This window comes from Plectropomus leopardus, chromosome 16, assembly GCF_026936395.1.
Source record: "Plectropomus leopardus strain MGB_pleo_1.0 chromosome 16, ASM2693639v1, whole genome shotgun sequence".
Lineage (NCBI taxonomy): Eukaryota > Metazoa > Chordata > Actinopteri > Perciformes > Serranidae > Plectropomus > Plectropomus leopardus.
In genome coordinates, this window is record NC_142191.1 from 29,069,519 (window position 1) to 29,357,876 (window position 288,358).

Below are 288,358 nucleotides of genomic sequence, written 5' to 3' on the forward strand. Positions count from 1 at the left end.
AACTGCTGGAGATGTTCACAGACCAATTACCTGATGTCTCCATATGCATTTTAATTTAAATTCTCTACTCAGAGCTCCAGACTGAGCCTGCTTAGTGCATCCCAAAGCACCTCTTGAGTTTGAGTACTGCACACAAATCCACATTCAAATGAGGGTATCGCTAAGCTTTTACTGTAGCTTCATGTGTATTTTGCAAACTGCTTAAATCGTCATATAAAGGACGTTTGAATTTAACCCTTTGAAACCTGGAGTGACATCAGTAGATTTAGAATTAAAAGAAAAAAAGCAAAAACAAAAGCTAGGGAAAACTACATTTATAAGTACCATGATTGCATTTTTAAAATTATGTTTATTATTTATATTTATATTATAATTTTTAGGGATTTTCTCTGGGGCATTTCCTTGGGGGTTTTTGTGTTTTTTTTAAGTTTCATTTAACTTTATTTTTTAAATCTTTTTTTACACGATTTTCAGTTAATTTTCTTGTAGTTTTAATTAATGTCTTGCTAATTCTGAGTCATTTTTTTCTTTCATTGCTCATTGGCTTCTTCCAATGTTGTTGAAAGAAAACCCCATTTGTTCAGGTTTCTAAGGGTTAAGAAAGAATGCACAGATCATAAGAGGAAGGGATCCAGTTACTTACCAGATATTTGCATAAAAATTAGGGTTAGTTGACAGGCATCGAGATTTGAAAGCCAGGACCCAAATTTATCAGGTGTCTCAGGATAGGTGATCAGTCCTAACGGGACAAAGAGACAGAAAAATTCTCAGTGATGCATATTAGTGACTCCTAGCTTGGCCTATATTTTGAAGAGCTCCAGAGATTACCTATCCTCTAGCGGGAGACTTTCTAGGGATTTCTGGAAGTGGCTCACAAATTCATCCAGAGATTGATTGATGGGATGAATAGGAAACATGCAGAAATCCAGCACGTTTATATCCCTAGTCATTACATATTGCCGCTTTGCAGTGGACCTTACATCTACATATACGCTCTAGGTATCCTTCTGCTTCTGCTATTTATGTTCTGGGATGGCGCTACCAAACTGTCAACACAAGCACATAGTGGAATGAACCAGAATGTGGTTATGTTCAGGTAACAAAAGCACATGGCAACCAATGCCGGGATATCAATAAGCGCTCATGCTCGCAGCGATGATGAGGATAAGGCAACAAGGGCACTGATGATCAGGTTTAGGATAATAAGGTTAAGGTAAGGTTAAAAAACAACAACTACATTCAGATCGGAAGGAAACACCAGACTCCAGCATGAGAGTCAAGGTTTGTTGAACCCATCCAACAACCTTTTTTGTCATATTTCACTATTTCAAAATTGAACAATTGATGAGTTTTATCAATATTGTAACTCTTGCTGCCCTTTATGGGCCTGTGGTTTCAAACCTTTATCGCTGATTTTATATTTAATTTTTTTTTTTCATGTGATTACATTTTGGCTTAACTTGTAAGGGATTTTAACCTATTAATGTTTTTTTAAGGAGGGATTTTTATAGTTTTTACACCCATGGTCTCCTTGTGCCCGTGCCCCTGGTAGCTCTCTTTAGAGTACTGCGCCTAAACCCAAACCTAACTCTCTCACCTGCCCTTGCGCTCCTTACATTACATCGTTACCAGCAGCATTTCAACCTGACGCTGTTCTGTGGCGTATCACACAACAGGTTCTGTCCTGCCATGGCCTCAACTTCTTTGCCTTGTTCCCTCGTAGCTCTGTGTACATACAAATCAACCTGAAGTATATTAATTCGTGAGAACCTACATGATCTCAGATGTCTTTTACCAAACTTCTCTTTCCATTTTTTTTCTCCAAGTCCAGAGTTTGCCTTGATTAAGCTACATTGTAAATTTTAAACTTTTGCTGCAGATTTTGGACAGACCATCTGCACAAAGTGTATCTGAAAGATAAAGTGACTAGTAAAAGAAGAGTCCATGTAAATGGCCTGCATTAAAATGATAAAAACTACAGTCATGTTTTGTATATAGAATATAAATGTGCAACATATCTAGGAACTTGAGCTGTGATAAATTGTGAGTATGCAGTTTCCAAGGGCATAACTGAAGTATAAAGCAGCATTAAATGGAAATACTCAGAGTACAAGGAACTCAGGACCTCATAGTTACATTTCAGCCCAGAGTGGCCGAAACAGAATCATCGTACCTAATGGCAGGAACTCTTAGACGTTTTATAAATACAGGCTCTTAACTGAATATTTAAAACATGGTTTAGTTAACCATAGTATGTATAAAGAGAAGCAGTCTTTGGATAAAGATGACTTAATTGTGGCAACTCTCCTCCACTTGCATGTCATATTTTCATCTGCCTGTATCATTTGTTTTTTTTATTCTGAAACACTTCCCAGATAAATTCTACTTGCTTTCAATAGTCGTCTCATCAGATAGCGCAGAATAAATGTGATAAAAGGATTGACGAAGTAGCTTTCTTGGCACTGAAACAGATAGCGTTCGCAGCCATCCATACAGCGTGAATATACGTATATGCATAGTGATTCATGGTCTCCTGTTTTCAATTTGCATTTACAATGCGGCCGTCAAGTAGATGGTCACCCAGGAAAGTGAAATATCTGCCCCTCGTTCGTGCAATTGACATTGCGAGCGCCGCGCCAAGGCAGGTGGAAACAAACACTGCAAATGAGTCAGTCACATGGTGAGAACGACCTTGCTTTATGACTTAAGTGCTTCCCGCCTTCTCCTGTCTGATCTGCCACTTCCATCTATCAATCTAATGATGTGGCAAAGGGCCAGGTTAATCAAGCTCAATTACTTTTGCTCTCATTTGAGACCCGACAGTGATGCAGCACTGCCCCAAGCTGCAGTTGGTTTAGGACTGAACGGGCTTAAGGGTCAGCATGTTGGACAATTCTTTACCACAGAAAGATACACTACTGTCAGGATTTTTAGGATTTATCAAATCTAGAAGGAACTTTCTGTCCCTCAAAAAAACCCAAATGATTAATGTACCTACAGATGTTTGAAAGGATTATTTAGCTTCCTGGAGTAATTATCTATATCTAATGATATCCTGAAGTCAATTAACAGTGACACAGAATACAGAAATTCCCACAAATCCTCACATTTAACAAACTGGAACAGGAATATTTGGCAGCTTTCCCTGGCAAATGACTGTAAGGCCGCCCCAGAGATTTGACCCATCGGTCAAAATCCAAGCAGAAGAGACTGCAATATCCTGAATTTTCAGCCTTGTGCAAGCCCAAAGCTGTATGTTGTCAGACCTAGTTTGTGTCTAAATTGATTTTAGAAAGTCTATGATACTTGGACCAGCAGCATCAGCTGATAGTGTGAAAGAACAGAATCTGTAGCGGCAGAATGAGACCTTTAACAAAATATCATATTTAAGTTTCACTTTTTTTGCTGATTTTTGTTTTGCTGATTTTTGGGCCATTTCTTCTTAAGTTGCTTGCAATTTTTTATGTCTTAATTTTTTGCCTGTACACAATTTGCAACTGTGGTTTCGGCTGGACTTTGAATGTGTAAGGCGTAAATTGGTTGATTGGTTACCTTGGTTATCAGTTCCTATAACTGTATCACATAAAATCCAACGCTCTCTCTGATATCTTTAATCATCTATTTTCACTTCTTCATGCTTATTCACTCTTTTGTTCTCCTTTCTGTCGTCCCTGGACAATATGGCCTCATTAGTTAACTGGTGACCCTCCTAATTTGCGTTTTGCTGCTACAACCTGCAAGCAGAGAGCACCCTGAGGCCTCTATCAGCTGGCCAGATCATTAGTGAGAAGCTCATGCTTTTCTGCCCGTACACATCAAAACATCTCCGCCTCTGTCCTTGAGGAAGACAAGACAAGAGGAGCATAAGGTTCAATAAATATTGCATTGCACTGCAGGCCTACCTTGAAACAGAAACACAGTGAGTTGTAAACACCAGTGGCAGTCAACAGATGTTAGTACATCTTAAAAGCTACACTTCAGACAGTGTTAACAGGAATGATTCTTGTTAGATTGGTGTGATGAATTATTAGGTTTATGCAGAAGTCAGTTTAAGGAGTAATCATGTTTTCTGAGGGTGATGTCTTTGGTGAAAGGATTTTTTGCTGTAGTAGTTTTGCACTTCTAGCAATAGTGACGTGTAAAACATTGCAGTCAGAGCTGTTATGTGTTACTCCATATTTTTTTAGGCTATTGCTGAAGTTTGAGCTTTTGTAGGTGTTACACTGTCTTCTGCCTCCAGCTACAGCAACTTAATTCTATATAAACTACTGTTTTGTGGCCAAAAACATACAATGCATCACTACTGTTTTTTATTTTGTTGAAGAGGGAGCGCAGAGCAGATGAGCTTTATGATTTAGACTCCAAGAACTTACTAGACTTGGACCGGCCAAGAAATAGTCTGGCACATAACTCCCCTGTTAAATGGCAAAGTTTTATTTTAACACCTTAATTTTTCCACAGATTAAACAGTTAGCTGTGTTTGTTACATAGATGTGTTAAGAAAACCTGGATACTGTGTGGAGGCAGGGTCATTCATATGAGAGCTGCTCAGGAACGCACAAGCAAAAAAAAAAAACGCTCTATATGCGCAGTATGAAAGTACTTGGGTCTTCTGCATTTTGGGGCCCATAGAGCATGCGTTAATTGTGATTAAATAATTTAATCTTGAAGCTCTTTTTCGACATTCCAATTGTTGTCAAACTGACAGTGAAACAAGTTATTTCGTGGAGGTTTCAATGCTCAAAAAAAGGTATCCACTGATTTACAGGCATTTCTTTCTCAGTGTAAGTCAATGGGGAAAAGTCTAAGCTCTAGGTATCCTTCTGTGTCTGCTGTTGACTTTCCAGGATGCCACAACTGTAGCCTGGATGTCAATAAAAGCACACAATTATGTTTGGCAACAAAAGCATATGGCAGCCAACCCCAGGATGTCAACAAAAGCACATGCTTAGGATTATGCAACAAATGCAGGAATGGTTTGGTTTAGGAAAAAAGGGCACATGGTAAGGTGTAGGAAAAAAAACATGACATTCAGACGGGAAGCAAACACCGACCTCCTGGATGAAAGTTTTTCGGTCTCATCCACCCACAGAGTGCCCTTCCTGCCTGCCCTATGGGGACCATCATGCTCCTTATATCATGTTGTTACCAACAGTGTCTCAACCTTACGCCATCCAGTCGTGTACCACGCAGACGCAAGAGGCAACATGTGCCTCTTTTGCCTAAATCTAACTGTCCGCGACTTTGTTGCCTAAATCCCAGTCATGTGACAGTCCATGCTGGTTGCCATGTGCTGTTGTGTAAATATAAGGACCTTGCAACATCATCCCACCATTGTGCATCATGGTCATTTGTTGACATCACAGCAACAGCATCCTGGAGCATAAAGAGCTGACTCAAAAGGAAACCTAAACATCATAAGTAGACAGAAGGTCACTGACAGAGCGGCAAGATGTCGTTAAAAAATGTGTATTTTTCTGTTTAATGAGGAAAACAGATGTAAGAATATATTCTATCTTGACATTTTGTGAGTTCATTTTGCTCTTCTATTACCACTTCTCCCAGCTGAGACTATGAGTCTTCTATTCAGGTGATTATACACAAATAAAATCACAGTTATTAATATAATATACACCATTTCTGCCAATAGATACCCCTAAATAAACTTACATTTAACTACAGGCAATTAGTCATTCAAAGTGTGTCAGAAAGGTCTCAAAGTGCAGAAGTGCCAAATTAATCAAGATGCAGAGGTTAGAAAATTGTTACTTCTAAAGCCATTAGCTTCACCTTAGGTAATCAGTGTTCCTCCCACTCTACTGGCTGCATATTTCTAATACTTAGCATTAATGAAGTGACCCACAGACCCACCACCTGCAACACTTAACATGTACCATCATTTGATATAGATGGATTTCAGAGTTTTCTCCCTGAAATATGTGGGTGGTATGTCTTATTCTATGCTTCTTGCTCTTGTCTCATCCTATTAAGATATAGCTCGGCTCATTAAACTCAAAACCTGTCAGTTATAATGGCCAGCAGGGTCACATGACATTGAAAAGTCAGTTTGGCTACAGAGACACTGACATTGTCATGTATAAAGTATTTAGCTGGACGATGTCTTCATTACAATTTTGTCTGCCTCATTTCTGGACGGGGTCAGAAATGATTTCATGCTTATTTTAGTTAAGCCCCCGTTCCATCAATTATTTGAAATACATCAAGTTAAGCCTCTTTCAATAGCCAACAATTAAAAAAAAATGTTTAAGCAGTTGTAACAAAAATAAATGAAGTTCATTAAAAATGGAAATCTTGCAGAGGATTATGAGGGAGAGCTGCTTGGCGCTGCTGGGACTTCTCGATGAAAAACCCTGCTGCTCAGGATCAACGCACAAAATGGTGTCAATGCTGTTAATTGCCCCCAAGTCCCTGTCCCACAGTGTGGCTCTCGGCTGCCTCTCAGCTCCGTCTGACTAATCTGCACATGGTGTTAATCAATGCCACTGCGATTTCCATAACAAACTCTGGAACTGTGTTTGCAAAGAGGATTTTTGCATTCGCTCCGTTCCTTCATTCTCTGGCTGAGGCTGAAAATGGGCCGTGGCTTTAGAGGAGCAGTTGTTCAATCTTGTCAGTTAGGAGCCTAAATGAAGTAAATCCAGTGTTTTGGGACCATAGTTAGAGGAAATATACTCCTGACTGCAGAGTAAGAAACAGGTCTGTAATCCACTTTAAGATCTCAATAACAAATTTTATAGGAGCAGTTCTGTAATTTGGGAAATATACTTGTCTTTAGGTCTTAATCAGCAACAGATGGGAAAATCGATATCAATTTCATCTCTGTGCATCCAGAATACAATTTGTTTCGCCAAAATAAGAACAGACGAAAAGTACCAGCTTAGCTCCATCAAAAGTGGAAAGAAAATATGCCTTCTGACAACTCCAGAACACATCTTAGCCTGTTTCATGAAGTGCATTAAAACCACATATGCTGTTATTGACTATTAGAAGAATTATCATCTGTGAGAGTTTCTCAAAGAATTAGATTCTGCACAAAATTCTTGCTGCCGTTACTGCCAAAAGTTAGACTCAACACTAGACTTACAGGTACATGGTTTCAATGGAAGCTCAGCCAGATTCATGTGAAGTAAATTTAAAAAATGATAGTCAATGGTCATCAGTGGCTGTAATCATAAATCCAATCAGATGGTCTAAACCAAAATAGAAGCACTGTTCTTCTATGAAATAGAGCATTCTGTTTCTATATAAATGTACGAACTGTTAAGTTTCACTTTCACTGGGCTTGATACTGCATCTCATTGCTGCTTTAAGAGTGTGGTGCGCTGAATAACCAAATTGTATATATATTCCAACAGTTCTCCAAGTTCTCCAACAATTCTCCAAATTATCCAACAATTGAATCTGTGTTAGAGTGCACTCTGGTATTTTAAATGACTATTTACGAATACACCCAAAACGTCTTTGTACAGTTGCAATTTTGCAGTTGCACACCCCTAGTGGCCAGGCTAACTGTTTCTAAAAGTGTTTTGTTGTTTCCAAAGTATGCGTTCAATGCACTGGGCAGAGGCATTTATGTTGTATCTTGATGCAGGGAATCAGTGGTTTAGGCAACAAAACAAGTGAGAACAATTAGGGCAACAAAATTACTTGGTTAGGAAAATATCATAGATGTTTCTTCACATTATGGGACAAAATATGTGAAACCTTCATTTTCACATGGGACACAAACACTGGTGTCCTAGGTCAAAGTCCTGTGCATACAATGCAGATGGGTTTATATTAGAGCTGGTTGAAAGTCTGGTGCATCTTATACTCATATTACACCCAAATAAAGGAGGCAATGATGTCCAGGGCTCCTGACCAAGCAGCATTTTTTGACGTGACCAAGTTGGAGGAGACCAAGCTGGCATTTTCTAACCGCCTCCAGTCCTTGTGCCATGATCACATGGAAATATATTTGTAATGGACACAAAGTATTGACACTGATTGTCTTATCTGATTGTGAGCTGGTGGTTTTCCATAAACCCTCAAACTGCGTAAACTGAAATCACGAATATTAAATACCCCTAATGAAAACACACTGATTTTTTTTTAAAAAAAAACAAACCCATTTATCACCAAAAAGTTTTTACTCTTACATAAGGTGTTATTTCCGGCAATTTGATAAAGCCATATTTTGCAAAACTGCAATGGTAACACTTCTTTTTGGAGGAGCTGGCTGCCTTGGGCATGATGCAGCAGGCAATACAAAAGGTGTTTTTGATTGTGTTTGCATTCACAATCCCTCTGTGAAATTGTGGACTATCACCTCTTAGAAATCCATCATATATGGCCGCTCCCACATATAAGGGGCTTGCCTTTCCGTTATCACTCGCATAACACACCAACGTTGCCTTCGATTGGAAATAGTGACAACTAGTGCTGTGGCTGCAATGGAAATAAACCTGCTAATGTTTTGAACATCCATCGCCATGCTTCTTGGAATGTTATTACCAGAGGAGAAGTCACTCAATGGAAACACAGTCATCTTACAATTGTGTTTTGCTGGCATTTATTCCAAAATATTGCTGTAACCTGCTTAGTGAAAAAAAATCCCAAGAAACGTTAAAATGTTTAAATCTAATACAGTTAATCTATGATTTTCTACACTAGATAATGGCTTACTTTGGCACTACTCCTGATCATTTTTAAAACCAGCCATGTGGGTTTCCTCATCATGTGCTCCAGCTAAGTGATATGGGCCAGAGGAAAACAGATGTGCTTGTCACCATATTATCAAGCGGGAGAAAAGGCATGACGAGGCCACTCGTCTGAAAGGAAGCTTCTGCTATATTCCGAAAGTCAAATAATTCATCCGATCCAGCCCAAGCCATTTGTCTGTGTCAGAGTTTATACGATGCTCCCAAACACTTTGCCTAGCCCCCCAACTTTCCTGTCTCCCATCCTTGAAAGCCAAATCAATCAAGCTTCCCCATGCAGGAAAGTGCCGAAATAAAGAGACAATGAAGTGGAATGAGTGAAAGCAGGATTGATAGCATTAAGAGGATTTGGGACAGCTTGTGAGGAATTTTCTGGGCCGCCGTTTTTTTGGGGTGGGGTAGCACACTCCAGTCCACACTGCTGAATAGGAGGTATGCAGATAAATGGAGTCAAAGCAATGTAATCATATATTCAGGCCCTGGGAAGCAGTTGCTGGCGCTGGTCTGATGGATGATTGCCTATCTTCATTTCTAGGAGCTAGAAAGACAAAGGTCCGCTGCATAACGTAATCGATCATTTCTCTGTCTGCTTTCAGGGTGAGGCGGAGGCCCAGACAAACTCCGAATACAGATTGTTGAATGTTTCTTCTTTTAATCATGCTCGGGGGGGAGATTACCAGAACTGACTTGTTCAATCTTTTCATATGCAGACAGAGACATATAAAAAGAGATGTCATAAACAAGCTTTTCATCTCAGCAATGCTGGGTTGCATCTCACTCCGAATCCAAAGAAAGCTACAATATTTGATCGGATTGTATCTTTGATCAGGTCAGCTTGTGTCCCTGCAGCAGATGCATGATGCAAAAGTCTTTATGACAGGCTGCCACTGGTTTATTAATTTTACATCAAAGCACAAACACATGATTTGAAGCAGTCACGGCTCAGTTAAAAGCAGCTACCCCTGACAATGTCATGTCCTGCTCATTCAAGCAGGAGAAAAAAAAGAAGAGGACGACCAAGTTGAAGGGCAAGCTCTTTTTTTTAAATTCAAAGTCACAAGGACTCATGGCAGATTAGAAAATCCGAGTGCTTTCTTGGCGAGCTTCGCCAATGGTCATGGCAGTCCTTGAACACCATTTGATAGACTTGGACATCTGGACCAATGTCAAAGAGTACTTGGCAAGGCAGATAGTTTATTGTCCAAAGGTGAAAAGGGACATTTCTGGCTGTTGTTCAGGCATTTAATTTCTAGGAGAAACACAAGCATCTGTTGTCGAGTTCATTTTTCAGATTGGTAGAAGCTGATTAGCACTTTATAGAGAGCGAGTGCAGTTGGAGCTCCTGGGGGGATGTGGGGATGCTCTGTCAGGCTGTGAGATTTCGGCCAAGATTTGTTTCAGTAATGTTAATAATTACTTTGATGGAAATCAGAAAAAAAAATACTCTGACTTTGAAGTGGAAGGTGGGCGAGAAATAGAATTACTTTACAGCATTTTCTCCACTTTATGCCCAATCTGGGTATCTGACAAAACAAAGCTCGGCTCTGCTCTGTCTCTTTCTCTGCACTAATCGACTTTTATCTGCGGGACTTTTGCCTTTGATCTCAGACAGTTAGCAGCAGACTGCTCCTCAACGTGAGCCTCCGACAAAATGGGTGAAGCATATGGTAACACAGTGGGATTCTGGGTAATTTTGCCCCCTTCACAACGATCGCTCTGCATGAGAATGAAGCCTTTGACAGAAGAGGTGAGGTGAACTCAGACTTGTGTAACTCGAACATGGTCGTCATTGAACACTGTGGCCCCTGACAAAGCAGCCAAGTCCTACAAGACTGCAGACATCTGTAAACACACAGAGCATGCCTCATTGACCTACAAGATGATCAATATTTCCCAGGCACCATGTCCTAATAAAGCACTCTTTATAAAGGATTTATAAATTGTAACTAACTATAAAAATATTATTTAAAACATACAAACCATTAGGAGTACTAGTAAATTTAATTGCTACACCTTAGATGTCATCCCCTCTCTCTCCCTTTCATGCTTACACTTTCCTATCAAATAATAAAGACAAAAAGCCCAAAAAATAATTTTTGAAAAAAAGAAAAGAAAAATGGATACTCACAGCCTATCTATGATTCAGAGTCTAGGGCAGGATCGTCTGCACACAGCTCTCAACATGGAGACAGCAGAGCCGGTGACTAGCAGTGCACAGCAATAACGCAATTACAGTACTAACAATAGCAACAGTGCTGACAGAGTTAAAATTGTTAACTTGAACTGGAGGGCGCTACGCTTCCATGACAAAGCTGCAAGCTGCTAGCAAGTGGGATACACACACAGGACTCACATGCACAGTAGGACTCCTTAACCCTTTGAGACCTGGAGCGACATCACTTTTTGGGCTGCTTTCAGACGCCTGTCACAAGTAATTAAACCACCCTAACCCTAACCCTGAGCAAATTTCTGTGATTTTTTTTTTCAAATACATGGATAAAAAAAGCAATGAGCAACTTGGTAAGAACATTTCCACAAACTGGAAACATTTGTAAATATAGGACATTATTTTTAAAAAAGCTAGCGGAAAATGTCTTGGTAAAAAAAAAATCTATTCATAGTTATTATATTACATATTTAAAATTTTGTAAGAGAATTTTTTAGCACTTTCTCCAAGTCTTATTTATTTATTTATTATTTTTTTGCTAATTTTATTAGGAAGTATTAAGTATTTTTATATTGAAGTGTTTTTATTGTACTTTTTTAGGTATTTCTTGCTAATATTTGGGTAATTTCTTCTTTTATCGCTCATTGCCTTTTCTTCATGCTTTGGAAAGAAATCATGTCTATTTGCTAAGGTTTCAAAGGGTTAAATGGAGTACAAAGCATGGCCTTTTTGCATTTTGGATTCACACAGATCATTACAAATCAAACATTTGTTCCTGTGTTTAAATGTTGCTTTGAATTTTCAATAAAAGGTGACAGTTTGTTTTATAAAGTGGTATGCCCGTCATGGTGGATAATGACTTAACAACAACACTAAAGTGAAGAGCAGAATCACGACCTCCCAGGAGATCGCGATTCACCAGGCGCCTGGCCTGCTAAAGTTCAGTGGGCTGTGAATGGAGCAGGTGGCCACTGTCACACACTGAGCTAACAGCTTGAATCAGTTCTCAGGACCGAGTGTCACCAGGTTTGGACAAATTACACTTCACTGCTCAGCCCCAATGTCACCGGCCCTATTTCAACCCGAGAGTCATCCCCTTTTTTCAAATCATGGATAAAACTTTAATGACACAAGGCATTAAATGGGCTAATATAATTCCAATTAAAATGCAAAGATTTTGATCTTTAATTGAGGACGTGAGTGAAAGGAAGGGATGCTGTAAATGTTTAAGTAGAGAGGCATTGTGTGAGGGGGAGGACATGTTGAAAAAAGAAAAATCAAATGAGACTATAGGCTTATTACATCTGTATCTGCATTCATCAGTACGAGCATGAATCTTTAAAGCTGTGCTTAAATTACAAAGCACGGCTGTGCAAGAAAAGTGCAGAGGAAGTTCAGAAGAGGAAAATGAGTACATTTCCTTAAGTTGTCTGTGGAGGTACACATTTTGAAGTGCTTGTACTTCTTAATTTTTTTAATACTTTGTCTCACTACATTTTAGAGGTACTTCTTATTCCATTGCATTTAACCGAAAAACCTAAAATCAAAGCCTTGTCCCTTTTTCTGGCCCACTGTGGTGACACATTTTGACAAATACAGGCCTGTCTCAATTAAAAGCATGGTTTGGTTACCATGCAGCTAATTTCTATAGAAGTTCTTTGGATGTATAAAACCAGGTTTTTAGCTACCTGCTGGAGTTAACGCTGGCTAGCTGCTTAGATCACGCATAAAATATGTGTATATGTTATTATTAATATGGACATACTCCTCACAGTGTTAGCCCTCTGCATGTCAATTCTCTACAATTTAGTCATTAAGTTAATTTTACTGAAACGATGAGCGCCAAAGAAGACTGTATTTTCGGCATATTAAACAAGAGATGTGCAACAAAAAAAGAAGAAAAAAGAGAGAGATCAGTAGATGTAGAAGACATTTTTTTAAAAGCTAAGGGAAAATATCCAGGAAACTATATTCAGAATTATCATAATTATGTTTTAAATTATTTTACAGAATTATTATACTTTTTTTTCTGGTCATTTCTCAAATGTTTTACTTTGTCCTTGTTTTTTTTCGGTATCTATCTATGGTTACTGGCTACTTTGCAGATGAAAAATTTAAGTGCATTTGATCAGCTCATGAAAAAATGATGCATTTTAAAAACTAAAATACCCAACAGTGTTGGACTCAAAAACAGGGCAGGAAGGGATACAAATGAGGCTTACTTGGACTTGATTTCAAGCAGAGGTCAGCAACAGGCAAGCAGACACCAGACACAAATAAATCCAAAGAAAGGAGCAGGCAGGGAAACAAGAAGCTGCTGGACTGCGAGCTGTGAAGGTGAGACACTGATTAGTGGCAACAGGAGGCAGGAGTGCCGGCAGGTGACTATCAGCTGACTAGACTGAACTGAAGTAACTGAACTAACTTAGGATTTAAGAGTTTAACTTAACAGTGGCTGGTATTGTTTTCACCTTTCGCCTATTTGTTTGTGGACAGAATATGTCACCACGGTAGCGTTTCAACCATGCAAGATGCATTCACTTTGCAAGTATGTTGTTAAGTTAAAACTAAAATCAGACCTCAAAGACGTGTGTATCCCAGCAAGGGCACCAGAAGCAGGAAGGTTAGAAAGGAGGGAAGGGACCTATTGACCCCTACTTTATACCCCTGGTTCACTCCAGTTTTTAGCTGCAGACGGGATCACACCACTAGTTTTATTTTATGCCTAATTAAAATTAGGATTTCAAACAACATGTAAAGCATCCAAGCTACAATATGAAATGCTGCTATTGGTGCTAAAATACATAAAAATGATTACTGTAATATATACATATATATATATATATATATATATATATATATATATATATAATGCTAAAACTAAAGGTAATACTGTACTTTTTAAAGCATTGTTAATTACTTAAAGCTGTAGTTCATAGTACCTTTATGAAAATAACTCTTTAGAGTTATATTTTATCTGATATGGACATCACAGTAGCATTAGAAATGTAAATTTCATTTACTTCTATTTATTCTACTTTACCTTTTAATATATGTTTTATTTCCCTTCTTTCCTTCCTCTGATCTGTTTCTTTGTATTATTTTTACATTGACATTTTTCGTCTTGGATCTTGGCTTTTTGTTGTTGTATTGCCGTCTATGTAACCCATTTCTGCTTAGCTTTGTTTGTCAGAGCACTTTCTTTATATTGGTGCTATGTAAATAAAAAGCATGCACACACAGCTCCCCTCCTGCCCTCTATAAAGGCACCCTCACACTCCTTATATTCCGCACACGTGACAGGCTCCGTCGGGTCATATTCTTAACTGACATCGCCCTTGTGCGTGTCAGACAGACGTGGCAAGTGCCGTCTGCCTGTTGGCCTGTCCGGCTGCTTTCTCATCTGACGCCTTCCAGCGGTGTTCCATGTGCTTGCTCTCTTATGCCAAAAGCACTGACAAAGTGGCACAATTTTAAGAGTTCAGAATGAGAAGGGGCTGTCCTTCCAGCAACAACAGGCCGAAAACTTCAAACAATTCGTTAATAGAAAACTATTGCATGTTCAGCCTTAAGTTAAATTTGAAATGTAGGACTTTAACTTAGGTACCACTTTGACTTTAGTTGAGTTCTTCTGCCATCACTGACTCAGCAATGACATCACATATGTCCTCTGTGGGGTTCCAGACAAACCCAAGAGCAGAACATCAAAACACAGATGCCTAATAGTCCCTTTTTTGTCCCTTTTGATCCTCCCAGGCTCCGCCCTGTCTTGTGCTCCTGGTTTTACCTTAACAAAATGCAGCACATGCTCTAGCCAATCTGCCCCCCCTGCAGAGTGCAGATAATTAAATATAGAGGTATGAATGTCAGGTCAGGGCTGCTGTGGCTTCGTTAATGAATCCCAGCTTTCTGCTAGAACGGCGCCCGCACAGTTTCTCTACGCTCATCTAACAGCAACTGCAGCGAGGCATTTATCGCCGCTGCCAATCGATGCGTGATGAAGATGTGACGGTCTAGGCCTGGAAAGAAGGGGATCAGGACTCCGGGTATACGGGTCATTCATCTCTGAGAAGATGCTCCCACACTGGCCCCGCTCCCTGGGCCATTAGAGTTAGAGGGATCAATGTGAGTGGCCGGGGAAGGAGTCCATCCATCATGTCACCCACACAGCAGCGCGCTCCAACCCCAACGGAGCTGGCTTCCTGAACCTCACCTAACCCCACACCACAAATATAATTACAGTCTGCTTCAGCCTCCTTAGCTAAACCCACCCTAAGGACATCCTCATCTCCGGGCCAGCGGGGCTCTGAGGATGCTCACAGGTTGCCTCCACAAGGACGAATGAAAGAGAGCTGAAGAATATTCTGCTGTAGCGTGCGCTCATCTCCAACAATTAAAAAGCTCCTCCAGATCAGTGCCTGTTTGTCTCGTGTACCCCCAAAAGTCCTTTCAAATGAACTTAAATACCCCTCCATCCACCAAATGTGCTTTTTGACTGAATGCCAGCGATACTCACAAGTCCTTTATTGCAAGTCCAAATCAAGTCTTTGACCTAAAGAATCAAAGTAAATTCTTAAGACTTTGGTCACAAGTCCAAGTAAAGTCTCTCAACCATATTGAACCTGGAACGACATCAGTGTTATTGTGCTCTATTCAGACGCCTTTCACGTGCAATAAAAGCTTTGAAACCTGAACAAATGTGGTTTGATTTCTTTTGGATAGAACAACAAGGAGCCGTTTGGCAAGCGATGTCCCACAAATTGCAAGAAATTTGGAAAAGGTGACAAGACGATGACCTGTAGCTGTAAAAGAAAGAGAGAAATTATGAGAAGTTAATAGCAACTAAAAAGAAAAGGTAAAAATGCTCAGGGAATTAAATTCTAAAATTATATTCCTAATAAGTATCATTATAATAATTATCAACTATTCTATCAATATATTTATATATATATATATATATATATATATATATATATATATATATATATATATATATATATATACATATATTTAAGAAAGATTTATTTGACAATTTTAACCTTTTTTTCTTTTCTTTTGTTGCTAAATTATAGGTAATGTTCTTGTAATTCATAACATGTAACTTCTTGCCATGTTTTTGAAAGAAATTAAGCCAATTTGCTCTGGTTTCAAAGGGTTAAAATTCTACTGAACGTTCTTTCATCTGCTACATGCCATCTGGTATTCTTACAGACTGATGTTACTCAGACTAACATGAAAATATTACTAACATTATCAGGCATGCAATAAAAACTGTAACCTATTTTTCAATGATAGAGTGCAACCATGGTGTATAATTACACTGGGTCTACTAAATGGCATTGTGCAATCCACTGTAAATTAACACATTCCTCTAGCCTCTCAAACCCAATGTAACAGTAACTTAATAAGCCTCCGAAGCACCTGTAAAGCCCCCATCCCCAACCTTAATCCCATCCAACCTTTTTCTTTTCTGTTTTTTTGTTAGTGTCCTTTTTTGTTTTCAATTTGTTGGATTGTTTTATCTCTTGTTTTTTTTTTTTTTTTATCATTTCTGATCATTTTTCACTCTATTACCTTTTCTGTCCTTTAACGTAATGTTTCGTGTTGTCACTCGTATTGCATTTTATTGCATGTATTGCACAATTTTTTCTTTTTTAAATTAAAAGACTAAATAAGCTATTTGATTTATTGTTATGGGTCAACAATATCAATATAGTGCTGCAAGGATGACTTTTATTTGTAGGCTGACGTGGAAGTTTGCGTCGCCCTGATTCCAAGCCAATGAGATTTTTCCATGGGTTTTGGATTATAGCAGAAAATAAGCTCTGTGGCAAACAACAGTTTGTGACTCTTACACATTCTGTTCAGCAAGATAACATTCACAAATTAACACCACTGTTATGCAGTATTTTTTGAAGCCTAAATGCAATTGTCAGTGGTGAAAATCTAACATCAGGCTATGAACAAAGTACACAGTCGCACGACTTTTAGCCACTTTTTTAGAAACCTTAAAGATATCTCTAACTTTTAACATTCAAAGTGGGCTATTTACTGATGTATTCTGTGCCACAAATCATAATTTCTACCTTGTTAAATTAGATGAGCAACCATACAATATTTCAAAGTACTCCCTGGCAACTGCAAAAGTACCTCCCGGAGTATAAAGTGGTTGGGAATTGACATAAACAAAACAGTTGTAATGATCCGGCAGCTTTGTCGCCTTTGATTGATTGTTCCCGAGACAGTTATGAGGGAGTCGGGCTGTTCCAAGCTATCTCCAACTCAATCAAATACTGGATGTGCACAGCCAGAGCAGATTAGGTATTGACCTGCACATTTGTTGAGTACACTCTCAGTAGGATGGCTGAGGACTCTGATGCATGATGATGATAGATCTCCACTGTATGTCAACACCACCTGTGATTTCTACCAGAATGCAATGTATGCTGGACTGATAAGAGATGGCTTTCCTTTCTGTCAGTAGGCTTTCACATTACTCAGAGTGTATTAGAGCTATAGATCACAATGTTTACCTTTTAAGATGCTACACTTGCTTTCAAATGTGCACCTTTGACATGGGGCATGAACAAATAGCCTGTCTCTGCATTTTTGCTTGCTGATAAGGAGAGGTTGAGATTTGAGTGTTTCTCTTTCTTAGATGCTTTCCTCAACTTTCAGCCTGTACAGCAATGATTTTTATTTTTATGTGCAAAATCTGCTTTAGAATTTGAGTGAGAGATCTGTTCCTCATCCTCGGGAGTGGGATGAATTCAGTGTGTTTTGCTGCAGAAAGCTTCAGGCTGGTTTTGGGCTTGGCAAATTTAATCTATTCAGAAATTTCTCTCCTTCAGTCTCTGGCTGTACCAATAGTCTGTTTCGATTGAACCTGTTCATTAGAAGTTGAGAAACTATGTTGGGAAATATCTGGTTCTTTGATAAAAAGTCAAAAGCAGAAGCCTGTGTCTATAAAAATACTCCCAGAGACAGCAGAATGGTGTTAGTAGCTATGGTAAGCTAATCGTTGGCTAAGTGGCTAAAGCTCACACTCAGATTAGGGACGTCAGACACAGACAGAAAACTTAACCACATACAGAACTCAAGATACTGGTCTCTGGTTTCTGTGGTCCTACTGTTTCAACCAGAGCACATAGTTAGGATTAGGCAACTAACTGAGGAAAACATATCATGGTTTGCCTTTACGTTTATACGTAAAGCAAACAGCGGGCTCCCGGGTGAAAGTCTGGGGTTTGTTGGACCCATCCACAGAATTCATGAGGGGTTGCAATCTGACAGTACCAGTCCGCTTTAATGGACGCAGCGTCAGGCCTGTGCAGAGCTCTAAGCAGGGCTAAACGGGTTACTACATGAATAATGTGAGTTCAAACAGTGAATGGCAAATGGCAAAAGAAAACACAAGCACTTTGTAATGTTGATAACCCCAAAACCCCAATGGAAAGGATCTGAACCTCAAGACAGCTTTATTGTCTCTTACACATAGATTTTATGATATAGAGGCATCATTATGCTGACACACAACATGTAAATCACAGTGTGAATTTAACAGTGTATCCCGCAGTGTTTGTACACTCTCCATATACAAAGACTGGGATTTAGTCACAGTCAATCATACATAGATGCCTGCAGACAAGAGGAAGAGAAGCACATCCAGAGTCTTGACATGTCTCTGTAAATAAGGGAATTAACTCTGTGCTCATAAATATGTTGGCTGCAGAAGGAATTACCCATCCCATCCGAGGCAGCCCATCTTTTCAAAATCCCCTTTTCTCTATGCAAACAAGAGCAATTCATTTGAATAATTCTCACTAAACCTGTCTCATCCACTTGTTTTCCCTTTGAGAGGCAATCACCCGTTGTCTGCTTGTAATTTATGACCACGGGGCAAATCTGCTGCGGTTTTACAGGGTTGCATTAGAACACACTCTTGTTATTGCGAAGCATTACGGTAAATGGGGAAAAATACACTTTTTAATGGAAAAAGACAGGTGCTTTCCAAGGCGGATCCTCAGCCGAGTGTGTTTTTTGAGACACTAAAAGGAAGATGGATTCTTTTTTTCACTGCTACTTATTCATTATCCAAATTATGCAAATAGTTTATCACTGTGAAATGTTTTTAAAAAAGCTTTTGAACATTCCAGCACAGCCTCTCCACTGAATTAAGATGCATCAGGACTCGTGTTTGTTGTAGACTGCAGCTCTCTGAACAACTTGATTACCAAGTTAGTGAGCTCACAGTGCTGCATGAGCTTAGCCTTGTGACATAATAAGGCTTGTAGCAGCAATCACTATCAACATGTTGGAGTTAGCACCACTCCTGAATTAATATTGAGTTCTTGGAAGTGTCTGCAAATAATTCAAGTGTAGTCACTTTTTTGATGGAGGGACATTTTCATATAAATTTGCTGTCTTGGCAACAAGTGGATCCTGCAAAGCTTTCAGAATGAATGTGTCAGTCAGAGAGACACATATTCACCAGCAGCAAGAGCTCTTCCCACATCAGCAAAGACGTGCATGAACATTAAATCGTTAAAATCAAAAAGGAGCAGCAGCAAACAAGTTAGCAGTAACAGAACGTTTGGTTACATTGTAACCTTGGTTCTCTGAGTGAAGAGACTATCTCTCCACTCTATTAATTATACCATGTGTACGGGGAATCGTTCCTCTGTGGCCTGCATATGGAAAATATGTCACACAGTGGAGAGATAGTCTTGGTACGATTGAGGGCAGTACAGATATCATCACTAACACGTGGAAAGCATCAGCATACGTGTGTTTTCATAGTTAAGGCCTTGTGATCTAAGTTCCTCATACCAACTTTTGACTAAGGAAAACAGGTTTCCAGTTCTATGCAACATACTACTATACTCAACTGCAAAACAAAGTGATGACAGAGACACACATTTAAAGTTCTACAGAAGATATCCTTTTGACATGAGAATGTTGCACTTTTATCCTCATTTGTACACTTTATCAGGCCTCGTTCCTCCCTATAACAGCTCGCTTTTTGCCCCTACTGTAGCCATAAACAAACAACTTTTAAAATATTTGAAAGTATTAAGTGAGAACACAGCATCCAATAGCGCCAAACAGGCTGTAATGTAACCACTTGGATTACGTTTAAACTGTTAATTTATATCCACCAAAAGTGCTTGTTTTTGCCACAGACAGGCTCATGTTGTTATCAGAAGTGTCTGATATCATTGAGTAAAGGATCCTGACAAAGAAAGAAAATCATCTTTCTTATTTTTCACTGTAGTCAGTTCTTTTTCTTGCTCAAGGAGAAGTCTTATCTGAAATCTTGCAGACTTTTTCATATTGTTGAAATCAGCAATATATTCAGCCACTGAAATTGAATTTTTTTTAGGTAAGAGTTAAATGCGCTTTCTATACAACACAATAAACTATTAATAATACTCTTCTTTCCAATACTCACTCAAGTTGCTGCTGTTTTCTTCCTGACAGAAGTCACAGTGACACCTGGACATAAGAAAAAACAGAAAAGAGAAAGGTAAGGTAAAGCAAAAAGTAAGAAAAAAACAATTTCTGGCCTTGCAATGCTTTAAGACATTCATAATAATCTGAGCCTGTCAGTGGCAAAAACAAGCACTTTTAGCTTTTTTAATGGTGTGCCCCCAATGGGGTTTTGCTGCAGCCGGCTGCAGCAATCTTGCTCAATACTGGACCATTTAAAAAAAAACTGATGTTCTCTTTAGTACACCTAGACACAAAAAAATGGACAAGGCAAAAAAAAAAATCTCCTTTAACGTCCTAAAAAAATTAATAAATGCTTTTGCTTCTCTAGTGGTAAAGTTGTCCCTCAGTTTTTTTTATGTATTTAACAACAGCCATGTTTCCATAAATATATTATTTTGCACATTTTGATATTGCATATCAGAAAAGCTGTATGAAACGGCAGCATTTGAAAAAAAATTCCTCAATTGTGCGTATAAAGTTTTAACACCTACCTCAGGTTGTTTTTGTCTTTGCTGAGAAAGTTAATGCCATACATTAACTTATGACTGATGAGCTGTTGCTCTCTTCTCAGATATTCACATGCCCTTGCTGCATGCATTAGAATCATTGCTTTAATTTGTCTTTGTCTTGTCTTTAACGGCATGAAACACTAGCTGACATGGAACAACAATTCAAACTTGCGCTTTTGAAGCTAACTCCTGGAGACCTCTCAGTTTTCCTCTTGTTGGGAAGGCAACTTGTTTTCTTTCCAGTTTGCAACCTGTGAGCTACTTCTACTTCTTCTCTGATTACTGGAGGATTGCTGCCATACATCAAGCATGGCCAACACCGCCAACCTCTGGTGAAACTAAGCATTGCAGAGCCCACATTTTACACTCCAAACCAGTTGAAATGTGTCTCATTCACTTTTCATTTTTGCAGAATTTCAAGACTTTTTTGAAATTTGCTTGGCAATTTAATGTACACACAGATAAGAGAGGTTTTTGGTGCATAACAATAATGTTTTTATTTTATATTTTGTATTATGGGGACAAAGAAAAGCCCAAACAATACTGGTGAAATATCTTGGATTTTATATTTTTTATTTTCAAAACTCTGTTCAGTTCGGTGACTATAAGTGTGTGTGTGTGTGTGTGTGTGTGTGTGTGTGTGTGTGTGTGTGTGTGTGTGGTGTGTGTGTGTGTGTGTGTGTGTGTGTGTGTGTGTGTGTGTGTGTGTACATTTCTGCAGGTGCAGGTCTAGAAATAGCATACTTGATCCCTGTTGGACAAACACTGAAGAAGCTGTTGAAAATATTTGTGGTAGAGAAACACACAGTTTGTCTTTGACATGCACCTTGTTTTAGAGAACATCTGCTTGTATGGACAGTTCCTTATGTAATCATGTTGCTGGAGGGAAGTGCAGTAATCAAGATGGTTTCTTAATTTAGCCAGCCAATCTGTAAGGCATGTCCACTAAATATTGTTCTGGCAATTTCTTGCTAATTTAGACTCATCTCAGGAAAGTCTGAATATAAGCGGACATATGCATCATCACTTCAGTCTTTTCTCTGTTTTAATCTGTGTGATTTTTCAAGGTTATAAATGTTATTTACAGCAATGAATAGTATTTATCCCTTTGAAACCTTTTTGGCTTGATTCCTTTAAAAACATGTAAAGAAGGCAATGAGTAAGATGAATGAACCAGAAATAAGCTAGAAATGAGTAAAGAGGTCAAGAAAATTAGTAGAAAAAAGCCCCCAAAACAATTACGTGGAAGACAAATTAAAAAATGACAAACAAGAAGATGACCTGAAAGAAATCCTTAAAAATTAGGATAACTGTCTCCTAAAAATTTAAATATGTTATTAGGAGAATTTTTTTTTAAAAAAAGTTCACTGGAATTGAAAAAAACATTCTAAATCTACTCATTTCGTACAATTTGCAGTTCCTTTTTTCCCCATATTTTTTAAATAAATTAAACAAATTTTCTCTGGATTTAAAGGTTTAAATACTTGTGAAAGGTATCATAAGAGAGCACAGGAAAAGTGATGCCACTCCAGGTTTCAAGGCGTTAAATGACAAAAATATGTCTCAACTTTCTCTACTATCTGAAATAACCTGCACATTTAAGACTGGCTGTTTTTCATCTAAAAAAAATCCAAGGTACAATACATGCCGATCTGTTTACAGCTGAAAGTTATCAACAAAGATATTCATGGGAAATATCGCTGAGGTCACCGGGATCACCGCTTCCTGCCACCGACTGTGATTCATGCTGCTCACACACTCCTCACTGACAGAGAAGGGGAACAGGGATACGTGTCAGAGGGACACTAAAAATTTAAGGTTGGCACAAAAGGTTGCAGGTTAAACTGTCACAGCTGACAGGTTTTATTTTTGGAGAATGCTGACTGACTCTGCTGGCTGCACTCAGATATGAGGAGGAGGCGCAGGAGTGTTAAGAGGAGAGCATCAGCACCGCTGTGTGGCCTATTTTAGAAATTACATGTAGGCTTATTTTTCGAGACAGCCAATGTATTTTCAGAAACACGCAAGGCAGTTTGCATGCACTTTCAAGCTGTGATGTCAAATTTGCACCTTATGGCAGTTTTTATATATCCCTAATTAATTAAATTGTCTTAGAGGGCTTTTACAAAATAAGACTAAGAGCACCTTTAATGAGAAAAAAAGGAAGAAATCTCAGAAAGAGCAGCAGATTAGGGAAAGACGGGCGTGTGGTAGATGTACAGCAGAATAGAAAACAGGAAATACTAGAAAAAAATTATAATCACAGTTTTGGCGAGGAGGAGTGATAATATTAGACATGTGCAAAGACTGTGAATCACTGAGCAACCTTCAGGACTGGTGGGACAGGATCTTTAAAACTTCCCCAGTACCACAAAGACATGGACAGAGGACATGCCATACAAGGATGAGGACAAAGACAAAAGTCATTGAGAAGGGAGAGAAAGACAGAAAGAGGTAGGCACACTAATTGGCCCTTCATGCTCAAACGGATAGATTCAATGTTGTTCAGAAAGCAGCTGACACTCTCCTTGGCATGACTGACCTAGACTTTGATTCTTAAGTTGACAGTGCTAAATTTGCAATTACTCAACTTGCCGAATAGGTCTGGGACGTATTTTACCACTTATGTTTTGTAAACGCCAATGCGTCCTGCTGCATCCCTAACAAATACAATCAATACAGAACATGGTGGGTGTTTTGCTGACAACTTGGCATTTTACGACACTTTGGACAAAGTGTTGCGTGATCATCCATTGTTTCACCTACAGAAGGATGGACAACATGAAAGTCCCCCCAAAGTGAAGCTTTTCAATCTGGATCGCCCCCTGGTGTCTGTCTGCAGTATAGGTCATAAAGCCCGCCCCTCCATCTTAGCAAATGAGACATTAAGCCAAACTAAAAACTAAACTTAAAAAAGTACACGCCAAGTTCAGTGTTAAGTGTAAAAATAAGTGCAATAGGCAATAACGAAATCTGAACGTGTGTGGTGTAATAAGCTGGAGACGCATGATTGACACAGGAGTAAACAGTAATGTCTTGAGTAACAGTCAATAACAAAAACAAGATCATAGTAAATATACGTCATTTAATTAAGTCATATATAAAGAATAATTATGTTAAAATACAATTGGATTATATAAACACTGTCATGGTTATAATGTACAATTAACAAGATTTTGCTCATGACACTAAAAACTTAATACAAAATCATGAGAATCATGAGATTCATGGGTCATCAGGTTCAGATTACTTGAGTATGTGTCAAGCATCTGAATGGGTCGTTTCTTTTATGTTTTTGTTGCTGATAAGAAAGAATATGGCCACAGATCTGAGATCAGTTCCACAGCATTTAAAAAAAAAATTAAATATTGAGGAATTTAGTCCATTGTCACATTGTTCAGTCATTAAGCCATTGTATGTAAGTCCCAAAAGAGTAAGACTAACACAAAAAATGCATTCAGCTAGTGTAAATGTAGCACACTGTTAAGACGTGAGCGCACTGCAGATTTATATGTGATTCACTGCAGCCACCAAGGACAGACCAGATGATTTTGGGACCCTTGGGGGAAAAAAAGGATTGGGCCAGCAGGGATAGGCTAATGGAAAAATACCTAAAATCACTTGTGCTGTCAAACAACTTCATTTGTATGCTCAAATTAACACTCACATTTAAGGGATATCATTGATAATACAATTACTAACATATTTTTATGGGCGTTAAAAAAAAATAAAACTCTCCATTCAAAATCAAAACAGCGTTACAGGTTAACTCATCAGTTTTACCAGTGCCACTTTCAGATGCAACAGGCAGTTGCCCAAAAAACCTACTTATTTGGCTGTTATCAGCCATTATATGGCTATTATCAGTAGTCACAGATATGGTTTAAAACGCTATCAAACACAAACGGAACGTTCCCCCTGGAAAGCAGAGTTTGTGTACCATTCAAAACCAAAAACAAACACTGACTTATTTCAACCACACATGCTTGTTTTTAACTGATGCACCGTTTGGTTGAATTGTTGTTTTCTCTCTTATCTGAGGTTTTTTATTCTCTCTTTTTAAATCTTATTTTATTACTTTGTTAATTATTTGAAATACACGCATTTTTGGGTGTGAAATAAATGTAAAATGCAATAAAATATCATTTGAAAAATACACATTTGTTGAAAATGTTATTATAATTTAATGTTTTGTTCCAGCCATTTATGTGCATTCATTTTCAAGCACAAATTGGGTAATTTGAGAACATGATTTTTCAAATTTGTTTCCTGGACACCTGGGAGCCTCCACACATACCAGACCATGAGTGTTTGTTTTTAGATCTTTTGTAGCAAACATTACAGTGGCACAATGGGAAAAGGGTGTGGACTTAAGAGTGAAACAATTTTGATGCAAGCATTTTGTTCAAGGGAATATACTGTTCTTTCTTTTAGTGGGTTCGTCTGGCTGCTCGAGCCAAACACAGTCACCTACCTTTGAACAACGTTAAAACTTTGAAAAACTGGGTACATACTCAATCAGGAATGGGCGGAGGTGATGGCACCTGCCACTCGCTCTGTCTTCCGAATGACAAAGCCAAACAGACTGAGCTTGTGAGTGACTCATAAATCCTCTCAGGTACCTTCTGCTAATGGAAAGAATGTGTGCTATGCTGAGAGACAGAAGAACCGGTTTGTCAAGATGGACAGATAGCAGCTTTCTGTCTCTGCTGAGAGAGGCCTCTTCCAGTCAAGTACGTTGAAGGAGTTGAGCAAGACACGTATAAAGCTTGTCTGAAAGTGCATTCAGTTGTCGAACAAAGCGAGACCGGGGGTCTCGCAACTGTTGCTGCAGAAAAAGCTTCCTCACTGCATGTCAGATACAGTCATGCAGATCAAACATTTCAGATCCTTCATTTGACTGCAATGAGTGGAATTATAAATCACATTTCAATGCATTACTTTATAAAACCTTGTTATATGTTAACGTTTGGATGCAGGTGATTGTGATTTAGCTTCAATGCAGACAGCTTTTTTTTGTCTCTTTCTTTCACAGCCTGGTCAGCGTGCTAATAACGGCCAGCGTCGTCGTAAGACGTCACGTCCAGATCGAAGAAGTCCTCCAGCTTCCACTGCAGGGTCTCGAATGTGGGCCGGTCCTGTTCGTTCGCCTTCCAGCAGTCCATCATAATGTCGTACATGACTTTGGGGCAGTTGGGAGGGCTCGTCATCCTGTAGCCCTGGGGAACCCTCTGAACCACCTGGTAGTTTGTCATGCCTGGAAGAATCACGGAAGGACATTATAACTTGTCTTAATCGAATTTTTACCTGGAAGATTTCGAGACTTTAAATAATTTAATGTTCAGTGTATATATACTATACTACACTATACCACACTACACAATAATGTAATATACTACGATATAATACACTATTATTTAATACACTATACTATACTAGTTGACATTTGAGTGAAACTTTTTAAAAATTACATATGAATTCTTGAGTTATGGACAAAAACCTATTTTGTGAGGTCACAGTGACCTTGGCTTTTGACCACCAAATCCTAATCCGTTAAACTTCGAGTCCAAGTGGACATTAGTGCCACATTTGAGGACACTTCCTCCAAGTGTTACTGAGATATTGTATTCACAAGAATGACACAAATGCAAGGTCACCGTGACCCTGACCTTTGACCACAAAAATCTGATCAGTTTATTATTGTATGCAAGTGGACGTTCATGCCACATTTAAAAAAAAAAACGTTTCCTGACAGAGTTCTTGAGATTTCATGTTTATGAGAATGGGGATGGATAACCTGAAAATGCAAGCACACTTTAACAGGTGCTGGGCTCGCAGCTGGTCTCCGAGACGCCAAACTGCATCAGAGAAACACTTATAACGTGAATCTGCTTGATTCATTGTTTTGACCGTTTTAAATCTCCTGGACTGTTTCTTTTTGGAGCAGAAGAGACCTCTGCAGATAATTCGGCTCTTGGTAAAAACTTCCTGAACCCTGAAGGAATTCTAACAGGGAGAAGTTTCAACTGGTTGCAATCTGCAATCTTCACCACTAGATGCAACTAAATCCCCCCAAAATCTTACACGCTGCTCTTTTAAAACCATATAACAATCTTAACTCCTTTGACTTTTCGGACAATTCTGAATACATTACTCGCACTTCCTGTTAGAAATGATTTATGACGAGGTTGATGAAAGTCTCACCTGGGTAAGGCATCTGTCCAAACGTCATGATCTCATACAGCAGAATTCCAAAGGACCAAACATCTGATTTGATGCTGAACTTGTTGTCGTGAATGGCCTCCGGAGCGGTCCACTTCACAGGGAATTTAGTTCCTTCTTTGGCTTCGTACACATTTTCATTCTCTTTCTAGAAACAAAAACAGGGGACACAAGACCGTCTTTATTTTAACAACATGAACAGACAAAACTGGATTTTGGACGGGTGTTTAATAAATCACTGTCAACTCAAAAGCTTGACGTGACAATACCTAATGTGAAACAAACTGTGTGGTTCAGATTGTGCAGTATTTATGAGGCTGTATACTGAATGGCAGTCAGTGAGGGCAGTGTGTGTAATCAGTGAAGAATGCAACTTGCTTGAGTTTCACTTCCAGGACGCAGTTTAAAACACACCATGACTACAGATCCAACACCTGCCAAACGTCACTGCACAGAAGGTTGATCTAAAATGTTACATAACTAAAGTATCTCTGTAGGAGATAGGCTGGCAGAATCAATGACTTCATTTGAATTATTTTTTAGAACCCATTTTTATAGATTTGCTTTTATGTGATGTCATCTATTTTGATTAATCTATTTTAGTTTGTCTTTTAAACTTTTTGTACTGTCTTCCTTGTGTGAAATTCTATTATTAGTACTATTATTACTGTGTTCACTTCTAATATTCTTTGAATTTTATTTACTAGTAGTAGTTATATTGCCTCTGCAAAAAAAAAGTCAAAGCGCTTTGTAAAGTGCTATATAAATAAAGTTATTTATATCATTATAATGATTATTATTTAGTGTAGCGTACATTTTTATTTTGATGAATAGAGCAACGACACTTGCAACAAACAGTATACAACACCACTTTAAACCCACCATGAAGACCCTGGCAAGGCCAAAGTCGGCCACCTTGCAGATGTTGTTCTCGCCCACCAGGACGTTCCTGGCTGCGAGGTCTCTGTGGATGTAGTTCTGTAACTCCAGGAACGCCATTCCGGATGCGACTTGAGCAGCCATCTCGATCTGGTCAGAGATCCCCAGCGTGATACCCTTATCCTCTGTAACCAAGATGACAATCAGTTGTATTTCTACCGTATTTAAGGTATCATGGTTAGCAAGGAAATCAATGTAATCAAGTTTTTCTGCTTTTTAAATTTTAATCTGGCTACATTTTTTAACTGTAAAATCCCTAATTTGCATTACATGGTGGTTAACAACATTTGTGCACAAAAAATGTATTTTAACCTTGCTCGCTATTTTAACCTGCATGTGATTTCGACTCTTTGTCCCAAACATGGAACTTTAACAAATTAAGTTACATATATAAACAGGTTCTATTCTTTTAAACTGCATGATAGGCAATAACTCATATTCATCACTTTAAAAAATACTGTTGTAACACCCAGTGTTACAATGAATTTGTTAAGAACACTTGATTTTTCTCTCCACGGTGAATGAGGATCCAAAAATGGAGAAAACGCTTGATGAACTGGAGTAAATTGGGTCCGCTTTTAACTGTCTGTAAGGCTGTTTATAAATTGGTGTTTTAATTAGGAAGGTTTTTAGCAAATATGCATGTGTTTGGGAAGTACTGAGCATACAACTAGATAAATGAGACTCATATTATACTGCATGAGCTGTGTGAGAGTTTGTAAACTGATGTTTTTAGAATTTTCACAGTTGTTAATGTGGACCCTATTTACAACAATTCATCCAATATTTTCTCCATGGGTGGATTATTCATTCACTGTGGAGGCATGTGTGAAAAATAAAGTTTTACACAAGAATTCAACATAACACAGGGTAAGTAAATGATATACAAATTATCATATGGGGGGTCGAAGTATTCCTTTAACAAGCAAAAGGTGAAATAATTATTCAGCAACAATCAGCTTTTTCAAATAAAATGACAACATTAACAGCAAATATACTCAACTGTAGCAAATCAACCAGGATTCTGACTTCTGGTAACAATATTAAATGCAACTCTTGGTTGTTGCATGCAGGTGTCTGCACTATGAAAATGTAACATCACTTTATATTATTTCCATTTTTTAACTGAAGAGGTTTTAGAGAGGTGTTAATTAAACCATGTTCATTGTGTTGCGTTACACTGACTAGTGTTTTATTATTTTGCCCACTCAATGAGGGTAGACTAAATAACAGAAACAACTTAATGTATCAAGTCGAACACCACTTTTAATAAAAACTCAGCCTTAATGAGGGGATAATTCCATGCTGGTTTTATTTTTATTAAACTAATATTGAGTACTTTGGCACACCATAACTCGAATTCTTATTGTTGCAATTCAAATTGAGAGACCAATATAAATCAGGAAAATTGCAAATATTTGTCTTTCTTAAATTGCTCAGCCTCAAGTCTGACTCAAAATAAACATCTAAAAATGCTTTTTTTCCCAACCCATTCTTTATATAAGTTCCAGTTTCAAGCGTCTTATTAAAATCTTTTTTTGTTTGTTTTTTTGTTTATTACTAATCCTGGCAAAATGTTTTTTTTTTTTATTTTGTCTGTTCATGAGCATGGCTTTACCTTTTATACTTAAAGTGCCCAAACACATTGTCCACCTGTCCACCTTTCAAACTTGACTTTTAACATGTCCTAGCTGTGACAAATTGCAGTAGTAGGGTGTGTGGTGAGTTATGGTTGATGTGGGTCACCACACAGACTGTCTCAGGGCTGCGGACATCAATTCCACATGAGCGCTCCTCAGAGTGACACTCACCCTAAATAAAAGTGACACTACATCTTTCACAGGACAGCACAGCATGTCTGTCTGAGACAGGAGCACTAAACATGTCCAACCAAGCACAAGGTCCAATCAGAAGCAAATCAGAGGTCTTTTGTCAAAGTAATCAGCATTCGGGTCACTCTCTGTCTGCTACAGGTGTTTATGCTGCAAAGAGAACGAGGTCCAGTGGGCCAGTATTTGAAAATTCTACCACCTCCCTCAGTTTGTCCATCCATAAATGTCTATACTCTCCTGATGGCACAGTGCCGCAACTCGTGATTTTCATTGATAAATTGATCGATTAATCAATTTAAATCAAAGCATGGTTGCTTGATCTACTATTTGATTAACTGGCCAATTATTTCAGCTCAACATATAATATCAAAAAGAACACTTAAAGCAAAGAGATATTTTGGCATCATGTTGCAAACCAGTTCACCACTGCTTTGGCACAAGTAAAGATGAAAAAGATGAACAGTATGGGATGCAACATCGTATTAATGCACTTTAAAGTATAAAGACAGACATTAGCTAGGAAATTTCTTTTTTAGCAAGAGAATCAGAAAAATTGCATTTTTTTAGGGACTTAAGTTCTATATTGGTTGAATTTTGTGTGAGCCTGCAGCCAGGGACAGTTTGAAGAGTCCTCCTGGCTACACACACATTGTTCACTAACTGTTTGCATCGACCGGCTTTAAGTTATCTAATGGTTATTAGTTGATCTGACTACAAAGTCGAGCTGTTTCTGTCTTAATGTCAGTTTGTTAGGACTGTGAAATGGGTCGGTCTTGGACGTTAGCTGCTGCTACTGTGTTAGCTCATTGTAACCAGGCAGATGTTAAATTGACAATTTGCCGGGAGAGTAACTCAGAGATGGCAGCAACAGTATGTATGCTGCTCTGGCAGGGATTGAGATGGTTAAGGATCAGACTTCTAGTGAACAGAGGATTGAATGCAAGTAAAAGTAAGTAAAGACACAAGACACTGGGTTCTATCTTTCAATACCTTAAAGGTATTGAGTACCACTACCCAGCCTTAGTTTTGATTTACAAACTGTATTATCTAAAATGGTTCTCCTGCTCTAAGATAAATCTCAACTGTCCCCTGACCCTTGCACACTTGCAGCGGACTCTGACCATAAAGTGTCATAAAATAGCAGTAGCTCATCACATGGGTAACAAAAGTGAGGTTGTCTTACTCGTGAGGTATTCCAGCAGGCTGCCGTTCTTCATCAGCTCTGTGATGATGTAAATGGGCTCCTCCATGGTGCACACAGCGTACAGCTGGATCAGTTTGGCATGCCGTAGCCGCTTCATAATCTGAGCTTCTCTCAGGAAATCTTCAGCATCCATAGTACCTGCCAGAATTTATTCAATGATGGTATATCAGGAGTGGTAACTATGACATACAAGCATAGGCTAATGGTTTTGTAATTATTAGTGACTATGGTTGTATGTTGGCTGGGTTTAATTGGTAGCCCACAACAGTAGGTGGGTATCCTGGGACATGTGCTTAGTTAGTTTAGGTCCTATCTTAATAACTCATCACTATTAAAGGCAATAGGAAATTGTAACTGAGGTCCCTCAGGGCTCTAATGTAGGTCCAATTGTCTTCTCCTTTAAAAAGCTCTGGAAGGTATCGTACAGACCAATTCCCACAACATTTACAACTAATAATCAAATTCAGAATTACTATCTCTGTTTCTTTTTGTGTCACTCAGGAATGACCTGTATAGTTTGGCTTCTGAAACTAAACCTCTGACCAGTGTGCAGAAAGCTTGAGTCAAACAGGTCAAGAGAATAGTACAATCTTGTGTTATTATGCTTAGAAATTATTATTTTTTTAAATCACCTTTTTATTGCTGAGTAAGTGCAATTCAACATGTTTCTTTCAAATTAAAACTGTTTAGAATGCTGCAGCTACAGTCTAACTATGGCATAGAGACTATACCATGCTACTCAGATATCGAATTTGTTTTCGGATATCTCTGATACCAAGATCTGCTTTTGACATGATCAAATCAACTTGCACTTCACTAGTTTTAACTCATTTCTACATAGTATGCTTCTGATTCAGCACCTGTAGTGAGAGAGAGGGATGCATTAGTTGAGCCTACCAGGTTTGAGGGTCTTCACTGCCACTGCTGTGGTTTCGTTCCACAGGCCCTCATACACTTCTCCAAACTGACCGGCTCCAAGCTTCCTCAGCAACCTGATGGAGCTTCGGTCAATCTCCCATTGGTCCACAGTGTTGTAGGAGAGTCCGTGAGTCTGGGGAGCCTCCATCTACATGGACAGAAAGAGTCACTGTTTACTGAAATGACAATGTGACTTTATACTCTGTAAAAAAAAAAAGTTAACCTAAGGAATAGAAACAAGGCAATAATGGAATCCATGACACAGGATACGTTTAGTTACCTTTTTGCATGGTTCACCCAGACGGACACAGAGGCCATCGGCCTGTTTGGAGTAATGTTCCACCAACTCCATCAATGTTTGAAAAGTTCTGGTCCTGGACACGTAGTAGTCGCCATTCTCCAGTTTTTTCAGCTTGTAATGCTTCACCCTCCCACCGTCCAGCACTGAAAGACAAGTCAACATCACTGATAAACCCAAGTCAAGAACTGTAAAAGTAAGGTTTCCCTGTGGCACATAGGCATAAGGACTCTACTCAAAGCAACCCAACGCATGTTTATCATATTTTTCATTTTCCTTGGACTTGCTATTGTTGATGTAGCATGTCATTATGACAGAAGTGTGTTTGCAATAACTGCATTAACTGTAGGTAAAGCAGTGTTTATGTTTTTTTGGCCACATGGAAAAAAGTGGACATAGCCACTGAGACGTTTCATGTCAGCCTTTGCAATCTTGTTTTTTGGAACCACAGGCTTAAGTGACTTTCAAGTTTTGTTCTACAACATAAAATACGTTAGTAAATCCCCCCGTGAAATCTGAAGCTTTTATGCGTCTTAAAAAAGGCAGTTGAAAATGCCTTTACAGTCTGGCTTTGGTAGGGATGTTAAACTGGCACGTGCAGAGGGGGGGGCGGAGGGTGCTGGAGCACCTGCCCCTTTTCCTCTCGATGCCCAAAGTGCCCTTTTGTCGAGTATGTGTGTGTGTATGTGGTTGCCCTCGGTCGGTCACATGATCCACGTAAACGTGCCCACACTTCGTCACTCACCGCCCAGACGTGCCCGGACGTGTCCAGTGGAGCCCTGTTCCTTCACGCTGCTAATTATTTAACAGCTGATAGCCCAATGACTCCGGTGAGTAGGATGTGCAGCGATATTTGTTTGTGCACATCTGGTGTATTCTTTCATTGAAAGATGACTGACGAAGTAAAGTGAGCATGAGCAAGTGAGTGTGTGCAACTGAGTCTGCACACACTCACCTCTCATGAATGATAGCCGAGTTAATGACACATGCTGAGTCAGGCTTCTTTTTGTTTCTATATGTTTCTTTTGTCTTTGACCGAGTGCATTAGAGAGATGTATAATTTTACTGTCAGTTGCAGTGGTTTTCCTGTGTTTGTAGAGGCAATGAGGCATAGGCTATACTGTATGTTATTTCAGTAAAACTATGCAATGTAGCCTACATATACAACAATAACAATAGTAATAATTAGAAGAATTTGAATTTTGATTTCCTCAACCTCTTGTTTAAACATATCAGTACACTATAATATGAGATGTGGACAGTGATGTATGTTGAGTCCATGTTACATTCTTTACGAATATAGGTTGCTACCATTTAACCAGCTATACTGTAAGGTATGTTTCTCTTTGGTGCTTCAAATACGTGCTCCATGTGCCCCGTTTAAACTTTGAGCACCTGCCCCTTCAAAGGTCTCTGCACGGCCCTGATGTTAAATCATGCAGTGGTGTAGTTTTTTTATAGCCTAATGTTAGCTTTTTACTTCTGGTGATTACATTTCGGCTTCAAAATCATAAAAGTTTTTTGTCAAATAAAGTGTGTAAGTATCACAAATGTTTGTTTGCCATAGAACTTATTTTCTGCAGTAATCCAATGGAAAAATCCCATAGGCCTTTTGGATGAGGGAACCAGGAGGATGTTAGCTTTCGTGCCAGCCTATAGAAAAATGTCACAGGGCACTCTATGGGACTTCCTCTGAGTCTAAAAAGCTTTGAAGAGTTGAAGGAAACAGCAGAGTTGAGTGATAATTCTTTGTAGTACCTTGACCATGAATGTTAATCACAAATAAAAAGTTTATTTAGTTCCCATGCATAAATCCATAAAGATATATGACAGGGAAAGTTGGCACCTTCCTATATTTTCACATATGACGGAGGTCATGAAGTATATTGTTGCTATGAAATATTCTAAAATATTTGGAGGCATTAAAATATATTACAGGGAAACGGTTTCTGTAAATGTGCTTCAGTATGAATAAAGATGATACCACATATTTTATGGAGACAAAATTGTCCATAACCTTTAATTACAATCTAAAACTCTTTTCACACCTGTTTAAACCTTTGTTCCTATCAGGGGTTATCATGTGTTAATCAGAGACAGATTCAAAGGCAGCTGTTGAATAGAAGCCAACATTAGAAAACTAATAATTGCTCTGTTAGCGCACACACTAAAAAAAAGCAAAGATTGCTCTCATCTGTTCCTTCGATTTCAACTAATTAGACGAGTAAAACTTTTCATGGGCTGATTATATATTCACCTGATTCACACACACTCCTCCTGGGGTTAGTGGCAGTGAATTAGGTCATCAACCGGCTTCAATGAATGAACATGGAAAGAATGTGATCATAATGGAAAGAGCAAGGCCAGAGTGAAAAGACAGATTAGAGCAAAGAGAGATAAAGTTATCATGCTGCTTTATGGGAGCACAGACTATTTATTTAACTTGAGGACCTTGAAACCATTAATCATCTCAGTCAATTGAGGATCAGAGCCAGTCGCTGAACAATGCTACAGGTGTTCGGGAATGTGTGTTTAGTGGCAGAGAAGTACACAGGCAGCTGAATGCTAACTAGCATGACTTCATTTGACAAATAACAGTTATCCAGTGGAATAACACTGGTGCGATTTAGACTTGTTGGCAGTCTGATTGTTATAATAATGATATTCAGACATTGAGGCACAAACGGGTTCTCAAGTCATTACAGGTTAATAAATATTCTGATCTATAAAACCACAAAGTTGTGTTTTATTTGCATGCCTGTAGCAGTAAAAGCCCTGAGTGTATTTAACAAGGGTGTATTTTATTACTTATGAATTAAATTTACCATGTTCATCATAAGTTAAATGCTAAAAGCGTGGATTTCTGGGAGTCTGGACCTCTCCTTCAGTACATAGTCCAAACTAGAAACACATTTTGAGATATTGCTACTGATACACATTCATCTAGCAATATGCAGCAAATATTGTGGCAGGCTAAGTTAGTTTTCAATTACTATCTACATAAAACTTGCTAATGTTGGGCCCCCTAAGCCATTAAACCCCTTACATGTTGCTGCTGAACTGAACTGAACTGTTAAATTGTGAATTGTTTTCTTTCCAGACCAATCGCCAGAAGAAAATGTTGCCATAATTATACCAACAACTCTAAGGTGATGGCATAAGATTACAGCATATGAGCTGACTTTGTCATGGGAGGAGTCAAGGAGTTTAGGGGGTGGGCTGCAAACTACTGTTCGAACATAGCTGGTGGTCAGTTAGCGAGTCATGGTTGTGTTCCCAGCGGCTTTTTAGGCACCAAACATGGGTGTTTTGCATCAACCTGCTGCTGTGTTTCCACTTGCTTTTATGCACTAAACATGGGTGTTTTGTGGTAACCCATCACTGTTTTTTTTACTGTTTTAAGCACTAAAGGTGAGTATTTTGCGGCGGCCCATTGCTATTTTTTACCATCAGCTTTTAAGCACCAAACATGAGGTTTTTGTGGCGACCTATCACTTTTTTTACAGTGGCTTTTTTACACTAAACATTGCGACTCTGCTGTTTATCTGGTGTCTGCTTAAAAACCAAATATGATTGTTTTGTAGCTACCAGTCGCTGTGTTTCCAGTGGCTTTGTTGACCCAAACATGGGTGTTTTAAAGCGAGCTGTTGTGGTTTTCCCCGCAGCTTTTTAGGCATCAAACGCAGGTGTTTTGTACCTACTCATCACTAAGTTTTCAGCAGCATTTGCCACAAAAAGCAGTTGTTCTTTACCAAGACATCTCAAAAACAGTTGTTTTTTCCAGCTGGGATTATGCCCCCAAAACCAAAGCAAAACATGATTATTTTCCGAACCATAACCAAGTGGCTTTTGTGCCTATACCCAACAACATGTTAACCAAAGTGTAGCTGAAATGCTAAGTGTTAACGTACCTGCTAGGTAAAACAATAATGTCCAAATGTACAAAAATACAATGCCAAAAATTTTTCTGGCAACTGGGTTGTTGTTTCTTACTTTTGAATCTGAATGTTTTATTTTCTTTTAAAGATGATTGTGTAATTTCATTTTCCAAAAATTCTTAAATACCTCTTTCATATTTATATCAATGTGCACTGGTTCTTCAAGCAAATAGGCAAAAGGTAAATAATTCACTTGACTCGTTTGGTATCACAGAGGAAGCCCTTTAAAAGCTTGAGTGAGTTGCTACTGTAACATTTTATGTCAGCTTACCTGAGAGGGAGAGCTCCCCTTCCTGACTTTCACAGTTTCTGATGAGGAAGGCGCCGTGCTGGTTCCCTCCTGCCAACAGCATCTTCTCTGCATCCAGCCTCTTGGTCTTGGGGAAATACCATCTGTAAATAAGAATTTAGGCAAAGACACAGAGCTGGTAAAACATTATGGCCATTTTTGAATGTAACAAATCCCATGAATATCCCAAACGAACAATATATCAATCTCACTATTAAGTCTTTTATCTGTATCAAAGCCTGATATATCTTTGTTATCCATGCCAAAACTCAACTTTGGTTTAAAAACTATTAAAAACACATCAATGAGCCACAATGAACGCCCACTTTGTGGTTTACTTGACTCAATCCTAAATATGCTGTCTTGCTGCCCAAAATACTCAATGGAGCACAAAATGTAGATTAATCCACTACTGAAAATAGTCCCAAACAAATCCAACCGTCCCTCCTGTTTAAGCGAGAATCTTTAAAAACTACAGCGCCCAGCTGTATTAAGAAATGCTTTACTTTTGTCAAATAACTGTCTATATTCATGATACATTTTTGAAGACCCATACTTTTGGTGAGAACTTATGGTTTTGGGACTAAGAGTCACAGACAGGGTGGAAAATTCGGAGAGTGGAGAAACTAATGATTGTTGGTTTGTTCTTTTCATGAGATGTGTTGACAACACAAAAGATACAGAATAAGACCAGCCTTTATCTGAATGAACAAGATTATTATTTTATTAATTTAGAAAAACAAGAGCAATTTCTTTTCATAAAAACGTAATGATTTTGAGATGATAGAAAATAATTTTAATATTTCAGATATCAGAACAATTTTTTTTTCTGTGAAAACTTCTCTTGGAATTCTGAAAATAAAATAATACTGTAAAAAATAAATAAATAAATATAATTTAAAAAATGGAGAAGTATTTTTTTCTTTTGTGAAGGCATTAAGCTTCCGTATCAGGTTAATCTGGCACCGATTAAAACAAAGAAAAGACGCCAATGACATTTAACCAGAATCTATTACTCACACTACACTCACTCTGACCGGGGCTTGTTACTGTCCTAAAATATGTATGTGCTATGAACACATTCTTCTAGTTTCAAGTTATTTAGTGAAACTAAGACCTGACTAATGCCTAGACTGATAAGGGAGGGAAACAAAACTATTTTTATCTATGTATAAAACAGGACAAACCAGAATACAGCTGAGAGGAAACTGGTTTCAGTGAGACGGTGAATAGGCCGCGAACACATTACAAACACAGGTTTCTGTGACATGAGTGCAACAATTCAGCTACAGCAACAAGGAAAACACACTCCTTTGTTTTACTTGAGAAAACAATAGATACCTAATAACTGTTCATAGCCTTTTGTGCCATATTAAAGACACAGCCAAAAATAAGTTTATTGCAGGCCAGTTTCTATAACTATCCAGGATGCTGTGGCTGTTCAACAGGACATACAGCTGTCCATGAAATGTCTGGAAAGGAATTTTAATGCACCCTTGATGCTCTTGTGTTTTTGACACTGACCTTCAATTATTAACCAGTAAACTCACATTTCCTGGTCACAGCCAATCATTAACTAGTTAACCACAAGACTTTAGTCTGGAGACATTATTCAGCACTAAAGAAGGACAAAAAAAGTTTTACCTCAGTGGAATGACATAAAAATTACATAGTTATAGTGTCAATTCAAATAAGGCATTTCAAATAAAATATGGGATATAAGCGACTGTCCCCCACACACACACACACAACAAAATGAAAATTGAGGTTCCAAGAAAAACAAAGTTAAGAAAGAAAGAAAGATGACTCTATTAAAACAAGAAAAAAAGAAAGATCTTAAATGGTCTGTGATGGGGTGGGGGGTGGGGGGCACAGAGACTGCTTCAGCATAGGGTCTAGAATTTGGTTCTACGGCCCTGGTCCTTCGCCAGATTGTAAAAAAAATAATAACAAATGAAGACATTACAGATTAGAATTCTGTTATGAAAACGAAAAAAAGGTGTCTCTATGACAGCAAGGTTGATGACAAAATGATACTCACGGTTCTGCATCGATACTCTCCAGAGGTGCCACATAATTAGCCGGGATGTACCCCTGCTGATTAGCAGAGACCCCGGTGAGGGCTTTAGCAAACCACCACTCCCCCGCACTTTTATCCAGAGCCTCTAAAGTGTCCCCGGTGTGAAAGCTCAGGTCCTCCTCAGTCCGAGCGGAGTAGTCATACTTGGCGATGTAATAAACTCCTGTTTTCCCCGCTGGAGACCGCGGTAAGGGTTTCTTGGAAGGAACGTGCGGCTGTGTGTTTAAAACAGCACCGGGATTTGAAATAACCGTAGCAGGTTTCTCCACACGCCTGGTATTATCTCCAGACTGGTTCGGTTTTTTAAAGCACGCCAAAAAACTCTGCCAGCACGAGGAAAGCCTCTTTTGGATCTCCATGGTCCGTCAATCACAGCGAGTCATTCTGTGGCAGCAAGGAGCGGAAATAGTTTGGGGAATCCTTTCTCCATAAAATACATGTTAATAATCCCAATCGCAGCAGCAGCAGCAGCAGTCTTTGACCTCAGCACGCACCCAGCTGACACAACACCGAGAGGGAGGTTACTGCCACTTAAATATGAAGTTTCCTGGTAGAGAGTTCATGGTTCAGGATCTGCACCTGCTGAGGAATGGGGAGCGGCTCACCTGGAGTGACGTCATGCGCCCCCCTGGTGGCCACGAGGACTAGTACCCGGAAGAAATGCGTCATCATTTTCCATTATTATATCTTTTTATGATGATGTATGAATATGAGGTCACCTCCCAGGAAAAATATATATTGATTATAGGAACTGACACAAATTTCAGTTATCATGGTAATTGTATGTGATCATGGGTAAAAGTTATGTGATAGTTAATAAAATTATGCCACAGCAAGTACATTTTTTTTATTAAAGGGGCGCTTCATCCCCCAAATGATCATTTTTGTATTATTCACTCGCCCTGTGTTTCTTTGATTTCATGAGGCAAACTTTGTTTTTCTCACATGCCCCCCCCCCCCGAAAGAAGACTTCAAAGGGGTCCATGTTTAACAACAGCAAAACTATATCAAAAGAGGTCTTTACAAACGTCAAATTGACAAATGTCAAACAACTCATGTTGCGTAATCCAAGTCTCATTTATCCTCATTTTCATTTGTTGCTTAGTACTTCCAAAATATGTGCATTTTTGCTTAAACCTTAAAACTCAGCAAAAAATTAAACTTATCAATGCCAGACTTCAATGACAAAAATACTAATTTTACCTCGCTGGAGATGGAAGTTTCTGGTCTACCATTGCCTGTACCACAGCATAAATCTGTGGTTTGTTTGTGTTAGTGTGTGACTTTAATTAGCAATTAATCATATTATCAAAGACAAAGGTATGCTCAGTCAACCTGAGGGACTTTTGGGAACAGTGAGTGTCTTGGGCTCTATATCAGTTACCCACTTTGGCCATTTAGTAAGGTAGCCATGGCTGCAATTCTGTAAGTTAGTATTTTATAAACAACATAATTTTGGCTCCTTCAGTTTTATTTTTTAAATTTTAGAATTTGTACCATTTTTTTTCAATTTCTGCTGACACAAATGGGCTTTCATATCATTATTATCATTGTTTATGATTATCATTATGATATTATCAGATTTATTAGACACCAAGGTCATAATTACAAAAAGCACACACACACACACACACACACACACACACACACACACACACACACACACACACACACACACACACAAAATGTGGGTGCTCTCGAGAAATAAACTGGGTGCTCTACCTCAAAAATAAAACATTTCCATCAAAGTAACCTAGTTAATGATTGTGCATCAAGGGTGCATTAAAATTCCTGCATGTTGTGATGCATTTTGTGTGGAGGTCTTTGGACGGGGGTCGAAAGGGGCCCAGCAGCTAATGCTGACCCAGGGTCTCTGAGTAGATTTATCCAGCCCTGCATAAATGAATGCGCTTTCCAAATTCATGTTGCGCATACACACCGTGTATTACGGTTACGTCCCACACCCGGAAGCAGTGCACTCTCCCGCCGTCTCCCGCACTCGCCTCTCTGCCGCCTTCTTCTGGCTCACAGGAGTTTAACTCCTGCCTTCATACGGCTAACTTACTGACGTTAACCGTTTACTGGTAATCCAGTCGGCTCCAGGAAAACAGTTTCGGTGAATTATTTTTCGCGGTACCGTACACGAAGAGTGAGCAGCGCGAGCCCGGACCGCAGTGTGTGTGTGTCCGCCGTCAGTCAGTGACATTGACTCATCAGCAGTGTTGTGCTGCTGTGCACAAGTTAATGTGTGTTCGCTGAGGTTCGGCTCCGGAGCGCTTTCCCCCGCAGTTTGTCCCCCCGCAAGCTTCTGCCACCATGAGCGAATACTTCAGCCTGGCGGACAGCGACGTTATCGGCTTCGACCTGGACCACACGCTGTGTCGCTACCATCTGAAGGAGACCTCCAGGGTGAGTGTGTGTGCATGTGTGTGTGTGTGTATGTGTGTGTGTGTGCAGCGCGTGCAGCTAGCTCCAGCGCATAACCATACGGTGGCCGTGACGCTTCGATCCGCAACACACATCTGGATTAAAAATAGCACGGGGTCGTCAATACACTCTGTGACCGCCACCTATCAATTCTGTCTTTCCCGTGCGGATACATAGTGTTGGAAATGCCCGTTGGTGCTGTTCGTGGTTGGATGGAGAGATGTGTGGAAGGTGATGCGATGCTCCTGATGCTGCAGTCACTCTGCGTGACTCACAGGTTGAACGTCGGCGGTGATCATCCTCATACATGTCTTTAAATCCCCTGTGAGGCCTATTGGCAGTTGCATATTCTCACATCATGGTGCATTTGTTGTTATGAGAAGCCACGATCACTGCAGCCTCTCAGTGCAGCTGGATTCTGTGACACAGAGAGGCAAAACCTAAAATGACTGTTGAATGCCAGCCAATCATTATGGCCTGGTTTATCAGGCCATAATGCTTTCTCATGTCCCCATTTATGTCACACGTGTGTCTTCTGATCCTTTCAGTGCTGTTAGCTCATGGAAAGGAAATTGTAACCCTTTAAAATTTTAGAAAATCAACCTGATTACTCTCAAGAATGTGAGAAGAGGGAAAAAAGAAATGACCTAAAATACTGCCAACAAATTACCTAAAGTTACCTTGGAATTTGTAAAATAACAAAGACTTGACCTCTAAAGAAGCACAAAAAAACAGTTTTCAGAGATTTTTTCCCTCTTTTCTTAAATTAATTTATATTTTCAAACAATTTTCTCTCTCTGTATCTTACTTTTTTCCAGCTCATTTTTCTTTTCACCTTTGAATTATGTTTTTGCTTTCTGTGGGACATTACTTACCAAGTTTTTCATTGCCTTTTTGCCAGGTTTTTAAAAATAAATCAAACCAATCTGCTCGGGTTCCAAAGGTTTAAAAGCTTGTGAAAGGTGTCCGAGGGCAACACAAGAAAAGTTATGACGATCCAGGCTTTAAAGGGTTGCCACCCCCCAAAAAAATGTAATTGATGTCTCTTTAAGTCCAGCGTTTATTGAAGACAGATTCATGTTGCATAATATATACATTATTTCCATGACACTAAATGTTTAGCAATGAGATGCATGAAGTTCCATTCATCATTTTGATACTAACAGTGGATTAAATAACTATGCATAATATCGAAGATGTCACTTATGACAAACCCACAGTGAATTACACAGTGACTTGGATTATACTGCACAAGTTGTATAAGAATTTTTAAACTGATGTTTCGATATAGTTTTGCTGTTGCTTAACGTGGACCCCATTTCCTTCAACTCATGAAGAATGTTTTGCCTTTTTTGTTTCTCTGTTCACTGTGGACGCGTGCAAGAAAAACAAAGGGTTTTTTTTGATCATTCAGTGTAATATGGGATGAGTAATTTTTATACAAATCAAAATTTTGCAGGTGAAGTATTCCTTTAACACACAACTCTGTAGTTACTCTCAGACGTGTGGAGCTTCTTAGCCCATTGTTTTTGGTTTTCCAGGCCCTACAGTCTCATATAAGCTATGTTCAGCAGCCCGAGGCAGCATTTTTTTAGTGTAAATTTTCTAATAAACCCACTATGTGCTACCTGTTCAGCATCTAATGGACAGCAAACAGAAAAACAGAACATTTTCCTGGGAGTTCGAAAGGGTGAAACAGAGCTACATAGAAGAGTGAATGTTGGACTTAAATTTATTATATGTACAAAAACTTGATTCAAAATGAATAATTCTTTGTGTCATAACAAGTTTATAAAATCATATTAGGCCAGTGTTGTCTTGTATAGAGAACAAAACAAAAAAATGAAAGTTTTTCCATATTTCCTCACAGCATATTTAGTTTATGTCTTGAAATTGTGAACTGTCAAGTGTCAAAACACAAGTTAGTTGGAAGGAAAGTTTTCATTGATCATCACATCTTTAACCAGAGACATGCAGTCTGTAGTTAAAATAATAACCTATTCATTTATTATTTTTGGCACATTGCATTTCATTGCTGCTGTCATTTGCATGATGACTGTGCTTCTAGTTTTTGTGAGTGACGAAAGTATTTAGTGATTTCTCTTTGTTTTTGCAGCTGATCTATGAGAGCTTCGCCAGGTATCTGGTGGAGCATAAAGGCTATGACAAGGACCTGCTGAACCTGACCCCTGCTACCTGGGATTTCTGGTGAGTCGGCAACAGCAGCAGTTGTCTCAGTTTCTACGGAAACTGTAGATAATCAAGTAAAACAACCACCTGTTTATCATTGACATTTATCAAATAACTATGGCTGAAACAAGATTCAGTCGGTGATATTGCACTCCATTGCTCCTCTCTCCTAGTTTCTACCAAACCGAAGTCAAAGCAAAGTCAATATGCACATTTTATTTGTCACTCTGCCAGATCCAAACTGTTGACAGCATTCATGAAATTTCTCCCTCTATTTGCTTAAAAGCTTTTAGTGGCCAGACACACTTTACTGAGCTGATCAGATAGCGACTTTGGATGCACACATAAAACACACCACACTGTATCTACAAGACTCTGATCAGAAAAACTGGCAGAACTCTAATGGAGGGATGAAGACCACAAAATATCTCTACAAGATCCCTCATGAATACGGTACAACTCATAACAAAAGTTCATTCAAAGATCATTATATAAACACATTATTTTTTCCTGTTATACAGAATAGAATCCAATTTCACCATTCAATTTGAAATTCTAATCCTTGTGCACATTTTAAGGTGTTTTCAGACATTTTTAGAGATATTGTGAGTAAATAAACTCAGTACCGTAACACGTTTTCAATTTAAAATATGAAGCAACAAAAAAGTCTCAAAGCACATTAATATGCTAAAGGGTAGTAGGTATCACCCAAAATGTGCATTTTCAAACATATACATACATTTTAATGCAAACAATTATTTCATCACCATAGCATGTGAATCATTTTTCAAATCCATGTTTATTGTGATTTTGTTTTAAAGCATTATTTAAAAAAAAACTGACACTGTTTCAACACAGTATAAAGGGTCTGACACGTTTTATTAAGAGATTAAACATTTATGGAAATTCATGTAGGGTCAATAAATCATCAAATACTCTACATTACTGTAATGAAAAATAGCATATTGGTAATGAATAAACATATTTCGGTAGTGAACCCTTTCGTAACTATTCAATAAATCACCACAAATTATCATTTAATACATAACAATTCAGAATGACATTCACATGCAAAAGTTTGGAACCCATGGTCAATTTCATTTAATAATAAAGTTCATATTTATATTCAGCTGAATTATTTTCTCCTAAATGACCTTTATTTAAGCAGGTATTCTCTTGATTTAAATATATGAAAGTTTATATTGTACGATGTGGTTTTACAGAGGTGGTAGTGGAGAGCATTGTCTTAAACATTAGTCCAGAATCTTCTGTAGGTGTGAAACGTGGTTGAGATGTAGTGACTGTAAAGGCATAAGCATTTTATTCACATCATTTTCATACTCACCCAACCATTCGGCGATCCCTGGTTCACAGAGGCATTTGCATTTGATGTTTCTTCACACTCTTATATTCAGTTTTTTTAACTTAAATTGTTCTTCGCCTGTACCTTATGGTCCAGTGGTTCCCAACCTTTTTGGCTTGTGACCACGTAAAATCAAGCAATATCAATTCTGACCATTCCCTTGCTCCAGTTTAATGTCTGCGTGAGGACATGAGTTGTGAGAAGTTCAAATAAAGACTATTTTTTTGCCTCTCAGATTGTTTGATGTGTAAGATATAGGCAAATAGCTCTCTAGAATTTCCAACAAAAAGAAACAAATTTGATAATTTTGTAAAAAACAAAGGAACTGTAGTCTAAAAGATCCAAGTCGAGGCACTCAGGATGATTTGAAAAGCATAAAAGGCCTTCAATTCATAGGTCTAGAAACATTAATTTATTAACATTAATTGATGTTTCTAGCCCTATGATTTGAAGGCTCTTTATGCTTTTTTTAAACCATCCTGAGCGCCTGGATCTCTACCTTTTACAACACTTTTTTTTTTTTTTTAAGTATTTCCTCCCATGAGCACCGGTGGTTTGAGGGACACCAGAGGTGTTCCTGCTGCCTCTATTTTTTGATAATTTAGTGTCAGTAGAGTTCCACCAGGACCTTTGTTACATGCACTCTGTGTTAAAACTGTGACTGTTATTCATACTGAGTTCAGGACAGCAGTGATGATCTGGATTCCTGTCTTTATATGTAATTGCTAATATGCTGAATTCTGCATCCAGTTTTAAAGGACTTGTGGTGGATCTGGAGGATGGAAACCTTGTGAAGTTGGCTGAAGATGGAACTGTCTTACGGTATGCTCTTGTTGCTCTTGGTAGATCGGATAGATTTATCCGATCTACCTCCCAAAACACCTCTTTGAGTTCGTTTGTCAAAGCTGCTTTCACTGACCTTTGGCTTGTTATTATAGACATGTTTTATTTCTTATCTGATTAGAGCGACACATGGAACCAATGACCTCAGCACAGAAGAGATCATCAGACATTATGGTCCGAAAAGGGAGTGGAAGCACTTTAACAGCCTCAATACATCCTTCACAAGATCTGGTATGATGCTTATTTTTATTCTTATTACCTCAAAGCTGTATGCCATCGGCTCTTGTGCATTATCTGGGATTCTTTGACCTCAACTGTCACTAGATTTCATTGACTTTAGTTTTGGTCTTTGCAGCAAAATACTATTTCTATGACAACTACTTTGATCTACCTGGGGCTCTCCTCTGCGGAAGAGTTGTGGACATGTTGCGCAAGGTAATATTTAATTGGTTTCAAATTAATTTTTGAGATTATTGTTTAGAAAAACACTAAATTGTAACTTTGTGTTTTTGTGAAGCGAGGAAATGAGGTGAATTCCGACTTTTGGAAAGACATGGTTGCTGCCATCGACCACAATTACAACACATCTGCATTTAAAGGTAGGCCTTTTTTTCCATAGCAGCACACAATTTAGTTTATTGCTTATTTTTAATGTCTTCTTCTTGTTAATGACCCATGGTTTGGGTATTGACAGTATGATACTGTATATACAGCAAGAACACATACACACACAGTACACAGCATTCTTTTCTTTTTCAAACTAGAACTTTTATTCTGTGTTTTGGTCAGAAAGTGGTAGATAACTTACACATCCAATGGGACATAGTTATTTTGAAAAAAATAATGCACTTTGAATTTCTCATTCTGTGTGGTTTTCCTAATCACAGTGCTTGTGAGAATGATCTCTAATAACATATAGTACAACAGTTTTACGTGTCTTTTGTATCTATATTACAGGAAAATTCTTAAACAACAGACATTAATAAAAACAAACACAAATAAAAGACGTGCTGTAAATGTTACAGGTAGTTGTAAAGCACCACTTAAGATATCTTCCAATGTTTCATGTTTTTTAAAATTGCAAAGGCACACACATGGTAAACTGGGGAAGGGGACTAATTTGAACCACCCACTTAATATTTTTCTCAGCATTAATACCTTTGTCAGTTGAGTCATTTGTCAGCAAAGTAAAGACTTTTTATTTTTTGTAAAGATTTGAATATTTTTAAAATTTCAACCTTATATTTTCTAATCCACAATCACAATTTGGAATTTTAACTGAGTACTTCTCTGAGTAGTTCAATGATTGCAAGATTTTGAGGTTTATTTGGATTTGTGAAATCACGTTGCGACAATCAAAAACCCAGAGAAAGCACAGTGAACATTATCTGCTGCAAATATGCCATTGCTCTCCTCATCAGGGACCTGGACATAGACTCTGTCACCGGAATGCAGCATAAGTACAGTACTGCCTGACATCTGATCCAGGAAGCCCTTGTTGTACTCATCATAGCTGAAGAGAACTGGCTCCTCGTTTTTGTAGAGGGCCACCAATGCATTGGCGCCATTGACGTGCATGTGATAGCTGAAATAGTAGAGGCCTGGGATCTGGCAGGTAAACACACCATGGTGTTCATCATAGTGGCCCTCTCCATTGTATAGAACCTGGTTGAACTGAATAGGGGTTGCAGCTGGGGGGTAGGCTCTGGTCAGCACAGCACTGAAGGCGGACATGGGGGCCTTAACCATCTCTTGAGACATCACAAGCTCATGGGTCTTGATTGGCATGCTCTTCTCATGGTGGTAGACTACCTCTCCTGGTGGGCCAGGTGGACCAGGAGGACCCATAGGTCCTTGTGGACCATCGTTACCTCTGGCACCTGGAATTCCAGGTGCACCCATTGGACCAGAAACTCCCTTGGCTGTCAAGCCAGCTGGGCCAGGTGGACCTGGAAGACCTGGATGGCCCTTAAATCCAGCAGGACCTGGTGGGCCAGGGGGGCCAGCTGGTCCCATGGGTCCTGGTCTTCCATTCTCACCACTTTTCCCTGGTCCTCCTGCGGGGCCTGTGTGCCCTTTTAGTCCCGGGGCACCATTTGCACCTGGGATTCCAGGGGCACCGGTATGGCCTTGTGCACCCTTCTGACCCTGAGGACCATTATGGCCTGGGAGTCCTGCAGGACCTACTGCCCCTGGGACACCTGGTTTTCCAGTGAGACCATGAGCTCCTGGTTCACCCTTGGTTCCCCTTGGGCCTGGTGCACCTACCATACCAATATCGCCTTTGGGTCCTGATGGGCCTCCCTCACCTTGGAATCCTCTTGCACCCTGTGGACCAGCTGGGCCAATAGGACCAGGAGCACCTGGCTGACCAGTATAACCAGTTGGGCCTGGCTCTCCTTTCTGACCAGTGGTTCCTGGAGTACCGGGGGCTCCTCTGCTACCTGGGATTCCAGGTTCGCCTGTTTTGCCAACACCTGGCATGCCAGGGGAGCCTGGCTGACCTGCTGGACCCTGTGGACCTTTAGCACCCATAGGTCCAGGCAGACCCGGGGTACCATTCTGGCCTGGTTTCCCTGCCGCTCCTGTGCCTGGAGCCCCAGTGTGACCCTTTGGTCCTGGCATACCCATTGGCCCAGGAGCACCATCTCTTCCTGGGGCACCAGACTTGCCAGGTTCTCCAGGATAGCCAGTAGCACCAGGTATACCAGTTCCAGGTTTTCCAGGCATTCCAGCTGGGCCCATTGGTCCAACTGCTCCTGGAGGTCCTTGAACCCCAGGAACTCCAACACCTCTCTCTCCTTTAGTGCCAGGAAGGCCAGGAATACCAGGGTGTCCCTTCAAACCAGGCTCTCCTCTTGGTCCCATTGCTCCATGGATGCCAGCTGGTCCAGGTTTTCCAACAGAATGAATTCCAGGAGGTCCAGGTGTACCAGGTGAACCAGGTGCACCTCTGGGACCCATTGGTCCTGTTGCGCCAGTTGCACCTCTCTCACCAGGGATGCCAGGGGTACCTGGTTTTCCAGGGCCACCTGGGGTACCGGGTTTACCTTGCGCAGAGTAGCCAGGGAGTCCGGGAGGTCCAGCTGGGCCTTGTGGTCCAGTATGTCCTACACCACTCTTTCCAGGAGGTCCCATTGGTCCCATTGCTCCAGGCTCACCTGGAGGACCTGGAGGACCTGGCTGGCCTGCAACGGCTGGGGAATACACAAATACAGATACATGTGATATAATCGTTCAGGTGATTTGATCCACACATCATGAAGTCTCAGGCATCTTTCTTAGATCAGTTTGGTTCAGTTTGATGTATATAACTGGATTTAATGTACTGTTGGTCTGTTGCTCTATGTCATGGTCTTAAATACAGTATAAAAAGGGCTACTGAGCAGTATTGTACATAATGGTGCAGCTGAAGATATAAAATACACATACAAGCACATAATCGTTGATACAGACATAAAAAGCACCCTTAGTTTTGCCCAAGAAACTGAAACACTGAAAGAGAGTGAATACGATCAAGAAATGGCTTTATTTTGAAGCATTGTTTGCCTTTGCTGTGCATTACGTAAGATGCCGTCTTAGTCATTGAGTAAGCCCAGGTTTGGCATTCTACCCCAAAAGACCACAACCTGACTTAAAACACTACTCCCTATGATTTAAGGGCGGGTTGTGGGAAACGCAATCCTTCTTTTTCCCCCAGGATAGTCTTTATAGCACCACTGGTCTGAGGTGATGTTCTCATCATGTGTCTGCTGGCATGGGACCCAACACACCCATTTCTGTGCATTTAAGTTTAATTTGCCAGCACTATACTGCAACCCCTTAATTTCCTGCACTGCCCATGGCTGTGAATGTATAGTTAGTGGTATGCAACTTGTCGACATCACCTTGATGCACTTCCTGCCGCATAGCATAGAGGTTATGGGCAAGGTCAGTTGAGTGCATGTATATACACTATATTGGTCTAGGTCAGTTTGTTATTTTACTGGAGGTTACTGCTCACTGGTTTATATGTCCTGACGGAATAAGAATACGCCTATATCGTGGCAGTGATGGCATTGTTTTTCTCTCGAGTTTTTTTATTTTAATTTAATCTGACAGTAATCAGAGATGACATAAAATGATGGGAAAGACAGATTGGGATGCCACAAAGTTCCCTGGCTGGACTCCAGGGAACTCCTTGTGCCTTAGCTCCTGTCAACAGGGCTCCCAGCTGTTCTCCTTTTTAAATTGTTTCAGGATTTTATATGATCTTATATTGAATGTGAGGAATGGCTAACCAAAAAAAAGCAATTGATGGATTGAACTAGTAAATTTAAAGCTAATCGACAAAGCATATAGCTTAAAGCTAATTTGCGTAGCCCAGTTAAACATGTCTTAAATTTTGATTTCTTATTGAAATCACAATGGAGACACTGAAGAGTTAAAAATATATCTAAATATATACATAATCTCCACAAGGTTTACACGGACACTGTAAAAATAAACTATTTGTTTTAAAGAAAAGAAAGAAAAGTTAGTGTCCCGGCTGAGTTAACTGAACTTAAATTGACAAGTTGAGGTTATTTTACAATGGTTCAAAACAATTACAATTTTAAAGTCATATAAGTGAATTTTATTTCAGTTATGCTTAAATCTTTCAGGTTTGTAAAGGTAATTTTTCCAATCATTATAAAATTGCTTATCCAGGGCCTTAAATATAAAAGGCATGAGCATCTCTTATACAGCTGCATTCCTTTAGACGCCATAATTCAGGATGCATCATTGCCTGTCAAAGAGCCAAATCCAATAGTGTTGGCTTCTCTTTTGAAATGGTTGACAGGGCTGTCATTTTCAAGCCACATGAGTCCGTGCCTGAAACCCCACAGATGATATTTGTGCCAGAAGTGGACTTTTTGGCGGCCAGAGCCACCACAAACTGGAGGTGATGACACTGGCCACAGTAGCTGAACCATGTATGACCTGTTAACACTGCAAAGTATAAATATTCAGTGGAATACCTGTATACATTCTCAATTTGGTTGCCTTCAAAAAACATCTTAGTCAGAGTTGGAATTCTGTAAGTTTTTGGTCCATTATACTGGAAAAACTTGATGTATAATCTCAGCTGCAGAGTAAAATTGCCTTGGTGGTTTGTTAGATTTACTGTTTGAACTTGTGAGAGCATTTGTCCACAGTCTGTGTTTCTTTTTTTCTCCAATTATGTGGCGTGAATTTCATGCCACAAAGCACTTTTTTAGGGTGTGCCTGCAACGTGGTAACAACATCTGTTTTGGAGATTTGTCAGAATTTACGCTCTTATTGTCAACTTTCTGTTCTATTTTTACGTGGAGGCGCACTTTAGAACCACATCAGAACCTCGTCAAAAAACAAAAACTGGAGAAATAAATTCTAAACTGCGGAACGCTGAATTTGATTCATTGTTTAGTCAGGATATAAAACATAGTGGTATACATCATCCTGGCAGTGACATCATGACCACTGCTTTGATTTTTGTTATGCAAAAGGCAACTTTCTCCTTCTTTAACCTTTTATTTATCCAGAGCACAAGCGCTCTTTTTACAGCTACACCCCACCTCACAGTTAGATACAGTTATACACATTCACAGCAGTTCAGTCAGTTCAACCACGGCCTTCTGCTCTCAGCCAATGAGACGTCGCCCTGGAGCGGCAGGGTGTGCACCTTGATAGTTAATGATGGAGGGCTACAGCTTCATTTACTCATGTGTTTGCCAGGTTGCACAAGGGAAGATCTTACTGAAAGGTCAGTAGTGCTGATGAGAATGATGATTGGCATAATGACTTGATTCTGTGGTTAAGCTGATCAGGTTATCATGATCAGTGCTTTCAGTTGAGCCTTGATTGGATTTGACAGCGGAGCTAGTTTTAAGGTTAGGATTAAGAGTAGGGTTTAGGCTCAAAAGTGCAGTTACATGCAATCATATTCTCTAACTCTACATTTCATGTGTGGATTGCTGTAAAATGTCTTTCTTGATGCCTGCCTCTTTTGTTTTTTAGCATCTCAAATTTTAATTAAAAGCCTGTAAGCATATGTCCTATAAATTCCACCACAAGTGTAACTTGAAGTGTCATCTGTTTTGCAGATTCGTCTACATTCGTTTTAATTGTTGGATAAAAACGGTTGGCTAATGGAGCTGATTCAGTCAGAAGGCAGTTTTACTGCGCAGCCTGCAGTGATTTGAAATGAACAATAGGCTCGACTGGAGTTTAATTAACATGCTAAACACAAATAGATGCTGTTCCTGCTTATTTCTATATTTATTAACAGTTACAGTTCTAACAGTCGAACAGTAAATTTCAGCACATCCCCTTAACACTATATTGACTTGATTGTTATTATAGTAAAAATTTTGAGCAACCGAGGTAAAAAAAAAAAAAAAATAGAAATGAGTTCCTCACCATGACTTTTGACGGGGTAAGGAGTCTTGCTCACTTTTGGCACACTGTAGTACCTCTCAGGAGTGGCCTCAACCAAAGCGAGGAGGACGAGGAGAACGCTTGTTACCCTCAGGTCCATCTTGGGAAGCTAAACCTGCGAAAGACAGAATGCATTGATGAGAAAAAGCGAAATCAAATTGTATGTGTTGAATGAAAACTAGCTAGCAAAAGACAATGGACCATAACCCTAACCCTAACTATAGCTTAGAGCAGCACCTGTGTTGCTGCACTTGTTGTCTCAGCATCAACTTTACCAGTTGCAATGAGGAGATGGATGCAAATAAATGTCAAAATGTTCCTTTCTAAATCAACCATATGATACTTTTCTATCAGTTTTGTTTTCCCAAAGTCAGCAGCAACTGAAAAGTGGCTGATTTTAACCTTTTTTTTTTTACTATGTCATCAAAACTTGTTGCATCACATGCACAAAATCTGTCTCCTGGCCACAGCACATGGCTCATTACACTTGCCATCAGCGCTCCAGCAGCCATCCTCTCCTCAGTGAGAGCCCAGCTGCAGTTAGAAATCACAACCGTGCACAAAGCTGAAATCAGAAAAAAATAAAAGCCACCTTACCGGGAAGGTTTACGCTCCAGTGAAACAGTAGGGGGGGGGGGCGTCGGGAGGCTGCTGTCCCGGCACTTCTCTGTTTATATCCTTAGTTGTGGAGTCTGTCAGTCTTGAGTGGCGGCTGCTGCTTTCCACAGCACTGGGCTCAAGGTATTTATACCGAGCCGGTCTCCAGCATCGTGGAAGATCTACCTCGCGTGGAAGTTCCCTCCCTGCTCTGATGTCATCTTTAATGACGGGTGCCATGTCCTGGGAGGGAGGACCGTCACTTCAAAGTGACAGGCCTCCCTCTCTCTCTCTCCTCCATCTCCTCTCTCCATCCCTCTGACCGTGCGGAGCAGCAGCAGCAGCGTTCTTTCAGATTCCCTTTGGGTGACATTTTCATAAGTTCTTGATTTATCTCGCTCGGGTGATCTGCAGTTAAATTTGTGGTGGTGTGGAACTTATCCTCGTTCAGTCAAACATTAATCACTGTGTTTGCCCTTTTTGACAGATGAGTCAGGAGTGGTAAACTCCCTGTCTTGATGTCTTTTTTTGAGCCAAGATTTGCAGTTTTAACTGCACAAACACAGGTGCTAAAAATACAGTATTATTGACTAAGTGGCTTGTGACAAGGTGTTTTTCTGGAAAAGTAAAGACTGTGCAAGTTTGACAATATTTTCCTCCCGTCTGAACACTATATTGGTGAGGCTGTGGTAGACTACATGTACCAGACAGCTTTTTTTCTGTCTTTTTAAGTCTAAAATTGCACCCAACTTTTAATGGATGTTTGAAAGTCTTAGGTTTCTTTTTAATAGAAATTTCTGGGTTTGACAGACAGCAGTCTGTGTTCGTGTGTTAATTTAGATGCATTTAACTAACCACTGCAAAAGCAAGAAGCATGATCCTGGCTGGTGTATGTCTGTGTATCGTCTTTGGGCCTCGTACAAACAGGAATGTGGTTTGCTGCAGAGATCCACAGTGCAGCTATAAGACACATGGGGGCAGAAGTGAGGTTTTGCTGTGAGTTGCTACCTGCTTCATCCTCCGAGGAGCCTGTGTTTTGTAGTTCAGATTCATTGAGCTGCAGCAGTTGAGGAACTTAGAATATAGCTGTAGTTGTACTGGTTGGGTTTTAAAAGTCTCCAGCAAATATTTCTTGTTACACTGAAGTAGTAAATAAAGCTGTGATTTAAAAATGAAATATAGTACTGTATTTATATGGGACACAGACATTGCTCTGTGACATTCAGATATCAATACCAGAATTTACTGTCTTTCAGTAAAATCACATCATAATACATACTGTTTTCAACTTTCAGTGTCATACCTAATAGGGCTAAAGCTGACAACTATTTTGACAATCAGTTAATCTGTATTTTATTAAAAAATAACACTGTTTTGTCTTCTTGTACCACACTCTCAACTTGCCAATTTAAAAAGGAAACAAAGCTACATTAAGAGTAAGTAGATAAACCACTAAAATAAAAGAAATTAAATTAGATAAATGGACAGTTAGGATGCAGCTATGAATAAATATATCTAATATTTGTAACTAATACTTGATCAGTTTGTGTTGTGAAAAAATAAAGGATATTTTCTAACTGTCTCTGACTAAAGGCATTTGATATTCTAATAATTATGTTACAATATACTGTCTGGCTCTCTGACCTAATTTTAGCTAATAAGCATTAGCTATATTTGCTGTATCCAGCTATGTGTGTCTGTTTTCATGGATGAATGCACAATCACAGGTTAAATGAAAATTAGTTACAGTCTGAAGTGAATCCTTTATGTCTTTACAACAGAAACTTCCTCGAAATACAAAAGACATGGCATCATTTTCTGTAATTTATCATGAGCTGCACAAGGCATGGCAGTGGCTGGCTTGCTGTCCCCTCCTTAACAGACGTGGGCGTGTGCTGCACATCGTAACATAGACCCAACTAATCAATGACATTCATGCCAACTGTTTTTGTAATTGATTTTAAGTGATTTTATGGACTAATTGTTGCACCCCTTTTAATGCCTAATTACCAGATTTTGGCAACAAGCTATGACACTATTAATTTATTGCTAATCCAGTGGAGCTTCTCAGCAAAATACATTGTGTATCCTTGTGGGTATCCGAAATGTTTTTTTCCTCCATATAGAAAGTTTTGTGAGAAGACAGGCGGATTGGTGCAGCGTCTGCAGTAATGCGGACTCTGCACTGATCTGTCGTGGTGAAGAGGGAGCAGAGCTGAAAGGCAAAGCTTTCGATTTACCGGTCGATCTTCATTCCTACCCTCACCTATGGTCACGAGCTTTGGGTAGTGACCGAAAAAACAAGATCGTGGGTACAAGCGGTCGAAATAAGCTACCGCCGTAGGGTGGCTGGGCTCTCACTTAGAGATAGGGTGAGAAGCTCAGTCATCCGGGAGGAGCTCAGAGTAGAGCCGCTGCTCCTCCACATTGAGAAGAGCCAGATGAGGTGGCTTGGGCATCTAATTAGGATTCCTCCCTGACGCCTCCCTGGTGAGGTGTTCAGGGCACGTCCCACTGGTAGGAGGCTGGGCTTCCCTGCTTAGGCTGCTGGCCCCGCAACCCAACCCCAGATAAGCGGAAGAAAATGGATAAATGGATGGACTTTTGGAGCATTTTGGATCCTGCATGACTTCCATGGTTCCTTGCTTGCAGTCCTCTTCTTCTTTGCCTTGTTGGCATATTGCTGAATTTCTTGGCATGCTATAACAACCAACTGACAATCAGAGGAGTAACATAAAACCACCAACAACCATTCGAACATATGCTTCACCCACATGCAGTGAAGTGTACATGGCCATAGCCAGCAGCTGGTTAGCTTAGCACAAAAACTGGAAAGCGAGGGAAACCACCACTATTTCTTGGCTGGGAGTAGTGACTTTCTAGGATCTCTGCTAGTCGCATGGCAGCAGAGCCAGATATTTGTCAAGCTTTGTTAGAAAGGTCTATGCTGAATTCACAATTACATTGTTTTTATCTTTTTGTCCATTCACGGTTGTGTATTATTTCAGTGTGACACAAGTACAATTGCCTAAATTATGGGCTAATATTTCAAGAAAGCCTTGAGGGAATTTCCTCAAATTTGGCATAAATGTCTACTTGGACTCAACAAGAACTAGTTAGGTAAAGGTCAATGTGAATTTGTGTTTATCTCATTCTCATAAACAATATTTCATGAAGGCCCCGAGGGGATTTTACTCAAATTTGGCACAAACCTTTACTTGGACTCAACAATGAACGATTAGATTTTGATAGTTAAAGGTCAAAGTTGATGTGAACTCACGTCACTCTCATTCTCATGAGCAATGTCTCAAAAAGGTCATAAGGGAATTTCCCAAAAATTGGCACAAACGTCTACATGGACTCAAGGATGAACTCCTAAGTTTTTTATTTGTCAAAGGTAAGATCCATGTGAAATCCCATCCGTCTCATTATCGTAAACAATATCTCAAGACAGCCTTGAGGGAATTTCCTCAAATTTGGCACAAACGTCTACTGGACTCAGCAAAGGACTGATTAGGTTTTGATGGTCCGAAGTCAAAGGTCAAGGTGAGTGTAAGCTCATGTAGCTCTCATTCTTTTAAACAATATCTCAAGAAAGCCACAAGGGAATTTCCAAAAATTTGGCACAGACGTCCACTCGTACTCAATGATGAACTGTTTAGAAGTTAGTGGTCAAAAGTCAGATGTCAACAATGACTGATTACATTTTGATAGTAAAAGGCACAAACATGGCCATAACCCAATAATTCAAATGCTTATTATGACAGGATTTTACACAAATTCCCAATAAAGAAAATGCTGCTTATGTTCAAAAAGTCAAAGGTAAGCTTCACTGTCACATAATAACTTTATGCAAAAACATTTTTCTGACCATAAATCAAGACAGTAACTCAGACACTGAGTTGGTGACACTAATTTTGGGTGTCAGCCTTGAAACTCTGCTGATTATGTAGATCGTCTGTGCTGTTGAAGGTTGAAGGTTGGAAATGTGCGTCAAGCATCTGTGTTATAGAATATGCAGCTTCTTAGCAGCAACATCCATATTTGAAGCTTTGTCTACTGTCATGGCTAGATATAAATCTGAACAGGTATGGATGTGAACTGTAACTGCAACTTGACTGGTTGGCGGAGGCATACAAGCACTATGCAATAATTCTAACTTTTTCTATAAGTAAAAACAAATCTATTAATAGAATGAGAATATCCTACATTTCTAAAATGAATTAACAGCAGTAGAAGACAGAGACAAAGCAACAGTTAATAATTAAAGAAATAAGAAAAATGTTTGAAGCTATGAATGTTGAAAGTAGTCTGAAATGTCTTAAAGAGTGATTGTGAGATCATATGTTAGCTGCACTGAAAAAAAAATTTAACATGGTGATCGCCATCAACCCCAAAACAGTCCTCATTGGTCAAGCCACAGCGTAATATATCTCTGGGTTTGGAAAAGCCTTTCTTCCCTCTGCCCCGTATCATTTAAACTGCCAGTGTCTCAGCGGCCGCAGATGAGCACTCAGTGAGCCGTGGGCATCTTTGGTAAACTCTTAGAATTAAATGACAGAGTAGTGTGGGCGGGGTGGAGTTGACATTTAACAACTTTCTGAGCTGCAGATATGCCACTGCATCTCATCATGAAAGTGGCTGCTTTTTTATTTCATTTGGATCTCTTTTATTTTCTTTTTGGTGTGTCAGAATTAATGCCTCTCTATCTAAATTTAGCCACCGTGAGGTTTAATGTAAATGGCTACTTAGATTTCTGGTTAAGCTCGTGCTATGCATAGCAAAAAAGCAGTCACAGTACATAAACATGTAATTATACTCGGAGATGTACTGTATAGAAAGCAGTACACACTGAGCATTACTCTGGTTTTCAGACACCTCCTGACAGCAGGGTGGGTGGTACTTTATTTCTGGGAAGGGTCTGCAGTAACCATTGTTTTGCCCCACCAAACATCCTAACACGGTGCCTCTGCACTCCAGACGTGACTTAATGCTCCTTCAGTGGCTTTAATTAACTCTGCTGATGACAGGGGTTGTCCCCCAACATGCACAGCCTCTGTTTTCCACATTATCCTGAAACAATGCGTATACCTAAGTCATATTTTGTCATATTTCTGTGTATAAATGATCCTGAAGAAATGTGTTTTGCACCCCGGTCATCCATGCACAAATCAAGCATGACCTTTTATTTTCTGATTTTCACACAGTTTTTTTTAACTCAACTGCATTTTATTATTTTATTTTTCAAATTTTCGTTAACGGTTAATATTGAGGTCTGTACTGGATATGGTTTTCAAGTTTTCAAATGAACAACACATTTTTACTCCCAACTTGTCAAATAACGACACTTGAACAGTTGCCATACACGTCAAACTATAGGACACTCCAGGTACCCTTTTAGCTTTGGTTTTGGACATTCAAGGATGGCATGTCAGCTATGCTCATAACATACAGTGCCTTTCAAAAAAAACCAAAAAAAACTTGTTTTTAGGTTTACTTTCTAAGGTTTTGGGAAAGTACATGATAAGGTTCAGAACACACTGACTCACTTTTGGTTTCAGTCTGGAAACGAATAAAGGTGTCCCGGCTGAAAGTCCAGAGTTTGTTTGACTCATCCACCTATCCTCCCACCCACTCTATCCAAACTCTCTTGCCCTATGACAGCTCATTACATTAAAAAATAATGCAGTATGCTTCTCATACTGCCGCTAAAGGGTGCCTCTGTGTGTTTGTATCTAACTCCAAGGGCCACTAACCAAGTGTCATTATTTGACAAGATGAGAGTGAGACTGGGTCAGAATGAACCTTTGATGTCTATTGTCATATTTTATTATGTCATCACCGTAAAAAAAAATTAAAATCCTTGAACTAAAAAAATTGAATAAAGTGGTTCATCACAATAAATGAATAAAACGTTTGCTGTTAAATCAAATTTCTCTAATGAATTAATATTAGTTATGGTGCTGTTAGACTGCAGTTACAACTGCTCTGTTAATACAGGTGCGTTCCCCGTATTCAAGCCAAAAGCTTTGTGACAGCAATGAAAATGTTTTTGAAAGGTTATATGCCAACAAATATCCACTGAAGCAGAATATTTTCAAAAAAATAGTCCCATTGTAGATCAAGGACATGGTCAAACCATACATCCCAGCCTGCACCCAGTGCTCTGCTATATAGTATCAATCAGCTTTCTACTGCTTCCTCACTACAAAGGGGGCCCGGCTAAGGCTCTAAGTCTCTACTGTTTGTTGCCCATGCTTCACATGGTGGAACAAACTCCTAATTAAATACAACTAGGAATCCATACTTGAATTGTACCTATATTACAACATAATTAAAGAAGCCCCTAAAAGATTAGGTGTCCAAGAATCATCAATCATAGGTTTGTTTGTAGCAGGAATGTATGATATAGATTTTCTTAACTGTGTTTTTTACACCTTTCAGTATTCTTGGCTGTTCCTATTTGGTCCCAGAGATTTGAGGATGCTGTTGTGCCTGAGTGAAAGGAGAAAGTAATTACAGGTTGATATGCCTATGCCAGCAGGGAAGAGTGGAAACTTGAAGTTAAAGATAGAGCTGGGAAGTGACAGTGGTTCAGATTTAACGTTTTAATAAACCAAATGCCACTAAGAGGCACTTAGAGCTTTATGAATGGAAGGACTGAAGCTGGACCTCCTGGCTTAGTGTTGGCTACAATTACAGAAACCCAGAGACAAAAATCATGGTTGGAAGTTTGACCAACCTGAGGCTAACTGTAATTCAGAATAGCAACTGAAAGCCCTCACTGCATCCTTTTGGATTTTCCTCCTTTTTTGTTTTTGTTTTATCTTGACAAAGTCTTTCCTGAGTCATTATGAAATTATGGCAATGTTGGTCTCATGAGAAAAAGGAATTAAAGCCAGAGACGCTAAATTTCTTGGTTACCAAATCAGATTTCACTCCCATTTTAGGATTTATTTTAGTAGCAGGTAATGGTTTCCTTTAAAGCCAGTTATCTTAATCAAAGCTGAGTAAGTGCTATAATGACCAGCACTTTTCATTTTGACTGTACCTCCCAAACCAGCTCATAATTAGCAGCTTTTACAGGGCTGCTGTTGCAATCTGTCTATCCAGCAGCTAAAGATCTCTAATGCTCTGACACACCTTACTCTTTGATACATTGTGATGTGTTGCACATATGTTTGTTCTTGTCCTAGGGGTGATGGTGTGGAGGGCAAATCTACAAAAAATGCAGTGACAAAATATTAGATGAGTTGAAAATAGAACTGTTTACATACATAAAAAACTTCAATCTTCAAAATCATCAATTAAAATTACTTACACACACAAAACTGTATACTTTTCATGAAACCTCCAATAAGTTGGATGAAAAAAGCGGAAAAAAAAACCAAAACGTCTTTTAGCCAGCAAGCTTATGTGAACAAATTTAGCTAGCTAATGCAACTTACGAGTTTTGAGTTCAGTGTCTTTAACATAATGAGAAAGGGCACTTTAACCCTTAGGAACTGTTTGGCTTATTTTTAAAAAAAAGCATGGCGATGGGTGATCAACACATTATTAGGTTTATTTCTTTTGCGGCCACCGCACTAGCCGTCATTATTTCTAATTAAAGGCGACATAGCTGTGGTATGAGAGCGATAATGGAAAGGCAAGCCCGTAATATGCAGGGAGCAGCCACTTATGAGAGATTTCTAGAAGGTGATAGTCAACGATTTCATAGAGAATTTGTGGATTCAAAACTTCTGCTGCTTGATTTAGTCATTGCCCTGGACATAAACTGACATGCTCATCTTGTTATTAGTGTTTGGAAAATTAGTAATGTGGTGAGGAAAAGCAACTGTTACATGGGGTAAAAGGGCAGAAAACAAAAAGACTGTGTGCAAACACCCCAAAAATAGAACATTTAAGGATAAGTTAAAACATAAAATGACAGAAGCAGTACTTTTACTACGTGTGGCTGTTTTAGGGTTCCACAACAGAAAACACCTGCTTGTGTATTCTGAGATGACTGGCACATTTCCTCTATGATATTCTTGCAGTTTTACAATGAGAAGTGACACGTTCACAAACTGAAGGGTTGCTAATCGCTGCATCCCGTTGGCCTGCTCCGGGATTGGAAACAAGTTTGTGTTACAATGTGTATTCTACATGCTTTATGTGAAAGAGCCCACACCATCCGTTAACGGACACTGTAATGCCTTCACCATCTGCTTCTTTGCTTTCTATACTCGGAACTCACCCAATGTACGGAATTCCATCCTCTACTTGCTGCTGCAGGGATTCAGATATTGCTCTTAGACTCCGTTGTGTCCGTTGCATCAGACATTTGAAGTTGTCGCAGTATGTCCTTCTTCACATTTCTTCCCCTGGTCCTTCAGTCAGGCCTGCTGACTGGCTGTGGAGGTGGTGTTAGTGGTGAGGAAAGGTGTTGGAGGCCAAACCCAGCGTCTTAAACAGCTCCAGTGCTATTATGTTTATGTTTTTCTGGAAGGAGCGGCGGTGCTTACCAAATTACGCAGAGCTCAAAATAATTATGGTGCACAAAGACAAAAATGGAAAGAAGGATGCTGGCAGCTCCTGCAGACTTCATAGGCAAACATATTTCGGAGTAATCTGTACAACTGTTTTTATTGATTTTTTTATGACACTATGGAAACTTGAAGTGAGACATGGAAGAGGAATATCTGATGGTAGCCAGTTTCTGGTGGAGCAGTACTGACCCATCACCGAAGGGATCGTCATATGACATTGCTGTTGTTGTTTTTGAATTCCTTTTACATTCCTTTCACACTCCTCCTTGATTCTTTTGACTGAATCTGAGTTGTCAACTACAAAACATGTTGTCAGCTTCAGACATGACAATGGATCATCAGCTATGTACCACAAATATGCCCACCTCATGGAAATCAATGCAAAATGTATGTAAACAGACACATATACTCTACTGCAGGCATGTCATGGTACCAGAATTTAGTCAACAATACCTATAATAGTGAAATTCCATCATTTTCAAAATCCAATTCAAAACCACGGTAACCCCCCAAAGGAAACAACAAATCCGAAGTACAGAAACATACAGTCTTTTATTAAAAACATTAAAATTGAATTTAAATTATAATAATTCATGATGATACACCTCAAATGTTAAGTACTAGCCTGTGTGGGTTCATAAGATTTGGGGGGCAAAGAACCATATAATTATACAGGCTACATTAACATATTTCTTCTCCACTGCATCTGCAGTACGTACAGCACTGGAGAAAAACAAGTACTGCCACGTTTTTGGAATTTTCCCAAGCACTTGGTTCCTAAGTGTTGTACTTATGACATCCATATTGCATATAAGAATGTCAACCACAGTGTACTGTATGTGTATATGGCTTGCAACTGAAATCACAGATGTCGCAGCAGCTGTATTAGTTACAGCAATTGTTAACTCTGAAGGACAAAATCAGTTCAAAATTGATTTAATTTGACTTTCATTATTGGAAACATCCCTTTTGTTGAATTTGTGAAGGAGGAATATGCTGAACTTCAAAACATAGAAAATGGAAGAGCCCATTTGATCTACTCTTCTTCCAAGAAAAACCTAAACCGTACCCTTTTTTGAGGGAATCTGTACTTTTCAAACTTTGAAGCAAGTAGAGTAGTTGACAAGACATTTGTTTTATGAGATGCGACTGATCTGTGCATCCATGCACAGATTGGTACATGAACCAGGCTTATGTGGTCCACAATGTCCTATAATATGTTTTGCTGCAGTTGTCACTGATTCTAAAAGGCCAAACAACAAACCACAAACCACTGCTGTATCCAACCTCAAATAATGCTATCATGAACCTTTTTGAAACTTAAAGGTCAATAGATCATTAGCCTGTCACTGAAATACACAAATCTATTTCAAAATAATTCTCTGTAAGTGCTTCTTGGTTTTCTAATGGGAGCATGCATCTTTTCAGAAAGAATCAAAACCATTTATATCAAAGCCGAATGAACAGATATGGATATCTTGTTCAGCATCCAACTGTTTCTAACAAAATCACCAACCATACTCAGAGATAAGATATCATGAACTTCACAAACTGTCTCAAACCTAGTGATTACCTGTTGGCCAGATATGCCGATTGGGTTTTTTCTGCTCAAAGAAGTTCTGAGTGGTTGTTCTGCTTTCTTCTCCATGCAGACTGAGATACAAATGCCATCTCATCATTTAGGAGCAAGTTGACACAGTTGTGATTAAAATTGTGTAAAACCACTGAGAGCATTCAGAAATAGAATGCTTTGAAGAGACTGTGGGACCAGAAGTCAGAGAGACACGTTTAGTCATGCCATGTTCGTCTGGTGAAAGCTTTAATGTACATATGAACTTAATTTCATCAACATTAGTGGTCTTCTAATGTCTTTTGAGGCAAAGCCAAAGGTTTTGTAGGTACACAAAGCTCTTCCATGCCCTGTCGACAGCATGTTTTTCACTCTTTGGTCATATTTCTGTCTGATCACTGAACAGATCATTTTAATTATATTCGATTTACAATGGCAGTACAATGGCTTGCACTTCACTTGCATTTTAGGCCCATAACTGTGACCCAAAGTTTTTTGGTTTTTTTTGGTCTCAAGTCAGTTTCTTTTAACACTTGAATTATACGTCTTTGTAAACTTATGCAGAGATGAGTGTTAATAGTATCTGATTCTAGATTGTGGGGGAACTGTATACATTATACTATACATTATACCTCCAATCTGCACAAGTAGCAATGCACAAGGTGACGTATTGAAAGCCTGAAAAATATTAATTTTACACTGTCCACACAAATTTAGGGTAAGGGGGTACAGAGTGTCGTAGATTAAGGTGTACAGGGTGTCAAAGGTTGTAGGGGTACTTAGTGTTGTAGATTGAGGGGGCAAAGGGTGTCATGGGTTTGTAGGGGGACTGAGTGTTGAAGGGTTGAAGGGGTACGGGTTGTAATAGGTTGTAGGGGTACAGGGTGTTGGAGGTTGTAGGGGTACAGAGTGTCATAGGTCGTAGGGAGTGAGAACAGTGTTATGCGTTGGAGGGGTAGAAGGTGTCATTGGTTGTAGGGGTACAGGATGTTGTAGGCTGAAGTGGTACAGGATGTTGTGGGTTTAAGGGGTTCAGGATGATGAAGAGTGAAGGGGAACAGGGTGTCGTAGGTTGAAGGGGTATGGGGGTCGTACGTTGTAGGGGTTCAGGGTGTAAATGAGTTGAAGAAGGGCACGGGGTCGTACGTTGTAGGGGTTCAGGGTGTCGTAGGTTGAAGGGGTACGGGGGTCGTAGGTTGTAGGGGTTCAGGGTGTCGTAGGTTGAAGGGGTACGGGGGTTGTAGGTTGTAGGGGTTCAGGGTGTCGTAGGTTGAAGGGGTACGGGGGTCGTAGGTTGTAGGGGTTCAGGGTGTCGTAGGTTGAAGGGGTACGGGGGTCGTAGGTTGTAGGAGTTAAGGGTGTTGTAGGTTCAAGGCATACAGGGTGTTGTAGGTTAAATGGGTTCAGCTTGTAGGTTGATGGGGTACATTGTGTCATAGGTTGTAGGGGTACAGAGTGCCGTAGGTTGTAGGGATACAGGGTGTCATAGGTTTTAAGGCCTTCTGAGAATAATCATGGATTTTGTTCACTAAAATTGACTTATTACACTTATCGTTGCAGCAAGGACTGACCCTTTTCACAGCCAAAAATAGTCTCACTCGGACTCTTCACCTGTTGGATGTTTGTTTTGAATTAATGTGCTTCCAATGAACTCAGGTCCTGGCATTCGAGTATTTACTTTTTGAGGTCTTTATGGCATTGTGAACCCAGTGCTTATCAGCCCCGGTGGCCTGCATCCTAAATATACTGGAATCTGTGTGGACTTTCCTCGCCGGGTTGCTCTCTTAGCTCAGGTCTGTTGTTGTTTTTGTCGGTTTGATTTTATTTTAGGTGTTGGGCTGGGAAGGATCCCTGAGAACCATTCTTAGTATGGTGGGAAGAATGCGTAAGGAAGTTCAGAAGCCCTTGGCTCTTTTTTCTCCCCTTCAATCCAAAGAAACCCTGCATCCCTCAGTGGAAATGAATAAGGAGCAAGTCACGAATAGCATTTATCTCACAAGCAGTATAAATATCTCTGGTCTGATTTTTACCACAGCTGATGAATAGATAGTATAAATGGGCAGGAATGTGGATCTAGTAAAAGCTATTATACCCATTAGAGTAGCTTAAATAAGACTTAATGTGCAGTCCTGGAGTAAATATGCATAGTGCAAAATTTGCTGAATAGTATTTTTTGTTATGTTTAAGTTTGTGCGTCACAAAGAAGGCAACATTTGGATTTAGATAAACATCTAGATTGATATATTTTATCAGCACTGTTGTGCAATATTTTAAATAGTCCCACACGCCCTCTGTAGCTTTTGGCTGCAGTCAGTTAATCTGTTCAGAAACGAAAAAACATCAAAGCGTGTGTTGTTTATAGTGGTACTTGAGAAAGAACACAGTGAGGCTGTGGAAGTATGACACAAAGCTCAGGCACCGCAGTCTTTTAGCTGTGCTGAGACATGTAAACAACAGTGTTCCTGCTCTTCCCAAAATGGGGGCTTCATATTTCCAAAAGTTACTTCTGGGTAGTTTTATGGCCTTAAATCTTCTGCTGTCGACACCAGCACTGAGTGGTGTAATTTACAGGGTATTGTGTCTGAATCCACCAATATTCTATGTGCTGCTTCTGTGGAAAACATTAAAAAAAGAACCAAGATGAAAAGGGCAAGAACGGATTGATTGAGAAAAAAAGGCGAAACAGTGGACACTTTTCAAGCCGCATAATTGAGACAGGCGCTGTAGACTAAGGCTTCAGTATGTCTGAGACATACTAGGGTGTATGACGTGTCATCTGACCACGTCTAGAGGCGGGGGGTGTTTATCTCTTCAGAATGGCCACATATCAAGGTGAGACAAAAAGCTAGCCATCACATCTTCCTCCTGGCTCCATCACACTGCCTCTCCAATCTCTCTTCAAGAACTCGCCGCAGCAGGTTGGCCTTTTACTGGTCCTGCAGTCCTGAAGTTATCCCCTCTATTCACAGTCACCATCTTCCCCAGCTCGGCCTGCTCCACTATTATCAGGGTTTCCCACACATTCATTTATTTGTGGCTGGCCGCTACAAATAAATCATCTGCTACAACAAATACATTTTGGGAGCTGGACTGTTAATTAGAGACGCTATTGGAATATTTAACCATTTGGTTATTTATAGCACACTTAGGGCAGAGATGGCACAGTAGAACATCAAGTGCATTGAAAGGAAATTTTGAAATACCCTTATTTACCATAATACCATGATACTGCCCAAACACAACACAGTAAGGTAGCACATTTTCAGTTACTCTTCAGAGGCACTCGTGATCTTAAACTGGTTAACTGAAAAGTGATGGAAGAAGTTATATGAAGAATGACAAAAGAGAGCTTTTGAGTGCATTAAATCAACGTACAACTTACTAGCTTGCTAGTACAACTTACATACAAGCTTGCTTATTGGCAGCTAGCAAGCCAGCTAGCTTGACAGGGTATTATGACTGGCTGGTGCTAGCCTTTTACCAGCTAGCTAGCCTGTTACCAGCTAGCTAGCAATAGATACATAGATACTGATATGTGAAAAAACCCCCAACAACACTCAAGTAGTATTTTAAGCATTGTATTAGTTTGATTTTTTTTTTTTTTTACTATTTGAACAATATCTGTTTCCCAAAATCCAGCAGCCCTGCACTGTAGCTCACCACAGTAGTCATTATGTCAAGAAGCTTCCAGCTAAACGTATTTTGCGGGGATATGCAGGTGAGTTTTGCTTGTGTGACCAGGCCAAGTTGTCATTCTTAAAAACTTTCTTTAGTAGATATAGAGGTCATTCAACTACCACTTATGAAAAAAAAATTCCTGCATCATTTGGAGAATAGCTGGTCAGTCCCAAATGGAGGCTTTGAGTCCCATGTATCACACAGGGGGCTGCCTGCAGAACAGTAATGACCTCTGGTTAGGTGTCCTAAACCAACCCTCCATTTACACTGTAATTACTGGGAGGACATTAAAGCCACATTCTCTTTTGAGAAAGAAAATCTGAACGAATTTTTGGGGCTGTCGGTTTTCTTGAATGTGGACAACAACACATTTAACGTGACGCACGCCTGAAGAAAAAACATGAAGTAGCCGCCGCTGCTGGGAGTGATATGGAATAGGAACTGATTTTTATTCTGAACATTTAGCTGGATTTGGTTTTGGTTTTGCAAAAAAATTAAAAGTATAAACACATTTTATTTGCTAATAAAATGTTTTTTTATAATTTTCTCTCTCTTTTTTTGGAACGTGCACATGTGTGATTCAGCGGTTACTTTGAAGGTGGAGCAAGTGAGGAAAAGTAATGCCTCATTTTCTCAGTAAACTAGGGGACAACCTTGGTGAAGGGACATGTGCACTGGTTTTTATGGTAATCCAGCGAATCCAAAATAAGACGGCTTTAAAGTCAGCAGTTTTGTTTCAAACATGGCATTAAGCTGCAAAAAATACCAAAATGCTCTCATCAAATCCACCACGTCTCCGACCACTCTTTCACCTCAGCGTCCACTGCTAAATTGACTGCAGAATTTGTTTAGCTCTGCGCAGTAATTGTCCTGCCCTTCCTGTCTGATAGCCCGGCTGCTTTGTGGATGCAGTGAAGACTCCTTTTAACTACACAGCTGTGGTTTGTTGTTTGATTCTGTACAGTAAAATCCCATTTGTAATTTTGCAACGTTTTCCTCAAATCTCTGTCTAATTGGCAACTTTTCTTTCGAGAGACAAGTTACCAACCAGCAGTCTGCACTATTATATACCCTTATGGTCCTTTATTGAAACCAGTCACAGTTATTTCAGCTTAATTACTTTGAAACATCTCTACAGTGATTCTACTTTTGTCACAGCCAGTGTTTTTCTCTACATTAAACACACAGTGGTCTTAAATGACCTTGTCAAAAAGGGAGCATGTACATGCATCACTCGTATGTTGACTTAGCAACTGTATCCATGTTTTTACAGCTTCATAAAGGTTTAAGTTAGACGGTGAAGTCATCCATGCCACAAGTCGTTGGTCCTTATGTGGTCTGGAAAGTGGCAAGTTGAGCTAATTTGATGTCATTTTGAAATGCTCACACCAATGACTTTGAAATCAGATAAGTTTTCTCTTAATGAGGAACAAAAATCAATGAAACGGCAGTCTACACAGATGGATGGAAATAAAAGGAATTCAGCAAGATTATTACACCTGCTCTTCAAGTCAAAAACACGGGAGAGAAAAGTATTTATAACAGACTTGTAGAAAAAATCCTTTATAGGAAAGAACTGTTATTTTCTTTTGTGAGCATATTTTATTAACATTTAAAGAATTGTTATTAATTGTTATTCCAACAATGAACCCGCACCAACCTACCCCCACCCGCCGCCCTTCTCATCTGAGGTTGAGGAATAACAACCAATGACAGCCGCATAATAACACATATCAGTTAGTGCTAAGAAAAGTGACTGACGAAAGTTAAATTAAAATAAAGGGAAAAGAAAAGGGGAAAAAAAAGGGGGATAGGGACATTTAAAATAAAATAAGTAACCATAAATTAGGATGAAATAAAAATAAATAAAATAAATAAAAAAAAACAATAACAAAAGATATATCAAGAAATAAGCTACATTTTCAAAGTTCTGCCAGAGTGGAGGTTTCAACTGCTATACATAGCACTGTTACTTTCTTTGTTAGACTTATTGAATTGTTTTTTAGGAAATGAAAAGATTAGTCTTGCAAAACCTTTTTTTAAGTCATAAACAGCCTTCTTAGCTTCCGTACCTCAAATGAGACGTGTAAAACAAAAGCAGTGCAGCTCAGGCCTCGGTTTGTACACCATCCATCTGTTTTACAAACGCCGGGACATGACAGAGTTAAGATGTTTGTCTGTTTACTGTATGAGTGTTCAGGAAAGGCAACATTTACTTTCACCCCTCCTGTCTCGGCCTCGTGTCTCAGAGGACAGGGCGACATGTAAACACCACAGATCCACAAAGTGACATTTAAATGCCAGTTCTCTGCTGTTTTTGACCTGTTTTCATGTATCAAATGATCTGTTTGGCATTGGAGTGTCTTTGTCATCCCCTTACAGCTTACTGACCAATGTGTACATCTGTTCCATGGGAAGACGTCACACATCAGGGTGGGGATGTATACTGTTATGTCTTACTTGCTAAATTATGTCGTGGCAATGCTTGTGCTTTGATCTGACCCATGTTTGCCCTCAGATAAGCTAAATTCCTGTTTTGCATGCAACAATAACAGCACATTGTGTATAGTATCTAGTAAACAAACACACTAATGAACTGGTAGGTTAAATTACATCAGGTTTGCATGTGGAGTAAAAACTAGGGCTACAGAGGGAGATGCAAAAACTGACTGAAACTTTACTTTTGACATTATGTCATCTGATAACAACAACAGGGAATCTCCCTGCCATAGAGTTGTGTGCAGTAACACTTGGAGTCTGATGAAAGCTGGAAACACAAAGACCGAATTTAATGTGCTTGTATTCTGAGACGACAACGGTCGCAGTCCGTTTAATTCGCCATTTAATGGCCCGCCTCACTGTTTTGTGGCTGTGAACAAGGCAATGAATTTTTTTTAATGCCGTTGTCATGTTAAACTCTATCGTGACAACATTGTGCTGTAAGGATGCGCATGGATTCAGGCCAAGGACATAAACTCAAATAACCCAAAGAACAAGGTCATATTCTCCCCGTCTTTTTTTCCATTCTCCACTTGTGACTTGGCCCCCTAAAGGTGCTCACACCAGCATTTATAGAAATAAACTTTTAGGCTGAAATCAGCTCATTTCAGTAAAACTGCTTTGATCATTAAAACTGTGTCATGACTAGGATTCTGTATTGTTTTAAAAATTTCAATACCAGTACCCTTAGCGTGATACCAATAGAGTACCTTAGTTGAGTGGTGGAACGGTGTTCGGTATAGCCATACTTATACATTTTTTGGTGGCATCTCTGCATGCTCAACTGCCAAATCCATCAAATACACTGAATCTGACCCATCATAGAGGGTTATGGTTCATTGCTGTTGCAGAAGTGGGCCAATCACATTTCTTATAAAACCAAAGAATGCTTGCAACCGTACAAATAGTCTTTTTTCTAGACTGGTGTTAAAAAGTATTCAATGTAGGAAGGTCTGTCATAATAACTACTTTTGTTTAATGATGTATTGTCCCACAAAAAAAGTAAAAAAAATAAATAAATAAATAAAATAAGTAAGATATAGGTGGAAAAAAACCCCAAAACAAACAAAAAAAAACTGAAAGAAAAAATAAGAAAATTACCCATTAAATGCAATAAAATTTAAAAAAATATACGTGTACATATTTGTTCCATACCAAAATTTTAGTAACGATAAATATAGTTTTTTGGTGCTGCATCCAGATTTCGTTCAGGTTTGCTCTCTTTCAGAAACATGCAAAAAAAGCAATGAGATACTCAGCATGAAGTGTCCTGAATATTGCAAGGAATTAGTAGATTTAGAAGGTGGGGGAAGGTAGGGTTTTTTAAAAGGTGGGGAAAAACGTCCAGAGAACTAGACTTTCGATTAACGAAATTACATACAATTATTTTTACACAATTATTATAATTTTTAAAACATTTTTTCAGGTAAATCCATTTTTTCTATCCCATTTTTCTCTTTTTCTTTTTTCTTTTTTCTTTTTTCTTTTTTAAATTTTCATATATTTCTTTTTAATAGTTTGACTAATTTCTGTTTAATTTTCATGTCATTTCTCTTTAAGTTGCTCATTGTGTTCGTCCCATGATTTTTAGAGAAATCGAGTCATTTTGCCCACGTTTTAACAGACTTAGCTTGGGATGAAAGCCAAAAATCTTGATACGGACATCCCTACTCAATAATAATAATGATATCTATTTGGTTTTGGCTTTATAAAAACATGGATATGCAGCATGAAAGCTGTGTCACTTTACTAAACAGCTGCTGAAATACAACAAAAGCTTTAAATAAACAGTTTACCTTAGCTGTCACGGAGTGGCAGCTTCAAACCAATGCAATACCATAAATAAGGCTTTCCAAATTTCTATAAGTGACTCCATGTCAACATATGAGAGCACACCCTCCATTCATCACGTCTGACAGCTACGTCACAAAGAGACGCAAGAGCTAAAAACTGTACATCTGGATGTTTTTGTGTGCTATTTTGCAAAGCCATTTTTCCAAAATATATATTTGACTCACACACTAAAAAATGGGACAGAGAAATGATGAAAAAAGCAAGATAAAGAAAGAAAATGTGGGATTATGAATTAACCAACATAGCCTGGCTAAAAAGAACAAAACAGGACTGTCAGGATGTAGAAATATAATCCTTGTTTCAAGAGCCAAGTGCCGAGAGTCCTGTATAAAGATAACTCCCAGCATGCTCCTGGTGGCCCGAAGCTATTGTTTATGGAGATTGCACTGTGTGATGAGAGGATCATTCATCACTGAGGTGCCATAAACCCCCCCTATGATTAAAAGGAACCTGGCTGGACTTGCTCTGGGTTTTCCACATTTCGCTTTCTGTGCTTTTTTTTTTTTTTATTGTTCTTCTGTGAGTCAGCACGAGTCAGCCGAGAAGGATACACTTAAATATATAGATGCTGTAGGAGAATTGAACTTCTGGATCTACGTTTTGTTTCAGATATACATGGATAGTTTTTAAAAAAAAATCTTTCTATATGTTTTGGATGCTTTTGCACCCATAAGACACTCATTTATTTATTTATTTATTAATATATATATAGTTTATTTGACTGGGACAATGCAAATTAACATAGTGCAACAATTATAGTTATCGCTGGTGTTGCCGTCTCTCCAATATGATGGAACTAGATGGCACTTTGCTACTTCGCCAAAACAATCTAGACAGATAAACAGCACTACAAATAAGGGGAAAAATATATTGTTTTGTTTTTTGAGTGAATTGTCCCTTTTAGGTGCAGACGTAAATGCAGAGTGCTATGTGAGGATTTATAATTTAAGATAATCCTCCTGAGATCAAACCTTGATGTGTGAATCCTCACGGTTTTCTTAAGATAGCTCTGTCTAAATATAGCTCTGGTTTGGTATAATGACAGATCGCAGTGTCCCTCACGTTCGCTCTGAGGGGAGAGTGACTGTGCGGCTGGCGTCACTGTCCCCCACAGTGATGTGCACACGGATGTCCAAAAACCGCCGTCCCTTTTTTTCTCAGCTGCCTTTGTCCTATGTGTCGCCTTTTCGTTCTGCCTCAGTAGCATTTCTTCTCATGGAAGGAAACCTTTGGAATTAGAAATCATTTAGACAAAACTGGCCATTAGTGAACTAATCAAAGTTTTTAGAGTCACTTACTGAGGTGGTCCTAAGAGACATTTAATTGTCTCTTAAATGTCTCTTGTATAGCTTTTTTTTCTTCAATAGATTTTCATTGTTTGTTGTTTTTTTTTTTTTTACTTAACAGCACGGTGCTCTCCACATTCTCAAAGATATATCAGATTAAAAACAAACAAAAAATAAAATGATAATTAAAATAAAGGGAAAATAAACAGGAAAAAACACCATTTATACCAAAAAAGGCAGATACATAAAGAAAGGTGACCAAGTTTAAATGGACCCATCATCCCAAGTTTTGTGATACTACTGTGTGACTGAGGGAGGTTTGTCACTTAACTGTTTAAAAATCTTTGTTATCAGTTTGTTTGGGTTCATTTAAGTATTTTGAAACATGCTAACCGTGAAACATGCTAACTTTAGGAATTTTTGGGGAACAATAATTGTTTTTGCCATTATTGCCATACAGTTTCTACACAGCAGGTTTGTGTGCGGCCTGTTGTATGATCTTATGCACCAATATTTACCTTAATCAAGTTTGAATCACACATAACATAACACGTGCATAGACTATAACATATATACAAAGAATATGAACAGTTCTATGAGTTTGTCCATTCACTGTGGTAACATGGCGGTGCAAATTGGTGTGCTTCTTGGATGAGGACCTGCTTCTTCAGTTGATATATTTCGTTGTCATGTATTTTGCAGCAAACGAAGCCATCATTCTGAGATATTTTGCTTTTGATAAGCTGAATTGTGCAAGATATTATGCACACTTTGTAGATGGTTTTTTTCTGTCCAGCTGGGCAGAAATAATCCCTTTGGAAACATTTTGGCAGGGATATGACAGGCAATGAGACTACAGTTTCAGTCATCAAGATCTACAGAAGCACTTTTTCCTATAGTTTATTGCTAATTTTGGCATATGTCTTCTCAAGTTGCTATTGCCTTCTTCCTATGTTTTTAAAAGACATCAAGCCAATTTGCTCAGGTTTTAAAGGGTTAAAATAACTTTCCCAACACAGCTCAGTACTGGTGGTTAATGTCAACTTAAACAGAAATACACTAGACCATAATGTGAATTTAGCCTTAAACACTTGATGTCGCACTTTAATGTTACATTCTACCTATGCAGTGTTGAAGGAATAAGCAAATCTTACATATATTTAACACGCATTAATATACTATACTATATATACAGGATATATACAAAGGATGAGGAGTTTATAGACTTCGAATGTCCCCTTTGGTCACAGTTATATTTGGTTTTATTGCATTTTTTGTTATCTCAAGATTCTCGTCCTCTGTCACGGAGCAAAGACCTTAAAAAAAGCTGTGTGAACCACGAGGGACATGATGCAGCAATTTGTGGTCACTCTGCTAAAAATGGAAAGTCCACAGACAAAATGGCCCGGCAGTGTTTTCCATGTGGTTCCAACAGGTGCTGGAAAACACAGTTTGTCTGGATGCCTTTTTTGAGAGAAAACGCTTGAGATTATAGCTTCCCTTTAGATATCACCTCCATGTGTTTTATATATACAGAGCATGATTACCCCCAAATATAATGAGAAAATTGGTAAGTTTATCTCCTTCATATATGTTATGTGTATCTTCCTCGCTCATTAAGAAAACGAACGTGCCTCTAGATTCTGCCCCCTCATCACATTTAGTGTGGCTGTTTGTGTAACGCTCCCGTGCTCGGCCCCTAATTTGCACTGCAACTGTTGATTTGTGTATCCTGTCAGGCTCCTTTGATGTGTGTGAGAGATTGAGCTGCTGCCGGTTGCGGTTCTTTCTCTCTCTTGACGTTGGGCAACTCTCCAGCCGAGCAGGCCCGGTGCCCAGCCACATGCCTGCGGGCCCTCGGGGCACTTCAGCCCTACATTCACAGCCAGAGTCTACACAGGCATATTTTATTCTGCTGCACACACATGCTGTAGTAAGCAGGCGCTGGTGATGGTCCAAGCAGAGCTTTAAATAGACTCTTCCTCTGTAGGACTTGCAGATTGATCACATGTAGCGCCATCACACAGTATAAGCCTGACCTTAATGCACTCAGCCATAGAGAGGTGAAATCCCTCCTCATCCCATAGACCACCATGGACCTTATTTTCAGAAAAACAAAAATTTGCAGGGTACAACGGGATCAGTTTGTCACACTGGTATTTGTATGTTAAATTCGAGCTGGTAGGATTATATACATTGAAGATGGTAAACAAATTTTCATCAACTTTTCCCTTTATCAATATGAATCTGCCTTCTTTATCCTTAACAGTAGATGTATGCTGACTTGTTCAAATTCAGATTCAGATTCAGACAACTTTATCGGTCCCAAAGAGGGCAATTAATTTGCAGCATACCCCGTCCACAATCACACAACACAATATGTTACATGTCAAAAACTCAAATCAACAAACAAATAAACAGACAAGCGGAGGTCGATGAGGGACAACAAGATGAAAATAACTAAAATAAATAGCATTAAAAATGTCATTTAGAATGACTACTGTCAGAATTTACTAACCTGATAGTAGAAGGAATGAAAGAATTGGAGTATCTATTAGTTCTCCTTGAAGATACATGATAGCGGCGGCCAGAAGGCATCACTGTGAACCTACAAGACAAAACAAGATCAAGTTGGCTGATAATATTCTTAACACGTCTCTTCGCCTGACTCTTCCGGAAGTCAGTATACCCACCCCTCTTGTATATTTTGATCCATTCGAAGAGTTAAATTCATGTTTAAATCCTTGTCTTTTCTTCTCGTTTTTCATGTTTTGCCCCGTAACATGGGTTATCTTAGCCCTGTTCTCATTCTGAAGTCATCAAATATAGCCGCCTTTAAAGTGATTAAGATCCTGCAGTCAAAAGCCACCTTTCACGGCTGTATGATTCGCCACTGGGCAGTGTCAGCTCAGAACATGGCTGGGCAGAACTGCTCAGGGTGTAATGATATGCCATTAAACAGCATCTGCCATGGCAGCATGATACGCCAACAGGTGGCATTAGCTGATAATGCAGCTAGATGAAACCTGTCGTGTCTGCATGATACGCCCCTGGATGGTGTCAGGTTAAAACACTGCCAGTAAAGACATAATATGAGGGGTGTGAGGGTGCCTATAGGGCGGATGGGAGTGGTGGTAGTAGATCCAACAAACCCCGGACTTAAATGTGTGAGTCTGGTGTTTACTTCTCGTATGAATGTGATTTGTTTGTTTAATCTACAGCTACTTATGTACCCTTTTTTTGCCTAAACCTAACCATTTTTGTCCTTGTTTCCAAATCCTAAACTTGTGCTTTTGTTGACATCCTGGCATCAGTAGTGGCATCCTGAAACATCGACAGCAGATGCTGGAGGATACTTTGTCTGCCTTTTTCTTTCAACACACATTAGTCACAGTGCTGCTTGCTTCCATGTCGATTGCCTGGCAAGGTTGGGGTGTCGCTCCAACCTCAGATAGCTGTTCCTTCGAGTCTTTCTTTATATCCTCTTTAAAGCAAAGAAACATCTTCCCTGCTAACATTAGCTTGCAAAACGCCATTTTCCTTGTCGGTGGGCTCCATTTAGTATTTAACCGACGCTAGTTGTTCAGTTACCTGCCATTTGAGCTCTTCTGACTTCTCAGTAGTTTTCTCCAACTCACGTTCTCCCATGAAGACACACAGTGCAAAAAACCTAAAAAGACTAGGTGGGATTTTTAGTAGACTGAACACTATGGTTCCCTTTAAGGTGCAACCTATATCCTTCTTGTCTTCCTTGGCTGGGTATTTTGGCAATTTTACTAGAAATCTACTTTCAGCGTTGATGCTGTTCAACATGTGTGGACCCTTTCCTAGGAACTTGTTTCGTCTGTGTACTTGGGTGGTACATTTCCCATTGGAAATTCTGCTCTGTATCTCTGCAGTGTACTTGTTGATCATAACTCTAAAGATTGCGGTGAGGTCAGTTGTTTATCCTCTCATACATGTAACTGAGACATGGTATTCTGCTGGCAGGGGAGCTCTCCTAACCTCCCTCAGCTGACCTTCCTGGCCGTGGGTAATGAGGCAGGACAGGCTTTGAACCGAAGGGTCCCAGAGGAACAGCCCCACTTTGTGAGGGTCAGACATTTGGTTTTTCTGTTTAACTAAAGCTGAAATGGTCTGTGGATACAATCAAAATGTCTCCTCTCTCCTCTTCTGAGACACTTTGGTGAAAATCAGAACCGAATGTTTACATCTGAGACATGTTCAAAGGTGTGAATGTTGGGCTCCCGGTTTGGGATCTCAGCTTTAGCTTGTCTGTGTTTGTCGCCATCTTCTGGTTAGAACCCTGTACTGCATTCTTAGAACCTAAATTAACCTTTTTTCTCCCTCAAATTAGTCCTGTGTTCTGCCACAGGAGGGCAGCATGTCCAAACTTTTATAACCCTCACTACTTCATGTGCTGCTTTATTTTTCCACATTTTTGGCACATCCACAGGAACTGAGTGCTTGTTATTTTGCAATTCCAAAGAAGTCAGTGCTGATAAAGTCAAAGGATGTGAGGGCATTGTGCTCACATCCAGTAAGTAAAAAAAAAGACACAATCACCATTCAGTTTCTCTGTGATTGGTTAACATCGCAGGGCTTTTAAAGTAAAGTTCATTAATGGACAATCAATACAAACTTCAAAAACATCCAAAAACATCTAGAATTCTAATCTAAAAGGGCCGACCTAACAGAAAGGCTTTAAAAGGCCCAATTATGAATCTCTAGATGACATCAGATGCTATGTGCATTTTTCAGGATGTTACCCTCATCCTTTGCCCATATAAACTGTCAAAGAGACTGATAAAAACTTGTGTTTTAACTGGCAAATAAATCAATAATTCCTGTTAATGTAAACATAACGGGAAGAAAAGAAAAACCTCCCATGACTTAAGAATGTTGGTTAGACAGCGTTTCTCTGACTCTGAGAATTTTCTCCCAGTGCTTTGAATTATGGTATGTACTATAACACAAACATCTTATTAGTTTATGTACTGCAGACTCATAGATTCCATTCTTCTACTTCTATAATAATAATAATAACAACAACAACAACAATATTAATCAAGATTATTATCTTATTATCTTATTATTATCAGTTCAAGTCAACCTTTGGTGTTTTGATGATGGTCGAGAAGAGTGTCTAAAATCTCCCATAATTCAAGTGGTTTGAAATCTGGTAACTCTGTGGATCATATGATATGATTTATTGATATACATGTTATTAACCATGATAGTCCCATCTGTATTGTGTTTTTAAAATCAAAGCCGGATGGCTGACAGTGTCTGTGTCTCTGTACAGATGATGCAGGGACATACTTCCCCAGTGTGAAGAGGGACCCGGGCCGGTACCTGCAGCCCTGCTCCGACTCTGTCAAGACCTGGCTGCGCAGCATGAAGAATGCCGGGAAAATCCTCCTCCTCATCACCAGCTCCCATAGCGACTACTGCAGGCTCATCTGTGAACACATCCTGGGGTAAGACTTCCTGCACAGGGACCACAGACTGGCCCCCTCATTAACAAGACCAGGACCTGGTCTGCAGTGCTTACCTTAACAGCCCCCACAGGATTAATAACCTGAAAGCCCCTGTTCAGTCCGAACTGGCAGTTTTTGGTTTCCACTCCACATTCCTTACAGCTCTCACATGCCATCAGTCATTCCTTTAGTCTGTGCCGGCTCACGTGCCTGAACTCTCCATCATCATCATCACACACATGTGCTACCCTCACACATCTCCCAGCAGCCAGCCCTCAGCATTAAGCTTTTCTTGTTTTTTTTCTTTTGTTTTTTTATACTTTCTCAAAAAGTACAAAAAATTCTCATCAACAAGACTGTTTATCACTCAAATGTAGATTCTTAGGAGGAAGAAGCAGGAAAGACACCATGTTAACCAGAGTTTTATATTTTCTCTGTCAATACTGAACTCAAAATCCAAAAATATAGTGCTCAATTTGTGGTATGGTCACCTCAAAGTCAACAAAACCTTCATAATTATTTGCAAAATAATTAATGAAACAACTTAAATAATTAAATATATATATATATATATATATATATATATATACTATGAGTTCATAATATATAATGGATCAGATTCATATATGTAATGTAAAAATTGCCATCTATGCCAAACCAGATATAATTGCCATATTAATGCTCTGAATAAAGAATTCACCATAGTTGATTTTTTTTTTTTTTTGCCGATATCCAATATGCCGATATATAATAACTCATTTGGCCAATAACCAATACCGATATCGATATTACCACATTTTTTCCCCACCTGATTCCAGTGCTCATCAGCCATCTCCTGTAGTGGAATTGGCATCATATTATGCACACTCTTATCATAATGGCCCACCAGCAGATAAAGATGAAAAATACAACACTTCTCAGTGTATGCAATAAATATTCATTGTGCAAAATAAAAAAATGAAAAACCTTTAACTTGTGCCTCCCCACTCCGACTGTCAAATGTTCTTATTTGGGAAGGCTTATGATCACTGGAGTCTGTATGCTTGCACAGTTAGCTATTACTTACCAGTCTACAATTAACATCCAGGACTTCATTTCATAATTGAATGCGTGCAGGAAAAAGAGATCATTGTTGTGGCAGACTCTTTGAAGTTCAACACTGGCTCTGTGCATTTCTGGCCTCCCTCTGTTTTCAGTGCACAACTGTGCGGTTTCTGCTTATTTGTGTAGCCTAAGCCCTGTTATACACTCGATCTAGCAGCATGAGAGCCTTGAGAAAACACAATATCCACGCCACTGCTGGGCTTTAACAAACATAAGCCCTCCTTGTTCTTTGTGAGGTGTTGTTATCTTACGCCGCACTCGCCTGCTCAGGTGGTCTGCTTTTTCACTTCTGCTCAGAGCCGATTGTTCTGTGTAGTCCGGCGGAGGCAAAAAAAGCAGGTCGAGGTAAAGCAGTGTGTCTCACAGGGGCCTCTGTGGCCAAAGTGCCCCTCCCCCCTCTCACCATTTCCTGTAAGGCAGCGAGCAGCCCGGTCATTCCTGTTGTTCCTCACCTCTCTCCCTTTCTCCTTTGCTGCTTCCCTGTCCCCCCCTTCCCCTCCTCCCCTTCTCTCCTGTGCCTGTGACCTCCAGCACGCAGCATGTGCCGCCCTCCCGAGGAGAGCAGTCAGAGCTCCAGCTGTGAACAAGTGTGTGTGTGTGTGTGTATGTGTGTGTGTGTGTGTGTGTGTGTGTGTGTGTGTGTGTGTGTGTGTTCAAAATCATGCTCAAATCTTTGCTTTACAAGGTCTGGGGGTGCAGATTTATGTTGTGATTAGGAAAAAAAGAGGAAGTTGAGCCAGCTTCAGGTTTGTTGGTGGATGATTGTGCTTAGTTTGTACATGTGAATGTACAAAGTAAGCACAATCATCCAGCTAAAATTCACACATCAAAAACTCTTTTCGTTTATGTCTTATTGCTTGTAAGTGTAAACACTTCACTGTGGAGTAAGCACTTTATTGTGAAAGGCAGCACCTCTTTCTGTAGAGAAAACCGCCGCAGGCCTCTAGCCGCTGCAGCGTGGTGAGCCGGCTGGAGGCCAGTGACACTCAGCTGTCAGATGTAGCACAACAAGACCAGAGCTGTCTGACAGGAGGCTGCTGGCCAGCACCCAACAAGCGGTCCAGAGAGGCTGCTGCCACTGTTTGGCACGACCAGATCCAGGCATTTATGGCTGAAGCGCTGCATGCTTAATTGATTTCTTGGTTGTTGTGAAGTCCTCTGATGTGTTTTAAGCTGCTTTTTTCGGGCTGAAATAAAGTGAAAACTCTGCAGACAGAGCCGAGGATCGTCAACTGTGTGAAATTAGCCACAACATGACAGCATTTGCAATCTGAAGTGTAAAATTAGTTTCAACCCTTTAAAACCAGGGCGAAGTGGCTTAATTTCTTTTAAAAACATGGAAAGTTTTAAGTGACGAGTAACAAGAAAATTACCTGAAATAAAAAAAAAAGATATTAAACATAAAGAACACAAAAATAAATAAAAAAAGGTAAGGAAAAATGAAAAATGGAATAATAATAAAATGAATGATAATGATAATAATTATTATTATATTTCTGGACATTTATCCCTAGTTATTTATTATTATCTTACAATATTTTTTCTCTCACTTTCTCTCTCTCCTTTCTTTTAAAACTAATTTTCAGGTCTTTTTATTTCCCAATTTCTGACAATTGGTGGGACATCTCTTGCCAAGTTGCTCAATGCCTATGTTGTTTTCAAAAGGCAAAAGAAACCAATTTGCTCACGTTCCGAAGTTTAAGATATTTTCAAACCCAGGTCATGTGCTTGCTTTGTGATTAAAAAAGACACTGAAATCTGTGTGTTTACAATATAGGACCTTTTATGTCTAGTTTCTAAAAGCATATCTATACAAATATGACTGTACCCTGTATTTCACATATGCTAGTCTCCAGTGTGCTGGTACTTGTAAATATGTGATGCCTGGCTATTTAAATATTTTTTACACAAGTTGCTGTTCAATATGCATCATTTAATGATGTAATAATTGTAATAGTGGCCTATATAAGGTGTACTCAGTTAGGGGTCGATAGATTATCGTGGCTGGCTGATTATTGTGGCCGATATGTGGCATTTTCCCAATTTATCGTTATCTGCATTTTTTTTTTAAATGATTGAAGAATGAGTGAAAAACATGTCAGCATGGGAGGAGCTTTTAGCTTTGTAAAACCTCAGGGAGCTATATCTATTTACTGATTTTTTTAATTTAAATTTTCACTTGATTTTATATTTTAAAAAAAGTTGCAAGGAAGTTGCATTATATGTTTTTTAAAGTTTCTGTTTTGATTAAACATTTGTTAAAGGCATTTTAACAAAGTGTTGTGTTGAATTTTAATATTTTCCAAATTCTAAATATTGACAGAATGATTTACATTTTTATTTTAAATTCATATCAGTTCCAAAAATCGGTTATCGGTCTCATTAACGACTAAAAATCGGTATTGGTATTGGCCATAAAAAAACAGTATCGGTCAGCTTCTGATACTGAGTATGCACGGCAAACTGTTTAATCATATGATAAATATATATAATAAAACAGCTCACTGCATATACATACTTCCATCTATCAAACTGACTGGTTTACATGTTTTTAGATTCCCAGTGAGAGGTCCTTCCTGTTCCTAAGACTTTCCTCCATAAATGGAAGATTTTATAGATATCCTTGTTATATAAACTGCACATTTACATACAGCTCTGTGCTGTAGGGTCTCCTTGGAGACACCGTCCAGCTCTCAACATGCTCACTATCACTTCATGACTGGCTCTGTGGGAGTGTTTATTAATCTCAGTATTCCCTCCTCAGCCCCCGTATGTGAACGCTGTTTACCGCTCCATGTCTTCCATCATCTGTACAGCCTGTTTAGCTTCTCTGAGCTGTTTGTGCTTGTGTAACTCAGTGTATTTGGATGCTGTCCAGGCATTGTCCCTCACACGGCGTTCAGGCGCCCTATCACAGGGGTTAATGTTGTTTCTCCGGCTGTTACAGGAAGGATTTCGAAGAGCTGTTTGACGTCATCATCACAAACGCCCTGAAGCCCGGTTTCTTCTCCCTGGTGCCCCAGCAAAGGCCCTTTAGGACCCTTGGTGAGTACTGGAATTGCTGCTTTCATTATCTGCATTTGATAAATCATGTAGACTCCAACATTCAAACAAAACCTCCCATCACAAGTTCCCACAGCTCAAGAAAAAAAAACAACTTCAAATCACTTGTTTTGTCCAACTAACAGTCCAAAACCTCCAAAATATCCAGTTGAGACAGATAAACACACCAGATCATATTTGAGAAAGAAGTTTGGTATTTTGTTTAATAAATGGCTCAAACCATTAATCCATCTTCAAAATTATCTTTCCAGTCAAATAGTTTGTATAAACTGCAGACCTTTTTTTTTTTTACCCATTTTCTGGTCATTTTCTTGTTTTTTAGTAATTTCTTGGTAATATTTGCGTCATTATTCTTGATGTATCTTATTGCCTTCTATGTATTTATTTTTTTAAATGAGAAGGTTAAAACCTGCAGACACTAAATCAAAACTTTCTTCAAAGCTAGATACCACTTTAGGTAGATAATACAATATTTTATTATAAATTGGGTAAAATGTCCCTTTAATATAGCAGTGCTTCTTGGACAGCTGCAATATCATACAGCCTTTGTATTATTTTATAAGCAGATCACAGAGAATCGGAGGTCGGTCCAGCTGTAACCTCCTCAAACTCTAAATCAGAGCGAAGATCTCAAACAGATGTAAGTTGTGTTAGTGAGATTAAAATCACTCGCCAACATTTCGCTGGCTCAGATCCTCATCATCAGCCATCCACGTGACTCCGGTCGCCTTCCTCGGCCGTCTCCCCCTTTTTGTCATTAGCCCGGGCATGTGATGCTGGATGCTCATGTTAAAAGGTGTGCACTGACAGGGGCAGCCTGTTGGAATGCTCCCCCTCATCTGGATTGTCTCTCTGCCAGCAATAACACTGGGGATGCATTATGTGTGAAGACAGGATGATCCACTCAGTGAAATATTCTCTCTCTCTCTCTTTTCTCTCTCTCTCTCTCCCTCGCTCTTCCTGCGTTTTGCCACGTTGGCAGAAAAAAACATCAGCATCTGCTCTTCCTCTGGCCTCTGCACACACTGGCCTCTCCTTCTTTAGTCAGGAACATCACTTGTTATTCTGCGCTCTGAAATTTTTTTTATTTTTATTTTTATTTGTTAGCGAAAAAAAAGTTTATTTAGAGGGATCTGACACAGAGAGTTTATTGTTTTAAGACTCATGATTAACCCTTTGAAACCTGAAAATTTGCAAAACAAAAGAAATATTAATAAAAAAACAAAGAAATGACCCTAAAGAAGCACCAAATAAAGATTTTTCCCCCTCCATAACATAATTTTTTTTAAAAATATACTGTTTTCATTAATTTTTTTTTTTTTTTACATTTTTTTTCTAAATCTAAATTTTCTAATATTTTCTTATTTTTTTTCCAGGTCACTTTCCTTTTATTGATTTCTTGCATTTTGTGGGACATTTCCTGCACTTATTCAGTTACAGTTATTCATTGCCGTTTTTGCCATGCTTTCAAAAATAGATCAAACCAATCTGCTCGGGTTCCAGAGGTTTAAATCCTAGTGGAAGGTGTCCGAGCGCAACACAAGAAAAGTGATAACAATCCAGGTTTCAAAGGATTAAACACTTCCCAAGTATTTGTTGCGATGACAGGCTACAGCTCATAACATTTACTCACTCTTCTTAGATTCACTTAATGATTATCTGGAGCCTTTGCATGATCTCTCTCTGCTTCCACGTGCCAAGGACGTGTAGGTTAGGTGGCTAAAAATTTCCCGCATGTGTTTTGAGTTTAACATCTTTCACACTGAGGATGCTTATCATTTCAAGCGCACAACAAAAATCAAAAAAGCATTTTGAAATAATGGGCACAGATTATTATATTGACTAACTGTTCAAGCTTCTGAACTTTACAAACTATTAAGTGTCAACATAAGTTCTTGACATACCTTTCGTGCGTGTAACGTGTAAACCTGCTAAAAATAGGCTGTAGACTGCTCTCCCATTTCCAGTAGACAGAGGTGTGTACATGGCTCTGCAGCAAATGAGTATGCCTTTCTGTGTGTGGGGCCTTTTTTTGTGTGTGTGTGTGTCATAGAAAGGCCAGAGGTGAAAACGGAGGTTACTTCTAACCATTAAAAATTTAACATTAAAACATCCATGTACGTGAAAAAGCCAGATTAGCAGGTGTTTTTTAGCGTGTTTTTTTGTGCATTTGAAAAATGGTTATGAAAACCACTCATGTCACATTAACACCTATGGACGTTGAGAGTCAGCAATCAAGCCAATGTGCATGTTTTAGGACTGTGGGAGGAAGTCACAGAATTAAGAGTATTATTACAGCATTATTTTGGACACACAATATACAAAACTCTTATGTCTCAGGACGGTGTCTGTTTATGGCTTGTGGACAAAAAATGGGAAGCATGTTATGCGAGTCCAGCCTTAAAAAAAACAAAGATTTAGATTAAGTAGCAAATCGAGGTAAAAGATGAAGTAACAGAATGTACTGTGTGCAATTACATCTTTACAAATAGTACATTGTGAAAAATTAACCCCTACGTTTGATGCACGTTAGACAATGCGTAAATGCAAAAGTAAATCAAGCTTAAACTTGTCACTGACTCTCTTTATCCTGGTGTTTAGATTAGCTCAGAGCTCAGAAATATAGCTGTGGAAAAACCTTGAAGACTGTTATTTGTAATGTGCTGCAATCAGCCAATAACATGTCAAAGAGAGGTGTGACATAAATCACCTGACAACCTCAGGCTCCAACGAGCTGCTTTACATCATCGTCCTTTATTTAAGTCAAATGCCACAACTCGTCTTTTAAGCCGCTGCACACTTTGCGCCAGACCACATACCACTCATTCCTTTTTCTCCCAAAGTCCAGTGTCCTCACAGCTGTTACCACGAGTATGTGTGTGTGTGTGTGTGTGTGTGTGTATAGTTCCACATGTGCAGGTGCTCATCCCTGTTCTTTCACTCTCTCCTGTCACAATATTTATAGCATATTTAACCTCAGTTTGAACCTGTGGTGGCTGATACTCTGTGGAACACCCTGTTTTCTTGACAGTGAGAGTGAGGATCTGCTTTGAACCTGCTGCTGCTCTTAAATACCAGTCTGACCCACAGGAGCAATTATCTGCTTCAAAGAGACTGGTCTATTGATCCCCAGATAACAACCAAGGAAAGCTTGCTACATTTAAAATACTGTTCATTAGTTTAATTAACCCTGAGGGCCCACTTTAATATTACACACATTTGTATAGCTCCGCGCACAAAATGCACTTTTCAAAATCAAGTTTTAAAAAAATGATTCTTTATTATTGTTTTCTGCTTTCATCAAGTTATTTTTTAACCTGCATCAGTCCTAATCATAAATATCAAATATTCATTTATTTTGTGAATCTGAACTCTTAAAATGCCAGGTTTTTGTCATGATGCCACAATGTTTTTAGATGATAAATAATCTTGTGAAATGCAGGCAACGTTGACTATATTTATATTTCCTGTTTAGCCCAATTAAAAATAGGGTTTGTCATTATTCGTCAGACAGTTCAATCTACAAACATCATCTTTCAAAAAGAAAAAAATTCTTGTTGTTGAGACCACTGGGTGAAATAGAGGCACAGTACCAAATTAAAGGGGAATTAAAGGGACATTCCAGCAGTTTAGTTTTACAATGCCGTAAACTTGGGGAACTCTCATGACATAGATTAAAACACAGAGGAAGCTGCAGAGGAGGTTATAGCATTGCTCTAATATGTTAAAAGTGTACCCAGTTAGACCCTCCATGCTCAGTATAGGCCCACATGTTTGAAACTCAGCATGGTAGCATGGTAGCATCGGCTTTGTGTTTATTATTTGTTGCCCCTGATCTTAAAGGGACGGTTCACGGTTCCCAAAAAGCATCAAAACTAAAAATCAAAACTATCCTTTTAATTTGAGTCTTTTATCTCTTTAAATACTCAATATAAAGCCATATTCACACAGTGACAAAGATAGAGGCACTATGTTTTTCGAAGCGATGCTCCAGCTAAGTCATAACCAAATTCTGTCAACAGTTTCCACTGTAATTACAGTAATTACACGTGTAAATGCATCACAGGCTGTCAGTGTTTGTCTTATCTCAATGTTCTTTGACATGCCCTTTACAATAAGCTGTAGTTAAAGCTGAAAGCAAACAAGACTGTCGTAATACAGACAATAAGGAGCGCCTGCAGACATGTCTGTGCCAGCCTCGCAGGAAACTCATTCATGTGCGTGGTTTTAATCACTTGACTCACCTGAAGTTTGGAAAAATAACCACAAAATGTTTGTTTCAACATTTAAAGAGTGGAATTAAAGAGTGGAGGTGCAGCCACGAGTGACTAATAGCGTAATTGTAATTACGAATGACAAAACCTTATCGTCCACAAATGTGAAAATTTGCCTTCAGTTCTATCATACAATACATAAAAGACATGCCCTAAAAACATAAAATTAAAAACATAATAAACAAATTTTAAACAAAAATAAAAATGACAGAAAGACTTTCCAGTTATTTTAAATTCCAATTATTTTATTGGAATTAATTTTGTTTTTTGAAGGCGGTGATAAGCTTGCTTTTTGCATTTTTTTTTAGTCGTTATCTCATGTACAAAATAATGATAATAATAATAACAACTTTATTTAGCACCTTTAAAAGCAGCGTTTACAAGGTGCTTTGACAAACAAGGCTAAGCAGAAGCAAGAGGGTTTTTTTGTTGCAAAGGGTACATAACAATAAGAGCCAAACTATTATGCAGAATTATGGCCAGAAAATAATAGCACTATTGATAGAATTAAATACAATCAAGACAGAATAAACCAATAAATAAAAGATAAATGAGAAGACAAACTAAAACAGCTGAATTAAAACAGATAAATATTGGAGTGTCCCATTTGATCATATTGAAATAAACACACCCACTGTTTGAACAGCCTAATATAATCCTGGCGAAGGATGTTAATAAATTAGCTTTTTTTCCTATCAAGATCCTGACAGAACGCAGCTCGGCTCTCTCTCTCTGTTTAGATATTTGAGGCCATATAAAGTCATGGTTGTGCGAATACAATGCCGACTGTATAACTCTGGATTTGAGCTGCAATAATTCATATTGAGTGTCCCATGTGGTCAGGGGGAGGGAAAACTGACTGCATCCTGTTCAGCATTGACTACTTTTTTTTCCCTGTAAGGGTGAGTCATCCTACTCACAGCTTCTCTGTTTGCTCTTGATGTATGACAGAATCAGCACACCACAGATGACAGATGTCTGCAGACTTCACACGAAATCTTTCACCCACTCCTCATGTACACACATGTACTTTCCTGAAGTCATGCAATGGCAATATGAATGTATTTTTGTTAATGCATTGTGAATCATACACAGAAATTAAAATTTAGCTATTAAAGTTTTGTTTTCCAAATAGCATAAATGGCATGAATCTTTTGTTTTCTACATAAAAAGTGCAAAAATGCATTTATTAAAAGAAAAAAAAACTCACATAATAAGTTGTCACAGATTAAGAATATCATTATTTTATTTTACAAAAATATCACATAGAACCTTATAATTGTAAGGTGGCTAATGCTTCAAGCGATGGTGTGTTATGTAAAAATGCTCACTTCTCATTACAGATAATCAGCACCAAGTTTGCATGACAGTCAGTCGCCTCTAACTTCCTGTGTGATTCTTTATTTTAAAGGAAGACTCCACCCACAGACAGTAATTTGTGTATTTATTATTTACTCCGAGTTATGTTGAGTTAATGAAAAAAACTTTGTGTTTCTAGCATGTGTCCACAGTGAACGAAGAATCCAAAAATGCATACAATCTTTAATGACTTGGAGTGAATGGGGTCCAAGTGTTAGGACAGCAACACAGCAACAAGTCAAAACATCTATTTACAAATTCTCGCACAACTCTTGCAGTATAATCATAATACTCTTGCAGTATAATAATAACATGTCTTTTTCATCCAGTTGCATGCTCAGAACTTCCCAGAACACATGCTAGAATTTTATTTGAAACACCTTTATGTAAACAGTCTCAAGCTACTAAAACATCCAAGAAATATTAATGTGGATTCAGGTCATTTTCGAAAGTATAGCCTTAATTAACTGCCCAGTATAGGCAGACATATAAAGTCAGAGACTAGCTGGTGAACATAGTGGAACAATTCAGGAGTTTCTAGAGACCAAAATTACAGCTAAAAAGAGAGAGAATATTGAGATTAAATAGAAAAATATATAGAAATTATTTGCCAAGAAGACATCTTTAAACTCTGTAATTTGGGGTCTTTTGTTTAACTGTGAATTTAAATAAGTCCATTTTAAATCAAGCTGCAAAATGATAAAACGGGAGTTTTATCATACTATATGGCGGTTTTACCACTGTACATTAATTGCAGTTGGACTTATAGAAACTGCACTTTTACTCTCAGTTGGACTTTTTAAGGACTCATTCCACTGAATCACTTTTTCTTCTAAGCAAACATACAACCTGAAGCCAACTAGTGGAAAATCCTCAGTCATTATTCATGAGCTCTGTGAGCTCAGAATGACTGGGTGTTTTGCATGGCTGAACGCATGGCTCCGACATTTTCTGTGGGTAATTTTGAGGTTTTGGAAGTGTTCCTGTGTGACACGTGGTGTGTTGTGGGCTTGGAATGAGACGCGCTAGTCACTGCTCTGCTTCCACTTAAACTATGGCTCCCCTCTCCACTGCTGAGCTGAGCTGATGCTGCTGGAATACAGTACGCATCCACAACATATCAGATATCTGCACGGAAAATGACTACTGAAAATTACGCAAGAGATGAATCAGTGTCACTTCAGTTTCACCTGATATTTTTTCTGTTTAATTCAGTTTCACCTGATATTTTTTCTGTTTAATTTTAATATTTTCTCATATATGAATGTAGTTTGTAATTTTTTATTTAAACTTTATTCCACAGAGTCTTTTGAACTTAAACATTGTTAACATTTAATGTGGTAATATTTTTTAAGTAAACATGTCAATAAAGAATTAGATGTTTGAAAGCTTATAGTAATCATGTAATCAAAGAGGGTGGTCAACAAACACCCCTCTCTTTTTAATTTACGTGTGTACCTTCTTTATTATTGTGTCCCCTGTCTTAATTCAGACATTTTGCAACTTTGTGAAAATGAGAGCAACTTGGTGAGAACTCCTGAAAATGCAGGAAAAAAAGGAATTAGTAGATAAGAAAAGTTTTAAAAAGCAAGGGAATAATGTCTGGGGAAAAAAGAAAAAAAGCAACATAACTATAACATAACTGAAATTATGTTGCAATGTTTTTTTAAAATTTATTTTTAATCAATTTTAATTTTTTTTTTTTTTACTTTTTTTCCCGGTTCTTCCTTGCTAATTTTTGGGTCATATCTTTTTTGTTGCTGATTGCTTTCTTCCCATGTTTTGAAAGAAAAAGTATAAATCAGAAAACATATAGTACATGTAATAAAATAAAAATAGACAACAACAAAATACATGGTAAAAAAAGTACTACAATTTAAATTAAATATTACACAAAGTCCATATGAAGTACCCCCTTAACCTGAATATATAATGCACTGTCTTGTTAATCTTCACAACCACTGAGCTTTACCTACAGTGGGGCCCTGACCTGTACTGGGAACCGCTGCTTTACTGGGACTATTGGGTGCAGTCTCACAGTATAATTCACACTCCACCAGTGCTACTCTGTCTCCCTGTGGGCCTGCTGCTGAGCGCTGTGGTGAGGTTTAGCTGACGAGGTTTGGTGCGGTCATGTTACAGCTGGCTGTCTGGTCAAACTGTGGCATCTCATCTTCTTCCCTCTCCTGCAGTGAATGACGTGGAGGAGAGCGAGGGGCTGCCGTCGCTGGACAAACCCGGCTGGTACTCGCAGGGCAACTGGCCGCACCTCCACGAGCTCGTCAAGACCATGACGGGCAAAGCGGAGCCCAAGGTATGCCAGCCACCTCATACCGTACATCACAGGAGAGAGCAGTCAGACCTCTGGCTGAACAACATCTCAGGCTCGCTTTGAGATTGACTCCAACTTTGGTTTTGGCAGAAGCTGAAAGAGATGAGGGCTGCATGATAAATCAGCTCAGGGAGATTCACACTGGTGTGATGGAGGGCAGGAACGTGGCCCTTGGCATGACTGTCGACAGGGCCGCTGTGTGCCAGCATGCTGGGAGTTCACTGATGAAACAGGACAAACAGTGCAGCCCTTCATTCTTCTCATACTATACAATGCTGCCCATTCTTAGTGACAGTTTCTATACAGATCAGAGAGGTTTTTTTACCTCTCAGGTATGGCACAAAACTCAGCTTCATAAAAGCAGGATTCACTTTTTCTAGAGTCCCGATGCAGCAGTTATGTTTGCATACGGCGGTGTTCTGATCCAGTACTTCTCGCTCTTGTTTTTACCCGGTTCAAATATAATATGAACAGCTAAGTTTTAAATTAACATGTTTTTATTTTGAGACACACCAGTACAAAAGATAAAATTTATTAACCCTCTAACACCTGGATCAGCATCAGTTTTCTTCACTTTAACATTTAAACCTCTGTAACTTCAAAAAAATTGGTTTGATTTCTTTCAAAAACGCACAAAATAAGGAGCAACCATCCCTCAAATTGCAAAAAAGATTAATAAAAGGTGACAAAGTAATTATCTGAAAATTAGCTGGGGAGATGGATTAGTAGATATTATCCAAAAAGAGGGAAAATGTCCAGAAAAATTATATTTACAATTCTCTTAATTATATATTTGAAATTATGTGACAGAATAAAAAAAATTGCAATTTTTTTAGATCATTTTAATTCTTGTTTTTATTTTATTTTATTTTATTTTGTTTTATTTTATTTTATTTTACTTTTTCAGCAATTTCTTGCAAATTTTGGGCCTCATTTGTGAAGTTGCTCATCTTTCTCTTTCCATGTTTTTAAAAAGAAATCAAGGCAATTTGCTTAGGTTTCATCATCGTTCATGTTCATGGCAGTCCAATATAGCAACAACAATAATAAAAAATGTAATATTCAGTACTTAAAAGTCACAAAAACCTTGGCAGTTCCTGAGAACTTCTGCTTATAGACAAATAAAATGAACTATTCAGGCAGCAACAGGGCACAACAGTAGAGTAGAAATAGAAGGACAAACAATGTCATAGTGAAAAAATGCTGAGTCATCTGATCCCTCTGCGCACTGAATTTGAGCCAGCCAAAAAACTCACATTAGACAGTCTAGTGAAAGCTTTTTGGCTTATGGTTTATTTCTGGGAGAGGAGACTTACTGTCCCTCACTGGAATGCCTCATCTCTTGGGAAAATCTATCAAATGGTGCAGAGGTCCAGAGTAATAGTACTCTACTGTATGTTCATGTGTGTTAAAAATTCACATGGTTGGGACCAGGGTAGCAATTATTGTTCCTGGAGTCCACACAAAAACACAACACCAACATATTTGTACAATGCACATGAACACTCAACTCCGAAAACCACTTAGATTTCTCTTACACCCACTCAGCACCCGAAGCACCCCCCATAACTCTGCAGAACAAGAAAATCACACCCACAATGTAAATGTTAAAAACTCATACAATAAACGGAGAAAACTACAAAGAGAAAAAATAGAATAGAATGAATTGGTTTCTATTTCCAGCAAAAAGGAAGTGCATAATAAAACAAACAGAACAGAATAGACTTAAAAAAGACACAAAAAAGCAACCAAAAAATGCAAAAGGCTCACAGTAAGTTAACAAAAGGACCTAGCGACATATACCAGATAACAGTTTCTTTACCTGTCATAAAAGAATCAATCAATTTTAGTTGTTTTTTAAAACAAGCTTTTCATTTCATTTTCATTTTAAGGTAAAGTGGTAGCTTATTCCATTGATCTGTGGCTCTATAAAACAGATTTCTGCATTGCACAAGTTCTAGGTACATGAATTACTAGGCAGGGTGAGGCAAATTTATGTGTTTTGCAAATTTCATTACTAAAGAAAACCCCAAAAAACAGGCAAAAACACAAGAAACAACTGATAAAATTAATAAAACAAAGCAATCAAATGCACATATAATAAAAACAATAAAATAAAATTGCATTATATTGAATTAAAGAAATAGTAATAAGGGCTTTAATTTGAATTTAAAAGTGCTCACTTGTCTAAAGTCTGAGCTCTTTTTGTAAATTGTTCCGCATTTGAGCAGCACAGAAGCTAAAAGCAGTTTGGCCATGTGTAGTTTTGACTCTGGGAATAATCAGTATTCCAAAATTAGCCAATCTAAGAGTTCTGCAAGGTTCATTCTGGGTCAGGAGATCTGACAAGTGTCTTGGACCTAAACCATTCAATGATATATGGGCAAGCAATAGAACTTTGAAGTTGATTCTGTGAGAAACTGGTAGCCAAAGTAGTAATCTAAGAGCTGGAATTACATGCTGAGCCTTTCTGGTCCTTGTTACAAATCTGGCAGCTGCATTTTGGATCAGCTGCTGCCATTGACAGACCTGTGAAAAGTCCATAGTAGTAGTCCAACATGCTAGAGGTAACAGCATGTACAAATTTCTAAAGATTCTGTTTTGACATCAAATCTCTGATTCTTGCAATATTTTTAAGGTGGTAGAAAGCAGATTTTGTTATTGATTAATGTGAAATCAATCAAATAACTGAAGTCTCTACCTTGAGTTTTACCCTTCAAAGACAGACTGCTGAGGTGACTCTGTCTTCATTGGCCCCAAAAACAATGAGTTCAGTTTTGTCCTCATTTAACTGGAGACATTTTTGGAAGCTACTTACTTGTGTAATGCATTGACCTAGGTATTCTAATTTAACTGTTGTCTTTTGGTGACACAGCTATATATTTTTGTGTGTCATCTGCATGTGTCTGAGATAAAACATTAAACTTTTTCATAATTTCAGTTGAGTATATAAAGATAAAAATTCAGAGGTCCGAGAATTGATCCTTGCAGAACTCCGCCGATGTATCGCTAATAATAGATAAAGACAGTCTCTGTTTTGAAGGTAGGACTTCAAATGCACTACATTTCTATGTGTTGCCTGTCAAGTACTGAAACCATGGCTTTTATAATTTCATAAGTTTTGGAAATCTTTTATCAATGCCCCTTATTATGAAATGAGAACGAAATTAGGCCTTTCACTTAGCCCCCCTTAGTCACTGTTGTTACGCCTGTCAGGCTTTCACAACATGCATGTTAATGTGGCCTTTTCAACATAAGTGAAAGATATTCCACAGAAATGATAACAATTTTTTGGAATAAGTAGACATAATTCTCTCCCTCCCCTCCATTTTTCTTCACTAAACCTTTTTTCTGACTAGTGTTATTTTTAATAATTTAAATGATATATACTTTCTCTATATATTGTATATGATCTAGCAATGAGGCTACAGACAGCTACAGTACAGACGAGGCTCAGGCAGAGCTGCGTCAGAGTTCCCCCCACAGCACTCGTCATCGTCCACGTCCCACCTTCTCTCCCCCTCCTCCCAGCCCCTCTGCTCAATGCCCCCTCTGTTCCCCCGCCACGTGGAGAAAGCTCTCGTGGAATTCAGTGTCAACCTGCACTTATAGTTGCTTTAAACACTCCTCGGGGTGACCTGAGGCACTCTGTGTTTTCACTTCTCTCCACTTTCACCTGACAGGACTTAATGCAGGTGGGCTGAATGGAAGCATTCAGGAAAGATTACAAGTCCCTCTCAGCGCAGTGCTGACACAGATGGGGTCATGGTGGAGCCGATGGGACACTGTCATGGAGATTCAGGCCTGACTATGGATCAGTCTGAGGTGTCATTTGTAACAGAGGAGTCTGGATTTAATTGATGACCTACTTGTTCCTGTTTTCATTGCAAACAACTTCAATAATAATGAAAAAAAAATGAGATTATATTCTTAAAACTAAATGTTACACTTTTGTTGCGGTTTGGCCTTTCGTTCACACAACAACTGTGTTTATTTTTTTGAAAACACCGCCCCTTCTGCCGCTGTGTAAACTGGCAATGCCTGGATGCTGTGACAGTGACATCACAGCCGCACTTCGTGAACTACATTTAAGACAAATAGCCGGGTGTCAGTAGAAGGACAACAATAACAACAACAGCGCTCTACAAAGCTGTGTTTGTGCTGCTGACTATTGAGTTTATTAACACTCCTCCAGTAAAGTGTAGATTTTGTGCACCACTTCTGTGATCAGCTAAGATGCATGAATTACATGGTGTTCTTCTGTGTTCTGTCGTTATAAAGTGACACCACTGGCCTGGCATGCATACAACAGCGGTCCGTGTTGTTTTTGCAGATCAGTGTATACGAGGATTGTTTTCACAATGTTATTATATGAATGTGTTTTTTTTTAAGGCAAAGGAAAGACTTTTCCGTTTTTAGTTTGGCCGTTCTCGTATAAACGTGGCCTAAATAACAAAATGTGGTTTTGCCGTGCTGTCTTGTTGGCCCCCTCCTCTCCCTGTGCTCCGGGCCCCACACAGTGTGCAGCACAATGGGCTTCAGTAAGGCCCCTCTGCATGCCTGCAGCTCTGTTTACCTGGGCCTGGCTTCAGCTTTAACTGCTCCTCTGAGTGATGATCTGATAAGAGACGAGGCCACGGGCCCTGACCGCAGGTCATCTTAAAGCTGCAGACTGCTGCTTCTGACAGCGAGAGGACGGAAAAGAGACTCAAACACACTCAGAGCAGTGAGCTTAGATATCACCACATAGAAATGCATCACACACTGAGGCATGGGGGCGTACCTCTGTAGTCCTCTTCACTGTTAAACTAATAATCCCTGATTTGGCTTTCCAGATGTTGGACTGTCCTCACCATCCATTCATCATTATATCACTGAGGAATCAGTGACACCCTTTGTGACTCACCCATACTGACTAATGCTCTGTACATGAGAATCACGCCAATATTGGGCCTCATCCCCCAACTCCCAACAATCGTCAACAAAGTCCCCATTTTTATGATGGTTCTACAGATCATCTCGATTTTCTCATGGTGTGAGGTATGTTATGAATAGTCTTACATCCATGTATTCAGAAGTCCACCCTGTCCCCAAATTTGCAAATTCCAGAATAGCCCTCCTCTCCCTCTGACTGGCTAGTACTTGTTGGCTTTGTTGGTGGGATTGGTTTGTTTTAGGCAAGAGGAGTGAGACTGGTTAGGGTAAGAATGTCGGGGTAAGCCAAGCCGAGAGTTAGATGACCCATTCCTTTGCTTTTTTGTATCCTGGCCACACCGATTTCCGTTTGTGAGAGTTTGGACTCTGGTTGTTCGTGAATGGAATCTGTTTGCTGTTTTGACCAAATTGTGTCCCTCCACACACAATAGGAACAATACTGTTGAATCTATCACATCGTGTTGATGTCAGGTCTCTCTCATTTCCAGCATCTGTTAAGATTTGAAAAATCTTTAGTTTGGACCTTAAGGCTGCGTTCACACCGACATTAGCACCGTGTAACAAACGCCACCATTTATTTAATGAGACCGCTGCATTGTTACAACAGGGGAGCTGATGCAGCAGTCCTCCAGCAACTGGACCACAAGGCAGCAATGGAGGTGGTAGCAAAAAACGTACCAGGTATTATCCACAACTTTTGCAAATGGAAAACCAAAAAAAGAGCAAGTCGGGTTGAGTAGAGGTGCACCTTACCATGCAGTGGATAGACACCATTTTGGGGACTTATAAAATCAACAGCTCTGGCATTAACTTAAAGAAAACTATCACACCTTTTTGGATCATTTGAATTAACCCTGAAATACATCAAATGTAGAAATCTTGGAAAAAAGGTTGAGTGACTCTAATCCAAGATACTCTCCTTAGTTCCAAAAATGATCCATAAAGCCAGAAATCAGTGCTGGGAAGATGTCGAACTCACCAACTCTGTCAGTAGAAATTCAAGACAGCAGAAGCAGCTTAAATAGACCAACTACCACTACATGCATTATTTATTAGTGTGCATCAAAGCCCTAAACTGGCTGTTCTCGTGGAACTGATTGGAATCCATGGATAACACTTTGCAATGGAGCTGCTCAGGAAAGTTTTGATATTATGCATCTTGGTCTAAGCCAGTAGAAGCTACACCGTGGCACAGCAGATGATGCTTGGATGCTCAGTTAAAGGCTGAGTTTACAACCAGTGATCAGTGTCATATTGTGTTGACGTGTTTGGAAGAGAATCGTCTGCGCGGCCGATGAACCGCAGCCTGCAGTCATGCTTCTCTCGCTCATGCAGAGCTCAGTCTGCTCAGGCTAATGTAACTGTATCATTACACAGTGAGTCTCTTTTATCATACGTAGCCTCTGTGCTGGAATCCTCAGCCTCTGTAAATATTTATCATAGTGACCCCATGACTCTGGCAGCAGCACTGCTGAGCAATGAGGAGCGCAGGGCGTTTCGGGGGTACGAAGACCAGCTGTGGGCAGTTCTGGGAAAGTTTGCTGGAAATGTGATTCCTGCAGCTTCCCCCTGCTCCTCCGTGCAGCCTCGTCCTGCAGCAGCCCCGATTAGCCCGTCTGTTTGTTTACATGTGGAAAGGCCAGCCTCAGACGCAGCTCTGCTCTGTGAGGGGGAGGGACGAGACGCAACTACTGGAATGCCTCACATCCTCTTTACGGCCTTCTGACACCCGTCAAGAGGTCTGATTAAGGGAGATCTCACACACACATACACACACAAACAGGTATATGTGTGTTTGTGATGGTTAGAGAGAGTTGCATGATGAATCATAGATAAGTGCAGCTTTAACCCTCTGAAACTTTGGCTTGATTTCTTTCAAATGATCGAGAAGAGGTTAATGAGCAGCTGACCAAGAAATTAGCGAGAATTTTCTTAAAAAATGTTTTAAAAAGTTTTTAAAATAGGTTCAATTTTAAAAACACATCAAAATTACCAGATAATTAGCACATAAATAAACAACAAACTAAAAGGGATAGTTAAAAAAAAGAAAACAAGAAAAGGAAATGATCTGAAAAAGCTGCTTGAAATTTATAATAATTCTATAAAAATACATTAAAATATATATTTGATGATAACTGTAAATATATTATTTTCTCCCTAGCTTTAACAAAAAAAAAGTTTCTAAATCACTCATTTTTTGCCATTTGCAGGACATTTCTTGCCAAGTGGCTCATTGCCTTTTTTTCGCATGTTTTTGAAAGAAATCAAGGTTTAAGTACGTGTGAAAGGTGAATGAAAAGTGATGTCTGTCCAGGTTTCAAAGGGTTTTGAATGGAAAGTTTGCAAAAACTTGTTCCTTTAATCGCATTCATACGGTAGAAAAAGCAATTGTGTATGTCAATAGTCAACTCATTCACTAATCCGTTGCACTTACACAAAGAATCATCTCTTAGCATTCTCTATAAAATCTAAACCGAGGCTTCATTGTTCAGTACTCCTGTGAACTGTCCTCTGTTCTTTCACTTTGCACTTTCTTCTCTCTACGTATAAATCCTTTTTCCTGTGTTCAGAGTGTCAGCAGACCTCTGTGTCTTGTCATTTTAATCTCCAGCGTTCCCCACTCCTCACTCCATTTCCTCTCCCGTTTAAAAGGGAATAGAAATAAATGGCTGTTGAAATGGGATTTAAAGCGTCGAGCGGTGTGCGCCTGCACTTCACTGCTGGAATGCGTCTCTGTAAAGCCTGCCTCGGCCTGCTTCTCTTTCCAGACGTGAAGGACAAAAGACATGTGATGGTCAGAGAAGGCTGTGATGAGTTTTGCAGACTCGTCGTGTCTGGTCTAGTGCGCCCTGGGGGGCCGTAAGACATATGCCATCCGACTTTGACTCCTGCTAAAGAGAGGAATTTATCTAAAGTGCAGCTTTGCCACAACACTTAAACTACTGAAAGTAAATAAACTGTCCTCTCTGTCACCCTCTTTTTTACCCTGCAGGTAGTGTATTTTGGAGACAGCATGAGGTCGGACATGTTCCCTGCCAGCAGCTTTGGGAAGTGGGAGACAGTGATGATCGTGGAGGAAATGGAGGGGGAGGGTGTCCCGAAAAGTGATGCAGCGATGTCCAATGAGGCCCAAGTGGAGCCGCTGGAGAAAAAGGGAAAGTTTGAGGTGAGTTCACTGAAGCAGCTGTTTCTGTTTAGCTGTGAGCTTTGCAGATCTCTGACGCCTGCTCATCATTTCTGCTAACAAAACCGAGTCTCCAGCCCAACTGTCCGCGCTCAAGTTGCATTGTGGGTTATTTAGCTGCCAGGTTTTGACGAAGAAGAAGAAAGTATGAAATAAAAAAAGGTGATATCGCTGGTTTTGCTGCATCAATTTTGAGCCTCTTTATGCCTCTGAATCTTTGATAGCTGTGACCGGAGGCATTATGTTTTTTTGGCTTGTCCAGCCCTTGTCTTTTTATTAAGCCAATATCTCAGGAACGCCTTGAGGGGATTTCTTCAAATGTGGCACAAACATCCACTTGGACCCAAGAATGAACTGATTAGATTTTAGTAGTCAAAGATCAAGGTCACTGTGACTTCGTCTTTCTTATTTTTCTTATTTTTATATCTCAAGAACACCTCGAGGGAACTTCTTCAAATTTGGCACAAACATCCAGTTGAACTCCAGAATAAGCTAATTAAATTTTGGTGGTCAAAGGCCAGAGGTCATGTCTGTAGTATTCTTGTGTAACTTAAGAACACCTTGAGGGATTTTTTTTCTTCAAATCTCACAAACATCCACATGGACACAAGAATGAACTGATCATGTTTTGGCGATCTACTTGTACACAACCATGAACAGATTAGATTTTGGTGGTCAAAGGTCAAGGTTCCTGTGACTTCTTTTTTCTCGTTCTTGTGAACGCAATATCTCAACAACAGCTCGACAACAGCTTGAGAAAATTTGTCAAAAGATTTTGGCCAAACTCAAGGACTCATATGATAATCGTTTTTTTCTGTAACATAATTTTAAATATGTAATTATAATAATCCTAAATATGGTTTTCTGGACATTATTATTTTCCCTTTTCTTAAAGTAACTTTCAGGTAATTTTCTTGTCACCTTTTACTAATTTCTTACAGTTCTGGGGGCGTGTCTTGTCAAGTTGCTCACTGCCTTTCTTCCTGTGTTTTCAGAAGATTTTAACTCAGATTTGTCAGGTTTTAAATCGTTAAAAAGACGAGGAATACAAATATTGTTGACGCTGAATATAGCTGATGTTAATCAAAAGAAGAAAGCTCTCGATAGCCATGTTGCAAATAAGTCCCCCTGCATTATAAAAATAATTTATTTGTTTTGGCTTAAGAATTTGTGTCTGGACTGCTGACAGCTTCTTCAGTTGACAAAATATAAGAAGACAAGTTAAAAAATTACAAAATGATCTCAACTTTTCTTCTCAAATTCAGTCAACTTAAAACATTTTAATGCTGCCCAGACACTTTTTTTAAGTTAGAATAAATAGTCTCTTTTTACAGTGTAAGTTTGGACGTTATTTTAGTCGATAGAGCCAGATGAGAACAACATTATTGACACAGATGAAATCTTGCTGATGAAAGATGAAAGTATTTACAGACTTCCTTTTCCTGTGGCCACAGTTCCATTTATCAGAATTATCTCAAAAACCAATCTGACAGTGCATGGCAATAACACTGCAGCGCTCGAATCCCCGTGCACGCTCTCACTGTGATACTGAAAAGAAAGCGGTGCAGGTAGAGCGACACATCAGCAGTATATTTTCTGATGAGCTTGATCCCTCTCATCTGTGTTAAATTAGGTCAGAGGATTTTGCTCCAGAATTCCCCCATCCTCAGAAATACCCCAGGCAATCTGACTTTGTTCTGTTTTTTGGTTCCTCCTCAAGTATTATATTTAGAAATGTTTGCTACAGATCTCCATGACAATGTGAACTCTTCTTTTTAAACTCTCTGAATATTATATAACAACTTCCTTTGCTAATATTGCGCAAAGCACTAATTCATTACTCTGGTTTGTCGGTTTTAAATACTCCTTTTAAACACCACATCCTGTTGTCATGGCGATTGCTGTTCATCAGTTAAAATGGATTGATGTTTGAGTGATTAAGATGAACAGAGCGGGGGATTTCTCAGAAATGTGATTCACATAGTAGTTAAAATAACCCTCAAAGCTGCTTGGGTTAAAGCCAGTGTAACCCTTTGAAACCTGGATTGACATGACTTTTTTTTTCTTTAAGTTTAGCTGCGTTCTTCATTCCTTTGAGCCCTGAGCAAATTAGCTTTCTTTCTTTTGAAAGCAGAACAAAAAAGAGGAAATGAGCAGCTTGGGAAAAAGTTTTTTTTCTGCAAATTGCAAAGAAAGTGTCAAATTAGAAATCTGTTTTTTCAAAAGCCAGGAAAAAATGTCCAAAAAAAACCCCCCTAGATTTATAATAGTCTCAGTTATATATTTAAAAACATTTTGCAGTTATTTTTTTAGCACATATTTCCAGGTCATTTCCCTGTTTCTTATTTAGTTTTTACTTTTTGATTTTATTTTTTGATTTTTAGGTATATCTCTTTTTTTTGCAAATGTTTAGATAATTTCTTCCTCAGTCGCTCATCACCTTCCTTTGTTTTTGGGAGAAATCAAGCCACTTCGCTCAGGTTTCAAAGGGTTAAAGGCTCCCTATATTCCCTGTGCTGAGGGTGGAATTCCCACCTCTTTTAATCAGGTCTGCACACGTCTGAAACCGAATACACACAGTTACATAGTTTGCTTTGTGTCTCAACAGGAGCAGGGCATGAAGTCACCCTCTGATGTGTCCAAGCAGTGGGGCTCCTATTTTGTCGACGTACATAAAAGCGGAGGAGGCGACGAGGAGTGCCAGAAACTGACCTGGTGCTGCCACTGCATTCACAAATACAGCACCATGGCCATCCCTAGTGTTGAGCACATAGCAGGTATGTGGCAGGAGACAAAGCGCTGGTGGAAATTATGGCAAATGTTACACTTCTGCAGTGATTTGATGGAGACAGGAAAGCAAAAAAACAAGGTTCAAATATTAACAGCAAAGAGCACTCGTCTAAACAAATGATACAAGGTGCTTCACAATTTACAAGACAAAAAAGAGACAACATAAAATGTATGTAAGAGTACAGAAAAAAATGGGCAAATTAAATCAAGGCGAATGACATTTTAAACTACAATTTAACAAATCATAAAATAAGAGAAAATAAAATCAATTTAAAGGAATACTTCGCCCCCAGAATGACTGTTGGCATATCAATTTCTCACCACATGCTATGTTGAATTCCTGGAGAAAACTTTGTTTTTCTCACGAGCCTCCACGATAAACAAGGAATCCAAAAACTGAAAAAAAAATCTTGATGAGCTGAAGTAAATGGGGTCCACGTTTAACAAAAGCAAAACATCCATTTACAAAACACAACCTGTGCAGTACAACCCATCTTATTTATTCAGTCATATTCTCAGCTCGCTACTCATCCGTACATGATTCTGTATATGCTGAAGTATTTTAAATAGTGACGTGTTAGCGAACATGCACGTGGGAATTACTGAGCTTAAGACTTGATAAATTAAACTTGGATTATACTGCACTGGTTGTGTGAGAGTTTGTAAACACATGTTTTGATGTAGTTTTGCTGTTGTTTAATGTGGCCCCCCATTTACTTCAGTTCATCAAGATTTTTCTCAGTTTTTGGAATCTTCGTTCACAGTAAAGGCATGCAAGAAAAACAAGATTTTTTTCCCAAATTTGACATAACACAGGGTGAGCAATTGATATACAAATAATCATTTTGGGGGTGAAGTAATCCTTACAAAACTGGGTGAGCTATATCATAAAAGTGAACACTGACTAAGCTGAGCATATCTTCTCAGGGAGATTGTTCCAGAGTTTAAGGGCCCTGAGAGAAAAGGTTTGGTCCTCCGGTCCTTAGCGTGACTCTCGGGTGTCTGAGAGGCAATTGCCGCGGATTTCAGATCATGTAATGGCTAAAATGGACTTAATAGTTCTGCAGAAACAGGCCGAGGGTCAGGACTAATAATATCTTTCTTGTCAATTTAAATGAAAATAAAATCCCAGACCCTGCTCTTGCTCAGAATCATAATTTAGTCTTTTAATTCAACTTTTGTCATTTGTATGCAATTTTTTTTAAATAACTGATTTTTATTATTTAGTCCTCCGCCCATTTTTGTGTGCACAAGTGTGGGACAATTAATCTCCTGTGGGAGTGTCCCTCCTTAATTATTTGACAGTGACGTATTGAGAGACGCTCCCACAGCAAATTAAGTTTTCATCTGAAGAAATGTACTTACAAAAGAGGGCCAATCAGGAATAAAGATCTCGCTCTTTCATAGGGTCAAGTTTCCAATACAGTTCAGTAAATAAAGGACACTTTCCCATATACTGATATTTCTCAGCTAGTCAACACGCCAAAAAACAGAACTCATGACTTATTTCCCTTTCCCAGTCAAAGTGAACATGTTTGCCAGTGCTTTCCTGTAAATGCCCCCATATGGTGCACAGACGGAACACGACTGAGAATCAAATCTTGGTTTTAAAAACAGGAAAACAACAATCTGGTGTGAAAGTGGTTAAAAAATCTCTATAGCCACATCAAACATCCTCCCCATCATTTTAAGAAAGAAACATTTACAAGAATCGAAAAAGGACTGAAAAGACGCAGATGTAAACCCGAAGCAAGTATGAACTACCTCAACCACAGAGCATTTTTTGGAAAATGGTACCAGCTTGTGAACAGTCGTTGCAATCTGTTTGCCCTGTGCTCCCCTGTTTGCAGGTGTTTACGTCGCGGTCGCCATGACCTCAACCTCAATTTTGATGTGATGGATTTCTTGGTAACTGTGACTATTTATGTTTTCATGACAGGCGCGCATGATCTTCTTGCAGGGTACAGAGTGCATTAACTGCACACAAACCACACCGCAGTTTAACAGGAACTCTTGTCAGACAGCTTTGTGGGTTGACTATGCGTCAAACAAACTAGTTTTAAGGTAGAAGTGTTTACACTATGCAAAAGTCAGCCAAAAGCCCTGCCAATATAAAAAAGATTGTAGTATTTTATCATAAAAATAGTCAGCAGGAATGCAAAAAAATCACACAACTCAGTGTTAAACAACTGCAACACAACAAGTCATTAAACATTTGCCTACATACTTACATTGACTTCTTCTGTCACTTAACAGATAGGGTTAAAGGGAAAGTTCTCTCCAAATTCAAAAATACATATTTTTCCTCTTACCAGTGGTGCTACTTGTCCGTCCAGATCATTTTGGCGTGAGTTGGAGAGTGTTGCAGTTATTGGCCTTAGAGATGTCTGCTCTCTTTCCAATATATTGGAACTAGATGGCACTTGGCTTGTGGTGCTCAAAGCACCAAAAAAAATACTTTTGGAAAACTCATAAGCAATGTCTCTTTCCAGAAATCATGTTGTGGCTACTCAAGATAATCCACAGACCTTGTTGGGAACAGTTTCTTTTAGAAACTATCTTTGTACTACCAAACTACACCCACTATTCACTATGCACATGCATAAGGAGGCGTGCATCTACTGCTAGCAAATCAAGGCAATAGAATAAAAATGAAACTCATAAAAACGTTCTTGGTTCATCTTTCCACTCTTCCAGAAATCACTGGTTTGGTTGAAATAAACTCTTAATTCACCCAGTTAGATGGCACTGTTCACGTTAAAATTACTGTTTATATCAATGGAGTCTAGTGTTTGGTGATTGTAATTTCAGGGATGTTTTTAGATGAAACTATAAGGATCTTAATCCAATAACAAAAAGGTCTGTCTTTGTAGAAATCTTTTCCATAATGTTATCACTCACTTAAAATAATCTAAACCTTTCAGTGGCAAAAAAAAACACTTTCAGTGGACATAGATCAAAAGTGCAAACATGTCCTGGGTGGCTGCATTTCAGCCTGTCACTTTTTCATCCGACTGGAGTTTTCAGGCCTGTAATTTATGATTGTTTTCAGCCAGAGTTGTCTCTTGGGAGGCAAACGATCAAACACGAATGACTCCAGCTTTTTCTGGCCTGAGTGATTACTACCTGCTGTTTAGAACAAAGTGTGCTTTTCCACTGAATAATGAATCCTTGCTTTTCAACATTTGTTGTTGCTTTTCAGCAGCAGTGTTGTATTAAACGTACAGGCGGCCTGCACATGTACTGGATAACCTGCAAGATGACTTTCCTGTTTGGTTTTCTTTTTGTAGATCTCCCTCTGGATTACAAGTTCCCAAGGTTTTCTCCGGACAAGCCCTGCACCACGGGCTACTACCCCAGGCCCCCGGATTCCTTGTTGAAGAGGTGCGAAAATCTCTCGTAAAAAAAATAAAAGGGAAAAAGTTTAAAAAAAAAGAAAAAGTCCTCCCTTACCCCTCTGCCTCAGGAGAGGAATGTGCCTCCATTTTTGCCTGTAGTTTCCCACCTGACCCCGCCGCCATCTGTGGAGCACAGGAAGCATACACTCCTCACCCATTCAGAGAAACCATGTGAATGTAAGCCACAGTATCTCTCTGTAATAACGCCAACATTTGAACGTCGTTTCGTGGTTTAGTGTACCGTACACGTGGAAATACGACAAAATAAGTGTGCGTGTGTGTGTCTGCATACAGTAATAATAGGAAATGTAGTGTTTTTATTGTTGCCCCTTATTATTTTCAGTGGTATAGATTGTTTAAAAATCTGACTTCTTTGAACTTTTCCAAAATAAAGTGAACATTTTAGTGTATCTTTATCCCCTCAGTGATTACCTCAAGAACGTTACCTACTGTAAGCAGAACCCAGATGGACACAGTGTGTTTGTCCCTAAAAATCCTTTGTGTCAGTATTTCTGTACAACACTGTTATTGTGATGTCCTCTTTTTTAAAAAATATAGTTTTACTGTATGCATTTAAGTAACCTTAACATTAGATTTAAGGTCTACTGTTTCCCCTGTGTCAGTTTTGTAGACGGTGTTAATCTTCAGGTCATTGTTGCTACAGATCTGGCACAATGCTGTCCTTTATGTTGGCTGTGTCAAAAAAACACAACTTTGAGAAACACTAAATAATAATAATAATAATAATAATAATGGATGATGAAGACTATGCTAGATGTTCTCTGTATTATTTTGGTGCAACAGTGACATGTGCTCTTTGAGTGATTGTGTAAAAACGTGGACTACTTGTGCTTCATTCATATGCAGTACCACATTGAGATATGCTTTACCGACTTCTGAATGGTGATTTTGTCGGTGTGCATAGACAAGTTGTGCCATAATATTTAAGAAACACTAATTTTGGGAAAAATCCTCTTAAGTTTGCTTGTTTCTCTCACGTCATCGGAGACTGATTTCAGATTTATCTCGGTATCTGGGAGGTAGTTAGCCTCACATAGCACTCAAGGCTGAAAAAAAAAACAGCACTGGGATTTAAGCCAATTTAATAGGCTGCAGTGGCCATACTGTGGAATTACAAATTCGGGTCCATCATGTGATGCTATTGGGCCCAATCTGACTTTTTCCCATTGTCACTACCCTCGCGAATTTACTTGTTTTGGTATTGGGATTTGATCCATTCGGTCTGACAACATTGCAAAAGTCTAGAGGAGCCAGAAACCCAGCTGTGCAGGGTCTACATTTTATTCTGGGTTCAAATTGGGTGCAGTCACATCCCACTTACTTGTCTTGGGTCTGCATGTCTTTATTTTTAATATCTAATTGGACCCAAGAAGACTCAGGCCTATTTACCCTGATGGGCTTCTCAGCCTGCTGGCTGATAACCACCAATAAAACCCATATAATTAATTGATAACATTCAAAATGGGTTATTCTGATCAAGTCTGAACTCATTTGGGCAATGTCTTTTCTCTTATTGTGAAAGTTCATTCATACACATCAAGTTTGGGTAGGTTTTCTGCTTCGTATTGGATCCAAAATTGTTGTCAAGATTCTGGTGTAAACCTGGTAACAAGATAGGCAGAGAACATTTGAGATGCTACATGCTGGGGCTGTCATTTTTTCAAAAAGTCAAGTCTGAACGAATAATATGTAATTATTTTGAATAATTTGAACAAAGTCAGCTTTGAATTTGTACGTGAATTCTTGTTTACGCGTGTCTTAAAGTCTCAGATGGCTTGATAACTTAGCTAAGTCGCTAAATTTTGCATTAGTGAAGAACAATAACCTAGTTTGCTAAGCGGCAGGTGACCGTGCAATTCAGAAACACTCCCCACCAGATTACAAGATAGGCCTGTTGTGCTTATAAACTGTGAATTTTAGTTTCAGAGAGATCATCACATTTCAAATTCCTACATTTACTCCATGTCTTAAATATAGATAAGATTTCAGCTAGCTGTTGTTAGTAATAAATTCGCTATTTCTAAATTCATAAAACCACAATGGACTTTCTTTTCAACATTGTTTTACGTAAACAAGAAACAAAATGTAACTAAAAGTAGTTTGAAGTTTTTTAGAAGTACTTTTGACAGAGGCAGACTAGATTCTTGGCTAGCTGCTAGCTTGTTTTTCAGCTAGCTTATTTTAGCCTTTGTGCTAAGCAGGGCTAAACATCCTGCACCAATCTCTAAATTAATCACACCGAGATAAGACTGTTTTCAATCTATCCATCTGGCTTTGAGTGGCTCATCAAACAAGAGGATTTCCCAAATGTCCTTTTAGATGACCATCATCTCACAAATGTAGAGAGATTATTTTGACAATAAGCAGCACATAGCTGTCAGCATGTGTGTGAGATTGGTCATCCAAAGTGAAGTATTACTTTTGCTGTGTGTGCAGGTGTTTTATGCATACAGCTGTGGTGATTGTATTTTTCTTTTCTCATCCAACCTGGAAAATTTGACATGCACATTTGCCTTATGTTGGATTCATTTGTGGTCTTAAGTTCTTGAAAACACAGGGAAAGTTCATTTCTGTGTTCAAGTGTTGAAGTACTGTCAAATAAATAAAATGTTCTACAATTTTCTTACATAAAGATCTCTCTTTTTGACTTTTCTTTGCAAACCTCAGCAATATTGCTTCTTAAAGTGACCTGGTTCCGGGGCATCTTCCTCTAAAGATTAATTATAAGCTACACTTTTTATTGCCTCTATATCTGTATTATACAGTCAGTTGGCTGTAGCAGCAAATCCCGTTAGAGGGTCAGTTTTATTGAATGAAAATAATTGTTTCTCTGCTGACTTCAAGTCTTAATCTTAAAACCCCCAATTGACCAAAATTAGGGTGTGCACGCAGGTTTTTTTAATCATGGGCAAACCTGCTAAATTCGGCTATAGATTGCCTTTCCATTGCTGGTAAAGCAGAGCTGTGTATACTGCTCTGGAAGAGACAAGCATGTGTGTGGGGGGATTGTTTTAGTGTGTCTGACCTCACGGACTGGCTGGAGAACAGGTAAAATGTAGACAGAAGCATGGACAGAGGTCTGTGAAAACTTAACGGTGTTTACTTCTATTTAGAAATCTCTTACGCTACTTATTATACTGCGCTACATTTATAGTAACAATAACGTGACAGGTGGTTAACTGCTAACATTTTCATGGACAAAAGTTAAAAACTTTTCCATGACTTTTCAAGGACCTACAATAACATTTTTTTTCCTTGCCCCTTTTTCAAATCAGACTCCAACTTTTTCCCAACATAATTTCAGCTGAAGATGTTTCAGAGAGAAAATAAAGAAATGTGACGTTAACAAAACATCACACATTGACACATTAGAGCTACTATCCGTCAGTAGTGACAGATATCAGTACACCTTTATGCCTTTTCTCAAACTTTCAATGATTTTTACAAATCCCATGCATTTTTCAAGCATTTTTGGAAACATGTGATATATCATAACTTTTCCATGTTCTTCATGACTGTGGGAGCCCTGCAAGATGTAAAAACCTTATTTGTCCCATTTTACCTGATGACCCACTTTACCTGATTTCACCTCAAACTGCAGCCAGCAAACTTTTATTCATACAGCCACATGTCCAATATTAATGCCAGGGAATTTATGACGCTGTCTTAAAATCTAACCAATAAAAGCAGTTGTGTAATAAAAAAAACAGACTGTAGTATCATATTGTCAACATTTAGTATCGCACTTTTCATCCGGTACCTGTCAACATAAGCTGGAGGGAGGAGGGCAGCAGCCAGTTGGTTCATTAGGTCTCCTTTAAGCCTCTCTCCCCTGCTGCCCCTCCTCACTCGCTAGCATGACGCTCCCTCCGCACTCACACTCTCTTTCCCTCCCCTCTCTGACTCTGTTTCGTCCCTAAAAACAAACTTTTCACCCATATTGATAACCTTTACAAAATCACGTCAGCTGTAGCGAGAAGAAATGAGTGTTGTGACGACGGGAACACGGCTTTGTGAGCACCGCTTCTGACAGGTAACGTAAACGGCTTTTTTCCTCCAGCGCTGCTCCGTCTTTCCACCGCGGCCGACCAGAACAAGGCTACTTTTGTGCGTAGATTTGGGTTATCGATACCATCGATAACTGATAAAACTGGGAAAAGTCACTTAATTATTTGACAGAGAGACATTTCTATCAATAGAAAAGACTACTTGCAGTCGTGCGATGGTGGATTTTTTAAAAACAAAACTGAAAGACTGAAACGAAGTTAGCTTAAAAGGTTGAAAAAGTGGAAAGTAGGACCCTATGAAGAGGCATCAGTATCAGGGGAGGGAGGACTACTTTTTATGGGAAACACTTTCTGGTGGTTGACAGTTCATTTTCCTCTGCTATTCTACCTTTTTACAACTGTAAAATAATGTTGGGTGACAGATTTCAAGCTAACGTAACCATTTACTATATTGAATATCTCTTCATTTTTAAAATAAGTGACTTTGAACGTGGAAATAGCTAATGTTAGTAGCCTATGGCCTGTTGCAAGGTACACATTTTGACTGAAGTTACCTTTAGCATATTTGGACTATTTTTACAGTGATAGCACAGCTTCTTTTTTTTTTTATGTTTTTCATACTTACCTATTGATAACCCAATTCATTAAAGAAGAGTACCGTCTATAGGCACATATTACAGCAAAATTAGAAACTAGCAAATGCTGCCAAAATGACTCAAAGTACCACAACTTAAAAAATAATGCCTCCAGACACTTTCAGCAGGGCCGTAGCTAATGCCCTGTATATTTTCTTAGATTCGGGGGGTGTTAGCAACAGTTGAGGAATTTATATTTAATGATTAAAAAAATTACATCAGGTATTTTCGTGGCTGATTCCACCACGGATCCCGCAGACATGGAAAAGTCATGGAATTTTAATAAGTCAGGGAATTTTAATAAGTCAGGGAATTTTGTCGGGTGTAATAAAATTAATTGTTTTTGTAAACTTGTGTGGAAAACTTTACACATTATGTAACATAACAGCAAATTTATGTTCTCTTGCTGTTGATGGAAAGTGATTTCAATTTTTGCCAAGGTGTGATGTTTTGTTTACCATCATGTATGCTTTCTTATTTTCTCCCACGTTCCACCTCCCCCTCCTTCATTGGCAGCTAACTGAACTTATGTTAGAATAAAGTTTGAATCTAAAATGATTTAATAAGAGAAGGATAATGTGACAGTGTTATTTAACCCCATGAATCCCAAAGTTTCCATACCTACAATATGCCCCACTACTGCATTTTTGAGATTGAACAATGTTTGTATCATACATTGTGAATGGTAAGGGGCATATTATATGGCACTTTGGAAAGTCATGGAAAAGTTTTGAAATTTTGGTCATAAGCGTGTTGAAACCCTGTTAGTTTAGATATACTCAACATACTTTAATGGGGGGTGGGGGACAGGGGTGGACACCATCACGACTTTCCACAGCCCAAGGGTATTTCTTAAATTGTCTCTTTGTTGAATCGACAGTCTGAAACCCAGAGATTTTTAATTTGCAATGTTATGAAACACAACAAATAGCAACAAATTTCACATTTGAAAAGCTTGAAACTGCATATTAAAATATTTTTGTTTCAGTGCCAATAGGTCCTTAAAAAGTCTTAAAATGTCTAAAAATCAATTTGATTTGAAAGTCAAAGTATTCTAAATTTGAATTGCCGGATGCTAATCGCACAATTATCCTCTTTCATTAATCCATCTTTTATGTCTTTTTTATCAACATGAGTCAAGCTCTTCTGCTTGAAAAGTTCACGTTAATGCCATTTATATACTACATAGCTTACTACTGAGCTGCACTGCTCGACAAAGAAAGAAAAAAGTCATTTATTTCTTTAATTTGGTTGAAAATCGTCTTGGAAAGGTTTTCAAAAAAGCATTCAATTTAAATGTCTTATACCTGTATAAAAATATGGGTTTAGACCCTCAGTAAGTCTAGCTACAACCTTAAATGTAAGTACCTATTTAATACATTACAGTGGTGCTATGGCAGATAAGAATGTCTTATAGTGGCATGAGGTGTCTTCAGAATCATTATTAAGTAGACTGGACCTGCTATCAGCTCCCACCAAAATACTATCCATTTAATTTAGTGAAACAGCCCAAAGAAAGTAAGTTTGAGATCAGTCTAATTTAGTTTTACAGGCGTTCCTTATAAAATAGGTCCCTGGCTCCTGACTCAGTTACAGTTTTAGTGTGATAAATTAGTCCAAAGATGTCTTGATGGTTTTGTCTTGGCTGCAACTCGACCATCTTCATGCGCACCACAGAGGAATGTGATGCCTCACAAGGTCAAATGTCAAAATTAACTGCAAGAGAGGCCGCATTTCTTATTTGCCAACGTGTTTATCAAACACAAAATACATGCACACCGCGGACAGCTCGCTGCATTCAAACAGTCTAGACGATGTTGAAATCACTAGCAAAGGGTTTTCCAGCAGGCCTTTGCCAAGAGCTCCACTAAGGTCATGGAATTTACTCTCATGTTCGGAGCAGAGACGCCGGGCCAACTCTGGTCTTTCTGTAAAGCACAGCAGTTGGGGTTTAGAGGTTGTTTCGGTAGACCAGAGCACTGCAGTAATGGGGCTTTTATGACCTCCAGGCCTGTTAGTCTGGCCATCTGGGTGTGCAGGGCTAGACTTGTCTGACCATACCAACTCAGGAATAAATCTTGGGAAGTGAATATTAGGTAACAGCGTGCAGAGGTGAAATACGACTCCCAGATTTGACTTTAACTTGGATATTGGAAGTAAAGGGGTGTCACTGTATTACTGAGCACTATAAAGAAATGGAATTTGGAGGATTTGTAAAAGTTTTAACAACAATGACTCCTACATTGTCCGACAGTAGTGTGATACGCTCTAAGCTGTGCCTCAATAATGGTCTACATTACTATGGAAAGCCTGCATCATCAGGACTACAGCTGTATCTAATTATTCAAGGAATGCAGGGCTTTTGTGAAGAATATGGGCTGGCTTTCTCAAATCCTTCTCTTCCCCCTACTTTTTCCCTCTCAGCTGAGCTCCTTCGGCAATGCCCAAGTCCCCTCTTGGATGAGACGATGAGAACCCACACCCGCGGGGCCCCCACAGTCTTTTTCATAAGTCTGCTGTGGCCCCTGCTCGCCCTGGTGTTAGTGGCGGCGGAGGTGGATCCCAGCGGAGGAATCCCCTTCATGGGAGGCAACTACAATGGTCATCCCATGCTGTACTTCAACCGCGGGGATGTGGAGGAGCTGCAGTATGCGGCGGCGGGGACTCATCAGGATATGGCGAGGAGGATCCGCGAGGCTGGAGAAACCATGCTGGAGCATCCGGAGATGTACCTGCCCCCCTGGAGCCCTGCAGAGTTCAGCGCCCGCTGGAACGAGGTGTACGGAAACAACCTGGGTGTGCTGTCCATGTTCTGTGTGCTGTACCCGCACAGGGCCGGCGCCCTCGACCTCGCCAAGGACTACATGGAGAGGATGGCGGCTCAGCCTAGTTGGTAGATTTTCTGTCTTTTTTTTATATTATATCATCTCTATAATTTGGCACAGTGAGGCCGACAGTGTGTTTATTTGTGACATATTCTGCGAAATTTCAGCCACCCTCCTACAGATGCTACCTGATATCGCTTTCCGCCCCCATGTGTGCATCAAGCGGGTATTAATGCTAAGTCCTCCCCCTTTAGAGGCTTTTTATTCAGCGCCGTCTCCAGAGTGTTCTCATTTTCCTCTGTGGGCAGAGATCTGGTAAAGATGCATTGTGGTCCGATAAAGTCTGTGGTCCAGGAAATATGTTTAGCAGCTGTTTGCCGAACATGAAAGGAAATGAAATGTTCAGATGTGAGCTGAATGGGCCACTGCAGGGGCCGGGGCTGAAGCTCAGGGTGCAGGTGAGCAGATAGGGAGTGACTCTACGCTGCTGTGTTGTCTGGGTGTTTTGGGTTTTTTTTTTTTTTTGCAAGGGAGGCATTAGATTTAGCTAGGATCAAATAAGCTGAAATTCATTCAGAATTAAAAAACTTAACAGTGACCTTTGTTCACCTTTGGACCAACGGTTTACAGTATGAATATGATGCAAAATTGAATGGCCCTAGAATTGCTGGTATGTGGTAATCTAATTAAACACACATTAATTTAGAAAGAGTGCACAATGTAAGCAGAAAATGTGCTAAAATAAGGAAAATCTTAAAGCGAGATAATGATACATTAGACAGGGCATCAAGGTTGGAAAAAAAAAACAGATCCCAGCATACAGAGTCAGTTTGGTATCTTTATATTCGGACCCTATTCAAAAAATGGTCCACTATTGGGTGAGAGGGCTGCAGACAGCAGCGGCAAAACATGCTGATGTATAACTACTTGTGGCAATCGTGCACCTTTTGTCCATGAAAAGTTCTTGTTTTTGCCACTGACAGGCTCAGATTATCATTCTAAGTGTCAGACAACATTATGGAAAGGATCCCTACAGAGATAGACCTTTTTGTCAGAGTAATTCCTCTTCTGTTAAACCAAGAACAGCTCTGAAATCACTGATACCAAACCTACCAGACTAAGGATCATTCTGTTACATAAGTAAACAGATTTTGTTTTAACAGACTGCAAAGTCAACAGCAAAGAATATAGTATGTTTAGACACAACAGTTCCATGGATGTGATCACTGATATATATACAAAATATACGATTTTGCGGGAGCCTGAAGCAAAGAAACCTCCATCCATACTTCATACCGTGAGAGGTGCAATCGATAAGTCAGCTGAATCCATCCATTCAGCCGTTTTTGGACAATCCTCGGGCTTTTCAGAGTCAGCAATGGCTGAATGTCACGCAGCCATCAGCCATCCACAGTGCTTCCTTATTTCCCTAACAATTTGATTAAGTTCAATGAACATTAGTTCTGCCAGCAAAGTGCAAAGTGGCTGAGAAGTGGATTACAGCCATTCACGACTTCCCAGCTCTCCACAGCTTTTATTCCAAAGACTAAAGGAATGAAGGTCTGAAAATGACGCTTGGAGAAGGTGGTTGCAGCCACTGTTTGGTTCCATGGTAACCTACTGTTCATTCATTCACATAATCTCACGCAATTAGTGCTCGGTAGGTAGCCATGGTGATTTATTGACATTCACCATTTTTTTTATAAGTTCAAAACCAAAATTATCCAATCACAAAAAAGCTTATACATGCTGTAAATTACATGTAACTTTCCACTAATGTAAAATTACAATACATCACACTGCCTCCGTTCATTCTCATTTATATAAGTTGGTTATTTTTACTGCAGTTTGCTAAGATATGGAGCCAAAGGTTCACAAAGACAGTTTCAAATTAGCTTTCCAATAAAAACATGAGCCTTGACTTTACCTTCGAACAAACTGTTGTGGCAGGAATAGATATTAGATTTCAGATCTGCAGTTTTTATCCAAAAGGAGTTATATCTCAGTGTACATTCAAGACCAACAAATATTTACCAAGGGCTATCCAAGATGAGACTGTTCTCCCTGATCTTGGACTAAAGTTTCAAATGTGAAATATTTGGATTAATAGACCTCATATTCCAAGTATAAAGAGTCATATACACACATTTATATTGACTCAGTAATCATTGTTGGACAGAAATTATAACAGTTATGAGCTTGGCTTAGTTTCTCTGCCACTGTTGGAAATTTCATTCGGGGATACTTGGCTACCCTGAGGCCACAGATGTCATCTGTCAAAGTATCTTGGATAAACAGGTGGAGCAGCAACACTTCTGAATTGGACTGTAATTTGCTCGATGTGGACTTTGAATTGGAACAGTAGTTGGGTTATGACTAATGACATTTCACAATTTCACAAAAACACCAGTGCAGACAAGAACAAGTTGACAAAAACCCCAGAACAGACAAAACTGCATCTCCAGAAAGCCCTATAGACTTCAATTCATACATTAAATGGTTCCCATCTCACACATAAAAAGTTGAATTTGTAGGCACAGTAACACACCATGTTAAGTTCAGTAGACTCAAGTTTTGCCCCCTCAGTCTCACTTAGTCTAGTGTGACTAATAGCTCATGGTGACTGTTAAAAGCTAAGATTAGCATTAGACTTTACATAGCTATGGCTCTTGCCTTTACATGTCTTTACTTGTGCTACTGTTATGACACATTTTGGTCAGAACACACATTATTTTTTTCTAATGTTAAACTTGGGTAGATGACCATGTTAATCTTGAAGACAGAAAAGGAACACTGCATGTACAAAATGATCATTTGTCAGTCACTCACTCTGTGTAACACTGAATTTGCTAAAAAAAAACTTTTCTGTCATGCCTCCGCATTGAATGAAGAATCCAAAAAAGGGAGGAAATCCTAAATTGTAGTAAAAGGGTACCTGGTTTACCAACAGCAAAAGTGTAACAAATCAACTCTCACACAAGTTGTGCAGTATAATGCAAGAGGTGGAATTTCACTGGAATACTAAGGTGCTTTACTTGTGTATTAGTTAAGACTGTTTATGCAAAATCTTTATAAATAGTAAGGTTTTAGTGAAAATTCATGCATTTTGGAAGCACTGGACATAGAACTATGGCTCTTGAATTGTACTGCATGGGTCGTGTGAGCGTTTTTGAATGGATGTTTTGATAAAGTTTTGCTGTTGTTAAACGTGGACCCCATTTACTGCAATTCATCAAGAATTTTCTTCGTTTTTGGATTCTTCATTCTCCTTAGAGGCATGTTAGAAAAATAGAGTTTTCGTCACCATTTCAGTTTAACACAAGGTTGATAACTGGTTTCTAAATGATAATTTCGGGGGTGAGGATTGCTTTAAACTTGACTTTTTTGGCAGAACTCCTTCAGGTGCACCCCCTCCTCCCGCATGTGTGCAGGGGGGGCTGCAGCAGCTTAATCCCTCTCATTTTGCTGCATGGCTGCTGTGTTGCCTCCAGCCATTGAGCAGGTGGAAGGGGATTTTCCCTCAGTTCGTTTCTGGGAGGAGGGGGTGTTAGACGGTGTGGTAATAATGCAATTTGCAGGACATTTTTCACGATATCAGTACGTGTGCCACAGTGCAGAAACGAGAAGCCACTGAGCATGTGTTTTCACATCTTAAGAACACACTGCGAGTTTTCTCCTTGGCCGCACTTTTATTATGGTCACTGAACCTCTGAAGAGCCTGTGCAGAGTGGCTCCAGGAATCAGTCAGCTGTGGTATTCATGACCTTCAATTATGTCTCCAACTCCTCCAGGAACCATGTTCCGTCAGGGAACTTCTACTTTGTGGCATACTGGTGCCTGCTCCTTTTTTCCCCCTTTTCACACAGTCTGTGCAAACATACAGAAGTGAGATTGTGTGTGCTTTGGCATAATTTAGTATACAGTCCAACTGTGACTTAGCATCCACGGTTTTGATAGTCCTCCTTTTTTGCCATATGGGCAAATTTCAACATAAAGAAACAATCCAGTTGGTGTTCATTTGTGAGACCAGGCAGGAAGTAATTTTCAAATAAATCTCAGCTGCCACTTAACATGTGGAAACCACGTATTGCACATCAAAGTGGTGCTCTTTAAGTAAAGGAACATGACATTAAATGTCATTGTTAACATGTTAACATGTGTTTATGGGATGTCAAAGGCAAACTCCTCGAACAGGTCAAATTCAAAAAACTGTATATCCATGAATCTCAGCCTAAAATAATTTCAAAAAACCCTGGAGGTTTCAACTGCCAACAAGTGCTGATGCATATTCAAAAATAATTTTCAATCTGGTTTTTGTGTCACTGTTTCATGAACTTCTTTGGAAGAAAGCCTCAATGACCAGAGGTGACATCATGACCTTGGTGTTCTGTTATATGTCAGCAGAATCCATGTGAGTATCTCAGCATGATTCATTGAGTTTACTCATGACAGCTTAAAGAGGAACTGTTATGCTCATTCTTGGGTTCATTCTTGTATTTTGGTTTTCTACTGGTAGATGCTTGGATGCTTTGATTTTAAAAAAACACTTAATTTTCCTCATACTGTCTGTGCTGGGACACCTGTATTCACCCAAGATGCTCCTTTTTTCTTAAGTCCCCTTTCCAAAAAAGCCCAGTCTGCTCTGATTGATCAGTAAAAGCTTCTAAACTAAACTCCTCAAAACTTCACATATTCCAGCAGGAATATGATCCAAAATCAAGGAGAAAGTAAAGACATTTGCAACCAAGAATACATGTTTCCCTCATGTTAGCATGTAGCTACATGTAGCCGTGTACCTGCAGCAGGGAATGACTCTTACAGAGTACAATGGCACTTTACATTGGGAAAAATCATCAATAAAAACCTAAGTGAAAAGCTCTAGAACCAGACATTTCAGGAGTATGATCTAAACTCAGGGGAAAATTTACAACATTGTCAAACAAGATTTCATTTTTCCCTGATGGTAGCATGTAGCTACTTGTAGCAGCGTATTTGCAGCAGCAAGTGATTGTAAGGGACTTATAGCGGCACCTTCTACGGTAAAAAAAAAATTGCCAATAAAAGCCACTAAACCAAAATCTTCACAATCGGACAAATCAAGGAGAAATGAACATCGACAGTAAAAACTACTTGATGTTTGCATGTAGCAGTGTCAACATTTGCAGTAGCGTGCTTGGAGCTGATGGTCATATCAAGAAATCCATCACAAGTTGTTGCTGGCTTGTTGGGGAAAGTATACCGAATGGTCTGAAGCCTGAGGTTTTTGCTCACAGTGATTACTTTTACATACGTTTGCATCATGATTGGAAACTTTGTTCATGTTTAAATATGACAGAAAATAAGGAAAAGCATAAAAGGTTCCCTTCTCTTTAAAGTGGGCAAGATGATTACAGAACACCTTTTACTCTTTTACAGCACTTTGCACCTCTAAAACTCACAGAAGTCAGCATTCTTAGATCCTAGCGGCTGTTAACTAGCAGAAAATTTGCACACACTACACTTTTAACGTCTCTTTATAAGTCTTTTTATTGCCAGGCAATGGTGCTGCAGTTGCGGTGCAAAATGCTACCTAGCATCTTTATTTTTGCTTTCAAAGTGAATTGACGTTTTACAGCTGTGGTGAGTATAATTAAAAGGATTTGCAGAGAAAAAAGTCAAACATTTGCCAAGGCTTCAGTTAAAGAGTGAAAATTTCACACCTGATTATCAGTGAATGTTTATTTTCCACACGTGCCTCGCCTTTAGCCTCGTGTTTGGTGTTTGTGTTGCAGGTTGGTTAAAGATGCCCCCTGGGATGAAGTTCCTTTGGCGCACTCTTTGGTTGGTTTTGCCACCGCTTACGACTTCCTGTATGAGTACTTGAACAAGGGCCAGCAGGAGCGTTTCCTCCAGGTGATCGGCAACGCGTCACGCCTGATGTACGAGAAGTCATACGTCCGAGGCTGGGGGTTCCAGTACCTGCACAACCACCAGCCCACCAACTGTGTGGCTCTGCTCACTGGAAGCCTGGTTTACATGACCCAAGGTTAGTGGATCAGGCTTCATGTGTTTGTCATGTGTGTTTTTGTGGCGGCAGGACCTAAAGATGATCGCATTGGTCAGTATGTACAGTATGTCCAATATGCCCAAAACCTTCACAACCAGTGTCTAAGATTGTCATGAAGTTTGGTACAAATATCCATTAGATCCCGACCGATATGTCGGTCAGCGGATGTTATCGCCCGATATTTTGGCGCATTGCAGTTATATCGCTATTGGCTTAAATGTTGTGTGATATGCGTGATTTGGAAAGTTTATTTTTAACAGAACATGATGCAGAAAAAGATGCTTACAGTAATTTAGGATGATCAAATTTCCAGTGAAGTTTTCTGTTTCAGTGTGCTGATTTAATTTTGGACAATAAAAGTTTAGGCAGTGGTAGTATAAAATATCCTGACTTCATCACATTATCTTTGCCATGAGTAGCTGATGACAGTATTTGAAAGATAACTGTACTGCATAATTGCATATTTACATACCTTTGGCAGGCTGTAATATTCATAGGAGAGTTCCCAGTGTTTTCTGATATTTTTCTGCCCTTTCCTTAAACTGTAGCTGCTTTCAGCTGTCTCTGATATGATATGACTTAAGATTTTTGACCTCGTTCACTCAGCCAGCGAGCTCATTCCTGCTCTGTGTGGGAGCTTAAGGGTTAGAAACCTGCCTCGCTCAGCACTAAGAAGCTTCAACTCGATTTAAGGAATTTCATTAGTCGGGTTTTCACTGTAGAGGTTCAGTCACATGGTCTAAAGGCTGATTCAGAGTATAAGCCCTGCGAAGGATGCAGCTATAGAAGGATTACAGTAAAAAAAAAAAAAAAAGATATAGCAGATAACACCAGATTTTGAGATATTTAATGTAGGAATATTAGTTTACAAGAATCATTTTGAGCTTTATTTTTAGAAATACACACATGTACTGTACCTCCAAGTTACAGTGAGATCAGATTTCTTTTAGCAGATTTTACAATTCCTTTAGCAGATTTATTTTTAACAATTTAAAGTGGTTTCGTGGCAGATGTAGCAGCCTTTTTTGGCCACATTAATTAGTATCCCTTCAAGAGGGTTGCTAATACTGCTCAGTAAATGTGGAGTCATACTTGCTCGCTGTAGCTTTTTTAACAGTCTTATTTATGTTTAATTGCTATTTTTACCAATTTTGTGATGGCTGGTATTATTTTCACCTCATTAATCTATATATGTGTGTGTGATCGTGGCAAAATGTGGTCCTGGTAACAGCAATAGTAGTGGGGACTACAACAGAAGTCACTTTGAGTATTTTGCCAGGTGTTTATTTCACTGTCTGTCTGTCTGTCTGTTGACATATTTTGTCAATGTTATAGTGTCATAACCGTGCAAGATGCAGTCACAAAACTTAACAGGTGTGTAATTGAGATCACCATGAAGGCCGAGTTTGAAGTTGGGTGCGGTTAGAGTAAGGGGCCTGAACTTTGGGGGCAGGAAGTAGGGAAGGGGCCATTGAAAAGTGAGGAGTCAGCAGATATAAAACAGTCAATAAAACACGGTTTTCAATAGTTGTGAGTCACCACAGCCACAAGAGGTTGTTGAGCACGCGGTCACGAAAGTGAATGGAAAATGTTTGCCTGATTGGTTCAGTAGTTTGTGAGATTTGCTGTGGACAGACAAATACAAACACACACAGAGTTAGAGTCAGTTACGCTTAGTATGCTGCAACTAACGATAATTTGTCAATATTTTTCTTAATAGAGCCATCAGTGTTTTTGTCAGATGAGTAAATCTCTAATTTGAGAAGCTGGAACTTGGAAAATTACTAAAATTATTCATTGTTTATCGAAATAGTTGATTAACTTTCTGTCAACTAATCAGTGGATAAACTGATTATTACAGCTTTGCAGATGTGTAAATAGACGGACAAAAGAAAACCCCTTAATTTAAGTAATCCCTTAAAGCCCAATTGCAATACTAGCTTTGTTTTCAAGCTTCGTTTCTTATATAATGGCTTTAATACTCAATGACAGCACAGCAGCTGGTTTTCAGACTTAAAGTACATATACATACGTACGTTATATGGTATGGCTCATTTCCTTTAATTTGCATGGTGAGACTTGCCAACCTCAGTTTGCTTGTGAGAGAAACTTTGACTGGAATTTCAGTCAAGTCAGCCCGAGGTTATCTGCCATGGCTGCACTTAATCCTCTGTAATTGTTCTCCAGATGAGGCTCTCCGCATAACTCTGCCACATTGTGCAATATGGCTCGGTCCTTATTCTCTTTGTGAGAGCTGGCATGATTAAAATGTATCTTTTTGCCTTAATATCCTGCACCGAATACTTAGCTTAGCAGCAGAGAAAGGCCATCGGAAGGTAAACGCCTGCAGTGCAGCTTGCTTTGCTTACAGGGATTTGATTTCTGGTACAAAAGATGCAGTCCTGATGTGAACTAAATGACAGCTGGCTTACAGAGAGCCGCTGTGGTCACAGTGGTTTTATTTGAGGCTTTCTTTTTTGTAGAGAGCAACAACAGGCGCAAAGCTCTGTGAACACTCAGGAGAGTTACAGCGCGACCTGTTTTTGCTTCACTTTATTTTGCGTCGAGGAAAAAGTGAGTTTGCTCCAGCAGCTCTGCCTGCCTGTTACCTGGGGAAGAGATTGTGCAGCTCTGCTGCTGCTTGGATGCTCTGTTTATGAGAAAAAGTATTTGTTAAGTGTGCTTTAAAGCAGACTCCATGTGGAGATGAGAGTTGTATACCTAGCAGGGGTGAGAAAACAGCTTCTTAAAAGACTGCAAACACATGATATGATCTAGAAAAAAACTCTTTTAGCTGAAGTGTTTCTAACATTGTACAGAAGCTTGACTGCATTCCACTATCGTACATGTATCATTCATTTCCTGTGCAGAGGGATGACATTACATCCAAATATTATTCCGCCAAGATGGTTGTGAATCGATGGAAAGTTTCCAATAAGCTCGACCAGAAAAGAAGATCAAACTCTTCTTCTTCATTGGTTATCTGACAGCTGTAAGCCCATTGCTGACATATAGGTCTACGTTATTATTTTTTCATTATTTTGTTCCCTGAAACGACATGCTCTTACAATGAACAGTTCATGTGCCACTCAGTGAAACTGGAGATATGCACGCCGTCCGTGAGTTTAGTTCTTGGGACGCGACAGACTTTGGTTTGGATAACCACATAAGAAGGCAGCAGCACATTCCAGATACAGGTGTTTGCTTGCTGCTGCCTTGAAGCCAAATGTTTAGTTTGTTAGAAATGTGCACAGTTTGGCCACAGTTCATGTTTAGTGAACCCGGACTCCCCTGTGTGTCACATCCTTGACCGCTCACACTTTAATGTCTGCCAGACTAATGTATTAACTGACTATGAATGTAGCAGTCCCTGCTGTGGGCTTAGGTGTGTATCATAAAACAGCTTGGAATCCTGTATTAACATATAATTTGTTATGTAAAGAAATAGTGGAATAATGGCATCCTGAACATAGCATCACTCACTCGCTCACTCACTATTCTGGAATTTTATGAGCGTCATTGCATCAATAGATGCACCTGATATGCGTGTGACGCAGGGCCAGTTTCATGTAAACAAACTGAGCACTTCTCAGGAATTTGTGAGGGTTTTTTTTTTTCTCACAAATTTGCAACTGTATAAACTCAGAGAATATTTGTTGTTTTTCCTCAGGATTTTGTGATTTTTTATTTTTTTGCACAAATTTGTGACTTTGTAAATTCAGAGAATCTTCAACTTTTTTTCTCAGAAATGTGTTGGCTTTTTCTCACAAATTAGCACCTTTATAAACTCAGAGAACATCCAACTTTTTTTCTCAGAAATTCACAACATGAATCACAGATATTCTGATTTTTTTCCCTCAGAACCCCCCCCCCCCCCTTTTTTTGTAATCTACAGTGGCCCTAATACGCAATATGTACAAAAAAACCATGCCGCTGTTAAAAAAACAATGTTTTTCTAAACTCTTAATCAGAATGGGTTGGAGATTGACTTCCTCTGAAAAACAGTTAAGAAGTTAAAGAAGAAACGTTTAAAGAGGTGGTAGCAATAAGATCAAGAGCACAGGCAGAGAACAGAAGTGTAGTGTGACTCCTTCCAGTGAAGAGTAGCATTTAGCTTCAACAGCTACACTTTGCCACCAACATTGCCTCCCCAAAAACGCTTGGCTCCTTTCCTTTCCTCTATTAGTGCTTTTAATTTAAAGGGAGACTACCCACCTATACCACCTCACATGAATGCACCTCCCCCACAACCGACTGTGGGAAAGATTATATTTCATTACTGGCTCTGTCCTGCCTCTAATATAAAATAACTTCCAAAAACAAATTACCAGCTCCTGATCTTTTGCTGTTGCTCTCCATTAATTGTGTGTGATGTTCTGACAAACTGAAGGAGCAGAGAGTAAGTCAGTAAGCGTTGTTGGAAATAACAAATCCTTTGACCTTTCACATTCCTGTGGACATAATGTGCGCTGAGGGAGGGATCTGGGTGTCCAGACCGAGCACCCTGGCTAACAGCATGGGAGACGGTCAGGCCTAAGCCCTCAGCCTGACAGCAGCATTATCCCCTCTGCTAGTCATTAGGCAAGCCACATTATTAGACTGTGGGAAAACAGGGGAAATTAGAGCTGAACCCAGAGAATCACTGTACACGATGTGCATGTGATGTAGTTTGTCTGGTATGTGTTTTCTGTTTAATGTGGGTTCACGGGATGATTCACTTTTTTTAATTCCTCCTTTTTTGTTGACGTCTTTGGTATTTCAGTAATTGCTGTGGTGTAATTGTATGATAAGCACTGTGTCATCAGTTTGCTTGGATTTTGGGTTTATGACGTTGGGTTTTCATTACGTGGCACTTCTTTTTCTTTGTTCAGTCATGGTGACTATTAATACTTCTGCTTACCAGCCAGTTTCTCTTCTGTTTTTCATTTACAGTGACATTTCACTTAAAAGCGGAGGTTATTATTTGCTGAAATCACTGAACTTAGCAGGTTTATATTTGGGAAAGGCGTCTATATGGGACGGGCTATTAATTCCTTTCACACAAAACGTGCTCAGCCAAGATGGAAATGCAGTAAAATTATTCACTTTTTGAGACCTGGGCAGATTTTTTACAAAGCATGGGAAAGAAGGTAATGAGCTACAAAAGAAGAAATGACCCAGAGGTTAGCAAGAAATCTGTGAAAAGAACAAGAAAATTACCTAAAATATTTGACAACAAAATAAAAAAAAAAAAAAAACCCAAACCAAAAAACAAACAAAGAAAAAAAACCCAACATGACAAAGTGAACCAAAAAAAAAAAAATGCAAGCACCAGTAATCATATCAGAGGGGCCACGACCTCCCCTAGACCCCTTTGGGGCACCACTGAATATCAAACTTAACCTTGTAATGTGGCTAATGTTAAAAGTTAATGTTAAAGTAACTCTCCCAACACTGCTGTTTTCTATTGTCATCCAAATTAAGAAGCCAAAACTTCTTGGGGCAAATATAATTTTTTTATTCAATTTCTGTCTTTCATTTTAAGTTATCAAAAAAACTATAAGTGGAGCTTTATATATATGGATGATTTAATTAATTTGCATTAGACTGTTTGCATTTCTCAGGATATGGAAGTCCTTTATATGTTTTTTTTTCCCCAGGAAGGTGTCATGGGAGTTGAATTTATTGTGATGTTTTCACTTTTGAGGAAACTACTGAAGAGGCTCAGAGCCTGAGCTGCTCTGAAGTGCGACGCTGGTGAAGCTCTGTTTGTGTAAATACGGCCTTTGTGCGTGCCAAGAGTTCCTGTTTGATGGTAAATACCTGCTCTGTGTAGGCCAGCGGTCCCCAAGCCCAAACCAAACACTGCTGGGGACGGCTCCAGTGGGCGGACCTGCCTACGGGGCGGATGCTGGCTGGTTACACCGCCGATGGCCTCGGGATTCCTCAATGACCTGTGGCCGCGGCGTTTATGCGGTCGCTTGTTCTCATAGTAAAGTCTATGTGTGTGATCCTGTGAGTGTTTGTTTGTGTGTGTGTGTGTGTGTGTGTGTGTGTGTGTGTGTGAGAGAGTATACATGGTGTAGAGTGTGGCATAGTGGTGTCATGCTTTCCACAGCCACAGCAAAAATCTGTGTGTGGAAGGTTTCTTTAGGTAACAGACTGAGGAGACGTTGTTGGCTGGAATGTTGTTTTTCATAAATTCCACTGGCGACACAACACACACACTCGTGTACTTTAAAACACAGGGCCTTAGTCACTTTGTAATGCAGGATTTCACATTTTAAGTCTTAGTGTTCACCAACTCTCAATAAGAAAAGCACTTTCACAGAGTTTTTGACAGAGGGTTACTGCTCTCACATTCTGTAAAAAAATGAAAAAAAAACCCCCACTAAAGATCTATTATAATTGGTCAGGTATGCAGCTTTTCTGATTAATGGCCAGGTCACTTTGGATGAACAAATCATCCAAAACATTTCAAATTTACATTTAATTTACATTTGTAAATGAATTTGTGAATTTAATTGTATCCATATAGAATGAGTTTGGTTCCCCTTTGTGACAAAACTTGAATTCTCCTCACCAGCATGGACATGTCTCTGTGTTGAACAAAATCAATGATAAATCAGAACTGATGATCGAGGCAGTGGTAGACCAGCAGCTCCTGTGTTCAACAGTGTCAAATAATTGTTCTTCTCTGTGAATTCTGTCACATTAAGAAAGCGATTTAACAGCTTCAGTTCCCCGTCGTAAATCGCCGTCTTACGGCAAAGTTAAGTGGTGAAAATATTCTAAAAAAAAAGGCAACCAAACAATCATCCTCAAAATGTATTTCACAAGGTTACTGAGGTCTGTCTGGAAAAAATATTGTGCAGACATGGATGTTAAAAAAATGTGTCAAATTTGATAGAAATCTGCCACCAGAGAGCTCTGAAGATGTTTCTCTTCAAAAAAAAAAGATGTTTAGCTAAGATTTACCCGTTTAGATAATTGATTTGAAAATATAAATCTGTTCATTCTAGGAGTCGACCAATATTGTTTTTTCAGGGCCAATAGCGATTATCACTAGTTAATGACAGCGATGACTGTTATTTGGAACCGATATGCACTTTCAATAAAAAGAAAATCTTTTTGAAAATATATTTAGAATATGGAATATAACAAACTCCAAAACTTTGTTAAAATATCTTCAGCAAATGTTTCATCAAAATTTAAACGTTCTACATCATATACAGAAAGTTCCCAGCAACTTTCTTTTTTATAAAGTCAAGTGAAAAATTTTAAAAAATAAAAAGTAAAAATAGCTCCCTGAGATTTTACAAAGTCAAAGTTCCTCCCGTCCTGACATTGTCTTTGAACTTTTTAATATTTAATTTTATCAGCGATCATTAAAATAACATGCTGATACAGATAATCGTCAAAATGCCAAATATCCACCCCAATAATCAGCCCGGCGGATAGTTCATACTCAATGTCATGCCAACACCTGTGCTGCTCTCTGGAACTTCATTTTTACACCACAACCAAACCATGTTAGTATGTGTTTGAAAATGCTGGTCAGCAATGATTGCAGTATATGGGCAAAAACTGACCAAAAACATGCAAAAATGCTTGAGTAACCCTCTGAACAACAGAGCAGTGGATCTCAAGACTGTATTTAACCTGCAACATCATCTTAACTTCCTGTGTTGCAGGTTACCTCCAGGAGGCCTACCTGTGGACCAAGCAGGTCCTGTCCATCATGGAGAAGTCCATGGTCCTTCTGCAGGATGTGACGGACGGCTCTCTGTATGAAGGCGTGGCCTACGGGACTTACACCACCCGCTCTCTGTTTCAGTACATGTTCCTGGTGCAGCGCCACTTCTCCATCAGCCACTTCGATCACCCCTGGCTCCTTAAACACTTCGCCTTCCTGTACAGGACCATCTTGCCCGGTAACTGTCTCTCAACCTGTTCTGACCAGTTTGACTTTTTTTTCAAAAGCTGAAATTGATTGACACACTTTTCACTGCACTGGATACATGAAGGCAACCAAACACAAAGCACGTCAACTACCCGTAAGTAAGGGTTTACTTAGCTATGAATGGCTGACACATCCAGTTTACCAGAATGCTCCATCCCAAAAGTTGGATATATTAGATTAGACATGAAAATAACCTCAGGCTGCCACATCAGAGAGTAGTCCCTCCTCTGAGCTGATATGGGGTATGCATGCGTGTAGTTATTACCTTCCTGGATGCTTTTCAAAGCTGAGACCTGCAGGGAAATGTGGTGTCCTGGAAGTTTCGTCTGAAGGTCAGGGGGAGGGCAGCGGCGGAGGAGGGGCCCCCCAGGTCAGGCTCGGACATTTCACAGCCCCCTGCTAACAGTTTCTGTATTGTGTCTTAGCAGCACTGCTGCACTCAAAAAAAACACCTCTAATTACATCAGTTGGCAGAGCCTTGGATTCGAGTCACAATAGCAGCATGAATGTGCTGAGAGAGGCTAAAGTCTCAAGTGAAAGCTTTACTGAAAGAAGTTAACATCAGTTAAACAGAGCGCCTTGGTAGCCAAATGGTTACAGCGCATGCCCCCCATAATCAGACATTTTTTTTGCATTTTTAAGAATTTAAGTATATGACACTGCTACACAAATGTTGAGATCAGGGTTTCCACACAGTCTTAAGAAGTCTTTGAGGCATTAAATTCATTAAATCAATGTTAAATATTTTTAATTCCTTTTCTTAAACTCGTCATGATGGGAATTCAAATAGTGAAGTCTCACATGCAGATTGGGACTCTCCAAAAATGGCAGGGAGTGGACAAGGTGCTGCATCTGTACCTAGAACTTCTGACACGAGTTTGAAAGAGTTTTAAATCAGATCAAGTTAACCCTTTAAAACCTGAGCAAACTGGCTTTTTGGCAATGAGCAACTTAAGAAGAAACAGCCCAAAAACTTGCAAGAAATTGATAAAAAGGTAGTTTAAAAAATGCCCTCATAACTACCAAAAAAAAAGTAAAATATCAGCGTAGTGTAATACAGGGTCAGTTAAAGTCTAAGTTCTGAAAGAAGCTGAAACGTCAGTTGCTGTAAGTAATAAAAGGAGTTGGAAGTTTCTGTAGAAGTTCTTAAAGTAGTAACTGTCAGCTCAAGTGAAAGCAGTGGAAGTGTCGCTTGAAGTCTAAGAGCTGAAAGATGTCACAATGCCCGTTGAATAAATTCAAACAACAAAAATGTCAGTTGACTTTCAAGCATTTCAAGAAGTGAAGGAGTCTTGCTTGTGAAGGTGACTATCAATTAGATGATTGCTCTCATTCCATTACCTGAGTGTGGATGTGCATGTGTTTTTGCAATACTGATAAAACTAATAAGGGTGTTCACCAACCACCTGTCAGTTGATGTGTCAGAGATAAAAGAAACTGAAAATGGCCATGGAAGTCCCAAAAGGAGTTTGGAATGACTGTTTAAGCCTCCGCCCTAAAATCAGTTAAAATGTGAGTGGATAAGTAAGCACTTAAACGAGCTGAAGTGTCAGTTGGAGGGTTTCCTCTCACTGCCCGTGCGTGTGTTGCTGTGTGTTTTTATACATATGGCAGCAATACAAGTTTTCCATTCAAATTAGCGCACGAATGCAAGTTTTTTTAAATGTGGGAAATTCCTCTAAAAATAGTTGATTAACTTCTTTCCCATTCTCAGTAGACCAGAGCTGTGCTTATGACTGCGGTTGGTTAGTATGCCTTTTTGTTATTGTGTTTTTTTCCTGCTGTGGCATGTTAGGCATCACATATGCGCCAAAAAACAGGTTAGTTATCGGTAGAAAGGAGTATGTGCCAAGTGAAAATTCCACAGGGGTTGCTTGTTTTTTTATCCCCCCCAAAACACCTTTTGGGAATTTCTGTTTTTTCGCTGTTTTTTGAAAGAAATTAAACCAATATTCTCAGATTTCAGAGGTTTAAATGCTCGAGAAAGGTGTTTAGCTCAATAAAACTGATGTCGATCCAGGTGTTAAATACATAAGCCAGATGATTGTGCATGCTTTTTGTCCAGTGGAAGGAGGCTTAATTGTAACAGGGTGTGGTAGGACCCAACTGCAGCACAACAGAGCAGGCAAGTAGTTGGTAATGACCTTGAATCTTTTGGCAGGTTGAATGGCGCAAAGGTGAGTATAATCAGGTTACAGGTAAGTAGGGACAGTTATCAGTTCTGGGGTGGAGCGGAGTTCATGGGTTGAGCAGAGTTCATAGAGGGACTGGGGTGAGCTCATGTTTAGTTCAGAGATAGTTCAGAGTTCGAGAGGGGAAATTGTGAATGTGGAGCGGACTGGCAGGTGAATGTATCAGGTAAATTGAAGGAAAACTTACAGCAGGGAGCTTGTGGGAAAAGCAGGGACTCCAGAGAGGGGCAGGCAGGGCTTGTGGTTCAGGTGGAAGCAGAGTTAGCGTCAGGCAGGCAGCAGAGCAGACAAATCCAGTAGGAGCAGGCAGCGGGATCAACAAGGACAGGCAGGGAATTGATGTACCATCAAAACAATAAACACCAGAGGCACTCACACAGAAGTGTTTTACTGGCGGGAGGATCTGAAGACAGCAGGAAGAATGGCGATCTCTCTCGACGAAGCCGAAGCAGTAGAGAGGTAGTCAGAGGCGAGCTGAGTCGAAACCAGTAAAACAGTCTTGAGAGCAAGTGTTGGAAGGTCAGGCATGGAAGCGAAAGAGTGAGGGGAGTGAGGCTGCTTAAATACTGGCTTGTTTGGAGATGAGGAGCACCTGGGAAGACCAGGTGGAGGTGATGAGGCTGATGAGGGGGAGTGGCTGGGTGGAGAGAGAGGTGGGGTGGGAGTAAATAGAAAAAATCCCACAGCAGCAGGAGAGAGGCAGAGCAGACTGTGACACTTATGAGTGCTTTCACACCTGTAGTTCAGATCATTTGGTCCAGGCCAAGGGAGAAAAAATTATACATTGTTGCATTTTTTTCATGTCTTTTCTCACTGACTGTGTTGCGGACTTATTAACAAACCAAGATGCGGAAACATGAAGATATACAGATTGACAGGTATCTCTTGACTTGAAAGGTGATTCTCTCCTGAATCATAAGAACTTAAATTCCACTGACTGACAGAAGTTTATGCAGCACTTTAACACTTCTGATGTGTTTTTGTTTATTCTTTGCTGTCACAAAGATCTCATAAAGAAATAACTCATTATAAGCATCATCAGAAAGCAAATTGATCTCATGTTGTGAAAGTGTCAGTTATATGTTTGCTGTCCTCTCACTGCATGTGTCTTTGTGTGTTTAGATACAGTTTAAAAATGCTGAAATACGTACATCTAACAAAGCTCTAAGCCAGTATTGAAAATCAGGAGCACTGTTCATTTTGACTTGCTAATAATCCATGCTAACCTTCAATAGCATTATCTCAGTTCCTGTAATAGATATCTTAAAGAATTTGTTCCATACTCACAACGATAGTGCAGAGAGATTTCACTGTTGCAGTTTTTGTTTTATGATTGTTTTTGGTCGACAAATGATTGACTGTGATTACATGCTGTAGTTACTATAGCTGGTTTCTAAGAACGCTTCTCACCGCCTGAATGCGTGGTTTTCCTTTCATAATTACAGACGACAAACAGTGTGAACACTTTGCACTTGGTTTGGAACTCAGCTGGGTCACAGCAGAGGGGACTGAGATTCATGCTTGGAGGGTTTCAACAAAAAAAACCAACCTTTTCTGACTTTTTACTTGTAAATTCGTGACTTTTATTTCAGAGAATTTTTGAGTCACATCTCGCAATTTTTTTACTTTATAACCTCATAGAGCTTTTATCTTGTAAATTTACAACTTTAACCAACTTAATGCTGCTCCTGCTCCATAGTCATTTTTTTTTTTTTTTTTAACCTACAGTGGCCCTAGCACACTATTTTAGTACGGTGTTAGAATTTACTAAGAATCCACACAACAAACTTCAACATAAGTCAATACATCAGCATTTTGTCAACAGCCACCACTGAAGTTGTCCTCTCTCTGTGTTTTTTACTGTCACTAGGATTTCAGCGGACTGTAGCCATTGCAGATTCCAACTACAACTGGTTCTACGGTCCGGAGAGCCAGCTGGTCTTCTTGGACCGCTATGTGTTACGTAATGGCAGTGGAAACTGGCTGGCAGATCTGATTCATCAAAACAGGGTGATGGAGGGGCCGGGGCAGGCTGGAAAAGGACAGCGATGGTGTACCCTCCACACCGAGTTCATCTGGTGAGCTGCTGAATTTGTTGGATGATGGGAAATATACTGTATGGCTACAGTTTTTTTCTGTTTTGCATTTTATGCTACATATAATATATTGGGTAATTTATCATGATCATGATCTTTGAAACTAGGGCTGCACCTAATAAATAATTTATGATTAATTGATTTGAGGATCATTTATCTTGATTAATCTAGAAAATGTCAGAAATAAATGAAATCACAATTTCCCAGAGACTAAAGAAATTTCTTCTGTTCAACAGTCAAAAACCCAAAGGTCTTCATTTTATGCAAAAAAAGAGGATAAAAAGCAGCAAACCAAGCAATGTTTGGCATTTTTCTTGAAATTACAAACTGATGGCTTGAAAGCAAAAGAATACAGCTAGCATGGCTCCGTTCAAAGTTGAAAGAATCCTCCTACCAACAAATTTAGAGCTCATTAATAAACACGTCTTGTTTGTAAATGAGGCCAGTTGATAATAAGTGAATACACCAAAAAATGTTAATTGCAACATGTCATTAGAAAGTAACTCCTTGAAAACCTTTAAACTGATAAGAATTTCCATCAGTTGTTGTTTTGCAGTGATGTCCCTCTGATATCCGTCCTCTCTTGGTGTCCTGCAGGTATGACCCGGGACTAATTTCCAAGCCTCCATCAGATTTTGGAACATCCCAACTCCACTACTTTGAGGACTGGGGCGTGGTGACGTATGGCAGCGCTTTACCTGCAGACACCAACCGTACCTTTCTCTCCTTCAAGTCAGGGAAGCTGGGGGGACGTGCCATCTTCGACATTGTCCACAAGAACAAGTACAAAGAGTGGATCAAAGGGTGGAGGAACTTTAACGCCGGCCACGAGCACCCTGATCAGAACACTTTCACTTTTGCGCCCAACGGCGTCCCATTCATCACAGAGGCACTGTACGGACCCAAGTACACTTTGTTGAACAACGCCGTGTTGTTTGGCTCTGTACTCTCAGGGAGTTGCTTTAAGCCGTGGGCTGGACAGGTTACAGAAGCCTGCGATTCCAAATGGTTAAAGTACAAGGTGGGACTGGCGGCCGATGCCCAGGGTAGAGTTGAAGCTGCTATGGAGAGACAAGGAATGGTCTTCATCCGTGGCGAGGGACATTCAGCTTACAATCCAGAACTGAAGATTAGGAACTTCCAAAGAAACCTGCTTCTTCTTCACCCACAGCTCTTGCTCCTCGTGGACCACATCCATCTGGAGGAGGACAGCCCAACCAGGTCCATGAGCGCCTTCTTTCACAACACGGAACTTCCATTCCAGGGTACAAAGGTAGACGGCGTTCATGGAGCATTTGTATCACACGGTGAGGATAAATATAAGATGTTCTGGATGGATGACACAGGCTACAGTAACAGAGGAGTGGTAGGGTACTGGAATTACCCTCGGGGGTACCCCTATAATGGCTCGAACTATGTGAACGTCACAATGCCATTGAGGTACCCTCACACCAGGGTGGCTTACATTTTCTTTGGCCCAGGCGTGGACGTGCAGAGCTTCAGCCTGCGTGGCGATGACCAGAGAGTGGATATCTACCTGGCCACCAAGGATCACACCTATACCATCTACCTGCTGACCGGAGAGGTCACCAGCAAGCCTCTGTTCGCCATGGTGTTGCTGGACCACAAGAAGATCGTATTCGAGAAGGCAGCCGCCGCCACGGAGGACAGCTCACCAGAGGAAGTAGAGGAATACGTCAACGTGATGGAGGACAACCTCCAGCACGTCAAGCCCGTCTTCCAGCAGATGGAGCGACACATCCTGGGACGGGTTCTCAACACTGCCAGTTTCCGCAAGACTGCAGAGCGTCTCCTCCAGTTCTCTGACAAGAAGAAGACGGAGGAGGCCATCGAGAAGATGTTCGCGATGTCGAAGAAACAGGGCAAGGGTAAAGGGGGGAAGAAACTGAGCCTTGGGGAGAAGCTTTCGGAGAGTCTACCCGACATTTTTGCACAGATTGAGGTGAATGAGAAAAAGGTGAGGCAGAGGACTTCAAAGAGGACATATGAGGACAGTCCGGAGGAGGGAGAGGGAGACACGCGAGCCTTCATGGATTATACAGACGGCCGTAAAAGTAAAAAGGGGGCCTTTGTTAAGGGCCGCAAATTCAAGGAGGTTCACATGGTGGCCACAGCAGGGAGCGAGGGTCTCTCCAGCACTGCCTCCTACATCAGAGTCTTCCTCCTCCTGAACACTGCCACCTTCTTTTTGCTGCTGGCCGTGTTACTGACACGCTTCCAGAGAGGGCGGAGTTTGCACACGCAGAGGTGTTTCTACACCATCCTCCTGATAGACTGCTTCATCTTACTGTACCTCTACTCCTCCTGCTCTCACACACAGTGTTAACGTCATGAGTGTGCAAGGAGTCGTCCAACTGCAGATCCAACGACCTGTCGTTCATGGTGACCTAAATGCACCCCACACCTCAGTCTGAGCCAGATCTTATCACACAGTGCCAGGGGCCACTTCTGAAAAATAAAAAATCTGAGATTTCAAGATTTTCTTTCTTTTTCTTTTGGAAAAACATTCCAGTGTAAGAATGAAGTTGTAGTTTTACTGGAAAAAGTCACAATATTGTAACAATAAAGTTGGAATGTTATAAGATACTTATTTAAATGCTTAAGTCTGCTTAATATTGGAGTCATAAGCAGTCTGTCAGCTTTTACTTGTCAAATGAGGGATTCCAGTGAGCTGAAGTTTTAGGTTTCACCTGTGAGGAATAGTAAATGAAGTAAAAACAATTGAATCTTATAACGGGATGTTACATTTTTGTATTTTAAAATGACAATCTTATCTCATAATATTATGATTTGTCTTTATTGTCATAATATTATGCATTTTATTAACTCAGTATTATGGCTTTTCCAGCTGGCACCAGATGTCAGAAAGATGTTGGGCTTTCATACTGTCCCAATGTCAAATTATTAGCGTAATCTATGTGTGGCAGTAGCTGACAGTATTTATGTGTCCCTTTTTTTTTATCATTTTGTGTCCTCTGTCTGAATTCTGGCATTTTTGCGGGCCCGCGAACGTGGAGTCGAACTTTTCACAAGCTCTCTTTTTTCCTCAGCGGCAGTTTGTACCTGGTCACCTGATAGCACAACCTAAATTCGACCAAATAGCATAATCTAATGACACTTGTGGCCAGCTGGGTTTTATTCTAATAATATTCTGACTTTTTTCTCAAAATTCTGACTTGATACAAATATTATGATTTTCTGAATATGATTTTTTAAATAATTTATTTTAACTTTTATTATTGCTATTAATTATTATTATTATTAATTATTAGTTTATTAGACTATTATTTCCATAGTTTTTTCACTTTTTTATTTTCATAATATGATCTTTTTTTTTCGAGAAATAGATTTTTTTCTAGATATACACTTTTAATAGGACTTTTTGTATTTTATTTTCATACCCCCAAATTACAAATTTGCCTCAGAGCGCATAATAATAGTAATCTATAAATTACAACTTTCTTCTCGTAATATTGTAACTTTTTCGAGAATTATTGTAACAGACTGAATTTCGCCCCAGAGTGTGTTCTTGAAATCTCAGATTTTTTTAATTTTTATATTTTAAACTCTGGCCTAAATACTTGTAAGACCTGCCTAATGGGTGTTCAGGAAAAACAACTGATTCCAAATAGGAATTGATGAATTGCCAAGATGAAACCAGACCACCTCTGATGTAATAAGCTTCTGTGGAGCTTTAGTCTGTGTGAAGTTTTTTTTCCTTTGTCGTATTCAGAGGTCCTGCCTTGTATCAAAGATCTCAAGGTTCGCCACTATGATACAGTCGCCACATCTGTACTTGACATTTGGCTTGTCCACATAGTTCGTAGTAATGCATTTAAATGTATATATGTGAAAGCAAGATATATTTTTATGGCGTGTTTTTTTTTACCATTTGTAAATAAAATTACTACGTGCATTGGTATGCTTTCACTGTGTGTTGTTTCAATTAATGTTTCAAGTGTGTGAACTCAAAAATGTGGGTAAAATACTAAGCTCCCCTTACTGCAGAAGGATCTATTTTCTTCTACCAAATTACACCTGCCAACTGTACCGCCACAAACAAGGAAGTGTGCATCGACTGATAGCTTACCTAGCACCACTGAGCTTGCAAAGAAGAGAAATATGTATTTTTTTGATTATGTGGTGAGATGTCCCTTTAACCCCCTCATATATATATATATATATATATATATATATATATATATATATATATATATATATACATATAAAAATATTTACATATTTAAAATTGTTGTACAGAATTATTTCAAATTTTAAGCTTTTTTTTCCAGGTCACTTCCTTGTTTTTGTTTTGACTTTCCGACTTTTTGTTTGTGCTCATCTTCATTTTTTTTAAAAAACAAACAAACAAACAAACAAATTTCTCGCTATTTTTTTAGGTCATTTATTTAAATTTGGAAGAAATCAAGCCAATTTACCTAGGTTTAAAAAGGTTAAACCTGGACTAATGGCTAGAGGAAGGAAAGAGCTACTTTTTTGTTAATTTTTATGTAATTTTCTCGTAGTTTTTTCTAATTTTTTGCTATTTTTTGGATCATTTTTCTCCTGTTGCTCTTCACCTTCTCCCCATGTTTTAGAAAGATATCCAACCATTTGATCAGGATTTAAAGGGCAAAAAAAATTTGATATCCAAATGTATAAAATCTATTTTCTGACAGACTAATTCACTGAGCCTGTATGAGCAGCGATGGATTTCTGAAGAGTGCATGGTTTTCTTTATTTAATGACGATGCTGATGCACATTTGTTGTAACACTATAAGTCAACACAGTCTAGACACTTGACTCCTCCTCACCCTGGAAGCCTCACGTGCATCAACGTGCCTCGGAGCTGTCTTATTCAAGTGTTGCTGAATCCATAGTAAATCCAAGCAGTAAATAAGACCAGATAAAGTTGACAAACAGTAATCAAAAACACCCCTGTGCAAAGAACCAATTGAGAATCTTGACTGTGTGTCGTCAGCAGTGATAAAACTTCACTCTCACAGCACTTTTCCTTTGTTCTTTTGTATAAAAAGAATATAAAGCTGCTGCAGAGCTCCGGTGTAACTGAGAAGCATCATTGGCTGAGAGGCTCTGGCCTTTTGTTGACTTTCATCAGCTCCTAGCTCCGGAGTCAGAAGTACACCATAGTGAGTGAAATGAAAAGAATTTCTTTCCATTCCTCTGCTCACAAAAATGCTGTGGGTTGTTTTGTTATGATTGAGCAGATAATCACTTCCAGATGTGCTCCATATGGCTTCCCTTATAGAAAAAGTGACCTCTGCCGTCCAGCTGGTTTAAACACATGGGGGGGGGGTGCAAATGATAGCTGATTAATTTACTTTGTCCCACAAACACATCAAACCTCATTGTGACAAACAGGCAGAGATTTGGTTTGTGTTTGAGACCGGTACTGATAAAACATGAACCTCACAAAGAGGCCAAATTTTTTTTTTTTCTTGTTGTTTTTTTTTTTTTTATGATGGGGTCATCATGAGTATGTTAGGATATGAAATGCTGACATCTGCTGGCTGTGCAAAGTCCAATCCTTTTTTGAAACTGTCATAACACTCAAAGGAATAGTCATGTATTACTTTAAAGGTTTCCATTTGTACCTCTTAAGTAATTATCCTTTTAAAATTCTGAATTAAATACATGTTCATACCATTTATTTAATATCACAGTTTCTCTACAATCAAGTAAATCCAAAGAAATTCAGACAAAAAAAAAACAACAAAAAACAAAATAGTATTGCATTAGGAAGGCAAATAAGAGACATAATTATTAGAATTATAGCAGCCACTGAATTCTTAATGTTGAAATTTAAACAATACTAATTTTATAGCATACAAATATTTAAATTTGAAAACCGTGTGATGGAATTTAATAATAATTTCTCAAATCATATTGATAATATGTGTGTGTGTGTGTGTGTGTAATTTAACAAATTAAGATCCAAAAATTACAGGAAAAAAACCCACAAAAAATGCCTATATATATATATATATATATATATATATATATATATATATATATATATATATATATATATATAATTTCTAACATTTCTAACAAGACACATAAAACCTTTATCCATTTATGTATTTAATTTTTTAAATCTTCCAACAACATGGTGTCGCTGTTGATTTCTGTGTTCGCCTTTCCTTTGTGAAATGACCTTTCTCGCTCACCGTCGACAGTTTGAATAACCTTTATTGTAAGCAGTGTTTGGTAACTTGTCAAACATGGGTGCGCGGGTCGCGCGTATGTTCCGAAACATCAACCTAGAAAACCGGGTACACCGAGAACTGACCAAGGAAAAGCCGCGAGCTGCACCCCGGCACGAGACCAAGCTCGCGCCCTCGGCCGACGTCTCTGACGGTGAGTGCGTGACCCGTCCGCGGTGCTAACATGTGTCTCTGTCTCCTCCGGGGACGTGCCCGGTTTATCGGCCAGCCTCAGACGTTGCGTCGCTCGTTAAGCTTCAGGCTGACGGCGGAGGACAGACTCTGTGTTGTTGACGCGCATGTTGTGTGTTTCAGCGGCGGACTCGGTGAACAAGAAGAACGACCCTCTGCTCAACCTGCTCAAGTCCGTGTATGTGGAGTCAAAGGACCCGGCAGCAGCAGCAGAGGTCAGGCTGGGACACTCACTGTGCACACAATGATAGCAACTCGGATGATGATGGACGGTGTTTTCTAGATTTCATCCAAGGCTGATCACAATATAAGTGTGATTATTAGGCTACAGTGACATCAAGCACATCGCCATGTGTAGTGTCGTCGCTCACCTCTTTCACTTGTGTCGAAGTGAGTACCCCCATCGACTACCTGAGCTTCCAAAAAGATTATAAAAAAGAAGAAAAAAAAGGAAAGAAAAAACATTGGAAGAGGGGGATGAGCAGTTTAACAAGACAGTAGTAAGAAGTTAGTAAACAGATCAATAAATTGTATTATTATATAGGCCACACCATTGTATGGAAGCCCATTCATGCCAATGTGATAAAGAAAAAAAGATTGACATATTCATGATGAATATCTCTCTCCAAATAATGAGTTAGTGTCTCAAAATAATGACTTTTATTTTGAGTGAATAACTTGTGATTTTGAGAGTTATTATTAAAGGAAAGCGTCTAATTTTTTTTAACATATCAAGCAGTTATGTCGAGATAGGTCAATATTTGTTTTGAGTGAGTTTCGCATTATGATGTAATAACTTAAAGTTTTTAGATACTTTGAAATTATTTTGAGATATTTTGTCATTGTTTTGAGAATTCATTCTTTTGACAATGCTCTTCATTAGTTTTGAAATACTTTGTCAAAAATAATGACTAATTGTATCTCAAAATAATGACAAAGTCTCTTACTATTTTTGAGATACTTTGTCTTTATTTTGAGATATGTAAATTGTGAAGTGAAGTCATTATTATATATATATATAGTTTCTTATTACAATACACAGAAATTGACTTCAGCACTATTCAGAGGATGCTAATTTATATAATTATTATTTATATGCTGAACATTTAGTGGTTACTGACAAACATTTTGAATGATAAAAAGAAAAAGTGACTATATGCTAGAACTAAAGGCATTGATATTAACTGTGTGTGTGTGTGTGTGTGTGTGTGAGTGTGAGAGAGAGAGACGAGGCAAACACATCAGTACCCTCACATTTGGCAATAAGTAACGAACAATGTTATTAAAAGCTGTGATAATAACTTTGGGGCAGAACTCCACATTAAGCTTCAAATCAGTCATTTGACGGAATATAACCTTATAAAACTGATACAGCTGGTCTGGTAGAAACAAGGATTGTGAGAGCGTTGAGAATGAAACAAAACAGTTCAGTTGTCGGCCAGAAAACCAAAACAAGGAGCTGAAATGAGCTAAAAGGTGCAAAGTTGGCTGATAATTTTCTGTGGATTTGTCACTATGAGCACATTACAAATTGTTTTTTCACCCTCTGTGCATCTAAAAATACTGGCTAAGTGCAGCTTTAAAGCTTTTACTTAAAGCTTGGCACACTCAGTATTTAACCCTTTGAAACCTGGAATCGACATTGGTTCTCTTGTGCTGCATTTAGAAACCTTCCACAAGTTTGTAAACCTTTGAATCTCAAACAAATCATTTTGATTATTTTCAGAAACATAGGGGGTAAAAAGGCAAGGCAACTTGGCGTGAAATGTTCCGCATATTAAAAAATAAAAAAGTAGTATATTTAGAAAGATTTTTTTTAAATGCTTTAGAAAAATGTCCATGCAACTTTATTTTTTCTTTTCTTTTTTTTAAACATTTTTTAAACATTTATTGCTTTTTCAATTATCAAACAAGACTAATTGAAAATAGATTATACAGAATGCTATAAACTGTTTTTCCAATTAACATATTTACGCATTAAAAATTATTTTACAGACTTATTTGAATTTTTAAGCACTTTTTTTTTCAGGTCAGTTCCTCGATTGTGTTTTGACTTTACTGTTTTTTTCTTTTTTTTTGTTGCTAATTTTCAGGTTATTTTTTCCCCCCCTAATTTCTTGCTAATTTTTTGTGTAATTTCTTTTTAAGTTGCTCCTTGCTTCCTTCACATGATTTTGAAAGAAATCAAGGCAATTTTCCCAGGTTTTAAAGGCTTAAACCTGACCTAATGGTTAGAAGGAACCACAAATATCCGACTTTTATGGATAATAAAGTTTTTGAGATGACTTGTTTTGGTCATAGAGAAATGTCGTGCTTTAACACACTGCGGGTTTGCAACATTTTAGACTCATTTCTGCTTCCCACAGGCACCACAGGAAGTGCCCGCGGGTGAAGAAGCAGCGCGGCGGCCGCTAAAGTTCAGTTTACCGGGTGACGCTTACGGCCTGGTGGAGCTCACAGACGTCCCTAAAGGCAAACTGACCATCGCTGAGGCCCTGAAGGCCCTGAGCAGCCACCAGCGGCAGCCTCAGACATGGACGCCAGAAAAGATCGCTCAGGAATATTCTCTAGACTTGAAAGACACAAAAGCTCTCATGGAATTCTTCGTCCCCTTCCAGGTTCACATCATACCACCCAAGACTGAAAAGGCCAAGCAGATTAAGGCTTCTTAGGACTGGACTGTAGTTAAATGGTAGGCATTAGACAAAATATGACCTGATTTATTTATGTACGTCAGGACATTGAATTGGGAGTGGAACCGATGAGTTTCTCAAGCTTGGGGTTTGGACCCAGTGTGGGCTGGAATTATGGGATATGTCTGAGGTCGATATATTGATACATACATAGCAAAAAAAGAAAAAGGAAAAAAATAAAATAAATAAATGCAAAATGTTTAATTGTAAGAATTGTGTCTTTATAATCCACTGGAAGATTCCTCTTTATTTAAAAGAATACAACATTATTCATACTCAAATTCTCATGAGGTTTTAAGGATCTTTAATGTGTCAAGAGGTCCAAAAAAAGGTTGAGAAACCCTGGTTTAAAGAAACAGTTCAATTTGGGGAAATTCACCTATGAGTTTCCTTCTGAGAGTGCGACAAGAAAAAAAATCTAATGTTGATTTTTTAAGTACGGAGCTGAAGCCAGGATGCGGTTAGCCTAGCTTAGCATAAAGACTGTAAGGAAAAAATCATTCCAGCACGGAACTTCCCTCCAAAAATAATTCTTTTATGCCTTGGCTGGAGGCGCTATGTTTTTAGGTCGCCAGTCTGTTAGTCCCTTTGTCGTGAACGCAATATCTCAAGAACGCCTTAAGGGATTTTTTTCAGATTTGGCACAAACGTTCATTTGGATTCAACAATGACCTGATTAGACTGGTTGTCAAAGGTCAAGGTCATTGTGACTTTGCGTCTGCCTCATTATCATGAACGTGATGTCTTAACAACGCCTCGAGGGAGTTTCTTTAGTTTTGGCACAAGTGTACGCTTGGATTTTCAAGGTCGAAGGACAAGGTTGCATCCATCTTATTTTTATGAATGTGAGGGAACTGGAATTGTTTGTTTTTAGAAAACTGATGTCAATCCAGATTTCAGAGGGTTAAGTCTTTATGCTAAGCTAAGCTAACTGTATCCAAACTCCAGCTCTACTGTTGCAAAACAAAATAAGCTTACTTCCCAAAATGTTCTGTATTAACAGTATAGTAACAGTATTTTGCATAATGCATAGCCATTCATTTCAGTTGTCTGAAGCAGTTAACATTAGCATGCTGTTTATCCGTTAGGTTTGTCAAATGTTTGATCCAGTCCATTTTAATATTTTGGTGTTTGCCATGTGTGTGAGTGTATGTCCGAAACTAAAAAAAAAACTGTCGCTTGCGAGGCATTTATGAGAATCCAGCGGAGGGAAGGTGTTTATGTCCATCCATCCTGTCCATCCCACACAACATTCCAGCAGAGACGTCTTTTTAAGGCGGACACAGACGTTATTGTTGCTCCACTGTGGCTTCCAATGGCAGATTTCAGCTTAGTTGCCAAAATAAATATTGGCTCTGCACGTTTCTGAGAACAACACATACATTCAAACCGCTGCCAGAAAGAAATGCATCCCATAGTACTGTTTTCATGCCATTTACGAGGATGTTTGGTAATGATTTTATTATTGGTTTCAAATAGCAGCCAGTGCTGGAATAGCAGGAACTTTAAGTTAACCCTTTAAAACCTGAGCTAAATGACTTGATTTTGTTTTCTTGTTTTCTTGTTTTGTTTTGTTTTTTTCAAAAACATGGGAGGGCAAGTAACTAAACACGAAAAGGCCCCAAAATTAGCCTTTTTTTTTGCAGTTTGCAGGACATGTTGCCAAGTTGCACTTTATTTTGTTCCCGTTTTTTTCTTTTTTCCCCTTTCCGATTTTTTTAAAGAACTCAAACCACTTTTCTCATATTTCAGAAGTTTAAATACAAGGGGAAAGCATCTGAATGCAGCACACACATACACACGCACACACAAAAGATTGATCCAGGTGTCAACATACACACATACTTAGGAGGTAATGTGTATCAACAGCATGTAGTATACCTTAGGACGTCAGAAACTGCACTAATTCGCTGCAAATGCGCACACTTTTGACAATAAAAGATTTGTTTATTTCAAGTGTTTCACCCTAATTTAAGTGGTTATGAATTAGCAATACATCTCAGCTTCACTGCAGTTAAGTCCCACGTATTTCTGCGCTGTAACCGCTAACCGTCAGTGCAGTTTTGAAGTCATATTACAATAATTGTCGGAGCTCAGCCGCACTGTCAACACAGTAACTGAAATGTTGATAACACTCAGCTTACTTCTGCTATAACAGCCTCCGTTTGTCATCCTACCACCCACCACACACACCCGCACGTGCCCAAAAACATCACTTCCACCACTCAGGCCGCGCCCATTTTCAATAGTTTGATATTTCTATTGGACGACGCCAAAAATGGGGCGTTACTATAAAAAAAAGTCCACTTCTGCCCATGCAACTGGCTTCTGTGAGTGTCAATTATCACTGCATGCAATAGTGCGTTAATGTAACTATTGAGAGCACGAACGCTACCGGAAGCTGTGCTGCTGTGTCTTCAAAATAAGACAATGCTTTGAATGCTGAATTACATGCTGAGTGAAATCATGGCAGTTCATATAATACAAAATTAAGCTGCAACTACAGCGCATAGATAATTAAAAACAAAGACACAAATAATTTAAAAAATGTGTTGTGTGTGTGTTGAGAACTTCTAAAAATAAAAGCTAGAAGTATTTAAGTGTGATTGAACTCCTTTCTGCTGTACATTTTTAGTTTTATTTTTTTCAGTGTATTTAACCTAAATTAAGTTCACTCTCACTCTAAGAGATAATAATAATAATAATGATGATGATGATGAAGATGATGATGATGATAATAATCCAGTCTAGTCTTTAATGGCACTTTTCGTCAGAAGTATTAAATCCTTGCTACACTGTCCCTTTCGTTTTGAACATATGCAACTGTTACTCTGAGAAGACGTTTTTGTACTCTAATACTTAACTCTACTTAATGCTTTAATTTAAGTAACCATTACGTTGCCAACGATTCATGCTAGAACTGTAGCAAGAATTTTACAAACATATATATATATATATACACACACACAATGCTAATGCATACCTATGATACCTATGATATATACTACATTTTCAATAATTAGAAACAAATCTTTCTACATTATGTTGCTAAACCCTTTTCAACACTGATATGTAGCCTGATTCCTATGGAGAGTATTGAACATTTAATGAAATATTTATCTATTACATTTAACATATATGCCCGGCATACGGCGGGAAATGTCAGTTCCGCATCCTCACCACTAGATGCCACTAAATTCAACACACAAGACCTTTAAATCCCAACTTTTCAGTAGGCTGCTTTCCTGTTTCTTGCCCTTGTAAAAGTATATCTAGTACCTTTTTAAATGACATTATAGCCTTAAAAAATTGCAGAAATTGCAAATTTACGTTTTTTGAGAGCAATTTTACACATAAATGTTGTACCATATCGCTTTCTTATTTTGGAAGTTCAGACAGGAAGTGGTGTTTGTTTACTCCCGGTGTCTTTCCGCATGTAGCAGACAGTGTAGTTTGTTAACAGTGTGGTGATAATTCGGGCTACATACAGTACATAGCCTGATACTCTCGGTGCCGGAGGAGGGGCCGCGAACATCTCACATCTGTATGAAAGAAAAAGGATGAAAAAAGAAGCGTCGCACGTCCTCGCGCGATAAAAACGTGGATAGTCAATGCGGTGTCGCTCGTGCGCCTCTGCAAACAAAGCGAGACTGACCAAATGCGGATTTTACTCTGAACTCCAGTTGTGTAGGTAAACGTTCATCACAGGCTGTCGCACTGTTTGCTAAAAAACAAGAACACGGCCAAAGGGCCTATATTTTTTCCCCCCCAAAAAAGCACCTCTTGCTTACTCGTTTGGCAGAAAGCTGTTAAAAGTGTTGTCTTCTGCGCGGAGGAGAAAGCGTTTTGGGCGGCGAGATGCACCATTTGGAGGTCTGAGCTGATCACTTCACCGCTGCTGAGCTTCAACATGGGAGAATGAAGCAGGTAATACCAGACAGTGTCTGTCAACAACATAATGATATATTATTCATCACATGTGTTGGCTAAATCCCGAAATTAAGGCGTAAATGTTGTCTCTCTGCTACAAACACCCACTGCTCTCGTCCTCCATAGAGATGCAACTCTCCATGGACTCTCTCCATGAATCACTGTTTGTCGTCTCAACCATTTTGGTGGCATAACAACGGAACAGCGGAGGCTGTATAAATTCCTGAATCGCTTCAAAATAAGCGATTGCGCTCATTGTAAACGGCGAGCAGCGGGCTGCTGGGGTTAGCCTGAATTGCTCTGATTGGAGGTCGATGAAGTGAAAGCCCTGGTGTGGATGAGGTGCATTGATTTTCCCAACATCTGAGTCAATTTTGCAGACAGCTTTGAGTTTTTCTCACAGATCAGTTGTTGGAAATGTTTCGGTGCGATTTGCCTTGTGAATATAATACAATCTGAAACTCTCCCCTTGTGACACCACCATCATGAGTCTAACAAATGGCCGCTTGCTGGACAATCTCTTACACGCAGAAAAAAATGCACTGATTTATATGTTTTATGAATAACAATACAAACCAAACTTAGTACAAAAAGCAAACAAATGCCAAGCTTGGCGCAAACGCAAATTACAACAAAATAAATGTAATGATAACAATTTATAACAAATTTCCCTACATGGAGTTTTACGTTACTTGTTTTATCCAAAATATCATTTAATTGCCACATCTTATAATCAGAATCTTATAGCATCTATATACCAAATTCAAAGTTTAATTTACTTTAAAAATCTTCTCCCTAAATTTACCTGGTTTGAAATTTCCAGAATGTTTTGCAGTTTTGCAGTCGGAAAAACGCGGCTTTAAGTAAATCTTAACAGAAATTCAGTACTTTGAGTGTTTAGTATTCGCGGGAAAAAAGTAGCTCAAATTCATTTGATGATTTTTGGTCCAAGTTGCCAGAAGAAAATGTTGGTATTGTACATTTCTGCACACCATGAATATGTTGCATTTGCACGTTTCCCACTTATCGTGTCAATGTTTCTAAAGTGATGTAAAATATGAGCCGCCTTTTTTAATGAGGAGGTGGAGGGGATGCTGCAGGCCACTTTTCCGGACAAGCAAACAACAAAACAGCTTGTTGTAGCAACAGCTTTTTTAGCTCCCAAATGTGGGTACATTTAAGCATCTTGTGGCTGTATTTTTTGTGGCCTTTAGCCCCCAGATGTGTGTTTTTAGAGACCCATCACCATTTTGTTCCAACTTTTTAGTCCCCAAATTTGGATTTTATAAAGATAGTTTGTTAATGTGTTTCCAGTGTTTGTTTATTTTTCCCAGCTGTGAGTGTTTTTTTAAGTGACCAGTGGCTGCATTGCCAGCAACTTTTAGGCCACGTTGGTGTTGATGTTTTGGGGTTGTTTTTTTGCGGTTGTTTTAGTTGCCACGAAAAGCAGTTGATTAAACAGAGACATCACTGCTCTTATAGGGGGGCTGCGCCCCCAAAACTGGGCATTTTTAGCCAAAACATGATGTTTTCCTAACCAGAAGGAAGTGGGCTTTGTGCCCAAGCCTAGCCACATGTTAACCACAGCATTTTTGAAATGTAAAGTTCAACATGTTCCATTACATAATAAAATATTTGTGGTTTGCAGAAAATGTACATTATTCTGATGATTAGGATGCTATCTAAAAAGCCACGTGAAGCAGAGAATTCAAATGTTCAAGTGATATTTGATTCATTAAAAATCTGAAAGCAAAAATCAAGAGCGCAATTTCAAATATTAAGTTGAATGAAAACGTATTATTTTAAATGAGTAAAACTTTAAATATTCAGTCAAGGGCTGTCACTCTTTGAGAGAAAAAGATCTGTGAAGGAATCTGATCTAACATGCAATTCTAATGCAATTCGTTGAAATAAATTCCAACACAATGGATAAAGCCTGTCTTAAACCAGACTGTAGGGATGACGTTATTCTGTTCATTCGCAGGGCCTCACCTGCCTCGCTGGAGTGAATAGCTAACCTTTCTTTAACCCTTTGAAACCTCGATTGTAATTATTTTTCTTGTCCTGCTTTCCCACATGTTCCCAACTACTAAAACCTTTAAAAAAAAAAAAAAAAACACGGGAAAAAAGGCAACGGGTGACTTTCCAAGAACTGCTCCTCAAATCGCAAGATATTAGTTGATTTGGAAAATCTTTTTCTGAGAAGCTAGGGGTCCAAAAAAATGTCCAAAAACTATATTTATAATAATATATTTAACATTATTTACTGAATTATTATTATTTGTTATTATCTGTTATCTTATTTGTTTTTTTTTCTTCTTCATTTTACTTTCTTTTTCTTCAAGTCATTTTCTTATAATCTTTTTTCACAAATTCTATGCAATTTTATTTGCTAATTTTTGGGTCATTCTACATTGCCTTTTATTTATATTTTTGAGATACATCAAGCCAGTTGGCACGGGTATCAAAGGTTAAGGCATTAAATTTGATATTTTGCTCAGTCTCTTAGTTTTGCCTGTTTTGCATTAGTCAACAGAACATCAGTAATCTAGTTCATTGTTAAGGCAGAGACAAACAAGACTTTCTTTTCTTTTCAGGAAATACATTAAATTGTGAAAAAAAGGGGTCTTCCTAGATTCACAATTAGGTATGTAGTTGTTTATAAATTCCATTCATCTCGACCTTTATTTGCTTCCATAATAATAATGTATAATAATGTATAATCTGAGAGGTTGTTATTGACATAAACTAGTAAATCTTACCACTTTAGACTTACAAGGCAGGTTTCCAGCACACCTTTTGTCTGCTGATTGTACTTCTTTGCAATTCAAGGTAACAAGATGTGGCTGAAAAGCTCTCAGCGCACACTCGCTGCAATGCTCCGTTACATAATTGCCACATACAATATTTGAACAACTTCTATATCTTTTAGATGAACGTCAAGCACCTGATCATCCGTTTTTTTACTGCAGGTTTACTTGATTGCTTTGAGGCTGAAGTGGCTATTTTAACATTTTAGGTCAGTACACTCCTAAAGGAAGGGAAAGAGATGATATATTACCTTCCTTTGTAGAGGTAGACTGCTGCAGCAGATGTTGAGCATTGTGATCCACAAGATCCTTTTAGAAAATATGCTGTGTATTGTTGGGAGGTGAATTGTAGCAGGAAGATGGCCAAAATTGAATCATTTTCTTGTTCACCCTCATTCACCAGGTCTTCATTGTGATGGAGCGGTGGGTAATTGCAGCAGATAATGCCCTTGTCATCATCATATGAATAAAGCAAAGTATTCCCGGCTTCACTGCCGCAAGCCTGTTTAACTACTACTTTAAGGTACTACAGCCTTTTCTCTTGTGACTGTCTTGCTGTCATGAGATAACGCTTTCTGCTGAATGGCCACATATTCAGTATCAATGCAGCAACTTAATGTGGATACATAAAAGGCAGGCTTGCACTGTTCTCATTGTAATTGCCTGTAATTGCTTGATGTTTACACCCGCACGGGACTACAAATGAATGAAAAAAACCTTAGTTTATGTGCAAACGAATAATTTACTTTTTACAAACTGACTCTTTTCGTTAGCACACTTGCGGCTTAGCCATTGTAAATGATACCAGGCAGTCTGACATAACAGCGTCCAATGTTTATACAAGTGATAAGGGCCTTTTATTGCAGTATTTGATTTGTCCCCAGTTGAACACTGGCTGGTGGTTACTGGCAACCGTTTAAAAAAAAGCACTTTAACAGGGTTTGTTTGCATTTTGGGAAAAAAAAACACTATTCTCTTTCTTTCTGAGATGGAGATTTATAGCACTGTCATATCTGGGTGTTCAGCACAGAGCTGTTGCCAGGGCAAGGTTAGCCTGGCTTTGTATAAAGACTGGAACGGAGGAGGGAGAAAGAGCAATGAGAAATGAGAAAATGATCAGCAGGTGCTGTTTGACCATAGAAGTTTAATACTACTCTTACTAGATTACTTTGGTAGACATCTTACGTATCAAGTACTAATACCCAGCCCTAGTTTAGTTGGGTATTGTTTAAATTATGATCCCAGCACCAGGACAAATGCCCTTAAATTATACTGTTACCAATAGAATTCTTCATTTGTTACCTTTTTGGTGGCATCTCGGCACCCATAATTCCCATTGGAATTTCCAATTCCATGAAATACACCCCTCTCGACGTCACCACACCACAGATTGTATGGGTTGTAGCTCCTGCGTTAGTGGGCCACATGCAGCATTAAATCAAAGAACTCTCGCAGAGACTGGCTGCAAAACTTTTTTTTCAGATCTAGGTTTGAACAGGATCAAATATTTATACTAATTATTTATAATATTTATATTTGATACTACTTGGCACTGAGGTATTTCCATTGTGATCCTCATTAAAGGTATTGAGGGCTAGTACCAAGCCCTAGTTGTATCTAAAATCACAAAATGCTGACAGAACTATAAAATGCTATTTTTTTTGTTTTAGATCTTGGTACAAAATGTATTGAATAGTTTGACTGGAGAAGTTTCAGTACTAGTTGGTACTGGGCGTCGATACCTTGAGGCATTGAGTAATGATACTCAGCTGTAAAAAAATATGTTACCAACACCTCGAAAGATCACATTGTACCTCAGTAATTTACACAAACAGGAATGTTATTATTTCTTGATGAACTGCAGTGTCTTCATCCGACCAGCATTTCTGTTCTGGGTCAATATAGCTAGGGAACACAGGTTCTCATTAGGTCTCTGTTCAGGCGCCATGGTAGCAAAACTGGCAACCTCACAGTGATGACAAGAAGCGGTGCACAGACGTTGGACCTGGCTGTTGTTTGCCAAGAAATAGTTCCACTGCACAAATTCCCTCTAAAATGATTTATTGTGGTTCATCTTTGTGTTCACAGACATAAGATTGGACTAATTGTTATCACTCTCACTCAATTACAAAGTATCCAACAATGTTGAACTATTTCTTAGCATTACTGTAGCATTTAAATTAATTTCCAAATCTTAGATTAACTTTATTTAAAGACATACTTTGCAGGAATTGCTAGCTGCTGTTTATAAACGGTATTGCAGTAAAAGTGAAAGCCAACTCCAGCTTTGTTCGCTCAGCATTTGGCCTTGCTTTGTCCTAGATTTTCATTATCTCCTCTTGGATGCATGCTATTGACAGTCTAGCACCTAATCGACACCTTTTTATAAAGTCCCGGCCTCGGGTGAGGACTGTGTGTAGGAACATCCAGAACACAGCAAAATAAGAAAATACAGGCTGAGTGCAGGGAGACAGCTGAGAGAGAATACTTTTCTATGAGTCTATACATTGTTTTGTGTAGGAAAATCCTGCATGGTATAACTTTTAAGGTCATAAAATATCAGCCGACACACATTTTCTGATGTAGGGTTCGTGGAGAATTCGGCAGAAAGGAAGGAAGACTTTGGTGTGCAAGTTCCACGGTTCATTTTATTTTTAATCACAACATTGTAATTGAATCCGTCATGCAGTGAGTCGTACAAAATTGGAAGTTGAACAAATTTTGATTGGCCTCTGTTATAGGAAGGAAAGTAGTTTGCATATAAATCAGCTGGAAATTGCTGTAATGCAAATCCAAACACCTTGAAACTATGTTCGCATCCAAATACTGCTTTTAGTTTCAGTATGAATAATTTGTCTGCTTCTGGTAGACTCTGCAGGTTAAAGAGTGATCACGGTGGTGTGAATTAATTGGGAAGATGCAGGCATAGAACCCTGAATGGATTACAGGCTTACTGTCATTACTACTCCATGGGAAATTCTATGGAAATCACTTTTATGCCTCCACGCCAGCAACAGCTGAGACAGGAGGTATTATGTTTTCAGGTTCTCCATCTGTCCATCTGTCCAAATTTTGTCATTTTTTCATTTTTTTTCAAATTTTGCACAGACTCTCACTTTGAAGACTCTCACTCGCATGTGATCTTAAGGACTGTGTGTGGCCAATATAGGCTGAAGTCTCTACAGCAGCAGGGGTTCGATTCCAACCTGCGCCCCTTTGCTGCATGTCATTCCTTTTTCTTGTCATCCACATTTCCTGTCTGTCTATAGCTGTCCTGTCAATAAAGGTGAAAAAATGCCCAAAAAGTATTGAATATAATAAAATATAAATATGGAGTCAAGGATGAACTGAGTCAGTTTTGGTAGTCAAAAGTCAAAGGTCAAGGTCACTGTGATCTGACCAATCTAATTCTCATGAACACAAGAAAGCATTGCGAGAATTTCCTTATATTTGGCACAAACACCCACGTGGACTCAATGATGAACTGATAAGAATTTTGTGGTCAAAGGTCCAGATCACTGTTACCTTACGTACTGTGTTATTGGCCATAACTTAACCATTTGTACGCTAAATTCCAGAATTTCACACAGATGTCTAATAGGATAAAATGATGATGACATTTCCAAAAAGTCTGAGGTCAACTTTACTGTGACATCAACGATGTTCAGCAAAAAAAAAAAAACAGCTTTCTGGCCATTACTCAAAGCCATATTTCAGGAACAGAAGAGGAGACATTTGGTCAGATACTGAAGTGGTGAGACCTATCTTTGGTGCCCACTGTGGAGGGTAGTCTGAGTTTAAGGTGCCCGTTTTGATTTACTTGGAATTCATTACATTTTTGTGTACATTTTAGGTTCTGGCAACCATGAAGACGCTGCCATGTCGCGTCGAGCTTGGAGCATCTGCACTTGTGGCATCATGTTCAGCGTGAGCTCACCAGCAACGATGCCTGTTCACCCTGGGGAAGAATGGTTCACTCCACTACAGTTCCCCTTCCAGTGGCAGGGGACATTAACGCCAGTCTCTGCTGCCTCGTTACGGGGCTGCTGAACCTTTCCGAGAGGCCGTCGATGGAGAACATCTCCATGGGCTCCCGGTCGCCCTCGGAGCCGGTTACGCCGACAGCTGAGGCCCCAGACAGCCTGCAAGGCGTCGGCCTACCTCTGCAGATCTTCTTCTGCTTCGTCATGGTCGCCATCCTTCTTCTCGCTCTTCTGGGAAATGTAGTGGTGTGCCTGATGGTCTACCAGAGATCAGCCATGCGCTCAGCCATCAACATCCTGTTGGCGAGCCTTGCTTTTGCAGATATGATGCTGGCCATCCTGAACATGCCCTTCGCTCTGGTTACTGTCGTGACCACCCACTGGATTTTCGGAGACGTTTTCTGTCGTGTTTCGGCCATGCTCTTTTGGTTCTTTGTGATGGAGGGTGTGGCTATACTGCTTATAATAAGCATAGACCGCTTTCTTATCATCGTCCAGAAGCAAGATAAGCTGAGCCCACAAAGAGCTAAAGTGCTCATTGTGGTCACGTGGGGACTCTCTTTCATTTTTTCTTTTCCCTTGGCTGTTGGTTCCCCTCCCCTCCAGATCCCTCCTAGGGCCCCTCAGTGCGTATTTGGCTACAGCGTTGAGCCTGGATACCACACCTATGTATTGATACTATTGCTAGTCTTCTTCTTCCTACCTTTCATGGTCATGCTGTACACATTTATGGGGATCCTGAACACCATTCGTCATAATGCCATCCGCATCCATAGCCACCCAGACAGCATCTGTCTGAGCCAGGCCAGCAAACTGGGCCTGCTGAGCCTTCAGAGGCCCTTTCAAATGAACATAGACATGAGCTTCAAGACCCGTGCCTTCACCACCATCCTCATCCTCTTCTCTGTGTTTACAGTGTGCTGGGCACCCTTCACTGCCTACAGTCTGGTAGCTACCTTCAGCGACGGCTTCTACCACAAAGACAGCTTTTTTCAAATCAGCACGTGGGTCCTGTGGTTGTGCTACCTCAAGTCAGCCCTCAACCCTCTCATTTACTACTGGCGGATCAAGAAGTTCCGCGACGCCTGCCTTGATCTGATGCCCAAGTACTTCAAGTTTCTTCCTCAGCTGCCAGGCAACACTAAGAGGCGCATACAGCCAAGTGCGGTGTATGTGTGTGGAGAGCATCGCGCTGTGGTCTGAAGTAAAAGTCTCAAACACTTCAACACTGTTAGAAACACATCTTCACATAATGTACCTTGCAGTTCTGGGTCTGCTTGGTTGTCTGATGGTGCACTTCTCTTGGCAGAATGAAAACAGCACTGCATTAAAAAAAGAAAAGGGGCTGCAGTGGTGGGGGTGTGTTGCTACAGTTACCAGTGAAAAAATGAAATGTAAACCAGGAAGTCCACTTTGTGTTAAACATCTATGAGTTTAAAGGCTCAGCAGTACAAAACACCTGTGCATCACAGTAAATGATATCATGAGATAGGATTTTATAACTTATTGAACAACTGGAATAGGGCTCTGTATTGCTTATAGTTTACTGGAGTTTCTAACTTTTATAAAATTCCTTAAAAAATATCCATTTGATGCCTTTCTTTACACCATAAGGAGAAAAATTCAAATTTAGGGCATCCAAATAAATCTTTCAATAATAAGTTAAGTATACTTAGGGTATGACAACAACAACTTTTCTTGGGTTCTTGGGACTACTACAAATACACAGAATCAATATTGCTAAATTAATATTTTTGACGACACTATTGTTTAAAATTAACAGATACATTACATGTATGTTCTCGACACCTTACCTTAGGAATATAAACATGATTTCTTACCATCCCTTTTTTAAAATATTTTTCATAAAAGAAGCCAAATTTCTCAAATGTTAGTAAAATACAACAGTAAATTGGCAAAATGATGATGTATATTGGTATGTTTTTGATATTCTAAATTACATTTTTTTGGGGTGGCTGACCAGTCATTCAGTGTCAGCTGTTGGTACTTGACAGAAAGGTACGGCAGTCACAGTATAGTCTGTACTAAAAGGCATTTAAGTTAAGTACCTAGCCCTACTCTGGAAATTTTATTTGTCCATAGTTTTTTTCCTCTATGTTGGCAACTGTGAGGTAAATGGTAAATTGCTCTCGTAACAGAATAATCTACCAGAGTGTGTGACATACTTGATTTCGCCTGTGCATTGCTAGACGACATTGGAAGAGTTGAGTTGAGGTATACTTTTTGCAGGATGTGGTGGTATTTCCTGTGCATTGAAGCCCCTGCAGTGTTTTAATGCAGTGCTGATGTCTGGCTGACTTATCAGTTGCTCTGAGGTTTGTCAGCAGTCGGGGTATGGGATATCAAATAAGTCAAGGCAACTGGACTCATCGTGTGTAAGATGTTTTTGCATCTAATCAGTTAGGCTTTATCACTGTTAAAACCTTCAATTTTCATTTCTCTCATTGTGATCAGCTGTAATAAGCATTTGCTTCCCATTTTGAAGGGGAAAAACATAGTGGCTGTACCGAAAGTACCATGCTTTATATAATTTGAGTTCTAGTTGGCTGCAGGTCATTTAGAAAATTAGTTTATATGTTTAAGACTTGAATTCTGATGCAGATGTTGAGCTTGTATCTACACTGAAAGTCCAGTTGACCTCGAGTGTTTGGAGATTTTTCAGGTCATCGTATATAAAGAAGTACCAAGTGAAGGAAGGCTGTGTTGGCTGAGTTGTCTCAGTCTCAAATAGCAGACCGACTTAACAACAGGTACACTTGTCTTTGATTTAGGTATTGTAGATAAATAAGCATACAGAAAAAAAACACTTTTTACAGAAGAGGCAGAGACACTCATCTCCACCAACAACAGCTTTAGAAGTATGTTTTATTTTTAATACCAACATTATTTAATGTTAATTGTTGTCTAAACAGAACCAACCATACAAGTTTTTTGCTCAAATAAAATAAAAAACTGCAACCCAGCTGCCAGTATAAATGTTGGCATTGTACATTTCTGCAAAGCAGGGATATGCTACATTTGTATGTTTGAAATGTTAAATTTATCAGTTTTCTATGTGGCATATACTGTATGTTGAAACATAACCCGTCGTCACGTTTAATTTTTCCGTTCTATGTTTTGACAACACTATGGTTAGCGTGTTTGGTTTAAGCACAAAAACTGCTTGGTTAGATTTAGGGAAATAAACATGATTTGACTAAAAATACCCGGTTTTGTTGCCACAAACATGGCTTAAAATTTGTCATTAAAAATATCTGGTTTTGGGCCATTTTGGTAGCTTACCTGGTAAAGCCTGTGCCCCATGTCGGCTGAGTCCTTAGCAGCAGCACAGCCTGGGTTAAAGTCCAACCTGTAGCCTTCTTCTGCATGTTGCCCCCCTACTATCTTGTCAAAAAAAAGATGCTGCAACAAAAACGGCTGGAAATAACCCAACATATCATTAAAAAATACCCTGTTTTGTTGCAACAAATTTGGATGGAAATGTCCTGAGATATCGTTAAAAAAATGCCAGATTTTGTCACAAGCATGGCTGAAAAAGTCTCAATGTGTCGTTCAGAAATACCCGGTTGCGTCAAAAGCACAGCTGGAAATGTCCTAAAATTTATTTAAAAGATACCCAGTTTTGTCATAACAAGCATAGCTGAAAATGTTCTGACATGTTGTTAAAATATCGCCAGTTTTCTTACAACAAGCTTAACTGGAAATGTCCCACCCTGTAGTTAAAAAATACCCAGTTTTGTTGTAACAAGCAGGGTTAGAAATCACCCAACGTGTTGTTAAAAATACCCGTTTTTTTGTAACAAACAGGGTTGGAAATTTTCCATAGGGTTGTTAAATAATACTCACTTCTGTTGTTTGATTGTCTCAAAAGGTGGTCTTTCTGCTGCAGCCGTTGGCCATCTGTTACGCCGTTAGCTCATATACACGTAACCGATTGTTGTGGTGGACTTGTCACTTAAGAAATGTTGATATGATACATATGGGGTAGTTTGATACATATGAAACATACATATGTAACGTCCTATGCCAACATTTTATTCTGGTGACTGGGCTGAAAAATTGGTAAAATTATTACTGAAGTCAGGAACTATCTGGTCCAAGTCAACAACAATAGAAATCTGTCCAAATATCTGGTGCCAGCTTTTGATACTTGATCCTTTTTAATACCTGGTTCTACAAAGACATTGCTTTTGTTCGAAAAAGGTATTTAAATTTGATAACTGGCTCTACTCAGTCGACCAGAATGCAGTGCAGCAACGAGACATTTCTAGCTGAGAGTACAACCTTGGATAAATGGAGTGTGTTGCTTTTATCCTATCACTATAGCTCTGTCTCTTTGTCCACCTACTCAACCCAGTACAAGTACAAACTTCTTTGAGGGTGATGCAATGCCATTCTGGGTAAAAAAGTAAAAGTAAGTAAAGTGAAGTAGTTGACTGAAGGAATTTACAACACTTTTGTAACTCCTGGAAAGCACTGAATGGCACACACTGTGTGAGAGTATAAACGGGTGAATTTTTCCTTTAATATTGTACTTTAAAGACAGGCGCTGCTGGGTTTGACTTGACCGTACGTCTTTTCTTGCCACTGGAATCACAAGTCACGGGGAAAGGATGGTATGTTTTAGCTACGTAGAATTTGTTTTATGAGGCATGTAAATTAATAGCTTAAATGGAAATTGAATATGGTCAGAAAGTGGCCAGGACACATTTTGGACGTGTGTATTTCTATTTAAATGTTTTGGATGTGCCTATTAATTAGTCCATTTGCCAGTCAGAATGCTGCTATATCTGGTGAAAATGTGCAATTTCAGTGTACTGTACTGTTGAATGTAATAAAGGAATAGACATTTCTTACCTTGGTAAACTGTCTTAAGTGGGTCTTTTCTTGGTTTGTGGATCAATCAGTCATTCTTTGTTGAGGTAATGGGGTGAAGGTTGGGTGCCGTTCCACTAGCTTTACTCACTCAATGCAATTGAGTTGTTGTTTTGTTTTTTTCCCCCCAAAATAATGACCCATTGATCTGTGGTTTACTACCCATTTTCTCAGATTCTTGAATATGTACAGCCCTTGCTATTAGCATTTCTACAAAGTTAAGCAACAATTACATTTTAGCCTACAGAAATCTACAACTCTCAAGTCATTGTAATTGTTGATTTCTCTCTTACACATATCTACCCTCTATGTCTTGTATTGCCTTCTGTAATCTTGCAAACTTTTCTGTTTTTTCTCTGCTGTCTAAAAATATTAGTAATAGTTAATAATATATTTATTTGATTATTCATACCTGTGCTTTTCTTACGTCATATGTCAGTGACTTCTACTTCCAAAGAATCTTGTGATATGACATTTATAGAAAGTAAAACTTAATATATTTTTTACCACCAATTCATTGTGTTAAATAGACATTGTGTACCTTCTTTTACAGCTTGCTTGAATGAAGTGGTGGTTTTTCAGGTGAATAATAGCGCTGAAAAAGCTCCTCAAGGTCAGGACAAAGAATGTCTCCTACCTTCAGCTAGTATAATAACCCATAACCTAAACTATGTAACAGGCAAATGTTTATCTTGCATAAGCGTGTGTCCTCAGTGCATCTTCCATACAGCAGTGGATGTGTTTACCTAAATGTCAATATCACGTTATCCTGGATACGTAAATCTGTGGGCAACTTAGTGCTTATAAGCAGGGATTCTGAAGCTTGTTAACACGTCATCCTGTTTATAATTCATAGTTACAGTAAGACATGAGACCGTTGGATTCACATACCATTAACATACCATTGCTTATGATGATGACTGAGGTATAATAGCGATGCTCTGTGCATGTAAATACATTATTTGATGTGTACAGTGTCACGTGTGGGAGCGCAGTGTGTGTATGTGATGCCTCGGTGCGAGATCTGCGTTAATTATCCTTCTTCCACTGCGTCACCTGTGTCTATTCTTTCCACTCAGGGACTCCACTTCCTGTCATAGTCTCTACTGAGTACATTCGCGGGGGCGACGTAAACCTGTTGTGCATTCATGCATTGCTCCTCTTTCCATACGATTATTTATTTATTTTTTTTCCCAAGCCTGCTTTGATTTTGAACAGGCCTGCCAGTCGTATGCTTCAGTCAACGGTGTGTTGTGCAATGCAGCCGATAACAGAAATGCCAGGGAGCTGTATCAGCTGCTGTGCCTGACAACCAGCCTCAGCTCTGTTTACAGTCTCACTGTTCTGTTTGCTTGGATTTATGTTTGCGATGTCTTGCATCACCGAGTTAGAATTGAATCAAATTAAAGGTGTATTATATTTTTTTCAGCCAGGCAAAGTGAACCCATGGGTGCAAGGCCACCAGGTATGTCTATATATACAGTATATATATATATATATGTGTGTGTGTGTGTGTGTGTATGTTTATATGTATGTATATGTATATAGGGTAAGTTCACTGTAATTGTGAAAAAAAGAACACATCCCTTAATATCATCTACCCATGGCGTGCAGGTTAGTTTTTGTTTAGACTGAGAATGAAACTGTCTGAGATTTGTGCCTCAGTTTGATGATTGTAAATGGAAGTCTATGTGTGGAGCTCAAGGCCTTGAAAACAACATTTGAAACAGCAGTGTGTGCTTCCAGAAACACTGTGCCTGTTACTATGTGAATAATCCACAGACCCACAAGCTACAATCAGAGGCTTTGTGACTGAGCTCTACATTCGGCATTGATGGCTGTTCACTTCATTGAGTTTGACTCTGGTACACATACATTCTAGTTAATCTTGGAGAACTACACAAAAAACACTCTTTGTTCAAATAAAAGTGCAGTCTAATTTTAAAAATGAGAAAAGCATCTTCATTAGCAAACACAATTTTTCTTTTGTTTGTTAGAATGTTTCAGGAGGCAAATGTCACAGCTGGTATCCACTGATATTTGTAGAAAAGGAAAGAAAAAAAAACCTTGGATGTATTTATACGTATATTAAAATAATATAATTAAAGGGATAGTTTGGAATTTTTGAAGTGAGGTTGAATGGGTTATTTATTCATAGTCAGTGTATTACCTACAGTACATATCAATTGGCATGCCCCCTGTTTGGAGAAGCAGGCTGGAATACTGACACAGAAGCTAAGCAATGTACTGCTGTGGATGAGGGCCAGCAACAAAACATACCATAGCCACTTAAAAAAGTCCCACCTTATATATTAAAGTTTTGGTGTGCACTATATTGAGAATATTTTCACCACTTTACAGTTAGACTGTTCCAACAACGAAGCCACTTATAGCTTTAGTTCCCATTTGTGCTCTGGTCAAAACCACCAGACTCCATTGACAAAATCAGTAATTTTACATTGCTGAACATGGGAGCTGCTTGTCTCCCAGTGCTTCAATCAGTTCGTTCATTTGTGTTATTGGGATGGTAAATCACTGTTTTTGTTTGGTTTCGAAAAGAGTGATATGACGACTTCAGTGCACCTTCTAAAATTGCTGTCTAATGTAAAGCTGTCAAAATATTCTTAATATAATGAAAATTTCAAAACTTGATCTTTATAAATTACAAATGTAAATGTGCCATAGTCTAATAGGTTACCTGCAGACACAGCTACCTGCTCATGTTGCATGAGTAATGAATATATTTGTAAGTCAACATTTAATTTGAAGTAAAGCAGCTTTCAAAGCAGCCCACCTTTAATGTCAGACACATCAAAGAGACGCTAATCTGCGTGGACTGTGACACATGAAAGGAGCAAATGAGGTTGCTGGCAGCTTGTAGCATCATGTGGAAAACACCGCCCATCCAGAAAAGGTCAGCAGGTTGTTTTTCAAGTAGGTTTTTGACTGGTGAGACCTTCAGTGACCTCTGTGACACTCAGCAGCTGGTCAGTTACAGATACTCCCAATGACAAGTCTAGTTTGATTCGCTCCAGACTAGTGATTATTAAGGATGGCGTTCTTAATCAGATTCCTCCCTGGGATTCATTATGCAGCCAGCACTGAGTAATGAGCGTACCCAGAGCTTTGAAGCTCACTTTAATCATGGCACTGAAGACTATTACTAAGCAACAGGAACTTGCAGATGTCTCAGAAGGGTGTGTGGTGACAGTGGGTGGAGTGATGTTCACCTAAGGAGGTGAGACAAAGTCAAAGAGGCACTTGTGGTTATTCAACTGTGTGTACCACTCATGAATCGTTAATATTCATGTGAATATCATTCATTTAAAATAAAATAGTCATAGTGTAATATATCAAAAAAGTAAAAAAAAAAAAGTCAAAGTATTTTTTTTAAATGAAAAGTAAAATAAAAATACAGTAATTAGTAAAAAGTAAAAAAAGACGGTGTTGTATGACATAAATAGTGAAAAAAAATGCGACTGTGTACAATGTCATAAAAAAAACTAATCGTATAGTATGCCATAAAAAAGGAAGAAAAAAATACTATAGTATGTTGTTTAAAAAAGTGAGAAAAATGTCAGTAAACTGTATCATAAAAAGTCATAGTATAGCATTTTGGAAAAACTGGGGAAAAAAGTGAAAAAATATGTAATACATAAGTATGTCATAAAAAAGTCATAGTATAGTGTGTCAAATGAAGTGAAAAAATAGTGCAACTGTCGCTATAGAATGTATGCTAAATATGCTATGTATATCATGTTGTTATGTTATGTTGCTTTATGAGTGAAAATATAAAAAAATATAAAATATATAGTATATTTTGTCCTAAAAAAGTCATAATATAGTATGTACAAAAAAAGTACAAAATGCCACAGTCAAGATGTTGTAAAAGTATCATAGTATGGTATGTTTGAATAAAAAAGAATCTGCCATAAAAAGGTCATAGTGCAGTAAGTCTTAAAATGTTAAAAAAAAAAAAAAAAAAAATCCAGGATGATCCAAAATAGTATGTCATTCAAAATAGCATACAAAAATCATACTATAGTTTAACATCCAAAATAGCATAAAAAAGTCATACTATATACTATGACGTTTTGGACGACATACTAAAGTCATACCATAGTATGTCTTCTAAAACTGCTAAAAGAAGTCATACTAAAGTATGTTGTCCAAAACTGCATAAAAAAGTCATATTGTAGTATGTTGTTTAAAACAGCAAAAAAGTCAGACTATGGTATGTCTCCAGAACTGCATAAAAAAAGTCATTTCATAGTATCTCGTCCAAAATAGCATAAAAAATTCACAACATAGAATGTTGTCCAAAAGTCATACTACAGTATGTCATACAAAACCGCATAAAAAAAGTCATATTATAGTATGTCATTGAAAAAAGCATGAAAAAGTCATACTATAGTATGTGGTCTGGAACTGGATAAAAAGTATGTCATCCAAAATTGCATAAAAAAGTCCTTCTATAGTATGTTGTTCAAAATAGATAAAAATTTTCTGTAGGATGTCTCTAAAAATAACATAAAAAAGTCATACTATAGTAGGTCGTTCAAAAGAGCATAAAATGTTGTACTATAGTGTGTCGTTCAAAATAGCATGAAAAAGTCATAGTATAGTATGTGGTCCAGAGCTTAAATGGCATATGACTGTAAAACAACATAGACTTTTATTTTAAGACAGTGTACAATGACCATAAACTACTTCTCCCACAATGGATGTCGATTTTGTCACCCGCAAAATGATCTTGCAGCTAGAATACAGTGTTTCACTATTGGCATTTTACCAAAGTGGCTAAATTACAAGGTTTTTGGCATGTATTGGCCTATTTTTGCATACTGTGACGCATCTCTAGATGCTATAACATTTTGTTTTCAGCCATTTATATGACATGTCAAAATTTGCTATATTTTGACATATATGGTATTTGGTCCAAAACTGCGTGAAAAAGTCACGCTATGGTATGTTGTTCAAAATAGCATAAAAACATTATTTTACAATATGTCATCCAAAACAGCTCATAAAGATTTATACTATAGTATGATGTTCAAAACAGCATAAAAAAATCATACTATAGTATGCTGTCCATTACTGCAGAAAAAAGTCATACTATAGTTTGACATCCAAAGCATAGCATAATGTCATAGTATAGCATGTCATTCAAAACAGCTTAAATTTTTTTTTTTAATTTTTCGTCCAAAATAGCATAAATCAAGTCATACAATAGTACATCATACAAAATCTGTAATATAATGTAATAATATAGTTTTTTAATAGTGCTCATAATATAACATGTTACACAAAAAGTTATAGTATAGTATGTCATAAAAAATCACAGTATAAGAAGTCATAAAAAATTCATAATAAAATTCATTATGTTACTTAAATGTCAAAGCTAAGTATGAAATAGAAAATTCACAGTATAATATTTCAATAAAAAAGTCATAGCCTATAATGCAATAACAAAGTCAAAATACAGTATACTATAAAAAAAAGTCAAAGTATAGTTTAAAATAGGAAAGTCACATTTTGTCACAAAAAAGCCATAGTATAATATATCAAAGAAAGTTAGCACAGTACGATATAAAAACTCCCAGTATAGTATCACACAAAATAGTCATTGTAAAATATATTATAATTTTTTTTAATTTTGTGTGTCATAATAATGTCACAGTATAATTACTTTGTTACCAGAAAATATATGCTTTACCTGCTGAATATTTTCTTTTTTTTTCTACAAGAAACAGTCAGGCATTCAAAGAGAATTCATGTCCTTCTGAGACTCTTGTCCCCCCCCACCCCCCAACACACAGCCAATTTAACCACATGACATGAGACATAACAACAAACCCTTGAGGCTGTGATGTGTCACAAAAAGCAGCTGATTGTCGCTTTCACACCTGCTGTGCTGTGAAACTGATGTCCTCTGAATTCTAATGGAAACTAGTACTGGCATGTGATGGTAACCTTAAGCGTAGCTTTTGGGAATCTTTAAACCTCAGTGTGAGTTCATGTCCTTATGCCATGAAATATAGATGCTTTGGAATATATTATCAGTTTGGAGAGGCATCTTCTTGTTGCCCGTAGTGACAGTCATGCAGTTTCAAAACTGAATTGCAAGGGCAGTAATGAGAGGTCAAGAAAAATGTAAGATTGCACTGCTTGAACAATAGTCTATTAGCTCTTGAATCAATAGAAGGACTGTGCTTGTCAAGACAAACATTTTAAAAATACTTGTATACATAATGTTGTTGCTATGCACCATCCCTAGTACCTGGTGTACAAAGGTGACTTTAAAAGGGGCTTTTACATAAACAACATCAATTATATTGACTGGATAAACATGGATTATATTGCCTGTATGAGCCACTTACCCGGTCCTGTATGAACAATGCTAGCGTTAATGGCTGATTCCCACTGGGGGCCAAATGTGATTAAAATGGACCCATTTGTGGTATTCTAACATGTTCTCACTAAAGCAACCATCTCTATACAGAGGTAACATAATGATTTACTCTTAAATGTATACAATATTTCATTTATATATTTGAGCATTTCTATTTTCAGAGATGTGCTGGTGATATTCTTTTTTTCCCCGTTTTTGTCATTAAAATCTCATGAAAAGACCAAAAGCAATGATGTGTAGGCCTGTCCCTCAGTATCTTCTGACTGCCTGACCCTGTCTGTGTCTCTCAGCCCCAAGCCTAGTGGTTCCTACTGACGCTGATAATCTTTAATATGTATAGTTTAAATGCCTCCACCATGCTTGAAACAGCTGTGGCCTGTGGCATCATCAGCCTGATACACTCCTGGTATTTACCAGCTGTCAGATTTTCATACACAGCAGTATTGGGTCTTCTTGACCCACTTAAACCACCATATGTCACTTATACAAGCAGCTTATTAATATATATGTTTAGTGTAGCAGGTGACCTCTAGTGTGTGTAGTAATTAGGTTATGATAGAAGCAAAGGAGGAAGTAAGCGACATAGAAAGAAGAGAGTCAGAGCAATAAAGCCTGTGTACGGAGGAGGTCAGGTGATGAATGGGTCAAAAACACAGATGTTTTACTTAGGAGACAACTGTTTGTGTCCCGTATAAAATCAAAAGTCAACATTTTTAGTTCCACACATAGGTAACGTCACATACTTAATGCACTAAATATCACTTTATGTCAAGTCCAGTTGCCACGTTACATTAAGTAAATAACATCAGATTAATCAGATTATCTGTGGATGAGAAAACACACAGGTCTTTCACCCAGGAGACAGCTGTCCTTGTCCCTTGCAGACCAGAGGTCAACGCTGTTTTAAGTTTTGTACATAGGTAACTTAATGTCAGGAGTCACATCATACAGACACATTATGCTAAGTATGAAATGTTACGTTAAGCAGGTCATTTTATGTTAAATAAGTCAAATAAGTGACAAAACACACAGGACTTTGACCCATGAAACAGAATGTGTCCCGTGTAAAACCATAAGTCAACACTGAGTTATTTTAACTTGCTCACATAGGTAATGTCATGTTACATAATGTACTAAATGCCACTTACGATCAAATCTAGTTGCCACATTATGGTAAGTATGCAATATTATGTTAAGAAAAGTGTGAGAATGAGAAAACACAGAACTTTTACCCAGGAGACTGCAGTTTGTGTCCTGTGGTCACCGTTATTTAGCTATAAACCTAAGTGACTTTACATTATGTACTAAAGGTAACACAGTGTCACATTATACTGCCAAGTTACGTTAAGTACATAATGTTACATTAAATAAGTATAAAGATCATGACAAAACAGACAGGACTTTCTCCCTGGAGACTGCTGTTTTTATCAGGTGCAGACCAAAGGTCAATGTTGAGTTATTTTATGTATGTTGGTAACGTCACATTAAATGTCACTTAATGTTGAATCCAGTTGCCACGTTATTAGGTACGTGAAGTTACGTTAAGTAATGTGACAATGGTAAAACATGCAGGACTTTCTCACAGGAGACTGCTGTGTGTCCCATGTGAAACCAAAAGTCAACACAGTTATTTTACAGTATGTGAAGTATTTCACATTATGTTAAATACATAATGTGATGATGTCCACCTATGAGTGTTTTCCCTAATGGCACTAATTTGCCCCTGTAAATCGTACAGGGTTGGACAAAGCAACATATGAGACTGTATGTGTTGGAGGACTTGTTGGTATATGTATATGCTATTTTGGAAAAAGAACACGGAGCTATGTATGTTCTCTGTGTGTCTATTTTTCTATAGTCTGAAGGGATCGCGTGGTTTAAATTTTGCATCAGTGTTTTGTGTCAGTATGAATCATATTCTGAGAGTAGGAGGCTCTGTTTTTGAATCTCTCATTTTAGAATTAAATTCCTCATTTGACATCTCTCACTTGCCAAACCCGGAGGCCTCGGTGGAAAACAGCAAGCAAAAAGAAAGAAAAAAGAATGCGGCCTCTGTGAGGAGATGCTTGTTTCCATGGCAATGTGGAGCATGTGCTTGTGTGTATGATGACCTCACACATGCATATTCTCCTCACCAGCTTCTTCTTCTGCCAGGATGCAGACAGTGTGTCTGCCTCCACAAGGCACATGGTGCAGTCACATGTCAGGCTCCACTTTATGGAAGGATATTGAGTTTAAAACGTGAGAAATCCACGGGAGAAAGACACCAGCTCAAGTTCATAATTTAGTGAGGAGAATATTTATAATTCTGACAACCTTTAGCTAAGTCCTCCATCTATAATGTCGCCAAGTGAAGCTGGTCAGGGGATTTCATAGAATTTTAAGAGATTACCTCTCGACAGAAAAAGACAAGCTTGATCACTTAATTCATTTAAACATGAAAGGAGCTGATATTTAGAACATTAATACTGAAACGCACAATTATTTGCAATGTAAATATTTAGTGGGGTAATGTTGGCTTGAGCAGTGAATGAAAACATGCTTCCTCTCAGTTATTTATGGTGGCACCAGAACCATGTGCAGACAATACTGGCTCAGACTCTGAATCATAGATTTGCTCTTTTAAAGTTTCAGAAAAGAAAAGCAAACCTAAAGCTAAAAGATGTCATGTAACTGTCACTTGTTATGACAGTTGTTTTGTTTAACCCCCCATTTTTTAATTCACAGTAAACAAAGCCGAGAAATGTCCTAAAATCCTAGAAACATCCTTAAATCCAAGAAATGTCCCAAGTCCTAGAAATGTCCTAAAATCCTAGAAACATCCTGAAATCCTAGAAACATGCTTAAGTCATGGAAATGTTCTAAAAAATCCTGGAAACAACCGAAAGTCCTTGAAATGTCCTAAAATCCTAGAAACATCCTGAAATCCTAGAAACATGCTTAAGTCATGGAAATGTTCTAAAAAATCCTGGAAACATCCGAAAGTCCTTGAAATGTCCTAAAATCCTAAAAATGTCCTAAAAAAATCCTAGAAATGTCCTATAATTCTAAAAACATGTATGGGGTTGCTGCGACTGGCCCCTGGCCCCTGGCCTCCTATTATTTTACAAAAGTGGCCCCCAAGCAAAGCAAGTTGAGTGTCCCTGGTCTACATAATAGTGTGCTTCCAGCAGTGGTTTTAGAAAACCCCTTTCCTATTATAACATGACTATGCCAACATTAACCAAACTGAGTCCATAAAGAAATGGGTTTTACCAGTTTGGCACAAAGGAACTTGACTGGCCTGCACAGAGTCTACGATTAGCAGCATATTCCTGCAGCCAGCGTCCAGTGTTTTTTCAACACTGTATACTATAACATGCCTCGACAGGCTATGCTAAGGTGTTTTCAGCTGTTTTTTGGACATGTCAGATTTGGACATTTTCGCCATACTATAGCCTTTTGGTCATTTTTTCAATGTGCTATTTTATGGGTCTTTTGGTGGTTTTGGGATGTTTTTTCAACACTGTATACTATAGCATGCCTCTACAGGCTATACTAAGTGGTTTTCAGCTGTTTTTTGGACATGTCAAATTTGGACATTTTCGCCATACTATAGCCTTGCTTTTTTGGTCATTTTTGCAATATGCTGTCTTTTGGGTTTGTAGGCCATTTTGGGATGCTATATCAACACTGTATACTATTACATGCCTCTACAGGCTATACTAAGTGGTTTTCAGCTGTTTTTTGGACATGTCAAATTTGGACATTTTTTGGTCACTTTTTCAACATGCTATTTTTAAGGGATCGGGACAGTTTTGGGATGTTTTTTCAACAATGTATACTATTACATGCCTCTACAGGCTATACTAAGTGGTTCTCAGAGGAAAATGCACAAGATGATAAAGTGGCTAAAGATGAAAGTGAAACCTCAAGTGAGGCAGAACCTGTTGAAGAAACATAAGGGGAAGAGATTCATGGCACAGAATCGTCTGAAAAAATCACAGAGAGCAGTGCTGCTGAAGAATTAGTTCAAGAAGAAGAAAAAGGTAAGGAAGATGACAATGAGGAACAGGAATAAGGTGAACAAACTGGCGGGGAATCAGGAGAGGCTGAAAATGAAGAGGAGGAATCCGCTGAAAATGAAAGTGCTCGGGGGTGTGGAGCAACAGGTGAAGATTGCACAGAGGCAGCAACGACAGGAGATGAGAGTGAAGAACATGAAATGGCAGATGAGGCTTCTGATAAGCCGGAAACAACAGGGAAGGAGAAGATCGAACAGGAAACAAAGAGTCGAACAAAAACACAGAGGATGAATCTGCAGATAACGGAGAGCAACTTACAGAAGGAGAAAAAGAAAGTGGCATGAATGAAGACCATCAAGAAGATACTATCACTGAGACAAACGATGAAACAGAGGGAGCAGTTGATGTGCTGGAGCTGAAGCCAGATAAGGATGACGATGTAGAGCAAAATATCAGAAAACAAACCAGTGGATGATGAAGATAATGACAAACAAGCAACAAATGGAACACAATGTGAGCCCATTATCATCACAAATGGAAGCCACAATAACGATGAAGATGTGGACGCGAAAAAGAGGAGGAGTGGACTGACACAACCAATGATGACTATAGAGAACACGACGGAGACTCAGCTGATGGCGAAGATGGAGCAGAGGAAGATTCAGACAAAGCAGAGGAGGAAACTGATCAAGGTGAGCGAGATTTTGCTGCAAGACACATAATCCAGAGGTGGCTAAAAAAGCTGCTGAGAAAAGGTTGTTAATCACACTTGATACTTTAAATAAAGTGAAGGCAGAATCTGAGGACGGCACTTATGCAGATATTGAAGATTCTGACACTGAAATAAACAGCCAAGAAGAAGTAACAAGCCTCAAGTCAAAGACTTTGAAAACAAGCTCATCATAAGCTGACTGTGACTCTGTAAAGGCTTAGGGGAACTGAGAATGAGATGCAGTAAATCGAGGAGGAGACAGCAGCTTGTATTGATGCTACAAGCATTCTTGTAGATCAATATAGGTCAGGTATTCCAAATGAGACCAAGAAGACCAAAAACTGTCTGGTAAAGCTAACTGATTTATCTTGATTATTAGATCTTGTTAACATTCACGAAAGAAACACAGGCACTTTGTTGCCGACTGATCGTGCACTTGAATAAAAAATGAATAATAAAAAACTTAAATATATAAATATATCCTGTATGTAGGAGGTGTGTCTTACATATCAAATGCTGGAAATGTCAGCCTCAGGCAGACACATGGCATTAGTGATAAACTATGCTAATGGACTATTACACTTATGTTTTTAAAATGTCATACATGCACATACTGTAGTTTTTCTTAAAATTACTGCAATATATTGACACCATTTTTGCTGCCGAACATTTTCTTGCAGGATTAAGCAAGTCTCTGAATGTATTTATTCTAATCTAAAGTATTCTTTGAAGGTATTTGGTTTCAAGGTTATATTTAAATATATATTTTTCTAGTTCATACAGTATTTCTGGAAAGCCAGAAAATGCTAATAATATTCATTTTGAATGTTTAACTTATTATTCTGCAGATACAGTTCTGTTCATTGACAAGTGTATTTAGTGCTGGATTTAAAGAGCAAGCATCTTCACAATTCTTACAAGTAACTGCGTTATAGCTTTAACTGACTTGTATAGCAGCTGAACCGCAACAAGTCATGTCAGGGTTTTATGCATCATGACAGTATGTTGTGTATTTTAGTCCATTCAACAGTGTTAATAAGTAAGAAAATACATGATTCTCTGTGATACAGAGGTCATTACCTTTGCTGAATGTACTTTATTTGTTGTCTATGAAATTAAAAGTAATTTAAGTTCATTGTTGGGGAATCTTTTGTAAGACTGTCACAAAACTGTGACAAAACAATGAAATCTAATCAGTTCATAATTTAGTCCAAGTGGATGTTTGTGCCAAATTTAAAGAAATATCTATATCTATATCTATATATATATATATATATATATATATATATATATATATATATCCTATTCATGAGAATGGGACACTGGACAACCCAGAAACATCATACCGCCAGGCACAGCTACCGGCTGCTTGGAAGCATAAAAAAAAGTTAAAAACTTACAATAGTGATGTAAAAACAAAATCACAATCCAGTTACAAATATTTTTCAAAATCAAACTGTATGCTTACTTTACAGCATTTGCCATGATTCCAACCTAACCTTGACCAACAATACCACACTATCACAAATCTCTCCAAACAAAATTAAATTGCGTGCAAATTCCATAAGATTCCATAAAAACAGTTAATTTGTGAGTAATGATGGGATCTTTTGGAGGGGGTGTAAGATACTTGAAAACATAATATATATCCACACAGTATAATCAACTTCTGTATGACGGTATGGTGAATGAGTGCGAGAGTCTGTCTATTGAGACTTAATTCACTCTCCTCCAACTGTGAGCACCATTACGCAGAGCTGATGGGTGTGCCTCTGTCAGAGTTTCCATTTGCAGTCTCTGGTGTTCATGTGACAAACATAATTGGTGTCATTCTGATTGACTGCGTAACGCTACCATGAGGAGCAGCTCACTCTTCTCAAGCTTCGTCACTGAGATAAGAAGATGTCATGCAGCATTTAAAGTGCGTTTTACTGCATGAAGTGAGATGTGAGACAGTGGTTATTTCCTGTTTCACCAGTGCTTAAATGGGGGAAAAATGTTTGTATTTAGCATAGATTGGCACAACACAACTACTTTCATTTGAAAATGTCAGTTTTCACCATGTTTACAGTAAACATGGTGAAAACTGACACTTTCAAAGATAGATTCAGTAAAAAAATGTATCCAATCACCAGTTTCATTAATTGCAACACCATCCATGTCATGTACAGACTTGATTGTAGTTGTGTTTGTTTCTATGTAGGCCTCACTAAAAGTACACTGAGGGACAGAGTAGCTGAGTATAAGTATGCCAATCAAACTGGAAATTTTAATTATCCAATGGCCAAACACTACAACACTTTTTACAGTTTTCATATCATCACTGATTTTGTTGGCTAAATGTAAATTATTTAAATTGAACTCTTGTCATGCTAAATATACATTGTTGTTGTTTTGTCAGTTTTTTTGTGTTTTTTTTGTGTTTGATTACATTGCTTATATTTTTATTACATCATTTGATTACTTTGAATGTAAAGTTGCTATCTCAGTAATGGTTTTCCAAGTCAATGAGACAGCCTGTTAGATTTTTGTATCTGTTGTTTTTATTGTTACGCCCCCAGAGGCTAAAAAACAAGCTGTTGTGTGCTCTCAACAGTGCACACCTGTGGTGACTGCAGCTTTAAGCACTCTTTTTGTGTCAGTGTGTCACTGCACCCTGAAGAAAGTGCAAGCCAATATGTGTCGTACTAAGTGTCTGGACCTGGATCTATTACACCACAGTTTTTTGGTTACAAGTACATGCCTTTTTTTTTTCAGTATTCCCTTCTATGAGCACCGGTGGTTGGAGGGACAGCAGAAGCACTCCTGTTGTCTTCTTTTTTCACATGTACTAGAATACAGCTTTGAAAATAATGTTGGGTTTGCATTTAAAGGCATACACACAAACACAGGTGTTTTTACTTAACTAAACAGGTTGAGGTGGGTGGAGCCATGTTGGGAAATACAAGACAAGACAAGACAAGACAAGACAAGACAAGATAAACTTTATTGTCTGTCCCAATCAGTGACAGAAATTCTCCTTTGACAAAGCTCCAACAATAAATACAACACATTATTAATCACATGTGCTATAGCCCTTGTGTTTTTGAAGTGTTTTTGGCCATTTTTGCAATGTTCTATGCTATGGCATGTCTTAGCATGCTATTCTAAGCTGTTTTGAGGTGTTTTCAGCTGTTTTTGGGACATGCCATATTGTGACATTTTTGCCATACAATAGCCTTGCCTTTTCGCTCATTTTTTCAACATGCATATTTATGATGTTTTTAGCCGTTTTTACAACATTCTATGCTATGGCGTGTCTTGGCACGCTATTTTATGCTGTTTTGAGGTGTTTTCAGCTGTTTTTGGGACATGCCATATTTTTGCCCCGTTTACACGTACACGGTTATTTTTAGAAACGGACATTTCACCCTCTCCGTTTTCAAAAATAATTCCGTGCACACGTATCCGTTTTCAGAAAACTTTGCGTTTACACGAACCCGTGTATGTCTGCTGCCAGGACATTCCAAAACTGTAGGTGGCAGTGTAACGAGAAGCTGAAGCCCACGTTAGCCAATCAGAATCCCGAAAATAGCAACAACAGGAATGAGTCACTTCCTCTTGTTGTTGCAAAATTGCTGCCCTCTGAACACTCATCCGTCTCTGCTCGTCCATGTAATAAATCAGCTGTAGTTGTAAATGTAAGCATGAGAAGAGGGCTTGCACCAACATAGATATGGCTGCTACTCTGAGGAGATCCATGGTTACCATAGTAACATGTAAACATAGGTCGCACTTTTGACGCAAGTGCAAGTTCTGTCGCATACTGTGACGTCTACTGCCTGCGTTTTCTCCGTTTTGCTCCGTTTAAATGCAAACAGGCAACCGGCGTTTTCCAAGATCTCCACCCTGGCCGGAGTTTTTAAAAAGCATCGTTTTCAGAGGCGAATTCTCTGTTTGCGTGTAAACGAAGGGTACAAATGCAGGAATATTTTTCCGTTTCTAAAAATAACCAAGTACGTGTAAATGGGGCATTTGACATTTTTGCCATCCTATAGCCTTGCCTTTTCGCTCTTTTTTTTAATATGCATATTTATGGTGTTTTTAGTCGTTTTTGCAACATTCTATGCTATAGCGTGTCTTGGCACGCTATTTCATGCTGTTTTCTGCTGTTTTGAGCTGTTTTTGGGACATGCCATATTGTGACATTTTTGCCATACTATAGCCTTGCCTTTTCGCTCATTTTTTCAACATGCATATTTATGATGTTTTTAGCCATTTTTATAACATTCTATGCTATAGCGTGTCTTGGCACGCTATTTTCTGCTGTTTTGAGGTGTTTTCAGCTGTTTTTGGGACATGCCATATTTTGACATTTTTGCCATACTATAGCCTTGCCTTTTGCTCATTTTTTCAACATGCATATTTTTGATGTTTTTAGCCGTTTTTGCAACATTCTATGGTATGGCATGTCTTGGCACGTTATTTTCTGCTGTTTTGAGGTGTTTTCAGCTGTTTTTGAGACATGCCATATTTTGACATTTTTGCCATACTATAGCCTTGCCTTTTGCTCATTTTTTCAACATGCATATTTTTGATGTTTTTAGCCGTTTTTGCAACATTCTATGCTATGGCGTGTCTTGGCACGCTATTTTCTGCTGTTTTGAGGTGTTTTCAGCTGTTTTTGGGACATGCCATATTTTGACATTTTTGCCATACTATAGCCTTGCCTTATTGCTCATTTTTTCAACATGCATATTTATAGTGTTTGGGACTGTTTTTGCAATATTCTATGCTATGGCATGTCTTGGCACGCTATTTTCTGCTGTTTTGAGGTGTTTTCAGCTGTTTTTGGGACATGCCATATTTTGACATTTTTGCCATACTATAGCCTTGCCTTTTGCTCATTTTTTCAACATGCATATTTATGGTGTTTGGGACTGTTTTTGCAACATTCTATGCTATGGCATGTCTTGGCACGTTATTTTCTGCTGTTTTGAGGTGTTTTCAGCTGTTTTTGGGACATGCCATATTTTGACATTTTTGCCATACTATAGCCTTGCCTTTTTGCTCATTTTTTCAACATGCATATTCATGGTGTTTGGGACTGTTTTTGCAACATTCTATGCTATGGCGTGTTTTGGCACACTATTTTCTGCTGTTTTGAGGTGTTTTCAGCTGTTTTTGGGACATGCCATATTTTGACATTTTTGCCATACTATAGCCTTGCCTTTTGCTCATTTTTTCAACATGCATATTTTTGATGTTTTTAGCCGTTTTTGCAACATTCTATGCTATGGCGTGTCTTGGCACGCTATTTTCTGCTGTTTTGAGGTGTTTTCAGCTGTTTTTGGGACATGCCATATTTTGACATTTTTGCCATACTATAGCCTTGCCTTATTGCTCATTTTTTCGACATGCATATTTATGGTGTTTGGGACTGTTTTTGCAACATTCTATGCTATGGCGTGTCTTGGCACGTTATTTTCTGCTGTTTTGAGGTGTTTTCAGCTGTTTTTGGGACATGCCATATTTTGACATTTTTGCCATACTATAGCCTTGCCTTTTTCCTCATTTTTTCAACATGCATATTTATGGTGTTTGGGACTGTTTTTGCAACATTCTATGCTATGGCGTGTCTTGGCATGTTATTTTCTGCTGTTTTGAGGTGTTTTCAGCTGTATTTTGGAGATGCCATATTTTGACATTTTTGCCATACTATAGCCTTGCCTTTTTGCTCATTTTTTCAACATGCATATTCATGGTGTTTGGGACTGTTTTTGCAACATTCTATGCTATGGCGTGTCTTGGCATGCTATTTTCTGCTGTTTTGAGGTGTTTTCAGCTGTTTTTGGGACATGCCATATTTTGACATTTTTGCCATACTATAGCCTTGCCTTTTGCTCATTTTTTCAACATGCATATTTATGGTGTTTGGGACTGTTTTTGCAACATTCTATGCTATGGCGTGTCTTGGCATGTTATTTTCTGCTGTTTTGAGGTGTTTTCAGCTGTATTTTGGAGATGCCATATTTTGACATTTTGCCATACTATAGCCTTGCCTTTTGCTCATTTTTCAACATGCATATTTATGATGTTTTTAGCCGTTTTTGCAACATTCTATGCTATGGCGTGTTTTGGCACACTATTTTCTGCTGTTTTGAGGTATTTTCAGCTGTTTTTGGGACATGCCATATTTTGAAATTTTTGCCATACTATAGCCTTGCCTTATTGCTCATTTTTTCGACATGCATATTTATGGTGTTTGGGACTGTTTTTTCAACATTCTATGCTATGGCGTGTCTTGGCACGTTATTTTCTGCTGTTTTGAGGTGTTTTCAGCTGTTTTTGGGACATGCCATATTTTGACATTTTTGCCATACTATAGCCTTGCCTTTTTCCTCATTTTTTCAACATGCATATTTATGGTGTTTGGGACTGTTTTTGCAACATTCTATGCTATGGCGTGTCTTGGCATGTTATTTTCTGCTGTTTTGAGGTGTTTTCAGCTGTTTTTGGTACATGCCATATTTTGACATTTTTGCCATACTATAGCCTTGCCTTATTGCTCATTTTTTCGACATGCATATTTATGGTGTTTGGGACTGTTTTTGCAACATTCTATGCTATGGCGTGTCTTGGCATGTTATTTTCTGCTGTTTTGAGGTGTTTTCAGCTGTATTTTGGAGATGCCATATTTTGACATTTTTGCCATACTATAGCCTTGCCTTTTTGCTCATTTTTTCAACATGCATATTTTTGATGTTTTTAGCCGTTTTTGCAACATTCTATGCTATGGTGTGTTTTGGCACACTATTTTCTGCTGTTTTGAGGTGTTTTCAGTTGTTTTTGGGACATGCCATATTTTGACATTTTTGCCATACTATAGCCTTGCCTTTTGCTCATTTTTTCGACATGCATATTTATGGTGTTTTGGACTGTTTTTGCAATATTCTATGCTATGGTGTGTCTTGGCATGCTATTTTCTGCTGTTTTGAGGTTTTTTCAGCTGTTTTTGGGACATGCCATATTTTGAATTTTTTGCCATACTATAGCCTTGCCTTTTGCTCATTTTTTCAACATGCATATTTATGGTGTTTGGGACTGTTTTTGCAACATTCTATGCTATGGCATGTCTTGGCACGCTATTTTCTGCTGTTTTGAGGTGTTTTCAGCTGTTTTTGGGACATGCCATATTTTGACATTTTTGCCATACTATAGCCTTGCCTTTTGCTCATTTTTTCAACATGCATATTCATGGTGTTTGGGACTGTTTTTGCAACATTCTATGCTATGGCGTGTTTTGGCACACTATTTTCTGCTGTTTTGAGGTGTTTTCAGCTGTTTTTGGGACATGCCATATTTTGACATTTTTGCCATACTATAGCCTTGCCTTTTTGCTCATTTTTTCGACATGCATATTTATGGTGTTTGGGACTGTTTTTGCAACATTCTATGCTATGGCGTGTCTTGGCACGTTATTTTCTGCTGTTTTGAGGTGTTTTCAGCTGTTTTTGGGACATGCCATATTTTGACATTTTGCCATACTATAGCCTTGCCTTTTGCTCATTTTTCAACATGCATATTTATGGTGTTTGGGACTGTTTTTGCAACATTCTATGCTATGGCGTGTCTTGGCATGTTATTTTCTGCTGTTTTGAGGTGTTTTCAGCTGTATTTTGGAGATGCCATATTTTGACATTTTTGCCATACTATAGCCTTGCCTTTTTGCTCATTTTTTCAACATGCATATTTTTGATGTTTTTAGCCGTTTTTGCAACATTCTATGCTATGGCGTGTTTTGGCACACTATTTTCTGCTGTTTTGAGGTGTTTTCAGCTGTTTTTGGGACATGCCATATTTTGACATTTTTGCCATACTATAGCCTTGCCTTTTGCTCATTTTTTCGACATGCATATTTATGGTGTTTTGGACTGTTTTTGCAATATTCTATGCTATGGCATGTCTTGGCACGCTATTTTCTGCTGTTTTGAGGTGTTTTCAGCTGTTTTTGGGACATGCCATATTTTGAAATTTTGCCATACTATAGCCTTGCCTTTTTGCTCATTTTTTCAACATGCATATTTTTGATGTTTTTAATGCTTTTTGCAACATTCTATGCTATGGCGTGTCTTGGCACGCTATTTTCTGCTGTTTTGAGGTGTTTTCAGCTGTTTTGGGACATTCCATATTTTGACATTTTTGCCATACTATAGCCTTGCCTTTTGCTCAGTTTTTCAACATGCATATTTATGGTGTTTGGGACTGTTTTTGCAACATTCTATGCTATGGCGTGTCTTGGCACGTTATTTTCTGCTGTTTTGAGGTGTTTTCAGCTGTTTTTGGGACATGCCATATTTTGACATTTTTGCCATACTATAGCCTTGCCTTTTGCTCATTTTTTCAACATGCATATTTTTGATGTTTTTAGCTGTTTTTGCAACATTCTATGCTATGGCGTGTCTTGGCACGCTATTTTCTGCTGTTTTGAGGTGTTTTCAGCTGTTTTTGGGACATGCCATATTTTGAAATTTTTGCCATACTATAGCCTTGCCTTATTGCTCATTTTTTCAACATGCATATTTATGGTGTTTGGGACTGTTTTTGCAACATTCTATGCTATGGCGTGTCTTGGCATGTTATTTTCTGCTGTTTTGAGGTGTTTTCAGCTGTATTTTGGAGATGCCATATTTTGACATTTTTGCCATACTATAGCCTTGCCTTTTTGCTCATTTTTCAACATGCATATTTATGGTGTTTGGGACTGTTTTGCAACATTCTATGCTATGGCGTGTCTTGGCACGTTATTTTCTGCTGTTTTGAGGTGTTTTCAGCTGTTTTTTGGAGATGCCATATTTTGACATTTTTGCCATACTATAGCCTTACATTTTGGTCTTTTTTTCAACATGCATATTGATGATGTTTTTAGCCGTTTTTGCAACATTCTATGCGATGGCGTGTCTTGACACGCTATTTTCTGCTGTTTTGAGGTGTTTTCAGCTGTTTTTTGGAGAAGTCATATTTTGACATTTTTGCCATACTATAGCCTTGCCTTTTGCTCATTTTTTCAAAATGCATATTTTTGATGTTTTTAGCTGTTTTTGCAACATTCTATGCTATGGCGTGTTTTGGCACGCTATTTTCTGCTGTTTTGAGGTGTTTTCAGCTGTTTTTGGGACATGCCATATTTTGACATTTTTGCCATACTATAGCCTTGCCTTTTTGCTCATTTTTTCAACATGCATATTTATGGTGTTTGGGACTGTTTTTGCAACATTCTATGCTATGGCGTGTCTTGGCATGTTATTTTCTGCTGTTTTGAGGTGTTTTCAGCTGTATTTTTGGTAGATGCCATATTTTGACATTTTGCCATACTATAGCCTTGCCTTTTTGCTCATTTTTTCAACATGCATATTTTTGATGTTTTTAGCCGTTTTTGCAACATTCTATGCTATGGTGTGTTTTGGCACACTATTTTCTGCTGTTTTGAGGTGTTTTCAGCTGTTTTTGGGACATGCCATATTTTGACATTTTTGCCATACTATAGCCTTGCCTTTTGCTCATTTTTTCGACATGCATATTTATGGTGTTTTGGACTGTTTTTGCAATATTCTATGCTATGGCATGTCTTGGCACGCTATTTTCTGCTGTTTTGAGGTGTTTTCAGCTGTTTTTGGGACATGCCATATTTTGAAATTTTTGCCATACTATAGCCTTGCCTTATCACTCATTTTTTCAACATGCATATTCATGGTGTTTGGGACTGTTTTTGCAACATTCTATGCTATGGCGTGTCTTGGCACGCTATTTTCTGCTGTTTTGAGGTGTTTTCAGCTGTTTTTGGGACATGCCATATTTTGACATTTTTGCCATACTATAGCCTTGCCTTTTTGCTCATTTTTTCAACATGCATATTTATGGTGTTTGGGACTGTTTTTGCAACATTCTATGCTATGGCGTGTCTTGGCATGCTATTTTCTGCTGTTTTGAGGTGTTTTCAGCTGTTTTTTGGAGATGTCATATTTTGACATTTTTGCCATACTATAGCCTTGCCTTTTTGCTCATTTTTTCAACATGCATATTTATGGTGTTTGGGACTGTTTTTGCAACATTCTATGCTATGGCGTGTCTTGGCACGCTATTTTCTGCTGTTTTGAGGTGTTTTCAGCTGTTTTTGGGACATGCCATATTTTGACATTTTTGCCATACTATAGCCTTGCCTTTTTGCTCATTTTTTCAACATGCATATTTATGGTGTTTGGGACTGTTTTTGCAACATTCTATGCTATGGCGTGTCTTAGCACGCTATTTTCTGCTGTTTTGAGGTGTTTTCAGCTGTTTTTGGGACATGCCATATTTTGAAATTTTTGCCATACTATAGCCTTGCCTTTTGCTCATTTTTTCAACATGTATATTTATGGTGTTTGGGACTGTTTTTGCAACATTCTATGCTATGGCATGTCTTGGCACGCTATTTTCTGCTGTTTTGAGGTGTTTTCAGCTGTTTTTGGGACATGCCATATTTTGACATTTTTGCCATACTATAGCCTTGCCATTTTGCTCAATTTTTCAACATGCATATTTATGGTGTTTCGGGCCGTTTTTGCAACAGTCTATGCTATGGCGTGTCTTGGCACGCTATTTTCTGCTGTTTTGAGGTGTTTTCAGCTGTTTTTGGGACATGCCATATTTTGAAATTTTGCCATTCTATAGGCTTGCCTTATTGCTCATTTTTTCGACATGCATATTTATGGTGTTTGGGACTGTTTTTGCAACATTCTATGCTATGGCGTGTCTTGGCATGCTATTTTCTGCTGTTTTGAGGTGTTTTCAGCTGTTTTTGGGACATGCCATATTTTGACATTTTTGCCATACTATAGCCTTGCCTTTTTGCTCATTTTTTCAACATGCATATTTATGGTGCTTGGGACTGTTTTTGCAACATTGTATGCTATGGCATGTCTTGGCACGCTTTTTTCTGCTGTTTTGAGGTGTTTTCAGCTGTTTTTGGGACATGCCATATTTTGACATTTTTGCCATACTATAGCCTTGCCTTTTGCTAATTTTTTCAACATGCATATTTATGGTGTTTGGGACTGTTTTTGCAACATTCTATGCTATGGCGTGTTTTGGCACACTATTTTCTGCTGTTTTGAGGTGTTTTCAGCTGTTTTTGGGACATGCCATATTTTGACATTTTTGCCATACTATAGCCTTGCCTTTTTGCTCATTTTTTCAACATGCATATTTATGGTGTTTGGGACTGTTTTTGCAACATTCTATGCTATGGCGTGTCTTGGCACGCTATTTTCTGCTGTTTTGAGGTGTTTTCAGCTGTTTTTGGGACATGCCATATTTTGACATTTTTGCCATACTATAGCCTTGCCTTCTTGCTCATTTTTTTCGACATGCATATTTATGGTGTTTAGGACTGTTTTTGCAACATTCTATGCTATGGCGTGTTTTGGCATGCTATTTTCTGCTGTTTTGAGGTGTTTTCAGCTGTTTGTGGAACATGCCATATTTTGACATTTTTGCCATACTATAGCCTTGCCTTTTTGCTCATTTTTTCAACATGCATATTTATGATGTTTTTAGCCGTTTTTGCAACATTCTATGCTATGGCGTGTCTTAGCATGCTTTTTTCTGCTGTTTTGTTGTGTTTTCAGCTGTTTTTGGAACATGTAATATTTTGACATTTTTGCCATACTATAGCCTTGCCTTTTGCTCATTCTTTCAACATGCATATTTATGGTGTTTTTTGCCGTTTTTGCAACATTCTATGCTATGGCGTGTCTTGGCACGCTATTTTCTGCTGTTTTGAGGTGTTTTCAGCTGTTTTTGGGACATGCCATATTTTGACATTTTTGCCATACTATAGCCTTGCCTTTTGCTCATTTTTTCAACATGCATATTTATGGTGTTTTTTGCCGTTTTTGCAACATTCTATGCTATGGCGTGTCTTGGCACGCTATTTTCTGCTGTTTTGAGGTGTTTTCAGCTGTTTTTGGGACATGCCATATTTTGACATTTTTGCCATACTATAGCCTTGCCTTTTTGCTCATTTTTTCAACATGCATATTTATGGTGTTTGGGACTGTTTTTGCAACATTCTATGCTATGGCGTGTCTTGGCACGCTATTTTCTGCTGTTTTGAGGTGTTTTCAGCTGTTTTTGGGACATGCCATATTTTGACATTTTTGCCATACTATAGCCTTGCCTTTTGCTCATTCTTTCAACATGCATATTTATGGTGTTTGGGACTGTTTTTGCAACATTCTATGCTATGGCGTGTCTTGGCACGCTATTTTCTGCTGTTTTGAGGTGTTTTCAGCTGTTTTTGGTACATGCCATATTTTGACATTTTTGCCATACTATAGCCTTGCCTTTTTGCTCATTTTTTCAACATGCATATTTATGGTGTTTGGGACTGTTTTTGCAACATTCTATGCTATGGCGTGTCTTGGCACGCTATTTTCTGCTGTTTTGAGGTGTTTTCAGCTGTTTTTGGTACAAGCCATATTTTGACATTTTTGCCATACTATAGCCTTGCCTTTTTGCTCATTTTTTCAACATGCATATTTATGATGTTTTTAGCCGTTTTTGCAACATTCTATGCTATGGCGTGTCTTAGCACGCTATTTTCTGCTGTTTTGAGGTGTTTTCAGCTGTTTTTGGGACATGCCATATTTTGACATTTTTGCCATACTATAGCCTTGCCTTTTGGTCATTTTTTCAACATGCATATTTATGATGTTTTTAGCTGTTTTTGCAACATTCTATGCTATGGCGTGTCTTGGCACGCTATTTTCTGCTGTTTTGAGGTGTTTTCAGCTGTTTTTGGGACATGCCATATTTTGACATTTTTGCCATACTATAGCCTTGCCTTTTTGCTCATTTTTTCAACATGCATATTTATGGTGTTTGGGACTGTTTTTGCAACATTCTATGCTATGGCGTGTCTTGGCATGTTATTTTCTGCTGTTTTGAGGTGTTTTCAGCTGTTTTTGGGACATGCCATATTTTGACATTTTTGCCATACTATAGCCTTGCCTTTTGCTCATTTTTCAACATGCATATTTATGATGTTTTTAGCCGTTTTGCTACATTCTATGCTATGGCGTGTCTTGGCACGCTATTTTCTGCTGTTTTGAGGTGTTTTCAGCTGTTTTTGGTACATGCCATATTTTGACATTTTTGCCATACTATAGCCTTGCCTTCTTGCTCATTTTTTCAACATGCATATTTATGGTGTTTGGGACTGTTTTTGCAACATTCTATGCTATGGCGTGTCTTGGCACGCTATTTTCTGCTGTTTTGAGGTGTTTTCAGCTGTTTTTGGGACATGTAATATTTTGACATTTTTGCCATACTATAGCCTTGCCTTTTTGCTCATTTTTTCAACATGCATATTTATGGTGTTTGGGACTGTTTTTGCAACATTCTATGCTATGGCGTGTCTTGGCACGCTATTTTCTGCTGTTTTGAGGTGTTTTCAGCTGTTTTTGGGACATGCCATATTTTGACATTTTTGCCATACTATAGCCTTGCCTTTTTGCTCATTTTTTCGACATGCACATTTAAGGTGTTTGGGACTGTCTTTGCAACATTCTATGCTATGGCGTGTCTTGACACGCGATTTTCTGCTGTTTTGAGGTGTTTTCAGCTGTTTTTGGGACATGCCATATTTTGACATTTTTGCCATACTATCGCCTTGCCATTTTGCTCATTTTTTCAACATGCATATTTATGATGTTTTTAGCCGTTTTTACAACATTCTATGCTATGGCGTGTTTTGGCACGCTATTTTCTGCTGTTTTGAGGTGTTTTCAGCTGTTTTTGGGACATGCCATATTTTGAAATTTTTGCCATACTATAGCCTTGCCTTTTTGCTCATTTTTTCAACATGCATATTTATGGTGTTTGGGACTGGTTTTGCAACATTCTATGCTATGGCGTGTCTTCACACGCTATTTTCTGCTGTTTTGGGGTGTTTTCAGCTGTTTTTGGGACATGCCATATTTTGACATTTTTGCCATACTATAACCTTGCCTTTTTGCTCATTTTTTCAACATGCATATTTATGGTGTTTTGACTGTTTTGCAACATTCTATGCTATGGCGTGTCTTGGCACTCTATTTTCTGCTGTTTTGAGGTGTTTTCAGCTGTTTTTGGGACATGCCATATTTTGACATTTTTGCCATACTATAGCCTTGCCTTTTGCTCATTTTTTCAACATGCATATTTATGGTGTTTTTTGCCGTTTTTGCAACATTCTATGCTATGGCGTGTCTTGGCACGCTATTTTCTGCTGTTTTGAGGTGTTTTCAGCTGTTTTTGGGACATGCCATATTTTGACATTTTTGCCATACTATAGCCTTGCCTTTTTGCTCATTTTTTCAACATGCATATTTATGGTGTTTGGGACTGTTTTTGCAACATTCTATGCTATGGCATGTCTTGGCACGCTATTTTCTGCTGTTTTGAGGTGTTTTCAGCTGTTTTTGGGACATGCCATATTTTGACATCTTTGCCATACTATAGCCTTGCCTTTTTGCTCATTTTTTCAACATGCATATTTATGGTGTTTGGGACTGTTTTGCAACATTCTATGCTATGGCGTGTCTTGGCACACTATTTTCTGCTGTTTTGAGGTGTTTTCAGCTGTTTTTGGGACATGCCATATTTTGACATTTTTGCCATACTATAGCCTTGCCTTTTTGCTCATTTTTTCAACATGCATATTTATGGTGTTTGGGACTGTTTTTGCAACATTCTATGCTATGGCGTGTCTTGGCACGTTATTTTCTGCTGTTTTGAGGTGTTTTCAGCTGTTTTTGGGACATGCCATATTTTGACATTTTTGCCATACTATAGCCTTGCCTTTTGCTCATTTTTTCAACATGCATATTTATGGTGTTTTTTGCAGTTTTGCAACATTCTATGCTATGGCGTGTCTTGACACGCGATTTTCTGCTGTTTTGAGGTGTTTTCTGCTGCTTTTTGGAGATGTCATATTTTGACATTTTTGCCATACTATAGCCTTGCCTTTTTGCTCATTTTTTCAAAATGCATATTTGTGATGTTTTTAGCTGTTTTTGCAACATTCTATGCTATGGCGTGTCTTGGCACGCTATTTTCTGCTGTTTTGAGGTGTTTTCAGCTGTTTTTGGGACATGCCATATTTTGACATTTTTGCCATACTATAGCCTTGCCTTTTTGCTCATTTTTCAACATGCATATTTATGGTGTTTGGGACTGTTTTTGCAACATTCTATGCTATGGCGTGTCTTGGCATGTTATTTTCTGCTGTTTTGAGGTGTTTTCAGCTGTATTTTGGAGATGCCATATTTTGACATTTTTGCCATACTATAGCCTTGCCTTTTTGCTCATTTTTTCAACATGCATATTTTTGATGTTTTTAGCCGTTTTTGCAACATTCTATGCTATGGCGTGTTTTGGCACGCTATTTTCTGCTGTTTTGAGGTGTTTTCAGCTGTTTTTGGGACATGCCATATTTTGACATTTTTGCCATACTATAGCCTTGCCTTATTGCTCATTTTTTCGACATGCATATTTATGGTGTTTGGGACTGTTTTTTCAACATTCTATGCTATGGCGTGTTTTGGCACGCTATTTTCTGCTGTTTTGAGGTGTTTTCAGCTGTTTTTGGGACATGCCATATTTTGACATTTTTGCCATACTATAGCCTTGCCTTTTTGCTCATTTTTTCAACATGCATATTTATGGTGTTTGGGACTGTTTTTGCAACATTCTATGCTATGGCGTGTCTTGGCATGTTATTTTCTGCTGTTTTGAGGTGTTTTCAGCTGTTTTTGGTACATGCCATATTTTGACATTTTGCCATACTATAGCCTTGCCTTATTGCTCATTTTTTCGACATGCATATTTATGGTGTTTGGGACTGTTTTTGCAACATTCTATGCTATGGCGTGTCTTGGCATGTTATTTTCTGCTGTTTTGAGGTGTTTTCAGCTGTATTTTGGAGATGCCATATTTTGACATTTTTGCCATACTATAGCCTTGCCTTTTTGCTCATTTTTTCAACATGCATATTTATGATGTTTTTAGCCGTTTTTGCAACATTCTATGCTATGGCGTGTCTTGGCACGCTATTTTCTGCTGTTTTGAGGTGTTTTCAGCTGTTTTTGGGACATGCCATATTTTGACATTTTTGCCATACTATAGCCTTGCCTTTTGCTCATTTTTTCGACATGCATATTTATGGTGTTTTGGACTGTTTTTGCAATATTCTATGCTATGGCATGTCTTGGCACGCTATTTTCTGCTGTTTTGAGGTGTTTTCAGCTGTTTTTGGGACATGCCATATTTTGAAATTTTTGCCATACTATAGCCTTGCCTTTTTGCTCATTTTTTCAACATGCATATTTATGGTGTTTGGGACTGTTTTACAACATTCTATGCTATGGCGTGTTTTGGCACGCTATTTTCTGCTGTTTTGAGGTGTTTTCAGCTGTTTTTGGGACATGCCATATTTTGACATTTTTGCCATACTATAGCCTTGCCTTTTTGCTCATTTTTTCAACATGCATATTTATGGTGTTTTTTGCCGTTTTTGCAACATTCTATGCTATGGCGTGTCTTGGCACGCTATTTTCTGCTGTTTTGAGGTGTTTTCAGCTGTTTTTGGGACATGCCATATTTTGACATTTTTGCCATACTATAGCCTTGCCTTTTTGCTCATTTTTTCAACATGCATATTTATGGTGTTTGGGACTGTTTTTGCAATATTCTATGCTATGGCATGTCTTGGCACGCTATTTTCTGCTGTTTTGAGGTGTTTTCAGCTGTTTTTGGGACATGCCATATTTTGAAATTTTTGCCATACTATAGCCTTGCCTTTTGCTCATTTTTTCAACATGCATATTTTTGATGTTTTTAGCCGTTTTTGCAACATTCTATGCTATGGCGTGTCTTGGCACGCTATTTTCTGCTGTTTTGAGGTGTTTTCAGCTGTTTTTGGGACATGCCATATTTTGACATTTTTGCCATACTATAGCCTTGCCTTTTTGCTCATATTTTCAATATGCATGTTTATGGTGTTTGGGACTGTTTTTGCAACATTCTATGCTATGGCGTGTCTTGACACGCTATTTTCTGCTGTTTTGAGGTGTTTTCAGCTGTTTTTGGGACATGCCATATTTTGACATTTTTGCCATACTATAGCCTTGCCTTTTTGCTCATTTTTTCAACATGCATATTTATGATGTTTTTAGCCGTTTTTGCAACATTCTATGCTATGGCGTGTCTTGGCACGCTATTTTCTGCTGTTTTGAGGTGTTTTCAGCTGTTTTTGGGACATGCCATATTTTGAAATTTTTGCCATACTATAGCCTTGCCTTATTGCTCATTTTTTCAACATGCATATTTATGGTGTTTGGGACTGTTTTTGCAACATTCTATGCTATGGCGTGTCTTGGCATGTTATTTTCTGCTGTTTTGAGGTGTTTTCAGCTGTATTTTGGAGATGCCATATTTTGACATTTTTGCCATACTATAGCCTTGCCTTTTGCTCATTTTTTCGACATGCATATTTATGGTGTTTTGGACTGTTTTTGCAACATTCTATGCTATGACATGTCTTGGTACGCTATTTTCTGCTGTTTTGAGGTGTTTTCAGCTGTTTTTGGGACATGCCATATTTTGACATTTTTGCCATACTATAGCCTTGCCTTTTTGCTCATTTTTTCAACATGCATATTTATGGTGTTTGGGACTGTTTTTGCAACATTCTATGCTATGGCGTGTTTTGGCATGCTATTTTCTGCTGTTTTGAGGTGTTTTCAGCTGTTTTTGGGACATGCCATATTTTGACATTTTTGCCATACTATAGCCTTGCCTTTTGCTCATTTTTTCAACATGCATATTTATGGTGTTTGGGACTGTTTTTGCAACATTCTATGCTATGGCATGTCTTGGCACGCTATTTTCTGCTGTTTTGAGGTGTTTTCAGCTGTTTTTGGGACATGCCATATTTTGACATTTTTGCCATACTATAGCCTTGCCTTTTTGCTCATTTTCTCAACATGCATATTCATGGTGTTTGGGACTGTTTTTGCAACATTCTATGCTATGGTGTGTTTTGGCACACTATTTTCTGCTGTTTTGAGGTGTTTTCAGCTGTTTTTGGGACATGCCATATTTTGACATTTTTGCCATACTATAGCCTTGCCTTTTTGCTCATTTTTTCAACATGCATATTTATGGTGTTTGGGACTGTTTATGCAACATTCTATGCTATGGCGTGTCTTGGCACGTTATTTTCTGCTGTTTTGAGGTGTTTTCAGCTGTTTTTGGGACATGCCATATTTTGACATTTTTGCCATACTATAGCCTTACATTTTGGTCTTTTTTTCAACATGCATATTGATGATGTTTTTAGCCGTTTTTGCAACATTCTATGCGATGGCGTGTCTTGACACGCTATTTTCTGCTGTTTTGAGGTGTTTTCAGCTGTTTTTTGGAGAAGTCATATTTTGACATTTTTGCCATACTATAGCCTTGCCTTTTGCTCATTTTTTCAAAATGCATATTTTTGATGTTTTTAGCTGTTTTTGCAACATTCTATGCTATGGCGTGTCTTGGCACGCTATTTTCTGCTGTTTTGAGGTGTTTTCAGCTGTTTTTGGGACATGCCATATTTTGACATTTTTGCCATACTATAGCCTTGCCTTTTTCCTCATTTTTTCAACATGCATATTTATGGTGTTTGGGACTGTTTTTGCAACATTCTATGCTATGGCGTGTCTTGGCATGTTATTTTCTGCTGTTTTGAGGTGTTTTCAGCTGTATTTTGGAGATGCCATATTTTGACATTTTTGCCATACTATAGCCTTGCCTTTTTGCTCATTTTTTCAACATGCATATTTTTGATGTTTTTAGCCGTTTTTGCAACATTCTATGCTATGGCGTGTTTTGGCACACTATTTTCTGCTGTTTTGAGGTGTTTTCAGCTGTTTTTGGGACATGCCATATTTTGAAATTTTTGCCATACTATAGCCTTGCCTTATTGCTCATTTTTTCGACATGCATATTTATGGTGTTTGGGACTGTTTTTTCAACATTCTATGCTATGGCGTGTTTTGGCACGTTATTTTCTGCTGTTTTGAGGTGTTTTCAGCTGTTTTTGGGACATGCCATATTTTGACATTTTTGCCATACTATAGCCTTGCCTTTTTCCTCATTTTTTCAACATGCATATTTATGGTGTTTGGGACTGTTTTTGCAACATTCTATGCTATGGCGTGTTTTGGCATGTTATTTTCTGCTGTTTTGAGGTGTTTTCAGCTGTTTTTGGTACATGCCATATTTTGACATTTTTGCCATACTATAGCCTTGCCTTATTGCTCATTTTTTCGACATGCATATTTATGGTGTTTGGGACTGTTTTTGCAACATTCTATGCTATGGCGTGTCTTGGCATGTTATTTTCTGCTGTTTTGAGGTGTTTTCAGCTGTATTTTGGAGATGCCATATTTTGACATTTTTGCCATACTATAGCCTTGCCTTTTTGCTCATTTTTTCAACATGCATATTTTTGATGTTTTTAGCCGTTTTTGCAACATTCTATGCTATGGCGTGTTTTGGCACACTATTTTCTGCTGTTTTGAGGTGTTTTCAGCTGTTTTTGGGACATGCCATATTTTGACATTTTTGCCATACTATAGCCTTGCCTTTTTGCTCATTTTTTCAACATGCATATTTATGGTGTTTTGGACTGTTTTTGCAATATTCTATGCTATGGCATGTCTTGGCACGCTATTTTCTGCTGTTTTGAGGTGTTTTCAGCTGTTTTTGGGACATGCCATATTTTGACATTTTTGCCATACTATAGCCTTGCCTTTTTGCTCATTTTTTTCGACATGCATATTTATGGTGTTTGGGACTGTTTTTGCAACATTCTATGCTATGGCGTGTCTTGGCACGTTATTTTCTGCTGTTTTGAGGTGTTTTCAGCTGTTTTTGGGACATGCCATATTTTGACATTTTTGCCATACTATAGCCTTGCCTTTTGCTCATTTTTTCAACATGCATATTTTTGATGTTTTTAGCCGTTTTTGCAACATTCTATGCTATGGCGTGTCTTGGCACGCTATTTTCTGCTGTTTTGAGGTGTTTTCAGCTGTTTTTGGGACATGCCATATTTTGACATTTTTGCCATACTATAGCCTTGCCTTTTGCTCATTTTTTCAACATGCATATTTATGGTGTTTGGGACTGTTTTTGCAACATTCTATGCTATGGCGTGTTTTGGCACGCTATTTTCTGCTGTTTTGAGGTGTTTTCAGCTGTTTTTGGTACAAGCCATATTTTGACATTTTTGCCATACTATAGCCTTGCCTTTTGCTCATTCTTTCAACATGCCTATTTATGGTGTTTGGGACTGTTTTGCAACATTCTATGCTATGGCGTGTCTTGGCATGTTATTTTCTGCTGTTTTGAGGTGTTTTCAGCTGTTTTTGGGACATGCCATATTTTGACTTTTCTCTATACTATAGCCTTGCCTTTTCGCTCATTTTTTCAACATACATATTTATGGTGTTTTTAGCCGTTTTTGCAACATTCTATGCTATGGCGTGTCTTGGCACGCTATTTTCTGCTGTTTTGAGGTGTTTTCAGCTGTTTTTGGGACATGCCATATTTTGACATTTTTGCCATACTATAGCCTTGCCTTTTTGCTCATTTTTCAACATGCATATTTATGGTGTTTGGGACTGTTTTGCAACATTCTATGCTATGGCGTGTCTTGGCACGCTATTTTCTGCTGTTTTGAGGTGTTTTCAGCTGTTTTGGTACATGCCATATTTTGACATTTTTGCCATACTATAGCCTTGCCTTTTTGCTCATTTTTCAACATGCATATTTATGGTGTTTGGGACTGTTTATGCAACATTCTATGCTATGGCGTGTCTTAGCACGCTATTTTCTGCTGTTTTGAGGTGTTTTCAGCTGTTTTTGGGACATGCCATATTTTGACATTTTTGCCATACTATAGCCTTGCCTTTTGCTCATTTTTCAACATGCATATTTATGGTGTTTTTACCGTTTTTGCAACATTCTATGCTATGGCGTGTATTAGCACGCTATCTTATGCTGTTTTGAGGTGTTTTCTGCTGCTTTTTGGAGATGTCATATTTTGACATTTTTGCCATACTATAGCCTTGCCTTTTTGCTCATTTTTCCGACATGCATATTTATGGTGTTTTTTGCAGTTTTGCAACATTCTATGCTATGGCGTGTCTTGACACGCGATTTTCTGCTGTTTTGAGGTGTTTTCAGCTGTTTTTGGGACATGCCATATTTTGACATTTTTGCCATACTATAGCCTTGCCTTCTTGCTCATTTTTTCAACATGCATATTTATGGTGTTTGGGACTGTTTTTGCAACATTCTATGCTATGGCGTGTCTTGGCATGCTATTTTCTGCTGTTTTGAGGTGTTTTCAGCTGTTTTTTGGAGATGTCATATTTTGACATTTTTGCCATACTATAGCCTTGCCTTTTGCTCATTTTTTCAACATGCATATTTATGGTGTTTGGGACTGTTTTGCAACATTCTATGCTATGGCGTGTCTTGGCACGCTATTTTCTGCTGTTTTGAGGTGTTTTCAGCTGTTTTTGGGACATGCCATATTTTGACATTTTGCCATACTATAGCCTTGCCTTTTGCTCATTTTTTCAACATGCATATTTATGGTATTTGGGACTGTTTTTGCAACATTCTATGCTATGGCGTGTCTTGGCACGTTATTTTATGCTGTTTTGAGGTGTTTTCAGCTGTTTTTGGGACATGCCATATTTTGACATTTTTGCCATACTATAGCCTTGCCTTTTTGCTCATTTTTTCAACATGCATATTTTTGATGTTTTTAGCTTTTGCAACATTCTATGCTATGGCGTGTCTTGGCACGCTATTTTCTGCTGTTTTGAGGTGTTTTCAGCTGTTTTTGGTACAAGCCATATTTTGACATTTTTGCCATACTATAGCCTTGCCTTTTTGCTCATTTTTTCAACATGCATATTTATGATGTTTGGGACTGTTTTTGCAACATTCTATGCTATGGCGTGTCTTGGCACGCTATTTTCTGCTGTTTTGAGGTGTTTTCAGCTGTTTTTGGGACATGCCATATTTTGACATTTTGCCATACTATAGCCTTGCCTTTTTGCTCATTTTTTCGACATGCATATTTATGGTGTTTGGGACTGTTTTTGCAACATTCTATGCTATGGCGTGTCTTGGCACGTTATTTTCTGCTGTTTTGAGGTGTTTTCAGCTGTTTTTGGGACATGCCATATTTTGACATTTTGCCATACTATAGCCTTGCCTTTTTGCTCATTTTTTCAACATGCATATTTATGGTGTTTGGGACTGTTTTTGCAACATTCTATGCTATGGCGTGTCTTGGCACGCTATTTTCTGCTGTTTTGAGGTGTTTTCAGCTGTTTTTGGTACAAGCCATATTTTGACATTTTTGCCATACTATAGCCTTGCCTTTTTGCTCATTTTTTCAACATGCATATTTATGGTGTTTGGGACTGTTTTTGCAACATTCTATGCTATGGCGTGTCTTGGCACGTTATTTTCTGCTGTTTTGAGGTGTTTTCAGCTGTTTTTGGGACATGCCATATTTTGAAATTTTTGCCATACTATAGCCTTGCCTTTTGCTCATTTTTTCCACATGCATATTTATGATGTTTTTTAGCCGTTTTGCAACATTCTATGCTATGATGGCGTGTCTTGGCACGCTATTTTCTGCTGTTTTGAGGTGTTTTCAGCTGTTTTTGGGACATGCCATATTTTGAAATTTTTGCCATACTATAGCCTTGCCTTTTGCTCATTTTTTCAACATGCATATTTTTGATGTTTTTAGCCGTTTTTGCAACATTCTATGCTATGGCGTGTCTTGGCACGCTATTTTCTGCTGTTTTGAGGTGTTTTCAGCTGTTTTTGGGACATGCCATATTTTGACATTTTTGCCATACTATAGCCTTGCCTTTTTGCTCATTTTTTCAACGTGCATATTTATGGTGTTTTTTGCCGTTTTTGCAACATTCTATGCTATGGCGTGTCTTAGCACGCTATTTTCTGCTGTTTTGAGGTGTTTTCAGCTGTTTTTGGGACATGCCATATTTTGACATTTTTGCCATACTATAGCCTTGCCTTTTTGCTCATTTTTTCAACATGCATATTTATGGTGTTTGGGACTGTTTTTGCAACATTCTATGCTATGGCGTGTCTTGGCACGCTATTTTCTGCTGTTTTGAGGTGTTTTCAGCTGTTTTTGGGACATGCCATATTTTGACATTTTTGCCATACTATAGCCTTGCCTTTTTCTTATTTTTTCTACATGCATATTTATGGTGGTTGGGACTGTTTTTGCAACATTCTATGCTATGGCGTGTCTTGGCATGTTATTTTCTGCTGTTTTGAGGTGTTTTCAGCTGTTTTTGGGACATGCCATATTTTGAAATTTTTGCCATACTATAGCCTTGCCTTTTGCTCATTTTTTCAACATGCATATTTTTGATGTTTTTAGCCGTTTTTGCAACATTCTATGCTATGGCGTGTCTTGGCACGCTATTTTCTGCTGTTTTGAGGTGTTTTCAGCTGTTTTTGGGACATGCCATATTTTGACATTTTTGCCATACTATAGCCTTGCCTTTTTGCTCATTTTTTCAACATGCATATTTATGGTGTTTGGGACTGTTTTTGCAACATTCTATGCTATGGCGTGTCTTGGCACGCTATTTTCTGCTGTTTTGAGGTGTTTTCAGCTGTTTTTGGGACACATATTTTGACATTTTTGCCATACATTTTTGCTCATATTTTCAATATGCATGTTTATGGTGTTTGGGACTGTTTTTGCAACATTCTATGCTATGGCGTGTCTTGGCATGTTATTTTCTGCTGTTTTGAGGTGTTTTCAGCTGTTTTTGGGACATGCGATATTTTGACATTTTTGCCATACTATAGCCTTGCCTTTTTGCTCATTTTTCCGACATGCATATTTATGGTGTTTTTTGCAGTTTTGCAACATTCTATGCTATGGCGTGTCTTGGCACTCTATTTTCTGCTGTTTTGAGGTGTTTTCAGCTGTTTTTGGGACATGCCATATTTTGACATTTTTGCCATACTATAGCCTTGCCTTTTGCTCATTTTTTCAACATGCATATTTATGGTGTTTGGGACTGTTTTTGCAACATTCTATGCTATGGCGTGTCTTGGCACGCTATTTTCTGCTGTTTTGAGGTGTTTTCAGCTGTTTTTGGGACATGTAATATTTTGACATTTTTGCCATACTATAGCCTTGCCTTTTGCTCATTTTTTCAACACACATTTATGGTGTTTTGGGCTGTTTTTGTAACATTCTATGCTATGGCGTGTCTTGGCACGCTATTTTCTGCTGTTTTGAGGTGTTTTCAGCTGTTTTTGGGACATGCCATATTTTGACATTTTTGCCATACTATAGCCTTGCCTTTTTGCTCATTTTTTCAACATGCATATTTATGGTGTTTGGGACTGTTTTTGCAACATTCTATGCTATGGCGTGTCTTGACACGCTATTTTCTGCTGTTTTGAGGTGTTTTCAGCTGTTTTTGGGACATGCCATATTTTGACATTTTTGCCATACTATAGCCTTGCCTTTTTGCTCATTTTTTCAACATGCATATTTATGATGTTTTTAGCCGTTTTTGCAACATTCTATGCTATGGCGTGTCTTGGCATGCTATTTTCTGCTGTTTTGAGGTGTTTTCAGCTGTTTTTGGGACATGCCATATTTTGACATTTTTGCCATACTATAGCCTTGCCTTTTTGCTCATTTTTTCAACATGCATATTTATGGTGTTTGGGACTGTTTATGCAACATTCTATGCTATGGCGTGTCTTAGCACGCTATTTTCTGCTGTTTTGAGGTGTTTTCAGCTGTTTTTTGGAGATGTCATATTTTGACATTTTTGCCATACTATAGCCTTGCCTTTTGCTCATTTTTTCAACATGCATATTTATGGTGTTTGGGACTGTTTTTGCAACATTCTATGCTATGGCGTGTCTTGGCACGCTATTTTCTGCTGTTTTGAGGTGTTTTCAGCTGTTTTTGGGACATGCCATATTTTGACATTTTTGCCATACTATAGCCTTGCCTTTTGCTCATTTTTTCAACATGCATATTTATGGTGTTTGGGACTGTTTTTGCAACATTCTATGCTATGGCGTGTCTTGGCATGTTATTTTCTGCTGTTTTGAGGTGTTTTCAGCTGTTTTTGGTACAAGCCATATTTTGACATTTTTGCCATACTATAGCCTTGCCTTTTGCTCATTCTTTCAACATGCATATTTATGGTGTTTTTAGCCGTTTTTGCAACATTCTATGCTATGGCGTGTCTTGGCACGCTATTTTCTGCTGTTTTGAGGTGTTTTCAGCTGTTTTTGGGACATGCCATATTTTGACATTTTTGCCATACTATAGCCTTGCCTTTTTGCTCATTTTTTCAACATGCATATTTATGGTGTTTGGGACTGTTTTTGCAACATTCTATGCTATGGCGTGTCTTGGCACGCTATTTTCTGCTGTTTTGAGGTGTTTTCAGCTGTTTTTGGGACATGCCATATTTTGACATTTTTGCCATACTATAGCCTTGCCTTTTGCTCATTTTTTCAACATGCATATTTATGATGTTTTTAGCCGTTTTTGCAACATTCTATGCTATGGCGTGTCTTGACACGCTATTTTCTGCTGTTTTGAGGTGTTTTCAGCTGTTTTTGGGACATGCCATATTTTGACATTTTTGCCATACTATAGCCTTGCCTTTTTGCTCATTTTTTCAACATGCATATTTATGATGTTTTTAGCCGTTTTTGCAACATTCTATGCTATGGCGTGTCTTGTACGCTATTTTCTGCTGTTTTGAGGTGTTTTCAGCTGTTTTTGGGACATGCCATATTTTGACATTTTGCCATACTATAACCTTGCCTTTTGGTCATTTTTTCAACATGCATATTTATGTTGTTTTTGGCTGTTTTTGCAACGTTCTATGCTATGGCGTGTCTTGGCACGGTATTTTATGCTGTTTTTTGGTGTTTTCAGCTGTTTTTGGGACATGCCATATTTTGACATTTTTGCCATACTATAGCCTTGCCTTTTTGCTCATTTTTTCAACGTGCATATTTATGGTGTTTTTTGCCGTTTTTGCAACATTCTATGCTATGGCGTGTCTTGGCACGCTATTTTCTGCTGTTTTGAGGTGTTTTCAGCTGTTTTTGGGACATGCCATATTTTGACATTTTTGCCATACTATAGCCTTGCCTTTTTGCTCATTTTTTCAACATGCATATTTATGGTGTTTGGGACTGTTTTTGCAACATTCTATGCTATGGCGTGTCTTGGCACGCTATTTTCTGCTGTTTTGAGGTGTTTTCAGCTGTTTTTGGGACATGCCATATTTTGACATTTTTGCCATACTATAGCCTTGCCTTTTTGCTCATTTTTTCAACATGCATATTCATGGTGTTTGGGACTGTTTTTGCAACATTCTATGCTATGGCGTGTCTTGGCATGTTATTTTCTGCTGTTTTGAGGTGTTTTCAGCTGTTTTTGGGACATGCCATATTTTGACATTTTTGCCATACTATAGCCTTGCCTTTTCGCTAATTTTTTCAACATGCATATTTTTGATGTTTTTAGCTTTTTTTGCAACATTCTATGCTATGGCGTGTTTTGGCACACTATTTTCTGCTGTTTTGAGGTGTTTTCAGCTGTTTTTGGGACATGCCATATTTTGACATTTTTGCCATACTATAGCCTTGCCTTTTGGTCATTTTTTTAACATGCATATTTATGATGTTTTAGCCATTTTGCAACATTCTATGCTATGGCGTGTCTTGGCATGCTATTTTCTGCTGTTTTGAGGTGTTTTCAGCTGTTTTTGGAACATGTAATATTTTGACATTTTTGCCATACTATAGCCTTGCCTTTTGCTCATTCTTTCAACATGCATATTTATGGTGTTTGGGACTGTTTTTGCAACATTCTATGCTATGGCGTGTCTTGGCACGCTATTTTCTGCTGTTTTGAGGTGTTTTCAGCTGTTTTTGGGACATGCCATATTTTGACATTTTTGCCATACTATAGCCTTGCCTTTTGCTCATTTTTTCAACATGCATATTTTTGATGTTTTTAGCCGTTTTTGCAACATTCTATGCTATGGCGTGTCTTGGCACGCTATTTTCTGCTGTTTTTTGGTGTTTTCAGCTGTTTTTGGGACATGTCATATTTTGACATTTTTGCCATACTATAACCTTGCCTTTTGGTCATTTTTTCGACATGCATATTTATGGTGTTTTAGACTGTTTTGCAACATTCTATGCTATGGCGTGTCTTGACACGCTATTTTCTGCTGTTTTGAGGTGTTTTCAGCTGTTTTTGGACATGTCATATTTTGACATTTTGCCATACTATAGCCATGCCTTTTCGCTAATTTTTTCAACATGCATATTTATGGTGTTGTTAGCCGTTTTTGCAACATTCTATGCTATGGTGTGTTTTGGCACGGTGTTTTATGCTTTTTTGAGGCTTTTTCAGCTGTTTTTGGGACATGCCATATTTTGACATTTTTGCCATACTATAGCCTTGCCTTATTGCTCATTTTTTCAACATGCATATTTATGGTGTTTGGGACCTTTTTCGCAACATTCTATGCTATGGCATGTCTTGGCACGCTATTTTCTGCTGTTTTGAGGTGTTTTCAGCTGTTTTTGGGACATGCCATATTTTGAAATTTTTGCCATACTATAGCCTTGCCTTTTGCTCATTTTTTCAACATGCATATTCATGGTGTTTGGGACTGTTTTTGCAACATTCTATGCTATGGCGTGTCTTGGCACGCTATTTTCTGCTGTTTTGAGGTGTTTTCAGCTGTTTTTGGGACATGCCATATTTTGACATTTTTGCCATACTATAGCCTTGCCTTTTTGCTCATTTTTTCAAAATGCATATTTATGGTGTTTGGGACTGTTTTTGCAACATTCCATGCTATGGCGTGTCTTAGCATGCTATTTTCTGCTGTTTTGAGGTGTTTTCAGCTGTTTTTGGGACATGCCATATTTTGACATTTTGCCATACTATAGCCTTTGCCTTTTTTGCTCATTTTTTCAACATGCATATTTATGATGTTTTTAGCCGTTTTGCAACATTCTATGCTATGGCGTGTCTTGCACGCTATTTTCTGCTGTTTTGAGGTGTTTTCAGCTGTTTTTGGGACATGCCATATTTTGACATTTTTGCCATACTATAGCCTTGCCTTTTGCTCATTTTTTCAACATACATATTTATGGTGTTTTGGGACTGTTTATGCAACATTCTATGCTATGGCGTGTCTTAGGCACGCTTATTTTCTGCTGTTTTGAGGTGTTTTCAGCTGTTTTGGGACATGTAATATTTTGACAGTTTTGACATACTATAGCCTTGCCTTTTTTGCTCATTTTTTCAACATGCATATTTATGATGTTTTTTGTCGCTTTTGCAACATTCTATGCTATGGCGTGTCTTTATAACGCTTATTTTCTGGGTTGCTGTTTTGAGGTGTTTTCAGCTGTTTTTGGGACATGCCATATTTTGACATTTTTGCCATACTATAGCCTTGCCTTTTTGCTCATTTTTTCAATGTGCATATTTATGGTGTTTTTTGCCGTTTTTGCAACATTCTATGCTATGGCGTGTCTTGGCACGCTTTTTTCTGGTTGTTTTGAGGTGTTTTCAGCTGTTTTTGGGACATACGCATATTTTGACATTTTTGCCATACTATAGCCTTGCCTTTTTGCTCATTTTTTTCAACATGCATATTTATGATGTTTTAATGCTTTTGCATGGTAACATTCTATGCTATGTGGTCTTAGCACGCTATTTTCTGCTGTTTTGAGGTGTTTTCAGCTGTTTTTGGGACATGTAAGTTTTTATTTTGACATTTTGCCATACTATAGCCTTGCCTTTTTGCTCATTTTTTCAACATGCATATTTATGGTGTTTGGGACTGTTTATGCAACATTCTATGCTATGGCGTGGTCTTTAGCACGCTATTTTCTGTTTTTGAGGTGTTTTTCAGCTGTTTTTGGGACATGCCATATTTTGACATTTTGCCATACTATAGCCTTGTTTTTGCTCATTTTTCGACATGCATATTTATGGTGTTTGGGACTGTTTTTGCAACATTCTATGCTATGACATGTCTTGTGCACGCTATTTTCTGCTGTTTTGAGGTGTTTTCAGCTGTTTTGGGACATTTATATTTTGACATTTTGCCTACATACATAGCCTTGTTCCTTTTTGCTCATTTCTCTTTTTCAATGCATATTTATGGTGTTTTTTGCTGCTTTTTGCAAACATCTGCTGTTTTGCTATGAGCCATATTTTGACATTTTTGCCATACCACAGCCCCTGGCCCTCCTGTATCTTCCAACACGCATCTGCTTCATTTTTACTTTTGTATTCAGCTATTTCGTTGTTTTCAGTTGTTTTTAGACATGCCATATTTTGACATTTTTTGCCAAGGCTATAGTATGGCAAAAATGGCAAAATATGACACCTGAAAACACCTCAAAATAGCAGAAAATAACGTGCCAAAACATGCCATAGCACAGAATGTTGCAAAAACAGTCCCAAACACCATAAATATGGATGTTGAAAAAATGAGTGAAAAGGCAAGGTTATAGTATATGGCAAAATGTCAAAATATTGCTGTTTTATGTCCCAAAAACAGCTGAAAACACCTCAAAATAGCATAAAATAGCATGCCAAGACACGCCTATAGTATAGAATGTTGCAAAACATAAAAATATCGTAATATGCATGTTGAAAAAAATGAGCAAAAGGCAAGGCTATAGTATGGCAAAAATGTCAAAATATATGTCCTAAAAAAACAGCTGAAAACACCCTGAAAACACCCTAAAATAGCAGAAAATATGTAGCGCAGAAGACACGCCTATAGCATAGAATGTTGTAAAAAACTAGTCCCAAACACCATAAATATGGACGTTGAAAATGAGCAAAATGCAAAAAGGCAAGTGCCTATAGTATGGCAAAATGTCACAATATGGCATGTCTCCAAAAACATCTGAAAACACCCTCAAAACAGCATAAAATATGTGCCAAGACACGCTTATAGCATAGAATGTTGCAAACAAGGCTAAAACACTCATGAATATGCATGTTGAAAAAAATGATGAAAAGGCCAGGCTATAAAAGGTATGGGCAAAATGTCAAAATATTATTACATGTCCCCAAAACAGCTGAAAACACCTCAAATAGCAGAAAATAGGCCAGCATACAAGACAGTTTTTTGCCATAGTATAGAATGTTGTAAAATAAAACAGCTAAAATATTAAAAAACATCATAAATATGCATGTTAAAAAAATGACCAAAAGGCAAGGCTATAGTATGGGAAATATGTCAAAATATGGCATGTCCCAAAAACAGCTGAAAACACCAAAAAACAGCATAAAATAGCGTGCCAAGACACGCCATATGATAGAACGTTGCAAAAATGGCCAAAAACACATAAATATGCATGTCGAAAAAATGAGCAAGAAGGCAAGGCTATAGTATGGCAAAAATGTCAAAATATTACATGTCCAAAAAACAGCTGAAAACACCTCAAAACAGCAGAAAATAGCGTGCCAAGATACGCCATAGTATAGAATGTTGCAAAAACGGCTAAAAACACCATAAATATGCATGTTAAAAAAATGAGCGAAACGGCATAGTAGGCTGTATGGCAAAAAATGTGAAAATATATATGTCCCAAAAACAGCTGAAAACACCTCAAAACAGCAGAAAATAGCGTGCCAAGACACGCCATAGCATAGAATGTTACAAAAACAGCCCAAAACACCATAAATGTGTGTTGAAAAAATCACCAAAAAGGCAAGGCTATAGTACAGAAAAAAGTCAAAATATGGCATGTCCCAAAAACAGCTGAAAACACCTCAAAACAGCAGAAAATAGCGTGCCAAAACACACCATAGCATAGAACATTGCAAAAACGGCTAAAAACACCATAAATATGTATGTTGAAAAAATCACCAAAAAGGCAAGGCTATAGTACAGAAAAAAGTCAAAATATGGCATGTCCCAAAAACAGCTAAAAAAGCCTCAAAACAGCAGAAAATAGCGTGCCAAGACACGCCATAGCATAGAACGTTGAAAAAACGGCCAAAAACACCATAAATATGCATGTTGAAAAAATGAGCCAAAAGGCAAGGCTAGACTTGCTTTTTTGGACATTTTTTCCAACATGCTATTTTATGGGGTTTTTTTTGGCCGTTTTGGGATGTTTTTTCAACACTGTACTATACATGCCTCTACAGGCTATACTAAGTGGTTTTCACCTGTTTGATGTGTCCAATTTGGACATCTTAGCCATACAAGCCTTGCTTGTTTGATCAAACCACTTAGTATACTGTAGAGGAAAGTAACAGTATAAAGTGTTGGAAAAACATCCCAAAACGGCCTACAAACCTATAAAATAGTACATTGAAAAAATAACCAGAAAAGCAGGGCTATAGTATGGCAAAAATATCAAAATCTGACATGTGCAAAAAACAGCTGAAAACAACTTAGTTTTTCCTGTAGAGGCATGTAATAATATACAATGTTGAAGAAACATCCCAAACTTGTCCCAAAATCAATTAAAATCGGGTTGAAAATTGGCCAAAAAGCAAGGCTATAGTAAGGCAAAAATGTCAAAATTTGTCATGTCCAAAAAAACTGCTGAAAACCACTTAGTATAGCCTGTAGAGACATGTATAGTATAACGTGTTGAAAAAACATCCTAAAATGACATATAAATGACACATAAAATAGCACACTTAAGAAATGACCAAAAAAGCAAGGCTATTCTCAATTAATTAATGTAGATGAGAGTCTTTTGTTTAAGATGTGAATGGGAAGGTGAGAGTTAAGGTTTGAGAGGACCAGGTTGATCTCATAGCCATGTCTGCACATCAGGGTGGTGCACTTTTTAGCGGCTGAAAACTGGAAACGCCATTTCTCTTTTAGCATTGTTTTATGAAACGGGAAAAGGATGTTTTGGGGTGCTTCTTCAATACTGTATACTATTATTGCCTCTCCAGGCTATACTAAGTAGTTTGCAGCTGTTTTTCGGACATGTCAAATTTTGACGTTTCCGCCATCCTATAAATCTTGCTTTTTACAATGTTATTGAGTCCACACACTTTTGACCATGTAGTATATGCACATTTTTATACTAATTGTGGTATGATCTAAATTTAGAGTGCTGGTGTAGACAAATATCAGTAAGTGTCTTTTTCTGGCCTTTTAAAGGTGGATAAATATTAGGTTAGGTTCTGTAGTAAGTTCTTAGGTTAGTATTTGGTGCCTCCCAGTGTTGCAACAGAGAATTACAAATAGAAAGGCAAACCATTTAAGTGTAAATCATATGTTGTTCCACAAATTGCCACAAGAGGGAGACAACTCATATTTTCCAATGCTTTTACTTTCTCATTCTCACAGAAATATCATTGGGATATGTACTGTTGAAATGAGATTTCCATGTTGATTGGGGGAGCATTCTTTACTGCTGTGACCACATGTGAAATTAATTTCATCCAACATTAAATATGCTTTGCTTTTTGTTACAAAGTCCTGTGACAGCTACAGATGTTAAAATTCATTTTGCTTTTCAAGTTACTTTTACAAATGGAAGTATTTTACACTTAAGGTCCACTTGATCGTTTTGAAGTTCATAACATTGTCAAACTGTCCTTTTAATGCTGACTGAATTCGCTCAGTTTTCACGCAAATACTGAGGCTTCTAATTAGTGCAATTAAATCCAGCACCTCTCATCCAAGCTAAATCAAGAATGAAACTTCAGTTTAATCGCACCCATAGGTCTGCTGTCTGGCTTGCTCTTGTACTTTCGACCACAATCACATAGACTTCATTAGGGGATTGACTTTTACTCAGATGCCACAAAGCTTCAGAACAACCAAGCTGCTTTGTCAAAGGCTGTTTTCAGGGTTAAGGACAAACTGCCCAACACAATTTTCCATGTCTGCGAAAGAACATGAATGAAGCTATAGAGATGCGATGGAGAATAGTGAGTCATGGGACACGTAGACTCTACAACCTCTCACAATAAAGACACTGAAGCATGTGAGGAAGAGGAGAGCTTTACTGAATGCATGAAAATCAAAACCTCATTGAGGATTTTCATGTTAATTGGGTTTACAGTGAGACATCCCATATAGGAATTTCATTTAATAATTTAGAATTATGTCCACGTGGATAAATCACAAAAATACATTATTAAAGGGGAACTTCAGTGTTTTTCAACCTGGTCCCTGTTTTGTCATGTTTTTATGTCTAAGTGACTAAAGCGAGCAACAATTTTTGGAAATAGTTCAGTATTGAGTGAGAAAGCTGCAATGCTAAAACAGGCTGCAAAATAACCAATTTGCGCAAATGTGCACTGTCAATTTATGTCTGCTTGTTTTTGTCACTGACAGGCTCAGATTGGTATTTAAGTGACTGACAATATTAAAGAAAGGATCCCTTTTAGTTTGTATAGAGCCAGCATATTTTCACATCTAACTGGGTGAAATAAGTTTTTTTTTTCAACCAAACTGGAGCTGGTGACTAACAAAAACACTTATTGTTGGTTTTATTTGTTTCTGTCAACTGAATGAAGTGTGTGTTACAATGATAAAATTACTTCTTTTTTTGAAAGGAGTCTGGTGGGTTTGACAATAACCATGTCAGGGCTGTGTCTGGTTAAAAAATAAAGATATTATTCTTTAACAAAAAAGTCTATCATTGTATGGATCCTTTCAGAAGTGTTGACTCTTATAGTAATAATCTGAGCCTGTCAGTGGCAAAAACAAACTTTCAATGGACGATAATTGACGGTGTGCAAATGCTGCCCCAAAGTTGTTACATTGCAGACAGATTCACTGCTGCCATCTGCAGCCCTCTCGCTTAGTATTGGACCAATTTGAAAAACATTTTCCGTCATTAGTCATTCAGATAAAATAACAACGACAAATAGGGTCCAGGTTGAAAAAAAAACAAAGTTAGCATTTACTAGCTGATCTAACAGAATTAAAAATAAATCTGAACATGTAAACCATAAAAAGATTCAACATTGATCACAATCATTCCTCTTATCTTTGAAATGTTCAGTCCTCTGAGACAGATGTCTTCCTCTGGGACAGCACCAGATCCTTAACTTGTGGCGTCAGGTCCCTAAGCTGCGTGCGGATGCTCCTGGCCTCCTCGTCCTGCTCGTCTGCCTTGTCGGGCTCGCCCTCCGCCTCCTCCTGCTTCCTGCTCTGACTCTGGCTCACCAGCTGCTTCACCACCAGGCCCTGGTAGGCAGCCAGCAGCTGCTGCTGCTCCTGCAACAACACACGGACGCACGCAAACACTTTAGCAGTTTAGCTCCCAAAACAAACGCTCTATTACGCTGACGCTGCAGCAGATGGAGATTACCGACAGCTGCGGAGTCTGAAAACTGAATGTAAACAATCCTGAGGTGAAGCGTTGAGTTGCCAACATTTGCTGAAGCATTTAGACCACACTGAAGCACAAATAAACATGTCCACTATGACTGAGCTTAAGCTTCACTACTGTAGATTTTCATGAAAATACACAAGTCTCTAGATCACAAACTGGGTACTAAACACTCCTGGCTGAAAAGGCGTTTATTTGACCTTTTTTGCTTAAATTAGCATTGGAATATAATGTTGAGATGGTGGATTAAAACTTAACTGACCACAATGGAGCACAAAATGACCATATTACATTTTTAAGTAGCGAACGTTTTGACTTTTAACCCTTTAAAACAATCCTGTTTAAAAAGATCTAAAATAAGAATCATACTACCTAGAACAATGATACTCAACTTACTGCCTGCAGGCCTGATCTGGCCCCCAATAGGGTAGTGGGTGGCCCACCAACCATTTTCTTATTTCCAATAAAAAAATAAAGTGATTCACACTGTACTTTTGGTATACACAAGGTCCCAGAGTGCATAAACTGCATCAAAATAGAGCTTGTTTATCAAATAAAGTGCCAGTGGACAATCCCCTGCACCCCCGAACAGAGGTCACAGCTATAGACCTTACCTATTGTAGAAAAATCCTAAAATCTTAAAAGAAAGGTCATAAAATCCTCGAAATGTACAAAATCCAAGAAATGTCCCAATATCTTACAAACATCCTAAAATCCTACAAACGTTCTAAAATCCTAGAAACGTCATAAAACCCTGGAAACCTCCTAAAATCCTGGAAAATAAAAATGTCTTGAAATCCTTAAAATGTCCTAAAATCCTGGAAAAACCACCAAAAATACTTCTAGGATTCTCATCCTAAATCCTAGAATGTCCTAACATACCAGAATTTTCCTAAAATCTTAGAAACAACCTAATATCTTAAAAATGTCCAAAAATCCTAGAAATGTCCTAGAATCCTAGAAAAGTCCAACAATCCTGAAAAACCTCCTAAATTCCTGGGCAACTCATACAATCCTAGAAATGTCCTAAATTCTAGCAATGTCCTGAAATCTTTGAAACATACTAAAATCCTAGAAAGGTCCTGAAATCCCTGACACATCTTGAAATCCTTTAAGCATACTAAAATCCTAATAAAACCATCTGAAATCCAAGAATGTCCTAAAATCGTAGAAACATCCTAAAGTCCTAGAACGTACCAAAAATACCAAAAATGAAACGTCTTAAAATCATAGAAACTTTCTAAAATTCTGGAAACCTCCTACAATCCTAGAAATGTCCTAAAATATCAGAAACATCCTAAAATCCCGGAAACACCCTAAAGTCCTACAGACATGTAAAGGGCTGCTGTGACTGGCTCCTGCCCTCCTATCATTTTGTGAAAGTGGCCCCCACGCAAACCAAGTTGAGTATCCTTGACCTAGAGCTTTTATTCTTTTTGCAGCAGCAAATTAAGGCTTCTGTCTTTCCTGTTATTGTGTCATAATGTCATGTTATCTTACCTTTTTCACCATGTCAGGATGGTAATTTCGCGTAAATAAAATGATATTTCCAAGAAATGGCGATCCATGTTTGCTTAATCCCGTGCGTGTGTGTGTCTCTCTGTGTGTGTGCGTGCGCGTAAATATATATATATATATGTATAACCATAATAGCTAGAACATTCATTTTTCACAGCAATAAGCTAAAGCTTTTGTCCTCTGTGTCATCATGTTGTACGCTTGTCTTGACTTTATTGCGCTATGTTGCATGTGGTGGTAAACTACGTGAAAACACAGGGTGACAAGAATAAATGATGAATCCAAAAAGAAAGTTATGTTTATTGAGTGAATAATGTATTGAATGTCGAGAAAAATGTAGGTTATAACATTACAATTATTTTGAATCAGTATGTTTTTTTTTAATTTTGTAAAATTTGACGGGAAGACAAAGTCACATTTTCTTTTTTATGACACAATTTCAAAACTTTTATCCATTATTATGGTTTATTGATGTATATAACCTTTTAGCTTCGGTTCAGATTTTAGGGATGTGACAAATTTGAAAAAAAAAAAAAAACAAGAAATGACATCACAATAAACAAATACACTAATGTGGGCACTAGCAGACTATTTCTATAGCAGAGTTCAAAGGGTTAAACTATCCTTCTGGTCCATACTGTTTTGGGAATGGATATCAACAGTTAACCTGGCTAACTGATTAGCCAAATAACGATATCTGGAAAGAAGCATTGCTGTCGAGTTTTCAAATGTTTTTTTGAAGCTTTGAGCACCACAAGGCGAGTGCCACCTTGTGCCATTATACTGGAGAGGAGGCAGACATCTCTACAGCTGATATCTGCAACACTGTGCAACTGACACTAAAACAAATCTGGATTGATGAATAGCACTACAGGTAAGAGGAAAAATATGTATTTCTGATTTTGTGATGAACTGTCCCTTTAACGTTCACATCCTGTAACAGCAAGTTACAGTGGCACCAGCAGCATATTTGTGGCTGCAACTGTAAACATAGCCATTGTAATGTAATAATAAGAATAACGATCAGTTAACGTATTATTGAGCGTGGCTTTTAACAGTCAGTGAGTGAGTGAGTGTCAGACATACCGCAGGTATTCGTCCAGTGAGGGTGCCGATGATCTGAGGCACGCAGCGTCCGGGAGCGTGCAGCATGCACTGGGTGTTGGCCTGAAACAGCAGCACACTGGTCAGGTGGAGAATCAGAGCTGGATCCTCCGTCTCCTTCAGCTGCTCCGTGAGAGCCTGACGGTGCAGAAACAGCGCCTGTCTGGAAGACACACATTCACATACATCAGCGTTACAAAACTTAAAATGGAAATGTTTGTGGACTTTAACTTAAAGGAATACTTCATCCCCCAAATAACCATTTGTATATTGATTAATTACTGTGTTCTGTTGAATTCATAAAGAAAACTTTCCTTTTCTGGCATGCTACAACAATGAATGAAGAATCCAAAAATGGAGAAAAATCTTGATGAATTGAAGTAAATGGGGTCCAAATTTAACAACGGCAAATCTATATCAGAACAATCGTTTACAAATTCTCACACAACTGCTACAAACAGTCCTTTATGTACAAACAGACAGCCCTTTGTGATATGGAACTAAACTGAGCGTTAAAGTCATCATTGCTCACTTTACAGCCAGACTCCACTGACAAAACCAGTCATTTTACTTCCCTGAACACAGCAGCTGCTGGTCCACTGCGGCCTTAGTTGTTAGTGATATTGTGTGACGCCTGCAGGGTTACCACACATCTTTATGGACAAAATGTCATTACTTTTCCATGGCTTTTCAAGGACCCATAATAATTTTAACATATCAGATTTAAACTGTTCAAACATAATTTCAAAGAGCTGGCACACATGGAGGGAAGGACAGAATGCGGGGAGAAAAAAAAACTTTCTCACACTTCTATGCATCTATGCAAGTCGTTAGCTCGTTAGCTTATATTACATTATGTGAAACTGACAGACGCAGACTAAAATTTTTAATGATTTTTACTAATTCTGTAACTTTTTCAGGACTGGAAAATGGGATTGTGAAATTCTGTAACTTTTCCAGGATTTTCATGGCTGTGGGGAACCCTGCTTTGGTGTTTAAAGGGTTAGTCTGGATTCACTATATTCAAATATTAACAAAACTAACTGATTGAGGCGACAGTAGATCAGCAGCTCCAGTGTTCAAAGAAGTAAAATTTCTGTTTTTGTCAATAGGTCTGGCTTTAAAGAGAGCAAAACAACATTTTCTTTAAGAATTCAATGTTACACAGAGTGATTAATTGATACAGAAAGGGGGGATGAAGTATTCATTTAATATACACTTATAGGTAAAGAAACGTCCAAAATTTAAAAAGTTTTTTATTACCTCTCTTTTTTCTTGTCTCCCTTCTTGAGCATGAAGCCACACACCTCTGCACAGGTCTCTATGTTGGTCACAAAGTCTTCAATAGTCTGTGAAGCAATAGAACAAGTTTCCATCACTCTATTTCAGTTTTGTCCTTCAAGCCGCTGATGCAACTGACGGCAAACGCACTCACTTTGCCGTTGAGGCAGTTGTGCAGCTTCATGAGAGGTCCTCTGGTCTCCTCTGACAGTTTGCCCAGAATCTTCACTCTGACCTGAGGCAACACATCAGAGACGCTCATCATCGAGTCCAAGCTCTAACTAGTCCCACAGTGCATTTCAAACACCGGCACACAGTCCTAATTAAGTCTAGCTTGATTTAAATGTGATCTCAGCTCACTGCCTGTCCAGCTGAATGCTGTAATTTAGAAGCAGACCTCGTTGGTGATGGTGCTGGGATTCTCCACGGACATCATCAGGTCGGCCGCCAGGAAGTTCACCAGGATGTTCGTGACGTCCGTGCACAGGGTCTTCAGGAGGTGCTTGGAAATGTGGACCTGAGTTTCATCTGCATGATTAAAGAATTTCAATGAAGTTAACTTTGTATTTCTGAATATTTTCCTTTTAATTACATGATTATTGGCACAGTTAGATGTGTGATCAATATGCCATATTAATTTTTCAGAGTAAGGTTCCTATACATTCAGAAAATGACATGCCAGATCCAGAATACATGAGCCTGTGCAACACTGTCAATGCAGTTTTCTGTTATAGTTAAAATGTCAGCACTATGGCCAAAGCTTGCCATTCCTACCCGTTGAATCACAAACTACGTCCTCCAAAATCATTGTTCTCACAGTTGAATCGACACCTCTCTAAAACAGTTTTAACAAAATATGAACCCTACAACCTTCACGAAGGACAAGACTTTGCAATAATGTTGTATTATATCCCTTTACCGCCAAAACTGGCACGTGCACATGGGTTTTTCAAATACGTGTACACTGGGTTTTATTACATTTTCAATCAAATCGTGTTCCGTGGTGCACATTGACCCGGTGCGTTATTGAAGGCCACAGTTGCTCAGTAACATGAGTTTTCATACTATCGGAGTACTTGGAGGGCCTGAAATATTACCTCCAAGCAAAGCATTTAGCAGCCAACCCAGAGGTCTGAGCTAGCACAGAGCATCCACTCTGCCTGCATGAGCAGCGCTTGTAAGGCACGTCAGTTGCCTGTCAGCCGTGACACATCTAGAGAAATTGTGGCTCGTGCGATTTATCGCTGCGTGCGGTTGTTAGCAGCAACAGACAGTGAAAATGCTGTTTTGATGATTATATTGACTCTATACCACCTTTTACTTCAGTTTAAAAGTCTCTCTTTGTCACAGAGATGAGGAAATACAACAAAGTCTGTTTTACTCAAACGTCCCTAAAGCAGGAGCTTGTTTGACTTCATAAATGAGTGGAATTTGTGTTTATGACTGTGAATTGAATTGTTTAGATACTGCTGTAGATACTACAGCAAAAATATAGGTATGCAATTAATTTAGATTAATTAATCACAGAGCATGTAATTAATTAGACTCCTTTTTTTAATCGCTAGACAGCCCTAATTTTGGGAGATCATTACATTTTCAGGATTACTGCAGCGTGCCACAGTTCCAGCACAAGTCTCATGATTTCATTCTATCCCTGGAAATTTGTCTGTGACAGTAAAGTTGCTTGTAAGGCTGAAATTAGTGGTAAGAGAAGGATTTTACCGGAGAAGAACTTGGTGCCTTTCTCAAAGAGTCGGATGTTGTTGTAGAGGTTGGTGATCTCCTCCTGCAGCTCCTTCATGCTCTGCTTCTTGTTGGCTTTGGACGGAGAGCTGGTGGAGGACATGAACACCGTCCGCAGCACCTCCTGATAGGCTTTAGCGAGAGGCCTGCAGAGATATTAACAGTGAAGTCTTGTTCTCAGTTTTCCTCTGCAAAGTGCGAGCAGAGAAAACTAAGTTTGGACAGAAACCTGTGTATTACCTTACTAAATGCTCTGCCAGCTCGGAGAGGATTTCTTCGGGGCAGTCGCTCAGCCTCTCCTCTAAAACTGCTGCGATCTCCTCCTGGGCCATAAAGGGGGCTGCAGTCTGTTTACTGCGATCTTGGCAAAGGTAAAACATGAGGTAATTAGTCTCACAGGGATACTATAGTTACCTTTGTCTTCAGTGGAAAAAAAAAAAGCTTAACAACCCAGGGGAGAGATTTCTAGCCAACCAGCCATTACGCTCTTGTTACAGTAAAACGCCTCGCTGAACAGGCTTAATGTGCATTTCGAGACATGATGTCCCTGTGAAGATAAAACTGCTTTGTGGCCAGGACTGTACTTTGCTGTGAAGGTCCGGTCTCCTCGTCGCTGTCCTCGTCTTTCCTCCCTTTCTTCTTGGTTTTACGGATCCGGATCTCTCTGGCGTTGCCTCCTCCACCTGCTTTCAAGCTGCCACTTCCCTCTGGGAGACAAAGAGTTAAACAGATGATACATCATGCAGGAATAAATACCCTTCTTCTCTCTGTCAAATATAGCATATTAAAGTAAGTGATTGGTGTACTGTAGACTACGAGACTGTTAAGTAGCAGTTGACAGATTATCGGCCCAGATGATAATTGGGGCCGATATTTGACATTTTGCCTATTATCTGTATCAGCGTTTTATTTAATGGTCGCTGCTAAAATGAGTTAATTAAAAAGTACAAAAGAAAGTGTCAGCATGGGAGAAACTTTTACTTTGTAAAACATCAGGGAGCCATTTTTATTTTTTCATTTATTTAAATATTCATTTGACTTTGAACTTGCTATAGATGATGTTGAAAGTGTTTTTATTAAATATTTGCCAAAGGTATTTAAAGAAAGTTTTGTGTTTGTTATATTCCAAATTCTAAACACTGACATAAAAATTTTCATGTTTATTGTAAATGCATATCGGTTCCAAATATTCAATAATATCGGTCTCTTTGACTCCCAAAAATCGGTATCATCCCTAAAAAACAATATTGGTCCACCCCTACCTTTATAATCTCAGCATTACTGAGCTGCTCACATTATCTACAATGTTGCTATAAAAATGTGAGGCTGAACATGACTAATCACAGACAATGTTACCTGATTACAATTTTATTCCATTCAGAAATCCAAGACTGGATAAAATGATCATGATTTTGATGAAAACAGCAGCAAGGAACTGTTGGAGGGGCTGAGTTGGATTGTGCTCATTTTTCAGGTGGAGATGTGGAGCATCTCCCTTTAAACACAAATGGTGTATATATCAAACACAAAAAAAACAGATGTGACAGTAGCACAGAGTGAACTCACACAAGCCGCGAGAAAAGTTACGTTGGTCAAGTTAAGTTACCATGTTCTTTAATTCTTAAAATATCTCCTGCTCGTCTCTAACTGAAAAATCCAGAACTTCTGAGCATGTTGAAGTCCCTCTTGAGACACATCTTTAAGTATGTAAAAATACTCTGCTATCATTAACACAATAATGTTTAACACAGTTTTCCCACATTTCCTCCACACTGAGAAATTCTGTATTCTGTATCTACCCACCACCACTGCTGCCCACACATGGTTTCACTTTCTCCAGCTCTGGCACAGCACTACTAGCACCCAGCTGGTCAAAAGAGTGGTGCCTATCAAGATCACTAGCACTAGCATCAGAGGACACATGGGAGAGCCATACATGTTTGTGCCTCAGTCAGATTCAGATGAAGAGCCTTTTATGCTACAAAACCACCAACTAGCACATGTGTCAAAATGGTAAGTTTTATTAGCATTTTTACTTGTTGTTGGCTGTTGTCTGTTAGCTTGTAAGCTGGCAGAGATGGTTTTCAACACATTCATTTGATCGTGGCAGCCTGCCATGATCAAAACAACTGGCGCCACATATTGATGTCATATATTTTTGTAGCTGGGGCGTTCATTAGGAGTGCTGTTGGATTTATCTATCTATCTATCTATCTATCTATCTATCTATCTATCTATCTATCTATCTATCTATCTAGATAGATAGATAGATCACTTGCGTAACATCGCAAAAATTAGACATATCCTATCACAAACAGATGCTGAAAAATTAGTACATGCATTTGTCACCTCTAGGCTGGATTACTGTAATTCCCTATTATTTGGTTGCCCAAACAAATCTCTTAGGTCTCTCCAACTGGTGCAGAACGCTGCTGCTCGTGTTTTAACGGGAAGCAAGAAAAGGGATCATATTTCTCCTGTTTTAGCTTCTCTGCACTAGCTCCCTGTGAAATCCAGGATTGAATTTAAAATCCTCCTCCTTACTTATAAAGCTCTAAATGGTCAGGCTCCATCCTATCTGTCACAGCTCATAGTTCCTTACCAACCCTCTAGATCACTGCGCTCTGAAAACGCAGGGTTACTTGTGGTTCCCAAAATTTCCAAAAGTAGGTTAGGAACCAGAGCCTTCAGCTACCACGCTCCTCTCCTATGGAACCATCTTCCATTTTCGGTCAGGGAGGCAGACACCGTTTCAACTTTTAAGGGTAGACTTAAGACCTTCCTCTTTGATAAAGCTTATAATTAGGGCTGGCTCAGGCTGCCTGGTCCAGCCCATAGTTAGGCTGACATAGGTTTAACCTGCCGGGGGACTTCCTCTGATATGCTGAGCTCCTTTCCTTCTCTCAATGCTGCCATCAGAAATCATGCATGTCTGTTTACTGCATTGCCATGTGCAAGCTTAACTTAGCTCTGTGATAGCCATGTGGTACTCTCACCACCTGGGGCTCGCGATTACAGAGCCTGGGTCTGTTGAACTGCACTACGCTAATCCCGTTGCCTCTCGGGAGCGTTCCTGCTCCCTTGTTTCCTAGTTTCCCTGGATCCTGGCCATAACCTTGACTGTGCCTGACCGTGGTGATAGCTGTGCTGATGCTGCGACCCTGCCTTTGGTTGTGCTCGTGCTGTGGCTGTACTGATTCTGTGCCCCCCGCTCGCCCTGATCGTGGTCTGGTCCTGGTTGCGCCGATGCCGTGATCTTGCCTTTGGACAACTCCCTTTCACATATGCATGAGACTGTTATCATCTCTATCAACATCATCATAGAGAGCAATTACTAATTTCACACCTACCATTATTGTAATATGACATGCATCTGTTTCTATTGTTCTGTGCCCCCCCTCATCTCTCCCCCTCCCCCCCTCTCTTTCTCTTTCCTTTTTTGCCATGATTGTATTTCACTTGCTATTTACGACATCTATTGCTCGTCTGTCCGTCCTGGAAGAGGGATCCCTCTCTACCGCTCTTCCTGAGGTTTCTTCCTCTTTTTTTTCCCCGTTACAGGGGTTCTTTTTGGGGAGTTTTTCCTTGGGTGATGTGAGGGTCTAAGGGCAGAGGGATGTCGTACACTGTAAAGCCCTCTGAGGCAAACCTTGTTTTGTGATAATGGGCTATATAAATAAAACTGACTTGACTTGACTATCTATCTATCTATCTATCTATCTATCTATCTATCTATCTATCTATCTATCTATCTATCTATCTATCTATCTATCTATCTATCTATCTATCTATCTCTATATATATATATATAAATAAAGTTAAACTTAACTATTCATTCTGCTGGGTCTAAAAGTTTGCTTTCAATTGCTTCTGTAGTAGCTGATTCTCTTATCTATCTCTTATCTCTCAATCTCCCAAAAGCTGAAAAATAACAGGAGCGTGTTGGGACTTGTGTGAGACTGAATTTGACTTTAATAAATTGTATCATCACTTTAGGCTGAAACTGCAATCTTATTATTTGGTTTTCCGCTTTGCAGAACTTGCACCAAACCATGACTCCTAAACCATGAGTTCTGTGTACTGTCATACTCCTAAGCTCTTGTTTGTATGTGTGTCTGCTGCCTGTACCCCTACCATTCTCTAGTTTGAGACAGAGGAGGAGATACTTTCTCTTCCTCTCATTCAAACTTTTCTCCAAGGTGCCCCAATAACCAGAACATCCTGTTTTTGGCTACAGGACAATCAAACATGTTTGAAAACTGTCTTCGAGTCCGGGACAGCTCGCAACGAGGTGCAGACATGTCTCAAGGCGCTGAAAACAGAAGACCATCATTTCTAAGCCTCAGATCTAAAAAAATGTGTCTGGGACCGGCAAACTGTGGCAAAAGTTTCCAAGTCTGCAATAAATTTCACAGTCTGTCTCTGTGGCTTTGTTTTTTCTGAGAGTTAGTTTGGGAGAAGTGAACCAACCTGTGGCTTTCTTCCTTCTTTCTGCTTCTCGTTTTTCCTTTTTAGAAGTAACTGCTGAGCTCTCTGTCAGCATGGACGCCTGCTTCAAATCATCTTCAGTGATCAGAAACACTGGATTGTTCTTGACTTCCTGAGAACCACATATAAAAAATGAAACTTAACAAAGAGTTAATTTGGACATTATACTTTTTCAGTCTACACAGGAGTTTTTTTTTTATGTAGACTTGATGTGACGCAGGAGGACGTACCTTCTGAGCTTTTTGCTGCATGGCTTCGTCAAACAAAGACAGGCAGTTGCTGATGAACTTCTCACTGACGACGACTGTGTCTCCAAGCACTTTAGCAGAGGACTGTACATTCGTGTTCCTCATTGCCTGGTTGATCAACATCCCAACGTCCTCTATCGACAGGCAGCTCGGCAAAATCGGCTACAGCAACCAGAGTGAAAGCCGGAATGAAGAAGAGGCATATTTTGAACATAAATAGTGTCGCAGGGAAAAACGGAGCACCTGTATGTCAGTCCACGTGGCGGAGTTGACAGCTTCCTCCACAGAGGCCTCCACCTGGTCGACCAGAGCCTGACCCACACAGGCTGCTTTGAGGAACAGCAGCTTGTTGGACTTGAAGCGCTTCTTGATGTAGCTGGTGGGGTCGGGGATCCCCAGTCTGACCAACGCATCAAACTCTGCAGGAGGAAACACTTGTTTAGACTAGGGATGATTTTACTTTACCAGGGCACGGATGCTTCACACACATCTTCCGCCCAGCAGCAATATATTTAGCACAGTTTCAAGGTGGACACCCAAGATTAGTGTGACCAATTGAGTATCTGTCTAAATGTCTCCCCTTCTATTCCTGAGTTATGATGCTGAATAATGGCCAGAAAAGTGTTTTTGCAGAACATTATGTCGAAGAGAAGCTGATATTTGACCTTTTAGATACAAAATGTAATCATCTCAGAATTATATCCTGTTTGTCATTTGCTTAAAAATTTATCAGAATTAGCATATGGATTCATGGCCAAAAACATGTTTTGTCAGGTCACTGTGACTTCTGATCATTAAATAGGTTCTTTTTTTTGAGTCTCCCAATACATTCATTGTTCAACCCAAGCGGACGCTTGTGCCAAATTTGAGGAAATTCCCTCAAGGTGGCCTTGAGGGATTGATGAATCGAGCCCCCTAAATGTCTTAATTAGTATATTGTAAACTAGTTTTTTTCTGCACACACACACGCACGCACGCACGCACGCCCATGTATGCACATCCACAATCACACTCATTATTTGTCTTGATCTTTCTTCATGTATCGCTGACCCCATGGTATATTGCATGTATCAAATTATTATTCTAATTAATTGCATTACCTTTGGTGAGATACCTCTATAAGCCTATTTGGGTTTCTAACCTCTCTGGCACCTGTTTTTCTGTATTCTTTTTGACCTGTTTTCTGTTACTGTTTTTAATGGTGCGATTAAAAATGAATAAAAAAACACATCAAAAGGTGTTCATGCAATATGGCATTCACAAGTATAAGACAGAAGCAAGGTCAAACCAGCTTCTCATTAGTTCATTGTTGAAACCAAGTGGACATTTGTGCCAAATCTGAAGAAATTCCCATCAAGGTGTTCTTGAGATACTGTGTTCACAAGAATGGGAGATATATATATATATATATATATATGTATATAAATTCTGTACCTAGATATCCGTTCTGCTGGAGGAAGGAGTCGACCCAGGCATTCTGAGTTTTGGAGTAGATATCAGGGATGTACACAGCTTTGTCCTGCCGACCTCCAACCACGCTTCCTTTCAGGCGCCCAGTGTTCACAAACTCCTCCAGGACAGCTGGCAACAACAAACATCACCACAACATCAAGCACTAAGGCACACCAGTACTGTTTAATAAATAGTTTAACAATCAGTATCACTCCTTACAGTACAGAAGATGCTCCTGAAACCCAAACGCTCCAATCATGCTGCTCACAGGTGTCGGCCTGCAGAATAAAGTCAAACAGGAGAGCATTTAGTGGCAAATACAAAGAATACAGAGAACATTTTAATATTCTTATCCTTATCTCTCTTATTTTATTAGTTTGGTCATGAAAGTGTTCTGAGACAGATTCACCGAATCCTAACCTTTTGATACCTGAGCAAATTGGCCTGATTTCTTTCAAAAACATGAGAACGAAAGAAGAAATGACCCAAAAATAAGCCAGAAATTAGTAAAAAATACAACATTACCTGATCATTTAAAAAAAAGAATGAGAAAAAAAGGACATTTTAAAAATGGGGAATGACGTGGAAAGTGTGCTTAAAATATGATAATTCTGCAACATAATTTTAAATATGTGATAATGATAATAAAAAATTATATATATATATATATATATATATATATATATATATATATATATATATATATATATATATATATATATATATATATTTTTTTTTTTTTTGTTTTTTTTGTTTTTTTTGTTTTTTTCCTTGACATTTTCCCTTAGATTTTTTAAAATAATATTCTAAATCTGCTAATTTCTTGCAATTTGTGGAATATTTTTTACCAAACTGCTCACTGGACTTTTATCCATGTTCTTTTTTTCTTTTTAAGCTGTACCAATTTGCTCAGGGTTCAAAGGTTACGTTCTTGTAAAAGGCACTTGAAAGCAGCACAAGAAAATTGATGTTGCTCCAGGTTTCAAAGGGTTCACTGCTTAAACTTGATGAAATGGCTCCGTTCAGCCTGATGAATACCACCCTTTGGAGAGTAATTGCAGCAGAACTGACGCCTACAAATCCCTCTATAAGGCTGCCTGTTCAGCTCTGTTTGGGAACAAGTTTCAAACAAAAGTGTTCCAGAGGAATAAACCCGCTGAGCCTCAGGTGGTGCTGACAGAAAAGTGGAGCAAGTTCATGCTGTGTTTTTATTTAGCAATGTTAGTTATAAAGTAAAGTGGTCTGTGACATTCAAGGTGACTCGACAGCTATGGAGATACTGAAAGGATATTAAAGCCCACAGCAGATGTTACACTGTCAGTTGCAACAGAGAATAATACCGTCACCAGTGTAAAGATCCACAGGCAGCTGCAGAAGTGACAAAATCATCCTGTAAACCAAACTGTAAATCTGCTATGCCAAAATATGGCAATAAAGTTAAATGAAAGTTAAATAACATTTTTTTAGATATGCAGCCATAATGATAATGGTTTGGTGATGCCATTTCACATTGACATGTTGGGACTGTCTAGCACATTTTCCATGCTTTTTATTTTCTTATTTTTTGATCATTTTGGCTGTTTTCATGCTTATGGTCATGCTGTCTCTCTGATGAATTCTTAACAGTAACAGTGTGTCAGAATAACCACTGAGGCACATTTTTTTAACTTAACTATTTTTTAACTTGCTTTTAACTTAAATTGTATATATTCGCTAAAATGGTTTAACTAGGGCTTGTACATATGTAAATTTAAAACTATAATTTTCTGTTTTTATCTGTTTTTATTTTGATTTTTTGATTTTTTATATTTAATGTTTAATTCATGTCCATTGAGAACAAAGCTAACCAGGGTCAAATTCCTTGTTTGTGTAAGCATACTTGGACAATAAAGCTGATTCTGATTATGGCATGCATTTTGGCAATATTGAGTAGTTTGTTTAATGTTGGAATTTCCAGCTCAGCTCCTACAATAAATCTAAAATACACTGTGTAATCAAAATAGTTACATTGATACTGTTAAGTGCAAAAAATGCTCCATTAAAACCCATTCAAACTGTAATCTTTGATCCCACAGCCATCAAAGCATAAAAACACGCATTGCGTTATTTCTGGGTGTCACTCTGGGCTTTTGCCTTGGAATCTGTAATTTTTACTATTTTCCATCAGATGATGTCATTTTTTACCATATGTGTCATACGGAGAAAATGCATTCTATTTCCACGAGATGCACTGTCAGAATTAAAGTTGTTGCTAATAATTGACAAATCCAGCACTGCGATAACCAAAAAAAAGAAAAATCTACTTAGCATGTGGTGTATTGAAAATAGTTCATTTTTGTGTTTTTTTTTTCCATCCAAAAACATTGCGGCTCCATGACAAAAACCTGGCAATTGAAGGGTTAAAATTCTGAAAATGAATGAATATTTGATATCTGTCATCAGGACTGATAAAGGAATAATTCTGACCCAAAACAACCTTTTGTCAATCAGTTACTCACCCTGTCTTACAATGAATTTGTAAAGAAAACTTTCTTTTTCTTACGTGCTTCTGGTCTGCTTGAAGTCATAGGGGACCACGTTTAACAGCAACAAAGCTATCTCAAAACATCCGACTCTCTCACAACTCCTGCAGTATCATCCATGTCTCAATATCCAGTCGTGTACTCAGTACTTGCTGAACAGGCAGCCCTTTCCAACTCCCTTAAAAGCCAGACTCCATTGATAAAAAACAGTCATTTTACACAGGAGGTGCTGGTGTCTCACTGCCTTGACCTGTGGTTTGTTTGTGCTATTGTGTGACTTTGCTGCTTTTGAACTAACCCTCCAAAGTTGGGTTGGACTTGCACGAGTTGTGCGGGAATCTGTGAACAAATATTTTGTAATAATATTGTTAAATTTATTATATCATACATAATTATATAATCCTATCATTAAACCGGTGACTTCAAGTTATTAATATTTTTCTCTGTTTCTGGATTCTTTGTTCACTGTGGAGGCATCTAAGAAAAACAACGCTTTCTTCACAAATTTAAAGTAATAAGGGGTAAGGGCTAAATTTAAATTGTTAAAACCAGCAGCTTGTCTCAAAGCACAAACTGTCAGTATGAGTGGTCTATAATGGAAATAACATGCTCTTGCTTGAGAAAAATGGGAAATATTTTGGTGGTATTATATTCACCTTGTGATGGCGCTGAAAAGACCTCGTATTCTGGCTTTGTGACGAGCAACAAAAGCTGGAGTAAATATGACCCCCCTGTTGTACTGGTCCATTTCTCCCTGGATGAGCTTCCCAAGACGCTTTGACAGCTCCTGAAACACATTTGAAGACATACAATTATCACATATTACGATAATATATCACGTAACAGTAAAGCCAGCGAGCAACAGCATATAAAAAGAAGCTAAGGTCATTGAAGACTGGCAAGAGGAACCAATGATCTTAATACAAAACATGACAACTTCTTTCCGAAATCCTTATGAGAAATATGATATGATAATCACATGTGGTTAAGTACAACTTACCTCAGTTAAGAAATCTCCTGGGAGGTCGTAGTTTTTACAAAGTTCTGCAATACTGATCAAACCAGCCTCCTGCAGTTTGTCATTCACCTCCTCAGCCAAACGGTCCAGGTACGTGCTACAGACAACATAACCGACATGTTAAGTGAGTCTGACAAAATCTTTTCAGCACATGATTTTCATTTTTCCTTTCCATTTCAGATCTGTTTTTTTCTTCAGTTTAGATTTATCTGGTTAGTTTCCCAGAAGAAGTGTTAAGTTTTTAATCAAGTATGTTCTTAGCCCCTTGAAACCTGAGTAAATTATGAGTTTTTCTTTAAAAAAAACAAAAAAAACATGGGAAAAATGCAATAATCAATTTAAGAGGAAATTAGCAAGAAATTAGCAAAAAGTAAAAAAAAAAAAAAAAAAAAACTAAAAAATAGCACAAAAAAAGAAAATGACCTAAAAAGTGCTTCAAAAATAATAATGATTCTAAAACATAATTTTCAATATGTAATAATGATCATTTCAAATATAGTGCTTTGGACATTTTCCCCTTGCTTTAAAAAAAAAAACTAACAATTTTCTACATTTACAAAATCTTGCAATTTGCGTGACATATCTTGTCAAGTTACTCAATATCTTTTTTGCCATGTTTCTGAAAAAAGAAATCAAACCAATCTGCTTCAAGTTTAAAAAAAAAAATGTAAAAGTTGTCTAAGAGAGCACAAGAAAAGTGATGTGGATCCAGACTCTAAAGGGTTAACAAGGTACATCAACTAATTGGACCAAATGTCTTATAATAACAAGGTTCAACAGGTGTAGTCTTTGAACCACTCAAGGTGTTATTACACTACTTGTCACATTCGCCCATTTACACACACACTCACACACACTGGTGCCTGAGGCTACCGTACACCTGCTGCTCACTTAAAACATTCACACACACAGACATACCAGTGACACAGCCATCAGGTTAAATTTGGGATTTAGTATCTTGTAATGGTGCCAAAGGATGCTTTGACATGCAGACTGGTGGAGTCGCAGATCAAACCAACAATCCTTGAGTTCCAGCACTAGTGGGGTTAAAGTTAATACTCACTCGTCAATAAGTTGTCCCAGTACGAGCTGTACCCCCTTATCAGATTTTGCAATGTCACTTGCTCTGTTTTCCACATGGACCCAATCCACATTGATAATCTGAAAAGAAGAAAGTCAAGATATAATTCATATGAAGCTCTAAGGGACAGTTCATTATTTTTGAGAGAGGAGGGGAGGGTGCTAAAAGAGGGAGGCATGTCAAATAATATTTTTAGCACTGGAAAGGGAAAAAATGTTTTTCTTTTGTTTATGTTTTAATTTTGGCTTAGGGGAGGGGTATACAACTTTAATTAGCTGTAATTTATATTTAATTTGCCACCATCCTTTTAAGGAAAACAGGCATGCTTCCTCAAAAATAAATAATAATAATAATAGCCAAAATTGAACCTTTTTATCAAAGCTAAAACCTGTAAAAACAGAAATAATCATTGGATTTATTTATTTTTTTTTTTTAATTCAGTCCTTTAACACTTTTTTTCCACAATGTTCAGTTAAAACATTAAAATTACCATTTGATGCATCGTCAAGATTATAGCTTAGAGTAAGTTCACAAATGTAGCCCCTCAGAGGGTCAGAACAAAGACACACCACAGTAACATAATAATATAAAGCTATACAAAACAAGAGAAAAAAAAAGAAAAAATATCCACAATTACACATTTAAAGTGATGCAAAGAAGAAGACATGAGACAGACAATGCAACATGTGGGACAAATTCTGTCAGAAAACTATCCAAATCTAAAGCTGAAAATAGTAAAATTTAATCAAAACCACTTTATTTAACACATATTTAAAATGTTGTCAAAAAATGTTGCATGAATTAACCAGCATGCATAATGAAAGTGAAAAAACGAGGCTTTTGACTTTAACTTTCCACATTTACACATCAAAGAGGATGTTTTTAAAATCTACTTTATGACTAATTTATGGTGAAAGGAGGATCATGCATTTCCCCCAAGTCACTCAGGGAGGCTCAAGGAAAAATATTTTTAGCTTTAGGGATGGTAAAAGAAAAAAAAAAGGCAGGAACAAGGAAGATGGAAGGAACACACATCCAAAGGACTTTTACAGGTGCTGGATCCAAAAAAAGATTAAACCAAGACAAGAATCAAACTACAGAACCGCATGCTGCACTTAAAGCTCCCAGTGAAATTTAATTTTGCAACCTTTCGATCTAGCAGAGATCTTATTTGGAATTGAAAATGCCAAAGAAGATTTCTGCTAAATCGAAACGTTGCAAAATTAACTTTTACAGGGAGCTTCCAATACAGTGTGCAGTTCATTTGTTTGATTCTTGCAAAAGAAAAGAAAAGTCACAAACCTGCCCCCCTTCTCCTCTGACAAATAAAGAACAGTCCCTGATAAACATGAATTCTGTGTTAGCTTCTTACTGACTCATAGTACACAGCTGGGAACACACAGCTCCAGCTGCTTGCTCATACACACCTGCTGGAGGTCCACAATGTTGATTCGTCCTGTGAAATAATAAAACAGGATTAACTCACGTATATCATGTCTAATATACAATAAGGTAGACAATGGTTTAATGACACTCATGTTAAAATGTACCTGGTAAGACAAGAGTGCAGGAAAAGTGATTAAATCCCATAGAAAGTGAACGTTATATTTCATTTAGAGGCCATGTGAATAGTCTGTGTAGCTTGTGTGACAGCATCACTTCTGTAACGTGCTTCACGTGACTGTTAAACTGACCTCCATGGACGTAGAGTTCATCTCGGATCTCCCTGCTGATCTGTGCAGGGGTGATGTACTCCTTTCCATCAAGTGTGTGCACCACATCCAGCTTCTTGTCTTGGACCAGTTTTGTGATAATTTCAATGCAGTTCCTCTCCGACAACCTGAAGATACGTTTAACAAACTGTCACGAGCGACATTTCCAAATAATTCTACACATTTGTCTTTATTTTAAATTGTTAACAGCAGCTGTTAACGGGGAGAAGACAGCGCACAGCTAGCTTAGCAGCGTTACTTCTAAATGAAAGTTTAAAGCTAGCTAGCATTAGCTTGGCTGCTAACAGCTGCTGGTAGCTTACCTCTGCACCGTGTCAGCAAACTGCGCTCTCTGAAAGTCTGCAGCAAGCCGGCGGATTTCTTCCCAGTCAGCCGCCATTATTGAAAGTTTATGTGTTTGCACAGGCAGTCAACTGTAAGTGCTTCTCTTTAACTTCTACTGTCAAGAAGCAAACCCCCAAACCCCGGATAACGACACAGCTTTCTGTCTAGCTTAGCCACACGTCGACATACAGTGACGTACTACCGGGAGCCACGAGGACCAAATGTTCTCCTCCCAACTCTCGCGCGCTGAGTATAGCAGACAAAGTAAGGGACTGTTCGTTATTTATGAGATGGGAGGCATGATGTACAACTGGAGAGGCAGTTTTAATCATTTTTAAGCACTGGCGAGATAGTTATGCGATAAAAAATTAAATGGTTGGATTTTGTATTTATTTTTATAACATCAGAATCCCCAAACCCTCAAGTGGGTTATAAAGACCTTTTTATTTTTATTGATTTATTTATTGGTAAAGGGAGGGTCATGCATTTTCCCCCAGACACAAAGGGAGGCTCAAGAAAAAACAAAACAATTTGAAGCTCTATTTGTTGTAAAAAAAAAAAAAAAAAAGAGAGAGAGAGAGAGAGAGAGAAAGGAAGAAAAGAAAAAGGAAATAATGATAATAATAAAAAAAAAAATAAAAATAATAATAATAATAATAATAATAATAATAATAATAACAATGTATCTCTTTAAAGTTTCTATTGCACTTTTTGTAGTTATTTTGTGTCTGTTTGCAGTTCCTACATCTCTTTGTAGTCATAGTGTAAGTCTTTGTGGTTGTCTTGCCTGTTTTTCTAGTTATTTTGTTTCTCTTTGTGGTTGTTTTGCCTGTTTTTGTAGTTATTTTGTTTCTCTTTGTGATTGTTTTTCCTGCTTTTGAAGTTATTTTGTCTCTCTTTGTGACTGTTTTGACAAATTTTGTTGTTATTTTGTATCTCTTTGTGAGTGTTTTGCCTGTTTTTAAAGTTATTTTGTGTCTCTTTGTAGTTGTTTTGCCAGATTTTGTTGTTATTTTGTGTCCCTTTGCAGTTCATTTGCATGGATCATTTTGAGTCTCATCCTATTCTGTGTGTGTTCATTTGAGTGACATTTCAAAGGTTACGGGCAGGGGGCCCCTGACACTTTGGGCCCCTGGGCCTGTGCCCAAATGTCCTGTTCAGTGATCCATTCATGCTAGTGAGGCCATTTTCCATCTAACAAAACATGTATCTGTATTTTTACTTAATTTTTCACCCATTTGTGTCCTTTAACATTTAGCCTTTTAAAGCTGTGTTCTGAACTAATGACAAAAAATAAACGAACATGATATTATTACCAGATGTTTTTCAAAGCATTACTATTTGAGATTGGAAATCCCCTTCTTAAATTGTTCACCCTGCCTCTGCTGCACATTGTAACATGATATTAAAACTAGTGTGACACAAGCTGCAGTGCAAATCTGTAAACTCTAGGGAGCAGTACACTACAAGCCATTAAACCCCTTCCAGTGAGCCTAACAGATGGTGCTGTATTGTACCAAGCACTCCATCATGCCAGCAAAGACCTGGTAGGAGTGAAATACTGTAATTATATGTCATATGCATATTCACTGCAGGCCTATATGTAATTAATTGCGAGTTAATTTTTAAAAAAGTGCAATCTCAATGAGAAAACTGTCCCTCTGTGTCTGGCAAAAGTGAACTATGTCTCACAGCCACTTTAATAACTTCTCAAAATACCCCTTTTATAACCACGCTCTGCATATAGTAGCCTGGTGTGACATACACACTCGCTGTGAGAGTAAAGAAGAAACTAATCAGGAGCCTCGGGGCTGAGTTTTAGAATCAGGAGAAAAGTTGTAAGTAGATTTGTTCAAACTTTAGGATGTATTATATGATTCTCTCCATATAATTTCTGCCCTGAAGCTCAGTTTTAAATGACCAGTCAAGGTAAAGGAAAATTATGAGATATAAGTAAGTTATGGAGGAGGTTTTGGCTAGTTTTAGAGGAGCTTGTGGGTAGTGTATATACACCCTCTGTGGAAATGGAGAAAACGGCGCAGAGGAATGTCCTGGTCCAACCCATTTGAATATTAGATCGTTTGTAAATGCTGGGCCGATGTGAAATTCCCCTCTGTTAGGGTCTTTTGATGGATATTCACAAATAAGTCTGAGTGTTTTGGACCCAGTGTGGGCAACTTATAATTAATCATAGCATTCCAGCTCTGCAGCAGCCAACATAAACCTGGTGGTGTCGCAGTGTAGGACACACCTAACTGAGGAAAGATTAATGTGTTCAGTTAATCATATACACTGTAGCAAATTTTCCCATTAAATTATAGTAAAGTGGCAGCTGTAGTTGCCAGGATCCCAGCGTTATTTTATGGTGTCACTACCATATTTACTTTGACGGTATAGTATTACTAAATTTCTTACAGTATGTAGCTTACCTGCTTGTGGCTTCTGTCCCTTCTGGTGATATGAAAAATACTGCATAATGCTGTTAAATTATACAGCTTATTATTCTGTGTCTCTTTGTGATTATTTTGTCTGTTTTATAGTTATTTTGTGTCTCTTTGTGGTTATTTTGTCTGTTTTTGTAGTTATTTCGTGTCACTTTGTTGTTGTTTTGCCTGATTTGTAGTTATTTCTTGTGGCTTTTGGCTTTGTGTATTGACTGATTTTTTAAAAGCAGTATAAGAATACAATAAAACACCAACAGCAAATGCAAAAACAACAACAAAAAACAAAAACTGTGAAAGCAGAAAAAGACAAATCAAACAGAAAGAAGAAAAAAAACAAGAAGAAGAAAAAGAAAAACCAGGACATTATTGGCTACACAGACCAGAAAAAACAATCCCCAACAATTCTAATTGTATCTCAGGATATTGTGAAGGAACTGGATGCAAGTATTAACTTTATGCACAAAAACACACAACTACAATGTAAGCCACTGTAAGAAAGAAATCAAACCTGGACACCAGTTTTGTTAAAGAATATTTGAAAACTTAAGATTTACTGAAGATTATTTGAAATCTGCACATTTGAGGGCCCCTCTGGTGACTGTTGTGCCCTTACTCATGGAAAGAGCTGGTTTTGCACAGCCTAAACACAATTCTGTGTATAGTATATTTTCACAAAAGGATGCTTATTTTAGTCCCATCCTTCATGTTTATTTTATTCTGGTTTTAGTAAAAATACACATTTCTAAACTCAGCGTTTGCACAGATACGCGGAGCTATTTAACAATATAACTTTTGTTTTGTCTTTCTTTGATTCATGTGATCCTAACATTTCTCGCCGTCATGCTGGTTTGCAGCAGTGTAACCGGAGCGCTGTCTTTAACAGATTGGAGTCAGATTGGATTTATACACACACCAACAACCAGATGCTCCATGGTTTATGTTGCTGTGTGATGGCCCGGGAATCCTGAATGATGTCATTCACAGAGCTGTAAGGCTTTACGAACATGCTCTGTTCCTAAAACACACTGCTGTTCATCCTATGAGATAGAAACAATCGCCGGCAGCCTGTTTCTTCCGCAGGCCCGTCTGCTCTCTACGACCCTCCATTAAATCTAAGTCTAAAGTAGCTTCATGACAACACCAGAGATGTGGCTAATTGAGTTTTCAAAAGCTTTGATATATTGAATAAATGGAAAAAATAAATGTGTTTGATAATGCCGTCTTCTTCTGAAAGGAAGAATAAAAGTTCCCCAGTCTAATTTTCAAACTTCAAAGCATAGCTTCTCTGACAAAATTTAGGTCATATTTCCACAGTGAATAAGCATTGTGAGACTGCCTCTTTGAATTGTAATCAAGTCGAGGTCCGTAAGTAAACACGTTTGTCTCAGCAGCGGCAAACGCTTCTCTCCTGCGACTTCAAACAGCTGAACCTAAGATACTGTAGCCTACTCTTGATTGTTTGGGAAATTTTCTTTGAAGATGTCACTGAACAAAAAGCGAGATGCTTGTTAATACTGATCCTTTTTGTTTTCTTAAATGCCTAAGAAAAATGTAACATTTACTATGTTTACACACATTAAAGAAAGCAGGCCAAGCAGTACCCGAAACAGGACAACTTGACAATATGCATCACAATAACCTTATTACAGTACATCTATATGTACATATATACATACAACAGAGCATGTCCCCCCTTACACGACTTTGCTAAATAAAGGGCGTATAAAGCTGCAACATTTTATAATAAAATACAATATTATTATTTATATCATAATATTAATAATTATTTGTAATTAATTATATAATATTATATTATATTTATCAATTTATTGCATGTAAGTTTTACAATTACACTTACCTTTTTTTTTTTTAAACAGGTACCACATTTCATTTATTTTTTTAATTTTCTTCTTTTTTGATACCTCCACCCATGGATGGATTAGTGAACATTGCGACAGGGAACAGAAATCAGGGCCCAAAGTACCAGGAGCCCCCCTGGCCTTCACCTGCAAAATGTCTCTCAAATGAACAGGTATCAACCAGGAAGAGACTCAAAATGACCATGAAGAAATACAAAAAGACTACAAAGAGACATAAAACAACTACAAAGAGATACAAGAATAACAAAAAATGCAAATATACTTATAAAAAAAGGACACAAATTTACGACAAATAAATACAAATGAGTTACAAAGACACACATAACAACTACAGAGAGACGCAAATATACCTCAAAGAGACACAAAGTCCAAAAAAGACACAAATATACCTCAAAGACATAAAAAACTAAACAGAGACACAAAATGACTACAAGGAAGCACAAAATAGCCACAAGGACACACAAAAGTATTACAAAGAGAGAAAACCACAACAGATGCTGACAACCATAACAAAAGAGGTAAAGCCAGCACAAAGTCTCACTCAGGAGAGGCAATGGGGCCTTTAGCATGTCTGTGCTGAGGCACCAATTGTCTCATAATCCGCCCATGCCTCCACCACAGCCATGTTTGGCAAACTTTTTACTTTGGTTTGGAGTGACTGTAAAATTACTGTAAATTTGACAGAGTCAAGGTTGTTCTGAGGAGGTCTCAATTAAAATTCTCTGCAAATCTATAAGGGATTTTTATCAGCACAGTTAGGTGCACCGATGCATTTAGAGCTGAGAATTACCTCAAATTTTACATGTAATACCTTATGCATGTAATATTTCAAACCCTGACAACAGAGAGTTTGGGTAATAATTCAATCTTTATTTTAAAAAAGGTTAGTTTTTGGGGGATTTTTCCCCTTTATTGGTAGGACAGGTGTAGAATGACAGGAAATGTGGGAGAGACACACAGCAAAGGGCCACAGACTAGAATCGAACCCGGTCCACTGCAAAGGCCTTGGCACATGGGGTGCACACTCTAGCAGGTGAGCTAGAGGCTGCCCCATAACCCACTAACTTTACCAGTGCCTTTTGTTTTCTCTTCCAAATACTTGGTGTACTAGTTGTCTGATTGTCTGACTGCTCAGGTTTCTTAACAATGTTAACTGAAACTGAACCATTGTAGCCAAGAAAATCAAACCAATATTGCAATAAACCATAGTTTGTCGTCGAGTGCTGATAAACAGATTTCATGGTGTGTTGTTGTTGTTTATTCAAGCTCTGAAAGTTCAGCCAACCAAAATCTGACTCAATCTTGCCCCCCATCTTTTTCAGCTAAAAATAGAGCTGAGCTAGCACGAGGCCTGATACTGACACCAGGCAGCTCCAGGTGCATTCTTTGACTCCCCCTGCCTTCCTATGGTGTTGACACTTTAGCTCTCATCTCTCTCTGATTCCTCAAGGTGGAAGTGGGTGGTGGTAGCTCTCTGACAGTGATTATAGTGGTGGTGGCCACAGGTAGGTGGAACTTATACATTCAGTCCAGAACAGGCACAAACTGCATTCATTTCTTTGCAAAAATGTGCAGAAAAAATAAAACACAGTTTGGAGTGTTTCTTTCAAAGTATATTTTCATGAAAGACTTTGCTCGAGTTAAATCTAGGTCTTTTCATACCCACTTCAAAAGACAGCAGTGCAAAATGTTTGCTGCCCCACGGCTAAGAGCTCCAGTTAGGTCAAGGTTTTTGAGAAAAAAAAGCTTCAGAGTGCCTTTAGCCCTGGGCTAATTTCACTGATTGCAATATAAAAAGGTGTGCTGAGGTCACGGCATATACAAACAGAGCACTTTTAGAGGAGACATTTTACTGTATACTTAGCTAATTTAACAGTATTTCAATCTGTGTAGGGTATCTGCAGAATCAGACTGAGCGGCGGTGGTAGCTGGCAAGAGCAGCAGCAAGTGGGAGTGAGGCAGACAATCTGAGAGAGGGGAATAGAGAGAATGCATCGGCTGTCCAAGTGCTGCTATAGCTGCAGAGGTTATGGCTGTACACACTGCTGCCAAGTGTAATGAGGGTGCAGCACAATGACCACCAACACATACACACACTTTCACTAAACTTTCTCCTGTTTGGGAACACTTTGTGACCTCATAGCAAACACAAATGCTTCTTAAAAGATCATTTCATATATAAAAAAAACCCCGCTCATTGGAAGATGCCATATAAAGGAAATGACTTTCAGTCATCCCACCAGCGAGCACACTGATGTCATTTCAGCTGACAAATCTAACTTAAGAACAAGTTTTGGGGTCAGGTTAGCATTTCTGTGGGAGATTTTGGAGCTTCATGCTGCATTTTTTGTGGTGCTCCACCTAGACACAAGACTCTGAGTCTTCAGTTCCCAAAATTGAAGATATATGTTTTTAAAATCTTAGGTACCCAATATTTTATCCATGGTTATTCAGATTTGTGCACTCTATTTTTTCCCACTATGTGATAGGGGAAAAGAAAAAAAAACTCACCAAATACTTGCAAGATATGTGCATTGTACAGTTAATTACCAAATGGAAGGAGAGGAAAGGAAAATAATAAAAATGAAGGGGACTTATGGAAAAGAAAAGAACACAAACAGACAGGCAAAGGAAGTAAAAGAAAGATGAAGGAAAAAACGGAAAGGCATGGAACCGCAAAGGGAATAGAAAGTATGAAAACGAAACACATCAAAAGGGAAGGGAAGGAAATCTGTAAAGATCTGAAAAGAATGCAAATGACAGACAAAAGAAGTAAAGGAAAAGCTAAAGAAGAAGGGGAAGACATGGAGGCAGAAAGGAAATCTGACATATGGAAAGGACAGGAATCAAAAAGGAAGGGAAAGAAACCTATTGAAAGGAAAAACAAAGGAAGGAAAGGAGAGGTATGGAGAAAGAAAGAGTATGGGAAGTATGGAAAATAAAGGAAAAGGTAGACAAGCAAAGATATGGGAAGGAAAATAAGGGATGGTCAAAGGGAAGACTGTTGCGAGAAAGGAAAGAACAAAGTCGAAATGTAAGGAAAGCCAAACGAAGGAAAGGTAAGACAAAGTAAGGAAAGGTTTTGATTTGCCAGTTCAGTCCTAGTTCATGAGAGGCTGAGTCTATCATCCTCCTTTGGCAGGGTCTATGTCCCATGTCCTTGGGCTCCAGATTGCTTGGATCTGTCATACTGGGCAAGAGACAAATTCCATCAGCAGATGTCATGGTACTGTTGAGGGTAAGGGACCTTGAATGATGGGTACATATTATTCTGTTGCACACACGGCCCACTAGAAAGTAAGCCAAAATCACAGTGTAGTACTTGCTGGAAGAAATCTGGAGAAACAGCAAATTAAATGTCTAAATAATTTGTTGCAAATCAAAGGTGATGAACCACCTTAAAACCAAGGAACATGCCCTTTGCTGACCAACAGGTTGGAATATTAGATCACATTCAATATCAATACAATGCACGAGCACAGCTGGGAGCCGATCAACAAATCCTTAAGAAATAAATTGGGCTGTATTTACTGATAAATAACTGACTTTTTGTCCTCTCAAATCCCACTCAGAGACCTCTTGGTCCCTCGCTTTACCAAGGCCTTACCAAAGCTTAAGACATTTAACCCACATTCTTTTCCAGAATGACTAACAATGCAAGCAACATTAATAGGAAAGCAGTGTTGCCTGAGAACAAAACGTGATGCTATCCCTCTTAGTCACATTTTGAAGCTTGGGCAAAAGTATAGTATTATTTAGAATGTCCTCCGATATAATGTTCTTATTATGACGCCTAGGGCAGCCTTTAGTGTTGCCTTGATAATGAAGGGGTCAGTGAGTCTTGAGGCAGAGGGTGTCAAAGAGCTGACATACAAGGGTTGGTGGTTAGGTTTAGGTAACAAAACTACTTGGTTAGTGTTAAGAAAAGACTGACTAATGTGACCGACTCACATGCCTAATGATTAACAAGTCAACATTGACTTTAGGTTTCACATGAGATACAAACACTAGTCTCCGGGGTCACAGTCCTGTGCTTGTTGGACCAATCCAAATCCCCTTCCACCTGTCCTAAGTATACATTCGTGCTGCCTTTACTTTTTCCTTTGCTCTCAGTGTCTAATAATGATGTGGATGGGTTGGAGGTGGTTGAAAGCCCAATCTATCTCATACAGTCAATGTAGCTTATTTGGACACCCTGGGACTGAGACAGGGCTGGACAACACATAAAGAAATGCTGCAAATGAACAAAACACAAGTAAATCAAGATATGCAATTATAGACGCTGCCAGGATTTAGAGATGGGGTCATGGGTTAAGTTCACTCCTTGCTGTCAGTAATTTAAATTTTTAAATCTTAAATTGTCCTTAACAAGTCTCAACGTGAGTGATGTCAGCCTGAAACATACCAAATAGAAAGTCTCACTACCCACTGAGAGAGAAATTCGAGAGACTATTCTCCCAACTCTCACTTCTTTTCAAATCCACATTTCAAGACTGAATACACTATAGGAAGTCAAATGGAGTCTTCTTTTGCAGGACAAAAACACTTTGTCCCTTGTGGCTCCTACTATCCACAGACCAGTAGGGGCTGATGCATTTTTAATAGTGCAGGTGGTCAGATAACAACTAGTTACTGGTATTTTTCCCCAAAAACTAAATAAAGAAAACCACTGAACCCTGATACAGCGGTTTTAAAAATATAGTATATGTTGAGAAAGAAGTAAAAGGAAACAAAAAAGTTGACATCTGTCATATGTCAAAGGTGTAGAAGGTTCCCTTTTTTTCCACATCAGATTGTTAGCTTTGCTGTTGTTACCACAATACACTTTTTGCACAGTAGAAGCTCACATCAAAGATGGCTGAAAGTTTCATTTGAACAAAAATGACAGAAGCAGAGATAATGAGATAATGATGGCAGGTGTAATGAATTCTCTGCTGTTGATTTTGGTGCACGATTGTCAAAATAAGGCAGCAGAGATGTTAAAATGAATAGTTTATATACACCTGGTGTGCTCCCAGATTGCTTATCATCATGACATCAGTTGGGCTGTTAATGAGTGTGTATGGGGGATGACAGGTGTTGTATTTGCTACGACTGTATGTAGGGACTGAACTGCTAAATTAAATCCTGACTGACTGAATGAAGGAAGAGGAAAATGGGGATAGATTGGACACATAGCCCAGAAATCCAGCGCCGCCATCACCAGATAGTCCCTCAGATGGGACCCCCAAAGCGCAAGGAAGAGAAGCCAGCCCAAGAACAGCAGGCACATGGACCTTGAGACTGACATCAAGCAGAGCAGGATGACATAGAAACAGCTGGAAAGGAAAGCCCAGGACAGAAGACTGTGGAGAATAGTCTATACTCCATGAAAAAAGGATATATGAGCTTATGTACATGAGAAAGAGAATGGAGCATGATGCATAGAGTATGCACTGTACATGATAGGGTTTGGTGCTGAACTCAGTACTTTTAAGAGTGTGGACTGAATAACATTGGAACTACTAAGTGCTGATACATGCTAAATCAATTTGCAACAAAATCTGGTACCCGAGAATGCATTTGCACATATGATCACAGCCACTCCAGCCAGTGAAGGACAGAACAAACCCGGTTTGCAGCCACAATCTGGCACAGAGATGGATAAAGCCCTACAGCAGCACACCTTGCTCCTGTTTGTTCATCCACAGACTCTCTCTTCACTTTAGCCCAGCACTTAGATGTTTGGATGTTTTTTTCAACTCAAATGACATTTTTGTTATCACAGAGAAAGTAAAGTACAGAAGAAAAGGTATTATTGGGCACTGGTATTTAATTCCAGGTACTGGTATTAGTTCAAATGTGAACCATGGTCTGTTTGTAAAGATTGACAACATAACAGCTCTCCAATAGTTAAGCTAAAATATCTCCCATGCCCCCTGGTAACTAGCTGCAGTATGGGTCATAAACCCCGACCCCTCCATGTCAGCAAATGGGATATGGCAAAATAGAAGCTCAAAGTGCACATCAAATAAATTTGCAAAGATCACTACGGCACAAGAAGGTACCATTGGATACTGGTATTGAATTCCAGGTACTGGTATTGGTTCAATTGTGAACCATAGACTGTTTGTAAAGATGGACGACATGAAAGCTTCCTAATAGTGAAGGTAAAACATCTTGATCACCACCTGGTGGCTGGCTGCCGTATGGGTCGTAGATCCCAGACCCTCCAAGTTAGCGAATGGGATATGGCAAAATAAAAGCTCAAACGCTCAAAGTACATGCCAAATAAATTTGCAGAAATCGCTAATGCACAGACCCTGGTTCCATTAGAATATGCTACATGTGCTACTTATAGTATTCTGGCACCTGCCACCTCTCATGCAAACTCAACTTTATTAGCAGTTTAGCAGAAACTGTGATTTGAGAGCACATAATGCACTGTGTCTGTACAGCATACTATGGCTAAGCTGTTTATTTTAACACCTTGGTTTCCTTCTGCTAATGATAGTTTGGGATTAAAGCTGCCTGTTCCCTGTGCTGCTGTAACAATTGATCTTCCCCTCCAACATCAATTAACTCTTGTCTCAGAGAACTGATCAACCTCTCTCATTATTTGGAGATACTCTGCGTTTATATTGCCTAAATAACACCGGGTTAACAAAGGTTGGTTTAATAAATTAGCCATTCACGGGAAACCACTAGCTCTAGGACCTTAATTGATCTTATTCTGTAGAAGTTTATATTAACAGAGTCCCACAAGATTCTGGACATTCCTTCCAAGGAATGTTGTGGCTTGTTTTTTTTTTTTTTGCAGTAAACTACCTCAGACACAGTTTGACCATGATTAATGTACCAGTGAGTATATGGTGATATTGGTTTTTCAGCATCTTCCATGTCATTTTCCTCTAGAGACAAAAATCAATTATAATGTCTATCGCCAATACCGAAAACTTTAGGATACAGGCTATTTACTCTGGGTGCTAAAGTTACTTTCTAGGAAGTTAACATGGGGCCTGTTCTTCTGACTTTTGGTTTTGTGTATGAGAAAGTGTTATTCTCACTCTGAGAACTTTTTCAGACTTTCCAGAACTCACTGCAGAGCAATATTTATTATTTAAGATACATTGTATTAGACCACATAAAGAGGAAAACACTCCAGAATCTGTTTCTTTGTTAAGCAGATGTGAACTCCGGTTACGGAGTCGGGTGGTGTTAAATCTCAGAATGTGGCTTTAGATATAAAAATACTATTGTCTGAAAAGTTGGAACAGTCAGGGAGGTTTTTTTTGTCATTTCAAATTTTGATAAATTCTCAGTCAATTACAACTGACTGAAATTCCAGACTCTATGCTTAACTTCATGCTTTATGCTCACTCCAGTAAATAGTAATGGACTGCATTTCTATAGCTTTGCATTTCACAAGCATTTAAACATTTAAAACTAGAACAAATGGCTTTAATTTATTTTGAAAACACGGAAAAAAGGCAACAAGCATTTGGCAAGAAACGGCCCGCAAACTGCAAGAAATTAATGAAAGGTGACAAGAAAAATGACATGTTACCATTTTCCAAGTCATTTTTTTGTTGTTTGTTTTTCTTTTTTACTTTTCTTTTTTTGTAAATTTTCAGGTTATTTTCTTGACATTTTGGCTGATTTCTTGTCAATGTTTTGGGTCATTTCTCATAAAGTATACTTTTTGCCTTCTTACGTTCTTAGGTTTCAAGGTTCAAAGGTTAAGAGCACGCTGCAGCAGACTTTTTGCAATATGTCCGAGCCCCATGTATTTCAGTTACTCAAAGTAACTCATAAACACTTGCAATATTTTGTACAATTCCTATGTGAGCCATGTGTAGTTTACTTTAACTTCTCCAGCTTGAGGTGAGACATGACATTCTAAACCCATTAAATTTGAAATGAGTGTGCTGTTGCTTTTCATTTACGCACTCGTGTAATGGCATGCCAAGTTTTATCTTACAATACAAATACATGATTTTTCACCAGTCCAGCAGACTAATTAATGTGTTCATCACCTCGAGGGTAAGCTGTCATTCCGTCTTTGGAAAAAAAAGAACTCACCAAAGCTGTATTTCCCACACAGACTGGACTCTTAGATGCTACTTGTCCTTTCATAGGCTGACAGGAGAGAAAACACCACCCATGCTCTGAGGTTTAACCCCTCTCAAACTCCTAACTCTCTGGAGGACAGCTAGTCTGATAGCTAGCTACTTTTTATTGGTGCACAGTTAACTATGGGGGTGGGATGAACCTGGGCACAGAGGCTCATCAATAGCATTCCTGAGGACAGCTCGGCTCCTCGTAACCTTGTCTACAGTCCCCAGATTGTTTGTATTTTCCAGTTTATTTAGCCTTTATGGAATGAGGTAGAACCCCAGAGATTTTCCTTGTTTTTTTGCGCCGCCTTGAAAGCCCCATCAAATTCAGAATTCGGGGAGCAGTGCCACCTAATCAAGACCAGAGTGTGTTTGTTACAAGATACAACATATTGGCTTTAGAGCCTCAAGGATTTTAGGATTTCACCACTTTTTGTGCAGTATATACTGGCGAGAAAGCACCTTGGACGGCAGCCATGGGGATCCAGTTTTTGTGGCAATTTATTGAGGACAAGACCTTTCAGATGTTCTATACTGGCATTGCCAGTGACGGCACTATTGCCTCTGTCCTGGCATGTCATTGCTCTTCGTTAGCGACTTGCTGAAGGATTCTCTTGACTGGCCATGTGGACAGCTAAAAAGACTCTGTCCACATCTACTTCCTTAACAGACATCCCTATTTTTTGCCTGTTAAGGTGGCAGTGCACCCTCTCAGCTTAAACCATGTCAGCTTCTTCATGTATAAGTCATATAGCTCCCTGGTGTGAGAGTATGGATGGATAGGTTATGCAATGCGCCTACTGGGCACAGACACAGGGGCCCTTGGACCTAAGCTTCTGTATAAAGCATAATGTTCACATTTCTTTGGGGACACTCAATCAAACAACTACAGTTTCTTTAAGATTTACAATGGCCACAAAGGGATACAAAAATGACCAAAAAGATACACAAAACAACTACAAAGAGACACAAAACAACCATAAAGAGACAAAAAACAAATATAGTGACACACAAAACAGCCACAAAGGCACAAAACACTACAAAGATACAAAGAAAACCTTCAAAGAGGTAAAATAAAACCACAAGGAGACCCAAAATAACCACAAAGGGACACCGAACAACTAAAAAGAGACTCAAAAACAAACACAAAGAGACACAAAACAATCTCAAATGCATTGAGACACAAAGCAACCACAAAGACACAAAACATTACAAATAAGCAAAAACATCTTCAAAGAGATAAAATAAAAAGCTAAACTACAAAAACCCACAAAAAAATCGCAAAAGAGACAAAAAACAACAACAAAGAGACACAGAACACCCACAAAGAAACAAAAAACAACTACAAAGAGACAAAAAATGAATACTTTGAGACATGAAGACATGAAACAGCTACAAAGAATGACCACAGAAATGCCAAATGGCCCAAGAGAGCAAAACAGCCATTGCATGGCATCTTTTTCAGACTGGATGTGTCTTGTTCTTATGTATAAGTATGCAGGGGCCCCACTGTCTCCTGATTCATCCACACTTGAGAGTTGTCTCTTGGCTGGCTGTTGAAAATCAAGATTTGACCATCTCCTGACAGCCAGAAGAGAAAACAAGCTGCCGCTCATGCTACGTGATTACTTCATGAATCATTTACAATTTGGAAAAGAAAACACTGAGACTGAATTAATAGAAAACTAGCATAGTCTGCACGGGTGGAATTTTGCAGGAATAATTGGAGCTGTGATTGTGAATCAATACCTGTAATTAGCCTCACTATGCTGCTTTTGACTCTTAGCCCTGCAGTTAAAAAGGAAGCGTTCTCGAGTTCTTTAAAGCTTTTGTTTTGTGCTGCGTTGGATCGGTAATGAAATGCAGACAGGAATTTGTAGCATTTTACAGCCCTCAATAAATGAGGGTCAAATTCCTAATTTCAGGATTATTTTGAAAAGGCTGTCTTATTATTTTCCCTGTGAAGTTTTGACATCTGGACTTAAACTCACTTATGCTAATGTGAATCTACAGCCACAATGTTGAGTGGGTTATGCTTAGAGGACCTTTCGCCCTCAAGGTCTGGGGCAAAATATGTGTTCACATCAAGCCCTCACTTACAGTTTATTTGACATGTGGAGCTGCAGGCTAACTATCAAAAAATGGAAGGGGCAGCTCTCAGAAGCACTTTGTTTCTGCACAACCCTGTATCAATACATAAAAATGTGGCAATACTTTCAGGCTTCATGTTTATGCATGACTGCGCCCTAGCTAAGATCTTTTTTGCACAGTGAGAAAAGCTTGCGGTTCAAGTGTCCGTAAATAGACTCTTGGCCGTCCTGTGTGGGAGGACAGTTGGAAGTCGGTGAACCCAAAAAGAACGTTGAGCTAAACTAAAATGTCTTGCCAGTACACCTGAATCACATTAAACCCATTATCTTTGGTCATCCACTCAGCCTGTATCTATTTTTCATAACCGTTACATGAGGAGAGAGACTGTAAAATGGATCTGCCACTCATTGTGAAATATTGAGAATCACTGTCTTAAATGTTAGGAATATGTAAAGTGGACAATTATGGAAATCTATTGGATAATATCTGGAGGATTCCACATTGATTTTTAGAAGAGTAGAACTTTACTGGCTGCTAGATGTATTTTTTGTGCCCAGTGGAAATTTGTAAAAGTGCTCCAATGGCACTAAAAAATCAAATATGGCAAGGTTCCCTCCTCATTTAAATATGTCTAACATTAAGCCCTTGAAACAAATGTAAATTGGCTTGATTTCTCCCAAAAAACATGGGGGAAAAAGGGCAATGGCCAACTTAAGAAGAAATTACCCCAAATATTAACAAGAAATATAGTTTAAAGTACAAGAAAATTACCTGAGAATGAAGAAAACTGAATCAAACAAACAAACAAACAAACCGAAAAAGAAAAACAACAAATAAAAAAAAGGAAGTGAAGTGAAAACAAATGCTTAAAAATACTAAAAACTCTGTAAAATATTTTCAAATATTTAATCATATTAATGAAAAATATAGCTTCCTAGACATTTTTTCCCAGATTTTCTTCTTAAAATCATTTTCTAAATCTACTAATTTCTTGCCATTTGTAAGACAATTCTAACAAAGTTGCCCATTGCCTTCATACCATGAAAGAAATCAAATTTATTTGCTTGGGGTACAAAGATATAAATACTTGTGAAAGGCATCTGGATGCAGCACAAGAAGAGTGATGTTGATCCAGGTTTCAAAGGGTTAACCCCTTAGCATGTGTGAAAGTGTGGATATTCCCCTAATGCAGTCCCTCTAAAGCTTCTGAGTCTCTTTTAGCTCTTTTTTATTTTTTTTCTGCCCATAAACTTTACCATCTACTTTCTTTTCAACCCAACAGGCAGCTGTTTAAAAAAAAAAAAGCTTTGATAAACCCACCATACACCACCTACCCAGCACCAAACCACGGACAGATCATGTTAGTGACTGAACATAGTGGAGCATTTAGCAGCTAAAGAGGCAGATATGTTTTCTAATGTTGTGCCCCGGCCTGCAGGGGAAACCTGCCGCGGCATGAAAAATGAGGCTACCCTCTTCGCAGCCTCCAATAACCACCACCAGCAAGAGATTTCAGCCCTCAAAGTGTTTATTACTCACAACTTTTGGGCCACTTAAGCTTCAGGGTGGGCTAACAGCAAACTTAAAGGAAACTAAATCAAATTAACTTATAATTACCTACACAGAACATTAAACTCCCAACACACGAAAAAAATGAAAAATGATGGATCAAATGGAAATGCGACCCGTCCCTATGGATCCCAGGATTGCTACATAATGCATAATATTTTACCAGTGTGGAAAACAGAATGCTGGCTTGAAGTGGAGAGACTAATGCTGCATTCATGTGATGTCAGAAGGTCGGAGTTGGGAAGTTGTTGTTCGGATTTCGTTGTGTTCATGTGCTTTGAGGTTGTGAAGTGGGAGCAACATGGAAGCTACAAAGAAGATGGGTTTGGATTTAAATGCTAAGAGCATTTTTGATAGCTGTTTCCAGTAAATTTACATTTTTAGATATTATTTTATATAAAAATATAACGGTCTAATTTTTTTACATTACCAATGAATCAAATGACCATGGGTTATATTAAAGGGATAAACCCATTGAGAAATACCCCCGAACTCTGCAGTTCCTCGCAGCTTCAATGAGCATTTTTATCTTCTTTAGCTCATTATTTTGGGTTCCGGCTCACAAATGTTACTATTATTAACCTTTTTCTCCGGCAGCAGCAGCAGTAGCATTAAACACCTACGGGGCAAAGTATGACTAAACCAAACTCTACTTCAAGAAGTTCTTCTGCCCAAAGCTTTTTAACTCAACCAAACTTTACACAACTCAAGTTTATTTAAGTCAAAATAATGCAAACTTTTGCCATATGTTTTAGTAAATTAAATATGTTATTTTTCTGCTACTCATACCCTCAACATAATTTTTATGGAAAACTTCATGATAAAATAGATTTCATTTAAAACAAAATATATATATATTTTTTTGTTTTAAATTAAAACACAAGAAAATATACTCAATATAATTAAGTTATTTAGTTGTGTTACCAATTTAATTAACTGGTACTTAAATTTAGTGAATACATTCAAATATATAAATTTGTGTTCATTTTAATGAAAATGAAAACATGTTGATTTAACTCAATAAAATTAGTGCAAACTACTGCCTACAATTTTTTTTTCTCAGTAGGTATTAGATTTTACAGTGTACCATGATAACATATTATCATGACCAAGAGCAATATTTTCTTTCACCTAATAGCTGAGATAAATGCCAGAGCAGCCTGCCTCAGAGAAATGTTTGTTGAACTAAAAGTCAGTCTGCTCTTTGCTCACCTCTGACAAAAACCAGTTTACTTCCCACCAGATTACCTGTAACCTAAGACTAATGCTGCTGCTTTTCACTGTTAACCCTCAGACAACATGCTCAATTAACTCTGTGGTTATTATTCATGTGGGTATATATGGACCACACCATGAAATCACACTGCATGCATGCCCAAGATCTCTGACACACACACACATGTGGGAGACAGAGGAGTTTGACTCCACACTCAGTTCAGAGGCTGAGTCTCAAAGGGAGTGTGAAGAGTTCATTTCGATTTATTAAAAAAATCTAGTGTGAAGAATAAAGGGGGAAGTGCTCTCTGCTGGGACCTGTATCCTCTGCATGATTTGCATAGAGGTCTGTACATCAAAAGTCATGGATGCCCTCTTTAAAATATTCAAATGCGGCTTGTTACAAGCTCCATCACTGCTTCTATCAAAGGAAGGTGGATGCAGAGGAGAAGAGGAGAGCAAGAACACTTTCTCCTTCTCTCTTTTTTTCCCCACACTGGTCAGCTCGACTGTTCTCCCGCCTGCAGGCCTGACAGTCTGTCATTCTATAGGGCATCCCTCCCTTATCTCCCAGGAGGATATCATGCTGACAAGCACTAGCTGAAGTGAGCATGACAGTGGACGTGTCGAGGAAGATGTTTCCCCTCAAAAGAGGAGCCGCTTGGTCCACGCTGTGCTGGAAAACTGCTGCAGTGGCACTTCTACTTGTGCGAGCAGGTGGCAGGAACATGCCAACTGGCCCGCCAGTGTCCCATACTGCACGCAACATGGTGTTCCTCTGCAGCAGCTAGCATGTTAAAATATTTAGAACACACTCTGAGAAATGATTGACGCTGTTTGACTACCACATGGGGCGTGAAAACATAATCCTGCTAGATCTGTTTACCAGTTTATTTGTACATCTTTGTGTGTGTATGCAATTATATTAAAAAAAAAAAATAGTGTCTGTGTGCGCCAGGTGCTCCTACGTGTGGGTGTGAATCCTTCTAGCCCTCACATATGCTCAGAGTAAAGCGCAATAAATCAAATTAAAAAGTAATACTTCTGCTGTGTTTCTAGGCAAAGCAATCTCTAGCATGTATCATTACCACAGATTGCCCATTCATCATGTGCCGGTGTAGGTTGAACAGTATTGTCAAATCGACAAATATCAGGTAAGGAGTGAAGTTCGACTGAAGCCTTCACTAATGAACATTATATTTAGAAAAATAGATGGGCCTTGGACGACTCTCTGGAATATTATTGCAGTCTGAATGGCTATTTGGTCATTAATCACGCTGATTAATCAGCTGCAATTAACTGTAAAGAGAGAGCTGTATTCTTTTATGGGATGCTAACTCATTTTCCTCATTGCTGGGAATGTTAATGGTGAATTCATCACTAATTGTTTCTCATTTTTTCCCCGGTGTCTCACAGGGGTTTGATTTTAAATGTCATCACACAGTTTAATTAATTCTTTCTTTATATCACAGGGGAAAATGTACTCTATAAGCAACAACTTTTGTGGTTGTGGTTTGTTTAGTAGGTCAGGGGTTAGTCCTTGGAAATCACAGAAAAGAGTTGTTGTTATTGGAAAATGGACTTGCATTTATGTAGTGCCTTTCTATTATTTAGACAACTTAAAGTGCTTACACTACATGGCGCATTCACACACACAGTCATACACTGGCGGCCGAAGCTACCATACAAGTTTAAAACCAACATTTGTACTTGGGACTCATGTTAGTAGTATATGGGCTGAAAAATGGGCCCTATATGAGATTGTCAATGGTTTTCATAATGGCCCAATGCCTACTGCCCACATGTGGGTTCCACATGGATTATGCTTGGGCTACCTGGGTACACACATACAAATACTGGTTGCAACATTCACACAAACTCACGTGACAATGACATAGGGAGTTTTGTGGGTCATTATCTTGGCCAAGGATACTTGAAAGGCCAGATCAAACCGTTGTTCTTCCAATAAGTGGACAGTCCTCTCCACCTCCTGAACTACATGCTATTATTAAACTACTGTGTTCACAAGAATGAGATGGATGCAAGGTCACAGTGACCTTGACATTTGACCTATGACCACCAAAAGCAAACCAGTTCATCCTTAAGTCCGTGTGAACATTTGTGCCAAATTTGAAAAATTTCCCTCAAGGTGTTCTTGAAATATCATATTTACAAGAGTAAGACAAATGAGATTATGGTGACCTTGTCCTTTGTGTTTTTTTCAGTATGGCCATGACAAAGAAGGTCTTACCCAAATTTTGAGCCAGGTTTGAACCAGGGTTGGAATTAACCTTTTTGTTCACCTGCCACTGTGGCTGGAGGACTCCAGAATCTACCAGCCACTACCATTATCTTTTGGGCAGGTGAGTAAAGCAAATCCCACAGCCATTTGCATATCTTACCAGCATTTCCCTGGTGGCTGGTGCTAGTTTCCAACCCTGCATATGACTTATGCATATGACAGTTGGACTGAATTTTAGCTTCATTGGGCATTTTTTGCCATGCAATGTACATGGGGGGAGCGCAAACCGATTAAAGCCTGATTAGCTGTTCCAAACCTATCAATGGACATTTGAAAGACGTCAGAAATTTTGGTTGGCCGATACAATGTTGTCATAGTTGTTTTCTTTTCCTCAAGGTCATTGCCTTTTTTTTTACCTCACTGCACCTGTGTGAAGTGGCAAACAGAGCATCTGAACATGCCATGGCAACTCGCCGCATCATGAGGACACAAAATATGGAGGCCAGGTTGGTCAAGCTGCAGTGTTACTGGCCTCAGGCCTAAGGGCACCTGGGGCAGCAGCAAAACATGCTCTCTAGAGCTATAAGGAATGGATCACAGGAAAATGCTGTTGTCAGCTCTTGCACAGATATATTCTGGCCTGCAACAAAATTGTATGACCATATCTCCTTTTTCCCATAAACATTCCTTTAAAACTTTGTACTTCAGTTACACTATTGTAGTTTAATTCTGTGACACAGGCAAATGTATGCAGACTGAGCCTTTCATGAGACTCCAGCACTAAGCTTGATCTTAAAACAGCATGCTGTCCATAGACACTATCATTTTCATGGACTTATACATTAAACTTATACATTAAACCAAGTATTATAAACAGTGAAAACACTTTTGAACACCAGTCACTTCTTGGAACTGCTTGCGGGTTTCATGAGAAATAAACTTGTTTACAATATGGAAAAATAATGGTTTTGGTCTCTGTAGCTTATTTCTCTGTGCGTGAAAACTGTACGGGTGATTCATTTTTATATAACACACTCAAATTTTATAGAGGCTCAGAGTTACACCTATAAGGGTCTGGTCACTTTGAATGACAGGTGGGTGCTGTCCCTTAAGCTGTTGCTACCACAGTAACAATATTAGGTTATGCCATGGTTATGTTACATAACCATGGCATAGGCTTACTGCAGATTCACAAAGTATAGATGTAGCTGTAGCTGTTGCTATTTTAGTGTGCTTTTTTTTCTGTTCTGTTTTCTGTACAATTTGGTTGCCTATATAAAAGTATCATTGGGCGCTTGATTTTAGCCTACTAAAAGATCCTCTAAGGAGTTGCATATACAGTTTTTCTGATAAAAGCATTTTGTAATGATTTTTTTATGCTTGTTTTTTTGCTAGTGACAATTAGCATTAGCATTCTCACAGTTAACCATAGACTGGAAATGCAACATGCAAACCATGCTGGCATCCAGCGTCAGAGTCCAAATATGGCCACCTCTCATCACCTCTGGCTCCAAAAACTACACATGGTGATCGGTCAAAATGCCAAACTTTAGTCTTTAAAATGGGCATCCAAAAACCAGTGGGCAACATCATGGTCTATGGTTTAATTACACATTCATAAGTTGGGGTCCTCAGAACAGAGGCTAAAAGATTACACTCAGTGTTTTTATCTGTTTCTGCTTAATTGATAGAGGTCTAAAGCTAAATACTAAATTTTACACGTTGTTTCATCTCTGTGGACCTGCAGATTTTTTTACATGTCCTATTAAAAGCTGTGCTCACCTTGGGCCCAGTGTGGTTATTCAAGTTTAATTGAGGTAATATAGTATTGATTTCTGTTCCCTTTTTGACTTTTTTCCCCCCTCACAGCTGCTTGGCTTCAGGCATTCGAGTGCTTGACCAGCCGGTAACACACTCAGGCTTTGATGCACCAAGCGCTGTGTATCATTGCTAATGACCCAGCTAATTATCCACATTATCTGGCCATTTTTCACCTTGTACAAGCTGAACGGACATTGGCTTAGCCTGCTATTGATATCTGAAGGTGTTAAGGGAGAGGTGTGGGATAAAACATTCAATAACCAATAGACAATCCCAAAAGTGATTTTCTGTTAACATATTTACTATATAAAAACATTGTCTTTGCTCAGTGAATTTGGACCAACCTGTTCTTAATCAATTTCTAATATCCAGGTGATGGTTGCTCAACCTTTTTCATGTAAGTGTGAACAAAATGATCAAGGCTTTAATTTATGCTTATGATATCCTAGAAAATAATCGACCTTCAGAGTGAAATGAGAAGTGCTCTGTTCAGCCATTCATCAAATCTAAGTAAAGGACATTTCCCCCCAAGTCTCTTAAGTCTGGGGGGTCTGTAGTTTAATTGACCTCTTCCTTGGATGTTTAATAGAGTAAAAATAGTCTTTGTTAAAGTAATGGCTAATTTAAAGAAACCCTCAGGGCTGAAACATTAAGCCAACACAGAGGTGCCAAAAACTGCAGTTCCCCTAATGGCCACTAGAGGCCGGCCCCAATAGCAAGTAAATCCCTATAGAAACCCTTGTTAAAATTCCAAACTTAACAACATAATTCAGCATGTTTACAACCTTGTACGAAAAATGGAATTTGACACCACAAGAGCAACACAAGCTAACAGAATAATGGCATCACCACAGATTCCCAGATGTAGCCATAGCTATTGCTATTTCTGTGTGTTTTCAGTTAAGGAAGGTATATTTAATGATTTTGGTCACCTTAAAATGGCAAGACCCGTTGTTGACTACTAACACACCCCAAAACAGAAGGATGTTCAAATTTTCTGTTTAGTACATTTTGTTAAAACATTAAAGATCCAATGTGCAGTTTTCACGTTTTTGCATCAGCCATAGATGTCCTGCTTTGCACATGGGAGAAGTTCAAGTTCCTCTAAACTCACTGCTAGTTGCCCCTAAATCTTTTACATACTAAACCTTTAATGTTTTAAGCCTGTTTTTTGAAAGCATAAAGTAGCATTTGCATTATCACCATTAAGAATAGACTGAATATAATCAGAATCAGAATCAGAAAAAGATTTATTGCCAGGTATAGTTAACACAATACGAGGAATTTGTTCTGGTGGGTTGGTGCAACATAAATATAGAAAAAAAGAAAACAGATAAAATAGAAGATACAAATATAAAATATAAAATATAAAAAGTACGAGTCTAATAAAATATAAAAAGCACGAGTCTAATAAAATATAAAAAATACGAGTCTAGGCAAAACACAGAATTAACAAACAAAACAAGACAAAACAGTGCGCACCAACACACCGAGGCAGCCATCCGCGGCGCCATCTTGAAAACTTAACCTTATACCCTATGCTAACCATGCTAGCAGTTGGCATTAGGGTTATCTTCAAACTTTAGCTCAAATATGACCACTTCCCATGACTTCTGGCTCCAAAAATCCAAGATAGTGGCGATAAAATGCCTAATTCGAGGCTTCAAAATTGGACTCCGCAACCAGTGGGTCGGTAACGTCCATTATTTTTAAATAGATAATGGTTTAAAGCCAATTAAAGCAAAAAGTTACGCGTTGTGCGTTTTGGGGATTCTGTCAAATATATTTGTAAAATAAATTACCCCCCCCCCAAGAAAAAAACAAAAAAAAACAAGCACTGTAAATACAGTTATTCATGATTTGAGTTTTCATGATTTCTTAAAGTGCTTAGGGAGAGAGTTTACAGAGGAATGAACTTTTAACTTTTTTTCAACACACGCACGCACGCACACACACGCACACACACACACACACACACACACACACACACACACATATATATATATATCATGGTACTACAGAATTTCCAAGGTGTCGGAATCCAAATGAGATTTGTTGGACTCTGAAATCTTGAGTTCATGTGAGGTGCGAGCATATAGCTGCAGATGGAGAGACTGTTGAAAACACTCTGAATGAGCATCCAGTGACCTTCACCGTTTTTATAAAAAATGTCATGTTTGTAAAATAACGTCAGGGGTCATACAGAGCCGCATTGGATTTTATTCACATTTTGCATTTTCATCATGTCCTTGTTTGCTTATTGTGGGCTCTGCTGGGTTTGATTCTACCACAACAGAGCTTGTCAATAGGACTCTGTTCTGCAGCCAACTCTCATGATTCTCACATTTCAGAGCCTCTGAGCATCACACAAATGCAGCAGAGGTCAGGAGTGCACTTTTCGAATGAGTCTGCATTTGTAAATCGACTACAATCAGTTCTTTTTGACTTGAATGTAATAAAATAGATTATGGATTATGTGGTCAAAGTGAATTTGAATTCTCTAGAAATGTGGTTTACATACAATAATGAACTGAAAGGAAAGCAAAAGACATTTACCCATCCACAAACACACTGGAAGAACACAGATATTTTGTATTTAATATAATAAATGTCACCATACTACAATGTTATAATATTCCAGTAAAAAAAAAAAAGCGTGCATTCTGAATTTTAAGTACAGATGAATTATCAACAACAAGGAGACTAAAATAGAGAATAGAGAGAATAAAACCATAACATGATTGGGTACCTTTGTAGAAAAGCTGGCTTTAAAGTGCAGTATTTTGTAGATTAGCCTATTATTATTAATGATGCATTAAAATGAAAACAAGATTTTTAAAATTTAAGATGACATTTCAACAACCAAATTTAAGGGTAAATCTATATTATCTTCTGAAGTGACTGTGAATTTTGTGTGTAAAATCATGGTCTATGAAATGTGAGTACAGCTGTAGAAGTGGTTATGAAATACATGGTGAAACAGCTGCATTAAAATAGACAAGGAAACAATTTGAACTCCAAACTGCTTTAATCTCGTTTGATTGGTTTTGTTTCTTTGGAATCTTGGGGTTGTAACACTGTTTCTTTGCAAACACTTAGTTCTCTATTTGCTAATTTTCTCTGCTGATAGTGATTAGAAAGGTAATGTACAGTATGTTGTGCTCTTGAAATATGGATAAAGAGACAAGAAAATCACTCAAGTAAAAAAAAAATCACAACATTACGTGACAATATCATGTAAAGTGAGGGTATCTCAGCAATGAGCTCAAAAGTTCAGAAGTCTAATGGTCTGAGGGGTGACACTGTCCCTGAGCCTGGTGGTGTGAGACCGTCTGCCACACAGCAGCAGGCAGAGCAGTCTGTGGCTCTGATTATCCTGTTGGCCTTCTTCCTGTACCACTGGGTGTAGAGGTCCTCCATGGATGGCAGCATCACCCCGGTTCTGTGCAGAGCAGATGCCTGGTGTTTTCAGGGTGCTGAGAGCGCAGAGTGAACCAAATCAGTAAAGTTGTGGCCTGTGAAACAAAAAAAAAGAGCTAAAGCTCTTATAAGCACTGTAGTGTTAAGGGTAAGTGAGTGATAATCTGATGGTTAGAGTTGGGTTATTTGACCCATTGTTCATATTAAGCCTTTGAACCCTGAGCGAAATTGGATTGATTTCCTTCAAAAACATAAGGGGGAAAGGCAATGACCAACTTAGCAAGAAATGTCTCACAAATTGAAAAAAATAGTCAAAAAGGTGACAGAGAAAATGGCCTGAAAATTATTATTATTATTTTTTTTTTTTAAAAAGGGAGAATTAATAGATTTTGTTAAAAAACAAACAAAAGAACAACACAGCAAATCAACAAAACTATGGAACAAAAATGATATATTTTTTTTAAAACTTTTAAAATTATAATTTTCTGTAAATTTCTAAAATTTTCTGGGTAATTTTCTTTTGCTATCTTGTTCTTTTTTGAACCTTTTTATGCTTATTTTCAGGCAATTTCATTGTAACTTTTTACTAATTTCTTGTTAATTTTTGGGCCATGTGTTGTTAATCTGATCACTGCCTTCTTCCCTTGTTTTTGAAGGAATCAAATTTGCTCAGGTTTTCAAAGGGTTAAAATGTCTGTTGGTGCGGCTTTAGGGGCAGAACTTGAAATACCACAAGCATATTCATGGTAGTGGACATAAGGCTTTAACTTTTGACATAATTCGGAGCTCTAAATGCATTGGTGCACTTAAATTGGTACAGAAAATATGTTGTGCAGGATTGCCAGCTCTCAAGCACTGACCATGAAACTCATGTCAATTGATACATTTCACACACTTTAATGCCACACGTCCATTTTCCCACACAATGAAACAGTATTTTAGAACCGATAACATCACGTCGTGAAAAGAGAACACTAACAGCACATGGATAAGACAAGACAGAGCGACACGGTGCAGCAACCCAGATCGGCTGCTTGAATTTCGATACCTGTCTATTCACACTGTTATGGCACCTATAGTTTGAGAGGCCAAAAAGGAAAGAAAAACTAACATTTCGGCAACACATTTGCTGAGAATACACAGTGGATTCCTGTTCAGTATAACAATATAATATAATATTACATCAATATGATAATATCTCTACCACCATTATAAAGTTTGTTATAATAGAAGTATTTTCATTGCACATTACTGCACAGGGAAGGTCTGTAATACAAATTGTAACATTCTGAAAATGTTCTCATTTTTAAACTGTGTTTACCTTCAGATTTCTACAATTTTCAGTATAATCCTGTTCAGGATGACCCTGACTTTTTAAATTAAAAGTTATTTAACTGTACAGTTTTTGAAAAAATCTAAGGAAAATTAAGCTCAAATGTTATTATAATGACAGTTTCTTGACATTTGAAGTGTCATATTTTTCAATGTTGGATTTCTTTTGGTTGGATTGGAATGGTGTCGTAAATTTATTTTGGTGCAAGTTAAAAAAGGCGCATGTTACAATGTTACATGCATCAATGTATGTACACAAATAAATATATATATATATATATATAGAGAGAGAGAGAGAGAGAGAGATGTGGAATATAATTGAATGAAAACTTTGAACTAGAGTAAACCTACTGTAAGTTTTCTCCTGCAATGGTACAAACTGTAAGCAGTTTGAGTGCAGCAAAAAGGTGATGAAGTATGCAATGATTATGATAATTATGTATGCAAATGATATCGTCATCCCACACACACAAAATTATGATTCTAAATGCTGTAATACAATCATCTCAGCTATGTGTTCAGTTTTTGCAGCCTATTTCCATTCATGAAACACACTAAAATGCAGCACTCAGCTTGAGTCGCACGTTCGTGTACAGCCTTAGAAATGGCTGTTTAAAGTAAAAATGTGTTTGGAATTACAGAAAATAGTAAGTCAGGCAGTCATCCTTTTTCTGGAGTAATGTAAAAATATTACAGTCACATAGTAATTATTTTTTAATCAGTAAGGTTTGTCAGAGCTTTGGATAGCTCCGCTGATTCTCTGCCTGCATGCCCATGGCATGGGCAGGCCTTTGAGCGGCTACAATTAGAAGCAGATTGAGATTTCTATTTCCACATCCAAGCGGGATCAGCTGGCTCCGAGGAGCACTGAAAACCAGAGAGCCTTGTTGGCCAACTGCAGTCTGTCTGCATCTGAAGCTATTCCACTGGGAACCCTAATCATAGCTGCAAACTCAAAAAAATCAGGGTCAGGAAATGTGAAGAATTCAGAAGGGGGACTGGATAGAAGGCACTGAAGTATAAATTCTGGAGATCTCTCAATCCAAGATGCCTTTCAGAGGCCTTTCTCTAAGGAGTGTCACAGAGCTGGTTATCACAAAGAAAAAAAGACATAGATGAGGACTTGTTTGCATAAAGATATTTCTGTCTTACATGTCCCTCTATGCTGAAGCCAACTGCCTTAAACCAATGATGTTGCTTTACTTAAGTGATAAGTCCTTTAGGTAATTCTGAAATGAGAAAACTCTGTGATTTACTCTGCATATGTTTGCCCTGTACACCTCCACCAGTTTCTTATCTGGCAGACACTTTTAACTACTGATGTGGAATATCTTTGATTCTGTGGGGATTCTGATATCACTTTGAACAGGAGATCTTCTGATCATTTTATGGTTGAGGCTGGGCAAAAAAGATAATTTAAGGGACATCCACCTCCAGTAAGATTGACAAAAAATGTATGCAAACAAAAAATGACACCTTGGCCTATAATTTAAGGATCACATGACAGAATTATATCCTCTTTTGATCCGATCTGGTCCTTGTACCTGTCTTAAAAAAGTCAAACATTGCAGTTTCTTTGGCATTTATAAAATTTGTCATAGATCGGAAGTTGAAAATATAAACTGACTAAGTCACTGAGTGGTTGGCTATCCTTCTAGCAGTGGTGGAATGTGACTCAGTACATTTACTGAAAAACTGTACTCAAATATTATTAGAGGTACCTGTACTTTTTCATTTTATGCAACTTTATAGTTGCACTTTACTATATCTCAAAGGGAAATATTGCACTTTTTACTTCACTTACATTACTTTTAAAAGCTTAAGTTACCTCGTAGATTTAGATAATTAATACAAAATATATATCAACAAATAGCCTACATTATAATATGTTATTACAGGTTAAGACACCCAGCAGTATATAAAGGAAATTAGCTTCACCTTTACTGGCTGCAATGCTAAAGTTAGGTATGCATCCCATGATGTAGTAATGTTAAATACAACACTGTCCTCCAAGATATGATCATGTAGGTTGTTTGAAGAAGCTTTTTATGACTTATATTCATGTTTATTGTTAGGTGGTGAAGTCTGAGTAGTATGGATAGGAAAGGAGGTGGATGGGTCGAGAAAACACAGGACTTTCATTTAGGAGGCCGCTGTTCCAGTCCTGTGAATCCAAACGTCAACCCTTACCCTAACCCTAACGTGAGTTTATGTGACGTATATATGCGCCTCATGTACTAATGTCATGTGACATGACGTCTTGTAAATGTAAGCATGTACTACAAGATGTTTCATCCAGGAAACTGACGTCACAGAAGAATGCAAAAATTTGCCCTCTGCACTGGGATGAGATGCCAAAGGGGTGTGACAAAGTGGTGGTGTTTCTGGGAAAGACAACTGGTTAGAGAAAGAATGACAGACTGTGGAGGGAGAAGGTCAGGGGAATGGATGGGTCAAAAAACACAGGACTTTAACCCAAGAGACTGCTGTTCATGTCCCATGTAAAAACAAAAGTCAACACTGAGGTCTTTTAACTATGTCACATAGTCACTTGTTATACATCATCTGACGTATATCAATTAGGTACATATGTCACAGTTATGTAACAAACATACACATTTTAATCCAAACCACAAATTCTACTCTAAACCCAACCAAGTCTTTTTGTTTCTTCAATCTAAAATGTTAGCTGTTGATTTAAAACTGCGGCCATTATTAGTCATAATACCTATTTTGTTGTTTAGGTATGACCATGCCTTGATCTCCTAGTTAAGGAAACACTCCTTTGGCTCGTATTAAAACAAACAACCTATGTGGCTGTATGGGTTAGGGTAGTTTTTGTAATATACATGATTCTGGAATGGGCCATCCTCATTTTATACTTTTATGAAATATATTTTGATGATGATACTTTTGTGCAGTACTTTTACTTAAGATTTTGAGGATGCAAATTGTATGAAAAATTACATTGAAACAAAGTTGTGATTCCACCTTAAGAAAAATAAATCTGCGAAGAGCCTAATTTATGAGAGGACGAAACCACTTAAACAAATGAAGTAGGTAACAATTCCTCCTTATTTGGACCGTGGGATGACATACTGTTCAGTGTTTATATATAAATCAGACAATGGATATATCTTTCCGGTGTAAATCAAATTAAAAGATAGTTCTGTTAACTGTACTAAAGTCCAGTTTCTCAAGCTGTATTCAGTGGTGGGTGAGGTTTCGCCAGACCATGAATCCCCAAAATAAATCACACTGTGAGTGGAAGTGAAATGAGCAGCTTGTCACGATACAATCAGTTGTTCGGAATCTTTTAGAAACACAGAGGCAATTCAGATCTGTCAAAACTGTCTGTACCTTTGCCTGAGTGTCTCAATTTTTATATTTTTAAAAGAGACATGTATTTTTGTTGTAGCAAGGAAACTGTTGCTCAACAGACATAAAGCAGAGCTTCAGAAAAAAACTATATGTTGGTTCAAGCCCGTAATCAGAGTGTGTCTCTGTTCTCTGTCTCTATATCCATTTCTTTGCTCTCGCTTTCACTCCTATTTGGATGTCCAGAGATTTCCCTCACATCAATCAACCTGCAGACTGTTATAACTACCATTACATGCCTTGCAACTTGTTCTAGAGTGCTTCCCTTTACAATCAGTCATGATGAAATTCAAAAAGAGCCCCTTGAAAATCTTAGAAATGGGCTACAATGCGCCCTGCATCCTGTTGGAATGAGTTTCTCACCTCGCAAGCCATAAATCAAATGTGAAATTATGCTGAAACTAGCATTATCAAATGGGAAAGGATTACAGGAAACACCACATTCACATGGTGTCACAAGATACAGCCTGGGTAAATAATCTGTCAGAATGAAGGAGTTTCACGGCCACCTCTACGAGCAATAGAAAGGGAAGAGTTTGTGTTAATAGAGTGAACTGTCAAATGTTGAGCTGAGCTTGTATACCCATAATTATCTAAGCTCTAATAGTTAATGGTGACTGACACAACACGTCATTATAAATCACACAAAACTCCTAATGTGAGGAATTTACAGGTGCGAGGTTGGCGCAAGTTAATAGCTTTTCATCCAGATGTGTCACCTTTAAGATAAGGTTTCCATTGAGAGAAACAGGAGGGCAGAGCTGTGTTTTTTCTCTGTTGTCACATCAAGTAAACACAGTCAATTAAGTTGCAGTTGAGTAATTGTGTCAGATCGGTTATGTTGCCATGGTTCATGCTTTTATGTTTCCACATGAGGAGTTCATGTGGTGGCGCTTCTGAGAACATGTGTAGCTACTGGAAATGCGTTTGAATGGAAGTTCACTTGTTACCTTTGGGAACTGTATACAGAAATATTTCTTTACAAAGTACCCTTGGCTTCACATGTTTTCTTTCTGTCAGAGTATGGCTCTCAGATAGTACAGGTAATAGACGATTTTGTAGAATGTGGCCATGAATCGTATAAAAAGAATGGATGTCGCCACCGTGATGTCGCCCATTGGTTTGTGGAGTGCCAGTCTGAAGTCTTGAGTTTAGCATTTTAGCCATTGAAGTGACCATATTTATAGATCATTTCTTTGGTTGAGGAGATACAGATAATGGTGTGCTCGCTCATCCCTGCCTTCATAGTTGAGTTTTTAATTTTGTTTACACAGTGCACATCCCTAAATACTAAAATAACTAAATATTGCAAGAAATTTAGATTCAAGATTAAACATAAATAAATTGTGATCTAAAAATACAGAGAACTATAAATTTTATAATTTATCATTCAGTTCCCTGTCTCACACTTTTTTTTTCTTAGGGTTAGGGTTAGGGTTAGGGTTAGGTTTTTTTTTTACTAATTTATTGCTAATTTTGGGTCATTTCTACTTAAGTTGCTTATTACCTTCTTTCCATGTTTTTTTTTTGGAAGAAATCAAGCCAATTTGCAGGTTGCAGATTTCTCAGTTTTTAAACAAATTGTACAGGGAGTGCAAAAATGGGATCAATAGTGGCCCGAAAAAGTGTTGATTGGCCCCGCTGTCCTTGATATTTCACTGAGTTTTGGGAAAATATGGACCACAACCAGCCTCCCCTCCATTTTTCAAACTGAGTGAACACATCACACATTTCATTGGTTAGTCAACAACTTTAAGGGGAAATTCTTTAAAAATGTCATAATTCTTAGAATTTTCTTATAATTTCATCACTCGGAACCATGCTTAGTACCATGGAGCTTTGTGAATATGTCGGCAGAATAACACATTGGCCAATGCATTTCACTTTTTTGCCACATGGACTGTTCACCTGCAGACAACCAAAGCCTGCACTAACGAGATTGGTCAACACTACTCCACTAGAAACCAGAATGCTACTGGTACCAAGATTTTTTCCTGTTGCTTTCACGTTCTGCATTCATATGTAGATATCTGTTTACAGAGATTCCTATACATGTAACTCTGCTCTGGCTGTGCAGGCAGGTTGGCAGGGATTGAGCCTACTTGCTGCTTCTTCTGCCAGATTGCAAGCTCCTGCGTGCTGCGCCTCCCCGCCTGCCTCTCATTGAAAATGAATGATTACCAGGCGGCTGTCGTGTCTTGTCTAAAAAGCCCTTAAAGCTGCAATCTGCTTGATTCTGGAGTCTGCTGGGTGTAAATCTGTTTTGTCTGCTGGATGGGTGCTGCTCCGAGGGGGCTCGCCCATCAACGCGGCTCATCCCCCGCCAAGCCGCTACACCGGAAGAAAACACCCTGCAAGTTAGTCATATCCCTCTCTGACAGGATAAATGGCAGCTCTAAAGAGCAACAAGCGAAAGCCACAACTTCACTGTGACCATGGCAACCAAGTTAGAGAGCACAGCGGGGTTTGCTGTCAAAATGTGGACTGGGAAAGGACAGGCAGAGAGGGAACAACACTGAGAGGGAAAGTGGAGGAATAATGCAGCGGAGGACTTCTTTCACCAGAATGTGTGGGGGCTGAAGAACACACTCACACGCACAAACACACCACCGATGACCTGAATTTCACCCCTCATTGAAATACTCCCCACTGCAGGAATATTCCTCCTGTGACAAATCCATATGTGCCTACTGATGTGACACATATCAACGGTTTAAAAAAGTTCCCTAAGCAACTTTTTTCCTCATCTGCAAACTTGAATTTCAGCGCTGTCTCCACTCACCGTGTTGTTTTACTGTAAATTCCTGTCACATCTTAAGCTTCCTCGCTCCTGTTCGACAAACATTCAAGCTCTGTCATCCCGGAGTTGGCACACGTTTGAGGTCGAAAGGGCACGAGGGTAAAAGTTTGTCAAATCAACACGGTGGAGGTTTATAAAAACAGCCTTATCTAAGAACTCTTTTGATGTCTGGAAGTGTATTCAAAATGCGACTATATTCTTGACACACATTTTAGGAGAGCATCGCCCCGGGACCGGCACTATGAAATTGACATTAATGAGAATTGAGCTAGGGGAGGAAGATGGCGCTTCTCAACTTTCTCTGACTCCGTCTTCCAGGATGCAGCTCCAGACTGACTGTGTTGGCTTATAAAAGTCAACTTTTTCAAAGCACAATGCTGTTGACCTGATGCAAATGGTTATGTAATGTGGTTATGTGGTCATTTTTTGTAGCCAAAAGATGGCGTTGTTGCTCAGACTGGTTTAGGTTAGAGACGTCTCAACAGCTTCAGGCACGATTGCCCTGAAATTTGGTATGAATATACATGGTCCCCAGAGAATTACTCCTATTGACTTTGACCGCTTTGACTTTTTTTCGTCTAGCATAACTATCAGGTCAACATTTCCCATTGACCATCAATTTGATCAACAATTACCAGATTTCCTTGACTTTCCCTCTAGCACTGGGTCAACATTTCAGCTTTTCTCAAGGGACACTAAGAGATAATTGACAGCTTTTGGCTGCTGTCACTCTAAATTGTTTGTATAAAGTTATCATGTAATCCAAGAGCCAATGCCATGAAATAAGACAAGCACATCCATGCTCACAAGGAGGTTGGTCCTTCTTATTTATATGAGCTCATGAGCTTTTCTGTAGTGCTACCCTCCAGGTGAATTTGATATTTGTTGCCCCACTAAAGCAACTAAGGATAGAATATTTGCCAAAATATTGCCCATTTCAATTAATAACATCGGTGTTATAAGGTGTAGTGAAGGATAAGAAATTATAGCTAAGGAATGGATAGATGGGTGTAGTTAAAATTGTGGCAATTAGCACTTTGATTAAGTCCTGTATCAAGCAGCAATCTCTGCAGCTGAAAAATGAAGCCAATTCAGAAATGCCAAAAACTGAAGTTTCTCTAATGGCCACTTTAGGCTGGCTCCAAGAGCGAGTCAGTTGCAATAAAGACCCATGTTAAAATGCTTTAACTTTACAGCAGAAATTAACATGTTTACAGCAGGCTAGAAAAACTGTTATGGTCTCTTTAACTAATTTCAGCAGTCTAAATATCTGTGCTGGGGGTGCATTTTTATATAATTTACCCATTTAAATGTTACTTAGGCTTGAAGCATTGTTAAGTCCGTGGCTGCTTTTAGTGACACATGCTGTTAGTGTTTTTTAGTTTTGTATTTAGTTTGCATAATATAATGCAATGCACAAAGGAAATCGAGAAGTGTCTCAGAGAGGCAAAGCCTTAAAGCCTAAAAAAAATGATATGGTTTTCAGAGTGCTCCAGAAAGATTTTGGAAGAAAAAACATTTTTCTTTATGAATTTCTTTTGTCCATCAGTTCAAATGTTGCCTCATTTACTGTTGGTACACAATGGATATGTACACGGATTTTGTTGTATACTAGTAGCTAAACAATAAAGTATGAAAATTAGTACATACTGTGTATAAGTTTACAATAGGGATTTTGCAATGCTTGTAATTGTCCTGGATTATTTGGCACAGTATGATTTGGTTCATTTGGTTACTTTCATCAGTTCAGCACGACATTTGAACAAAACAAATGCAATCGAATTTGGTCAAAGTGTTGACACATGAGGAAAACACATTCTAGAGTGTGAAAACTCTTCAAAAACAGCTTTGTCACTGAGATAGTAGCTATATATAGCTAGATAGGGTGACCAGTTCCCAACATACCGAATGTGGGACAATGTGGGGCGTGTTACATCTCAGTTTTAGTAAGAATGCATCAATAGGAAGGCACATCTCCTTTTGAGTCACAGATTTCTTGTGAGACTCACACGTAGCCCACTGTGTTGCTTCACATCGTATTTCCTCTAGTTTAAAATTGAAAAATAACTCTAGTAAATTTTGCAAAAAAACTCTTCTCCTTCCACCAGCTTTACCCAGAGTAGTTTTCCAGTCTTTGTTGTAGCTATGTTTCCTTCTCTTTGTGGTAGTTCTCATCATATTCTGTCACTTTGTGGTAACTCACAATTTTCCCTGTTGAGCATAGTGCTGTGAAGATGGTGACAGTTTCACCTGCACTTGACCCACATGTGCGCAATTTGATTGACATCAAACACAGCCCTGTGATGACAGCCTTCCCTGCTTTCTTCACAGCAATTGGATGAAAGCCAGATTTTTAGAAAAGCATCTGTCCTACAGTGGGTTGACTTGACTAGAGCCAATCAACATGCAGGACATTGTCTCAATATGTGAGACTTGGAACAAGGGATAAAAATGCTGTACCTTTCAGCATAAAGTGGAACATCTGGTTGACCATCTAGTTTGACCATACTTGTCAAGTTAGTCCCTGGATTTATAGCTAATGTTGTAAATGCAAATGAGAAAGCCCAACCAACACTGGACGAAAAGGACCTGTATCTGGAAAGATCCAACAGTATACAAGTTTTTGGATCTGTAACATATACATAACATTTTCGGAGAGTATCCTGGAAGATCTGATCCGTAGCAGATCCATAAGTATGATGTTTTTTAGCATATGATATCTGTGACATATCCGTTAGGATACCAGATTTGTATATCACAAAGATCGCAGATCTGGAAAAATGCCATCAACATATTTTCAGGCAACTGCAGATACAAAGAAATGTGATCAGATCTGCAATACTGTCTCAGCTGGCCAAAAAAATAAGATCATCTATGTTCGAGTACAGATCTTTACACAGACATGTCAGGGATTACATGTTTAACATCAAACTAATATGTCAAAGATGCTAATGTTGTAATATTTATCTATAGTATGATTTGTTATGAATACAAGGTCAGACGTCCCTTACCCCACAAATCTTACAAAGACAAAGGAGTTTACAGCAAGCCTGTACAATTTTTGGTATACAATTTTATTTTTCACATATCCATAGATATCAGACATACAACTAAAAAAAAAGGACAATTTAACTATTATTTACTATTTTGGTGAGCAAGAAGGCTGAGGAATAATCATAATATCAGTAATATCAATACATAAAGCAATAAAAGTCTTACAATAAAATAAAAAAAAAGTAAGTAATGGACACTGACAGAAGCAAACAAACAAACAAAAAAATATACTGATATCACATCACTGGATTTCACCAGATAAAATTTGTAATAGTCTAAACATCAGTTGCTTTATTTAATTTGTGAAAGCAAGAGACTAAAGTTTTGTCTTTATGGATAAAGAATTCCTCTATTAAAATAAAAAAACAACTAATAATATTGATATTACAATGATTGAAAACATGAAAACTTAAATCAGACCAAAAATTCATTGTTATTTTACAGTGAGAAAAAAAGAATTGACTTTCTTCTCATATAGTGTGTGTACCCGGCATTAACCTGTCTGATTTGTGTGTGTACAAATTAGGTAAAGGTCCCTAGGTAAAATATTACCTAGGGACCTCACATTCATGAGGTCCCTAGGTAATAATAGGTCTGTGCAAATGGGCCTTATGTCTGTGTTGTGTTCTTGGCTGCTGTGCCATGACTATCCCTCTATATCTCTGTCTTTCCACCAGTCCACACTCCATAACATGATCCATGTTAGACTTCTGGGCTCCAACCCAGCACCCTCTGGTTCCCAAACTAGATCTATGAATAGTAAGGCCATTTTTATTTTCTTTACGTCTGTGTTGTGGTTTTGGTTGGCCGCCATGTGAACTGATCTGTTTGATTATTGATCGTGGCTGCCGTGCCTTTCCATTTCTCATCTCTGTAACTATCCTTATCTCTGGTTTTACCTCTCTGTCTCTCTGTCTATCTCTATTCCTCATCCCTCTTTACCAATATATGGCCTCCGTGTCCTGACTTTCTCTCTATAACTCCTCTCTGTCTCTCTATCTGCTTATCTGGTTTTGAGGTATTGAGCTTCAAAGTTTTGCTATCATAATTGCAAAAATTATAAGACCGTTTTTTGTTTTCTAAATAAAAAGTCCCAAATTATTTATAACGTTTATGAAACACCTCACATAATGTTGTCACAGAGGAAGAATAATAATTATGCTGAGGTGACCGTTTGTGTTGTGTTTGGTTGGTTTGATTATCTGTCATGGCTGCCATGCCATGACTATCTGTTGTCTATCTACTTGGATCTATAAGTGTAGATCTATATGATATTATTATTATTTATACACACACGCACACATGCACACACAGGACCTATAGACATGCATTAGTTGCAGAGAGATGTTAGACTGATGGAGCTGACACATACTCAGAGCTCCAAGCAGTTAGAGCTTCAGTGCCTTGCTCAAGGGCACCGTCCTCCAGTTTCCACATCAAGTCCCTGCAGACTGTGCATTGCTGCCCAGCAAGGTCTACAAAAAGTAAGTGCCATTTTTATTTTTCATGTTTGTGTTGTGTTCTTGGTTGGCCACCATGCCAACGGATCTGTTTGATTATCTGTCATGGCTGCCATGCTGATGTGTGTTTGGTTATCTTTAACAGCTACTGTGCCATGACTGTCCCTCCATATTTCACCCTACAGTGTGTTTCCTCATCTTTCCAACAATATCTCTATTTATCTGTACCTCTGGCTCATATCTCTTGCCTCTCATATAAGATATATAGTGTTTTTATTTTCTTAAAATCTGTCATGTGTTTTTGGTTGGCTGCTGTGCCGACTTATCTCTTGGAATTATCTTGTATGGCCACTTGAATCAATATTGATACAATAATACATTTTTAATTACTAATCCCTCAATGGGGAAATTAATTTTTTTCACTCTTGTAATCCTTACATACACAGATACACCAAAAATGTCACACACACACGGACACACAGGACCTGTAGGCATGTCAGTAACTGTAGAGTGATGTCAGAGAGATGGAGCTGCTACATAGTGAGCACTTCAAGCTATAAGAGCTTTGGTTCTTTTTGGTTTGCACCATAAGCTGTCTGTGCGTTTCAATACCTATACTAGCAATTCTTCTTGCCGGATGTCTTGTCTTTGAGGTCTTTGTCAACATAAACTTGCAACGTTGGAAAAACTTTGGTTTAAACAACAAAAGCACATGGTTAGGTTTACAAAACAAAATCATGGTTTGGCTTAACATTCATCAAGAAGTGAATAGCAGGCTCCTGGCTGACAGTACATGGTTTCATAGACCCATCCACCACTCTAGGAATTATCCAGCTCTTTATATGATGTTGTTATTGGCAGCTTTTCAAACTAATGCTGTCCAGCGACATATCATACTGCTGTGAATGTTGCCGTCCAGCCACGTTATCAACTGATGCTGCTGATCCACGTAGAGTCCGGGGTTTGTTAAACCCTTCCACTGCCCCTCCCACCCAGCCTCTAAAGATTTTCCAGCTCCTATATTACATCATTACTGGCAGCTTTTCAAACTAACGCCATCCAGCGGTGTATCATACTGCCGTGAAAGGTGGCTTTTGACATTGAAGTCCGACATCAAAATCAGTCAGTGCAGCTGTATTTGATGAATTCCAGATGTGAATAGGCTGTCATTTCAGGTATTTCTCTGATATTACATTGAAAAGCCTCTTATGTTATTTAGATATATTCAAAGTATTATGATTTCAGCAATCCTGGACAAACGGTGTAGAACTGTGTGCCGACCCGTTGCACTGACATTACGTCATGCTACTGCATTTGCAACATCACCTGATGCCAAAAACACAAGTATGTACCAACGCACCACTATACCTCAGCACTTTCTCTTCAGTCTGTATGGCTCTCATATTAGTATTCATAGCCATAGAATAATCTCTAAGGCAGAACTTGATGAAGCTCTACCTGCCGTGACACCATGCAGCTAATATTCCCTGTCAGTTTCACATCCCTGCAAGTAACGCACACCCACCCACACTGGACTATCTTTGGTTTCAATTTCTGCACTAATCTCCCTCAGCATTATGCAAGCCCTGCTGCTCACTTACCCAAGACTATCCCAGGGAGCTTTGCTTTAACGAGATAATCATACTGACGATCAGATTGACATTTCAGACACTCTCTCCACTCCTCCCATCAATAGGGAACGCTGCTTCTATCACTAGATCCATATTAGACTTGGCAGATTATCATTTAGAGCAATTCACACTTCATTGTGAAGTACTCACAGATGATTTTTGCATTCAAGGTTGCAGCCTTTCTCGGAGTAAGATTAACACACATATAATTTGAATTCAATTAATTTCTCCTCTTTTAATCCCACTGAGGGCCTGAGATACAGAGATCCTCCATTACTCTCCCTTATTGTCGGTTCCTTGGTGGCGACGGCTTAGGAAGCAAATCCAATTATTTGACTTAATATTCACTTTAGTGTGCCAGGGATCCTGTCTGAGTGTCCTTGCTTGTGGTCATTTTGAGAAAAGCTGGTGGAAAGAATCAATTCTTTTGTTTTTATAGCCCGGCTGTACTTGAAAGTGGCAGCAGGAGGAGAGCGAGTCTGAGCTTCGTGATCAAGTACCTGACAATGTGGCAGTTTGATTCAGCTCCTCGCTTTGTTTTTATTGGTGGAGTATACAAACAGAAATTTTAAAGGCAATCTTTTTTGATTTCCTTAATTTGACAACTGCAGACCAACCGCTGAGGGAAACAATAAAAGCAGCCACAGTGGATAGACACAAGTGGAATTTTGTTTACAATTTGATATGAGATTCTGGAGTCTTGATGCAATCAATTCATAATGCACATAAGGACGACTACATCAAATGAATTTAACAATGGAGGAATATAACTGTCAGAGGTAATGATGTGTTACTGGGGGCTAAGGCTCATTTGTTACAAGTTACAAAAATCCTTCAAACCATTTAATTTGAGACAGAAAAGGGGAATTTGGCTGGTGATTGAATTCTAGCATTTTTATACAGTTTTAGTATCTATGTTTGTTCTTATTATACAATCTGTGACTGACAATTTATCAAACACTATGGCTCATCTTTTACGTCTCTACAAACCACCAATATGTGGCATTTCTATGGATATTATGAAGCTTAGTGTTTCTTTATGTTTCAGTTTTCAATTCTACCCTGTAACAATGTTGTGGTAAATGTGTGGTTAGGTTTACGCACAAAAAACACTTGGTTGTGGTGAGGAAAAGACTGAGTTTGGGCTTAAGATACTTGGTTGTTTTCGCAGCAACCACCAAAGGAAATGTGCTGAGGTCACTTTATAAGTTGCCCAGTAGTTGTTGCCACCGCAATCACAGCTGAAAATATGGCAACCTTGCCCAGTAATTTACCTTGCTGTCTTCTCAACAATACCTGCTTGAAATGTGCCAACCCCGCCTTAGAATTTGCTTGTTGTTGTCGCAAAAAACATTGCTTGAAAACGTGTCAGTGTTAAAATATGCCCATATATTTTCACCACAACTACTGCTGGGAATGTGTCAACCTCACCATAGAAAAATACCCAGTAGTTGTCAACCCAACCAATGTTGGAAATGTCCTGACCTCACCTTAAAATACCTGGTTCTTGTAGCAACAACCTCTTTAAATGTGCCAACATTGCCTTATAAATTACCAAGTTGTTGTTGCAAAAACCATCGCTGGAAATGTGTCAGTGTCAAAAATACTTTATTGTTGTCACAATGACCACAGCTGGAACATGCCATTCTCATCCTGAACTCGTTAAATGGCGCTGCTCTGTCAGTACTTTTAGCATAAGAGCACAACACCACAAAGCATCTCTCACGCGCACATGGAACACTGCTGGACAGAAGGTGAGAACACGGCCGCACAGAACCAGCTGCAGAGGTAGTATACTCCAGCAGACAGCCCGATGCGTACACGGGGGGTGTTACTTAAGAAGGCTGCCAGATGGAACCTGTCACATGCACATGAAATGCAGCATCAAGGTGTCAGGTTGAAAGGCTGCCAGTAACGACATAATATAAGGAGCAACAAGGCACCTATGTGGTAGGTGGGAGGGATGGTGGATAGGTCCCACAAACCTAGACTGTGGTGCAGGAGTCCAATGTTCGCTTGCTTGAATGTGGTGTTTTTTTCTACATCTTACCATGTGCCTCCTTCCCCTAATCCTAACTATTTGTGACTTTGTCAGCTAAACCTAATCATCTGAGCCAGCATGTACATTTGTTGACCTTGTTTGTCATGAGCTGCTGTTGTCTAAACATAACCAAGTACCACTTCACCCCACCATGTGCATTTGTTGACATTGCGGTAGCGACACCCTGGAATGTAATTACCAGATGCAGAAAGATACCAAAAGCGTAATATGTAGACGTGAAAGTCCACTGACAAAACTAAAACATGTTACGAGTTGGGATGAGAACATGGAAATGTTAAAACCTATCGCTGAAAAACACATCTGGTCTTAAACAGTGTTCTGTTGCTGTCTGCTGCTTGGCAGCCAATCTCAATTCAACAGCTGAGCATGCAAGGTGTCGGTCGGTATCCATGGGGACATATGTTTCCTACTCAGGGTGTAGAGTTTAGCCACAGAGTGTGGCAATTAATTCCCTCCTCTTAAGGTAAAGTGCCCTCCGCAGCTTCATATAGACTTCATATGGAGTGACACTGTAATGGAGGGCTAATGAGTAGAAAACGGTTTGGGAAAGGGCCAATAAGTGATACTGCATCTTAGGACACTGCTGCACTGGCTCAACTGTCAGCCATGATAGAGGCCACTTGGTTAGAAGCTGTTGAGAAGTACTGTACCTGCAGCCAGTAGTTGACCCAGAGTGCTCTCTGGTACTGCTTCGCTGTGTGGCTCAGGAGTGTTAACAAGCCACACAGCCATCCGCATCCCTATAATGTGAGCAGGATCTCAGACGCGTGTGACAGCATATTGACAGTAATAGTTACTCACTTCCATTAGCTGATATCAGCCACTCGAGTGGCTGTTTGGCTGCTCAAGTTGGAGCGATCAGATTGTGGCGACACAGCCATTTCCTGGAGCTGATTTGTCGGAGCATGAATCTGTTTGCTGTGCATGGTGTCAGGAGATTACAGACACTCCCAGACTGACGTGGGCAGCCAGCCTTTTAATAGCTCACACGGCCATTAATTTATTTACATAGATAAAATGCTCAGACTTGCACATGCAGTCATTCATAGAAATACACAAGTAGATAAGCATGCAATCAGGCACAAACATTACAAATACTGAGTGCGAAGAGCGTGCGATTTTAATTATTTTAAATGGGAAAAAAATGAACTTCTAACATTTACAGCATTCCAAATGAAAATCACATACCTTTTAGTAGACATTTTGGCACTACTTTTTAATATATAACCCATTGTAAATGGTTATAAGTGGCTTACAATTGCTAAATAAATAATTTCTTAATGCTTTCTAAATCTCTTATAAGCCAGTAATAACAAGTTCTGGGTTCCCAGATTGTGAAAAAGTCTGTCAAGCAGAGCCCAGAGCCACTAAGTAAAACCAAAATCTATTGATTAAATTGTATAAATGCAAAACATATATCAATAGAAGAGACAATGTAAGAATCAAAATTCTTCCATGTGTTGATGCCATTTTTGTTTTGTGTAAACCAAATGAAGTTAGCAACATTTACCATTTGGTGTCTTAAGTTTCCTCTTTAATCAAAGAGCTCATCAAGAGATTTCAAATAATATACACAACTTGTTTCAATTTCCCAGAATGTCACTTATACTCCTTTTGCACTCTGTTTGCTAAACACAGTGGTCACATGCAGCATGGTGCCTGAATGCTTAGTGCTGCCTCCTCACGGCAAGCTCTCTTTGTCTGAATCTTGGCCCTGCTGGTCTTTTGAGTGTGGGGTTTGCATGTTGTGGTGGTGTTTGTGCCAGTTTTCTACCACACCAGAGGATGCTGCGCATTTCATGCTCATGTGGTACTCAAACAATCGCTGTCTGAAATTATCTGAACTGAAGACGGCAAAATACCACATTTTGAATGTGACGCAGATCAGCCACATGGTCTAAGGCGAGACAAGATACAACAACACAAGGGGTTTATTGACATGCAACATAAATCGATTTAGAAAAGAAATTGATATATATTAGTATGTTAGGAAAATAAATCAACACCAGACATTCACACAAATTCAGTAAAAAGCCCAACAATGTGTTAGTTTGTCTCTTTCCATGACTTTCAGACTGAAGCCCATTGGTTCCTATAAGAGATTTATATTTTCATCTCACAGATATATTGCATCTTTTGGGAAAGACTCAGTAAATCCCCCAAACTGTTTTACTGTTTTAGGCAAAACTCAAACAGGATGAAATAGTGAAATTGGACAATTATTAACTGTGCTAGTAAGTTTTTACAACAAGTTCTCATCCCAAGTCTTCACGTATTGCTGCTTTGTCAGTGGGCCTCCAAGTCTACATATTACTCTCTAGGTATCCTTCTGCGTCCGCTGTTGATGTTCTGGGATGCCAACAAAACCATGTGGTTTTGTTTAGGCAATGACAGCAAGTGGCAACCAGCATCAGAACATCAACAAAACCATATGATTAGCATTAGGATACAAAGACATGGATGGCTAGGTTTAGGCAACAGAAGCACATGGTTGAGTAAAAATCATCATAGTTTTGGCTCTACATTCATATGGGAAGCAAACATCGGGCTCCCACGTGGAATTCCAGAGCTTGTTGGACCCTTCCACCACAATTCTAACCCGCCCCATAAGGAACCCTTGTGCTCCTTACATCACGTCATTATTGGTATCGTTTCTACCTGATGCAATCCAGCGGAGTATCTTATAGCTGTGACAGGTTCTGCCAGCCATGTTATCACCTGAAGCCGCCCGTAAACATATCATATGGCCAGGCCAGGTGCTGTCCAGCCATCCGACAACATAACTTTTGGCATTGGTATGTTAGGATGAAATTTGACCACTTTGGCATGAGAATAGACTTGTATTTATGGGCCTGGTAATCTGCTTTTTTGTTTCACTTCATTTATTCAATAGCTTCAGTAACATGCATACTAATATTCCACTATTATTGTGACTATAGCAACATTCCAAAATTTGATGCAGGTCATGTCAACAGTATATTCTGTTTGCCCTTTTCTGAGTGTAGCATTTTGGTTATAAGACACATGAGATATGCCGATATTGTTCACATATCGGCATATCGTGCATGCTTCGGTCAGGATTATGGTTATGGAAAAACACACCTACTTTAATGTCATGATAGTCTTGGATATAAGCATGTTTTTTTTTGGAAATGCCAAAATATCAGAATGTTATACTTTTTAAGAAGGCTGTTGAAGAAATGAGGGACGGAGGCTGTGTTCCCATTGAATAAGTCCACCTCCATTTACATTTGCATGGTTGCATGTAAAAGGGAATATTATTCGGAATATTGGATCTATCATTATGTATTTATTGAACAAGGTCCCGTAAAAACACCCGAATAGATACTGAGGCTTCTGAAAAAGAGCTATGATACATCGGAGTCATCCCTCTGAACGGCACAACCAACTTTAACTGGTGAAAAAAGTAAGCCATTCAGACAAACGGCCTCAAAATTATTAAGACTTTTTTAAATTATAAACATTTTAGAGGGTTAAGAATAGACTATATTTAGTATATAGTCAATAATCAATGTTTAGGAGTTTTGAATCAATTCTGAATTGTTAAAAACGAGAATCAAGATTCTTACGTGAATCGATTTTTCCCCCCACCCCTAATATATCGAAAGAGACCTAATCACAAAAACAACACACAGCTGCAGTAGGTGGGCACTGGCAAAAGGAGGGAAACACAGCAGTTGGCTGATGTGGAGGGTGTTAAACAAGGGACAGGTGACAGCAAGGCTAAGGGACAGGTGGAGCTAATCAGGGCAGGACAGACAATCATAAAGGCGGGACATCACGCAAAGATAGGAAATAAGACATGACACATGAGGAGCTTGACTTTCAAAGTAAAACAGGAAATTAACCACATCAAAAGACAAAAGTTAGCCGATTCATGACCAAGATGATTATAAATTCTGGTAATTTTTATTAATATTTTTTCTAGTGCCATGCTAATTTTTGGGTCATTTCATTTCCTTCTTCCCATGTTTTTGAAAGAAACCAGGACAATTTGCTTAGGTTTCTAAGGGTTAAAGGTGAATGACATATGTTAATTCATTTTCAGTTAAGCATAACTCAATGTCTTGGGGGTGTAATGGGATGTAAAAAAGTTGATCATTTATGATTTTTGAGGTTATTAAGAAAATATTCTGATCTGTTGAATACCACAATAGGCTACATTTTCATGATGACAAGTTACCTAAAGTTTGTGCTTAAAAGGTAACTTAACAAAGCTTATCTTATCATTAAATAAACTCATCAAAAATATTTTTGCCACAAACTCCATTGTAGAACATCACAAATCATGAACATCTTATAATTGTTAAACAGTATTGGAACAGTCGAAACCTTGAGAAGCACAATGTTCAACAAAGTAAGCGCAGTTACAATGCATCAACACAAAGTAAATTAGACTTATGTCCATCGATCTATTGCCCCATTGCAAGAGAGTTTCCAACACACCTATGCCACTGAAGGGCTCATTTAAACTCCATTTACACGTGAAAATAGATATGTCTATCACAAACGTTATAAATGGACTGTACTTGTATAGTTATACAGCTAATAGATGGTACCAGAGAGCAAAGTCATAAATTTCTCACAGCTACAAATGAGGCAACAGTGGAGGAGGTCGTTATAATGTACCATTTGATGGCGCTAACATTGAGGAGATGGTGTGTGTGGCCATTTAATACATTGCAACATGTGGATGGAGAATTATTTTTACTATATTATCGATTCTTTTCATTTCTATGGTCATACCTTGCTTGAACTACTTGACACTGCCCCCATGAACTCCAGTGGCACTGCTCAATTTCGTCCATGTCTGTTAGCTTTCAGAAAATGTGCACAATGACAGACAAAATGGACACAGAGCATTGACAGAAGACTCAATTTGTATTCACATACATATCTAACATTAAGCAAAATAAGCTCTTACAGCAGTCATGTGATCTGCACTGTGTTTAAACTCTCAACTCATTTTATCTTTATTTCAAAAAATGAGCGACCTGTGATTGAACTTAAACTAAAATTAACGAGTCAATCATGAAACTGTGTTCAAAGAACCTAATTAGCTGGATTATCCAGAACATTTAGCCTGATAACAGCATGTTAGCCTGAAGTGGTTTAGCTCCGTTTGAAAAGCAAAGTGCTGGCCGAACAAAGAGGTTGGACGCTTGGTTTTGACCAACAAAAAAGGTCAAGACAAGACATATACCATATATCAGTTTTTGTAAACACATGGGTCTTTTTATGGGATTTCTTGATATGAAGAAATAATAATCCTTTGGCCTCACCATATATGTCTATCAAAGATGGGTCAGGCACCCAAACATGTAATTCTGGGCCCAGTCTCTTTGAAATAAAAGAACAGTGCACTCACATAGGCTTTTTTTTACAGTGGGCTCTAGCTATATATCATTGTGTGCAGTTGTCAAATGCAATCAATCATAGGCAGCAAAGTATGAAATTTACCAGACTGCCTTATGTCTACTGACCGGCTAAGGTCAGCGATATACCATGTGAAGCAGTGAATACAGAGGAAATGGAAAAGCGACCCTCCGGTTGGATGGGTTGTATTTGTAGGTCAGGTTTGTCTCTGTTCAGTCCCTGCTGATAGAGATTGGGGCATCACACTTTTGCTGTGGGATAATTTGAAAGGCTTTAATTTGCTCTCATTGTGCGGCTAAGACTTCTCTCCACTGATATAAGTGTATTAAGGTGGTGGTATTGCTCAGTGTGAGGTAGCAGCAGGTACATAATCAGATACTGTATGTCTCAGCATCTGCTTTGCAGGTGTAATGTTATGAGTCTCGTTCATGTATTGTGTTGTTGTGACTCACCATGTGGAGGCACCTCCTTGAAGGTAGCTTGACTTTTAAATGGGACCTCCAAGGTTGCTTGGGGGGTAACAATGGCTAGCAGGTGGCGGCTTCTTTCAAGGGTTTAAGGCTTGCCTCCAGCCAAAACAGCTACTTAAGCTATTGTCTCCGGATGAGTGGAACTGTAAGCTGCTTGCTCTATTTGATGAAGTGATGGGTTAGAGGAGCAATGGTGCCAGGGTAAGCAATTGGCTAATGCAATACTGTCTGGTTCCAAAATAAAAAATAAAAGGTGTAAGTATACCAGAATTTAGTTTTCAGCTTCTTTGAGTAGATTGTACCTGATGCTTTTAGTTAAAAGCCTCATTTGTATGCCACCTCTGAACAACATGCTCAGCCTTTCTCAATACTTCCTGTTAATTAATGCTTCTTAAATTCTCTTCAAGTCACTGAAGAGGGCACTATCGGCCCAGAGTCTGGCCATGTGGGCCAGTGTTCGGGAAGTTGCCAGTCCCAGAATCACAGAATCTGGCAAAGGAAAGTGAAGTCTTCTTCATTTGTAGCAGCTGTCAAGGTGTCTAATTAAACCCCACTGACTTCTTTAGGGTTAAGTTAATCACAAGGAGCAGCTGAGGACTGTGGCTGTAGTGGGCAGCTGCTACAAAATGAATGGTGATTATGTAATTCAGAACGGCTGAGGGTTAATCGTGGCCCATTTAGCTAAGGCCGTGTTCATTCTGACAATAGCCAGTCATGGAAAAACAGAACCCCTTTGTTTTGGATACCTCTAAATTGGTATAGTGGGGGACCTGGCAAAGGACAAAGAAAAATTGTGATTTTTTTTTTTAGATCTGGAGTAAATGACACTTCCCCTTCATTTTCAAGCATGGAGGTTGCCTCTTGGTTTTAACAGTCTTGACCCCTCAGAGAATGGAGAGCCAGGGAGTGGAGAAAGTTATCATGGTTATTACTGTTTGTTAGCTAATTTCCTAACATAAAGTTAGGCTATATAGAGCTCCTCTGGGGTAACATAAAATTAGGTGCCATTGGAATACAAAAGATTTTGTAATCTGTGCCCTTGAACAATGCTAAAATAGTCTACCTCCCTAGGGATTTAAGCTTCTATTGTAAAGATTTGGATAATATACCTTACCAACATATATTAAGGTCATAGAATGTATAAATAGAGTTAGCCTCAAACGATCATTCAAGTAACTGCAGTTTTGGACAATTCTGTGTTGGCTTAAACTACTTCCAGCTTTGTAACAATGCATCTTGCAGATGGTCCAAGGAGATTTTTGAAGAATTATCTTAAGCAGGAGGTTTTTCTTAATTCATAAAGGAGCCCTTCATCTTTCAGTTTATTACAAACATTAAAAATCAACACACGAGATGTTATATTCACTAGATAGCACAGGAATGACAAAAGCATTCTTGAAGACAGATGTAATGGAGTAGAGGTATAAAGTTGGGAAAAAATGGAAATACTCAAGGAAAATACAAGTACCTCACATTTGCGCTTAAGTACAGTACTTGAGTAAATATGCACCATCACCATGTGATACTCTTGCCTTTTTTGTGCAGTGCCATTTTGAGTCTGATTACATGCTAACTGCCCTGCTGGGTTCAAACCTGCCTGGGAAATCTGTTGCATGTCAGCCCCATTTCTATCCTCACAGTATTTCCTTTACACTGTGAGTTGTAAAATAAAGGCAAAAATTGTTGAGAGTAATATGTGAAATCCAGTCATCCCAAAATTATATGCACCCGTTAAGAATGTGATACCTGGAAAGTCTAATCTCACCAAAGTGAGAGAAAAACAATGGAATATTATTTCGATTAGTGTTTTTTTTTTTTTTACATCCACTCTGCAAAACCAGCGCTGAGTGCCAGCTAACCATTCACTTTCATTAACACTGGCAACTTCCATTTGGAGGCATATCTATGGGAATCATTCCCATCACCACCTTTCAACATGATTTGATCATTGTATTAAGATCATACCAATAATTAATGGATAACAGCTGTTTCTTTCACAGCAATGCCATTCCACTTTATTCAGTATTGTCCAGGGGCCATGGCAGATTTCCATCGGTCTTCCTTCAAAATGAGGGATGATATAAATGTGCTATTCACTAATATACTTCGGACTCTTTTTTTCTTTTTTTGCTTTTGACAATAAATCTTAATTTACAAGTATATTTAGTGACTCAATAACATTTATAACCGTAGATTTCTTAAAGAACAGGTCCCAGGTCAAAGCTGTCCTTCTCGGCAGTCATCTGCAGGCTCTCCTCAGGGCGTATCCTGTTGCCATTCTTTTGATCTCTTACACAATGATGGCAGAAGCACTTATGATGACACACATGTTTTGCAATTCACTGATGATTAAAGGGTAATGAGTCTTGACATGGACCAGTTGATGATTTTAGAGTTAGTATTTTAGAGTAATGGCTTCTATATGCGGATAAGTGTAACAACAGCCAAAGATATAATCATTGTATTAGAAGAACCTATCCCAATATTATTTACTCAATGATTTGAGATACAGACATACTTTAACTTGGTCAGTTGCCCCACATGTCAAGTACCCTTCTATAATCATTTTTGGATGCTCAATGATTGGGTGTCAGTTTCCATTCACATTGTGTATTTTTAAATAAACTTCTGTGTTTACCAGAATAGGAACTTTATAGGTGTGGAATCTCATTAATCAGGTTTCCACAGAAGTAGCAAAATCTGTAGGAGACAGAACAAGATTTTAGTATCAGATGTGTTTTTGTTTGTAGTCCTTTAGTAGTCCACTATGCAGAATGGTCTGGACCAATCATGTTTGTATGGCAAGTAAACAGTCTGTGAGGAGGGGTGGAATGCAGTGGCTGACATGAAATCACACAACTGCTGTTGTGGTGGTAGTGGTAGTTAAGAGTTGGGTGTACTACTAGGTGGATGGTAGGTTACAGAGGAGGAAGTGAGTATACTCTCCTATATTTTCCAATGGAGTTTTGGCTGATTGGTAAGTATACGGTTAAGAGCCAGAAAGAAAAAGATGTATATACTCCATATACCTGCGTATACCCTCCACTACACCACTGCTTAGAACCCATCAGCTATCGTTTAGTTTGACGAGTTAGCTTTATATTAGCTTTTTTAAGTAAATCTACATTTATATGCAGTTATCTGTTTATAGAAATTAACCAAAATGACTGGCACACAGAAGAGAAAGTATTGCCCCCAGTATACACTGGCAACACTGTGCATCAGCCCAAAGTATCTTCCCCTCTCCTTCAGAGACCATCTCTCTGTCAGAAGTCAGCAAATTGGTTCTGAGATTGTGGTTTAGGCAACAAAACAAATCTTTTACAAAAAAAGTCACGGTTTGGGTCAAGAATGTTTCTTATGTAACGTAAGTACTTTCAGGAGTATATCATGTGATGTTAAGTATGTAACTTTGTTAAAAAACAAACAAACAAACAAAAAACAACTCAACATTTCTCATGGGACACAAACACTTGTCTCCTGGGTGAAAGTCCTGTGCTTGTTGGATTTATCCACCATACATCCCTTCCTTCTACTCAACTGGGACATTTTTAGCTCTTTATACTACATCATTGTTTCAAATGGCTTTACATTGGAGTTAGTTTAAAGCCTGGTACATCTGTGCTACAAGATGTGTTGTGGGTCGAACACAAGCTGGAACACCTTGGGAATGAGAACGGGCTGGACATAGTTTCTGAGTACAAATACTTGGGCACTGTAAATTATGATAAGCTTTGTTTCGACTCACATACTGATCTTGTCTGTAACGAAATAAAAAATACATATTTTTAAATATATTTTCCACTAAAAAGTTAGTTGAGTAGTAGTAGAAAATTTAAAAAATAATGGAAATACTCAGTAAGATACAAGTACCTACTAACAGAAGTACAGAACTTCCACTATACACATATGTATTGCAGGTCTAACAGTAGGCATTTGCGCATGTTTGCATGTGGCAGATTTTGACTCAGCTGACATTGCGTGTTCTATAGCACATCATATCTCTGTCCAGGGGGTCAGAGAGAGACAGTCCAATGCTGGTTGCATGGAACATGTCCAATCGGCTGCTGTGTCCCTGATAGCAATCACGTAAGAATGGAAAACAGTCGATATCAGCTGAGATGGAAAAATCTATCAGTATCATGTTAATGGTGTCCACAGCTCAAAGGATCTTGCCCCTGAGCAGGCAATGCTAAACTTGCTAAACAGTCCACGCCTTTGAAAACCGTCATTGAAATTCAATATATTGCCGAGATAGAAATGCTGAGTTGTTACATATTGCAGTCATCCTCTGACTCATTGAAAAGCAATCATCCATTTTTGGTTGAAAATTAGGATAAATCCCTAATGTAAGCTCCAACAGGCTGGAACGTACTACATTCATCTGGTACAAACTGACAGGCAGAAAAAGTGAAGAGCGGCTCGACGCTTACTAAAAACACACTGTAAAAAGGAGTCTCTGACATCTGCAGTGGGGAGCTGCTCTATCAGATTACACTCAGTTTTTTTCTGCCTAGTTGAACTTTATTGGCCTCACTGGGGCACTAATCCAGGAAAGATATCCAAAAACACTTATTAAAGAATGTTATTTTAATTTCTTTTGGTATGAAAGCTAATTAGTCACAAATTATTTCATTTATGCTTTTGCCATCAGAAGTGTAATTTGAGTAATGAATATCAGGAAATGTGGTCTCGGAGGCATTTTTCGAAATGAAAGCTTTCAGTTGGGATCAGTTAAAAACATGCAGCGAAGTGCCAAAATACACAGGAAAAAAGCAAAAATGTTGCACACGGACACCGTTTTTAAGACATATTTTTGGTACCACTCTCCAAAGTTTGCTTCATACCCACTGGCAGAGTGATTTTCTCCAGTGGAAAAAGCATCTTAGAGTGGGAGTGATTCAAACTGTGAGCAGAGTACAGCAGAGTCATCCACAGTTGCACTGACCCACCACAATACCTGCTGCTGGTAAGTCACATTTCAAAAGTGCAGCCAGCCACAGTCTTTCTATCACCTTCAGTATTGAGAGACAGACAGACAGAGGCGTAAAGTGACCTGATGTGGTTGCTAAGGTTCCCTAAGCTCTAGATTTAATGCGCAGCTAAAAATTTTCTGAGTAAAAATGCTTACCCCCCAGTTAGACATATCCTGGCGTGTTATTAAAAAATATCCAGTTTTGTAGCCACAACTATGGCTGGAAATGCCCCCTTGTATGGTTAAAAAAAAACCTTTTTCGCTTGAAATAAAAACAAACAAACAAAAAAAAACATGTTTTTTCACCCCAAACACGAAATGTCTAAACATGTCAAAAAATACGCTGTTTCTTAGTTATTAACACAGCTGGACATTTCACAACATGTCATTAAAAATTACCCAGTTTTGTTGCAAAAAACACAACTTGAAATGTCCCCAGGTGTCGTGAAAAAATACCAGGTCTTTTTGCAGCAAACACATCTGGAAAGGTGGTGTCACAACAAACACAGCTAGAAATGTCCCAACATGACGTTAAAATTACTTTCTTTTTTAGTATTGAGCACTGTTGTCATGTTAAGTTCTGACCTGTGCTGTCCAAAAAGGAGGCCGACTCACTCATTGTAAACTTACCTTATTTTAAATATACTAAGATTTGTTGCAAGACACACGTCTGGAAATGTTAAAAAATACCTGGTTTTGTCTCGCTATAATTCCTAATTTCTTTTGTTTGGTTTTCCTTTTTTCTGCTGCTTGGCAGCTTTTCATCCTAGCTGTCACCTCATTCTTGAATCTGGGCTGGGCATCTGAGTATTGCATTAAGATTAAGATTAAGTGACTAAAAATAAAAATCTTAGTCTATTTAAAATCCTAAAGGGGGGAAGCTCAGGAGACAAAATCTCAACCTGCCAAGGGCAACAACATGTCTGGGTCTGGCCCTGATAAAACACATGGGCTTTGACTGTGAAACTTACTTTTGGCTTTCTTGTCAAGGAGAATCAAAGCACACTGACTGCTCTCCTGACCATGTGGACCGGTGTGTATTTGTGTCAGGAGCTCCGGACAGTCCACAGTCCTCTCCTATTATTGACCAGAGGCAGGGTGTCTTTATCTCCTGCCATGCACCGCGCTCTTCACTCTGGCAGGCTGTTGGGCAACCCAGTTGCTCTGGCACTGCATCACAGCCTCAGTTTTGGAAAGAGCTCCACCGCCCCGTCACTCCTGGGTAGCGCTGAACTTCCGACCCCTTCTGTCTTGGAGACAAGTGTCACCGCTCTGTAATCCGCTAATCCCTTTACACCAAAAATTTATCGTAATAAAAAATGCAGCGTGCTTAAAACAGGTACAGGCTTGTTCACGCGAAGGGCGCCAAGCTCGTCTCCATTTCAGAAAGGCGTAATTTCTGTGAATTTCAGTTTACGGCAGAGAGAGGATGAGTGGGCTTGAATTTAGCCATCTCTACTTACCATCTGTTGTATCTGTCTCATATTGCCTGTGTGTAAAGTAAGCCAGTTTCAGCATGTAAAGCTGCAAGAACAGGCGGAGCTGAATGCAGCTGAGCGAGTGACCGACTAATCCCCTTAACACATGGGACAGTGCCGGCACCAGCTCTAATTGATTCCCGAAAATGACTTGGGCTGAACCTGCGAGGGAAATGAAAGGTTTGAGATTCCAGCGTGGGAGGAGGCTTCCAGCAGCCGCCAGAATCTCCAGGTGCTACTCATCCCAATTCATAATGAGAAGATAAAAAATGCAGATTGCCACTGTTGCAACAAACACAAACCTACTCACATGCATCACACTCTCCACTCCTTTAAGGCCACAAACATTTCCAACTTCTGACTTTTCCGAGTGAGGAGATGTTCGATATTTCTCCCTCCCTCCCTCCTCCCCCTCTCTCTCTCTCTCCCATCATATATTTATAGAATCTCTTTCAGAGGTTGGGAAGGCAGAAAAAGAGATTATGATGGTTCCTCTGAGGACTGTCCTTCTTGCCAAACTTCTCTATTTTTTCCCTCCTTTTGCATCCAGACATCCCTCCTGATTAGACTGTCAGACTTTCACTCCCAGACATCTCAATTTGTAAACATCTGAAAACATTTCCATCTCACGCTGTGTCATTCTCGCAACAGATGCAAGCAGACGCTGCAAATGAAAGCACCACAACATTATGCTATCAAATGGGAGCACTTGGCCTTGGATCTGTGGTGCTTACAAATGGAAATTCGTATATCACTTTAAGCGCCATGAGTGTTTGCATGTGTTTTACAAAAAAAAAAAAGGCCATCTTCAAAATCCTCTTTGGTTCACAGAATTAATAGTTGCTGATTGCTGTTATTGAAAAGTTATCAAATATCTTTTTGTGATGCAAATGTTGCTTTTTAGCAATGGGTTGTGGATCTTGGGCGCACATGTCTAATGTAACATACAGCCTCTGGATACACTGGCCTAATTAGCAGTTACTGCACATAGTCACGGATCTAATAGTGAACATACCGCTGCCCTATATTCTTGTATACCATCAATGCTTTCCTGACAGTGAGTCAGGGAGTGATTGCACATGCAATCCTGCATGTGTGGAAAACACACCATCATCACCTCCTGTTCCAGATTCACTTTTGTGCCACCAGTTTATGGTCCTTTTTTGTATGTGAAATTAAAGTTAAAAAATTATGCAATTATTATTATTTATTTAAATTTAATCAGTCAATTATTTGTCACATGGAATTACACAAAATACAACTTAAGTGAAATGTGATCTCATCAGCTCCTTTGTATTCAGCCCTTTTTGGATATTTTTACATTGTTGGCTTTATAATTGTGCTTTTGATACAAATTCACAACATCAAATAGTCTTCACTACAAACAATCATCATATATCCTTTCTCTTTTCCAACAATCACAGCTATGTTTTGGTTGAAATAACTCTTAATTCACCTGGGTAGATGTGATATGCTGACACACTAAAATGTTTATTTAGATGGAGTCTGGTAGGTTTGGATGATAGCGATTTAGTGGCTGTTTCTAGATAAACACAAAGGATTTTAATCTTTAAAAATATCTCTGTTAGGATCCTTTTCATAATGTTTTCAGATGCTAAGAACATTCACTTGAGCCTGTCAGTGCCAAAATCAGTCACTTTTAGAGGACATAAATTGGTGTTGCATTAGCTGTTAAAAATGATGTTGATGATGAATGCTGCATACATTTACATGTCTAATTCCACCAAAAAACAAAGCAAACAGATTTTTGTCTCACCCATTTCCCACACCAGTTTATTTCATTTTTACTCATGCAGGTTAACTGGCAGGTAACCACCTGACCCAGTGTATTTCTGCAAAACACACCAAAGCCAAACACATTCAGTAGTGCCACTTCAAAACTACATTCCAGACAACAGCAGTTTTCTTTCAGTTATTCTTAAGTGCTACTTGAGATGTTTGGTTCCCGAAGTAGAGATCCATGTTAGAGAGCAGAATTTCATCAAATGTTACCTTTGTATAAAGTGACTAATCTTTCTAATCCCTCAGTCAGAGCGGCCTTTAAATAGGGTGACAAACAGATAGGGTGGATTAGGAGGGAGAAAGGGCAGCCTGCTTTCCACTGAAAAAACTCCTCAGGAGAACTCTGAGCAGCAAAGTAAGAGTGCAGTGATAAAATAGGCTGTCCTTGGCGTGAACATACTTCACTGTGGATATTTTGAAGGGTGGAAGTTTATGAAGAGCTCTGAAAAAAAGGTTCAAAATAGGGACAAGACATGATTGGCATATTTTGGAGTAATGGACATATAGTGTGTTTTTCCCCCCAGATAAATGGATGCTACAGAAAATAAAAGCTACTATTTCAATAATGTAAAATATAAGGAGCACAAAGGTCCTTCTAGGGTGGGCAGAGTAGGCATTAGAAGGATAAAACAAACCTGGACTTTCATGTGTGAGTCGGGTGTTTGCTTCCTGTCTGAATGTAATATTTTTTTTCTATTCCTCACAATGTGCCTATTTGGCCTAATCCTTACCATCCATGCCTGTGCTTCTGTTGCGTAAACATAACCACATGCAGTGTTATCCCATAATGTGCTTTTGTTAACATCATGGTAGCAGCATCCCAGAATGTCAACAGCAGACGTAGAAGGATACCTCATGCTTAATATCTAGACGTGGAAATCTACTGACAGAGTGGCAATATTTGACAACTTGGGATGAGAACGTAATGGAGGATGCCAAACAATCAATATGAACTCCAGAACGTCACTGCAAATGGCCAAGAAACAGTAAAGTACCTGATGCCCCTAAAAGTAAATTCTTGCTTTTACACTTTGCTTCTATTGGTAGGTGTATTTTTAAACTTCAGACAAAGCCAGGCCAACTGCCTCCCCATTTTCAAGCATTATGCTAGGCTAGGAAGCTTTTTATTGAACAGATATCAGAGTGGTGTAGATAATCTAACTCTCAGCATGAAAGCAAATAAGTATATTTCCCAAAGTGTCAAACTATGTCTTAAAAAAATCCAAGGCGACAACACCACATTTCAAAAGTATGTTTCGACCACAACTTTAAATTGAGAAAGGGATGATGACTGTCATTTATGTGAATATATGCTTGTTATGTTTTGTTGGAGTAAAAACCCAAACAGCGACGATGATGTTTGGCTGAAACGAAATGCATCAGACCTCTTTACGACCTGTAAGCTCCGGCTCCACGAGAACTGATTGGGTCTTCATTTTAAAATGCGGGGCTTGTCAGGAGATGATGCCAGTGGCTGTAAACTGTTGCACATCCCCGTTGAGCTACACAGTCCCCTGTCACAAACCCAACGGGAGCCTGTCGCCAACGTGATGCTTTCTGCACGCTTTCACACTTAAGAGATGAGGTTTTTTTTTCTTCCTTTAACTCAAGGGAGAGAAATAAACAAATAAAATGTAAATCTATGTAGGAGATAACGGAGGAGGTGAGAAAGAGAACAATGATGTGGGAATTGGCTTTGTGGAACTTTTTTCAAAGGCAGGTTTATTTCTGTCAAATAATGTTTTAACATTTCATGGCTCCACATGAAATGGTTCAGGCAAAGTAGCTAAAATCAATTATGCAATGCTAAATCTTCTATTATCCAAAGCTCCTCTGAGAGGCTCAGTGATGTTCACATAACAGGTGCAGTGATAAGATCCAAAGATCCTCCGTACTGATTTCTCCCTCCCCAGTCTGATTTTAACAATATCTACTGCTGTATTTATACTACGTCTCCAAAGACTCGACCATTAAAATATTATTAAAAGCCAATACATAACTGATAAATGCAATCGCCGTCTGACTTAAAACCTGTAATTCGTGGCAAGAAAGTGAATTTCATTCAGCCTTCATCAATCTCGGCCTTTTATCAGTTTTTCAAATTGAATTAAAGTAAGCATCTCGCTCAAAGGGGATTTAAAGCAACCTGCTTGGTATATTCTGGGCTTGTGAGCCTTTAGTCTTCTGCCTGGAATGTCAAGCAACAATTAATCCCCATGAAATGGAGCTCTGTTGCGTTGGCTGGAATTAAGGTCCTAACACGAAGTCAATCAAGAGGATCAGCAGACCGGTGAGTGAAGCGCCAACGGCCCAGCCACCTAGATATGCTAACTGATGGAAGATGAATGGTCGGCTTATGTTCCAGAGGATCAAAAAGGCATCAGCTACCAAATAGCTACAAAATCATAGTGGTACCTTTTTTCAGTTCTATTCAGTTTTTGCCCTGATAGTGGCAGGATCTGAGGATGTTACATTGTCACAAGGTAAAAAACAGGTTTGTACATCTAATTTTCCCAGAATGCTGTTTTGATTATTTTTTCTCATTTTTTGTTAGTTTTTAGCATAGTTCTCAGCGTTATTCCAGGATAGCAATGACGAGTCTATCCACTACTTTACCTTGGACAGAAATATCTCCACTGCCAGATTTATCACCACGGCATTTTGTACAGCCATTCATGGTCCCAAAACAATGAATCCTATTGATGATTGTTGACCCTTTCTTGCTAAGAGGCTTACTTTTTTGGTTATTGGCAAATCTTGACAACTAATGTATGGATTGTACTAACAGAGGATGACTCCCCAGAGGATGAACTCTTGACTTTCATCCTTTGACTTTTCATCTTGTCCCATCAGCAGGTCATAATTTGTTAATAATAATAAGTTTGTTCAAAACTTAAGTTCCGTCTTTTTCTTCTTATTAATGAAGTTTCATTATTGAGCAACTACAAGAAGTCACTTTGAAAAATGTCAACATATGTCATTCCATAATATTATCAATGCAACAAATGCCAATATTTGTTGTTATTATTACCATTACAATGCTTCAGACAAGGGGCTACTGTACCTACCAGTAGGCCAGCAAGTGCAACATACTGAAAGTGTCACAGTTTAGTTTCAGTTTCATTAAGTTTTACCTTTTTCTAGGTTAAATCACCAAAACTACTTGGTTTGGTTAAGACGAAGTTCATAGCTTGGATTTAAAAAAGCGTGTTAAGCAATTTCAGCTACATAGGTAGATAACCTTAAGTTATGTTACATGTATTAGCTTAGAATAAGTCAACGTTGACTTTTGGTTTTAAAAAAGACACAAATGGCAGTATCCTGTGTGAAAGTTTTGTGTTTGTTTGACCTATCTATCTACTCTGACCTCCCTGTGCGGACTTTGTCCCCCTTTATACTGTTTCACTTGACTGGAGAATGGCAGCTTATAGGAGGTAGAGAAAGGCCATATTACCTTAAATATATGCTCCTGGTGACGTCTACGAATTGCCATTTAATGGGCTGATAAGAATCAAAGCAGGTGGGTCATTTTAGATGTTTAAACAAACAACTAATGCTGTAATTGTTTAATCTCAAAAACACCCAACGTGTCAATTCAGCATCACATATCGTCAAGGATGCAGGAGTTAAGGAATTGAGGGTTAACTAAAGAGAGCGTCCCGTAGGCTTACTTAAATCTTTTACAAGTAAGCATTCACATTCAGAACAAATGACTGACTGATACATCATGCAAAGTGTTATTTTTCTTTTGCTTCTTCATCAATCTTCTGTGTTTGCTATAAGACACGTCACCTTCTCTTTTTATACTTAGCAAGAACATACCACCCACATTTACACTGCACTAAAGCAAGACTTTGTGCCCACATATGTCACATTCCTGTTTGCCAGAAGACTTGCTAGGAGCTCAGCTATGTTCAATCACATACTTATATAAATTATATGCAGTGTAAGAATGCCAATTGGATGGACCCCATTATTCACTTAGGGTCATGTTAAAATGGAACACGTTGTGCTTTTTTCTTACCCTTTCCTCTTGCTAGAAGCAGACATGAAATTAGAAGGTGAACCATTTCAAACCTGGCAACTAATTGCAGGCAGGAATAAAGCTAGGAGGCTGGTGAAGATAAACACCTTGTATAAATAGAAATAGGCAGTTACATATGCAGAAAATGTCGACCCTGCACATGAGAGGTGTAAGTAGGAGTTGGCAGTTGGCTGAAGCCAGACCTGGGGGCACACTGAGAATTGGACACCTGCAGGATAATGAAGTGAGTAGGCACTAAGTGTAGAATTGACTGCACTGAAAATATTTCATTAGCCACACTCAGTTCTCGCATTGTCCCCCCCCCCAGAGTACACCTGAATCCTTGGCAGGGCACTCGAGTTGTATGGAAAATGAGAAACAGAGAGAAATGAGTGTCACAAAGTTCTGTCTGAGATCTCTGCCTCCACACTAGTCCAGTGAAGGTAAGTGGAATTCCATCTGTGGTAAAAATGATATAGATAATTAGATAAAAACATTGATGCACTCTTATGTGTGCACATGAGACCCCCTAAAACTTGATAGATATTGCATTCACATAAATGACATGGATGCAAGGTCACAGTGACTTAACCTAGACCCCAAAGATCAAGTCAGTTCATCCTTGAGTCCGACTGGACATTTGTGCCAAATTTTAGGAAATTCCATGAAGACAGACGCAAGGTCACTGTGACCTCGAATTTTGACCACCAAAATCTAACCAGTCCACCCTTGAGTTCAAGATGATGTTTGTGCCAAATTTAAATAGATTCCCTACAGGCAGTTTTGAGATATGACATTTAGAAGAATGGGATGTACAACCCGAAAACATAATGCCTCTGGTCATGGCTATCTCCTGTAAGGAGGTATAAAAAGTAATTTGTGACAAAATAAGTAAATTAAACTCAAAGTTGAAAAAAAAAAGACAAAATGAAAAACATACTGAGGTACTGATTATGAATTTAACACAAAAAAAGTCAAACTAATGTTTATAAAGACTATATGGGTGTAGTTTGATCACATTTTATGACAGTGGCATTTCAGAGTAAGCATAAGCAAACAACCCCAGCATGTAGAGCTCCTTGATCATTTGCATTGTACCACTTTTATATTTTCCTCTATATTTCCTCTAAAGATGTGCTGTTAAGTTTTTTTGTGAACAAACACAGTTCTGTTTACATATAGTTGCTTACTAAAACACACCGTGTGTCCTTGAGGCCTGACAAATGTGTTGAGGGAAAGTTTTTCCTTATAAAACATTTTAAAAGATGATTTTATGCAGTGCATTATTTAGAGCCATGTGTGCCTTAGAAGAAAGTCTCTTGTTTTTTGTCCAGCTCTGCAAGTCTTTCACACTGTATACAAAACTGTCAGGGTACTTCCTATTTTGCAAAGGTAATCTCAAGCATCAGATGCACCAAGACGGCAACATGGCGTCACTCCAAGGTCTTCACATACAAATTCTTTGTCTATCCCTCAACATCTGATGCCAATGCACAAAGGTCTCTTTCGTATCTGAATGTGACACACCAGACAAACCAACTTCAATGTAAACTCATCTGCATCATTAACAGAGCAACCAACATAGTGTAGACGCAGATAGTGAAAGTCAGGTTAGGGTAGATGATGATGATGATGATGATGATGATACAACAAGCACAGGAGTTTGACCTAGGAGACTGGTGTTTGTGTCCTGTGTGAGGCTAAGAGTCAGTGTCATTGTGCCAAATCAGTTGTCAGTTGCATCATTGGTTAGTCAGTCATTAGTCGCTAACATGGCTAAGATCAACCACAATCTTTTTCCAACCCTTACAAAGTAGTTTTGTTGCTTAAACCTAACCACTCACTCCTCTTTAGTCACATCAACTGACTCACACGACTTCTAAGATCCATCCACCTCCTGTGTCAAAATACAATGCAAAATGCTGCATTGTGATAATGCTGTTGGCTACTGCCCAAGTGTCCAAATGTAATGAGTAGGGGAGTATGCACACTTTTATATTGCTGAAGTACGTAAAGTTAATAGTAATTGGATCTGCTCTTGTATAGCAACTTTCTAGTCTTGCAATCACTCAAACCACTTCTAAACTGCATGTCACATTCACCAGTTCACATATTGGTGGACAAGTCTACCATACATGGTGACAAATGCTCATCAGCTTAAACATTCATACACAAGCAATTTGGGGTTCAGTGCTTTGAAATGTAGACTGGGGCAGTTGGAGATTGAACTGCCAGTCCTCCGATTAGTAGACGACCACCTGAGTCTCAGCCGCCCACGATAGTGTAGCACTGTTGGCATGAATGTGAAACACAGTCCATGTGTGTCCTAGTCCACGTGCCAGAGATACAAACAAAACAAGGACCTACTCATAAAAACACGCTCCAAAGTGCTAACAGTGGTTAAAACGTCCACAGGGTACCCTTAAGGTTTGCATTGCTGTGCTGGGTTTTGTTTCAGTTACTCCGTAAGACCAGACATCTCCTATTTTCCATTTCAACAATAGGAATGCATTTTTCAACTTTTTTCTTCTTTTCGAGCATCTTTGGCTATCCATTTCTGCTTTAGGGCTTTTTGTGTGAGGACTGTATTTACCCTCTCCAAGGCCTCTGAAAGAGTAGCTCTTGCTCTTTTCTTCTTCTCCAGGGCTTCTTGAAGCGCAGCTCACTCAGAATTCACTATCCATGGAACAAGTCCACATAAAAATTTATGTAGTTTACTGTTTGAAGCATTCCAACAGACAAATAGGGTACTGTGTTCACTGTTAAAAACTGCACAAACATGTTGATGAAGTAAATCAACCTGGTCACTCCCAGGCTGTCAAATACTGATGCCTTGTTACACCCATCAACCTCTGACACATATGCACAAGGCACCCTTTAGAGTCTGTATAAGATGCACCAGGCTTTCAATTAACTTTAACACAAACCCATAATATAAGATGCTCAGAGCAACTGTTATAAATAGTCACAAAATCTGTGTAGGGAGATGGTCCGGGTGGATGGAGGGTTTGAACAAATACAGGACTTTCACCCAGATGGCTGGTTTTTGTGTCAGATGTTTCTAGACCTAACCAAGTAGTCATGTTGTATACGTCAAACGTCAATGTCACATATTTATATTTAATGTGGCTTTAAATTTCAGGTTAACATATGTAAAAGAAATCCCTGAGCAAAAACCTCAGGCATTAGACTGTTACTACTCTTGTTTCCAACATTTTTTTTCTTCTTTGGCTACAAGCTATATTTCAGAGTATGATTTCTTTATATGGTCATCTGCTCCAAGCATACTGTTTTTACAAACCCACTGCAATACCTTGGGCCTACAAGTTCTAAGTTTGACACCAATCTCAGCAAGTGCAAAAAAACACCATGCGTAAATGGTTAAAAGCTATGCTTATTATTTAAAATATTTTAAAATCAAGAAGATGCAAAGTTCACTTATGCTTTAGTATTCTCCGGGTTGTTCATATAAAAAGTCAGTCTTGCTTATCAGGGGAGGGGGACAGGCCCAGGGTCAGTGGCGTCAAGGGTCTCTTGCTTCTACAATCCACAGCTTTACATGCTCAGTGCCAGTGCTCTTAGAGCCAACACCGTAGGACAAGGCTGGCAACACCTAAACCTTCAAGAAGCATCAACTTTCCTTTCATCAGTGGCACATAAGACCTTTGCCTGCACAGAGAGGAGCACATAGAGAATGACAGAGTTGGCTTTTTAAATACGATATTCAGTCACATCCACATCATACCTGCACAGAGATGAGCACACCGACAATGAGAGAAGAAGCAGTGCTGGCAGCACATGCTGAAATACCCAGAGCAAGGAGGCACACCCAGACACACCTGTCTGCAATAATCTTGATTCACAGCCCATGATTCACAGCAAACGTGCCCCCCCGCCACCCCAACACACACACACACACACACACACACACACAAAATCACACCCATGTGTCAGTGTGAGGGCAAGTCAGTGTAGACCGGATGATACACATCTACTTGTTACACTACAGCAAGTGTTTAAATCACATAGCCTACACTGTTACATGTAGTTAGCCTACATGCTAATGTCAGAAAAACAGTTGTCTTGGTTGCAGATGTTTTTAATTGTGCCCTGAGCTGATCATTTTCAGCTATCTGTGATTTATCATGCTATGCACAGTCTTTCTTTAACTGCAAGTACATTTCTACATGTAGCTACATGCTAACATTGGGCTATTATGCAATCTTGGTTGCAGATGTTCATTTCTCCCTGATTTTGTATGACATTACTGCTGGAAGATGTTGTGTTTAGAGGCTTTTGTCAGTGGTATATTTTAGTTAGAAGGTTACAGTTATTCCCTTGCTGCAATGGCGGTGTGGAGATGCTGAGAAACAGAAACACTAACCAATAAGAACAGATTAGGTGTTTCAGACAGAGGATGAATACAGGTCTTCCAGCATAGCAGTTTGAGGAAACTCAAGTGTTTTGATAATTGGAGCATGTACAGATGTTCTAGTATGAATCCAAAATAAAAGGCAACCTGAAAATGGGAATAATATGTCCCCCTTCATATGCTGTACATTTATATTTCTAAGTCCTAACAACTTGTCATTTTATAACAAAGAATATAAGTTAGTGTTTTTAGAGTGTAGTTTCTAAGCTGCCAGTCTGTCTGACTGGAATCTTAATATCTTCAAACTAATTAACTGGTTGTGTGTTTGAGATAGTGTCTGGCTGAAGAAACCCTTGCTTGACTCGATCTGCTTTATTGAATGGGGCAGTGGTACATTCAGACTTCAAACAAGACAGGTTTCTACGGGCTGAGTCCTCTGCTGGCCTTTGAAACACCTCTAACCATGACTGCAAAGTGTGTGCTCACAATAAACTACTGAACAAGTGGAAGTGGTTCACAATGAATTCAGGTATTAGCTATCTATGGAAGAATCATAAAATGGATGAGCAGAGAATCCCCTAATGTCATTTTCAGTGAGGAGGTAGAAAATCATTTTTTCCGCTAGCCATTCTTATCCAAACACTACCATAAAATCACCAAAAAAACATCAGTCCCTCTTTATCTGTCATCCCATGTGTGCAAGGTCTGGCGCTCTTCAAATTATATCTTGATAATGTGGTGCAGGTTGAAACCCGATGACGAATATTAAAGAAGGACAGCAGCACGAATGGCTGCTTCTCCCTTCATGAGTTTGTCAAGATACATCTTTTTCTACTTTTATGTATTCCTTATTTGTTCCATCATATTGTTCTCATCTAAGTCAGTTTGGCCCTGATGAGGAGTGCAACTCAGCCTGTGAAAACAGTAACACAATGTCTTCCCAAAGTCTGAGTTAAAAAACCTGCAGTGTCATCAGGGTTATGTAAGTTTGGGCTTAGAGATTTAATTTGAATCCATAAAAGATAGCCGTACATTGTGAACTGGACTTGTGAAGTTTGAAAGAGATGGGTAGTTACCTGGCATGGGGAATCTAAGAAAAGATGCTGTTGAGTTGTGTTGTGGAAAATGTAGGATCTGGATTTTTTAAAACTTCACTCATAAAAGCCAGCAAATCTGCCTTTGCTCCATTCAACTTCAATTGTGTCCTCACACTGAATGTGAGGCAATTTTTTATTTTGCATAACCTGTACTGGAGTGCAGCTCCTGGAGTGCTTTTTTGAGGTATTTTGTAACTGGCGAATATTCACTCTTAATAGTTGTGCTAATGGTTGTGCTAAATAATTGGGGAAGACAGACATCAACCAATTTGTTGCTGGTGTAAAAAAGTAAAACCAATAGCTGGTGTCAGGTCATGTGAACACAGAGGCTCTATGCTCTGAATCTGTGTGACCCAAGATGGCAACACTACGTAGTATTTTTTATTCTCCCCAACATTGCATTATCACCTTACTCTTTCTTTCTTTTGTTTACCTTTCACAATAAAAGACCAACTTAAAAAAGAAACTCATTAAAATGGCTCACTCAAGTCCCAGTTACATATTTTCAGAACTTAAAATATAGTCCTTGAAGTCCTCTTCTTCTTTGCTGTGTCATTACTGACACTGAGTCATTGAAAGCGACAATAAGTTTGTGTGTATGTGTTATTTATTCATCTGTTCACATTGATCTCATACACATGTGATGGCTGATTGTCTTTGATCTTTCATCACTCTGAGCTGGTGAGGGCTACATCCATGTTTTTATCTAATAATTTACAGCAGTTGTTCTTAAACTTTTTGGTCATGCCCTCTCTTTGAAGCCAAAGAGTTTCACGCTCCCCAGGCACATACATTGTTTGCATTTGTATGAACCGGTAACAAAAAGAAAACTAGTTATAAAAGGAGCCAAGTTGAATTTTATTGAAATAACACTATCAAGACCATGAAATTCCTTTTTTTTCTTCCCAGGCATGTTTCTTATTAACTTCTGTTGTGCAAGCACAAAATGAAAGGTTCAACTTTGGCCAAAGTTTTTAAACACGAAAGATTCCTGAAATATGGGGAATAATTCTGAGAGCAAAATATACTATCTCATAGTCCGTCTATGTTGTACTTTGCTGACCCTGTCTTGCTTTGCTAGCATCAGAGCACTCTTAAATTAGATTTATAGACTTTTTATGGCAGACATTTGCACTTGTACTAGGAAAAGTACAGGTGGAACCAATTTACAGTTGGAACATTAATGATGGCTCTGATCCAGCAATTATTGCAATGCAGCATTTTATGATGTTATGTTTTACACCTGCGGGGAAATGTCTGCCCTAAAGGTCGATTCCAATTCAACATTTCTAGGATGGGAGCCACTGATTTACATCATTTTGAGACAGTCAGTCTTCAAGATGTTGAAATCTTTCACAGGATACAAGAAACCATTTGACACCAAAGAAGAGGTTAGAGGATTACCAAGGTTAGTAGGATTCATCTTCTAGGGAAATGAAAATGTGGACCAAAGTTCCTTGCAATCCCTTCATGAGCCAAAAATGCAAACCTTATAGTGGCAATCTAAGAAAAGATAGGGATCACCAATTCATTAGGATTTATCCTCTGGGCACCATGGATATTAATGCCAAATTTTATGGCAATACATCTAATGGAGAGATATTTCAGTCCGAACAGACAGACATTGCAGTCTCTAGAGCTATGCCACCAGCATTGCCCTAAACCAAAAATCTCAGAACCTGGTAAAGTACTCCTTTCAGTTTTTGATATTAGCCAACCATCATATCAACCCCCCTGTAGACAGAGTTATCATTTCGTGTTTTCTGATGTCATGTATTTCACGACCAGTCCTGATGTGTCACTTGTCGCTGATCCACTCTGACATCGCAGCACACTGCCCCTTGCTGACCACTGGCTCATGAACCTGCCCTGCAGTAAATGTTTGCTGTCAACATCTCAACACTGTCAATCAGCCTCCAACCTTCAGGCCTGCAATCTGCCAGCCACTGCGTCAATGGCACCTCACTGACAATCCTATGAGTCACCCAGAGTCCGATGTTTGCACTGTACCCAGGCATCAAAAGGTTGACATGAGGATCTTGCAGTCACCACGATGTAAAACTGTGGAACATTTTCGGCCGACATCTATGTAGGATGAAAAGGACATTTGAAAAGTCATTTATAAATGTCTGTTTTGCTACAGTGCCTTAAATCACAAACTGATAAATACAATTTGGATTTGACCTGTTCATAAAATTTGCTCTAACCTTCAATATTTCAACTGCTTATTGTGTTGTAACCTCTTGCCTTGTCTTTGTTGCTGCTCGGTCTAGTTTCAGCTCGGATCAATAAAGCTGATATGGCACTATCTTAACTTGAAAATAATTAAGGGCTTGCCATGTCACATGACCCCAGGAGCAGGATACCAATTTCCGCACTAGCATGTACAACATTTCAAGCCTCTGCTTGTACTGCTTTCTATATGTTAAGGGTTATTCATTTCATGGCTGAGTAAGGCTGATTAACCTCTGAAGGATGCTTGAGAAGCCACAGTATGATCCCCTGCATTTGACCGACTGCCAGATCATTTCTGTTATAAAGTAGAAGTGAAGTGCAGGAAGGGGAGATGTGTTATGAGATTTAATGGAGGGCTATTTAACCTCTGAGAGAACAACTTGTCTGGTTAAGCACTTGAAAATAAGAATAGTTTGATGAATAAATTGCCAGTGGCCAGTTTACTGTATGCTGAATAGGGTTGCTAAAGCTAATGTAACTGAGTCTATTTTGAGATGAAGTAATATTGCCGATTACAACTATGACTATAACCTTTTATATTCAATATAGTTAGGGTTTTCTATATATATGGTACATACCTTGGGGATGTTCTAGGTGCGAGCAGATTAGTCATGGCAGCATTAATGGTGGAAGAAAAGAAGGAAGAATATGGAAACATTTGAAAATGCATGTTTTACCACCCACTCATACAGCATTATGTTGATGGGTGGTATTATAAAATGCCAGTCACAAGTTGTGGGGTTGTGTAATGCTGATGAATGAATGGCATAACTGACGTTGATGGCGTCTGTTATGGCACATCCTACGGTGACCCACTCCTCTTGCCCAAACCTAGCCAATCCAACCAACAAAGGCAACGAGTAGCCAATCAAAGGGAGAGGAGGGTCGGTCATTCCTTTGCTATGCTAGGATTCACAAATTTGCGTACAGGACTAGTAAGTTATAAAGCAAGACCATTGTTGTGTCTCAAATTGGATACTTCCTTTAGTACACTCACATGAAATACACTGTATACACTATGTAATTCCTGGCATAGCACACAAAACTTTGATAAGGTAGTGTTGTCTCAAATCAAACACAGCTGTTACACACTTACCAGAAATGACAGTCACAAGATCTGGCATCTTTTATACTTCTGCTTGGTGAATTGTAACTGGGTGGATCAATATTGCTAATATTTGGCAATGACTGTCACTTGCCAAAACAAGTTGGCTAAATCTGCTTCTTAGATCAGTTCTCTTCTTCTGTATTTATTCAGTTATTGTATTAAAACCAATATGCTTTCATGTTACCTCATGAATGTTTATGGCTGATACTGGCTGGCTTCATCATTAGCTAATTTCTCAAGTTAATGACAGCTGTTTTTTTTAATGAATATTAACAAATTTTCAAGCATCTGACCACAAGTAAAATACTAAAATTTTAGTGAAAACAATAATATCCCAATTATAAACCTTATAGGTATAAATACCTACGAGGTGCCACGATGATGATGTTTTTCTGGAGGCTGACACAAAAGATAGCGTCACCCTGGTTCCCTCGTGAAAAAGGGTATGGGATTTCTCCATTATAGTTTGGATTATCGTAAAAAAATAAGTTCTATAGCAAGCAATTCTTTATGATACTGTTTTATTCAGCAAGGTGGTTTTCATAAATGAACACCACTTTTATGATTTTAAAGCCTAAATGCAATCGCCAGAAATAAAAAGCTAACATTAGGCTACAAACAAACTACACAAAGGCTGCATGACGTACATTGCCACGACAACGAAGCTGAAAGTCAGTATTTGATGTGATGCCGTTTTGGAGTCTCATTAAGCCACTTTGTAGTAACCCCCTTTTTGAAGATGCATAAAACCTTCAAAATTCACAAGTGGGGTATTGATTGATGAATTTTATGCTTAACAACATGTCTTTTAAGCTTGTGTTAACCACAGACCTTATTTTAGACATCTAACCAAAAAAAGGTGAGGGAACTGGGATTGCTAAAATACTAGCTCATTTCCAGGTTTCAGAACTCATTTCTGGGGCACTGTCTAGCAAGCTCATAGCACACAGCAATTTACCAAATTTACCATACTTCCCAGTGTGAACACACCCATGTACTCGAAACAGCAAGTATAAGTACGGAAGTATCCGCTTTGAGACATGGCACATGTAACTACTGAGAAGAACAGAAATAACACATTCTTCACTCTTAACAAATGAAACACTTGTTGCTGAAATTAACACATCAGGGGCTTTGATGCTGCACTGTAATTGGTAAATGACTCCATTTATTCAGCTCTTTACAATTTGCCTCCCATTCACACATTAACACACACACACACACACACACACACACACACACACACTGATGGCGGAGCTATCATGTAAGGTGCTAACCTGACCATTGGGAGCAATTTGGGGTTCAGTGTCTTGCTCGAGGACATGTCATGTGGACAAGAGGAGCTGGGGATCGAACCACTAATCACCCTGTTATTAGTTGGCAACCTGCTCTGCCTTCTGAGTCTCATGAGCGCAGGCTAATGTGACCAGATAATGGTAGCTAATGTTAATCAGCAAAGTTTACATAGATATTTCAGTCCAACTGATCTTATTGAGTTGGGTCACTGATGTTGTGACTCTACTTGTACTGTCATATTACACTGAAGCCTTTTTCAGTATCCTGTAATTTCCATTTGTGGCCACACAGGCCAATGTTTGAAACATACGCTGGCTTAAACATAAATCATGATTTTATTTTGAACTTTAGATTGATACTGCTGAGTCCCTTCACTAAATTGATCTACTCTTTAACTGTTTAGTTTTTACATATGTTAAATTGATTTATGTAAAACCTTTGACAAATAAGCACATTTTCTGTTTTGTCCACAGCAGTGGCATCATCCTTCGATAGAACACAGGCTGACAACATCACTGACAACTGTTGCGATGGGGATTAGACCAACTAAGGTTGAGGGAAGTGGGACTAAAACAGCTCTGAGTCAAGGTGGAAAGATTATGACATTGACATTCTTTCTGTACAGTATTACTATAATGAAGTCTCCTATCTTCTCTGTCTTAAACAGAGCAAGGCCTCGCAGTGTGAAGGCTTTAAACAGTGTACCAGTGGGTAAGTTGTTTATCTGCCTCTGTACCAATGTCACCATGACACCGTCTTTTACATTCAGTGAGTAAAATGACTCAAACATAAAATCTTGCCATTACCCTGCAGCCGACTGACTTTTAGCCCCTCTTTTGGCTCGCTTTCTTCTGAGAATCACATTGTTTTTCTTCACCATTTCATACACTACATATAAAGCACACAATACTGTCTGCACTTTCAAAGACCACAATATAACAAAGCTGGAATCGAAGCAAAATTGTCCCCTGCTCATTTCAAAGAGGCAAATATCACACATTAATAGATCTTCATGCTGTCTTACTGTGTATTGTGCTGCCACTATAATCTAGAGTTCTTTTGAAGAAAGAGACATTGACAGAATTGCCTGGTGTGGTGTTTAA

At 38.7% G+C, this 288,358-nt stretch overlaps 7 protein-coding genes and 1 long non-coding RNA gene across 10 annotated transcripts; 4 read left to right on the forward strand and 4 right to left on the reverse strand.

The window, feature by feature from the left end:
* Nucleotides 1-553: 553 nt before the first annotated feature.
* Nucleotides 554-21,116, reverse strand: LOC148186938 (uncharacterized). Its single transcript, XR_015779091.1, has 3 exons — nt 20,871-21,116; nt 20,339-20,382; nt 554-739 (listed from the first exon to the last, which is right to left on the reverse strand). It is a non-coding gene; the product is annotated as an uncharacterized LOC148186938 (long non-coding RNA).
* A 2,837-nt stretch (nt 21,117-23,953) lies between these two features.
* On the reverse strand, nt 23,954-39,200 carry frk (fyn-related Src family tyrosine kinase). Its single transcript, XM_042503181.2, has 8 exons — nt 38,570-39,200; nt 36,511-36,632; nt 32,284-32,447; nt 31,983-32,151; nt 31,065-31,223; nt 27,993-28,174; nt 27,093-27,258; nt 23,954-26,145 (listed from the first exon to the last, which is right to left on the reverse strand). The coding sequence occupies exons 1-8, from the start codon at nt 38,965-38,967 to the stop codon at nt 25,937-25,939; spliced, it is 1,569 nt and encodes a 522-aa protein (XP_042359115.1). The 5' UTR covers nt 38,968-39,200; the 3' UTR covers nt 23,954-25,936.
* A 1,354-nt stretch (nt 39,201-40,554) lies between these two features.
* Nucleotides 40,555-106,456, forward strand: nt5dc1 (5'-nucleotidase domain containing 1). The gene is made up of 12 exons (XM_042503095.2): nt 40,555-41,017; nt 43,152-43,243; nt 45,339-45,410; nt 45,553-45,662; nt 45,787-45,866; nt 45,949-46,030; nt 77,190-77,364; nt 81,416-81,513; nt 89,357-89,478; nt 97,424-97,597; nt 100,224-100,392; nt 103,696-106,456. Exons 1-12 carry the CDS (start codon nt 40,925-40,927, stop codon nt 103,806-103,808), a joined length of 1,380 nt encoding a protein of 459 aa, XP_042359029.1. The 5' UTR covers nt 40,555-40,924; the 3' UTR covers nt 103,809-106,456.
* col10a1b (collagen, type X, alpha 1b) lies at nt 46,175-52,620 on the reverse strand. Its single transcript, XM_042503094.2, has 3 exons — nt 52,467-52,620; nt 51,852-51,984; nt 46,175-48,628 (listed from the first exon to the last, which is right to left on the reverse strand). Exons 2-3 carry the CDS (start codon nt 51,967-51,969, stop codon nt 46,773-46,775), a joined length of 1,974 nt encoding a protein of 657 aa, XP_042359028.2. The 5' UTR covers nt 51,970-51,984; nt 52,467-52,620; the 3' UTR covers nt 46,175-46,772.
* Nucleotides 106,457-107,640: 1,184 nt separating the features above from the next.
* Nucleotides 107,641-133,508, forward strand: dse (dermatan sulfate epimerase). Of its 2 annotated transcripts, XM_042503030.2 has the most exons (6): nt 107,641-107,857; nt 110,891-111,359; nt 117,063-117,316; nt 125,011-125,250; nt 129,342-129,549; nt 130,165-133,508. In XM_042503030.2, exons 2-6 carry the CDS (start codon nt 110,935-110,937, stop codon nt 131,912-131,914), a joined length of 2,877 nt encoding a protein of 958 aa, XP_042358964.2. In that variant the 5' UTR covers nt 107,641-107,857; nt 110,891-110,934; the 3' UTR covers nt 131,915-133,508. The 2 variants fall into 2 exon arrangements, with proteins under 2 accessions (XP_042358964.2, XP_042358965.2); XM_042503031.2 differs by lacking the exon at nt 107,641-107,857 and having other exon boundaries at nt 111,222-111,355.
* Nucleotides 133,509-135,760: 2,252 nt separating this feature from the next.
* ndufaf4 (NADH:ubiquinone oxidoreductase complex assembly factor 4) lies at nt 135,761-138,898 on the forward strand. The gene is made up of 3 exons (XM_042503523.2): nt 135,761-135,970; nt 136,132-136,223; nt 138,375-138,898. The coding sequence occupies exons 1-3, from the start codon at nt 135,835-135,837 to the stop codon at nt 138,678-138,680; spliced, it is 534 nt and encodes a 177-aa protein (XP_042359457.1). The 5' UTR covers nt 135,761-135,834; the 3' UTR covers nt 138,681-138,898.
* Nucleotides 138,899-142,133: 3,235 nt separating this feature from the next.
* gpr63 (G protein-coupled receptor 63) lies at nt 142,134-152,842 on the forward strand. 2 transcript variants are annotated; one of them, XM_088089648.1, is made up of 3 exons: nt 142,134-142,392; nt 142,504-142,628; nt 149,295-152,842. In XM_088089648.1, exon 3 carries the CDS (start codon nt 149,410-149,412, stop codon nt 150,625-150,627), a length of 1,218 nt encoding a protein of 405 aa, XP_087945774.1. In that variant the 5' UTR covers nt 142,134-142,392; nt 142,504-142,628; nt 149,295-149,409; the 3' UTR covers nt 150,628-152,842. The 2 variants fall into 2 exon arrangements, with proteins under 2 accessions (XP_087945774.1, XP_042359585.2); XM_042503651.2 differs by having other exon boundaries at nt 142,134-142,628.
* Nucleotides 152,843-198,638: 45,796 nt separating this feature from the next.
* Nucleotides 198,639-218,726, reverse strand: ufl1 (UFM1-specific ligase 1). Its single transcript, XM_042503812.2, has 19 exons — nt 218,484-218,726; nt 218,143-218,288; nt 217,876-217,904; nt 216,431-216,528; nt 215,350-215,464; nt 215,006-215,136; nt 212,047-212,105; nt 211,810-211,956; nt 210,619-210,794; nt 210,358-210,537; nt 210,110-210,239; nt 206,224-206,346; nt 205,880-206,000; nt 205,619-205,785; nt 204,294-204,424; nt 204,051-204,131; nt 203,879-203,964; nt 202,598-202,778; nt 198,639-199,878 (listed from the first exon to the last, which is right to left on the reverse strand). Exons 1-19 carry the CDS (start codon nt 218,558-218,560, stop codon nt 199,660-199,662), a joined length of 2,397 nt encoding a protein of 798 aa, XP_042359746.2. The 5' UTR covers nt 218,561-218,726; the 3' UTR covers nt 198,639-199,659.
* Nucleotides 218,727-288,358: the final 69,632 nt, after the last annotated feature.

Excerpts from the sequence above, each read along its gene's own strand:
- col10a1b (XM_042503094.2), bottom strand. The coding sequence starts at position 51,969 with ATGGACCTGAGGGTAACAAGCGTTCTCCTCGTCCTCCTCGCTTTGGTT. Across the intron at positions 48,629-51,851 it reads TTACCCCGTCAAAAGTCATG|CCGTTGCAGGCCAGCCAGGT; the intron begins GTGAGGAACTCA and ends TGTATTCCCCAG.
- nt5dc1 (XM_042503095.2), top strand. The coding sequence starts at position 40,925 with ATGAGCGAATACTTCAGCCTGGCGGACAGCGACGTTATCGGCTTCGAC. Across the intron at positions 45,411-45,552 it reads GAAGATGGAACTGTCTTACG|AGCGACACATGGAACCAATG; the intron begins GTATGCTCTTGT and ends TTATCTGATTAG. Across the intron at positions 81,514-89,356 it reads AAGGCCCTTTAGGACCCTTG|TGAATGACGTGGAGGAGAGC; the intron begins GTGAGTACTGGA and ends CCTCTCCTGCAG.
- frk (XM_042503181.2), bottom strand. The coding sequence starts at position 38,967 with ATGGAGATCCAAAAGAGGCTTTCCTCGTGCTGGCAGAGTTTTTTGGCG. Across the intron at positions 32,448-36,510 it reads AGGGGAGCTCTCCCTCTCAG|TGCTGGACGGTGGGAGGGTG; the intron begins GTAAGCTGACAT and ends CTTGTCTTTCAG. Across the intron at positions 32,152-32,283 it reads TGGGTGAACCATGCAAAAAG|ATGGAGGCTCCCCAGACTCA; the intron begins GTAACTAAACGT and ends CTGTCCATGTAG.
- ufl1 (XM_042503812.2), bottom strand. The coding sequence starts at position 218,560 with ATGGCGGCTGACTGGGAAGAAATCCGCCGGCTTGCTGCAGACTTTCAG. Across the intron at positions 217,905-218,142 it reads TGAACTCTACGTCCATGGAG|GACGAATCAACATTGTGGAC; the intron begins GTCAGTTTAACA and ends ATTATTTCACAG. Across the intron at positions 203,965-204,050 it reads ACAACTGCCTCAACGGCAAA|ACTATTGAAGACTTTGTGAC; the intron begins GTGAGTGCGTTT and ends ATTGCTTCACAG.
- gpr63 (XM_042503651.2), top strand. The coding sequence starts at position 149,410 with ATGGTTCACTCCACTACAGTTCCCCTTCCAGTGGCAGGGGACATTAAC.
- ndufaf4 (XM_042503523.2), top strand. The coding sequence starts at position 135,835 with ATGGGTGCGCGGGTCGCGCGTATGTTCCGAAACATCAACCTAGAAAAC. Across the intron at positions 135,971-136,131 it reads CTCGGCCGACGTCTCTGACG|CGGCGGACTCGGTGAACAAG; the intron begins GTGAGTGCGTGA and ends TGTGTGTTTCAG. Across the intron at positions 136,224-138,374 it reads ACCCGGCAGCAGCAGCAGAG|GCACCACAGGAAGTGCCCGC; the intron begins GTCAGGCTGGGA and ends TGCTTCCCACAG.
- dse (XM_042503030.2), top strand. The coding sequence starts at position 110,935 with ATGAGAACCCACACCCGCGGGGCCCCCACAGTCTTTTTCATAAGTCTG. Across the intron at positions 111,360-117,062 it reads ATGGCGGCTCAGCCTAGTTG|GTTGGTTAAAGATGCCCCCT; the intron begins GTAGATTTTCTG and ends TTTGTGTTGCAG. Across the intron at positions 117,317-125,010 it reads CCTGGTTTACATGACCCAAG|GTTACCTCCAGGAGGCCTAC; the intron begins GTTAGTGGATCA and ends CCTGTGTTGCAG.